We start from the raw sequence: 282,787 nt of genomic DNA on the forward strand, positions 1-282,787 counted from the left end.
TTTCTTTCTTTCTTTCTTTCTTTCTTTCTTTCTTTCTTTCTTTCTTTCTTTCTTTCTTTCTTTCTTTCTTTCTTTCTTTCTTTCTTTCTTTCTTTCTTTCTCTCTCTCTCTCTCTCTCTCTCTCTCTCTCTCTCTCTCTCTCTCTCTCTCTCTCTCTCTCTCTCTCTCTCTCTCTCTGTAACGATCCCGGCAGTCTGAGTCGGGTCCTGTCTGTGGACTAGTTTTTCTGCTCGTGATCTCCAGTTTCCCGAGGGTTCTGGAACGCTCCGGGGAGCTCTCTTGATTTCCGCACCTGCATCCCATCAGCAATCTGCACACCTGGTCCTGATCATCACCCTTCTTAGGCTCTGGCCTAACATCCATTCCCTGCCGGATCGTTAGCCATGAACAGTAGGTTTACCAGAGTATCAGTCTTAGAGCTTCTAGCGTTAGTTTTGTTGTTTTGCACCTTGTTGGTTTGTTGTTTACTTACCTCCGTTTTGTTCCATCTGCAGTCACTCGTCCGGAACCTTCATCCAACCTCTGCCTGGTGGTCGGCGGCTGCCGAGCCATGATTGGATCAACCACTGCACCCCTAACAACTAATCAACGCCGCCCGCTCTGTTCCCTGGATTATTCAGCATCACTCTTGAATTTGTAAATAAACACTCACCTTCGTTTCAACTTACCTTGTCCTGGTCTGCTTCTGGGTTCTGGCTTTGTAACTCGTGACAGAACGATCCGGCCAGTAATGAACCCAGCGGACCTGGACTCTGTTCGCCATGCCATTACCCATCAGGAGAAGATGTTGGGCCATCATAGCACGGAGCTACAGGAGATCGCGTTGGCAGTTCGGAACCTTTCTACCGGTCTGACGGAGGTCCAGAACCAGCGCAAGTTTCCGGTGGAGGATCCACTACCGGTTTCACCCATCTCGCCTGCCGCGTCTGGAGCGGTGTCCTTCCGTGAGCCCAAGGTTCCGACGCCGGATAAATATGAGGGGGAGCTGGGAAGATGCCGTTCTTTCCTTATGCAGTGTGGGTTAGTGTTCGATCTACAGCCCTACTCTTATGCCACAGACAAGGCTAGGATAGCCTTTGTGATTGAGTTGCTGCGTGGTCGAGCGCTGGAGTGGGCTTCAGCCGTTTGGGAACGACAAGACCCCTGCATGGCTTCATACCAGGGGTTCACGGCCGAGATGAGGAAGCTTTTCGACCATTCCGTCCGAGGGAGGGACGCAGCTAGGCGCCTGTTTTCGCTTCACCAAGGAACTCGCAGCGTGGCCGACTTCGTGATCGAGTTCAAGACGTTGGCTGTGGAGAGTGGGTGGAATGAGGAGTCTCTGCAAGCGGCCTTTTACCAGGGTCTGTCGGAGCAGCTCAAGGATGAGTTGATCTCCTATCCGGAGCCTAGTGACCTGGACAGCTTGGTAGTCTTGTCTATTCGGGTGGATAATCGAGTCCGAGAGCGAAGGAGGGAGAAGCAATGGGGTCCGTCCAATCGATCAGCTTCTCAGGTTCCAGTCGGGTCGGGGATTGGACCAGAATACGTCGATCATCGTCCACCACACAGGATTAGTGGAGAGGTCCTGTCTCCCGATTCGGAACCAATGCAAGTAGGGCGGCACGGGTTAACCAAGGAGGAACGCCAACTCAGACGTAGGACTAACTGTTGCCTCTACTGTGGTGGTTCGGGACATTACCTCGCCACCTGTTCCCGGCGGTCGTCAAACTGCGCGGCTCGCTAAAGTTGGGAGGACTTTTAGCGAGCCAGTTTCGACCTCTCAATACCTCTGTCAGACCCCGTTTCCCGGCTACCCTTGTGAACAGGAATCAGAGCTTAGCGATTAACGCTTTTATCGATTCAGGTGCCGATGGAAGCTTTCTTGATGCCGAGTTGGTGGAACAGCTGGGGCTTTCCAAGGAGCAATTGCCGGAAGCCATTGAAGCGACCACTCTGAACGGCAGTAGTCTGGCACGTATCACGATGAGGACTGAACCGGTTAAGATGCTGTTGTCGGGGAATCATTCGGAGATGATTTCATTCTTCATTCTGCCGTCTTCCCATGTTCCTCTGGTCCTTGGATACCCCTGGCTGAAGGAACACAATCCCACGTTCGATTGGGTGACGGGCAAGGTAACGAGTTGGAGCCTTGATTGTCATGCTAACTGTCTCAAGACTGCCTGTCCCCATTCGGTTCCCAGTCAGGTGATTGAGGCTAAACCCCCAGATTTGTCCCTGGTTCCCGAGACATATCACGATTTGGGGGAAGTGTTCAGTAAGCAGAAGGCTCTGTCACTCCCTCCCCACCAACCATATGATTGTGCCATCAACCTGTTCCCTGGAGCGGTCTACCCCAAGGGAAGGTTATACAGTATCTCCCGCCCTGAACGTGAGGCTTTGGAGACCTACATCAAGGAGTCCCTAGCTGCTGGTCTCGTTCGTCCCTCGTCATCACCCCTGGGGGGCAGGATTCTTCTTTGTGGGTAAGAAGGATGGCTCTCTTCGACCGTGTATTGATTATCGGGGGTTGAATGACATCACGGTCAAGAACAAGTATCCCCTGCCCTTGATGAGTTCTGCCTTCGACTCCTTACAGGGTGCTACGGTGTTCACCAAGCTAGACCTACGCAATGCGTATCACATGGTCCGGATCAGAGAGGGAGACGAGTGGTTGACGGGTTTCAATACACCGATGGGTCACTTCGAGTATCAGGTGATGCCGTTTGGACTGACCAATGCTCCAGCGGTATTCCAGAGTATGGTGAACGACGTCCTGAGAGATATGATCGGTCTCTTTGTGTTTGTTTATCTGGATGACATTCTGATCTTCTCGAAGGAACCTTCCGACCACGTCCAGCATGTCCGGCAGGTTCTGCAGCGATTGTTGGAGAATCGCCTGTTCGTGAAGGCCGAGAAGTGCGAGTTTCACGCCCACACGACATCCTTTCTCGGGTACATCATCTCCAGGGGAGAGATTAGGATGGACCAGGAGAAGGTTAGAGCGGTTCTGGAATGGGCCCAGCCCGGTACGAGATTGCAGCTCCAGAGATTTTTGGGGTTTGCGAATTTCTACCGCAGATTCATCCGGGATTACAGCCGTGTGGCCGCTCCGTTAACTGCCTTGACTTCCAGTATCAGGAGCTTCAAGTGGAATCCGGAGGCGGATCGAGCGTTTCTGGATTTGAAGAGGCGATTCACCAACGCACCGATTCTCTCTCAACCGGACACGGCCCGTCAGTTCGTCGTTGAAGTGGACGCGTCTGATGTGGGAGTTGGCGCCATCCTGTCGCAGCGATGCTCCACGGACAGTAAACTCCATCCCTGCGCCTACTACTCTCGTCGCCTTTCGCCTGCGGAGAGGAATTACGATGTGGGTAACCGGGAGCTTCTCGCGGTGAAACTTGCCTTGGAGGAGTGGCGCCACTGGTTGGAGGGGGCGGAGCAACCGTTTATTGTCTGGACTGACCACAAGAATCTTGCTTACGTGCAATCGGCTAGACGTCTCAACTCCCGTCAGGCCAGGTGGTCGTTGTTTTTCGGACGATTCAATTTTTTCCCTGACGTTCCGACCTGGATCTAAGAACGGCAAGGCGGACGCCTTGTCTCGGATGTTCTCCAAGACGGAGGAGAGTGGGTCCAAGACCGAGACAATTCTCCCCGGAACTGCGTCGTGGGAGCTGTTAGGTGGAAGATTGAGGAGGAGGTGATGGCGGCCCCTTCGGACGCAGCCCGGTCCCGGTAACGGTCCACCCGGTCGGTTGTTTGTGCCTGAGTCGGTTCGTCCTGCGGTCCTCAAATGGTCCCACGCCAGCAAGATGGCTTGTCACCCTGGCGTGGCTCGGACGATGGCGTTTCTTCGCAGACGCTTTTTGGTGGCCTGCCATGGCCGAGGATACTCGGGGTTATGTTGCTGCCTGTCCAGTGTGTGCGCAGAATAAGAGTACCAATCGGCCCAGCTCTGGACTACTTCACCCCCTTCCTATTCCCCGGCGACCGTGGTCGCATCTGGCCCTGGACTTTGTCACTGGGTTGCCCGCTTCTGAGGGGAACACGGTCGTTCTGACTATCGTGGACAGATTCAGCAAGTTCGCCCACTTTGTGCCAATTGCCAAGCTTCCCTCTGCCTCGGAGACGTCCGAGATCCTGGTTAGGGAGGTTTTCAGGGTCCACGGTTTGCCCAGTGATATCGTTTCCGACCGTGGCCCTCAGTTTACCTCTGCTGTCTGGAAGTCCTTCTGTTTGGCCATTGGAGCTACAGTCAGTCTCACATCTGGTTTTCACCCCCAATCTAATGGTCAGGCGGAGAGAGCCAACCAGAAGATGGAATCCACGCTACGCTGCCTGGCCTCTTCCAACCCCACCTCCTGGGTCTCTCAGTTGCCTTGGGTTGAGTATGCCCACAATACTCTCCCCTACATCTGCCACTGGGATGTCTCCCTTCCAGTGCCTGTATGGCTACCAACCTCCCTTGTTCCCTTCTCAGGAGAAGGAGCTCTCAGTGCCTTCTGTTCAGGCCCATATTCGTCGTTGCCACCGGACCTGGCATCGGGCCAGAAAGGCACTCCTTAGAGTTTCGGACCGGTATCAGCTCCAGGCGAATCGTCGCCGGATCCCCGCTCCCACCTATACCATCGGAGATAGGGTCTGGTTGGCCACACGGGATCTTCCTTTACGGACTGAGTCTAGGAAGTTGTTACCGAAGTTCATTGGTCCGTTTGTGGTGGAGAAGGTGATCAATCCGGTGGCAGTTCGACTCAAACTCCCGAGGACGCTCAGAGTCCATCCCACCTTTCATGTCTCCTGCCTCAAGCCTGTTTTCCTCAGTCCTCTGTTGCCTCCTCCGCCTCCTCCTCCTCCTCCTCGGATGATCGGAGGTGGTCCTGCCTACACGGTGCGACGCATCATGGATTCCAGACGGCGGGGCCGGGGTTTCCAGTATCTCGTGGACTGGGAGGGGTATGGTCCTGAAGAGAGGAGTTGGATTCCGCGGCGACAGATCCTAGATGCTGACCTCATCCGTGACTTCTACCGCCTCCATCCTGGCGCTCCGGGAGTCCGCCCGGTGGCGTTCCGTCGGAGGGGGGTACTGTAACGATCCCGGCAGTCTGAGTCGGGTCCTGTCTGTGGACTAGTTTTTCTGCTCGTGATCTCCAGTTTCCCGAGGGTTCTGGAACGCTCCGGGGAGCTCTCTTGATTTCCGCACCTGCATCCCATCAGCAATCTGCACACCTGGTCCTGATCATCACCCTTCTTAGGCTCTGGCCTAACATCCATTCCCTGCCGGATCGTTAGCCATGAACAGTAGGTTTACCAGAGTATCAGTCTTAGAGCTTCTAGCGTTAGTTTTGTTGTTTTGCACCTTGTTGGTTTGTTGTTTACTTACCTCCGTTTTGTTCCATCTGCAGTCACTCGTCCGGAACCTTCATCCAACCTCTGCCTGGTGGTCGGCGGCTGCCGAGCCATGATTGGATCAACCACTGCACCCCTAACAACTAATCAACGCCGCCCGCTCTGTTCCCTGGATTATTCAGCATCACTCTTGAATTTGTAAATAAACACTCACCTTCGTTTCAACTTACCTTGTCCTGGTCTGCTTCTGGGTTCTGGCTTTGTAACTCGTGACACTCTCTCTCTCTCTCTCTCTCTCTCTCTCTCTCTCTCTCTCTCTCTCTCTCTCTCTCTCTCTCTCTCTCTCTCTTTTTCTCACCCTCTCTTCCTCTCTCTCTTTCCCATTGCCTTTGGGTTTCTGCTGTCTCTTCCCCCTCTTCTTGCCATGTGCCCCCCAAACACAAACACACACAGTGCCTCCTTCCTGCAGAATTTTTAAAAAATTGTTTCATTAACCTCCTGCTACTCTTTGCCGACCCAATCTGGGATTCTCAAAACAGTCCAGCAAGCAAAAGCAGCATGATCACTCTTGATCTGTGTGTGTGACAGCTTCCAATCACAACCAACAGCAGGACTCACACGGCCGATTCAGTCGGGGGAGCTAAGCAAATACACGCAGCATTCTTTCATCTGGAGACCTATATGACGAGGCCAATGTGAATTCACATTCATTTTCCACACAACGCCCCATTAGATGGTTAACAACTTCAATTACTTCAGCAGAGCTGCATATTTAAATGCCGACGCTCCGCGGGAACTTTTTTGCAATTTAGCCAATTATTCATCTCCACTAACCAACTGGTTCTAATGTGTAATGTGTCCCAGCATCTTCTCGACAAATTACACAGGGCTGCAGAGTATGCATAAAGCATTAGGGAAGTCATTGTGGAAAATGGGTATAATTTAGATGCCATTTTCCATGAGTCAATGTTACCCATGTCTGTCTCTGTGTTTGTGGAGTCAATCATAACAAGCCATGGGCCTGAAACCTAAAAGGACATGCCATACTCAGTACTTAATTTGTAAATCGGAAGGTGCCAGAACAAAAAGTGAGTGCGAGAGGGGGGTGACCTGAGGAGCTCTGAGGTACCAGAAAATCACCTTTTACAATAAAGCATTACATGCATATCATCGCATTTGCGTAGTGGTCTAGACTAGAGCAGTAGAGAAGAGGCGCATGCAGATTTTTTGGGGGGGGCTATGGTCCGGGAAAAATGTGGCCTTTTATAAACGCATTTCATGCAATTCTATGTCATTTTACATGACTGGAGACTAGCAGAATATTTTTTAATACCACACAAATGATTGAAATGTCAGGCTACTTTGACACTGACAAACTGAGAATGTGAGATCATTAAAAACGACCTCGTCTTGTATCCATCAATAGCCTAGGCCTAAGTGTGTAGAGGAGACACACATATTGTACAATATGGGGGGAAAATTATAGTCCTAAAATAGCTTTCCAGTTTGACTGACTCACCCAACGATGCGCAGCTCACTCACCGGCGATGGCCAGAAGCCTATCGCTCTTGTTTTATACTGAACAAAAATATAAACGCAACATTCGACAATTTCAACGATTTTACTGAGTTCTATTTCATATAAGGAAATCCGTCAATTGAAATAAATAAATTAGGCCCTAATCTATGGATTTCGCATGACTGGGCAGGGGTGCAGCCATGGGTGGGCCTGGGAGGGCATAGGCCCACCCACTTGGGAGCCAGGCCCACCCACTGGGGAGCCAGGCCCAGCCAATCAGAATGAGTTTTCCCCCACAAAAGTGCTTTATTACAGACAGAAATACTCCTCAGTTTCGTCAGCTGTCCGGGTGGCTGGTCTCAGACGATCCTGCAGGTGAAGAAGCCGGATGTGGAGGTCCTGGGCTGGTGTGTTACACGTGGTCTGCGGTTGTGAAGCCGGTTGGACGTACTGCCAAAAACTCTAAATATTGGTAGAGAAATTAACATTGGTAGAGAAAGGAACATTCAATTCTCTAGCAACAGCTCTGGTGGACATTCCTGCAGTCAGCATGCCAATTGCATGCTCCCTCAAAACTTGAGACATCTGTGGCATTGTGTTGTGTGACAAAACTGCACATTTTAGAGTGGCCTTTTATTGTCCCCAGCATGAGGTGCACCTGTGTAATGATCATGCTGTTTAATCAGCTTCTTGATATTGTCAGGGCCGTGTAGAAATGGTGTGGTGTGGAATCAAGTGCAGAAGCAGATAGATAGTCCAATAATCTTTACTGGAAAATGCGAGGCAATAATCCAAAACCAGCCAGAGGCAAAACGCACACAAGCGTAAAATACAAGCGCGCATAAACAGGCGCGCAAAACTCTTCTCAACCGAGAAGTAAACAATATAGTAGTGGCGTACCAAACACAGGTACGAAACGACACCTAACACGAAACAATTACACACAACACTACACTAACAACAAGGAAACTAAATAGGGTGCTTAATTAGACATAACACAAGACAGGTGTGGCTAACAGACAAAACTAATCAAACAGAAAACATAGAGCGGTGGCAGCTAGTACTCCGGAGACGACGACCGGCGAAACCTGCCCGAACAAGGAGGAGGAGCTGCCTCGGCCGAAACCGTGACAGTACCCCCCCCCTTGACGCGCGGCTCCAGCCGTGCGCCGACTACGGCCTCGGGGACGCCCAGGAGGGCGCGGCGCCGGGCGCGTAGGATGACCACGATGGAACTCGGTCATCAGGGACGGATCCAGAATATCCCTCCTCGGCACCCAGCACCGCTCCTCCGGACCGTACCCCTCCCACTCCACGAGATATTGGAGACCCCCCATCCGGCGTCTGGAATCCAGGATGGTCCGAACAGTGTACGCCGGAGCCCCCTCGATCTCCAACGGGGGGCGGAGGAGTCTCCTCAATCTCGAAGTCCTGGAGTGGACCAGCTACCACCGGCCTGAGGAGAGACACATGGAATGAGGGGTTAATATTCTTGTAATCAATAGGTAGTTCTAACCTGTAACACACCTCATTCAATCTCCTCAGGACTTTAAAAGGCCCCACAAACCGCCGACCCAGCTTCCGGCAGGGCAGGCGGAGGGGTAGGTTTCTGGTTGAGAGCCAGACTCGATCTCCAGGTGCGTACACTGGCCCCTCGCTGCGGCGTAGGTCGGCGCTCGTCTTTTGTCGACGTATGGCACGCTGCAGATGGACGTGAGCAGCGTTCCACGTCTCCTCCGAGCGCCTTACCCACTCATCCACAGCGGGGGCCTCGATCTGGCTCTCATGCCACGGTGCCAGAACCGGCTGATACCCTAAGACACACTGAAAAGGGGTTAGTCTAGTGGAGGAGTGGCGGAGAGAGTTCTGTGCCATCTCGGCCCAGGGCACATATCTCGCCCACTCCTCCGGCCGGTCCTGACAATATGACCTCAGAAACCTACCCACATCCTGGTTGACTCTTTCTACCTGCCCATTGCTCTCCGGGTGGTAACCCGAGGTAAGGCTCACCGAGACCCCCAAACGTTCCATAAATGCTCTCCAGACTCTGGAGGTAAACTGGGGGCCTCGATCAGACACTATATCCTCGGGTACCCCGTAATGCCGGAAGACGTGAGTAAATAGAGCCTCAGCGGTCTGTAGGGCAGTAGGAAGACCCGGCATGGGAAGGAGACGACAGGCCTTAGAGAACCGATCCACAACGACCAGGATGGTGGTATTCCCCTGAGAGGAGGGAAGATCGGTAACAAAATCCACCGATAGATGAGACCAGGGTCGCTGTGGAACGGGCAGGGGCTGTAATTTACCCCTGGGCAAATGTCTGGGTGCCTTACACTGGGCACATATTGAGCAGGAGGAGACATAAACCCTCACATCCCTGGCTAATGTTGGCCACCAGTACTTCATACTAAGGCAGTGCACCGTCCGGCCAATACCCGGATGTCCAGAGGAGGGAGACGTGTGAGCCCAATAAATCAACCGATCCCGGACCTCGAGCGGGACGTACGTCCGACCCACCGGACACTGTGGAGGACTAGGGTCGGTACGTAACGCCCGCTCGATCTCCGCATCGACCTCCCACACCACCGGTGCCACCAGACACGACTCCGGTAGTATGGGAATGGACTCCACGCACCTCTCCTCCGCGTCGTACCGGCGGGACAGAGCATCTGCCTTCCCGTTCTGGGACCCAGGGATGTAAGTGATCTTAAACACAAACCGGGCGAGAAACATAGTCCATCGAGCCTGGCGAGGATTTAGTCTCCTAGCCGCCCGAATATATTCCAGGTTACGGTGATCGGTCAGAATAAGGAAAGGGTGCTGAGCCCCCTCAAGCCAATGCCTCCACACCTTTAGGGCCTGGACTACGGCTAACAGCTCCCTGTCCCCTACGTCATAATTCCGCTCCGCCGGACTGAGCTTCTTAGAATAAAAAGCACAGGGGCGGAGCTTAGGTGGTGTACCCGAGCGTTGAGATAGAACGGCCCCAATACCGGCCTCGGACGCGTCTACCTCAACTTGAAATGGTAAAGTGGGATCCGGGTGCGCCAACACCGGAGCCGAGGTAAACAGGTCCTTCAGTCTCCCAAAAGCCCTGTCCGCCTCAGCCGACCACTGCAAGCGCACCGGACCCCCCTTCAGAAGAGACGTGATGGGAGCTGCCACCTGACCAAAACCCCGGATAAACCTCCGGTAGTAATTCGCAAACCCCCAAAAACCGCTGCACCTCTTTAACTGTCGTTGGGGTTTGCCAATTACGCACGGCGGACACTCGGTCCACCTCCATTCTCACCCCTGACGCAGACAACTGGTAACCCAAAAAGGAAACTGACTCCTGAAAGAACAGACATTTCTCAGCCTTGACATATAGGTCATGCTCCAACAGTCTCCTCAATACCCTGCGCACCAGGGCTACATGCTCGGCCCGAGTAGGGCTGTACACAAGAATATCATCAATGTACACCACCACTCCCTGCGCCTGCATGTCCCGGAAAATTTCATCTACAAATGATTGGAAGACTGATGGAGCATTCATTAACCCATATGGCATGACCAGATACTCGTAATGGCCGGAAGTAGTACTAAATGCTGTCTTCCACTCATCGCCCTCCCTAATGCGCACCAAATTATATGCGCTCCTGAGGTCCAATTTTGTGAAGAACCGTGCCCCGTGCAATGACTCCGTCATAGTCCCAATCAGCGGGAGTGGATAACTATATTTAACAGTCACCTGATTGAGACCGCGGTAGTCAATACACGGACGCAGACCTCCATCCTTCTTCTTCACAAAAAAGAAGCTCAAGGACGCGGGAGAAGTAGAGGTCCATATGTATCCCTGTCTCAGAGACTCGGCAATGTACGTCTCCATTGCTTTTTTCTCCTCCTGTGACAAAGGATACACATGGCTCCGCGGAAGCGCTGCTCCTGTCTGGAGGTCTATCGCACAATCCCCCTGTCTATGAGGTGGCAACCTTGCCGCTCGGGTCTTACTAAACACGAGTGCCAAATCCTCATACTCAGGAGGAATGTGCAGTGCTGGCATCTGGTTCGGACTCTCCACCCAGGTCGCCCCTACGGAAACACCCAGACAAAACCCCTCACACTGAGCAGACCACCCTTGAAGAGCCTTCTCTCGCCACAAAATAGTAGGATCATGGGTGGTCAACCAGGGAAGCCCCAGTACCACCGGATACGCAGGAGAGTCAATCAGATAGAGTTGAATCGTCTCCTCATGACCCCCCTGCGTCATCATCCTAAGTGGCGCTGTGAGCTCCCCAATCCACCCAGATCCTAACGGACGACTATCTAAAGCATGTACGGGGAAAGGCTTATCGACTGGAAGGAGGGGAATCCCTAACTTAACACAAAATTTGCGATCTATAAAATTCCCAGCTGCGCCTGAATCGACTAGCGCCTTATGCTGGGAACGAGGTGCAACCTGTGGAAAACAAACAGGCAATGTAAAGTGGACGACAGAAAGCTCTGGGTAAGTAGGGCGCCTACTCACCTGGGTGGACTCCCCACTGTATGGCCTGCCATCTCCCTCCTCAGGGAACCCTCCCCAGCACCTAGCCGCGGTGTGCCCTCCGCGGCCACACCTGGTACAGGAGACTGCTCCCCTCGGGTTCCTTCCTCTTTTCGTTCTAGCGCCAGCCCCTCCGAGCTCCATCGGACTCGGCTCGGAGGTGCTGGAGGGTGGAATGGTAGGCCCCCATCTGGGACGCCCGCGGGTCGTGAGTAGGTTGTCCAGACGAATAGCCATGTCCACAAGCTGGTCAAAAGTTAAAGTAGCGTCCCTACACGCTAACTCCCTGCGGACGTCCTCCCTAAGGCTACACCTAAAATGGTCTACGAGGGCCCTCTCATTCCACCCCGCGTCAGCCGCTAGAGTCCGGAACTCCAGTGCGAATTCTTGAGCGCTCCTCATCCCCTGTCGGAGGTGGAATAGACGTTCCCCCGCCGCTCTTCCCTCTGGTGGATGGTCAAAGACCGCACGAAAGCGGCGGGAAAACTCCGCATAGGTGACTGTGGCGAGTCTATTCCCCTCCATTCGGCGTTGGCCCACTCCAACGCCTTGCCGGTGAGACAGGAGATGAGGGCGGAAACGCTCTCGTATCCCGAGGGCGCCGGGTGTATGGTGGCCAGGTAGAGCTCCACTTGCAAAAGGAAACCCTGACACCCGGCAGCGGAGCCGTCGTACGCCCTCGGGAGCGAGAGCCGAATCCCACTGGGTTCCGGTAGATGAGTTGGCAGGTTCTCTGGTGGTGATGGAGCGACCGGTGGGGCTGTGGGGACACCGCTGATCTCCCAGCGCCGAAGAGTGTCCATGACGCCCTCCAACGCGTGCCCGATCCGATTGATGCGATGTTCCTGTCCCTGGAGACGCTCCTCCACGCTGTCGACTTGTGCTCCTGCTGATTCCATCGAAGTGGTGTGTAATTCTGTCAGGGCCGTGTAGAAATGGTGTGGTGTGGAATCAAGTGCAGAAGCAGATAGATAGTCCAATAATCTTTACTGGAAAATGCGAGGCAATAATCCAAAACCAGCCAGAGGCAAAACGCACACAAGCGTAAAATACAAGCGCGCATAAACAGGCGCGCAAAACTCTTCTCAACCGAGAAGTAAACAATATAGTAGTGGCGTACCAAACACAGGTACGAAACGACACCTAACACGAAACAATTACACACAACACTACACTAACAACAAGGAAACTAAATAGGGTGCTTAATTAGACATAACACAAGACAGGTGTGGCTAACAGACAAAACTAATCAAACAGAAAACATAGAGCGGTGGCAGCTAGTACTCCGGAGACGACGACCAGCGAAACCTGCCCGAACAAGGAGGAGGAGCTGCCTCGGCCGAAACCGTGACAGATATGCCACACTTTTCAGGTGGATGGATTATCTTGGCAATGTAGAAATGCTCACTAACAGGGAAGTAAACAAATTTGTGCACCAAAGATTTTAGTGCGTTTGGAAAATTTCTGGGATCTTTTATTTCAGCTCATGAAACATGGGACCAACACTTTACATGTTGCTTTATATTTTTGTTCAGTATATAAGGAAATAAATAATGAATGTCACGATCGTCGGTGAGAGAGGAGGACCAAGGCGCAGCGTTGAATGCGAACATATTTATTTATATAATGATCACACGAACAAAACGAAAACGTGACGTCCCTGGTTACATACACGAACCAACACGGAACAAGAAACCACAATGAATGAATGCCTAACGGCTACCTAAGTATGACTCCCAATCAGAGACAACGAGCTACAGCCGTCTCCGATTGGGAGCCACCCTGGCCAACATAGATATACAACAACTAGAACCAACACACATGAAAACTCACACCCTGGCTCAACATACTAGAGTCCCCAGAGCCAGGGCATGACAATGAAGTACAACTCTGGAAAGATGGTAGTTGCAGGCTCATGTGTATCAGAGCAGAGAGAGGGAAAGAGATGATAAAAAGTGAATCTCATTCTGGTTCTGTGAGAGATTGTATACAGGCACACTTCTCTCTAGCACCACAGCAACTGCCACGAGTTGGTCTCTAGGCTACAATGTTGCGTAAATCATAAACCTGGGCTGGCCCAACCCGAATCAATTATTAGAATATCTGAAAATCTACATTTTCACATTAGGATACGTTTTTTTAGGGGGCAGGAGAATTACAGAGGAGGCAACTCGAATTAACTCTCATTGCTTTAATTCAAATGTTCACATTGCAAACAGTGAAAATGATGTTTCATGCCACGAGAGGTACCGGATCCTGGCAAATAGGTCCTGGAATGAAACAATCCAAAACTGAGAGGTGCCGGATCCTGTTCTGGCAGGATCTGGCTCAAATGAAGCACTGGCCATACTTCTCCCTTGTTATAATGCACACTGTGTACAACATTATAGAAAATAGTTCTGTGATAACTACTGAAAGGTGGGGTTCTATACAAGTGTGCCGATGGGTAAAGTCTGTGTATTACAGTGCAATAGCACAACAACAAGGGAGTGCATCATGTGATCACGTCACACTGAAAGCCAAGGTAAGGTTCCATACAAGGCTCTGATGAAGGCGATTCATGCCGAAACTTAACCCTATTGTTTGTTTGTCCCGTCAATAAATCTATCAGATTTACCCAGCAGCAGAGTGCTCCTTTTTCTTTATTCTCCTGGATAGTCACCAGTTAAAGTATCCTGGTGTAAGGAATGTTTTTGGATGGTTCCATACAAGTTTGCCAATGAGTGCAGTTGGAGATGCCCTCCAGTCAACTTACCCTAACCCTAGGAGAGGCGATGTGCTGGTGTCTACCCCAGGCTCGTACCATATCTGGTACGAGCCTGGGGTAGACTCTCTCCTTCACCAATGGCTCCTCTCTCATCTCAGTCTAGCATTATGAAGGCCTGACCCCTGTCACAGGCTGATAAATGAGACACAAGTGGAAGCCTGCACTGTCTGATTCTGCTGTATTTACTCTGGGGTGCTCCATTGTTACAGGGTCATCTCATTTCATTTTAAACCAGGGAAAAAAGGATGATGATGAAATGAAAATAGCACTTTCATTCGTTCGAGAGCAAAAGTGTCAAGGTTCGCTCTCTTGCGCTCCTCCATCCCTGTGCTCACTCCACAGTTCCCATTCTGAGAGTAAATGAGAACATGGTCCACCCCCCAACAATGCTCCTATTGATATTTGGTAGAGGCTGGAATCTCCCTGGTTTAGATAGAATCTTCAAACTAGTGTTATTATTAAGCTCTCATTCCAAACCTAGCATCCTGATTCCCCACGCTAGTGTTCCTATTTAGGCTGGAATCTATTCTGGTTAATCTCAACATAATGTTCACTCCAAACTTCAAGTTTGTATAGCACCCTTAAAATATCATTATAATTCAGGAATAAAATAAAACAGACGGTCTCATTTGTCTTCCATAAAATGAATTGTAACATTGTGTAGTTAAATATTAATAACTTACTCACCTCTGAGTTCAAGCATTTCAAGAACCAACACCAGATCAGCCAAGCATACTTCAACAATGAAATATGAAATAGATCATGAATACCCCTGAAATATATATGTCAATATGACTCAGGGCTTCGCCTCTGTTAATTAATTGTGTTTCTATACCGGTAGACTTATAATTCATAGCAGAGATTGATATGACTGATAAACACTGCTCTGATTGTGTTTTAAAATACTCACAATATGTCTTCATGACATTTGAATGTGTCTTTCACGAATGTGTCAACAAACATGCTTTAAGGTTATGCTGTGTAGGATGTAGCTACAGCTCACTCATAATCATTCCAATTTGCTTTGCTCAAATGTATCACTTAGCAGAATGATTATATAATGTTGTTAGTTTGCCTTGAACTTTGGGTTCGTTAGGACTGTTGCTATGGACATGACATTGTCACTTTTGTTGTGTTGGCAGTGCACCAAGTGTTGTTCCACTAAAGCCTGCACTCTAGTGCTACTCAGAAACAAACACTTCAAGATGACTGATACAGTCTCATTTAGTTTTGTTTATTAGGATATCACAGTAGAGATGATGAAAATGAAAAGACAGAATATCACAGAATCAGAATTTTTTGACTACATTGTCAAGATCTCATTTGTTACTTTTGTATCACAGCAACAGCATATAGCCCTAACTATAGATACATTCATGCATCAAGATAATGACCAATACAGTTAAAATTGTGCTATTTCACAAGTGTGCAATCGATAGCCATAGCTGCATAGAAATATGAGGTAATTAAGCAGCTATTAAAGCAGCTATAACATAGTTCAGTTAGTTCAGCTTCAGCCCCAATTACTAAAATCACATCCAGGTATAACATGCTTGCTATAGACTAACCATTTCGTCATAAAGTATATCTAAGTGCAATATTCGCTATTATGTTTATTGAGCTCTGGTATGGTATGCCAGTACTCAGTTAGTTACTGACGTGAAACGTTTCATTCCTGGCTCTACCCAAACATGGCAACCGCTCACTGGGCACACACACAATTTCAATGTCTAATTTTGATTTACATTTGGTTGAGTTGTCAACTAACGTGAGTTCAAGGTGAAATAAACACAAAATGTCACAATGTCATTGGATTTAGGTTCAAATTTGGGTGAAAAAAATACAGAATTCCCTTACGTTGATGACTTTTTGCAAATCTAACCAGTTTTCATGTTGATTCAACGTGATCACATTTTTGTTGTTGAAATGACGTGGAAACAACATTGATTCAACCAGTTTGTGCCCAGAGGCGGGCGACTGGGGGCGCAGTAAACTCAAAGGGCACCTCTGAGCAGTGCCCTGCTATGCCAGGCAAAGCTTGGGCATCATGCTGGCAACTGGCAACATTCACAGATAGATCAGGCATTAGTAGTCTGCTTTAAAGCTCATCATCAGTCTCTGCTAATCAGGCCTCTGAGAGAGAGGATCTCTTAATGTGCTACATTCATTACACTCAGACAGACATAGTAAATTATCTCTGTCTTTCTGTCTCTGTCTGTACTGCACACTAATTAATATGAATTTCTCCGGCTGGCACTGCTCGAAGTCGAGTGCCTCTCGCAAAGGGCCTTTTCCTCTGGAAATGAAGCCACATTGAGAACAGAACACACTGTGACGTCTGAGATCCCATCATGCATGTGGCCTCTCTCCATGCCTCCAATAGACACATAGTAAACTATGGAGTTATTTCATGAAAGGCTTTCCAATCTTGATGTGCCTGAGAAATGATGATCAGCTGCAGTTACTAGCTAAGCCTCTCTAAGACAGTGAAACGCTCTCAACATGACTGGCACCTCTTTTAACACCAGACAGGAGAAATCCCAAAGATAAAGATTCCGCCCCTAATTGAACAAAGCAGTTACTTTCCCTTTTGTGGTGAATCCTGCAAATTAGCATGTGTTGTCAGTGATGTTTATCCATGTTGTTTAGTTAAAGCAATGGATGGAGCTATGTTGTTCCAGCAGTGATCTTAACCCTCCTCTCAGTCTCTCTCTCTCTAGACGGTTCTGGTGGAGGTGGTGTTCATGGGGATGTCCTTGCTGCTCTTCCTTGGGCGCTGTGTTGACTTAACCACATCACCATTAACACTCTCTTCATTCTTGCGGAAGCAGTAGACCCCATAGAGGCGGAACTTAAAGTCAGGGAAGCCCAAGTGGCGGACCCCCGGTTGGGGCCCTCCGCAGCGGGTACGTGGGTTGACGATGGGGTAGCGGATGCTGGCGTCCTCCAGCCAGCCAGCCTCACAGCGGTCCAGCAGCTGGATCTTCCAGGCAGCATAGAGCTGGCCCACCTTGGCCACCACGGAGCCGTCACGCACGCAAGCCTTCACTGCTTCAACATAATTCACCTTCTTAAAGCGTTTCAGGAAATACACCTTACCTGGAGGAGGGGAGAGGGGGGAGAGAAGAGAAGTGTGTGTGTGTGTATGTGAGAGAGAGAGAGAGAGAGAGAGAGAGAGAGAGAGAGAGAGAGAGAGAGAGAGAGAGAGAGAGAGAGAGAGAGAGAGAGAGAGAGAGAGAGAGAGAGAGAGAGAGAGAGAGAGAGAGAGAGAGAGAGAGAGAGAGAGAGAGAGAGAGAGAGAGATGACAGGGGTGAGACAGAGGGTGAGAGAGAGAAATTGTCAGGGGTGTGCGGGAAAGAAAGAGAGAAGGAGATAGAGAGAGAACCACATGAGATAACAGCAGCAGACACCCTTAGGGGATAGATTCTGAGTTCTCATAGACCAGAACAGTCTGATCCCTTGCCTGCAGAATGTGTTCCGAATCTCAAATCAACCAAACATCCGTCTGGGCAGCCGTTCAAAATCGAACAGCATGCAGCGGCGGTGGACAGCGCTCTCGCTCAAAATTACTGTAAAATACTTCAATTTCTAATTTCATCTTGTTCTGGGAAGACTTCTCGCCAGAAGCATTTACAGTTATGGGATCATGATTGTAGAAAGTGTTAGCACTGAAATGAAGCCTCATGAAGTTTTTACAGAGAGGAATGAACAAGCTAACCTAGAAAACATAGGGTCGTTTTCTACCACAGAACGGTTGCCAGCACCCTTGCACTTGGCTATCGATTTTCCGTTTGTTTATATGGCTGCTGCCTGTTAGGGAGTAATATTGTCTTATATTTCCCCAAGGGCTACTGGGTAAATATCTTCCAGCTGGTCAGTGCAACAGTATCACCCACCATCGCTCCTGAAGATAGCCCACATTTCAGGCCTGACTGTCTGTTTGAATGTAATTAACTCACTGGGGAGGCAATGAAGAGACTGTTAGGTCTCCACTATGAAGTACCAGGTTAAAGTTCGACTACGGCTAGTGTGTTGTCTCTCTTCTCTAGTTCAGATAGTTCAGATTCTTGGCAAAAATGACTATTTTGCTTTAATGTTCAAGAAAGAATATCATTACTTTTGTTCCTTCTCAGGAGAAGAAAAATAAAATCTATTTGTTATTTCTTCAGCGATTGAGTCACAATCTCAGCGGCTGTACCCATAAATCATGTTTCTCCAAATGCTATGTTTTACATCCCCCGGTAACAGATGGATCATTCTGTCATGACGAGTTCTAGTACAGTAGAGCAGCAGCATTGCCCCCAAACTTTTGCCTTCTGGCTACCTAATAGATATTTTTATATATTTATTTTATTTTACCTTTATTTAACTAGGCAAGTCAGTTAAGAACAAATTCTTATTTACAATGACGGCCTACACCGGCCAAACCCGGACAATGTTGGGCCAATTGTGCGCCGCCCTATGGGACTCCCAATCACGGCCAGTTGTGATACAGCCTGGAATCAAACCAGGAGGTCTGTAGTGACACCTCAAGCACTGAGATGCAGTGCCTTAGACCACTGCGCCACTCGGGAGCCCATCTGAATCCTAGAACCAAGATATGCCTCTCACCCTGCCACAGCTGTGTGGAACTATGGACGTAAATCAAATGGAGTGGAGATAAAAACGGAGCCAGAAGACACTGTGGCCCTTTTAAGAGAGCAGGATCAACACAGGGACTGATCCAAATCCAATGGCCTCGGGCCTAGGGGATCACGGTGCAGAGATCAGAGACATGCCCCTCTTCCCCCTGTGGGCTCTCTGGCTGCATCGCAATACACCTCGCCTAGTCTCCTTACCTTCATCTGCACAGACCTGAAAATACTGTATAGTCAGAGCAGAGGCAATATGGTGGAAAGATATCTTGGGAACCTACCCGTCACCTATCAATGTTCTCATCTCTCATCTGTTCAAGGAAAGAAAGCAAGGAAAGGAGCCCCCACACTCACCATTGAGGTTGGAGGTGAAACAGAAGGCGTCATAGCGCTCATCCTCTTTGTGTCTGTAGCCATAGTTGCGTACCCCTGAGGGGGTGTCCTTGCGGCCACACTGGTCCCGGGGGTGGGAGATGGGGTACTGGACGGAGCCGTCCTCCAGCCAGCCAGCGTTGCACCAGTCCAGTCCCTCCATCCAGGCCTTGTGGAGCTGGGCATGGGAGGCCAGGATGGCATCCTGCTCCTTACACACGTCTTCAGCTTGGTGGTAGTTGAGCTTGTAGCGCCCCACCCGGGGGTAGTAGGGGAATACTACACCTGAGGGAAAGAGAGAGAGGGAGAGATACTGATCTATGAGGACAAGTTCTACTAAGCTAGCATATGGAATTTTTTTAAGATGGTCAAACCATGGATCATTATCTATTTTTCTTTTGAATTTCAGGACCCCTTTAGGCATAAAAAATATATATTATAACAATATTTGATAGAATATTGAATTTGGCCTTTACTACTATAGCCCACAGAAACGCATTAAATAACACATTCATAAATGGCAAAAATGACAGTCCAAAAAAAGGAATAAGGTTTTGTGTCACGGTTTCGGCCGAGGCTGCTCCTCCTCCTGGTTCGGGCAGGCTTCGGCGGTCGTCGTCCCCGGAGTACTAGCTGCCACCGATCTATGTTTCATGTTCGTTTGGTTTTGTCTTGATGTTGTACACCTGTGTCTTGTTAGTCCTCGTTAGTGTCCTATTTAGTTCTCGTTGTGTGTGTTTGTCTTTGTGTGTGATTGCTCTTCTGTTTCGTGTTGGAGCTACGTACTTCCCTCCAGTGTTTTGGAGAGGTTTTTCGCACATGTTAGTGCGCCGTTTGTTTGACGCCTGTGTGCGCCGTTATTTCGCCTTCGGGCTTATTGTGCTTATTTTCGACGTGAATATTGCAATAAAGTCTTTTGGACTGAGCTTCTGCGTCCTGCGCTTGATTCATGCACCACACCCACCTTCAGCACCCCTTTACAGAATCACACACCAAAATGGAATCAGCAGGATCTGCAGTTACGCCTGAGTCGCTCGAGGAGCATGTTCGCGGCCAAGATGACCAGATACGACAACTGGGGACCGCTCTACAGGACGTCATCAACACCCTGCACCGATGGGAGGCCAGCGGGGTACCCACACCTCCACCTACCCTGCCAACCCCATCGGCCGGTCCACCAGTCCCAGGTCCGGAACCCAGGGGGATTCGGCTCTCGCTCCCGAGGGCGTATGACGGAACAGCTGCCGGGTGTCAGGGGTTCCTCCTGCAGGTGGAGCTCTACCTGGCCACTGTACACCCGGTGCCCTCGGGACACGAGAGCGTTTCCGCCCTCATCTCCTGTCTCACGGGCAAGGCGTTGGAGTGGGCTAACGCCGAGTGGAGGAAGATGGACGCCAACACCATCTCCTACGCCGAGTTCTCCCGCCGCTTCAAGGCCGTGTTCGACCATCCACCTGAGGGCAAAGCGGCGGGGGAGCGTCTAGTCCACCTGAGACAGGGGAGGAGGAGCGCACAGGCGTTTGCTCTAGAGTTCCGGACTCTAGCGGCGGACGCAGGGTGGAATGAACGGGCCCTCATCGACCATTTTCGATGTAGCCTACGGGAGGACGTTCAACGTGAGTTGGCCTGCAGGGATACCCATCTCACCTTCGACCAGTTGGTCGATATGTCCATCCGTCTGGACACCCTGCTGGCCACCCGTGGGACGTCCCGAGGGGGGTCCGTCCATTCCGCCCTCCGGCACCTCTGAGCCGAGCCCTATGGAGCTCGGGGGTGCCGGCGCTAGAGAAAGGAGGGAGGAGGAGCCCGAGGGGGCCTGTCTCCTGCACCAAGTGCGGTCGTGGAGGGCACACTGCAGCCAGGTGCTGGGGAGGGTTCTCCGGGGGAGAAGACAACAGGCCACGCACTGGGGGGCCTCCCAGGTGAGTAGACGTCCCACTTACCCAGAGCTTTCTGTTGCGCACTTTTGTATACCTGTGTGTTTTCCACAGGTTGCACCTCATTCCCAGCATAAGGCGCTAGTAGATTCAGGCGCAGCTGGGAATTTTGTTGATCGGAAGTTTTGTTTAGATTTAGGGATCCCTCTCCTACCTGTTGACAAACCTTTTCCCGTTCATGCCTTAGATAGCCGCCCGTTGGGGTCGGGGTTGATTAGGGAGATCACAGCACCACTTAGGATGTGTGCGCAGGGGGGTCATGAAGAGACTATACAGCTGTATCTGATCGACTCTCCTGCGTACCCAGTGGTGCTGGGAATTCCCTGGTTAAGCATCAATAACCCTGCTATTTCGTGGCAACAGAGGGCTCTCGATGGGTGGTCTGCTCAGTGCGAGGGGCGATGTCTGGGTGTTTCCGTGGGGGCGACTTCGGTGGAAAGTCCAAACCAAGTGCCCGCACTGCACATTCCGCCTGAATATGGGGATTTAGCTCTCGTGTTTAGTAAAACTAGGGCGACGCAGTTGCCTCCTCATAGACAGGGGGATTGTGCGATTGATCTCCAGGCAGGAGCAGCGCTCCCACGGTGCCACGTGTATCCTTTGTCTCAAGAGGAGAGAAAAGCTATGGAGACTTACATAGCCGAATCTTTGAGACAGGGATACATTCGGCCCTCCACTTCTCCCGCCTCCTCGAGTTTCTTTTTTGTGAAGAAGAAAGATGGAGGGTTGCGCCCGTGCATGGAGGGTTGCGCCCGTGCAGTGGTCTCAATCAGATTACTGTGAAATACAGTTATCCACTCCCTCTGATTGCGACCATGACAGAGTCATTGCATGGAGCGCGGTTTTTCACAAAATTGGATCTCAGGAGCGCGTATAACTTGGTGCGCATTAGGGAGGGCGACGAATGGAAGACAGCGTTTAGTACCACGTCAGGTCATTTCGAATATCTCGTCATGCCATATGGGTTGATGAATGCTTCATCAGTCTTCCAATCCTTCGTAGATGACATTTTCCGGGATATGCAGGGACAAGGGGTGGTCGTGTACATTGATGACATTCTGGTGTACTCGTCTACCCGAGCCGAGCATATAACCCTGGTGCGTCGTGTATTGAGGAGGCTGTTGGAGCACGACCTATATGTCAAGGCAGAGAAATGTCTGTTTTTCCAGGAGTCGGTCTCCTTTTTGGGTTATCGGTTGTCCGCGTCAGGGGTGAGAATGGAGGTGGATCGTGTGTCCGCTGTGCGTAATTGGCAAACTCCAACCACTGTAAAAGAGGTGCAGCAGTTCTTGGGCTTTGCGAATTACTACCGGAGGTTTATCCGGGGTTTTGGACAGGTGGCAGCTCCCATCACGTCCCTTCTGAAAGGGGGTCCGGTGCGCCTGCAGTGGTCAGCTGATGCGGACAGGGCCTTTAGGAGACTGAAGGACCTGTTTACGTCGGCTCTGGTGCTGGCGCATCCGGATCCCGCATTACCTTTTCAGGTTGAGGTAGACGCATCTGAGGCTGGTATAGGGGCCGTTCTCTCTCAACGGTCCGGCACGCCACCTAAACTCCGCCCCTGTGCTTTTTACTCAAAAAAACTCAGCCCGGCGGAGCGTAACTATGACGTTGGGGACAGGGAGCTGTTAGCTGTAGTTCAAGCCCTTAAGGTGTGGAGGCATTGGCTTGAGGGGGCTCAACACCCTTTCCTCATTTTGACTGACCATCGGAACCTGGAGTACATCCGGGCAGCGAGGAGACTGAACCCTCGCCAGGCTCGATGGAGTATGTTTCTCACCAGGTTCGTATTTAAAATCACGTACATCCCTGGGTCCCAGAATGGTAAGGCAGATGCGCTGTCCCGGCGGTATGACACGGAGGAGAGGTCCGTTGAGCCCACTCCCATACTACCGGAGTCTTGCCTTGTGGCACCGGTGGTGTGGGAGGTCGATGCCGAAATCGAGCGAGCGTTCGCGCACCGACCCCAGCCCTCCACAGTGTCCTGAGGGTCGGAAGTACGTTCCGCTCGAGATTCGGGATCGACTCATTTACTGGGCTCACACGTCACCCTCCTCTGGACATCCGGGTATTGGCCGGACAGTGCATTGCCTTAGCACTAAATACTGGTGGCCCACTTTGGCTAGGGATGTGAGGGTTTATGTCTCCTCCTGCTCGGTGTGCGCCCAGTGTAAGGCGCCCCGACATCTGCCCAGGGGTAAGTTACAACCCCTGCCCGTTCCACAACGACCATGGTCCCACCTCTCGGTGGATTTTGTGACAGACCTTCCCCTCTCTCAGGGGAATACCACCATCCTGGTCGTTGTGGACAGGTTCTCTAAGGCCTGTCGTCTTCTCCCTATGTCGGGTCTTCCTACTGCCCTACAGACCGCTGAGGCCCTATTTACCCACGTCTTCCGGCATTACGGGGTACCCGAGGATATAGTGTCTGATCGAGGCCCCCAGTTTACCTCCCGTGTTTGGAGAGCGTTCATGGAGCGTTTGGGGGTCTCGGTTAGCCTTACCTCAGGGTACCACCCGGAGAGTAACGGGCAGGTAGAACGTGTCAACCAGGATGTGGGTAGGTTTCTGAGGTCGTATTGCCAGGGCCGGCCGGAGGAGTGGGCACGGTACATTCCCTGGGCCGAGATGGCCCAGAACTCTCTCCGCCACTCCTCTACCAACCTAACCCCCTTCCAATGTGTGTTAGGTTACCAGCCGGTTCTGGCACCTTGGCAGCAGAGCCAGATCGAGGCCCCTGCGGTGGATGATTGGATGAGGCGCTCGGAAGAGACGTGGAACGCTGCCCACGTCCACCCCTTCGTCACAAGGCGAGCGCCGATCTCCACCGCAGTGAGGGGCCGGTGTACGCACCCGGAGATCGAGTCTGGCTCTCTACCAGAAACCTACCCCTCCGCCTGCCCTGCCGGAAGCTGGGTCGGCGGTTTGTGGGGCCCTTTAAAGTCCTGAGAAGATTGAACGAGGTGTGTTATAGGTTACATCTACCTGTTGAGTATAAGAATATTAACCCCTCGTTCCATGTGTCTCTTCTCAGGCCAGTGGTAGCTGGTCCACTCCAGGACAATGAGATAGGGGAGACTCCTCCGCCCCCACTGGACATCGAGGGGGCTCCGGCGTACACCGTTCGGTCCATCTTGGACTCAAGACGCCGGATGGGGGGTCTCCAGTATCTCGTGGAGTGGGAGGGGTACGGCCCGGAGGAGCGGTGCTGGGTGCCGCGGAGGGACATCCTAGACCCATCTCTCCTGTCGGAGTTCCACCGGGACCATCCCGCGCGCCCTGCTCCGCGTCCTCCTGGTCGTCCCCGAGGCCGGGGTCGGCGCACGGCTGGAGCCGCGCGTCAAGGGGGGGGGTACTGTCACGGTTTCGGCCGAGGCTGCTCCTCCTCCTGGTTCGGGCAGGCTTCGGCGGTCGTCGTCCCCGGAGTACTAGCTGCCACCGATCTATGTTTCATGTTCGTTTGGTTTTGTCTTGATGTTGTACACCTGTGTCTTGTTAGTCCTCGTTAGTGTCCTATTTAGTTCTCGTTGTGTGTGTTTGTCTTTGTGTGTGATTGCTCTTCTGTTTCGTGTTGGAGCTACGTACCTCCCTCCAGTGTTTTGGAGAGGTTTTTCGCACATGTTAGTGCGCCGTTTGTTTGACGCCTGTGTGCGCCGTTATTTCGCCTTCGGGCTTATTGTGCTTATTTTCGACGTGAATATTGCACTAAAGTCTTTTGGACTGAGCTTCTGCGTCCTGCGCTTGATTCATGCACCACACCCACCTTCAGCACCCCTTGACATTTTGAAGTGTCTGTTCTATATCTAGGAGATATAAGAAAGCTCAGGAAATATCTTTGTCTTTTGGACTCGTATTTAACCCCTTATTTTTGTTGGCACAAAACTACCTCCATACTTTCATTCGTTTGTATGGGTTACCTTTATACGAGTCCCGTGACCTTCAGTGGAATCAGAGTGGTCATATTCATTTGTAGGCCAAACCGTTCGGACGCTACAGACTTTTTTGTGAGAAGACCCAATTTCGGGATGTCTCATGGTCTGACAAACACCGCTGTAGCTCGGCCACCTTCCACCGCAGATGTGGAAGGCCAACATAGGTGGATGCGGTGGATTGAGATGCAGCCCATGCAAGAAAGATATCTCTAGCTTAAACTGACGGATTTTAATAGGGATTTTTTTATTATGTTACTTAGATTGACACACGGGTGCATCAATAGACTCTTAAGGATTAACATTACATGGGAAATATAATGTTTAGAACGAGCATTATGATACATTTACATGACACTTCAAAAACCTATGGCAGCCATGTTAGTGGCCCATTAATATTACATGGGTTTTGAATAGATGGTATACAGCTACGGACAGATGTGACTTTTCGTTAGGAGAACTTACGCAGCAGGTTAGGATAATTAACGTAGCAGGTTAGGAGAAATTGATTAAAGTTAGGAAAAGGGTTAGGGTTAGATTTAGCTAAAATGATCTCCTAACCTGCTACGAAAAGTAACTTATGTCCGTAGCTGTATACCATCTAGCCACAACCCATTACATGGGGAATATTTAAGTTTTATTAGTTGAATGTACAGGATACTGTCACGACTTCCTCCGAAGCTGCCTCCCCTCCTTGTTCGGGCAGGCTTCAGCGTTCGTCGTCACCGGCCTTCTAGCCACTGCCGCTCCATATCTCATCATTCCATTTGTCTTGTCTTGTCAATTACACACACCTGGTTCATATTCCCCTCATATGTATAAGTGTTCCCTCTGCCCCCTTGTCCTTGTGGGTGATTGTTTCATGTGAGATGAGTGTAGCTCGGTGGAGCGACCTGTACTTTGTATTGCCGGGGTATATTTTCCCTGTGTGCCTGTATTTGTTCCAGTGCGCCTGTTTTGCGCACTGGACTGTTGATGCTATCCAGCGTAACTGTTTATTACGGAATAAACTCCGTATTCTGTGATTTACCCTCCTGCGTCTGACTCCTTCAAATCACACTCTCACAGATACACATGATATACTCCGTCCAACGAAATGCTTACTTGCAGGTTCCTTCTCGACAATACAACAACAATAAGAACTAATAAAAGATAAGAATACGAACATGAAGTAAATGGCTCAGTAGAACATAATTAATATTTTAGCATAAGTATAATACAGGAAGGCACCATTTATAGTCCAATATTTACACGTGTTTTGGGGAAGGGGGGATTGGGGGCAAGTGTTTAAATTGTGCAGTATTTAGCAATCATAATAAGAGTCTGGTAGCAGCAGTTGTGTGAGAGAGAGAGCAAGAGAGAGAGGGGGTGGGGGAGTGAAAGGGGTGAGACAGCGGGTGAGAAAGAGAAATTGTCAGGGGTGTGAGGGAAGAAAGAGAGAAGGAGATAACAGCAGCAGACACCCTTAGGGGAGAACAGTATGTGTGTGCTAAGGTGGCTTGTAGATAGAAACTGTCTCTGAGCCTGTTGGGAAGGAGGTGACCAGCTCGTGGCTGGGGTGTTCGGAAACCTGGTAAATAATGCTATGTAACTGTATGTCTAGAATTAGAACAATAATTACTATTCTAAAAGTTGGCCCAACTCTCTAAATACATGGCTCTGAACCCATCTAACCCTTAACCCTTCAACCTTAACGTCTGACCTTCAAGATCGAGGTTGACGAATCCAGTATCGTCCTCCATGTCGTTGGTGACCTCACACTCGTAGCGTCCGTAGTCCTCCAGGGTGACGTTGTGGATGATGACCGAGGCGTCCCCTGGTCCGTTCTGCTCCAGGGACACACGCCCCCGGTACGACCCGAACACCCTCTGCTGGAGGCCCAGTGCCACAAACACATCCTCAAACACCAGCGCATCCGTCACCTTGGTCCACTTGATGCGGATGCGGTTGGGGTCGGAGCTCTCGGGTTCGTGGTGGTAGCGGCAGGGCAGGGTAATGGAGCCTCCCCGGTGGGTGATCACTTTACCGGGGGCGGTCTGAACAATCACTGCCCCGGTGTCATCCTCTGGACGCAGAGAGGGGGAGTAGAGGAACAGGAATGGTCAGGACAGGCAAGGTTGTGGGGGACTTACAGTATGTTTATCAATGATCTGATGCACCAGTACTTTACTTTTAAAAGGAGGATTTTCTCATGGTGTGATGATCTACAGTATATAGGGACATTATTACTGTTAAAGTTATGGGAACCACCCAAACTTTAGTTATAAGGTCAGGATGGTGAAAGTGTATATAATTAGATAGTTTGTTGTTTCGCCAGTGAGGGCCAATGGGCTGAGGAGACATGTGTCACCTAAGAGATCTGTGTTTCATCATCAGCACCAGGTCCCAGCATGCTTTGTTCTGTGTCACTGGCACTGCCTATTACATCATAGTTCTTTTGAGGCCAGCTGAATCCCCAAGGCCTTGGCTCTGTTTCATTCCAGAAAGTGTTCCACTCCCCACACCTACACCCGTGTTCACTCCACTTCGCAAATCTAATAGGACTGGAAATCAATATGACGCGTAGGCGGAGCTATAACTTACATCTACCCAGTTGTCTCAGATTTGTGAGGGGTAGTGAATGAGAGCAGTGGGTAGGAGACAACTTTATTTGAAATGGAATGTACATGTAGCTCTGGTTTGCGTCATTGGCAGCCAGGCCGTCTCCTAGGCTTTGTGAGAGTGCTGCTCTTCTCTGAGAGTTACTGAGCAACACAGCTGAGAGTCTGCTTATTGTGAACAGATCACAAAGCCTACAATTAGCCATGACAGCTGGTTATAGTGACCGTGAGCTGGGAACTCTGCGCTCAGAAATGTTTGTAACCGACCGCTGAGCTTTGAGACCTGTTTACAGAATACATCATAACATAAATCTAGGTTGGGATTTCAGGCGTGAGGAGAGATGTATCCAGGTGGAGGCATATTGTATATAACATAATCATAATAACATTATAATTAAGAAGGACAGGTGATGATAACAAGGTGATATTGTAGCTGGTTGCCAGTACAACATCAGCAAGTTCCCAATCAGGCTGAACACAGCTTCCTCACAGCTTTGAAAGAGACTGTTCTAAGAGTCCAAATCAACAGCATCTGCTTGAATATGAAGCGGATGGAATTTAGCAACATTTTACTGATAATATGACTCCTACCTCATTTTATATGAAACAGGAATTCAATTTTCTACAGTTGACTGCCAATAATCCTGGAGGAGAGATACAGTTTGGCAACTCACTTATATTGAAACCCAGACAGCTGCTCTTTTATACTTCCCTTGGAATGTAAAAAAGCAATCTCATTACAGTGATGCAATATGTGTGGGATGGGGAAAGAGACAGAGGGAGAGATCGTACCGAGTACATGAACAACTTTCCTCCTTCCCTTATCAGCATCAGTAGGGAGGGAGGTCGCATAGAGGCCAAAGATTAGGACCAAGCAGGTCACTGTCCCCAGGGACAGGGTCTGTGAGCAGATCTGCAAGGGAGGCAGGGAGGGACACATCAGTGAAGTTCCAGTTAGCCATTCCAAAGCTCCAATATGGCTAGCCTATAAACAAATCAAATGAAAGTTTGGTGGTCATGTACACAGTTTAGCAGTGTTATAGCCGGTGCAGCAAAATTCTTATGTTACTAACGCCTAACAATGCAGTAAAATGTCAATCAAGTACACAAAAAAAAGAAAGAAATCAAGAAATCAAGAAATGTCAGAACGAATCTAATTAGCAACCCAAATAGCACTGTAACAGTAATCCAAATGCAATCTATACGTGTATACACTGGAAGAATTTACATAAGATATACTAAGAATGATATGTACAGCAGTATATTAGAGTGAGCTATGTCAATAATTCAGTATATAAATAAATAAGCGGTGTATATAAAAAGTGTAAGTAAAATGCAATGTACAATAGTAGAAATATTAGAATGAGCTATGTCGAGAATACAGTATTTAAATACACAGTACAAAACCCCATGACCAGTCCTGAATATATAAAGCTATGGTAGACAGCATCTAAAGGCTTAAGAGTAGTGGCTGCTGCATTCCGATAAATGGTGTCACCATAGGCAAGAACTGCCAGGGAAGTTGACTATACAATCTTCTTCCTGCTGTTTAGGGAGAGGCATGATCTATTTCTACACTGAACAAACATATAAATGCAACAAGCAACAATTTCAAAGATTCTACTGAGTAACAGTTCATAAGGAAATCAGTCAATTGAAATAAATGCATTAGGCCCTAATCTATGGATTTCACATAACTGGGAATACAGATATGCATCTTTTGGTCACAGATACCTTTAAAAAAGTAGGGGTGTGGATCAGAAAACCAGTCAGTATCTGGTGTGGTCACCATTTGCCTCATGCATCATGACACATCTCCTTCGCATAGAGTTGATCAGATTGTTGATTGTGGCATGTGGAATGTTGTCCCAGTCCTCTTCAATAGCTGTGCGAAATTGCTCAATATTGGCGGGAACTGGAACACGCTGTCAATCCAGAGCATCCCAAACATGCTCAATGGGTGGTGACATGTCTGGTGAGTATGCAGGCCACGGAAAAACTTGGACATTTTCAGCTTCCAGGAATTGTGTACAGATATTTGCAACATGGGGCAGTGCATTATCATGCTGAAACATGAGGTGATGGTGGGTGGATGAACGGCACGACAATGGGCCTCAGGATCTCGTCACGGTATCTCTGTGCATTCAAATTGCCATCGATAAAATGCAATTGTGTTCGTTGTCCGTAGCTTATGCCTGCCCATACCATAACCCCACCGCCATCATGGGGCACTCTTCATAACATTGACATCAGCAAACTGCTCACCCACACGACGCCTTGCACGTGGTCTGTGGTTGTGAGACCGGTTGGACGTACTGCCGCATTCTCTAAAACGACGTTGGAGGCGGCTTATGGTAGAGAAATTAACATTAAATTATCTGGCAAAAGCTCAGGTGGACATTCCTGCAGTCAGCATGCCAATTGCACGCTCCCACAAAACTTGAGACATCTGTAGCATTGTGTTGTGTGACAAAACTGCACATTTTAGAGTGGCCTTTTATTGTCCCCAACACAAGGTGCACCTGTGTAATGATCATACTGTTTAATCAGCTTCTTGATATGCCACACTTGTCAGGTGGATGGATTATCTTGGCAAAGGAGAATGTGCACATAATTTGACAGAAATAAGCTTTTTGTGCATATGGAAAATGTCAGGGATCTTTTATTTCACTCATGAAACATGGGACCAACACTTTACATGCATTTATATTTTTGTTCAGTGTAAATATACAGTATGTGTATGTGAATGGTGTGTATAGACAGCATGTGAATAGAAAAGGTGTGTACAGCAGTAGTTATATAGGATGAGCCATGACTAGAATACAGTATACTGTATATATAAAGTGGGTAAAACAGTATGTAAACATGATTAAAGTGATTAGTGTTCAATGACGCTATGTATATAGGGCAGCAGTCTCTAAGGTGCAGGGTAGCGTACCGGATGGTAACCGGCTAGTGACAGTGTCTAAGGTGCAGGGCAGGGTACTGGATGGAGGCCGGCTAGTGATGACTGTTTAACATTCTGATGGCCTGGATATAGAAGCTGTTTATCATTCTCTTGTCCCAGCTTTGATGCACCTGTACTGTCTTTGCTTTCTAGATGGTAGCGGGGTGGACAGGCCGTAGCTCGGGTGGCTGTCCTTGATCTTATTGGCCTTCCTGTGACACCGGGTGCTGTAGGTGTCCTGGAGGGCAGGCAGTGTGCCCCCGATGATAAGTTGGGCTGACCGCACCACCCTCTGGAGAGCCCTGCGGTTGCGGGTGTTGAAGTTGCCGTACCAGGCGATCATACAGCCCGACAGAATGCTCTCTGCATCTGTAGAAGTTTGTGAGGTCTTAGGGTCCAAGTGTAACGATCCCGGCTGTCTGAGTCGGGGTCTGGTCGTAATCTCCAGTTTCCCGAGGGTTCGGGAACGCTCCGGGGAGCGCTCTGGTTTCCGCACCTGCTTCCTATTAGCAATCTGCACACCTGGGCCTAATCAGCACCTTTCTTAGGCTCTGGCCCAACATCCAGTTCCTGCCGGATCGTTAGCCATGAACAGTAGGTGTACTGTGTATCAGTTCAAGAGTATCTTGCGTGAGTTTTGTTATTTTGTACTTTGTTGAGTTTTGTGTTCTTACCTCCGTTTTTGTTCCACCTGCAGTCACACGTCCGGAACCTTCACTCCACCTCTGCCTGATGGTCGGCGGCTGCCGAGCCATCACTGGACCCAGACTGCACCCCCAACTACTCAACCACGCCGCCCGCTCTGTCCCTGGATTATACTGCACCTTTTGTCGTATCTAATAAACCCTCACCTTCGTTCAACTCTCCTTGTCCTGGTCTGCTTTTGGGTTCTGGCTGAGGGAACTGTGACAGAACGATCCGGCCAATTATGAACCCAGCGGACCTGGACTCTGTTCGCCATGCCATTACCCAGCAGGAGAAGATGTTGGGCCATCATAGCATGGTACTACAGGAGATCGCGTTGTCAGTTGGAACCTTTCTACCGGCCTGACGGAGGTCCAGAACCAACGCCAGTGTCCGGTGGAGGACTCACTACCGGTTTCACCCATCTCGCCTGCCGCTTCTGAAGTTGTGTCCCTCCGTGAGCCCAAGGTCCCGACGCCGGATAAATATGAGGGGAGCTGGGAAGATGCCGTTCCTTCCTTATGCAGTGTGGATTAGTGTTCGATCTACAGCCCTACTCTTATGCCACTGACAAGGCTAGGATAGCCTTTTTGATTGAGTTGCTGCGTGGTCGAGCGCTGGAGTGGGCTTCAGCCGTTTGGGAACGACAGGATCCCTGCATGGCTTCATACCAGGGGGTTCACGGCCGAGATGAGAAGCTCTTCGACCATTCCGTCCGAGGGAGGGACGCAGCTAGGCGTCTGTTTTCTCTTCACCAAGGAACTCGCAGCGTGGCCGACTTCGTGATCGAGTTCAAGACGTTGGCTGTGGAGAGTGGGTGGAACGAGGAGTCTTTGCAAGCGGCCTTTTACCAGGGCCTGTCGGAGCAGCTCAAGGATGAGTTGATCTCCTATCCGGAGCCTAGTGACCTGGACAGCTTGGTAGCCTTGTCTATTCGGGTGGATAATCGAGTCCGAGAGCCGAAGGAGGGAGAAGCAATGGGGTCCGTCCAATCGATCAGCTTCTCAGTTCCCAGTCGGATCGGGTGGTGGACCAGAACACGTCGATCATTCTCCACCACTAAGGATTAGTAGAGAGGACCTCTCCCGATTCTGAACCCATGCAAGTGGGGCGGCACGGGTTAACCAAGGAGGAGCGTCAACATAGACGTAAGACCAACTGCTGCCTCTACGGTGGTCGCTCGGGACATTACATCTCCACTTGTTCCCGGCGGTCGTCAAACTGCCCGGCTCGCTAAAGTTGGGAGGACTTTTAGCGAGCCAGTTTCAACCTCTCAGTACCTCTGTCAGACCCCGCTTCCCGGCTACCCTTGTGAACAGGAATCAGAGCTTAGCGCTTAACGCTTTTATCGATTCAGGTGCCGATGGAAGCTTTCTTGATGCCGAGTTGGTGGAACAGCTGGGGCTTTCCAAGGAGCAATTGCGGAAGCCATTAAGCGACCACTCTGAACGGCAGTAGTCTGGCACGTATCACGATGAGGACTGAACCGGTTAAGATGCGGTTGTCGGGGGGAATCATTCGGAGATGATTTCATTTTTCATTCTGCCGTCTTCCCATGTTCCTCTGGTCCTTGGATACCCCTGGCTGAAGGAACACAATCCCACGTTCGATTGGGCGACGGGCAAGGTAACGAGTTGGAGCCTTGATTGTCATGCTAACTGTCTCAAGACTGCCTGCCCCCCATTCGGTTCCCAGTCAGGTGATTGAGGCTAAACCCCCAGATTTGTCCCTGGTTCCCGAGACATATCACGATTTGGGGAAGTTTTCAGTAAGCAGAAGGCTCTGTCACTTCCTCCCCCACCGACCATATGATTGTGCCATCAACCTGGTTCCTGGAGCTGTCTACCCCAAGGGAAGGTTATACAGTATCTCCCGACCTGAACGTGAGGCGTTGGAGACCTACATCAAGGAGTCCCTAGCTGCTGGTCTCGTTCGTCCCTCGTCATCACCCCCTGGGGGCAGGATTCTTCTTTGTGGGAAAGAAGGATGGCTCTCTTCGACCGTGTATTGATTATCGGGGGTTGAATGACATCACGGTCAAGAACAAGTATCCCCTGCCCTTGATGAGTTCTGCCTTCGACTCCTTACAGGGTGCTACGGTGTTCACCAAGCTAGACCTCGCAATGCGTATCACCTGGTCCGGATCAGAGAGGGGGACGAGTGGTTGACGGGTTTCAATACACCGATGGGTCACTTGGTATCAGGTGATGCCGTTTGGACTGACCAATGCTCCAGCGGTATTCCAGAGTATGGTGAACGACGTCCTGAGAGATATGATCGGTCTCTTCGTGTTTGTTTACCTGGATGACATTCTGATCTTCTCGAAGGAACCTTCCGACCACGTCCAGCATGTCCGGCAGGTTCTGCAGCGAGTGTTGGAGAATCGTCTGTTCGTGAAGGCCGAGAAGTGCGAGTTTCACGCCCACACTACATCCTTTCTCGGTACATCATCTCCAGGGGTGAGATTAGGATGGATCAGGAGAAGGTTAGAGCGGTTCTGGAATGGGTCCAGCCCGTACGAGATTGCAACTCCAGAGATTTTTTGGGGGTTTGCGAATTTCTACCGCAGATTCATCCGGGGATTACAGCCGTGTGGCGCTCCATTAACTGCCTTGACTTCCAGTATCAGGACCTTCAAGTGGAATCCGGAGGCGGATCGTGCGTTTCTGGATTTGAAGAGGCGATTCACCAACGCACGATTCTCTCTCAACCGGACACGCCCGTCAGTTATGCCGTTGAAGTGGACGCGTCGGATGTGGGAGTTGGCGCCATCCTGTCGCAGCGATGCTCCACGGACAGTAAACTCCATCCCTGCGCCTACTACTCTCGTCGCCTTTCGCCTGCAGAGAGGAATTACGATGTGGGTAACCGGGAGCTTCTCGCGGTGAAACTTGCCTTGGAGGAGTGGCGCCACTGGTTGGAGGGGGCGGAGCAACCGTTTATTGTCTGGACTGACCACAAGAATCTTGCTTACGTGCAATCGGCTAAAGCGTCTCAACTCCCGTCAGGCCAGGTGGGCGTTGTTTTTGGACGATTCAAGTTTGCCCTGACGTTCCGACCTGGATCTAAGAACGGCAAGGCGGACGCCTTGTCCCGGATGTTCTCCAAGACGGAGGAGAGTGGGTCCAAGACCGAGACTATTCTCCCCCGGAACTGCGTCGTAGGAGCAGTGATGTGGAAGATTGAGGAGGAGGTGCTGGCGGCCCTTGGACTCAGCCCGGTCCCGGTAACGGTCCACCGGTCGGTTGTTTGTGCCTGAGTCGGTTCGTCCTGCTGTCCTCAAATGGTCCCACGCCAGCAAGATGGCTTGTCACCCGGGCGTGCTCGGACTATGGCGTTTCTTCGCAGACGGTTTTGGTGGCCTGCCATGGCCGAGGATACTCGGGGTTTTGTTGCTGCCTGTCCAGTGTGTGCGCAGAATAAGAGTACCAATCGGCCCAGCTCTGGACTACTTCATCCCCTTCCTATTCCCCGGCGTCCATGGTCGCATCTGGCCCTGGACTTGTCAGGGGTTGCCCGCTTCTGAGGGGAACACGGTCGTTCTGACTATCGTGGACAGATTCAGCAAGTTCGCCCACTTTGTGCCTATTGCCAAGCTTCCCTCTGCCTCGGAGGCGTCCGAGATCCTGGTTAGGGAGGTTTTCAGGGTCCACGGGTTGCCCAGTGATATCGTTTCCGACCGTGGCCCTCAGTTTACCTCTGCTGTCTGGAAGTCCTTCTGTTTGGCCATTGGAGCTACAGTCAGTCTCACATCTGGTTTTCACCCCCAATCCAATGGTCAGGCGGAGAGGCCAACCAGAAGATGGAATCCACGCTACGCTGTCTGGTCTCTTCCAACCCCACCTCCTGGGCCTCTCAGTTGCCTTGGGTTGAGTATGCCCACAATACTCTCCCTACATCTGCCACTGGGATGTCTCCCTTCCAGTGCCTGTATGGCTACCAACCTCCCCTGTTCCCTTCTCAGGAGAAGGAGCTCTCAGTGCCTTCTGTTCAGGCCCATATTCGGCGTTGCCACCGGACCTGGCATCGGGCCAGAAAGGCACTCCTTAGAGGTTCGGACCGGTATCAGCTCCAGGCGAATCGTCGCCGGATCCCCGCTCCCACCTATACCATCGGAGATAGGGTTTGGTTGGCCACACGGGATCTTCCGTTACGGACTGAGTCTAGGAAGTTGTTACCGAAGTTTATTGGCCCGTTTGTGGTGGAGAAGGTGATCAATCCAGTGGCAGTGCGACTCAAACTACCGAGGACGCTCAGAGTCCATCCCACCTTTCATGTCTCCTGCCTCAAGCCTGTCTTCCTCAGTCCTCTGTTGCCTCCTCCGCCTCCTCCTCCTCCTCCTCGGATGATCGGAGGTGGTCCTGCCTACACGGTGCGTCGCATGGATTCCAGACGGGCGGGGCCGGGGTTTCCAGTATCTCGTGGACTGGGAGGGGTATGGTCCTGAGGAGAGGAGTTGGATTCCGCGGCGACAGGTCCTAGATGCGGATCTCATCAGGGACTTTTACCGCCTCCATCCTGGCGCTCCGGGAGTCCCGCCCGGTGGCGTTCGTCGGAGGGGGTACTGTAACGATCCCGGCTGTCTGAGTCGGGGGTCTGGTCGTAATCTCCAGTTTCCCGAGGTTCGGGAACGCTCCGGGAGCGCTCTGGTTTCGCACCTGCTTCCTATTAGCAATCTGCACACCTGGGCCTAATCAGCACCTTTCTTAGGCTCTGGCCCAACATCCAGTTCCTGCCGGATCGTTAGCCATGAACAGTAGGTGTACTGTGTATCAGTTCAAGAGTATCTTGCGTGAGTTTTGTTATTTTGTACTTTGTTGAGTTTTGTGTTCTTACCTCCGTTTTTGTTCCACCTGCAGTCACACGTCCGGAACCTTCACTCCACCTCTGCCTGATGGTCTTAGAGGAATTTCTTCAACATCCTGAGGTTGATGAGGTGCTGTTGAGCATTCTTCACAACGCTGTAGGTGTGAAGGGAGTCAAGGGACCATTTCAGGTCCTCGGTAATGTGCACGCAGAGGAACTTGAAGCTTTTGACCCTCTCCACTACGGCCCCCATCGATGTGGATGGGGGCGTGCTCTCTGCTGTCTCCTGTAGTCCACCCAGAGCATATGAGCGGAGTGGAGCGGGAGCGAGCGTGGAGCGTGAGCGGACGGATTTTGAACAGAGCGCAGAGCGGCATTTTTAAAAGGACGGAGCGTCGCCCTATGTCCCGCTCCAATTTCGCTCGCTCACACCACGAGTCTGAAGCATGCTCAAGCCTGACCCAGAATCCATCAGTTTAATTTAATTTGTGTCGTCCATGAATTTGTATTTTATAGAGCGAGAGGAGCAGCAGCAGCAACAAGAGAAAAGGGTTGAGGAATTCAAACGTTTATTCACTGCACGCAAAGGCCCAACCATAACAAGGGAGAGAAAAAGAGAGCTGGATGTAGCATTTTTTGAAATGATTTTCATGGACTATGAACCGCTGAGTAAACGAGAACGCGAAGGGATGCAACACTTCGCCAGCGCAGCTCAACCGGGCTACACCCCCCCCAAGAAACTATGATAAATCAGTACTTTACTTTGTCAAATTTACATCTGAGATGCCCCATTCACATGCTTCAGCTGGCGATCAAAAACGCCGTTAACAAGCACGACAACATTAATAGGCTGTTAGTGAAAGTTGGGCACCTGGTGAAAAGTGTACGCAAGAGCACAGAGGAAACCGACCAATTAGGTGTCCGCCCCACAAATGCCTGCGCCATTCGATGGAGCAGCCAGCTGCGGATGATTCAGTCGTTCATCCGGTTGTTCCAAAAAGACCCGTTATGGTAAAACAAACTCAAGTCTAATGTTGCTAACATCACCCTGAATCAAGTACGGCAGCTGACGCACCTTGTCAGTGTGCTGACACCACTAGCAGACCTCACAGACAAAATGCAGAAGAAGCTGGGGAACCTGGGGATGATCCTCCCTGCTGTCACAGAAATCAAATCCCTGCTCACCGATTACACTCACGCTGCACTTCCAATGGGCATTGCTGCTTTTGCAGAAACATTGGCAAACAACGTGTCAATTCGCTATGGAATATACTATACTGATTAACATCTCATTTTAGCGTCAGTGTTAGATCCCCGTTTCAAGACAGAATGGATCATCCGAGATGAGTCTGTATGCAACAAATTCGGGGAGATAAAGTAAGGCTGTGGTTTAAGCTAAAAGTGAAATACATGCAGATTTTGTTCCTTTTTTGGAGTGAGCGGGGGCGATTTGAGTGGAGCGCGATGCAAACTGCGTTGAGCGCTGAGCGATAATGAGCGGGCTGGCCTGATGTGGCTTTGAGCGGGGGGAGCGGAGGGGTGAACAGCTCCGTGAGCGAGGAGCTGAGATTCTCACCGCTCCACTCCGCTCATATGCTCTGAGTCCACCATCAGCTTCTTTGTTTTGTTGACGTTGAGGGAGAGGTTATTTTCCTGGCACCACTACGCCATCCATCGCATCTTGTTTAGGGTATGTGTGGCTCAGTTGGTAGAGCATGGCGCTTGCAACGCCAGGGTTGTGGGTTTGATTCCCATGGGGGACCAGTACAAAAATGTATGCAATCACTCTGGATAAGAGTGTCTGCTAAATTGGTATGACTATGACATCAGCTGCTACATCATGCAGTGGTAAGAGAGTGCAGTTCACCATGTGATGGGAATGGGGCCTCTAAAGTTAGCTCACTTTGCACTAGGCTATGTTAGAACCCCATAAGAAAGGATGAGTAGCTGTAGCTGCTCAATAAAGTTCTTCAGAAATGGTATCACACAGGGACCTTATTCTAAAATGGATTATATATATTTTTCAGCAATCTACACACAATACCCCATAATGATAAAGCGAAAACTGGTTTTTAGAAATGTTTGCTAATTTATTAAAATAAAAAAACAGAAATACCTTATTTACGTAAGTATTCAGACCCTTTGCTATGAGACTCGAAATTGAGCTCAAGTGCATCCTGTTTCCATTGATCATCCTTGAGTAGTTTCTACAACTTGATTGGAGTCCACCTGTGGTATATTACATTGATTGTACATGATTTGGAAATATAAGGTCTATATATAAGGTCTATATAAGGTCCCACAGTTGACAGTGCATGTTAGAGCAAAAACCAAGCCATGAGGTCGAAGGAATTGTCTGTAGAGCACCGAGACAGGATTGTGTCGAGGCACAGATCGGGGGAAGGGTATCAAAAAATTTCTGCAGCATTGAAGGTCCCCAAAAACACAGTGGCCTCCATCATTCTTAAATGGAAGAAGTTTGGAACCACCAAGACTCTTCCTAGAGCTGGCCGCCTGGCCAAACTGAGCAATCGGGGGGAGGAGGGCCTTGGTCAGGGAGGTGACCAAGAACCCTATGGTCACTCTGACAGAGCTCTAGAGTTCCTCTGTGGAGATGAGAGAACCTTCCAGAAGGAGAACCATCTCTGCAGCACTCCACCAATCAGGCCTTTATGGTAGAGTGGCCAGACGGAAGCCACTCCTCAGTAAAAGGCACATGAAACCCGCTTGGAGTTTGCCAAAAGGCACCTAAAGACTCTCAGACCATGAGAAGATTCGCTGGTCTGACGAAACCAAGATTGAACTCTTTGGCCTGAATGCCAAGCGTCACGTCTGGAGGAAACCTGGCACCATCCCTATGGTGAAGAATGGTGGTGGCAGCATCATGCTGTGGGGATGTTTTTCAGCGGCAGGGACTGGGAGACTAGTCAGGACCGAGGGGAAGATGAACGGAGCAAAGTATAGAGAGATCCTTGATGAAAACCTGCTCAGAGCGCTCAGGACCTCAGACTGGGGCGAAGGTTCACTTTCCAACAGGACAACGACCCTAAGCACACAGCCAAGACAACGCAGGAGTGGCTTTGGAACAAGTCTCTGAATGACCTTAAGTGGCCCAGCCAGAGCCCGGACTTGAACACGATCGAACATCTCTGGAGAGACCTGAAAATAGCTGTGCAGCGACGCTCCCCATCCAACCTGACAGAGCTTGAGAGGATCTGCAGAGAAGAATGGGAGAAACTCCCCAAATACAGGTGTGCCAAAATTGTAGCGTCATACCCAAGAAGACTCAAGGCTGTAATCGTTGCCAAAGGTGTTTCAACAAAGTACTGAGTAAAGGGTCTGAATACTTATGTAAATGTTATATTTCCGTTTTGTTTTTTTATAAATTAGCAAAAAATTCAAAACCTTGTTTTTGCTTCACCATTAAGGGGTATTGTGTATAGATTGGTGAGGGGGGAAACGATTTAATCAATTTTAGAATAAGGCTGTAACGTAATAAAATGTGGAAAAAGTCAAGGGGTCTGAATACTTTCCGAATGCACTGTAGGTTAAAGTGCAACTTCAGTGTACACCTATATGGAGACAACACAATGGGCACAGATGTCAGTTCAACATTTAGATTTGATTTACATTTGCTTGAGTTGTTAACTAACGTGAGTGAATTCAATGTGAAATCAACCAATATGTAAATCTGTCATTGGATTTAGGTTAAAAGTTGGGTGAAAAAAAATACGAAATTCCCTTAAGTTGATGACTTTTTGGTTTCCATGTTGATTCAACATAGATTTTTTGGGGTTGAAATTACGTGGAAACAACGTTGATTCAACCAGGTTTTGCCCAGTGGGAATGTCAAAGAGAGCTCCCCCATATGTTTAGGCCATGGTCCTGTAGCTCAGTTGGTAGAGCATGGCGCTTGCAACGCCAGGGTTGTTGGTTCGTTTCCCACGGGGGGCCAGTATGAAAAATCTATGCACTTACTAAACTGTAAGTCGCTCTGGATAAGAGCGTCTGATAAATGACTAAAATGTTTAGATGTAAAAAAAAAAAAATTAAAAAAAAAAAGGGTTGTTATTGCAGCAAAGTTCATTTACAGACAACTCTGCAATATTATACATTTTAATCGCCTATAGCCTATAACAGGAACATGGAAACATGCTGCTGACCACATTGTAACAAATAACCTGACCACATTGTAAACAAAAAACCCTACGCCATACTCCTCGATCCTCTCCTCCTCATCTGCGCTGTACTGCACTAGGCTACTGTAGCACATCTTCAAGGTTATTGTACATAAATATCCCATGCAGTAAGAAAAAAGACCGCATGATGCGCAGACACAGAGCCAACCCATCCCGCCACATTAGAGGACTTACCATTATCTCTTCAAGAATACTGTGTCTGTCTGAAGTTAGATAGACCGTATGTCGTTTGCTCCAGCTGGGCTGTCATTGATATGGTGCAGTACTTGACTCATAGCTCTATCCTGCAGTTAGCCTGCCGTGTCCTGCCCTATTGCTGTTTGATTTTGGGAATGCAGGGGAACTGCTGACTCTGGGCAGGACTGGGCCAGTTGGGTTGTCCCACAGTTCACAGATGTTCAGTATAATGTGAATCACTATAAGAGCGCACCAGAATGTATAAGTCAGCGAAAGTAACAGGTAACAATTGAACTGCTACATTGTTGCATTTGCTGTTACAGTGCATGATGATAAGTTGTGCCAGTAGGAAGGCTACATTAAAATAGCTGTTGTTATCCAAAGAAAATGGCGGGTAGGCTAAATGTAGCCGGAATTCAACCGTACACTAAACACAAGACACAAGTATTTTTTATTTCAGTGTGGATTTGTGTGCATGTATTTATTATAGGCTATAATTTACAGCAGTACTAGTAGGCTACCAAACACTGAACACTGCTGGGGACTAAAATACTGAAATACACTTATGATCATGACGGGACTGCGCGAAGCACATGGGGAATTAGCTCAAACGGTAGAGCGCGCGCTTAGCATGCAAGAGGTAGCGGGCTCGATGGCCGCATTCTCCAATTTTATTGGCTCATACGTTTCAAGAGAGTATTTTAGAAAGGGAGTCATCAATTATACTGTTACGATTGTGCTCCTTTTAACTATAAAAGCATTGATGAGAATGAGTACAACATTTCTGGAGTCAGGATCATGCCAAATTACATTATAGGAATTGCTTTTGATTGTCATGTAACATTTTATTTCTGTCAGGTGTCAGTAGGAGACCATATAGAGTCCAGTTTAAATAATCTGACCATCATGTCCTCTGTCCTCTTCACACCCACTAATATTGATACAGACCCTGCAAAGTGTGAATTGCTATGTTGCAGTGTTCAGCCTCTCTTTCTCTACCTTTGAGCTAAAGGCAGACCGCAACTCTCCTGGGGTTTCAGGCTGCACAGCTGAGCAGACATCTGCACGTATTCCCAGTGGCTCCTCTGAATAGATGGAGCTGTTGTGATAGGGGCCGGATTTGATTTAGGTCTGTCACACAGAGTGCATGTGCAAGCAGGCCATTTGTTTTCATTGCCATACATCAGCATGTAAAAGCTGCTGAGGGAGAATTAATTAGATGATCCTGTGTGTGGTTGGTGTGTGTGTGTGTGTGTGTGTGTGTGTGTGTGTGTGTGTGTGTGTGTGTGTGTGTGTGTGTGTGTGTGTGTGTGTCACTCAAATGAGAGGCCACTCAGTTATTAAAGAGATGGAGGTGAAGATTGTCTTTCTGTTTTTATAACACATTATCACTGTGTTGAATATTGATGTTTCACAACCTCTCTGCAGCAAGGGAACATCCATTGTAAGACACAAATCTAATGTAACAGGGAGGATATCCATTATGATTTATTATGCTCCTGAAAAGGGAGTTTGTGTTTTGAGAGAACATGGCTTTTTCTATATGGTTTCATGTTATCATCCACCATGAATATATGCTGTATGTAAATATAATTACATTAATGTTTAAGAATGTTGACAGTGATAGATGTCCTTTGAATCTACTGCCAAACATCAAAATATGTTATACATTTGATAGAGACAATATGAATTAACTGCAAGACTTTTCGCCCTTGGTTTCAAGTTGAATGTGATATGAACTGTCATTCCTTCTCCGTTGTGTTGAGTGTTTGTGTGTCCAAAAAAATAAATGGCAATCCACCTGGGCTTCATTTGAGATCTTTTTATATCAGAAGAGCAATGGGAAGGAAAGGACAACGTTTACTGGGCCACCCGCACAGAGAATAGATAGAACATAATGACATCACTTAGGGAGAGAAGAGAGGGAGGGGCAAACCTGGTCCCAGAGGTTTATAGCATTAGCCATGATTACAAGTAACTAGATAGTCAGATAGTCATGATAAAAATGATAAAACACATACACATACAGATCTGGGATCAGCCTAGTGAGGAGAGCTAGAGTCATGAAGGCACTGCCACAGAGGATAAATAAAATGACAAACAAACAGCCGTCTGGTATACCTAGCCTGAGAGAGTGACTTTCTTTCCAAAGGGCAGGCAGGCAGACACGGCAGCCCTGTAATGATCTGTGTTCCACTAGGGTTGAGTGATGAGGACTCATGTTGAATGAGATGTACGTCCACAACAACACATCCTGACTGGTGTGCCAATCAGCCCCTGCTTATGAAAAGTAGCAGCTGATAAATGAACACCACTCAGACGCTTGTTCTCACTGAGGGGGGAAATGAAAGCCCTCCCCTTCTTTCTCTCTCCCTGTTGTTTGAATTTGATCTTGCCCGATTGAAATGAAATGCTTCTAAGGATGAATTGACTGGAGTGAGTTATTTTGGAGGGATTTCTCAGTACCTGGCTGCCGCATTTGTTTCTAATTAAAAGGGGAGAAAATGATTTGGTTGTCAACACCTCCGTGTTTGTATAAACTAAAGCAGGGCTCACCAACCCTGTTCATGGAGAACTACCCTCCTGTAGGTTTTTGCTCCAACCCCAGTTGTAACTAACCTGATTCAGCTGATCAACCAGCTAATTAGTAGAATCGGGTGCGCTTGATTAGGGTTGGAGTGAAAAGCTACAGGATGGTAGCGCTCCAGGAACAGGGTTGGAGAGCCCTGAACTAAAGGCTGCGGGGAAAGTGGAGTGTGTTTGTGTCTCACTCTGACTCTGCAGTATAGTTCAATGGAGGGTCCCGGTCTAAGAGAACATGATGTCCTGTATGATACACTTACCTACTTACTTACTCCTCTAAATCCCCTATGGGACTTGTTACAGAAACGAGTTAATAGATTAGAAGTCAATTCTGTAAACTTATTGGCATATCTTTATTGGTAACTTTATTGGTATGTAAACTTTAATTGTGTTTCTTCTCGACCAGGGTATCAGCATCAGGAACCCAGGGCATCCCCTCCATCCCAGGCAGTTTAGTGACGGTCAAGAAGAAGTTGGTGTTGCTGGTGCAGCGCATGGCGATGAGCGAGGGGATCACAGCGTACAGTAGGTTGGCTGCCAGGACAGCCAGGAAGGCCTCGTCTGGGATCCGGAATGGGGCCACTGTACGTGGGTGGAGGGATGCCCCAATGTGGGCCCACTGACACTGTGGAGGGGAGAGGAAGGAGGGGGGAAAGTTTGGGGTTATTCCAAACAGGAGGACACTATGTACAGTATATTCACAGCTGACCGGTAATTTGATTTTCACGTTTTGAGGGTTATCCGTAGTTGTTTTTTCCCCCCACAAAGGCCTTGATTGAATAGCTTTAAACCTAATATGTTGCTTCACTTTGAGCCTCTGCAACAGTCATTAGTATCTACAGCCAACGATGTGCAGTACAACACAGCTCGACCTCAGAGAGAAGACTCTGGTGCGCTGCTCTGAGCAGAAGATGCAGCTATCCCAGCTCCATTTCACAGGAATCTTTTTATTAGTCCTGTGTAGCTCAGTTGGTAGAGCATGGCGCTTGCAACGCCAGGGTTGTGGGTTCGATTCCCACGGGGGACCAGTATGAAAATGTATGCACTCACTAACTGTAAGTCGCTCTGGATAAGAGCGTCTGCTAAATGACTAAAATGTATTAGAAGAGCTGAATCTCCGAGGCAGGCCTTGCCCCATGTTGGGAGGGATAGAAGGGCCTGCAGACGAGTCTATGCAGAACTGGCCTTTGATCTTTGCCTCCATTAGTCCAGTATGGAAAGGAAATTGATTACAGGAAGCAGGCCTCTGCAGGATGGGGCTGATTGGATATTATTATGAACACTGACGCCATGAAGAGGTCTTATTAAGGTTGGCTATAATAAAATATTTCAATGAGAACTTGCAATAGAGGTAGTAGCCCTGGGAGCTATACTTTCACTAACTCCAAGTGCAATGTGTACAGTTTGAACTTTCAGGGCCCCAGTCACTGTAAAGTGATTCAACCTCTTCATCTGTTCAAGTCATCACTAGTATGACTAGTAATAGCAGTATGTAGAAGCTCTGTACGTAGAGCACATTACATTCTGGGAACTGTAGTCTATGTTATTAACAAAAAACAACACATATGTCCCCCATATCTTACCTGGGCGATGCCTCCAGCAACGAACACGGTCCAGTCAGGCATCCAGGTGCAGCCAGGCACTATGAGTCCGTAGACAAAGGCACCCAGCATTGGCAGCATGTAGAACAGGAAGTGCAACATCTACAAAATGTAAATGTACAACAGGTATAACATCAAAGGATTCCATCACAGTAGTGACTCCAGCCGGCCCGCCCCACCACGCAACTCTGACACTCTAATGGTCAATTAATACAGTACATCTTCATCCTCTCTAGGGCGCTAACACGTTACAGCAGTCCAAGCACTCACACAGAATACAGATAACGCTGCTGCGTGCTGGCTGCATAGACAACACACTCTCACGCATGCACGTACACAAACACACACATTTGAAGTGCTTTCACACCGCACACTCAGGTCCAAATTATAGTGTCCAGATACAGAGGTCATTACATCGACCCTCACAAGCACTTGCAGAATATTTGGAGCATGAAAGTCAGGTAGCTGCTGACTTTGTAATGTAATGGCATCAAATTATGCCTTTGAACAGTGGCTTTTGTTCTAGAGCTGTGGTCCTGATGAATCCTAATGAATTGAGCCCAGAGGCTGAGAACCAATCACACGTTGCCCTTCAGTCCTTGGAGGAGTGTCTTTGTGTTCGGCGCCCCGGTCATCTGTCTGCCGTGGTTTATCACCATCAATGATTAAAAAGGTTGGTCAGCATAAGAGCAGCGCAACGACATTCAACCCCCCTCCACACACACACACACACATACACATACACACTCAACACACACATATATACACCCGTATTGACACACACAGGGATTTACACACACATGCTAGCTAGAGCACACCAACATGCAAGCACACGCACACACAAACACACACACACACACCCCTCCCACCGGTGTGTTGCTGATGGGGGGGCTCAGGGGAAGGAGGATTATCTTATCAAGTTCTCAGCATGCAGTTCCCTGCCTGATCGATGCTTCGCCATTGTGCCTGGACTGGAGCCACAACAAGGTCTTTGGATAACCTATTGACTCGGCTAAGAACCCTAACAAAACCAAACAAACATCACCCAACAGACGGAGAAAGCCCAGGCGTTGAGACTGGACCAGTCACAACCACATTCTCTTGCCTAACAAATGCGAGAGAATGAACCAGCCTGGCCTCTCACCCCTCTCATTGTGGCGTAATGATGAAAAATGGCTCTGTAATCTCTTTTGTGAGCTCCAAGTGATTTCTGAATGGAGTGGCTATTATTTGGTTATTTAAAACAAAGTGGGTTGGAGACTATTAAGGAATGCCACTGGCACTGCAGAGAGGCATGCTCTGTGTCTTAAAGTACCCACCATAACCTTGGGGTAGCCCACCGGGTCCTTCAGATAGGGCTCGTACTGGCGGAGGTAGATGGTACAGGCCTCTAGAGGGGAGTCAAGAGCTACCTGAATGCACACACAGGAGGAAGGTTCCAACATGATCATCTTGTAGGCAAGAGCACTGAATAAACTACTTGTCTGTATGATCAGTTATTGTAATATAAACCATGTCTGGTCCATGGGGGACGTGAACGAGAACAAGTAGGTACTGGATGAAAATCACATTAAAAAACAATGCAAGTTAAATAAGTATGTGCATATTTCCACAAATCAGACCATCTTGAATGTTCTATTTGCCAGGGAAGTGTGTCAGATGAGACCACCCATATCACATGATTGAATCAGCGCAGCAGATGTTGCACATAATCTATGTATCATAAACAAATCCTTTACTGCTGTACAAAGACAGCTAGCACATGAGGGAATCAATTCTAAATGCATTGACTCTTTAGGCTGTGCTAAAATTGGTGGGCTGGACCAGTCCTAATATAATAACACTTTATTTCGGATGTTTTATTTTATTTCCAATATTTTGAGTGTTTATTTCTAAGTGTGTATTCAGGCCCTGCTGGCTCACCAAGCCCCTGAAGAGAGTGAAGGCCATGGCCCCCAGTAGCAGCAGCACCAGGAGAAGGTCAGAAGGGCGCCAGATGAGATTAAAACTCTGATCATAGTGGGCCTAGGAGACACCAACACCAGGGGAGAAGAAGCTTCTTTAGACAGTTCAGATGCACTCAAACATAGCAATAAATACACACTTCTGCAAGGATATTGTAGAAATATAACATAACTAAGGCCCTAGTTCTGAGCCCTAGTTTTCCTGGTCAGGTCACATGGTCAGGGAAAACCCTGGCCCTACGCATTCCACCAGGTCAATCAGCTGTTCCCTGTTCCATCTTACCTTGTACCCACCGAGGGTTGGCCCATTCTTGGGCTTGTTGAACAGCTTGATCGCACCCCATATTGGAAGCATTAGGAAGGGCATGTTGAGCCAGAAGGCGGGACGGATATCTGATCCAAATTTACCTGCCAGGGAGGGAAACATAGAGAGCATTTCATCCCCTAGAACTATGAGGAGGAACTGGGTACATCTGAAGTAGAGTAGAGCAGTCTAATTTTAACCTTGTTAAAGTCGACACATTTCCATGAGGTTTACATGATAAATAGATGAGATCTCTGCCAAAAAAAGGAGACCATAACTTTGAGCCTCTTTTCTTTTTATACACACCTTGTAATTAACTTCAATAATGTTCTAAATAAATCCTCAGTAGGGCATCATTGAACAAATATACAACTAAAATACAAAATGATGTAATACTGATACTACCCTAAGCTGTTTGAAACTCAGAGAACAGATGCTTAGAGCCTAGTTTTGCTTTGTTCTGTAAATTCTAAAGGCAAGCACATGTGTTGTGTTGGCAGCCTACACTATGACACTGATTCTACAAGGCTGTTCAGATGTACTGTTGATTAACTCTGCCATTGTGGGATACAGGAGGGGGGAAGGAGAGACTCACCTACAACAATTCCTGTCACAAAGACACTCATGTTGGCAAACAACGATCCAGCCCAGAAGAGACCCAGGGTGCGGTAAGACTTGCTAAGAGACGGAAATAAAATGGTCAAAAGATGTTGCTCCCATCACTGTAAACTAGTGACAGCATGTCTTACAAAGCTTCAAATCAATGGCCCAGCAGTGAGACGATGAGATGATGTGTGGACGTAAATGTGGTCACACTAGGATCTTGCATGTGTCAGATTCTGAGGTATGAAGTCTCGGCTCTCCTGGTGAAGGGGACTATAAGGTACAATACAATACAATACAATACTTGCTTCATTGGTCCGGTTATTGGTCCAGGTATGAATGAAGTGTATCAGAATCCTAGTATATGTGTGGTGTGTAGATCACCAGTACAAGACCAAGGTGACACAGCGAATATCACCCACCTGTTCCATAAGCGCTGTATCATTATGAGGTACATGATGAAATGCACTATTCCGTCCCAGTAGCACATCATGATGGCATAGGCTGTACCCAGATAGGGCTCTCCCTGCAACACACAAATACAACCATTAACTTAAAATGGTTGAAACAACAGATAGATTCTAACGTTTAAAAAAATATATTATTAGCATGATGTTAGGTCATGAGATGGAGAATCTAGAGACTAACCGTTTTCTGGTAGAATTCCATAAACCCAGAAATAAAGCCATCATGTTCCATAGCACTCACAAGGTCAATGACACAAGTGAAGGAAAACTCAGCAAATACTGTAAAGACAATGCAAACATTCAGTACTGTGGCAGACTGATATTGTGAAAGTGGACAATAATAAGCAGTTAGCAATACAGTACTATAGAATGCACGTCACAGGGGTTAATTCATGTAAGCGCCTCAATTACACAACAAAAAATTACTTGGATTAATGTGTGGCTATTGTTCTGTTCAACTTTCTTTGGTGCGATTAGCATACACTGATTGCATTTGTGAGCATATTTCAGCTCTGTAAGAAAGGCCCTCATTCAATTAGTTGCGGAATTCAGCTCAATAGAAATCTGTTGCAGCTAGATGTTAAGCAGCTCTGCTGTAGGAACAATCATCATTCTTCTCATTGTAGTTATGATAAAGAGAAAGCTCCTTCCTCCAATCTTTATTACCCAATCTGCTTAGTCTGCCTCTTTGAAACTTTTAATAAAACTGTCAGAACCCTATTACTGCCTATAAAGATGCATTGAACAAGACTGGATTTTTGAGAAACTCAACCTCTTTTTCTCCCATGAACTATTACCTAACCACCACAACTCATTTTCTTTCACACTCACTCTCTCTCACCATCTCTCTATGTTTAAAATATTTCCCTCCAACCAACCAGCTATTGATTTCCTGGGCTATGGAGGGAGATACTGCATAGCTGTAGGCTGGGTGAAGGGAGATTTATATTGGGAGCTGTGTGTTGAGTTTTCCTCGGGTTAAGAGCAGAGCGGCGTTGAGAGGGCACCCCTCTCCTCTCTCCAAGTCAAAACCTGGCTGGAACCCCATGTGCGTCTGAGAGCCACATAATGAGTGGCAGGGGATCAAGAGGACTGGAGATAGGCAAGGAGCGAATCCCAGTTCAAGTGGCTGGTAATGTGCTTCCAATAGACATGTTGGTTCTCCACATCAATATCCACACTCTTTAGGGACCGCCCACGGTCAGCCAGTAGCCATTACTACCATTTTTGGTTGATTTCACATTGAATTCACGTTAGATGACAACTCAACCAAATGTAAACCAAAATTAGACGTTGAAATGACGTCTGTGCCCCGTGGGTGCCTGCTTATTTTCAAGCCTGGTGGTGGCTGCATCATGGTATGGGTTTTTTATTTAACCTTTATTTTATCAGGAAGTCATACTGAGACCAGGGTCTCTTTTACAAATGAGCCCTGAATTACATATATTACAGAAAATACACACATCAAAATATAAATACAAAATGCAAGCAAAAAGAAAAACACGGTCATAAACAACAAACACATTAATCAGTAATAAAGTCCTCAAGGTATGCTTGACATCAGGAAAGACTGAGGAGTTTTTCAGGACAAAAAGAAACCGGATGGAGCTAAGCACAGGCAAATTCCTAAAGGGAAACCTGCTTCAGTCTGCTTTACACCAGACACTGGGAGAGGAATTCACCTTTCAGCAGGTCAATAACCTACAACACAAGGCCAAATCTGTACTAAAGTTGCTTACCAAGAAGACAGTGAATGTTCCTGAGTGGCCAAGTTACAGTTTTGACTTAAATCTGCTAGACAATCTATGGCAAGACTTGAAAATTGCTGTTTAGCTACGATTACCAACACCTTGACAGAGCTTGAACAATTTAGAAAAGAATAATGGATAAATATTGCACTTAGAGACTTACCCAAGAAGACTCACAGCTGTAATTGCTGCCAGAAAAGTTTCTAACATGTCTTGACTCAGGGGGGTGAATACCTATCTTATCAAGGTATATTAGTGTTTTATTTTTCATTAATCTTGACATTAAAAAAATGATTTTTTTCTTCCACGTGGACAAAAAATGACAATTAAATCAATTTTAATCCCACTTTGTAACACAATAAAATTAGAAGAAATCCAAGGTGGGGAATACTTATGATACCCACTGTGTATAGAGTTCTGTGAACTCATGTTTTCTTGAAATGGGATAGGGCGTCCAATCCAAGTATTAGCTGTAATACAAGGCTTGGCTGTCCCGTATATCGTCAAACGTCCTTGCAATGGCACCTGTGTGTAACGGCTCAGACAGCCATCCTGCATCCCTCACTATCTCCCTGACGTTGCTGCTGCTGTCTCCTGATAAACGCACCGATAGAGACACACACACTCCGTCTCTCTCCAGGTACCTGTGGCCTTCTAATCCTCTGGAGGGTCTGGTTTATCTGAGCCGTCTAACAGGTAAGATAGGAGGATTATCATTCTCTATCACAGCAGGAAGCCATTCTCAGCTCTGGGCTGTTCCCCCTCCCCAGAATCACCTGATGAGGCGCAATGGCATGGCATAGCCACGGGGCATCCGGGAGATAGGCTTACACACAGGTGGTTAGGAAAGAGCCTATGGCAGGATATACAGTTGAAGTCGGAAGTTTACATACACTTAGGTTGGAGTAATTAAAACTCGTTTTTCAACCACTCCACATATTTCTTGTTAACAAACTATAGTTTTGGCAAGTCGGTTAGGACATCTACTTTGTGCATGACACAAGTAATTTTTCTGATTATTTCACTTATAATTCACTGTATCACAATTCCAGTGGGTCAGAAGTTTACATACACTAAGTTGACGGTGCCTTTAAACAGCTTGGAAAATTCCAGATAATAATGTCATGGCTTTAGAAGCTTCTGATAGGCTAATTTACATAATTTGAGTCAATTGGAGGTGTACTTGTGGATGTATTTCAAGGCCTACCTTCAAACTCAGTGCCTCTTTGCTTGACATCATGGGAAAATCAAAACAAATCAGCCAAGACCTCAGAAAGAAAATTGTAGACCTCCACAAGTCTGGTTCATCCTTGGGAGCAATTTCCAAACGCCTGAAGGTACCACGTTCATCTGTACAAACAATAGTACGCAAGTATAAACACCATGGGACCACGCAGCCATCATACCACTCAGGAAGGGGACGAGTTCTGTCTCCTAGAGATTAACGTACTTTGGTGCGAAAAGTGCAAATCAATCCCAGAACAACAGCAAAGGACCTTGTGAAGATGCTGGAGGAATCAGGTACAAAAGTATCTATATCCACAGTAAAACGAGTCCTATATCGACATAACCTGAAAGGCCACTCAGCAAGGAAGAAGCCACTGCTCATAAACCGCCATAAAAAAGCCAGACTACAGTTTGCAACTGCACATGGGAACAAAGATCGTACTTTTTGGAGAAATGTCCTCTGGTCTGATGAAACAAAAATATAACTGTTTGGCCATAATGACCATCGTTATGTTTGGAGGAAAAAGGGGGTGCTTGCAAGCCGAAGAATACCATCCCAACCGTGAAGCACAGGGGTGGCAGCATCATGCTGTGGTGGTGCTTTGCTGCAGGAGGGACTGGTGCACTTCACAAAATAGATGACATCATGAGGAAGGAAAATTATGTGGATATATTGAAGCAACATCTCAAGACATCAGTCAGGAAGTTAAAGCTTGGTCGCAAATGGGTCTTCCAAATGGACAATGACCCCAAGCATACTTCCAAAGTTGTGGCAAAATGGCTTAAGGACAACAAAGTCAAGGTATTGGAGTGGTCATCACAAAGCCCTGACCTCAATCCTATACAAAATTTGTGGGCAGAACTGAAAGAGCGTGTGCGAGCAAGGAGGACTACAAACCTGACTCAGTTACACCAGCTCTGTCAGGAGGAATGGGCCAAAATTCACCCAACTTATTGTGGGAAGCTTGTGGAAGGCTACCCGAAACGTTTGACCCAAGTTAAACAATTTAAAGGCAATGCTACCAAATACTAATTGAGTGTATGTAAACTTCTGACCCACTGGGAATGTGATGAAAGAAATAAAAGCCTAAATAAATAATTATCTCTACTATTATTCTGACATTTCACATTCTTAAAATAAAGTGGTAATCCTAACTTTACTAGTATTAAATGTCAGGAATTGTGAAAAACTGAGTTTAAATGTATTTGGCTAAGGTGTATGTAAACTTCCGACTTCAACTGTAGGTGACTGATATGACATCCCTTATAATGCCAGCCTGGAAGCCGATGTGTCAATCTATATGTTGTTTTTTGCCTTCTTATTTGGTAATGACGTGTCAACATTACTGCCCTGCATCCCATATGGAACAGTCATCCACGATCAGTAAGTTCAGTAAGTAGTAAGGTGTCTACTGTATGTATGTAGGGCATGTGAGTTCCCATGCCCTTAGGCTCATGTTCCAAGTGTTTCCAGCTCTCCTACAACTGTGGTGTTGTAAGAAGAAGACTAACATGCCCTCTGTCATCACCCATGCCATGTAAATGCCGGTCTGGGTTTCAGCTTTACTCTGATCCTGATCAGTATAAGCAGCTTTGTGGATAAATGAATGAAACAATGAAAACAATTCACATGACAGATAAGAACGTTCTGGAAATCTGTTAACTGGGGTTGGCCTTACATACATAGTGGTCATTCATGCTCTTTCTTAACCATGTTACCCAGAGGGGATCTGTTTAAATGTATTGGTGCTTTGTTAAGCGAATAAAAATAAGCAATGTTAAACTAGTTTTCATCCAAACAAAACAGCAAATGTCCCTTTGATCTGTCATCATCGTCATCATGAAAGAATGATCAATACCATACCATAGAAAAGGATGTCTTTGGGCGGGTTACGTCGGGTGATAAGGAAGTAGAAGAACCACACCACCACCAACACTGCAATACCAATCTGCAGTATCACAACAGGCCTGCAGGTAAGAATGACAACACACTGTTAGCTAGGGGACAAATCATTATATTTTTCAAATTCATAGTGCAACGTCTTAACTTCCCTGCACTATACTTTTTAAAGAGCAATCTCCCTCCGATTTTCTGCCTCATTCTCTTTTCTAATTAGTTTCCATCTAAGTTTGTGAGTCTCCTCTGCTGTACTAAATTAGTGAGCAGTGATGAATGGGGAGACAGAGGGAGCGATAATTATGCCAACACCCAGAGCACCAGGAGAAATGATGCCGAGATGGGAGACCACATTATAGAAAGCGGATACACACAGACAGACAGACATATGGGGTTCACCGAGGGAAGGTGGGCTAGGCAGACGGGGCTGCTGCTGCTGTAGCGAGGGCCTGGAGACTCTGGGGGAATTGCTGCACGCTCTGTTTGGGTTCTAATCACGCTAAAGCCTTGGAGATAGGCAGCTAGCATTCTGCTGTTCTCCTATGAGAATTTGAGAATACGTGCTAATGTTAACGGCTACATGGGGCCGTATTGGACTGATAGTGCCAAAGGTCGCAGCATTCAGTGAGGACAAATGGCTGGCTTGCTGGTTTGATCTCCAGCCTTTAGTAGCCCACGTGACCAGGTCTATTTCATACTATTTCAACTGTTGTGTTGACCCAAGCTGTGAGGTCAACTGCTAAAGCCTGCTTTGATGCTCCAGCCTCTGGTCTTGTTTCAACAGAGCTACTTTGACTTGCTGATCCCTACCACCATGGGAATGGCAGATCACTAGTACAGGAAGCATGTTTCATGTAGATCTCCAATGGTTTCCCAGCAACAGCAGAGGTCATCACCACAATGACTCAATCAATCATGGCCTTAGCTGTAGGAGGCAACAGGATGGGGCATGTAAGATCACCACTCACCACCATGATTGGCAGTCAGAGTTCACAGGTACTGTGTTCAGAAAATATTAATGTGCTTTGGGGCATCTCTATGTAAACAAAATGACTTCCATCTCAAACGTACAATGTGTTCACGGGAGCCAAACAAATGCTGTGAAGCCAAAGGGAAGCTTCCTGGCTGCATCTCAATGCACCAGCACTGGAAAATGTATGCACACAATACTGTTTGTTTGCAAAGTTGAAGAACACATGTCAGCAGCAATTTATCAAACTCCTCTCGCAGCATGTAGGCCTATTGATTGAACGAGTTCCAGAGATTTCAGAGATTTCCGCTACGGAGGAGTATGGCAGTCGTCTTGAAATTAGAAATGTCTGCTGAGGAATGGAAGAATTGCTCGGGAGGAGTGGTGCAGACAGTCACCACTATCCTTCTGTAAGTTTAATGTACTTAGGCCTGCTGTGGCAGCCTGCTTATCTAAACACTGAAGAGAGCATAGCTTAACCCAATTGTCTGACAACACAGGTAGGCTGGGGATTGACAAAATATAGAAAATAGGAAAGATTTATGTTTTATCATCCAGAGAGGTGAGAGAAAGTCACTGTTTCAGGTGTCAAAGACATGTTCTTATATGTTCTCTCTGATTTCACAAGCCTCTTTTGACTTCCCCTTTAACTAATTATTTTTCACCCATCGTCATATAATCTGAATGTCATCATTACATGGGTTTTACACAGGCCATGGTATTACTTGTTTCCACATGATTAAAGATTTGTCAAGGATTTATGGGTCAGAAATCTGTATGTAAAACTCAACAACGTCAGTGGGGCCTATTCATATGAGCTGCTAGTGCCCTCAAGCGGTAGCAAAGAGTATTGAGCATACTTGCACCGTTCAACTGGATCTTTGAATATGTAGCCTAAATTCGAATGCTTGACTTCTCAATCAGTCTAGTACCTACTGGCCTAGTCGGCAAAATATTCTGTCAAAGTTCCACATACACTACAACTTGCGAATATGATTTTATTTAATATAAAAATGTAATTGAATTTCCAAAACACATTTGGCAAGACTGACCTTTGATTCATATCTCATGAGCTATTTTAATCTTGTTCATAAATGAACAAAAACAACGTTTTAAAGCTATTGATTAATTGAAGTCTACTAGCCTGAAAAAACAACAACATTTGTATAACTTTATGAATACATTTAAATGACCCAATTCTATAGGTAGACAATAGGACATTAAATAATTGACTTACTCTTGGAACTCTGGAATGGTGTTCATGCAGTGAAGGACCGCAAGGGCAGTCAAAGAAAACAAGAAAACCAATCTCTCCATCTCTTCAACTGCAGAGAAACAGCCAAAGGGTCCCTGGAGAATCACTAGCACGGACCACTGTAAAGAAAAACAAAAGTGGAATACCACTGCCATTTGAGCCAATGATCTGCTATGATCTAATAACTACTCTTGAGAAAGATCACATGAATAATTGAACCATTTGCCAAAAACATATCCACGCAATACTTTTAAAGTTTTCACAAAATAGACAGAATCTCAATACAAATGTTTAAAGAATACGGCCTCCACTAAATAGCAATCAATTCTTACCGTCTGGCCACTCTTTTGGCCCGTGAATTGTTGAAATTATGGTTGGCCTCGGGCAGACACAGCATATTTACAGGGAAATAATAACTAGGAGCTTTTGGGGTAAGTTATGCAATTCGAGTTCTCAGAGATTTATATAAATCGCATTAGATGGGGTAATTCACGTGCCTCTTAACTCACATTCGTGTGTGTTAAGCAATGTGTGGCTAAGTCACATTCGTGTGTGTTAAGCAAATGTGTGGGTTTATGGTTTATACATTGAATTAGGTCTACTACATTAGGCCTACTCTCTATTTAGTTTGATCTAATTTGAGATGAACACATTAAAACCCTTTCCTGCAGTCAAATGACCAAATCGCCCTCTAGTGGCCTCATGTTGTGGAATATTATTAATATTTTTCATATTTTCATAATTAATCCACACAAAAAAATGTTTTACTCCGAAAAGCCGGTTTCTATGTCAAACTGTTTTGTTATATTTCAGTCTTCTGTGATGTATATAAAGTGTAATATTGGGATGCAAACTCAAAATGTAATACATTTCAACTCTATATCTGACATGGTACAGGTGTCTTCTTTTTTTTAAGACCATAACCATGTGTGAGGTGTATACTTTTGTTTCAAAGTACATTTGTTTAAGACTACCAAGAAACACTCTGTGTGGCCCTGATTTAGCCCACTGCAGTAATTAATAAACCACATCCAAATTATATATGTGTTTTTTGTACAAAATAATTTGCATGTCTTAAAGGAACGATTAACTGTGCCACTGCCAATTATCAATTGTTTTCCTAACAGACCTAATAGGGCATTACATGTGCTTGCGCTTTTCTTCCAGCAGAGTGCACCAAATTCAAAATTACAGTAGGCATACACCAAGCTGGAATTTTCAGTGTAGTTAATGGGATGTGCTGCAATAATGCAAGATAGGTCATGTGTGGCACGACTAATTACAAACTAATCCAATATGGTAGGAAATGTGTTATCTTGGTTATATTTGGTTTGTATCATTGCACTTCATAGATGGTTTGAATAGTTTAATGAATGGGAAAATATTTGTTCACACTGCACTGAGAGAAAGGTTATTGGTGTAATAAGGAAATCACAGCAGCAAGGGAACTTTGGCAGCTGTGAACAAGAAGAGGCAAATAAACACATACAATAACATGATAAATCTACACCGAGATGGATAGAGGACTCATCTTTGTATCTGTGCCATCATAGCATCTGTGACAGCATAGCATCTGCGACAGCATGGGCAGTGCCATTGAGGCAATCTCCATTTTGAAGTAGTTCATTTTCTTCTTCACAATTGTCTGATCCCTCTTGATGACCCGGTTGGACATGACTGTGAAGTTGGAAGTCCCAACCAGTTGACCACATTAAAATGGTGGAAGCCCTCAATGGCGCTGCCCATGCTGATATGGCCTTTTGGCCAATAGAGGACTCTATCATTCTCTATGGTAGAGCTGTAGAAAGAACATAACAGTCAAATTTGGATTGTGATCTTCAGGAAATGTCATTGAACCTGGAAAAAGGTCTCTATAACTACATTTACATTTACATTTATGTCATTTAGCAGAGCGACTTACAAATTGGTGCATTCACCTTATGATAGCCAGTGGGACAACCACTTTACAATTAATTTTTATTAATTTTTCTAATTATTTATTTGTAGAGTATATTTTTAATGTTCATTTGTTTTATATATATATTGGTTTTTTTTTATTGGTTTTTTATTTTGTAAAATGTGTATTGTTATTATTATTTATTTTTATTATTATTATTATTTATTTATTTTTATTATTTTTTTGTGGGGGTGGGGTAGGGGGGGACTACTCAATAACTATTCACTCTTGAGATGGAGACATGCATTGTTGATCTCTAAAAACACTATTCCAACACTATTCCCAGAAGTGAGACAAAATGTCCCTGTTCCATCCTGTTGTTATCAGTTTTGGATGACATTTTGTTTTGTTTGTAAAATACTTACTGGCATCTCCTTTATGTCCCACTCCAGGGCCACATTATTAGAATTGCTGAATTGCTGAGGCAAATACAAAGTAAGAGGTGATACACCTCTGTGCAGATAAAGCAATGCACCACCTTGTCTGTCCCTTTTTGTCTGAACGAACCTCACCATGTGCTTCATTCCGCCCCCTTTGTTGGAAAAGGGGACTGTTGTACCAGGAAGGCAGTGGCTGTGTTTACTGGAAATAATTTAACCTCTTCCAGTTGCATCATTCAATAACTCAGCAGGAAAGGATTGATGCCAAAATGACACACAGCTCCTCTGTTCACCGAAATACGCTTATTAGCTGACATTAATGGGAATACAGTGGCTTGCGAAATTATTCACCCCCCTTGGCATTTTTCCTATTTTGTTGCCTTACAACCTGGAATTAAAATTGATTTTTGTGGGGGTTGTGTCATTTGATTTACACAACATGCCTACCACTTTGAAGATGCAAAATATTTTTTATTGTGAAACAAACAAGAAATAAGAAAAAAAAACAGAAAACTTGAGCGTGCATAACTATTCACCCCCCCAAAGTCAATACTTTGTAGAGCCACCTTTTGCAGCAATTACAGCTGCAAGTCTCTTGGGGTATGTCTCTATAAGCTTGGCACATCTAGCCACTGGGATTTTTGCCCATTCTTCAAGGCAGAACTGCTCCAGCTCCTTCAAGTTGGATGGGTTCCGCTGGTGTACAGCAATCTTTTAGTCATACCACAGATTCTCAATTGGATTGAGGTCTGGGCTTTGACTAGGCCATTCCAAGACATTTAAATGTTTCCACTTAAACCACTCAAGTGATGCTTTAGCAGTATGCTTAGGGTCATTGTCCTGCTGGAAGGTGAACCTCTGTCCCAGTCTCAAATCTCTGGAAGACTGAAACAGGTTTCCCAAAAAATGTCCCTGTATTTAGCACCATCCACCATTCCTTCAATTCTGACCAGTTTCCCAGTCCCTGCTGATGAAAAACATCCCCACAGCATGATGCTGCTGCCACCACCATGCTTCACTGTGGGGATGGTGTTCTCGGGGTGATGAGAGGTGTTGGGTTTGCGCCAGACATAGCGTCTTCCTTGATGCCCCAAAAGCTCAATTTTAGTCTCCTCTGACCAAAGAACCTTCTTCCATATGTTTGGGAAGTCTCCCACATGCCTTTTGGCGAACACCAAACGTGTTTGCTTATTTGTTTCTTTAAGCAATGGCTTTTTTCTGGCCACTCTTCCGTAAAGCCCAGCTCTGTGGAGTGTACGGCTTAAAGTGGTCCTATGGACAGATACTCCAATCTCCGCTGTGGAGCTTTGCAGCTCCTTCAGGGTTATCTTTGGTCTCCTTGTTGCCTCTGATTAATTCCCTCCTTGCCTGGTCCGTGAGTTTTGGTGGGTGGCCCTCTCTTGGCGGGTTTGTTGTGGTGCCATATTCTTTCCATTTTTTAATAATGGATTTAATGGTGCTCCGTGGGATGTTCAAAGTTTCTGATATTTCTTTATAACCCAACCCTGATCTCTACTTCTCCACAACTTTGTCCCTGACCTGTTTGGAGAGCTCCTTGGTCTTCATGGTGCCGCTTAATTGGTGGTGCCCCTTGCTTAGTGGTGTTGCAGACTCTGGGGCCTTTCAGAACAGGTGTATATATACTGAGATCATGTGACACACAGGTGGACTTTATTTAACTAATTATGTGACTTCTGAAGGTAATTGGTTGCACCAGATCTTATTTAGGGGCTTCATAGCAAAGGGAGTGAATACATATGCACGCACCACTTTTCCGTTCTTTATTTTTTAGAATGTTTTGAAACAAGTAATTTTTTTCATTTCACTTCACCAATTTGGACTATTTTCTGTATGTCCATTACATGAAATCCAAATAAAAATCAATTTAAATGACAGGTTATAATGCAACAAAATAGGAAAAATGCCAAGGGGGATGAATACTTTTGCAAGGCACTGTATACAGTTATTATTACTGTGGGATAATTATGGTTTCCATTTCTGTATTGATGATGCATTAAAGGTCCAACGCAACCATTTTTATCTCAATATCAAATCATTTCTGGGTAACAATTAAGTACCTTACTTTGATTGTTTTCAATGAAAATTATTAAAAATAAACAAAAATAGCTACTTAGTAAAGAACAATTTCAAAAGAAATAATTTTGCTAGGACTCTCTGTAAGTGGTCTGAGTGGGGCATTCTGCAGCGATACGGCATTACATTTACGTTACATTTACATTTACGTCATTTAGCAGACGCTCTTATCCAGAGCGACTTACAAATTGGTGCATTCACCTGATAGCCAGTGGGATAACCACTTTAGAATATTATTTTTTTTTGTTATTTTTTTTTTGGGGGGTGGTTAGGGGGGGTTAGAAGGATTACTTTATCCTATCCCAGGTGTTCCTTAAAGAGGTGGGGTTTCAAATGTCTCCGGAAGGTGGTGAGTGACTCCGCTGTCCTGGCGTCGTGAGGGAGCTTGTTCCACCATTGGGGTGCCAGAGCAGCGAACAGTTTTGACTGGGCTGAGCGGGAACAGTGCTTCAGCAAAGGTAGGGGAGCCAGCAGGCCAGAGGTGGATGAACGCAATGCCCTCGTTTGGGTGTAGGGACTGATCAGAGCCTGAAGGTACGGAGGTGCCGTTCCCCTCACAGCTCCGTAGGCAAGCACCATGGTCTTGTAGCAGATGCGAGCTTCAACTGGAAGCCAGTGTAGTGTGCGGAGGAGCGGGGTGACGTGAGAGAACTTGGGAAGGTTGAACACCAGACGGGCTGCGGCATTCTGGATGAGTTGTAGGGGTTTAATGGCACAGGCAGGGAGCCCAGCCAACAGCGAGTTGCAGTAATCCAGACGGGAGATGACAAGTGCCTGGATTAGGACCTGTGCCGCTTCCTGTGTAAGGCAGGGTCATACTCTCCGAATGTTGTAGAGCATGAACCTACAGGATCGGGTCACCGCCTTGATGTTAGCGGAGAACGACAGGGTGTTGTCCAGGGTCACGCCAAGGCTCTTCGCACTCTGGGAGGAGGACACAACGGAGTTACTGATATGTCTGCCAGACATGCAGAGATGCGATTTGCCACCTGGTTATCAGAAGGGGGAAAGGAGAAGATTAGTTGTGTGTCGTCTGCGTAGCAATGATAGGAGAGGCCATGTGAGGATATGACAGAGCCAAGTGACTTGGTGTATAGCGAGAATAGGAGAGGGCCTAGAACTGAGCCCTGGGGGACACCAGTGGTGAGAGCACGTGGTGCGGAGACGGCATCCCATCTGGTTTGCGCTTAGTGGGACTATTATTTGTTTTTCAACAGGACAATGACCCAAAACACACCTCCAGGCTGTGTAAGGGCTATTTGACCAAAAAGAGTGATGGAGTGCTGCATCAGATGACCTGACCTCCACAATCCCCCGACCTCAACCCAATTGAGATGGTTTGGGATGAGTTGGACCGCAGAGTGAATGAAAAGCAGCCAACAAGTGCTCAGCATATATGGGAACTCCTTCAAGACTGTTGGAAAAGCATTCCTCATGAAGCTGGTTGAGAGAATGCCAAGAGTGTGCAAAGCTGTCATCAAGGCAAAGGGTGGTTACTTTGAAGAATCTAAAATCTAAGTAACTTTTTTGGTTACTACATGATTCCATATGTGTTATTTCATAGTTTTGATGTCTTCTCTATTATTCTACAAGGTAGAACATAGTAAAAATAAAGAAAACCCCTTGAATGTGTAGGTGTGTCCAAACTTTTGACTGGTACTGTATCCTAAAATTCTAAATCAAATAGCTAAATGATCCATGGTATGGCCACTTCCATATGTTAGCTTAGTAGACGTCGTGGTAGGTGTATCTGCGACAGCTGAAGATCGGACACTGTAATGGTTTTCCAACAGTGCTAGAGGCGTCACTACAGACCCTGGTTTGATCCCGGGCTGTATCACAACCGGCCGTGAGCGGGAGTCCCATAGGGCGGCGCACAATTGGCCCAGCGTCTTCCGGGTTAGAGGAGGGTTTGGTCACGACTTGACAAAAGTGATGATGCTCGAATGCGTCCATAGTGTTTGATGATGTCATCGGATATAACTTTTTAACTTCATATTTTTTCTACTAAACTTAGAAATGCGCACTTTGTGCTGGAGATAATGAAAATTAGGTTGAAAAATGGTGGAGTTGCCCTTTAACTAATTTACCACCTGGTGATGCACTAGGCGTTTAACATTCAATTCTGTTAAATGTACAGTATAGTATCTATGTATCTATGAGGCTACATTGTACAAGATTATTTGGTACAGAGGGGACTTTTTTTATGTGGCTCTCTGATATTGCTTTAAGGAAGTTGAATCATGTGTCTTGGTATAACACTTTTGTCTGTCTAAAACTATTGTCTGTCTATGATGTGTGTAGTCTATTTGAACCCAAAGGAGGGGATGTGAGAGCCATATCTGGCAACCCCAAAGCCTTGTTCCCAGCCTAGTCATACAAGTGGCATGTGGCCACTGGCCCTGCACACAAGAACAAAGCTGATCTAGCTATCCTGTGGTCAGTTCAAGTCCAGCCATCATGAAAACTCCTGTGATCAATGCTTTCACTTTTGTATAGCAAAAGTGAAAGCATTAATCACATGAGTTTTTATGATGGCTGGACTTGAACTGATAGCAAAAGTGACATTTGAATGAAGATTCTTTATGAATTGCTCAATTTAACCAGCAGCCGGCGTTGTAAACACTATTGTTAATGATCTTTGATTTTAAGCCCTATTCAAAACAGCTGAGAATGTTCCCAAGGTAGGCAATGGACTGTAGTGTTTGAATTGGCTAAATTGTGTTAACAATGTTTCTCGTTGTGTTTTCTGTACTTATTTATATTTTTGTTTTTAATTGTCAAAGTTACTTCGGCAGGTAAAGTATGCTGTTTGTTATCCACAAACCTCAGGCCACTATCACAGAGTAGCCTACAGTGTGACGACAGCAGCGGAAATATCTGCTTTCGATTCAAAATGGCAGCGTCTATCAGGAAGTGAAGAAAACAACTGAAAATAATAAGTTGGATCAAATTCCTTGTTTCGGTTCATTTAACTCAGGAATTCGATTGAAAACATAAGTGCGAACGGAGCTGGGGTTTAGAATAAGTAATACATTCGTGGTAAGTTTAATTTAAGCGTTTCATACAGCTAAAACACGGCGCGAGCGACACATCGGCAGCTAACGTTAGCTAGCTAGTTAGCTACTGTTAGCTATCAATTCCGGGCTCGAGCCTTCTTGTCAAGCAGCTTGATTTTAGCTAGCTTGGTAGTCAGGCTAGCTTAAGTCGTCGCACTTTGATAGCACCAATTTGTTTAGCTAGGTAACATTGGTGAATGTGTAAGTTCTATTTATTTCATAGTTAATGCTGCTGAAATGTTGTCAAATGTCCATGTTTTTGTTTGTTGAGGTTCGCAAAGTTCTCAATTTGTTTTACTATCGTTATCTCTAGCCAGCTACTATTGCTAACGCTTTGTGGTACTAACTAGCTTAGCTAGCACCTTGGCTTGGCTATAGGTAGCTAGCTAGCTATATCTGTCTTTGCACTGCTTAGTTAGCTAACCTAGAGAGTGGAGTAGGTGGAAGAGCAAGTGGCGATGCATATGTCACTAGTTTGCCTGGATTGTAGCTCACGGACAGCTGTGAGGAGGCATTGACCCCTTCAGGTTTAGTCTTATCTGAGTAACGTTATGTGTAAAACTATTGGAACTTTATAGGCCTAACTGTAGAAATGTTAGCTATTGTGCCTGCCTGCCTGCCATTGATACCACTATTTATTTCTTTTTAAAAATGGAGCTATATACAGGGAATACCAGATCAGTGTGCAGAGGTATTTGAGGTAGATACTGTATCTACCTGAAGGAAGGGTAAAGTAACTAGGCATCAGGATATATTGTAATAAGAGTAAAATAAAGAACAGAGTATCAACAGCAAATGATGAGTGTTAAAGTGTGTGTATGTGTGTTTGTTGCTCGTATGCCTGTTTGTGTTGTCGGTATGTGTGTGGAAGTGTCAGTGTTGTGTGTGTGTGCATATATGGTCTAGTGTAGGGGTCTCCAACAGGTAGATCGCGAGCTACCAATAGCTCGTAGCTCGTCAAGCAATTCTGAAAGTACATACATTTTTTTCACGTGTTCCATCGCATACTGTCATAAACATAAAGCTCCCGACTACTATCCAATCAATTTTTATTTGCCACATAGCTGAATACTGAATACTTGCGGGGGCACCGTTCATTGAGGTAATATGTACATGTGGGTAGAGTTAAAGTGACTATGCATAGATAATAAACAGAGTAGCAGCAGCGTAAAAGAGGGGGTGGGGTGGGGTGTGGGGGGGGGGGGACAATGCAAATAGTCCGGGTAGCCATTATTAGCTGTTCAGGAGTCTTATGGCTTGGGGGTAGAAGCTGTTAAGAAGCCTTTTGGACCTAGACTTTGCAAATCAAAGCCACATTGACATTATCCCACTCCTGTTTAGCCACTATTGGCTTAAAAAGCCAAACCTAACACAATATCTGCCAATTAATTTCCAGCAATATTGCCTATGTCTGTCTATTTGGTGCGCACATTTGTTTATCACTCCGAGTGTAGCCAATTAGCGATTCTAATGATAACCGTTTTGTTGGTAGACAGACTTTACCCCAAAACTCCGCTCCAGTCATTACCACGAGCCCGTTCTCCCCAATTAAGGTGCCACCTTGCATAATGATCTGCATGTCATTGTGTCAGTAAGGGGAAAACACTGCATGAAACCTTCATTACTCTTCAGTTAACACACACTCTCTCCCTTCCTTCTTCACACACACTCTGTCTCACGCTCCCAACTTTAAAAATGTTATGCACCAAACAGAATTTAAGGAACACCAGCAAGAAATATCTATTTTTTTTATATAGTTTAGGCTTACATTAGGCCTATATGAATCCTACCTTTTGAAGCACATCTCATGAGTAGATCCTTTTCCTTTCTTCCTTTACTAGTCAAATCTGCCTAAACCTACTGTGAAGTTACCAGGTTGTTACCTAGCTAAGTAACATGACTGAACAATGTTGTTTGTTATCAAACCAATAATTAGCGACCCAGGATTAGTTTAAACCGGCCCGCAACATGGTTTGTGAAATTATATAAAATGTGCGCGAATCTCTGGCAATATGGGTCATATTTTTTTAGCTGTTTAGGCTAGAGACAAGCCGTTTTCTTTGTTGTAAAGCTGCAAGCATGCCTGTCACGAAGCGTTCAATTTTCCCTCTCTGACACTGAGGCCGCATTACAGTGAACTTCCAAAGTCTACTCAGATTGGTCTGTGCTCTAGGTTATAACAGGTGATGAAATTATACAATGTATCGACATTGCTCGCTTTGTGCGCTGCTCCAATGTAACAAATGTACAAATCTAACAACAGAAGACTAATCAGGGTCTGGGTCTGCATCCCGCTCGCCATCACGGCTAAATTATATTTAAAAAATAAAATAAATCAACTGACTGTGAAGAGTGGACGGAGAGAAGTGAGTGAGGTGTGGGCTGGTAAGGGATGCGGCTGTCTGATTACAGCTGCCACAAGTGGTATTCTATGCGCATGAAAGTGAAGTGGATATTATTGGACATGTGCATACAAGAGACTAGTGACTGTTGCTAAAATTCAACTGAATTTATTAACAAAACTGACTTTCTAAACATTTTATAACATGCGCCAGCCGATTCTTTAGAACGGTAGTGCTGAAAAAGTTGCTAGTATCATATGAAACGATACTAAGGTATTCTAAAATGTTTTGGTACCGTGGTATTAACGTGGTACTGGTATGCCGTTCAACACTAATTGAGAGTAAAAACAACAACTTCTAAAACCAGGAAAAATAAAACAGAGAACAGAATTCCGGAAAATACAAATAAATATTTTATGGGGCCCCCTTAGAGTTGTTTTATTAACCATTATTTTACCGGGTATATTGACAGAAAACGCATCTCTTATACCCAAGACGCAGGGTAAAGAAGAATGTATCTATTTGAAAGTTATCTAAAAAATGTGTAGCTTGCGACATATTTCATAAAAGTAGCTCTCATGCTACAAAAAGGTTGGAGACCCCTGGTCTAGTGAGTGTGCGTAGGGTCAGTGCAAGATAGTCAGTGCAGATACTTCGCATACCGTTAATTGACTATTAACCATCTGGCTATTTAGCAGTCTTATGGCTTGGGGGTAGAAGCTGTCTCTGAGCCTGTTGGCCCGAGAGCCGATGCTCCTGTACCGTTTTCCGAACGGTAGCAGAGTGAACAGTTTATGGCTTGGGTGGCTGGCGTCTTTGGCCATTTTTCAAGCCTTTTAGTCAAATAAAGATTGTTATACAAGCTGTTTAGTCTGTGTTTTATAAATGTGCAATAAGCATAAAACAATTATATAAGGAATTGGCAACTCATTCTGAGAAATAAGGTAGGCCACTTGATTTCAACATCTGAACAAAGTGGACAGGCTAACAGTTGGAGATGGACAGAAGGTTGGGTTCATAACAATTCAACTGTTTTGCCTTGTTAGCTGAATTCAGAGCTTGTGAAATTATACCTACATCCAAGTTGGCTAAACTTGAAATATAAATATTAGCTGACTACTCACTAGCACGTGTGCTTGAGAGATTGTTTATGAGACCGGTGTTAATTTTCTATAATGCCCGCTACATTATTAGTGAATGTGCATTATGCATGGTTCTGGTTACATTTGTAAAAAAAAACATTTGCATTTTTATAGACAGACCTGAAAGCCAGATCAGTGATTATTGCAACAACAAAAAAAATAGATATGACTTTTAGGCCATATCGCCCAGCCCTAGTGTGGACCATATTAAGTCCTTATTGATTGTGGACGCCAAGGAACTCATAATCTCTCGACCCGCTCCACAACAGCTCCGTCGATGTGGATGGAGGCGTGCTCTACCCTCTTTCTCCTGTAGTCCACGATCAGCTCCTTGATCTTACTGACGTTGAGGGAGAGATTGTTGTTCTGGCACCATACTGCCAAGTCTCTGACCTCCTCCCTGTAGGCTGACACATCGCCGTCGGTAATCAGGCCTACCACCATCGTGTCGTCAGCAAATTCAATGATGGTGTTGGAGTCGTGTGTGGCCACCCAGTTGCGGGTGAACAGGGAGTACAGGAGAGGACTAAGCACACACCCCTGAGGGCCCCCCGTGTTGAGGGTCAGTGTGGCGGAGATGTTGTTGCCTACCCTCACTACCTGGGGCCAGCCCGTCAGAAAGTCCAGGATCCAGTTCCAGAGGGAGGGGTTCAGTCCCAGGGTCCCTAGCTTGGTGATGTGCTTGGAGGGGGCTATGGTTTTGAACGCTGAGCTGTAGTCTATGAACAACATTCTCACAGTTATTTCCCCTCTTGTCCAGGTGGGAGAGGGCAGTGTGAAGTGCAATTGAGATTGCGTCATCTTTGGATCTGGGGCGGTATGTGAATTTGAGTGGGTTTGGGATGATGGTGTTTGTCATGACCAGCATTTCAAAGCACTTCATAATTACAAATGAGAGTGCTGCAGGGCGATAGTCATTTAGGCAGGGTACCTTGGAGCTCTTGGGAACAGGGACAATGGTGGCCAGCTTGAAACATGTTGGGATTACAGACTGGGACAAGGAGAGATTGGAAATGTCTGTGAAGACACTTGCCAGCTGGTCTGCGCATGCTTCGAGAACGCACCCTAGTATTCCCTCTGGCCCGGAGGCCTTGTGATTGTTAACCTGTTTAAACGTTTTCCTCACATCGGTCACGGAGAGCGAGATCACACAGTCATCCAGTCAAAAACAGGGTCTTTCACGCAAGGCACAGTGTTATATTACTTGAAGCGAGCATAAAAGGAATTTAGCTCATTTGGTAGTTCTGGCTGGCAGTTGAGATTGAACCTCATCTTACCCTTTCTCTGTATTCCTTGAAGGTACAAGTAAGTGTAATTGTCCATGAATAACTCAAATGACCATTCTCTTACAAATCTGTAGCCACTTAACACAATTTCTTCCCCAGGAGAGTACAATTGCCAGAGTCACTTCGCTGTCTGCAGGATAGTCAGGGAAAATGCTAACCTTGACACAGGTTGCCATGGCTATTTTTCCAATTAAGTAATTTCCCCTTGTGAGTGATGCTATTTACTGATTGCGAAGTGAATAATATGCTGTGTTGCTAAGCTTCCTGACTATCCATTGACGTGGTCACTGGCCTTGGTGTTGTGAATGTCTAACCCCCTCTCTCTCGTTCCCCATGGCCACTGGATCTTAATGGCAGCAGACAGGCTGTTTAACTATTGGAGTGTCATGCAGGAATAGGCCTACTGAGTGAAAACCACAAGCTTCCGCACTCTCCTCTTTTCTCGGGTGGCAGTGCACCCCAGAGCTCGATCAATAGACACCGGTTCTCTTCATGACGACGTGTTGACATCATGTCATTGTAAAACAAATCTACTCCACTGTTCTTATTTTGGCATGTCCTGTGAAACAGCGGTGTTGACGAAATTGATCTTACATGAAGAATAAATGCAAAATGTTGAGTTCTTTGTATTGAAGATACAAACTGTTAGAACCAAAATCATAATGCTCATTGATGTCTTGTTGCTAGGCTGAATGAGTTGAGCCACAGCCTTGCTCCCGGTCACTGTGCCCCAGAGTGGGGGTGCTTCTCTTCTCCTTTCCCCTCCCCCTTGTGTCAGTAAGTGCACTCCAGCTCCACCAGTTCTGCCGGGCTCGGAAGGGCACAAGGTTCAGTTGTTGTCGAGCGCAGGCAGGAGTAGCAGAAGGGATGGAGAGCAGGGTCGAGCACTGCTGTGATTTAATGCACCCAAACAGCCCAACATATACTTTTTGTGCTACCACCACTCTCTCCCCTCCAGCCGGAGCTAGTGATACATTACATTTATGACCTCTGGGCTGATTTGAGCAAGAGTGAAAAATGTAGAGTGGAGGAGGGAGGAGCAGAGAAAGGGTGGTAGTAGTAGTGAGGGGAGTCAGGGTTGGGTAATGGGTTTGACTATTCCAGCCGTTCCTGGAATCTGTCCCTCATTAGGTAATGGTCATGTATTAAACATGAACTTGATCCAGCAAAGCCATGGTTTTTGTCAGTCAAGACACTGAGCCTTTTCTGGTTGGCTATGTCCTATGTGTGTCTCGGCTACATAAGAGCCATTCTGAAGATGATTGAAATGCAGGAGAGCGTGCTCAATGCTGTGCCTTTCAGTAGGTTGTGGAAAGCTGAGGAGTATGTCAACATCCTTCTCTGAAAAGCAAACATTGTAATTTCAACATGGGACTGATCCAGGAAGGAAATATGAGGGAAGTATTAACAACCACATTGATGGATGAAGATTAATAACATATGTGTCATTGTCCAAGCTAGCCTAGATTGTGTGCAGTGAAATTTAAGATGTCTAATTTAACACACACCCAACAACAAAGAAGGTATTTATGAAGTACCTGGAAATGTATCCATAGCATGAGGAGTATTTGCATTCAGAAATGTCAAAAAATCCCTACAGAAATAGATAATTGCAAATTAGCTGCCATTTCTCATATTCTCTCATTATGTGTGTGTAAAAACTGCAGAGCGGGGCTGTTTTCATTAGTTAATTTATGGAGAAAGATTAGTGTAGTGCTGCTGGTGCAGGGAATTGTAAATCTTGTGTGGATGGTTTAAGTCAACTCGCTCAGATCTGAATATGTGCTTTAGCGTACTCGTCTGCGTGACGACAGTCACTGGGGGAGTTGTCTTAATCACATACAGATCTGGGACCAGGCTAGTGTTATGCTACTGTATGTGACATAAGTGCTCTCTTCTCTCTGACTTGGTGAAAGAGGAGCTTATCGCTCTATGATTCCTCTCCCTGGTGCTGGATCCCTTGGGGCCAATTGGAATGAACATTCTCAGGAGATTATCTCGTGTTTGATTTGGGAGTATTATCTCCAACTCACTTTTAACCCCACCTCGGGTTGAGCTCTCCTATGTAGGAGAAAATGTAATACACTACATGACCAAAAGTATGTGTACACCTGCTCGTCGAACATCTCATGGGCATTAATATGGAGTTGGTCCCCCCTTTGCTGCTATAACAGCCTCTACTCTTCTGGGAAGGCTTTCCACTAGATGTTGGAACATTGCTGCAGGAACTTCCTTCCATTTAGACACAAGCATTAGTGAGGTCAGGCACTGATGTTGGCAGGTTAGGCCTGGCTCGCAGTCAGCGTTCCAATTAATCACAAAGGTGTTCGATGGGGTTGGGGTCAGCGCTCTGTGCAGGCCAGTCAAGTTCTTCCACACCGATCTCGACAAACAATTTTTGTATGGACCTTTCTTTGTGCATGGGGGCATTGTCATGCTGAAACAGGAAAGGGCCTTCCACAAAGTTGGAAGCACAGAATCGTCTAGAATGTAATTGTATGCTGTAGCGTTAAGATTTCCCTTCACTGGAACTAAGGGGCCTAGCCCGAACCATGAAAAACAGCCCCAAACTGTTATTCCTCCTCCACCAAACTTTACAGTTGGCACTGCATTCGGGCAGGTAGTGTTCTCATGGCATCCGCCAAACCCAGATTCGTCCGTCGGACTACCAGATGGTGAAGCGTGATTCATCACTCCAGAGAACGTGTTTCCACTGCTCCAGAGTCCAATGACAGCGAATTTTACACCTCTCCAGTCGACGCTTGGCATTGTGCATGGTGATCTTAGGCTTGTGTGCGGCTGCTCAGCCATGGAAACCCATTTCATGAAGCTCCCGATGAACAGTTGCTTCCAGAGGCAGTTTGGAACTCGGTAGTAAGTATTGTAACTGAGGACAGGCGATTTTTACGCTCTACGCGCTTCAGCACTCGGCTGTCCCGTTCTGTGAGCTTGTGTGGCCTATCACTTCGCGGCTGAGCCATTGTTGTTCCTAGACGTCTCCACTTCACATTAACAGCACTTACAGTTGGCCGGGGCAGCTCTAGCAGGGCAGAAATTTGACAAACTGACTTGTTGAAAGTCACTGAGCTCTTCAGTAAGGCCATTCTACTGGCAGTGTTTGTCTATGGAGATTGCATGGCTGCGTGCTGGATTTTATACACCTGTCAGCAACGCGTGTGGCTGAAATAGCCGAATCCACTAATTTGAAGGGGTGTCCACATACTTTTGTATTTAGCCTTGTGGTGACAGCTTCAACAATCCCTTATTTTTAGAGGATGAAGTCTTGGAATATAATATTACACCAAAAAATCTTGAAATACTGTCGTGTCTGTAGATGCGTATCTGTGTATGTCTGAGAAGGGAATGGATCACTGTGGGCACGTCAGGCTCTGTCTGAGGCTCCCAAGAGAGCGGAACAGAAACCAGATGAGTCCCCTTAACAGCTGTCCACTGTAGGAAGCAGCTATCTTGAAAGCAAAAATACCCAGTCAGACTGGCACCAGACGCGCTAAAGCTTAACATTGTGATAGTTGTGTGTTTGGAGTTGGGTGGAGGATGTGAGGGATAGAGAGACTTGTAGGTGTTGCTGCTTGCAAAATCCACACATGCTAGCTAGTCTAAACCAAAGAAAATAATGTAAGTACAGTTACAGAATGCAGGGAGTGGTCTGCGGGCTTGGAGATAGGCCTTGTAGCCAAGATGAATAACATCTTGTGCAGCTTTTAGTCCACCCCCAGCTTTCCCATCTCTTTCAGTAGTTTGTCATTCCAGCCACACTTCCTCAGCCTCTGTCTACAGCCAAGCCATGTCCCCAGAGCACTCCAAATGTCATAGGTGGTGACCGATTCCTCTAAACTCTTGCCTCACCTTGTCAAGCTTCAATGCATCGCAGTAGCTTTATTAGATCTTATCCTTTCACATAAATATTTGTATTGGTCTTTATTCCACAGATAAAGCGCCAATATTAGAATGAACAAATACGTAATTTGCAGTCATTTATTTATGTTTTCAATGGTTACCTGAAGAGGGCGCTCTACGAGCTGCTCATTGAACATTATTCAGTCCTAAGTCAAGACATGAGCGAGAGTAGGCATCAGGGCCTAAAATTAACACCTGCCAAATGTGGTTAGATTTTGGCATTTGGGGTTAAGATGTTTATTTCACCAGCCACGTTGGCGGGTGGTCAGGGCTCCACAGTGCGAGCATTTCTGAATAAAAATAGTCAAGTATGAACACATTCATAGTAAAATAAATGCTGCAGTAGCTGTTATGTTTCATAGCTGGTAAATTAATCGCACAAAGTTAAAGAACTACAAATCCTATATAGCCTATTCCACCTCGCGCTGCAACATTCTGGCTGGGGGCTGTGCGCACGTGAAGAGCTGAGTGAAAGATTCATTTTTAGAAGTGCTGTGCACAGGCATAAAAGTTGGACTAATTTACTTTAACGAAAGTCTACTGAAGTGAGACTGTCCTTGTGTTTCTTGGCTCTTTACATTGTTTTGTTCACAAGCTAGGTTGTATTTCTATGTTTGAGTTTCATCTGCTAGGGAAGAGAAGACATCGCTTCTACAAGTCAGACTCAATCTCACAGGCACAAACATGACTCAAGTCGCGCTACCACGGTAACCTCCCGCCCTTAAAGGGACAGGTGAATATTTTTATCTCATCTACATTTCATTTACATTTTAGTCATTTAGCAGACGCTCTTATCCAGAGCGACTTACATTATTATTATTATTATTTTTTTTTTTTTATCATACTGGCCCCCCGTGGGAATCTGTGATATTTGGGATTAAAGACTCTGGTCACAAAAAATGTAATTATTCAATATACCGCGTAAGTTACTTCTTACTAGTAATACATGTACAGTGGGGGAAAAAAGTATTTAGTCAGCCACCAATTGTGCAAGTTCTCCCACTTAAAAAGATGAGAGAGGCCTGTAATTTTCATCATAGGTACACGTCAACTATGACAGACAAATTGAGGAAAAAAAATCCAGAAAATCACATTGTAGGATTTTTAATGAATTTATTTGCAAATTATGGTGGAAAATAAATATTTGGTCACCTACAAACAAGCAAGATTTCTGGCTCTCACAGACCTGTAACTTCTTCTTTAAGAGGCTCCTCTGTCCTCCACTCGTTACCTGTATTAATGGCACCTGTTTGAACTTGTTATCACTATAAAAGACACCTGTCCACAACCTCAAACAGTCACACTCCAAACTCCACTATGGCCAAGACCAAAGAGCTGTCAAAGGACACCAGAAACAAAATTGTAGACCTGCACCAGGCTGGGAAGACTGAATCTGAAATAGGTAAGCAGCTTGGTTTGAAAAAATCAACTGTGGGAGCAATTATTAGGAAATGGAAGACATACAAGACCACTGATAATCTCCCTCGATCTGGGGCTCGGAGTCAAAATGACCACAAGAACGGTGAGCAAAAATCCCAGAACAACACAGGGGGACCTAGTGAATGACCTGCAGAGAGCTGGGACCAAAGTAACAAAGCCTACCATCAGTAACACACTACGCCGCCAGGGACTCAAATCCTGCAGTGCCAGACGTGTCCCCCTGCTTAAGACAGTATGTCCAGGCCCGTCTGAAGTTTGCTAGAGTGCATTTGGATGATCCAGAAGAGGATTGGGAGAATGTCATATGGTCAGATGAAACCAAAATATAACTTTTTGGTAAAAACTCAACTCGTCGTGTTTGGAGGACAAAGAATGCTGAGTTGCATCCAAAGAACACCATACCTACTGTGAAGCATGGGGGTGGAAACATCATGCTTTGGGGCTGTTTTTCTGCAAAGGGACCAGGACGACTGATCCGTGTAAAGGAAAGAATGAATGGGGCTATGTATCGTGAGATTTTGAGTGAAAACCTCCTTCCGTCAGCAAGGGCATTGAAGATGAAACGTGGGTGGGTCTTTCAGCATGACAATGATCCCAAACACACCGCCCGGGCAACGAAGGAGTGGCTTCGTAAGAAGCATTTCAAGGTCCTGGAGTGGCCTAGCCAGTCTCCAGATCTCAACCCCATAGAAAATCTTTGGAGGGAGTTGAAAGTCTGTGTTGCCCAGCGACAAACCCCAAAACATCACTGCTCTAGAGGAGATCTGCATTGAGGAATGGGCCAAAATACCAGCAACAGTGTGTGAAAACCTTGTGAAGACTTACAGAAAACGTTTGACCTGTGTCATTGCCAACAAAGGGTATATAACAAAGTATTGAGAAACTTTTGTTATTGACCAAATACTTATTTTCCACCATAATTTGCAAATAAATTCATTAAAAAATCCTACAATGTGCTTTTCTGGAGAGAAAAAAATCTCATTTTGTCTGTCATAGTTGACGTGTACCTATGATGAAAATTACAGGCCTCTCTCATCTTTTTAAGTGGGAGAACTTGCACAATTGGTGGCTGACTAAATACTTTTTTTCCCCACTGTATTGTTTTAGAAACATTGCAAAGCATGTTCATTTTTTTTTGTGTGTTGGTGTAAATTTAGCGGGAAAAAAGTATTTTGTCTGGTACAAAAACGGAGTGGCTGGTAGATTTTTTAATCTATCTGCCACAGTGGCGGTGGACCAAAAAGTACATTTTTATAACCTGGTAGGCATTGTGGTTTGACGGTGAGTAGCTTGCCACAGCCAGCGACAGCATATTTGAATAAGTAGGCCTAAATAATCAAAAGTACCCTTAGCCAAGCAAGCAGTCCAGTTCTCATCACATTCTCACTTAGTTAACGTTAGTTGGCTAGCTAGCCAGCAATGTAGGTAGGCTCTATAGACTGGTTAGCTGACAATGTCATGAAAACGATGCGTGCGCTTGAAATGGGACAATGTCGTGTGTTGTTATGCTTCTGGATGGCCAGATAGCTAGCAACAATGAAAATAAACTGCCATGTGAGTTGTAAGTGGCTTGTTCTTGATGCCATGTCTTGTTTTTACTGATGTCACGTCTATACTAATATGGCAAAAATGTGCTAGCTAGCTAAATAACAACTAACGATGTATTTGAGAGACAAGTGCTCATTGTGCAACTTTATTAGTTATTCAATAAACATTGGAGACTAAATATAGTTTACATTGTTATCAAAAACCTAAACTAATCCTGTCTGTTTTCCCCATAGTTGCGCACACGTCGGTTTTGTTGCTAAACAACCAACCCGTCTATCTGTCCAGCAATGTAGTTAGCCTAGCTAGCTGCTACTTACTGTATAAGTGAACACTCATCCTTGATACAAAAATAACACCATTACTGTCTGGGCCTATTATGTTAGTGGGCTTAGTTCGTTTTATGAAATCTGCAAAAACCAAGACAGTTGGCGCAGATCTGTCATTCAAGCCATGTGCTTGCATTCATGATGAGATAAGATTGTTAGCTAGCGGTTGCCATGGTGATGGCAACTTGGTCAGACGTAATGTGAGCACTCCCCACGGATTTTGACTCCTACTCTCAAATTTCTCGATTTATGTCATAACTGTGAACAAACTGACTGACTAGTTATGCGACTTTTGTGTGTCAGGAAGATCTTTTTGCTTTTTTGTATCAAAAAGTTTACATGAACTTTCTAGACCTTTTGCCAGCTAGTTAGCTAGCTGGCTAACCTGAGGTAAAATGATAGTGCCTGTGCCTGTACGGACTGACTGAATACAACGGTGAGGACGTAAAACAAAAGGTAATTGACATTTGTCACAATCTAGTGCCCGCAAGGAGGGAAAGAGAGCTTACTTCGTGGGCCCTAGAGCATACATAGATGGGAAGGAAATACGACGCAAATGAAGAGAGAACATCTTTACCTAACCTTCGTTAGGTTTTTGACTTTACTTGCTCACCTGTTGTTTTTTTATCTTAGATTGTTGACATTGACTCAGACTATTTTTACATGATTGACACTGACATGTTGAGCATCATCCATTGACTGACATTTGACAGGTAATTGGTTCATGGTAAAAATAAATAATGAAAAAAATAAGTTAAACGTTTCAGTACAGGTTCATATTGAATTAGAATTATATATGACATGTAATAATATGTTCCATTCCACAAATAAGAGAGGGAGTCAAATTTCCAATTCAGTTTAATAGTTAGTTAACTACTTTTATCGTTACGAGTTACTCCTTATATCCGTTAACACAACAGGTTTAGTCTTTTTAGTTATTGAAACTGCTGTAAAACAGTTCTTAGTTGGTAATGTTTGTGGTTATAACTCAAGAAATGCAAATGAAAAACTATTGGAAGATATGGAAGAGAATGCAAATTCACTCATAGATAATTTTCCAATTCAAAGCTGATATTTGGGGGAGACTTTAATATGGTTTTACACAATACCATAGACAGATATCCTCCTAGAGCACATGATTCATGTAATAGATTATCTGTATTCTGTAATTTGTATGAATGTTATTGATATATGGAGGTATAGAAAACCTATGGTAGAAGATTTCTCTTGGAGCAACAAACATTTCACTCTACAGTCCAGAATAGACTGATGGCTGATATCCAATGATTTAGAACCTAAAGTTGATCAAATTGAGATCTCACCTGCTATTTTAACAGATCATAAAGTCATCAAACTAAAACTGAATCTTTGTGATAGCTCACAGAAACGTTCAAATGTGGGTTATTGGAAATGTAAAAACACTCTTGCGATTTGAAGACTTCACAGCAAATGTAAATTATTTTATTGAAGAACACTGGACATTAGCCATTGATAATGATGAATATGGGAAATACTGAGAACTATTAAAGTTTAAGATTTGCAATGAGGCATGGCAAGGAACATGCATAAAAAAATTGATTAAGGATTGAAAGCATTGTCAGTGAAAGTACTTCCCTATCTGAACATCAAAAAGAAGGTACAGAGTTCTATGATATTCAGTTACATAATCTGCAAAAATGAATTAGATGAAATGTACAAACAGAAGGCTAGAGGGGCTTTTGTTAGATCAAGAAGACAATGAATGGAGGAAGGCGAGAAGAATAGGGAGAGACATTCAGAAATTAATGTTTTAAGGAAACTAACAATTGATGGCATTTTAAGTGAAGCTAGTAAAATAGTCTCTGCCTTTGTGGCTATTTTTTCCAGTAATCTTTAAAAACGGACTCCTCAACAGGGAAACTCAGAAATATTGCAGTCAATTATTAAACCAGTAACTGTAAATGAGGAGTTCAAAACTAAATGTTCAAAAAGTATAACTATAGATTAAATCAAAATGGGGATTAAAATAAAATAATAAAATAAAAATCCCCGGGCAATGATGGGTTAACGGCAGAGTTTTACAAAGCCTTTATTGATAACATTGCAACATTTTGTCTAGTAGTTTATGATGAATCTATTCAAAAGCAAAACTTGCCCCCTTCCGTAAAGCAGGGTCTGCTAACCATCATACGTAAGCCTCACAAGGACCCTTTGCTTATTGATAATTGGCGACCGAATAATTATTATATGGTACTCGCCACTATTTAAGCAAAGCGTTTAAAATTTGGCTTGCATTATTACTGAATCACAGTGTGGTTTCATGAAAGGGTGGCACATTTCGAACAACATACGATTAGTGCTGGATATGGTTCAATATAATTAAATATTTGATGGTGGTCCTAGGATTTTATTTTTAGATTTCCGGAAGGCCTTTGATACTGTAAGCCATACGTTTATTTTTGATACCCTCCACTTTTTAAAATTTGGAGATTTCTTTATTAAATCAATAAGAACCCCATACATTGGAAATAATAGTTCTGTAAAACTTGCCAATGGTACATCACCTAGATTTGAAGTCCACAGAGGAGTTAGACAAGGTTGCCCAATTAGTCCATTCCTCTACCTTTTGACAACTCAAGTTTTACATCTACTCCTATCCCAGAATTCCTTTACAGGTATTAAGATAGATGAAAGGAAGTGTTTTGCTGACTAAGGCTTGTCTAGGGCCACAGTATTTTCCACATTTTGTTACATTACAGCCTTATTCTAAAATGGCTTCAATTAATGTTTTTCCTCATCTACACACAATACACCATATTGACAAAGCGAAAACAGTTTTTTAGAAATATATGACATTTACATAAGTATTCAGACCTTTTACTCAGTACTTTGTTGAAGCACCTTTGGCAGCGATTACAGCCTCATCTTCTCGGGTATGACGCTACAAGCTTGGCACACCTGTATTTGAGGAGTTAATCCCATTATTCTCTGCAGATCCTCTCAAGCTCTGTCAGATTGGATGGGAAGCGTCGCTGCACAGCTATTTTCAGGTCTCTCCAGAGATGTTAGATCGGCTTCAATTCCGGGCTCTGGCTGGGCCACTCAAGGACATTCAGAGACTTGTCCCGAAGCCACTCCTGTGTTATCTTGGCTGTGTGCTTAAGGTCATTGTCCTGTTGGATGGTGAACTTTCGCCCCAGTCTGAGGTCCTGAGCGCGCTGGAGCAGGTTTTCATCAAGGATCTCTCTATACTTTGCTCCGTTCATCTTCCCCTCGGTCCTGACTAGTCTCCCAGTCCCTGCCGCTGAAAAACATCCCCACAGCATGATGCTGCCACCACCATGCTTCACCATAGGGATGGCGCCAGGTTTCCTCCAGACGTGACACTTGGGATTCAGGCCAAAGAGTTCAATCTTGGTTTCATCAGACCAAAGAAACTTGTTTCTCATGGTCTGAGAGACTTTAGGTGCCTTTTGGCAAACTCCAAGCGGCCTGTCCTGTGCCTTTTACTGAGGAGTGGCTTCCGTCTGGCCACTCTACCATAAAGGCCTGATTGGTGGATTTCTGCAGAGATGGTTGTCCTTCTAGAAGGTTCTCCCATCTCCACAGAGGAACTCCAGAGCTCTGTCAGAGTGACCATCGGGTTCTTGGTCACCTCCCTGACCAAGGCCCTTCTCCCCCGATTGCTCAGTTTGGCCAGGCGGCCAGCTCTAGGAAGAGTCTTGGTGGTTCCAAACTTCTTCCATTTAAGAATGATGGAGACCACTGTGTTCTTGGGGACCTTCAATGCTGCAGAAATGTTTTGGTACCCTTCCCCAGATCTGTGCCTCGACACAATCCTATCTTGGCGCTCTACGGACAATTCCTTCGACCTCATCGCTTGGTTTTTGCTCTGACATGCACTGTCAACTGTGGGACCTTATATAGACAGGTGTGTGCCTTTCCAAATCATGTCCAATCAATTGATTTCACCACAGGTGGACCCTAATCAAGTTGTAGAAATATGTCAAGGATGATCAATGGAAACATGATGCACCTGAGCTCAATTTTGAGTGTCATAGCAAAGGGTCTGAATACTTATGTAAATAAGGTATTTCAATGTTTTTTCTTTTATACATTTGCAAACATTTCTAAACTTGTTTTCGCTTTGTCATTATGGGGTATTGTGAGTAGATTGATTAGGAAAAACATTAATTTGATCCATTTTATATTAAGGCTGTAACGTAACAAAATGTGGAAAAAGTCAAGGGGTCTGAATACTTTCCGAGTGCACTGTATGTGTTGTCTTGACAGTGTCAAATCTATTTGCTCCCATTTAGATAAGACGCTGTTTAACTTTATATGGAAAAATAAACCTCACAAAGTGACAATATGTTCTTACAAACAGTGTTTGAGGGCAGTCTTAATGTGTTGGACTTCACTACTTTTAACCACACCTTAAAGATTTCTTGGATCCTTTAAGGACCCAAACAGCTTTTGGTTTACAATACCAAAATCTTATTTTCAATACATTTGGTGGTTTCCTTTTGTAGTGTCCTTATGCAGTTGAAAAACTTCCTGTTAAACTGGCTGATTTCCACAAACAAATGCTTAATTGTTGGTCCTTTCTATACACACATAATGTTTCCCCTCATAAGTATGTTACAGTTTATGGAATAATCTTGTCATAAAATATCAAAACAATTCACTGTTTTTAAAACATTGGTTTAGGAAGGACATTTTACTTGTGGGCCAGCTGCTCAACTCAGATGGACATCTGTTTACATACAATGAGTTTGTAACAATGTAAGAGCTCCCTTTCTCACCAAAGGAAAATGAAATAGTGTGTAAAGCAATACCAGATGATGTTCTAACCCTTTTGAAACAAACTGGTCAATACAGATCCATCACTTGTAAATGTAAACATAGTTGTTAAGTGTCTCAATTACTGATAAATTCAACAATTCATTCATTAGAAGTTTTTCATGACAGTGATGTTCCAATAGCAAAATGTTGGTGGAACTGGCAATATGTTGTAAATTGACCAACGCTTTTGACTTTATCATACAAATATGTGCTCAGAAACAAAGTGAGGGAAACACTCTTTAAAATAACTCATAGATATTATCCATCCAACAAAAGTATTTGTAAATATATTAGATATGTTGATGAGAAATGTACATTTTGTCAATCTGGGACAGAATCACTTGGGCATTTGTTTTTCCAATGTGAGTATATTCTGGGTGGATCTTCGGCTGGACTTAGTAGGGATATCAAAATCATTGTCACATGCGCCGAATACAACAGGTGTTAAAGTATTTATTAAATAAACTGAATTAAACAAAAAATATAAATGAAAAAAATAAGAAAATGGATAACAATAACAAATAATGAAAGAGCAACAATACAATAACAGTAACTAGGCTATATACAGGGGATACCGGTACAGAGTCAATGTGCGGGGGCACAGGTTAGTCGAGGTAATTGAGGTAATATGTACATGTACACTACCGGTCAAAGTTTTAGAACATCTACTCATTCAAGGGTTTTTCTTTATTTTTACTATTTTCTACATTGTAGAATAATAGTGAAGAAATCAAAACTATGAAATAACACATATGGAATCATGTAGTAACCAAACAAGTGTTAAACAAATCAAAATATATTTGATGTTTGAGATTCTTCAAATAGCCACCCTTTGCTTTGATGACAGCTTTGCACGCTTTTGGCATTTGGTACAGCTTGCTGTGCGGTAGCAGAGAGAACAGTCTATGACTAGGGTGGCTGGAGTCTTTGGCAATTTTTAAGGCCTTCCTCTGACACCACCTGGTACAGATGTCCTGGATGGCAGGAAACTTGGCCCCAGTGATATACTGGGCCGTACGCACTACCCTCTAGTGCTTTGCGGTCGGAGGCTGAGCAGTTGCCATACCAGGTGGTGATGCAACCAGTCAGGATGCTCTCGATAGTGCAGCTGTAGAACCTTTTGAGGATCTGAGGACCCATGCTAAATCTTTTCAGTCTCCTGAGAGGGAATAGTTGTTGTCGTGCCCCCTTCACGACTGTCTTGGGGTGTTTGGACCATGACAGTTCGTTGGTGATGTGGACACCAAGAAACTTGACGCTCTCAACCTGCTGCACTACAGCCCTGTCGATTAGAATGGGGGCGTGATCGGCCCTCCTTTTTCTGTAGTTCACGATCAACTCCTTTGTCTTGATCACGTTGAGGGGGAGTTTGTTATCCTGGCACCACATTTCCAGGTCTCTGACCTCCTCCCTATAGGCTGTCTCATCATTGTCGGTGATCAGGCCTACCACGGTTGCGTCGTCTGCAAAGTTAATGATGGTGTTGGAGTCGTGCTTGGCCATGCAGTCATGGGTAAACAGGCAGTACAGGAGGGGACTGAGCAAGCACCCCTGAGGGGCCCCCGTGTTGAGGATCAGCGTGGCAGATGTTGTAACCTACCCTTACCACCTAGGGGCGGCCCGTCAGGAAGTCCAGGATCCAGTTACAGAGGAAGGTGTTTAGTCCCAGTGTCCTTAGCTTAGTGATGAGCTTTGAGGGCACAATGGTGTTGAAATTCTGAGCTGTAGTCAATGAATAGCATTCTTACATAGGTGTTCCTTTTGTCCCGGTGGGAAAGGGCAGTGTGGAGTGCAATAGAGATTGTGTCATCTGTGGATCTGTTGGGGTGGTATGCAAATTGGAGTGGGTCTAGGGTTTCTGGGATAATGGTGTTGATGTGAGCCATGACCAGCCTTTCAAAGCACTTCGTGGCTACAGACGTGAGTTTTATTGGTTGGTCGTCATTTAGGCAGGTTACCTTGGTGTTCTTGGGCACAGGGACTATGGTGGTCTGCTTGAAACGTTGGTATTACAGAGTCGGTCAGGGACAGGTTGAAAATGTAATTGAAGACACTTGCCAGTTGGTCAGCGCATGCTCGGAATACACATCCTGGTAATCCGTCTGGCCCTGCGGCCTTGTGAATGTTGACCTGTTTAAAGGTCTTACTCATATCGGCTACGGAAAGCGTGATCACACTGTCGTCCGGAACAGCTGGTGCTCTCATGCATGCTTCAGTGTTGCTTGCCTCGAAGCTCATAGAAGTCATTTAGCTCGTCTGGTAGGCTCGTGTCATTGGGCAGTTTGCGGCTGTGCTTCCCTTTGTAGTCCGTAATAGTTTGCAAGCCATGCCACATCCGACGAGCGTCGGAGCCGGTGTAGTACGATTCAATCTTAGTCCTGTATTGACGCTTTACCTATTTCATGGTTCGTCAGAGGGCATAGCGGGATTTCTTATAAGCGTCCGGGTTAGAGTCCCGCTCCTTGAAAGTGGTAGCTCTACCCTTTAGCTAAAAAAACCCCCAAAAGAACAAGCTTGTGATGTTCTTTTTGTGTTTTTATAGTCCATGATTCTCCGCTAACGAAAAGTATGTGGTAAATGTTATTATCATTCTTGCTAAATATCACATCCATCAAATGAAAATATTTTTTGAGATAGACTTAAATAATTACTTTGCCACATTGAATAGTCTGAAAGAATAAGAAGGTATTGAAATCAATTGATACTCTTAAGCTTTTCAAATTTCGTTGAATGTAGAAACCCTCTGTTTTTGTATTTATCTGTTTGTGATGTTTTATGTTAAAAAAATGTAAGATGCATGTATAGATTTTTGTAACACATTTGAATTTGTGTCCTTCAAAATGTATGACATTTCCACACAAAAAAAATACTAAAAAAAGTTTTAGCTAGAATTAGAATATGTGACTAAAAGCAGTACGGCAAGCATTTTCCTGCATTAACGTTTTCAGTCATCAGCGCATTCCATTTGCAGTTGAAATATATTGCCAATACATTTTGTATTGAATAACAGTGTAATTTATGGTTTCAGTAAAAAAAACATTGTCGTAATGAACAGCTAGCGTGTGCTTGTTATAACAAGCTCTCATTGGTTGCCATAATGTGTTTGCTTACATGACCTTTGACTGTTGTAAAGCGCTGTAGTGAATCTACTCAATACAAATGCTGACGTTGACACCTAGTGGTGACATTACGAACTGCATGTTACTGCATTTCACTGTGTTGTGAACAGTGCCGTTTCAGATTTACTTTGAGAAAAAGTTTAATTCATTCAGTCCTTCTTGTTTATTACTGTGCTTGTGGTGCTTCAGCACAAACACTTTAGCATTTTTATCCACTGCAATAGATTGACAAATCTTTAAGTTGTACCTAAGGTAGCCTAAACTGAACAAGTGTTTTGTATTTACTTTCCTATTTCTAGAGGATTTAGTTGCATTTTGGTGGTTATCATGTAAACCACAAATAAAATGTTCTTAAGTAATGTTAATTTTAATATTTACTTAAGAAATCATCATTTAGTGTATCTGTTAATCCTTTGGAGCACAATTTGTGTTAAAAAAAAGGTATTTTTCAGCCCACCTCTACAAAAAAAAATATTGGCAGATATATCGGTATCAGTCGTGCTCTAAACTTTATTGCTGCTAATTTCCTTGACCAAAGTTTTATTAAGTTCAGGTGGTTAGGTTCAATTGATTTGGAGTGTAATTTTCAAGTCAAATAAAACTTGTATTGCTTTCTTGTTGTTAAGGCCTCTTTCACTAGAAGCAGAGCTTGTTGAAGGGAAAGGATACCTAATGTGGACACAGTTTAAAAGCTTGCAACAGCTGTTCTAATTTAGGCTAATCTCTCCCCTTGCTGTTGGTTTGACAGTGAATGCTATTCTGGCATCCTGCTAGTGTGACCAGACAGTTGGCTACACTGTATCCTGCCCTGACCAATATTCCAGTCCCCTATGGCCTGGATCAGAATCACCCTCTCCCTGTTCAAATCAAAGTTTATTGGTCGCGTATACAGATTTGCAGATGTTATCGCAGGTACAGTGAAATTATTCTGTTTCTAGCTTCAACAGTGTAGTAATACCTAACAATAAATAAAAAATACCAACATAATCCAGAAAAATAAATGTTATATAGGATGAGCCATGACTAGAATACAGTATATACATATAAAGTGGGTGAAACGGTATGTAAACATTATTAAAGTGACCGCTGTTCAATGACTCTGTACATAGGGCAGCAGTCTCAAAGGTGCAAGGTAGAGTACCGGGTGGTAGCTGGCTAGAACAGTGAGTAAGGTTCAGGGCAGGGTACTGGGCGGAGGCCGGCTTGGGGTGACTGTTTAACAGTCTGATGACCTGGAGGTAGAAGCTGTTTCTCAGTCTCTCGGTCCAAGCTTTGATGCACCTGTACTGGTCGTGGGTCGGGTGGCTGAGGTCCTTGATGATCTTCTGGCCTTCCTGTGACACTGGGTGCTGTAAATGTGCTGGAAGGAAGGCAGTGTGCCCCCCGGTGATACGTTGGAAATAGAAAAAAATTCCTAAACCAGGAAAAATTAAATGCCGAAAACAGAATTCGGGAGAATACAAAATACATTTTATGGGTCCTGTTATGCCAAATACTGTTGTTTAACCATTATTTGACCAGGTATTATTGACAGAAAATGCGTATCTTGTACACCAAGGTCCCGGGGACACGTTGCAGGGTAAAGGAGAAGAGAAGAATGTGCCTATTTTAAAAGCTATAAAAAGTTACGTAGCTCTCATGCTAGAAACAGTTGGAGACCCCTGGTCTATGGTGGAGGTGATATGGTCCTTAACTAGCCTCTCAAAGCACTTCATGATGACAGAAGTGAGTGCTATGGGGCGATAGTCATTTAGTTCAGTTACCTTCGCTTTCTTGGGTACAGGAACAATGGTGGACATCTTGAAGCAAGTGGGGACAGCAGACAAGTGGGGATGCTTAAATGACTTACTCACGTCGGCCACGCAGAACGAGAGCACGCAGTCCTTGTGAGCGTTGGGGGCCCGCGTTGGTGGCTCAGTGTTTATTTCCTCGAAGAAGTTGTTTAGCTCATCTGGGAGCGAGGCATCGGTGTCCGCGACATGACTGGCTTTCCCTTTATCATTCGTGATTGTCTGCCACATATGTCTTGTATCTGAGCCGTTGAATTGTGACTACCTTTTCCCTGTACTGTCGTTTTGCCTCTGATTACCTTACGGAGGTCGTAGCTGGTCTGTTTGTACACGTCCATGTTCCAAGTCACGTTGCCATGGTTAAATGCAGTGGTTCACACTTTCAGTTTTCCGTGATTGCGATATCCACTGTTTTTGGTTTGGATAAGTTGTAGTTGTCACAGTGTGAACAGCATCCTATATGCACTTCCTGATGAACCCAGTCACTGAATCAGTGTATACGTCGATACTATTCTCAGAGGCGACCCGGAACATTTCCCAGTCCGTGTGATCAAAACAGTGATTTGGATTGGTCTGACCAATGTCAAACAGTCCTTACCACAGGCGCTTCCTGTTTAAGTTTCTGCCTATAGGTGGGAAGGAGCGGAATGGAGGTGTAATCTGATTTGCGGAAGGGAGGTCGGGGGAGGGCCTTATAGCCCTCCCAGAAGGGAGAGTAACAATGAGTAGCAATGTTTAACACCACCCTATTTAGATTCAGAGCACACTGTCTCCTAAAAGTTTTTTTGAGAGGACTGTTATATGATGATCATGAAAGAAAAGCACCAGATAATCCAAGGGAGGCGGTGGGGGTGTGCTGGGAGGAGTTGTAGCGTGGATGAGGCTGGGTTCTCTGGGCTAGCTGAGACACACAATGCTCTCCTTCCCTAATGATTAGGTGTTCCAGCCCTGGGGGATAGGCTCTGTTTCCCACACAAGAGTCCACAAGCCTGTTCCCTGGTTACCCTCTCCAGTTTTAACTAGGGCTGTTACGGTGACTGTATTACCACCACACCGGCAGTCACGAGTCATGACCACAATCAAATTCCACGTGAGTGCTGAGTCACGGTAACGAGACTTCTCCAAAACTGTGCTCTGATGCCGCTGGTGTCATTAGTAGCCTACCAAACTTTCTAACGGCCAGCCGCTAATGGCCTGGTGCTCAGCGCTCTATTGTCCCTCTAATCCAGGGCTCTCCAACCCTGTTCCTGGAGAGCTACTGTCCTGTAGGTCTTCACTCCAACCCTTATCTAGCGCACCTGACTCTAATAATAATTAGCTGGTTGATAAGCTGAATCCGGTTAGTTACAACTGGGGTTGGAGCGAAAACCTACTGGAGGGTAGCTCTCCAGGAACATCAATGCAAATGCAACTCAAATAACTCTAAGCATAACCTATAGGCCTAGGACCCCTGGAACAGGGTTGGAGAGCCCTTAGCCTACAGTGTCGACTGAAACGTGTGTTCTTAAAGCTCAGACACCGGTAGGATTGTCAAACGTTTGCCTGCCGACAGTACTTTGAATGCCGACACTCTGTTCAGAGGTGCTATCTCTTTTGTGTTCACACAGCAAAGACCTTGGAAGTCGTTAGCTACTCAGCCTTGTTAAAATACTCAAAATCAGAAGGTGGCAGTAGCGTTGTTTGGAAATGCGTATCCGTGAGTGTTGCTTATGGTCTGGATTTCTATCTACGCTAATGTTGCTATTTTGTGGAAAGCCCTTGTTGATACTAGCAATATGGCCACAGCTAGATAACTACCTAGCAAGATGACGAAGAAACCATTTAATTCACTCTCCATAGTCCCATACTACCAGTGCCAGCCCATTGCCCAATGTTTAGCTTACTAGCTAACGTTAGCACATAGCTAGCTAAGGACATGGCACTAACTCGGCAGCTAACACAGGCAGCTGTTTCATGGAAACTAGCTAATACATTGTGAATGTCAATAGTAGCTACAGTGGTTAGCTAGCTTGGAGGAAGTATTTAGTGTTGTGTGCATTGTGTCTGTGGACTTAGCTAGCTACCATCCCATAGCCTACATTGCAAATAAAGTGTGACGGGCTCTCTTTAAAAAAAAATTATAATAATTTGCCTCCCCCACCTGGGGGTTCATGCTCTTTGTTTGGCTCAAAGTCAAGTTGTTAGCCACTGAAGAGTTCACATACTCTGGCACGGATATCACTTGAATGTAAACTTGTTCAACCTCGTGAGTCAATTTCCATCTTAAAACAATTCCTTATGTTAGCTTAGTAGAACCCGCCCCCCAGGCTTAGACTCTAGAGGGTTAAGAAAGAATGTACACATCCTATCTTGTCAGGCTAGGCTACTTCTAATGGTGCTTCTAATAATGTTATGTTCAGCAGGTATGATGGAACATCCGACTGTGTAGCATGATTCATATTTGAATGGCTGTAGAAACTCTAACAATAAAGTCTCATAAAACACAATTTGTTTCTATTTCCCTCCGCTTTGATAGCGCTGCAGATTTGGTTACACAGTCAGTTGATCATTTTTCTTTGTCGTTTTCTCCCGTCACAGAGCCACCCACAGATCCTCTCTGTGCGTCCGTGCCGCTCCATGGAAATGGTGTGTGTTGAAAAGGGCCTGATAAATAATTCACACTGTTTTGAATGACTGCTGTGTTTCCCAGGGAAGTAACTTGTTCCTTTTATGAATTTTTCATCACTTGGCTAATGAATCCAGCATAGCAAGCCTGGCTGTCATAACCACCAACATATTGGTTTAATATAATGTAGGGTTGCTCTGTAATTAGATTAAAATCGGAGGACATTTTAATAGGCAGTAATTGGCAGTGAGTGACTTTGATGTCGGTTGGAAGAAATGTCATAAATAGTGAGGTCTGAGATGGTAACTCTGCGTAACAGGAACCTATATAAAAGGTTTCGTCTGTTTAGTTATGTGAAATCTCTTACAAGCCTGTGTGTGTTTGTGTCACCCTGCCTGCCATGATGCCCTGATCTTGAGAGCGTTGTTAATGAAGATGAAGCAGGCCTTTCATTAAAGGATTTAGTCAGTGTGCCTTAAGCAGGATTAATGCCAGGCCTGTGGAGCGAGGGAAGACGAGACAAGTGCTTTAAAGATTGAGGGATCACATGTGAGGGGTGGAGGCCTGCCAACAGGCTGATAGGGATGACAGGCCTACATTGAGGCATGATCCCATGTTTAGTGCTATCGGGATCCTTGGGATGTCCCTATCCTAAACCCTAACCTTAACCCCGACCCTAACCTTAATCCTTAACCCTAACCTTTACATTTCAACTTTAATGGGGTGATGTTGGGAGGTCCCAATTATCAAATTTTTCCCCCCCAATGTTCCCTTACCCATACCACAGATGGAACAGGGAGCCAAGTGTTTCACCGGATGTATAAATCTGAAGCATCCGGTTGGAATATGGTGAGGAGAGGAAGCCCAGTGGCCGGCAGTGGGAGAGTATGTAGCGAGATGGAACTAGGCTGATATTCTGCTAATATTTTCATTGATGAAACATTTGATCTCAATGCAGTTTTCTGTTCCCAAAACAAGAATGTGTTACGAACAGAGTGGACTATGTTTTCTAGACTTTACGCTTTGCCAAAGTTTCTAATAATTATGTTAAGGAGTGCAAGGGCGAATTGAGTTATTGCAGACATGCACTTCACAGAGTAGGCGTTCCCTAACCGAAATATGCAAATACATGCTAGAATGCGCCAATAGGATCTCGCTAGCTCGTGCTTTGCTCTGCCCACCTCTTTGCTTGTTCTGCCCACTATGCTTAATTTTCTCCCATTCGAAACGATAGGCTGTGGTGTATCTTTGGTTAGTTATAAAAATCTTTGCCCATACCACTGTTGCCCTTGGGCACAGGCCAGATCAATAATCATTTGAACCTCTACACATCCTAACCTTAACTCATTGTAGTGATGGGGGTTTGAAATAATTTCACTTCGAATAGTATTATGAATTTTTGTCGGATATCCGGATATTAGAAATACATGGTTTTTTAAAACTTAAAATTGCAATATGTAACTTTTTGGGCGATCTGACCAAATTCACATAGAATTGTTATTTATAGATAGATTGTGTCTTTTTACTTCGTTTTGTACACCAGCTTCAAACAGCTGAAAATACAATGGTTTTTCTATACCGTTTAAAAATTGGAATATTTTTATGCAATATGTTAGGAGATAAAGAACATTGCGGTGTTTGTTTACAAGCACACAACAATGAGAGACCGGCGCCTTGTGAGTCACTCACTGTTGTGCAGCATGCGACAGGTGATCTAATTGCAGTATGGAATTCACAACAAAATGTTTTCCAGCTAGATATATCTTATAACTATTAAGTTAACTGTCTAAAATGTGCTAAATGCTCTGCAGTTGAGCATTTGGTTTGCTAATTTAGTAGCTTGTTGGCTATCTAGCTAAGTGGTTAGCTTCTTCCAAAATCAAGGATTCGCTTGGTAACAGCAGAGAATCCTCTCCTGGATCAAGAGCCTTGCTGTATAAGATTTGTTTTGTGCGTGCCGCAAACTGTGAGTAACAATTTTTAGTTACTTGTATAATTGTATAGTTTAGGTCAGACGCTGTACAAAATGTTTACAATGCGCTCGTTAGCATTTAGTTATCATTCTCCATGGGATTTTACATGTACTTGTTAGCATTGCTAACCTTCGGATTACTGAGTGTAAGTGGGGTTTGAAAACGGCACCCCTTGTGTTCAGTGCCAGGTTATACCGAATATCCCGGTGTGGCATGAAGGTATGACAATTTGGATACCGCCCAAGCCTAGTTTAGATGGTACAATGATTCTCTACACTGTACATACATTGCTTGTTGTGTCACAAACTGAAATTAGGTGAACTATTAGAATTTTAGCAACCAGGAGATGGTGGAGCGATTTCTGCACATTACACCTTTTAATATGTTTATTATATTTAGTACTTTTACCCCTTTTTCTCCCCAATTTCGTGATATCCAATTGGTAGTTACAGTCTTGTCCCATCGCTACAACTCCCCTACAGACTCGGAAGAGGCAACGGACTAGAGAGCCATGCATCCTCCAAAAACACAACCCTGCCAAGCCGCACTGCTTCTTGACACACTGCTCGCTTAACCCGGAAGCCAGCCGCACCAATGTGTCGGGGGAAACACTGTCCAGCTGGCACTTGTCCTCTCCGGTCTGGACTACTGCAACTCGCTGTTGGCTGGGCACCACACTTGTGCCGTCAAACCCCTTCAACTTATCTAGAACGCTGCAGCCCACCTGGTGTTCAACATTCCCAAATTCTTCAATGTCACACCGCTCCTCCGCACACGCCACTGGTTTCTAGTCGAAGCTCGCATCCACTACAAGACCATGGTACTTGCCTATGGAGCAGCAAGAGTAACTGCCCCTCCCTACCTTAAGGCTATGCGCAAACCCTACACTCCAAACCGAGCATGCCGTTCTGCCACATATAGTCTCTTGGCCCTCCCACCCATACGGGAGGGCAGCTCCCGCTCAGCCCAGTCCAAGCTCTTCTCTGTCCTGGCACCCCAATGGTAGAACCAGCTTCCCCCTGAAGCTAGGACAGCAGTCCCTGCCCATCTACCGAAAACATCTGAAACCCTACCTTTTTTAAAGAGTCTTAAATAATCCCACAGCACCCTCCTGTCACCCCCTCCTCAACCGACCTTCTTTGCCGCTTTGATTGGCCAACATAAACAACAAGCTACACACGTGAAGGCTACCAGTCTTTTTATGGGGCGCACGTCATAAAAACTACATTGAAAAGTTTGTTTTATTAAATTAATCATTTGAAATGTCATGGTATATCCTTGTATGTAACAATGTACCATATATATTTTTGAAAAAGCCTTTACAGTGTTAAAATAGGCCTATACTTTCTTTTTGTCTGAAAAATGTATACTCACACGAGTATTCAAATACTAACGTCCGTTCGAATATTTGAATAAATGTGCACATCCCTAACCCATTGAGATGGAAAATGCTAAACTGAATGACCTTAGATTGACATTTAATTAGGCAATTTTACCATGATCGATTTTAGGAAAAGGCCCAGATGGTATCCCTCCATACCCATCCTAGACCTGCCCAGCTCTCTCCCCTCCCTGCTGAATGTGGGCTCAGCTCTGCCCTGGCCCCTGACCTAGGCCTGGGGCTAGCACCCCCACAGAGGGAGAGGCTGTTGTTCCCCTCCTGTCTAGAAGGATGGTGGTCCTCGTGAGCGCTTAGTCGTGATTTAGCAGATTAAGGGAGTCACACTTCCCTGGATGACTTCCATGTGCTTTAGCTGGCAGGCCTCGCTGCCCTGAGTGACTTGTCAGAATGAGAGACACCCTGGCCTTAACCCTTGCCTGCCTGCCTGGCTGGCACTCACAGCAACATGAGGAAACTGGGATGTTTACAGGTTGTTCATATTCACTATTTGAAATATGATGTAAATAGGCCTAACTTCTACTTCCTCTTGATAGCTTTGGCCCTCTTAAAGGTCTTGTGAGGTTCTTTCATCAAGGCTCGATTTTTAAGATAATGGGACATGAATAATCCGCAACTCACTCCTCTGTTTATAACATGTCAGGCCACCCAGGAGGGAGGCTGAGAGAGGGGGGCGCTTGCCCAACCTCTCTCACCAGCCTTTGAAGCAATTAACGGATTACTCACTCCTGTGACCGTGTCCTGAAATAAACCCCCTCTTTCTCTACCAAAAACTGACTCGACACTAGGCTTTAAACCACTTAATACAAAAGGTCACGATTTTAGCATTACTGTGTAACTGTTAATAGGGCTGGCACAATTACCGTATAACCGTGTAGCCAACGGTTATGAATGAAGACAGTCATAATTTGTGTGTGGAAGAAACAGCAGACTGGACAGCCGGTCATTCGTATGGTTGAGTCCGATTCTGCTGTAACATGAGCCTTGTTTACACCTTGCCATCAAAGGTGGGCTTGGTGATGTAATCAATATGATCCTATTGCAATCTGATCAAGGTTTGTCGTGTCAACACATGGTGTTAAAATGTGTCTGCATTGTGACGAGATTTCCTGGTACTCTTTCAAAATGATATGAATGCATTTCTTTTAAAAGTCCAATGCACCAATTTTTATCTCAATATCAAATCATTTCTGGGTAACATTAAGTACCTTACTGTGATTGTTTTCAATTAAAATGGCCAAAAATAAATTTCACAAGCAGGAATTTTGCTCTCTGTGAGTGGTTTGAGTGGGGAGGGGAAACCTACATTTAGCTGTTATTGGCAGAGAGGTTTGGAACTCTCTTTCTTATTGGCATATAAACTAATTCACCGCATGGTGATGTCACTATGGAAGGCCTAAACTCCCTTCCACCAAAACAGGCTGAAATGTCAGGTGCTCTTTTCAAACATTCAATCAGAATGAGTTTTTCCCCACAAAAGGGATTTATGACAGACAGAAATGCTCCTCAGTTTCATCAGCTGTCTGGGTGGCTGGTCTCAGACGATCCTGCAGGTGAAGAAGCTGGATGTGGAGGATCCTGGGCTGGCGTGCTTACACGTGGTCTGCGGATGTGAGGCCGGTTGGACGTACTGCCAAATTCTCTAAAACAAAGTTGAAGGCTTATGGTAGAGAAATGAACATTCAATTCTCTGGCAACATTCTTGCAGTCAGCATACCAGTTGCACGCTCCCTCAAAACATGAGACATCTGTGGCATTGTGTTGTGTGACACAACTGCACATTTTAGAGTGGCCTTTTATTATCCCCAGCACAAGGTGCACCTGTGTAAGATCATGCTGTTTAATCAGCTTCTTGATATGCCACACCTATCAGGTGGATGGATTATCTTGCGAAAGGAGAAATGCTCACTAACAGGGATGTTATCAAATTTGTGCACCAAATTTGAGAGAAATAAGCTTTTTGTGCGTCTGGAAAATTTTGGGGATCTTTTATTTCAGCTCATGAAACATGGGACCAACACTTTACATGTTGCGTTTATATTTTTGTTCAGTGTAGAACGCTTGTGGATTTCTATTAAGAAGCAAAGTGGAAATCGTTGTCACCAACATCTTTTTACATCTGACCATACAGACGAAGTGAACGGCACAACAAGTGCTTGTGACTCCGTGGTCAAGCAACAACGACTGCTTGACCACGGAGTGACAGGGGGCAGGCCTTGGTGTGAGAAGTGCATGGGGAGGAAAGGGAGAGAGACAACTGAAGTAACGGAGGAAACTATAAAAATTGACATTACGCGCCAGTGGCATACCACATTTAACAAACCAAACAATTGAAATACCGTTATAGAAGGTAAAGTAAAAACCTAAACCGGTCCGTGCATGAATAACGGTAGGCTATAAAAGAAAATACGGTATTCTGCCCAGCCCTATGGAGGAATAGTAAAGCGTTTCCTTGTGTTTTTTCTTGCAGAGAGAATGAGACCCGCCATTGTTAGCCTCCCGCCTCTCTCCCTCAGCGGCAGGGAGTTTTTCCTGTTTTCCAGTAATGATAATAGGGCTTGCAGGAAGAGGACGTCTGGGTGCCCAATAATGATCACTATCGATTGTCCTCGGAGACAATGGGCTGCTGAAGATGGACACCTTTCGGTTGCTAGGAGACATGAACTGCCACCATTGGCACGGTGATATGGTTGGATCCACTGGGGGAAAGGCGGGAGGAGCAAAAAGGGCCCAGGGATGTTGGGATTGGATCCCAGCACTCCAGAGATGGGGAGAGCGAGAGAATAGGGGATAGAACGAAGGAGAGAGTGATTGGCTAAGGTTAATAAGGAATAATGAAGGACTTTTGTTGTTTCTCACACTGATGAAGTTAGCGCCTGCCTGTGATTGTGCTCATTCACAATCTCCTTCACACCACTCTCATACAAACACATGCATGTTCCTCTCAGGTTTGTTTACCATGTTTGACTGTACGCCTACACCTAATATGATTTCCAAAGGGTTTTGATTGGAAATAAGACGGTGAGTAGGCCTCGCAATCACTGGGCATCCCAGGTTGCCTATTACAGAGATGCATCTCTCAGCCTCACAGGGCTGTGGTGTCCTCGGGATGCTGTGTGTTGTTCTGCAGGGCAGCAGCAATGATTTATATATACACTAGATGACTGACTGGGAGTGTTGTTTTGAAGCCACTGCACCTCCAACTTGGCACTCCCCCACCATTGTAAAAAATATTTTGGAAGGTATAGAAATGCATTTGTTAATGTCTACATTTGTTTTTGCCACGTTTATTCTATTACAGACACTTTAATGCATACTTTTACATTATATTATGTGAGCTAAACATACAAATATATATGTACAGTGAGGGAAAAAAGCATTTGATCCCCTGCTGATTTTGTACGTTTGCCCACTGACAAAGACATGATCAGTCTATAATTTTAATGGTAGGTTTATTTGAACAGTGAGAGACAGAATAACAACAACAAAATCCAGAAAAATGCATGTCAAAAATGTTATAAATTGATTTGCATTTTAATGAGGGAAATAAGTATTTGACCCCTCTGCAAAACATGACTTAGTACTTGGTGGCAACACCCTTGTTGGCAATCACAGAGGTCAGATGTTTCTTGTAGTTGGCCACCAGGTTTGCACACATCTCAGGAGGGATTTTGTCCCACTCCTCTTTGCAGATCTTCTCCAAGTCATTAAGGTTTCGAGGCTGACGTTTGGCAACTCGAACCTTCAGCTCCCTCCACAGATTTTCTATGGGATTAAGGTCTGGAGACTGGGTAGGCCACTCCAGGACCTTAATGTGCTTCTTCTTGAGCCACTCCTTTGTTGCCTTGGCCGTGTGTTTTGGGTCATTGTCATGCTGGAATACCCATCCACGACCCATTTTCAATGCCCTGGCTGAGGGAAGGAGGTTCTCACCCAAGATTTGACGGTACATGGCCCCGTCCATCGTCCCTTTGATGCGGTGAAGTTGTCCTGTCCCCTTAGCAGAAAAACACCCCCAAAGCATAATGTTTCCACCTCCATGTTTGACGGTGGGGATGGTGTTCTTGGGGTCATAGGCAGCATTCCTCCTCCTCCAAACACGGCGAGTTGAGTTGATGCCAAAGAGCTCCATTTTGGTCTCATCTGACCACAACACTTTCACCCAGTTCTCCTCTGAATCATTCAGATGTTCATTGGCAAACTTCAGACGGGCATGTATATGTGCTTTCTTGAGCAGGAGGAACTTGCGGGCACTGCAGGATTTCAGTCCTTCACGGCGTAGTGTGTTACCAATTGTTTTCTAGGTGACTATGGTCACAGCTGCCTTGAGACCATTGACAAGATCCTCCCGTGTAGTTCTGGGCTGATTCCTCACCGTTCTCATGATCATTGCAACTCCACGAGGTGAGATCTTGCATGGAGCCCCAGGCCGAGGCAGATTGACAGTTATTTTGTGTTTCTTCCATTTGAGAATAATCGCACCAACTGTTGTCACCTTCTCACCAAGCTGCTTGGCGATGGTCTTGTAGCCCATTCCAGCCTTGTGTAGGTCTACAATCTTGTCCCTGACATCCTTGGAGAGCTCTTTGGTCTTGGCCATGGTGGAGAGTTTGGAATCTGATTGATTGATTGCTTCTGTGGACAGGTGTCTTTTATACAGGTAACAAACTGAGATTAGGAGCACTCCCTTTAAGAGTGTGCTCCTAATCTCAGCTCGTTACCTGTATAAAAGACACCTGGGAGCCAGAAATCTTTCTGATTGAGAGGGGGTCAAATAATTATTTCCCTCATCAAAATGCAAATCAATTCATAACATTTTTGACATGCCTTTTTCTGGATTTTTTTGTTGTTATTCTGTCTCTCACTGTTCAAATAAACCTACCATTAAAATTATAGACTGATCATTTCTTTGTCAGTGGGAAAACGTACAAAATCAGCAGGGGATCAAATACTTTTTTCCCTCACTGTATATAAACATTTTCATGAAAGTAAATTTTTTTGAAAGTTCTAATGTTACTGTCCCCACTACAACGCCACAATACTTAAATACATGTAAATAGTTCCTTGAAACATTTAATTGAAATACTGTAGAATTCCATTAATTCCTATGGAAAACTGCACTGTAGGGGCAGGAGATTTTCTGGACCATAGATAGCCTATAACTTGGTCTGCAGTGCAGTTTTTCCTGGTCAGGTCCTGTGGTTAGGAAAACGACTTAAGTGTCAGAGCAGCCACACACACCACTATGAGATTCGCGGCGACGTGGGGAGCAAGAAAATACCCTCCATCTGGCTAGAAACTCGTTGCAGGTTTTGATAATCAGTGTTTTTCTTACTTTTAATCCTACAGTCGTGGTCAAAAGTTTTTAGAATGACACAAATATTAATTTTCACAAAGTCTGCTGCCTTAGTTTTTATGATGGCAATTTGCATATACTCCAGAATGTTATGAAGAGTGATCAGATGAATTGCAATTAATTGCAAAGTCCCTCTTTGTCATGAAAATGAACTTAATCCCCAAAAAACATTTCCACTGCATTTCAGCCCTGCCACAAAAGGACCAGCTGACATCATGTCAGTGATTCTCTCGTTAACACAGGTGAGAGTGTTGACGAGGACAAGGCTGGAGATCACTCTGTCATGTTGATTGAGTTAGAATATCAGACTGGAAGCTTTAAAATTAGGGTGGTGCTTGAAATCATTGTTCTTCCTCTGTTAACCATGGTTACCTGCAAGGAAACACGTGCCGTCATCATTGCTTTGCACAAAAAGGGCTTCACAGGCAAGGATATTGCTGCTAGTAAGATTGCACCTAAATCAACCATTTATCGGATCATCAAGAACTTCAAGGAGAGAGGTTCAATTGTTGTGAAGAAGGCTTCAGGGCGCCCAAGAAAGTCCAGCAAGCGCCAGGACCGTCTCCTAAAGTTGATTCAGCTGCGGGATCGGGGCACCACCAGTGCAGAGCTTGCTCAGGAATGGCAGCAGGCAGGTGTGAGTGCATCTGCACGCACAGTGAGGCGAATACTTTTGGAGGATGGCCTGGTGTCAAGAAGGGCAGCAAGGAAGCCACTTCTCTCCAGGAAAAACATCAGGGTTAGACTGATATTCTGCAAAAGGTACAGGGATTGGACTGCTGAGGACTGGGGTAAAGTCATTTTCTCTGATGAATCCCCTTTCCGATTGTTTGGGGCATCCGGAAAAAATATTGTCCGGAGAAGACAAGGTGAGCGCTACCATCAGTCCTGTGTCATGCCAACAGTAAAGCATCCTGAGACCATTCATGTGTGGGGTTGCTTCTCAGCCAAGGAAGTGGGCTCACTCACAATTTTGCCTAAGAACACAGCCATGAACAAAGAATGGTACCAACACATCCTCCGAGAGCAACTTCTCCCAACCATCCAAGAACAGTTTGGTGACGAACAATGCCTTTTCCAGCATGATGGAGCACCTTGCCATAAGGCAAAAGTGATAACTAAGTGGCTCGGGGAACAAAACATCGACATTTTGGGTCCATGGCCAGGAAACTCCCCAGAACTTAATCCCATTGAGAACTTGTGGTCAATCCTCAAGAGGCGGGTGGACAAACAAAAACCCACAAACTCCAAGCATTGATTATGCAAGAATGGGCTGCCATCAGTCAGGATGTAGGCCAGAAGTTGTGGCCCAGAAGTTAATTGACAGCATGCCAGGGCGGATTGCAGAGGTCTTGAAAAAGAAGGGTCAACACTGCAAATATTGACTCTGCATAAACTTAATGTAATTGTCAATAAAGGCCTTTGACACTTATGGAATGCTTGTAATTATACTTCAGTATACAATAGTAACATCTGACAAAAATATCTAAAAACACTGAAGCAGCAAACTTTGTGAAGACCAATACTTGTGTCATTCTCAAAACTTTTGACCACGACTGTACTCTGTTATGTCACAGATAAGTATTTTTTAGCACCTTATCTTTTTAAACCACAGATCATAGAAACACACTGTTTTCACAAATGTAGACACTGGTATTTTGCTGGAGATAATGAATATGAGGTTGAAAAGTTGCAGAATTTCCCTTCTAAGTTGTGCTACCCTGTGATTTGCAACATGATTGATTTCAATGCTTAATAATCAGAAGGCTGCTATTTGATTCATCTGGCATTTCATTTTCTTTTTACTGGAACTAAGCAAATAAGTGATTGTCTGTCATTGCTTTGTGATATTGGCTCAGTTGGAAGAACTGAAGATATGAATATTTACGGAGTGCCTTTGGATAAGGAATTTCTGTATCCCAATTTGCCCAGGCTAACAATCCGGATATATCTGCGTATGTGCAGGATTTTGTTTTACGTAGCCAAGTGCCCACTCCGCTGCCTATGTAGCTGCTGTGCTGAGTGTTCTGCTGCCGCTCCCCCCTACTTGATCGCCTTTGTATGGTCACTTGTGTAGCCTACAAAGTTCATGTTGTACACAACTGTTCGAACTATTGCAGTGAAGTGTGGAACTCTTTCTTATTGGTATATTAACTTGCAAATGAACTCGGCCATTGTCAGACTTTGTACCGGTCCGGATACACGCTCGGCTGCCTATAACTTTCGGCTGCCCAGAGGTGGAACGAAGCAAGACACAGACACGCAGTCTAATTAGAGATTCATTGTTTTTTTTCCATCATCATTGATTAGCCTACATCACCACACACAACCCAGATTGTTTTTCCTCAATTGTAGGAACTGCGTCCTGCTTGTGCAACTGCAATATCCGATACAACAGACAGACAGAGAAGGTTGTAGCCTTCATAATATTTGTGTTTTGGAATGTTCGTTCACATCGCCTAAGCTATATGGAGTTGTTTAAAGGTCATACCAAAGATCGTTTAGCTATTTGATTTTGAATTTTAAGACCCCTTGAAGTATAAAAACAAATACATAAAATATTTGAAATTATTTTTGGTCTTACTGAATAACAGATTCACTACATGGAACAGTCTCCATATATACTTCCATTAATTTTTTAACTGGTACCGGGGGACCTTCAGACGAGTCTTGTGAGGCCTGTGGGCGTCGTAGAGCAAAACATGTACATGTTCGGGAGCGTCTCACCTTTGCACAGAGGGGTCATATTAGTGTGTAGCCCAAACGGTTTGGACGCTACAGACAGAAGTTGGCAGATTGGCTGTACCGACTTTAGACGAGTCACCTGACACTTGTGGAGGTCGTAGATCAAAATGGAGAACACCAGTGTGTTCGTGAGAGTCATCTTTCCATAGAGGGGCGCTACAGCTGATTATGTGAGAAGACCGATTTTCGGGATGTCTCATGGTCTGACAAACACCACTCTAGCTCTGTCACCTTTCACCGCAGATACGTAAGAGGGACATAAGTAAATTGCAGTTTTTCCAGAATAGAGCAACACGTATTGCACTTAGATGTACACGGAGCCTGAATGTCAGTAACATGCATGTCAATCTCTCCTGGCTCGAAGTTTAGGAGAGATTTTCTGCATCGCAATTGGTCTTTGTGCGAGGTGTTGATGTGTTGAAGGTTTCCGAACTGTCTGTTCAAGCAGTTGGCACACAGTTCGAACACTCATCGGTACAACATAAGACATGCAATCAGAGGTCTCTTCACAGTCCCCAGGTCCTGAACAGAGGCTGGGAAACACACAGTATTAAATAGAGCCATGACTACATGGAATGCTCTGCCACCCCAGGTAACTCAAGCTAACAATAAAAACAGATTCTAAAAACAGATAAAAGAACACTTTATGGCACAACTGGGTCTGTGAAGAGACAGCCATTTGATATGTATTTTTGTATTGTAATTTGCACTGTATTATGTAGGTGGTTGGCCTTGCACGAGCCTTGGCTTATGGGAGCTGGAACAGCTCATATTGCAGGAGCCGTCACCTGTTTCTGAAGCGTGAGGCAGGATATTATGTAGTGTTATGTATTTTATTTGTTGTTTTGTTTCCTGCTTTGACCCCAGGATGAGTAGCTGCTGCCTTGGCAGCAGCTAATTGGGTATCCCAATAAAATACTAAATACTACTATCTAAACTTGTACTAATCATGGTCGAATTACCGTCCGGTGGGCCCCCATGGATTTTGGTAGTCACTCTGTCAGATATCATATTAAAAATTACCAACATTTCTCTCCGCCCCATGGCAGAGTTGCAAGACATTAACTCTAAAACTTCCAATTTCGCTTAGGGCCCCCAAAAGGCTAGAGCCAGTCTCTTACTGCATGTGTGGGTATGGATGTGGGTACGCAGACCCTCGAGCCACTGCGGCCCCTGTGATGATTTCAAATTTTTTGTGGCCTCCACCCCGTCAAAGTTGCCAAAACCTGGTTTATGCTATTGCTTCAAAACTGCAATAGAGGTTTTAGGCAATTATACAGTATTTGACTACACTATGGTGAGAAAAACACACTGACATGCTACTGTGTAAAAACTGTAATTAGAATATGAATAATTTGAAATGAACCCCCTGTGTGTCTCTCTCTCTCCCCAGGTGATGGAGTGTGCTGGGCATTAGTAGGAGCTCTGTAGGACACAGCCAGCATACGTACGTGAAGGTCAGGGGTCATGTGTCATCCTGCAGCCTGATGCCCACCCTCCCGTCACCCTCACTGGCCATGGACGGGGAGAACTACCTGCACCCAGAAGGGCCGCAGCTGGACAGCAGCATGTTCGAAGTGGCCTCTTCCAATATGGAGGTACGTCGTATGCACACACACACTACACATGTTTACACATCCACCCATTTGGTAAACACAAAAGTTCCAGGAAAATGTGCAACATAATATGCTAATAATAGAAGGCTACATAATATGCTAATATTATTCCAGCAAATGTGGCTCCATAATAGAGGCTATATTATAGTATGCAAATAACAATGTTATTGTCATCAACAAGTTCCTGTTAGCATGCTCTTCATTGTAATCAGGGAGCTAATATATGACTCCCGAGTGGCGCAAGGCACTGCATCGCAGTACTAGCTGTGCCACTAGAGATCCTGGTTCGAGTCCAGGCAAAGGTATGCATTCACTAACTGTAAGTCGCTCTGGATAAGAGCGTCTGCTAAATGACTAAAATGTAAATATACAATGCATTCGGAAAGTATTCAGACCCCTTCCCTTTTTCCAAATGTTGTTACGTTACAGCTTTATTGTAAAATTGATTTAAAAAAATATTCCTCATCAATCTACACACAATACCCCATAATGACAAAGTGATAACACATTTACATGCGAAATTGAGCTCAGGTGCATCCTGTTTCCATTGATCATCCTTGAGATGTTTCTACAACTTGATTGGAGTCCACCTGTTGTAAATTCAATTGATTGGACATGATTTGGCACACACCTGTCTATATAAGGTCCCACAGTTGACAGTGCATGTCAGAGCAAAAACCAAGCGATGAGGTCGAAGGAATTGTCCGTAGAGCTCCGAGACAGGATTGTGTCAAAGCACAGATCTGGGGAAGGGTACCAAAAACATCTGCAGCATTGAAGGTCCCCATGAACACTGCGGCCTCCATCATTCTTAAATGGAAGAGGTTTGTAACCACCAAGACTCTTCCTAGAGCTGGCCGCCCGGCCAAACTGAGCAATCGGGGGAGAAGGGCCTTGGTCAGGGAGGTGACCCAGAACCCGATGGTCACTCTGACAGAGCTCCAGAGTTCCTCTGTGGAAATGGAAGAACCTTCCAGAAGGACAACCATCTCGGCAGCAATCCACCAATCAGGCCTTTATATAGCTGTGCAGCGACACTCCCCATCCAACCTGACAGAGCTTGAGAAGAGTGGAGACACTCCCCAAATACAGGTGTGCCAAGCTTGTAGCGTCATACCCAAGAAGACTCGAGGCTGTAATCGTTGCCAAAGGTGCTTCAACAAAGTACTGAGTAAAGGGTCTGAATTGATATACAGTACCAGTCAAACGTTTGGACTCGTTTGAACTCATTCAAGGGTTTTTCTTTATTTTTACTATTTTCTACAGTGTAGAATAATAGTGAAGACATCAAAACTATGAAAAAACACATATGGAATCATGTAGTAACCAAAAAAGTGTTAAACAAATCAAAATATATTTTCTATTTGAGATTCTTCAAAGTAGCCACCCTTTGCCTTGATGACAGCTTTGCACACTCTTGGCATTCTCTCAACCAGCTTCTTGAGGAATGCTTTTCCAACAGTCTTGAAGGAGTTCCCACATGCTGAGCACTTGTTGGCTGCTTTTCCTTCACTCTGCGGTCCAACTCATCCCAAACCATCTCAATTGGGTTGAGGGCGGGTGATTGTGGAGGCCAGGTCATCTGATACAGCACTCCATCACTCTCCTTGGTCAAATAGCCCTTACACAGCCTGGAGGTGTTTTTTGGGTCATTGTCCTGTCGAAAAACAAATGATAGTTCCACTAAGTGCAAACCAGATGGCATGGCGTATTGCTGCAGAATGCTGTGGTAGCCATGTTGGTTAAGTGTGCCTTGAATTGTAAATAAATCCCTGACGGTGTCACCAGCAAAGCACCCCCACACCATCACACCTCCTCCTACATGCTTCACGGTGGGAACCACACATGCGGAGATCATCCGTTCACCTACTCTGCGTCTCACAAAGACACGGTGGGTGGAACCAAACATCTCAAATTCGGACTCATCAGACCAAAGGACAGATCCCCACCAGTCTAATGTCCATTGCTCATGTTTCTTGGCCCAAGTAAGTCTCTTCTTCTTATTGGTGTCCTTTAGTAGTTGTTTCTTTGCTGAAATTCGACCATGAAGGCCTGGTTCACACAGTCTCCTCTAAACAGTTGATGTTGAGATGTGTCTGATACTTGAACTCAGTGAAGCATTTATTTGGGCTGCAATCATAGGTGCAGTTAACTCTAATGAACTTATCCTCTGCAGCAGAGGTAACTCTGGGTCTTCCTTTCCTGTGGCGTTCCTCATGAGAGCCAGTTTCATCGTAGCACTTGATGGTTTTTGCGACTGCACTTGAAGAAACTTTCAAAGTTCTTGACATTTTCCGTATTGACTGACGTTCATGTCTTAAAGTAATGATGGACTGTCGTTTTGTCTTTGCTTATTTGAGCTGTTCTTGCCATTAATATGGACTTGGTCTTTTACCAAATAGGGCTATCTTCTGTATACCACCCCTACCTTGTCACTACACAACTGATTGGCTCAAACGCATTAAGAAGGAAAGAAATTCACAAATTAACTTTTTGAAACGCATTACGTGACTACCTCATGAAGCTGGTTGAGAGAATGCCAAGCGTGTGCAAAGCTGTCATCAAGGCAACTTTGAAGAATCTCAAATCTCAAATATATTTTGATTTGTTTAACACTTTTTTGGTTACTACATGATTCCATATGTTATTTCATAGTTTTGATGTCTTCACTATTATTCTACAATGTAGAAAACCCTTGAATGAGTAGGTGTGTCCAAACTTTTAACTGGCACTGTATTTTTTAAATAAATGTCTAAAAACTAGTTTTTGCTTTGTCATTATGGGGTATTGTGTGTAGATTGATGAGGGGAAAAAACAATAATCAATTTTAGAATAAGGCTGTAACGTAACAAAATGTGGAAAAAGTCAAGTGGTCTGATTACTTTCCGAATGCACTGTAAATACTATACATGTCAATCTCTCTTGGCTATGAGTTGAGGAGAGACTTGACTGCATCACTTATTTTTATAAGAAACATTTGTGTTGAATTCCAAATTGTTTGCATAGTCAACATACACACAGCTCTGACACACACACTTACCCCACCAGACATGCCACCAGGGGACTTTTCACAGTCTCCAAATCCAGAAGAAATTCAAGAAAGGGTACAGTATTATATAGAGACATAATTACATGGAACCCTTCCATCTCATATTGCTCAAATGAACAGCAAACCTGGCTTTAAAAAAAAGATAGAGCAGCACCTCACGGCACAACGCCTCTCCCCTATTTGACCTAGATATTGATATGTAGGCTATTTGTGCCGTTTTTACATTTATGTAGTTCTGTCCTTGAGCTGTTCTTGTCAATTCATGTTCAGTATTATGTAATGTTTCATGTTTTCTGTGGAACCCAGGAAGAGTAGCTGCTGCTTTCGCAACAGCTAATGGGGATCCTAATAAAATACAAAATACTGTCATGGTGGTTTAGGACACTTTAACTTAACCAGAAACTGGAACACAAAAAATGGCTGTCATGCGTTAGACTGTTTGACATTTGGGTTGGGAAAGTGACGTCTTTGTGGTGACAGTTATCTCGACTGATGCAGGGCCTGATACTGGTTCAGGTATTAACTAGTGCAAGGCATCATCTGTGTCTCCCTTTAGGAGACGCTGGCACTATCTAGTTTCTCAGACTCAGAGGAACAAAGACATGGTAAATGGTTTGCCCAATAGCACTCTGGTTGTTTTCTTGATGGCACTCTGTGAAATGCACTGGTGAAAATAAAAGCACTTGTGCACTATATTCACAAATGTAATTTTTGGGAAAAGGGTACACCTTAAACTAATCTTTTAGGTTGTCACAAAGGTTTATCTTCATGAATGCAGATAACTTTTATATGATTCCTGACCAAGTAATTTGACAATATAAATGCAAAGCGTTTATGACCCTATGATATCCAGTCTCATATAGTGTTGTGTTTGAGTCTTCTTAGGCATGGTTAACTAATGAACCTTTTATCTTCTCTGTTTCAGAGTTCTATGTATCCCTCTGCTTCCTGGGGATCATTCTCACAGCAGTCTGAAGGATACAGCGCACACTGCCCTATGCAATCTGGAAACCAGTAAGTAACCAATCACCTCTCGTACCTTTCCTTACCCTCCCCTTCCCTCTGCTGTTTTACATGTGATGTGTGTAACCCTTTCTGTCACACACTGACATGTGAGATCACATGACAGTGTGTCAATGCATGTAATCTCTAGGAAAGGTTAATAATACCTCTACTTGGCCATCACTGTGTCAGTGAAGTTGTCCTCCATATTTGCACTTTGTTTTTGTAGTAGATCTGGTTGAGAATAGTAAGAGATATCATTTCCCCTGTTACACAGGGCTTATTAAACCCAAATTAACAAGGCAGCCGTCAAATACATTATTCAAAAGTGCCCCTAACAATAAAGTCCCAGTCAAAGTACCAATGCGTATCGAGTGTAATATTTAGCAGATTGTCATGTTTTGCATTTGCCAGTCTTAAAATCCGGGGGTGGCCTTCAGTTCCTTTATTAAATCTCCTTAATTTCCTGTGGAGGGCTGCCTGGCTGGCGTCGCCCTCGCTGCGGAAGATGAAGGTTATCTCTGCATCTGGCAGCGGGCCCTTCCCTGGCCTCCCAGTCAACTGAGATGTGCGGCTCACACTGCTCCCAAACACACACCTCTCAGACAAACACACACCTCTCAGACAAACACACACCTCTCAAACAAATATTGTGGTTAAACTCAAATATACTAATTGATAAAAAAACATTCTTATTTTTTATTTTATTTTTTAAAGGTATAATTTACATTTTTACATTTGAGTCATTTAGCAGACAGTCTTATCCAGAGCGACTTACAGTTAGTGAATGCATACTTTTTTTTTTCATACTGGCCCCCCGTGGGAATCGAACCCACAACCCTGGCGTTGCAAGCGCCATGCTCTACCAACTGAGCTATACATAAATTATATCATAGGTAGGACTGGTGGAGTTATATCGCACATGCAGCTAACAAAAACATATGGAAATGTCTGCTCTACCCAAAATTACAACATTTACATTTGAGTCATTTAGCAGACGGTCTTATCCAGAGCGACTTAGTTAGTGAATGCATACATTTTCATTAACAAAATAATTGCAGCATTACCGCAAAAATGGAAGAGGAAAGTGGAAGGGGGAAAAAGTAAGGAACTTGTCTGTCAGCCCTGCATTAAAGAACATAATTGGTTAAACAAATTTGTGATAAATAAAAAAGTATACCAGTTCTATATCGTGGAGCTCCGCCCCATAGGGGAGCTCTGCTCCTATTGGTTTACCCCGCTGCCTAGGCAGCGAACAGCCTGAGACAAAATTATGCACACACCTGCAGCCAATAGGAGTATAGGTGTCCCTATAAGAGGGGACGCTTCCCCTCAATCAGCCTCCCATTATCTTCAGCGACTGGACTGGACTGAAGAAGCCGATAAGAAGACTCAGGACGAAGAAAACGCCGTAGATTTTCCAGATCATCGACGTCGTCCTAAAATGAGCACACCAGGAGATTTTCCACCCCCAAAAGCTATTTTCAGAGCTCAGTGTCGCTGTTCCTCTATGGTGGCTGCTGACCCCCACAACTTATGTTTCTTGTGTCTAGGGTCACAGCACGCCAGGGACGGCCTCATAGATCCCCCACTATGCGCCAGGTGCGCCCTCCTTTCATTGAAAGAGAGGAAGCAGCGTTGGGCATTTTTTAGGGAGGATATTCCTCTTGAGGATGTGCTATCAGTGTTAGCCTCAGCTTCTGAGGCATCATCTGAGGGCGCTGACTCAGGAGATGACAGGGATATTGGGGAAGAGATGGATATTCCAGCGGAACAATCCATCCCTCTGACCCATGATTTTAAGACCCCATTTCCATTGGAAAGGGCGAGGTCTTTTTCATCCCTGGGCGATGATGATGCGGGCTCTGAGAATTCAGCAGCCACATCATACGCCACAGCCTCTCTGCGCTCTGACTTTCCAGGGCTCATCGAGAGGGCTGCCGAGCGCCTGCAGATTAAGCTGCCCCCCATTCCCTCCAACCCGGAAGTGGATATGATGGAGGGCGGTTCTTATTCCAGGCCCAGGAGGGCGGCGGAGCCTCTGGCACCGACCATGCCCTCGCCTGGTAAGTATGTGGAGGGCTCATTGGAGGCACCTTTAGCGGCGCGTTCGCCGGCTAAGGCGTACCTCCCATTCACCAGGGTAGAAGGCAGACAGCAGGGCTTTTCAAGGGGAATCCCTAGGCTCGAGAGCGCCCTGGCTGCGTATCTCGTGCCGGGTTCGAGTCCCTGGCCCTCGTCCAAGAAAGCCGTTCTACCCACACAGAAGGACCGACTCACAGCACAGCTGGTTGAGAAGTCCTTCGTGCTGGGAGCCCAGGCCATAGCAGCTGCGAATAATATTGCCTCCTAGCAGCCTCTCTGTCCCGCCTAACAACGGGTAAGTCTGAGCTCACTGGGGAGGAAGTGGAAGAGGCGTCCAGAATTTCTGGCGCTATTCTCCACTTAACGCAGGCATCAGCTGTGTGTGCGGGGAGGTCCATGGCCACTTCGGTGGTGGTGGAATGACACCTTTGGCTGACTATGATAGCCATGAAAGAGACAGACAGACAGCCGCGTTACTGAACGCCCCCATCTCATACGACGGCCTGTTTGTGGTCGCCATCAAATGTGCGACGGAGCATTTTATGAGGCTTGACGAGGAGAGGAAGCAGCTGGCCAGACACCTGCCACTGGCAGGAAGACTCGGCCCTGCACCGAAACGACCGTCAAGCTCCACCGCCTCAAGTAGACAGGGGTCTACAGCGAGGCGTCGTGCCCGGCGCCATGCAGCGACTTCCAGCAGCAGAGAAGCGGGCCCCGCCCCTCCTGCGGAGCCAGAGGTCCCGACCGTGCCGTTGACGAGAGAGGTCGTCAGAGCATCTTCTTGGAAGCACCCGAAGGGTGGCCAGAAGAGAAGGCGCCTATGAGGGGGCGAGAATGGGAGACGGCACAGCGGCTGGTACGACTGTGCCCACTATTCCCCCCCACCCTTCTGTTGAGGGTATGGAGGGAACTGTTGTTGTTGATGTGCTGAATAAAGAGTTGGCTCCAATTGACTTTGTCACAAGAGAGCCCCTTTTCCATGATACATCCGAGAACGTTCAAGCTCCTTCTCTCTCTCTCTCTCGCTCTCACCACTCTGAGTGTAGCTCAGCCCACCAAGGGTGCGTAGTTGAACACACACATGAGGCGGGTGTTAAAAAGGTAACAAGGCGCCGCCTTGCTTTACCTCATAAAGACCTCACATTACAGACTTCTAGGAGTGCTGTGAAGGTCTCACATAGCAGACTGCAGTCACAGCCAGGTAATGGAATGATGACGCAATCGCTATTCGGGGACGGCGCTCTGTCTCAGGCTAACGCCTCAGTCAGTGCAGTTCAGACCCGTGCTGCGTTCACGTAGGGCCGGGATATCGATGTTACGGGTTTAACCAACATATCGGTGCCCCCGTTTCTCTCAGAACACGCTAATGTTTCCTCTCCCTTTCTTGGGAGGCCCGCCTTGGGCTGTTCCACCACTTCAGTGTTGAGGAACAGCGGCGGTGAGGGCCGTTGAGGAATACAGGTCCTTCCTACTGAATGTACCACAGCTTCGCGCTCTTCCGCTTTCTCTGCATTGCTGGGAGTGGCGGCGAAGCTGTAACCTCTCCCTCTGGTTAGACCAGACGTTGCAGAAGGGTTATGCCATCCAATTTCATCGGGGGTGGTGGAGACGGTGATGAAAACGCCCGAAAAAGTCGCCGCTCTCGTTGCGGAGATTACGGAACTTTTGGCGAAGGAGGCGGTCACAGTAGTTCCCTGGGAGCAAAGGAACAAAGGGCTATATTCGCCCTATTTCCTGGTGCCGAAAAAGACATGGGGAATGAGGCCGATATTGGATTTACGCATTCTCAACGAGAGCGTAGCCAAACGGCCCTTCCGAATGCTAACGACAAAATGTCTACTGGAATGTGTCCAGAAGGGAGACTTTTGTACGAGCATAGACCTAAAGGACGCGTACTGTCATGTGCCGGTGCAGCCACGTCACATGAAGTTTCTGCAGTTCGCCTTTCAAGGGGTGGCGTACGAGTTCACGAGGATGCCATTCGGGTACGCCCTGGCACCTCGCACGTTTTCCAAATGTGTGGAGGCGGCATTGGATCCGTTGCGTCATCAGGGAATAAGGCTACTAGCCTACCTAGACGACCTACTGGTTCTCGCCCCGTCAGCAGAGCTGGCGTTCACTCACACGACACAGACAGTGATTCATCTCACGCGTCTGGGGTTCGCTGTGAATTGGAAAAAGAGCGCATCCTGGCCCAGTCATCAGATTGTCTATCTGGGGATACGGATAGACACTGTAACGATGAATTTCGGACCCTCGAAGGGTTGCTATGTTGCTAGCCCTACGAAGGTTTCGTCCGAATCACATGGTAACGGCGCTTTCGGTCATGTCACTCTTGGGTCTCATGTCGTCGGCCCATTTCGTGGTTCCGCTGGGACTCCTGCGCATGCGCAGGATACAGCGATGGTTCGCCCAACTACGACTAGACCCAGTGTGTCAACGTCGTCGGTTGGTGGTGGTTCCCCTCTCGCTCAGTGCAGATCTGAACTATTGGAGAGACCCGCATGTTCTCACGCACGGCGTCCCAATAGGCAAAGTGTCCTCCTACATTCCAGTGTTTACAGATGCCTCTCTGACTGGATGGGGAGGGACATGTCAGACCCAAGCGATAGGAGGTGTGTGGCCTCTTTCGAGTCGTCACATCAACCTCGTAGAGTTGGAAACGATTCTACTGGTTCTGATCCACTTCGCGTCTACCCTTCGGGGTCGCGATGTGCTGGTCTGGTCAGACAACCGAACCACAGTAGCCCACATCAATCGCCAGGGAGGAGTCAGGTCTCATGCACTCCACAGGGCGGCGGAGGAATTGTGGCTGTGGGCTCACGAGCACCTTCGCTCATTAAGAGCAGCACACATTCCAGGCTACTTGAACATAGGGGCAGACTTCATGTCTCGAGGGGGTCCCCGAGACGACGAGTGGCGTCTGCACCCGAACATCGTTCTCCAAATTTGGGAACGGTCCGGGAGAGCCGAGGTGGATCTATTCGCGTCACGCGTGAACATGCATTGCCCTCTTTGGTTCTCTCTTCGAGCTCAGGACGAACCGCCTCTGGGGAGGGGCGCATTTGCGCACCAACCGTGGCCGAGAGTTCTCCTGTATGCTTTCCCACCGCTGTCCTGCATTCTCCCACTGTTAGCCAGGGTGAGATCAGGCAGGCTGTCAATCATATTGGTGGCTCCCGATCGCCCAGGGGCTCCATGGTTCGCAGAGATTATTCAGATGTTGATTGCGCCACCTTGGCCTGAAGGCTTGGCTCCTGAGAGAGACAGGCTAGAGCGCCGTGGGTTATCTGATTCTTTAATCAGAACCATACAGGGTTCACGTGCCAGTTCCACTTCCAGGGTTTATGCCAGCAAATGGAACGTGTTTTCACAGTGGTGTGCCACAGAAAATGTGGACCCCGTGTGCTGTCAGGTTGAGCGTGTTCTCTCGTTCCTACAGTTCTTATTTGATAAGCAACGATAGCCCACCACCATTAAGGTGTTTACAGTGCCGATTTCAGCTTGTCATGAGGGGTTTGGCAGAGACACTGTCTTCAGCCACCCTCTGGTGAAACGTTTCCTTTTGGGAACGCGGCGGCTTAGGCCAACGTCTAGAGCCACGGTTCTTCAATGGGATTTGGCTCTGGTACTTGAAGCGCTCTGCGAGCTGCCGTTCGAACCATTGAACCAAATTCCCCTCAAGATGCTGTCTTTGAAGACGGCACTGTTGCTCGCTTTGACTACTGCTAAGCGTGTCAGTAATATGTGTGCTCATTCGACGAGACCCGACTGCCTTGCCATTAATGGTGATTTGAGCAGAGCGGTGTTACGTCCTAACCCGGCATTTATGCCAAAGGTTATTAAGAGCTCATATAGATCACAGACCGTGGAGCTGTGGGCTTTTTCTCCCCCTCCCCATGGGGAGAGGAGAGAGGAAAGACTCCATCGCCTGTGCCCAGTGCGCGCTTTGGCGTGTTACGTTGAGCGCACAGCAGCGATTAGGTCATCAGCTGTTTGTGTGTCACGTTGCGGCTGCACTAGGTAGACCACTTTCGAAACAGCGTCTGTCTCATTGGCTTTGCGAAGGCATTGAGACAGCTTATGAGGCAGCGGGGCGACAATTGCCTCAGGGTATAAGAGCCCACTCCACTCGTGGAGTAGCGGCTTCTACTGCCCTTTTCAGAGGAACAGTGGTAGAGGATATTTGTGCAGCGGCGTCGTGGTCGTCACCGTCTCCATTTATCAGTTTCTATCTCTTGGATATGTCTTCTAACTCTTTGGCTCGGTCTGTACTCAGCGTAGCTGATGAGAGACCTTGAGCTAGGAGAAAGGAATGCAGGACTAAAGAGGTAGGTCTCTTTCAGGTCCGCTCCTGTTAGAGGGAGACATATATGACTGACATGTTCAGTACAGTAGAGGGAATGTTATTAATCTGCCCACCAGTGTTAATGGGTTGGGGCGGGATGATGAGGGAAATAGTTTTGTAACTTTGTTACTTTACTATTAGACCGGTCATAAAATATTGACGGAATTGTGACGTCATCTATCTGCTGGTTCAGATTAGTATGACTCATATTCTGGTTATCTGCCCACTAGACATTGGCAATGCCATTGGACTAGGTGGGGCGGATTGTACCGAGGACACAGTATATTGTGACAGTGTGTTACAGTACTGTGGGACTTGGTCACAGCCATTGCTAGGCCCAACCTTTTCATTTAAGTTGGAAGTGTTGGGCTCGGCAGGGAGTACATTTTGGAGCGTTGCGCTCCACCTTAAACCAATAGGAGCAGAGCTCCCCTATGGGGCGGAGCTCCACGATATAGAACGATAGTTACCAGAGTTGTAACTCCAGTTCTATGAGTGGAGCGGAGCCCCATAGGACTTAAGGCCCCGCCGACCCTCCAGTCTCACTGAAGATAATTTCTCGGGAGGCTGATTGAGGGGAAGCGTCCCCTCTTATAGGGACACCTGTACTCCTATTGGCTGCAGGTGTGTGCATAATTTTGTCTCAGGCTGTTCGCTGCCTAGGCAGCGGGGTAAACCAATAGGAGCAGAGCTCCCCTATGGGGCTCCGCTCCACTCATAGAACTGGAGTTAAAACTCCGGTAACTATCGTTTCATTTAAGGACCAAAGGATTGACAGCCGTCCCATATAGATTGCAAAATAGTTGGGTCTAGACCCTGGTGAGGACGACGAGCACACAGATGAGATTCCCTGAGACTGTTTCTGACATTGTGCAGACATATTTTGGTTTTACAAACCCACAGTTTCATCAGCTGTCCGGGTGGCTGGTCTCAGACGATCCCGCAGGTGAAGAAGCCGGATGTGGAGTTCTTGGGCTGCCATAGTCACTCGTGGTCTGCGGTTGTGAGGCCGGTTGGACACACTGCCAAATTCTCTAAAACGACGTTGGAGGTGGCTTATGGTAGAGAAATGAACATTCCATTCTCTGGCAACAGCTCTGGTGGACATTCCTGCAGTCAGCATGCAAATTGCACGCTCCCTCAACTTGAGACATCTGTGGCATTGTGTTGTGTGATACAACTGCACATTTTAGAGTGGCCTTGTATTGTCCCCAGCACAAGGTGAACCTGTCTAATGATCATGCTGTTTAAGCAGCTTCTTGATATGCCAGACCTGTCAGGTAGATTATCTTGGCAAAGGAGTAATGTTCACTAACAGAATTTTAGAGAAATATGCTTTTGGTGCGTATGGAACATTTCTGGGAATTTTTATTTCAGGTCATGGAACATGGGACCAACACTTTACATGTTGCGTTTATATTTTTGTTCAGTGTATAAAGAAGCCTTCGTTAAATATTAGCTTCTTAGCTACCTAATACATATGTTTTTTCAACGTCAAATTATTGTCAATCCAAAAGCCTAGATATTTAGAGGTGGGAACCTGCTCGATGAAAGAACCATCCAATGCATACATGTGTAAGCCATCTGAATTATTTCTACAAGAATTAGAAAACAGCATACATTTAGCTTTTCCCACATTAGGTACCAATTTTAAATCAACAAGGACTTTCTGCAAGGCGACAAAATCAGATTGCAGCTCCAACAGCCTGGTCAGCCGTAGGGGCAATAGCGTACATAAGTGTCACCTGCATACAGATGAATGTTTCAGGTTTTTGCAGATAGACCAATATCATTTCCTATAAATAGTAAAGACGACAAGTCCCAAAATGGACCCCTACGGGACACCTTTAGTAATACAGAGGTAACTTCACTTGACACCATCAGAAAGCACACATTGTATCCTGTCTGACAGATAGTTCCCAAACTACTTGCAAGACAACCTTTGAATGAGTAGGGGATAGTCGACAGTCTGGAAGTGCATAATTCTCTGCTATCTGTTTAGAGGTGAATAAAGAACTCCCTCTAGTGGAACTTGAGGTATTTTCAGAAACCAAAATGGTTATTAAAAGCACCAGAAATGTCATTTTTGTCAGTTATGGAACCAGAGGCTGTCAAACCTGCTGGGGCAATGAAGGGGCGGCGTTTCTTTCAAAATATTTGACCACTTTCCGAAATTTAGCTGGATATCTACCACTCTCAGATAGACAATTGAAGAAGTATATTGACTTTGCTTTTCTAACCATGGTAAGACATCTATTTCTCAAATGTCTGAAGGACTGCCAGTCAGAGGTAGAATCAGTTAATCTAGTCTTAGCCCAAGCTAAGTTTCCTTCACAAAATCGTTCAGACCATTCATGCATGAACCATGGGTTAGATCTGTCATTTACCCATAATCTCTTTTATGGGGCATGCTTATCTGCAACAGAGTTAAACAGAGAGGTAAAACATTTAAAGGCCTCATCTGAATCAGCACTAGAGGACAAACCCTCCCAATCATACAACCCCATGTCATACAGCAAAGGTTGCTCATTGAAAGTTCTAAATTGTATCTAGGTAATAATGTGTGGACACAATTTAGGTAGCTTAGTATCTCTAATGCAGGCAATGAGACAATGGTCACTGAGCTCGTTAGCAAAGATTCCATATGCTGTATACTTATGAGGGGCGTTTGTCCGAATAATATCCAAAAGAGTATATTTTTCAGGGTGTTTTAACTTGGTTTAGTTATCAGTTGAGTTAAATTTAGATCAAATATATTTGTACTATCTGATACTGGCATCAACCAATCCAAGTTAAGATCACCCAATATGAATAATTCAGGTTTATCATATTTAGACAGCAAGTCAGACAATTTGTTAAGAGCAATTGGGAGGGCTGAGGGTTGGCGATTAACTCCCACTAACGTGCATTGGGGACAGAGGTGGTAATACACACAGCAACATTCAAGTTGTTCTTTATGAATATCGCGACACCCCCAGCTCTGTCAGACCTATAAACATTATATCCATTCAGAGACACATCAGTATGGCACATACTTTTTTAACCAAGTCACAGTAATTATCTAAATGTCCGTGTTAGTTTGAGAAGCCAGAATTACAGTAAGATCAATTTTTAAAAAATCGAAATTCTGACATTTACATGAATCAGTCCAAGGTCACAGCTGCGGGATTTCAGATCAGACGGAGTCTCTAACACAAACATGCTATGATCAGTAGGTAACCCTCTATATGATATAGCCATGGGGTTGGCTTGAAATGGTATCCATACAAAATTGCTTAGAACTGTGCCATTTGGTCTATGCCTCGAACGAGGATGTTCATTAATACAAGACTCAATGAGGGTTACCTGTTTCGGGCAAGGACTGATATCACTGTTTTTAAGTACCTTTTCAATGTTCGCACTCAGCATCCAAGCTCTTCTCCTGTTCGGGTGCAGGCCGTCCCTTTTAGAAATTGTCAATAAAATCCAGTCTGGCTGCCAGCTGAAGGCGGGCCAGATGAGTGGACATGAGTAAAGGGACTGATGTTGTCACCCTGTTGTTTAATGTTGGCTATCACTTGCCTGGCATCGGGGTCTCCAGGACCAGAGCGGACTCCTGGGGGCGGATAGTCAACTTCCAGCGGTGCAAAGTTGTTTGCCAGGCAGAGTGGATCCTCCAAGGCAGGAAAGGACCGCCCAGGTCACGGCTCCTTCGGGCCCTTTCACCTAACCACCTTGGCCCAGTCTCTATGGTGAAGTGGAGTTGAACAAGCCACCTGCTCCAAGAAGTGGGAGAGGTCGACTTTGCCCAACTCTCCATCACCCTGGGCGAGAGAGATGTTCAGCTCCTAAATATATTTAGCCTGGGCTATAGCTACATTGGTGAACTCATCAACGAGGCTGACCAGCTCGTCAGATAGCCGGCGAATGTCCTTCTGCAGCCGTCCGATATCATACATCAGCCAGTCAGACCAAAGGCACTTTTTACAGACATACCCCTGTTCCGACTTCCACTCTGTCCTTCTGGTTAGTGAACATTTCAGTGGTAGCATTGGACAGTCAATGGTTGCCATTGATATCCAACAGTGATTGGGAGTCCCATAGGGCAGCACACAATTGGCCCAGCGTCATCCGAGTTTGTCCAGGGTAGGCAGTCACTGTAAATACGATTTTTTTTTCATAAATGTCTTGCCTGGTAAAATAAAAAATAAAATAAAAAATATCCATTGGATAGCTGTCGGTAGGCATAATGCTAAAAACAAAGCAGGCTAGCCACAGCTAGCAGTGCTATCTTAAAGTTTAAAAAGTCCAGTAAGGCGGTGTGTTCCGTGAAGAGCTAAAAAAAAAAAGACGAGTGCATCGGTCCGGACCTGTACAGGCCGTCGATCAATAAACTCAATAAAATAAAATATATAATAGCCTATAAAGGAGAATAAAATAGCTCACATGAGCTTAACCGCTCGCTCCACTACTCACTCCAAACACAACTTGCTACACGTCGTCCCAGATTGCTCTGCGGTCCACGATGTGGATGGGGGCGTGCTCAGCTCACCATTTCCTGTAGTCCACGATCAGCTCCTTTGTCTTGCTGACATTGAGGAGAGGTGGTTGTCCGGGCACCACAATGCCAGGTCACTGACCTCCCTATAGGCTGTCTCATCGTCGTCGGTGATCAGGTCTACCACTGTCACAATCGTGGATGAACAGGGAGTACAGGAGGGGACTAAGCAAGTCCAGGATCCAGTTCCATATAGATTGTTCAGTCCCAGGGTCCTGAACTTAGTGATGAGCTTGGATGGCACTATGGTGTTGAACGCTGAGCTGTAGTCGATGAATAGCATTCTCACATAGGTGTTCCTCTTGGCCAGGTGGGAGAGTGCAGTGTGGAGTGCAATAGAGATTGCGTCATCTGTCAAATCAAATGTATTTATAAAGGCCTTTTTACATCAGCAGATGTCACGAAGTGCTTATACAGAAATCCAGCCTAAAACCCCATACAGCAAGTAATGATGTAGAAAATACTGTCATATGTAGAAGCACGGTTGCTAGGGAAAACTCCCTAGAAAGGCAGGAACCTAGGAAGAAACCTAGAAAGTAACCAGGCTCTGAGGGGTGGCCAGTCCTCTTCTGGCTGTGCCGGGTGGAGATTATAAGAGTACATGGCCATTAAGGCCAGATTGTGGCTCTGTTGGGGTGGTATGTGAATTGGAGTGGGTCCAGGGTGTCTGGGATGATGGTGTTGATGTGAGCCATGACCAGCCTTTCGCTATGGGGCGAAAGTCATTTAGACAGGTTACCTTGGCGTTCTTGGGCGCAGGGACAATGGTTGTCTGCTTGAAACATGTAGGTTTTACAGACTGGGTCAGGGAGAGGTTGAAAATGTCAGTAAAGTTACTTTCCAGCTTGTCAGCTCATGCTCGGAGTACGCGTCCTGGTAATCCGTCTGGCCTCGCAGTCTTGTGAATGTTAACCTTTTTAAAGGTCTTACTCACATCGGCTACGGAGAGCGAGATCACACAGTCATATGGAACATCTGGCGCTCTCATGCATGGTTCAGTGTTGCTTGCCTTGAAGCGAGTATAGAAGGCATTTAGCTCGTCTGGTAGGCTCGCGTCACTGGGCAATTCGTGGCTGGGTTTCCTTTTGTAATCCGTGAGAGTTTGCAAGCCCTGCCACATCCAAAGGTAGGCAAAAACACCTCCACTACGCTGAAAAACCTGTTTTCACTTTGTTATTATGGGATATTGTGTGTAGTCCATTTTGAATTCAGCACAACAAAATGTGAAATTAGTCAAGGGGTACAAACACTTTCTGAAGGCACTACAGTGAGGGGAAAAAAGTATTTGATCCCCTGCTGATTTTGTACGTTTGCCCACTGACAAAGACATGATCAGTCTATAATTTTAATGGTAGGTTTATTTGAACAGTGAGAGACAGAATAACAACAAAAAAAATCCAGAAAAACGCATGTCAAAAATGTTATAAATTGATTAGCATTTTAATGAGGGAAATAAGTATTTGACCCCTCTGCAAAACATGACTTAGTACTTGGTGGCAAAACCCTTGTTGGCAATCACAGAGGTCAGACGTTTCTTGTAGTTGGCCACCAGGTTTGCACACATCTCAGGTGGGATTTTGTCCCACTCCTCTTTGCAGATCTTCTCCAAGTAATTATGGTTTAGAAGCTGACGTTTGGCAACTCGAACCTTCAGCTCCCTCCACAGATTTTCTATTGGATTAAGGTCTGGAGACTGGCTAGGCCACTCCAGGACCTTAATGTGCTTCTTCTTGAGCCACCCCTTTGTTGCCTTGGCCGTGTGTTTTGAGTAATTGTTATGCTGGAATACCCATCCACGACCCATTTTCAATGCCCTGGCTGAGGGAAGGAGGTTCTCACCCAAGATTTGACGGTACATGGCCCCGTCCATCGTCCCTTTGATGCGGTGAAGTTGTCCTGTCCCCTTAGCAGAAAAACACCCCCAAAGCATAATATTTCCACCTCCATGTTTGACGGTGGGGATGGTGTTCTTGGGGTCATAGGCCGCATTCCTCCTCCTCCAAACACGGCGAGTTGAGTTGATGCCAAAGACCTCGATTTTGGTCTCATCTGACCACAACACTTTCACCCACTTCTCCTCTGAATCATTCAGATGTTCATTGGCAAACTTCAGACGGGCCTGTATATGTTATTTCTTGAGCAGGGGGACCTTGCGGGCGCTGCAGGATTTCAGTCCTTCACAGCGTAGTGTGTTACCAATTGTTTTCTTGGTGACTATGGTCCCAGCTGCCTTGAGATCATTGACAAGATCCTCCCGTGTAGTTCTGGGCTGATTCCTCGACGTTCTCATGATCATTGCAACTCCACGAGGTGAGATCTTGCATGGAAACCCAGGCCGAGGGAGATTGACAGTTATATTGTGTTTTTTCCATGTGTGATTAATTGTCACCTTCTCACCAAGCTGCTTGGCAATGGTCTTGTAGCCCATTCCAGCCTTGTGTAGGTCTACAATCTTGTCCCTGACATCCTTGGAGAGCTCTTTGGTCTTGGCCATGTTGGAGAGTTTGGAATCTGATTGATTGATCGCTTCTGTGGACAGGTGTCTTTTATACAGGTAACAAACTGAGATTAGGAGCACTCCCTTTAAGAGTGTGCTCCTAATCTCAGCTCGTTACCTGTATAAAAGACACCTGGGAGCCAGAAATCTTTCTGATTGAGAGGGGGTCAAATACTTATTTCCCCTCATTAAAATGCAAATCCATTTTTGACATGCGTTTTTCTGGATTTTGTTGTTGTTATTCTGTCTCTCACTGTTCAAATAAACCTACCATTAAAATTATAGACTGATCATTTCTTTGTCAGTGGGCAAACGTACAAAATCAGCAGGGGATCAAATACTTTTTTCCCTCACTGTATGTATATACTGTATTCTAGTCAATGCTCATCCTATATACAGTTGAAGTCGGAAGTTTACATACACTTAGGTTGGAGTCATTAAAACTCGTTTTTCAACCACTCCACAAATGTCTTGTTAACAAACTATAGTTTTGGCAAGTCGGTTAGGACATCTACTTTGTGCATCCAACAATTGTTTACAGACAGATTATTTCACTTATAATTAACTGTATCACAATTCCATTGGGTCAGAAGTTTACATACACTAAGGTGACTGTGCAGCTTGGACAGCTTGGAACAGCTTGGAAAATTTAAACAGCTTGGAAAATTCCAGAAAATGATGTCATGGCTTTAGAAGCTTCTGATAGGCTAATTGAAATAATTTGAGTCAATTGGAGGTGTACCTGTGGATGTATTTCAAGGCCTACCTTCAAACTCAGTGCCTCTTTGCTTGACATCATGGGAAAATCAAAAGAAATCAGCCAAGACCTCAGAAAATAAAAATGTTGACATCCACAAGTCTGGTTCATCCTTGGGAGCAATTTCCAAACGCCTGAAGGTACCACATCTGTACAAACAATAGTACGCAAGTAGAAACACCATGGGACCACGCAGCCGTCATACCGCTCAGGAAGGAGACGCGTTCTGTCTCATAGAGATGAACGTACTTTGTGATGCGAAAAGTGCAAATCAATCCCAGAACAACATTAAAGGTCCTTGTGAAGATGCTGGAGGAAATGGGTACAAAAGTATCTATATCCACAGTAAAACGAGTCCTATGTCGACTTAACCTGAAAGGCCGCTCAGCAAGGAAGAAGCCACTGCTCCAAAACCGCCATAAAATGCCAGACTACGGTTTGCATCTGCACATGGGGACATAGATCGTACTTTTTGGATAAATGTCCTCTGGTCTGATGAAACAAAAAGAGAACTGTTTGGCCATAATGACCACCGTTATGTTTGGAGGAAAAAGGGGGTGCTTGCAAGCCAAAGAACACCATCCCAACCGTGAAGTACGGGGGTGGCAGCATCATGCTGTGGGGGTGCTTTGCTGTAGGAGGGACTGGTGCACTTCACAAAATAGATGGCATCATGAGGAAGGAAAATTATGTGGATATATTGAAGCAACATCTCAAGACATCAGTCAGGAAGTTAAAGCTTGGTCGCAAATGGGTCTTCCAAATGGACAATGACCCCAAACATACTTCCAAAGTTGTGGCAAAATGGCTTAAGGTCAACAAAGTCAAGGTATTGGAGTGGCCATCACAAAGCCCTGACCTCAATCCTATAGAAAAGTTGTGGGTAGAACTGAAAAAGTGTGTGCGAGCAAGGAGACCTACAAACCTGACTCAGTTACACCAGCTCTGTCAGGAGGAATGGGCCAAAATTCACCCAAGTTATTGTGGGAAGCTTGTGGAAGGCTACCCAAAATGTTTGACCCAAGTTAAACAATTTAAAGGCAATGCTACCAAATACTAATTGAGTGTACGTAAACTTCTGACCCACTGGGAATGTGATGAAAGAAATAAAAGCTGAAATAAATCATTCTCTCTACTATTATTCTGACATTTCACATTCTTAAAATAAAGTGGTGATCCTAACTGACCTAAGACAGATAATTGTTACTAGGATTAAATGTCAGGAATTGTGAAAAACTGAGTTTAAATGTATTTGACTAAGGTGTATGTAAACTTCCGACTTACATTTACATTTACATTTTAGTCATTTAGCAGACGCTCTTATCCAGAGCGACTTACAGTTAGTGAATACATATTTTTTTTATACTGGCCCCCCGTGGGAATCGAACCCACAACCCTGGCGTTGCAAACGCCATGCTCTATCAATTGAGCTACATCCCTGCCGGCCATTCCCTCCCCTACCCTGGACGACGCTGGGCCAATTGTGCGCCGCCCATGAGTCTCCCGGTCGCGGCCGGCGGCGACAGAGCCTGGATTCGAACCAGGATCTCTAGTGGCACAGTTAGCACTGCTATGCAGTGCCTTAGACTGCAGTGTTAGACTTCAACTGTAACTACCTCGGTACACACCTTTTCTATTCATATACTGTCTATACACACCATCATATACACTGAGTGTACAAAACATTAAGAACACCTTCCTAATATTGCGTTGCACCGCCCCTCCCCCCTTTTGCCCTCAGAACAGCCTAAATTCCTCAGAGCATGGACTCTACGAGGTGTCAAAAGCGTTCCACAGGGATGCTGGCCCAAGTTGACTCCAATGTACATATACACTGAGGGTACCTTTTTTTGAAGAACACCTGCTCTTTCCATGACACAGATTGACCAGGTGAATCCAGGTGAACGCTATGATCCCTTATTGATGTCACTTGTTAAATCCACTTCAGTGAGTGTAGATGAAGGGGAGTAGACGGGTTAAAGAAGGATTTGTAAGGCTTGAGACTATTGAGACATGGTTTGTGTATGTGTGCCATTCAGAGGGGGAATGGGCTAGACAAAATATTTGAGTGCTTTTGAATGGGATATGGTAGTAGGTGCCAGGCCCCCCCCCCCCTGTTTGTGTCAAGAACTGCAACGTTGCTGGGTTTTTCACACTCAACAGTTTCCTGTCTGTATCAAGAATGGTCCACCACCCAAAGGACATCCAGCCAACTTGACACAACGGTGGGAAGCATTGGAGTCAACATGGGCCAGTATCCCCGTGGAATGCTTTCGACACCTTGTAGAGTCCATGCCCCGAGGAATTGAGTGTGTTCTGAGGGCAAAAGGCAGGGGTGCAACTCAATATTAGGAAGGTGTTGTTAATGTTTTGTACACTCAGTGTAGATTTATATTCAGGACTCTAACATTGCTCATTCTGATATTTCTTAATTCCTTTATTTTTTGGATTTGTGTGTATTGTTTTGTATTCGGTTTGGGCGGTAGACCAGGATATTTGGAAATGGCCACGGGATGGTTTTTCAATACCACCAGTACAGTTGCAACTATTTCTTTGAAGTGTTTCTATACATTTTAATATTTGTAGCTACTTTTTAAGTAAATACCTGCAGTCAACTTGTGCAATATGATAGAAGATAAAGCAGATTGCGTTCTTCATTTCACCTGTCACATTTTACATTATGAAGTTTACCATAGTTCCCCAGAACAGTTGAGCCAGTCACGTGTTTGTTTGTAAATAACACAACTGGAGAAAGCTGGAGCAGGTGAGTCCAGCTGTGTATTGACAGGGGTTGCGTTTTATATTGAAAGTCAAGTGGGTTTTTTGGCTTCCATAGCGTGATCAGGGACATGCAACTATAGTTTTCCATCAGAGAAAATGCATCAGTGCAATACATTCGGCAGAAAATGGCTTCATTTTCATCAGATGACAACAGAATTGCAACGCTATTTGGCTGGCAGCCACACAAGTAGGCTAAATGAGATTACAATGAAAAACCAAGGTCTTTTTTGCAAAAACTATGCATGGCCATCATATTTCTAATATTTATCATAGAAAGAATGTAGCCAGCTACATTTCCTAATGTTTTTCTTAAAGGTAATCTTGCATTTTATCTGAGAAAAGTAGGCTGGCTACACCAAGAAAAGTACAAGAGAAAAGTAGCTCCACATCAGTCAGAGCGCTGTCTGCTGATAGAATGCCCAACCTGTGAATTCTCATCCGAGTGGAGAAGTGCAACTGAAGCACAAAATTAGTCTGATGCCGAGAAGAAATTACAATAAGAAGCATTTTGGATCCACGTTTTACGAAACGCATCAAGATATTTCTTATGCGTTTTTATAAATAAAAAAATCCTGCGTGAAAAACGAAGAATTATGCGTTAACGCGACCCCTAAATTGAACTTGCTAGTTATCTAAGTAACTGGTTGAATTAATAAGGTGACGGGGCATCATATTGTGTTGGCTTTATGACGTGTTTGAGAAGTCAAAGCCCTTTGGATAACTTATCTGTACAGCTGCCACTGCTATCTATTGATTTCCTTGTTTTTCCCCATCTTCTCTGAGCAGAGCAGGCAGGCCCGTTGCCCTAGTTAGCATATTTAGCTAGCAACCTCCATGGAAATTCGCTATTACTTGTGCTAATTTTGTTAGCACTCTGGTAATAGACGCCCATATTTTTTGTGTGCATTTTTTGGCGCCCCCTTGCGTACTAAGTCAGTAATACCATAAATCCCGGGATGAGAGAATGACGATATGAACATTTGATTGCCTCTCAACCCTATTTTGTATTGTTAGCTGTTACTGCACTGTTGGAGCTAGAAACATAAGCATTTCGCTTGCACCTGCAATAGCATCTGCAAAATGTGTATGTGTCCAATAAGATTTGATTTGATTTTGACTAGGCTTGGGTGGTATACCGTATACCGGGTTGTTTGGAAAAAGCCACGGGATGGTTTTTCAATACCCTCAATACCGTAAAAACTATTTATTAAATGTTTTTTTTATTTTATACATTTGAATATGTGTAGCTCCTTTTTAAATACCTGTAGTCAATTTGTGCAATACGTTAGGAGATAAAGAACATTGTGTTCTTAATTTCACCTGTCACATTATTATGAAGCTTACGGCAGTCCCCAGTCACGTGGTGTCTGTTTACAAGCACACAATGACTAGAGACCGGAACCTTGTGAGTCACTCACTGTTGTGCAGCATGCGCCAGGTGATCTAATTATTGTATGGAATTCACAACAAAATGTTTTCCGGCTAGATATATCTTATAACTATTAAGTTAACTGTCTAAAATGTGCTAAATGCTCTGCAGTTGTGCATTTGGTTTGCTAATTTAGTAGCTTGTTGGCTATCTAGCTAAGTGGTTAGCTTCTTCCAAAATCAAGCATTCGCTTGGTAACAGCAGAGAATCCTCTCCTGGATCACACACACACACACATGTTTGTTTTTCTATCCTTGTGGGGACCAAACAATTGATTCCCATAAAAAATCTTCCCTAAACCTAACCTTCTACATAATCCTAACCCTGACCCCTAAACCTAACCCCTAACCCTAAACCTAACCCCTAACCCTAAACCTAACCCCTAAGCCTAAAATAGTATTTCCCTGTGGTTACCAACGAAATGTCCCCACTTGTCCTAATGTTCCTTGTTTTACTATCCTTGTGAGGACTACTGGTCCCCACAAGGGTTGTAGAACAAAAAACACACACACACACTGACTCCGTAGTCTTGGACAGAGAAAATTATTTGTGAGTATTTATGGACGTTATTGAGATGTTGCAAGTTCTTGGCAATACGAATTTGCCTTGTAGCTAATTTCCCTGCTGTTTGATGATCGAACACACGCTCCATCCGGGTCTTTTTATTCCATAGTTGTCCGGACTAGCCTGTTATTCGAGACGAGCAATACAGGTTTGATCTCTCTCTGAATGTTATTGCATTACACTTTTGTTTATCATGTCCTTCTGTCCTGACCAAATGTATAAGCTTGGAGGTCACCTTAACTGGCTTTATCTCCCCAGACTGCAATAACAGTTATGCATCAGGTGAGAGGTGATTAGTGACAGTTTACTTTCTGTTTGGCCTGCCTGCCCTACATACACTAGATTGTGTATGACCAGCTTGAACCAGTCCAATAGATGTTATAAAATAGCCTTTTAGTCACAGGTAGTTACAGAAATATTAGAGATTGTTGATGCTGCATAACTGGGTTGTGGTTTTGTAACACTACATAACAAGCTAAATATTCCTGGGAAATGCTTGCAGTCAGTGAGGCACTGTGGCACGGGGCCGACTGGCTTTGTGTTATTGGAATGCTGCTAGTACTGACGCATTCTGCCAAGGCAGCAATATCACTGTCATGTCAGGAGAGGCTACAGGGTTAGGCTCGGGATTTCCAGTTTTATTTGAAGCTTTAGGATGCTGCACTGTGACCCTTGCTAGGTGGCTGACGGTGACCCTTCAAAATAAACAGATAAACATGTTCTATTACAGGTGTTGTTTTTCCAGACTGATCAGGAAACCCTTATTTCTGATGCTAGGAAATCTGGAATACATTTTCGGGATTTACCACACTGACTATTGTGTGCCGATCAAATCCCTGAATCTCCATGTTAAAACACCCTCACACCAAGCTTTGCTCTTGCTGTACAAAACCGCCTGGCTTTAGACCAACAGCAGCTCTCCCCGTGGCTTATCTCTCCATTCCTATGTGAGCCCGTTCTTTAAATAACAACCTCAATTATCCTCCAGCTGATCTGTGGCCTGTGTTGGAGGACAGTTTCATCCCTCAATCCCCCATGTAGAGATCAGCTCACACAGGATTTGAGCCTGGGAGCTGTACGGTTGTTACTTTTACTTTCTTTCTATACTGCCCTCCTCATTTGGGCACCGTCATGCCCTGCCTGCTGTGACTCAGTGAGAAAGTGAAAATATCAGACAGGCAGCAGAGGTTCCTGAGAAAGCCATCAAAGGGGGTGTTTTTCCACTGAACTAGGTCGTGATTCCAGGAAGAGAGAGTGAAAGAGCAGAGCGCCTCTCCGTTCCCTGAAGCGCAGAGGGGAGTCACATGAAGCCCTGAGCTCAGAGAGCCGTGACTCGACACAGCTGTGTGCCACTCCAGTGTCTTTGTGTTGGTGTGTGTGTTACAAGTCGACTCGGTACAGCGCCAGTGTGTTTGTGTTGATGTCTGTGGATTTCTGTGCGAGTCTGACTCTGGACGAAGGCAGTATGGTCAGTGTACAGTCAGCGTGGCCTCCGTGGATCATGGAACCCGATGACGGGTAGGTTCTTTCTCTCTCTCTCTCTCTCTCTCTCTCTCTCTCTCTCTCTCTCTCTCTCTCTCTCTCTCTCTCTCTCTCTCTCTCTCTCTCTCTCTCTCTCTCTCTCTCTCTCTCTCTCTCTCTGACTTTTTACCTTTATGGTTGGTTGTTATTAGGGCCGTGACGATACCAGTATCGCGATACTCGTTAGTATCGTGGCAAGGAAACCAAAGGATTTAACTTCTTTAGGAAGACAGCCCTAATGTTGGACACAAACATGTTGTCATCCAGAGTCACGTTGTTATTTTCCAAGCTATAGCACACAATATTTTACATACTGCAGATTTTTAAAGGACCAAAGAGTTTGGCCTGCTTTGTGTTTTCATTTTTGCCATGGAAAAAATATTGCAATACTGGTATCGTTACAGTCCTTGTTGTGTAATGTGGCGGCGTCAAGCGTGACTCACTCTGTGTTCTAGTGGTTCAGCTGTGATGCAGGCAAAGGTTTTAGTGTTCACTTGAAGTAATACAATGTATTTAGGTCTTATGGTGTCTGTTGTAAACTGCTGATAGAAGATTAAGATCACAAGATCAGTTATTAATGCGTATTAAGACAATGACTCAACTGGTTGAATAGCTTGTATTATGACTCCACAGTTTGTAGGGGTTCATGTGTTCGTCTTTATGGGCATGCTGACTTTATTTCTTCCTTTATCCTCCCACCATCATTGCTCTTAGTTATGTCTTAGTTGGGCTAGTTTGAGACTGTTGTTTTTCCAACTACGCCATGCTGAGATCTCGCTATGTCCTGGTTTCCTTTGTTTAAATAGAAACCAAACACCTTCTGATTTAATTTTGGCCCGTACAGAGAAAAGCACATGTTCCCACCCAGTAATGACTAGGGAGTTCCCTCTGCTCTCCCTTTCCCAGTACATCTCAATAAGCTGCCTTACCTCTGACCCTTTTCAGGCAATACCACTTGAATGCCACCATGCCGGATATGCACATCGACATGTTCAGCCATTCTGGGTTTCATGACGATTTCCCCTCCCTCAGCCTCCCCAGAAACGGAGACTTCCCTCAGGTAAGACCTCTCTATTTCACACTCTCTCTGTCTATCCTTCTATCTTTCTTGAACATTATTTTTCTCTCTCTCTCTGCCTCTCTGTCACTCTCTCAAAGGGAGGCGCTGCGACTCCCACTTATTCCTTTCATCCTACCTTAAATGTTGCACGGTCGGATATTCCTGTCTGCAGATACGGTGATTAAATGTTGCGTCTGTCACTGTCTAGACAGAGTAAAGAAGCTACCTGCTCCTTTTCCTGTGAAGGCTTGTTATTAATAAGCCACTGTAATTTAGCAGGGCTTTGGTTGTTGGCCATCAGGTTTTATTCTGTCACTCTGAGTAATATGGCTGTTCTCATTGCACTTTTGAGGAACACTTGAAAGTGTTGTGTTTTTCTGGGAGTTTTTGCATGGGGGAATTTAATCTCGTTTTCTTCCTCATATTTGCTTGTGGAGTTTATGCAGCATCAATCACCCGGAGACATTCGCGACTGGCTTATTCTGAATTGGAAATGTGTAAATGACAAAGTAAGAGACATCCCCCCCCGTTTATATTTAGCATCCTAACTGGGCTATATTTAACCTAATTAGCATTTTCCATTTATACAAATTTTGTGTCAGCCCAGGCAATTCCACATTTCTTCATATGGAAAAGTAATCCCTCCCCTCCGCTGACTGAGAGAAGCCCTAACAACAGAGACGGGTGACTTCACTTCTCATCTTGGCTTATTTGTATGGGGTTGAGTGTTAGGGCATCTCCTCATAGGGCTCCAGTAGCTGTGTGTATAGGAGAGCAGTGATGTTTTGCTAAAGAGCCAGTCACTATGCCTCTCACATCCAGCCTGTCCTGTATCAGAGTAATGAGTAATGACTGTTTAACAGCGGCTGGGCTGGGGACATGCCCATGTACTTAATAAAGAGCCTCTGACCCAAGCGTGGCGCCTGCCAAGTGCACACAAAGGCCTGGGATTGAACACCCTGCACCTCCCTGGTACTGCCCAGCTGTGTGGTGTGGACGGGTGCTGCACACACTATACCGAACTCCTTACTCATAGACCCTTCAGAAAGTATTCATACCCTTTGACTTATTCCACATTTTGTTGTGTTATAGCCTGAATTCAAAATTAATTTAGTAGATTTCTTTCTCACCCATCTACACACAATACCCGTAATGACAAAGTGAAAACATGTTTGTTTTTTTATGTTAGCAAATTTATTGAAAATGAAGTACAGAAATATCTAATTTACGTACAGTACCAGTCAAAGTTTGGACACACCTACTCATTCAAAGGTTTTTCTTTATTTAATTATAATAATAGTGAAGATATCAAAACTATGAAATAACACATGGAATCATGTAGTAACCAAAAGAGTGTTAAACAAATCAAAATATGTTTTATATTTGAGATTCTTCAAATAGCCACCCTTTGCATTGCTGACAGCTTTGCACGCTCTTGGCATTCTATCAACCAGCTTCACCTGGAATGCTTTTCCAACAGTCTTGGAGTTCCCACATATGCTGAGCACTTGTTGGCTGCTTTTCCTTCACTCTGCGGTCCAACTCATCCCAAACCATCTCAATTGGGTTGAGGTCGGGTGATTGTGGAGGCCAGGTCATCTGATGCAGCACTCCATCACTCTCCTTCTTGGTAAAATAGCCCTTACACAGCCTGGAGGTGTGTTGGGTCATTGTCCTGTTGAAAAACAAATGATAGTCCCACTAAGCCCAAACCAGATGGGATGGCGTATCACTGCAGAACGCTGTGGTAGCCATGCTGGTTAAGTGTGCCTTGAATTCTAAATAAATCACGGACAGTGTCACCAGCAAAGCACCCCCACACCATAACACCACCTCCTCCATGCTTTACGGTGGGAACTACACATGCGGAGATCATCCGTTCACCCACACCGTGTCTCACAAAGACACAGCAGTTTGAACCAAAAATATCACATTTGTACTTCAGACCAAAGGACAAATTTACACCGGTCTAATTGCTCGTGTTTCTTGGCACAAACAGCTCTCTTCTTCTTATTGGTGTCCTTTAGTAGTGGTTTCTTTGCAGCAATTTGACCATGAAGGCCTGATTCACACAGTCCCCTCTGAACAGTTGATGTTGAGATGTGTCTGTGACTTGACCTCTGTGAAGCCTTTATTTGGGCTGCAATTTCCAATGAACGTATCCTCTGCAGCAGAGGTAACTCTGGGTCTTCCATTCCTGTGGCGGTCCTCATGAGAGCCAGTTTCATCATACGCTTGATGGTTTTTGCGACTGCACTTGAAGAAACTTTCAAAATTCTTGAAATGTTCCGTATTGACTGACATTCATGTCTTAAAGTAATGATGGACTGTCGTTTTTCTTTACTTATTTGAGCTATTCTTGCCATAATATGGACTTATCCCTATTTGGTAAAAGACCATCTTCTGTATACCCCCCCTACCTTGTCACAACACAACTGATTGGCTCAAACGCATTAAGAAGGAAAGAAATTCCACAAATTAACTTTTAAGAAGGCACACCTGTTAATTGAAATGCATTCCAGGTGACTACCTCATGAAGCTGGTTGAGAGGATGCCAAGCGTGTGCAAAGCTGTCATCAAGGCAAAGGGTGGCTATTTGAAGAATCTCAAATATAAAATATATTTTGATTTGTTTAACATTTCTTTGGTTACTACAGGATTCCATATGTGTCATTTCATAGTTCTGATGTCTTCACTATTATTCTACAATGTAACAAATAAAAAACCCTTGAATGAGTAGGTATGTTCACTGGTAGTGTAAGCATTCACACTCAATACTTTGTAGAAGCACCTTTTGCAGTGAATAAAGCTGCGGGTCTTTCTGGGTAAGTTAAGAGTTTTCCACACCTGGATTGTGGAACGTTTGCCTATTATTATTTTCCAAATTCTTCAAGCTCTGTCAAATTGGTTGTTGATCATTGCTAGACAACCATTTTCAGGTCTTGCAATAGATTTTCAAGTAAATTCAAATGTTAATTGCTTTGCCACATTTTGTTGCAGTATTACTTTAGTGCCTTGTTGCAAACAGGATGCATGTTTTGGAATAGTTTTTATTCTGTACAGGCTTCCTTTTCACTTTCAATTAGGTTTAGTATCGTGGAGTAAATACAATGTTGTTGATCCATCCTCAGTTTTCTCCTATCACCACCATCTGAAACTGTTTAAACGTCTCCGTTGGCCTCATGGTGAAATCCCTGAGCGGTTTCCTTCCTCTCCGGCAACTGAGTTAGGAAGGATGCCTGTATCGTTGTAGTGACTGGGTGTATTGATACAGCATCCAAAGTGTAATTGATAACTTCACCATGCTCAAATTCAATGTCTCCTCCCTGGTCTTTGTGGTTGAATCTGTGTTTGAAATTCAATGCTCGTCTGAGGGACCTTACATATAACTGTATGAGTGGGGTACAGAGATGAGGTAGTCATTAAAAAATCATGTTAAACACTATTATTGCACAAAGAGTGAGTCCATGCAACTTATTATATGACTTGTTAAGCACATTTTTACTCCTGAACTTAGTTAGGCTTGACATAACATAGGGGTTGAATAATTATTGAATCAAGACATTTCAGCTTTTCATTTGTAATGAATAAAATGAAAATAAAAAACATAATTCTACTTGGACATTATCGGGTATTGTGTGTGTGTGGGGCAGTTACAAAAAAATCTCAATTTAATCTATTTTAAATTCAGGCTGTAACACAACAAAATGTGGAAAAAGTCAAAGGGTGTGAATACTTTCTGAAGGCACTTTACATACATACATCCATACACTATATATTCAAAAGTATGTGGATACCCCTTCAAATTAGTGGATTCGGCTATTTCAGCCACACCCATTGCTGACAGGTATAAAATCGAGCACACAGCCATGCAATCTCCATAGACAAACATTGGCAGTAGAATGGCCTTACTGAAGAGCTCAGTGACTTTCAACGTGGCCGTCATAGGATGCCACCATTCCAACAAGTCAGCTCGTCAAATTTTGGCCCTGTTAGAGCTGCCCCGGTCAACTGTAAGTGCTTTTATTGTGAAGTTTAAACGTCTAGGATCAACAACGGCTCAGCCGCTAAGTGGTAGGCCACACAAGCTTACAGAACGGGACCGCTGAAGTGTGTAGCGTATAAAAATCGCCTGTCCTCTGTTACAACACTCACTTCCATCTTCCATACTGCCACTGGAAGCAACTTCAGTACAATAATTGTTCGTTGGAAGCTTCATGAAATAGGTTTCCATGGCCGAACAGCCACACAGAAGCAGCCGCAATGCCAAGCGTCAGCTGGAGTGGTGTAAAGCTCGCCGCCATTGGACTCTGGAGCAGTGGAAACGCGTTCTCTGGAGGGATGAATCACGCTTCACCATCTGGCAGTCCGACGGACGAATCTGGGTTTGGCGGATGCCAGGAGAACGCTACCTGCCCGAATGTATAGTGCCAACTGTGAAGTTTGGTGGAAGAGGAATAATGGTCTGGGGCTGTTTTTCATGGTTCAGGCTAGGCCCCTTAGTTCCAGTGAAGGGAAATCTTAACGCTACAGCGTTACCCTCATTAATGCTCTTGTGGCTGAATTAGGGCTGGGCGAATATATATTGAGTTAATTTGAATAATTCAAATTTATGTTTTTGTGCTATATTCCAAATGCCTGTATCGCAGAATCTAGGTTTGTATTGTATTTTTCTTTTTTATGAGCGTTTATGTCCGCTTGTTCTCATGTTGTCTTTTTGGTCTCGTCTCGTTCGCTGCTTCTGTGCTGTGCACCTTCCCATTTACATCTGTATATAATGACGAGATGCTCATGTCTCCTCCTTAACAATGGGAGTTGTTGTCCCAAAGGCGGGAAGGCAGGCGACAAGCTTAGGTTCAAAATAAGCGCAATGAAATGCATAAATATTAGCTGGCTACTCACTAGCACGTGGGCTTGTGCTTGAGAGATTGTTTATGAGACTGGTGTTAATTTTCTATAATGCCTGCTACATTATTAGTGAATGTGCAGTATGCATGGTTCTGGTTAAATGTATTACAAAAACGGCATTTTTATAAACAGACCTGAAAGCCAGATCAGTGATTATTGCAAAAAAAAAGCAGGTACAACTATTTTGATAAAATAATTAAATTAGTGGTTGTGGAAGGCGCATTTTCAGTCTAGGTATAATTTCACAAGCTCTGAATTTATTAGATTATTGCTGACTGTTTTTAAATGCAATGTATTTGGCTTTTAATTGTACAACAAAGCTTATTTAGAGAAAACATTTAAAAAATCAAGATATATCGTGATTCGGCCATAAGTTTGAAATTTTTTAGATATGAGTTTTAGGCCATATCGTCCAGCTCTAGGCTGAATGGAAGCTTAATTTTATTTATTTTATTTTTATTTAACCTTTATTTAACCAGGTAAGCCAGTTGAGAACAAGTTCTCATTTACAACTGCAACCTGGCCAAGATAAAGCAAAGCAGTGCGATAAAAACAACAACACAGAGTTACATATGGGGTAAAACAAAACATTAAGTCAAAAAAATACAACAGAAAATATATATACAGTGTGTGCAAATGTAGCAAGTTATGGAGGTAAGGCAATAAATAGGACATAGTGCAAAATAATTACAATTAGTATTATTGCACTGGTATCATATGACATAAATGGCATATTATTGGCATATTATTATTTACAACCTTACCTCCAAAATGTCTGTTTTGCTTTGGAGACACGTGAATGAGGCTCAATGAGCCTATGTGTCCCGTGATTTCAATCTAATAACCGCATGATATTCAAGATGGGGATTTTAGGAAAACAAAGATAGCAGCCTGCCTTTGTCATATAAGAACAATGTTACGTCATGTGTATTCAGTGTGGTATTTCTTGTGTGATTAATGTGGCATTTCCTTAGTAGTTTTCCATGTTGCTTTGTTCTTGTTGAAGTGCTTACCAGGAGACAAGCAGTGTCACAGGGTCCGACATTAACGATGTCCCGCTGGCCCAGGGCCAGTAAAACCATGTTGGGCCAGTAACTTTACCAGGCCGGTAACTGTTCAGCGCATTTTTGTATTCCAGTTCAACTTTTACCTGCTACCATTGAAAACCATTGAAGACTACACATGGAAAAGTCATGCTATTTCTATTTGAGCAATATGATTGGCAGTTCATTCAAGCCCCACCATTCTCCCGCGAGTCACAACTTCTTGAGCACTCCAGCAGTAGGAGATGATACCTTCACACAGCACATTTAAGCTGTCGAGAGCAAAAAGAAGCGCCCATCAATCTACTCGCTGACGTAAAAACGTAAAAATGAAACCTTCAATAGCGAACATACCAGCAATATGCTTGCTACTGTTTAAAGTCTACAAAAAGACACCTAGCAGTCGTCCTGGCTAGCCTACTGTAGCCAGGTCTATCTCTTTTGGAACGTAGTTGTCTTAAAGAGCCAGTGTCCTATTTTGAGATGTAAAAAATATATTCTCAAAATGACATACTTTAGAAACAAAAATGAATGCAATTAATACAATGCAATTCTAAATAATAGCGTAATGACTTACATTGCTAAATTATATTACAGCTTTTTAATACATAACCAAATGTAGCATATTAATAGTTGAATATAGAGAAAGCATGCCAACCTATAGGCCCTGCATGACCCCAATGCATTAAAAAAATACACCATGTTGGGGCCAGTAGAAATTCTGTTCGGCCAGTAGCCGACTGGCCCGACTGTGTCATCGTTGAAATGTAGACTGGCCTTCCTAGCCTCGTCATAGTCATCTCAAATCAAATTGTATTTGTCGCATACACGTGTTTAGCAGATGTTATTGCGGCTGTAGCGAAAAGCTTGTGCTTCTAGCTCTGACAGTGCAGTAATATCTAACAAGTAATATCTAACAATTTCACAACATATACCCTATACACACAAATCTAGTAAGGAATGGAATTTAAGAATGTATTCATAAATGGACAATCAATGACAGAGCGGCATCTGAATGACTGTCTCCAGTCTCCAACTCAACTCACAATAAATATATTTACTGTGTGTGTATAGTGTATTTCAGGTTGTTAGTGAGAGTTTGTGTGTTCAACCTACATGAATGGCACACTGTGTTATGTTTGAGCTCAATGTTTAACGGTTTCAAACAAATCAAAATCTTCACCACTGAACAGATTCAGTAGCTTCCTTGCATGTAAAGCAGTGGAGCTTTCTGACTGCTGGTTGTTAAGTCTGACCACACTGCAGCCGTGTGTGTGTGTGTGTGTGTGTGTGTGTGTGTGTGAGTGTGAGAAAAGGGGCTTCAGCGCAAGGCAGGCAGAGAAAATGTAAGTCACGGGGTCATGAGTAATCCTGAACCACTCAACCATGAGCACCATCTCTCTCTCTCTGCCCCTTCCCCCACTCTCCCTCCATGCCCACTCACTCCTTTCAATATTACAGCATGGTCACACTAGGCCTATGTATAGTGTGTGGAGGATGTATGTTGTAATTGTCCTCTTGTGCTCCTGATAAACTGCCTGAGTGGCACAATTCTATTATGCTTCAACGGGCTGGTAGAGTACTGAATGCTAGCACAGAAGTTACACAGGTCCAACTGTTACTCAATAAATTATATTTTATGAATGTCCCCTCAGAAGTTAAATCAAATCAGGGGTTCGGCCTTTGATAGCCACGGCATCCAATAGTGCTAGTTTGTCGTTTCTATCAGGATATCCTTATATTGTTTAGAAATGCACTGCAGTGCTGTGCAAAGAATGTTAATCTGGGGAATGAAGATAAACCATATTTTATTAGTCTTTCTGATAAATATTACTCCACTTCCATGTAATCTATGAATGATGATCATTGAGTGCATCACTGATTTATTCATTAGGTCTATCTATCCATATGAAGGCTATACTGAGTACTCTAGACTGACCCTGGTTACCATGGAAAATGGAGACATTTCCATTGTGCTCTCGAATATAGTTATAGTTGGTCTCCTAACATCAGCTGCCCGAGTGCTTCCTGATTAAAAGGGCTGGTGAGGAGGCCCCTTCTGGTACTCAGGCAGAAACTGATTGGCTCTGTGAGGGGAGGTTGTAGGAGTGTGTATGCTTGTGGTGTGTGTATGTGTGTGATGTGCCTTGGGCCTCTGTAGTACTCCGGATGAGCGGTGCAGTCAGGCTTGGTAGAAGGATCTTGTTGTGGGGATGTAGGTAGGCAGTAAATTTACCTTTGCACATTTCAGACCGGTCAAACGGTGCTGCACTTAGTGGGTGAGGATGTGTAGGGAGCGGTGGAGAGTTTGTGGCTCTATGTGTACAGTGCCTTGCAAAAGTATTCATCCCCCTTGGCGTTTTTCCTATTTTGTTGCATTACAACCTGTAATGTAAATTGAATTTTGTTTGGATTTCATGTAATGGACATACACAAAATAGTCCAAAGTGGTGAAGTGAAATGAAAAAAAGTATTTATTTCAAAAATGTCTACAAAATAAATAATGGAAAAATGGTGCGTGCATATGTGTTCGCCCCCTTTGTTATGAAGCCCCTAAATAAGATCTGGTGCAACCAATTACCTTCAGAAGTCACATAATTAGTTAAATAAAGTCCACCTGTGTGCAATCTAAGTGTCACATGATCTCAGTATACACCTGTTCTGAAAGGCCCCAGAGTCTGCAACACCACTAAGCAAGGGGCATAACCAAGCAAGCAGCTCCATGAAGACCAAGGAGCTCTCCTAACAGGTCATGGACAAAGTTGTGGAGAAGTACAGATCAGGGTTGGTTTATAAAAAAATATCAGAAACTTTGGAACATCCCACGGAGCACCATTTAAATCCGTTATTAAAAAATGGAAATAATATGGCACCAAAACAAACCTGCCAAGAGAGGGCCGCCCACCAAAACTCACGGATCAGGCAAGGAGGGCATTAATCAGAGGGGCAACAAAGAGACCAAAGATAACCCTGAAGAAGCTGCAAAGCTCCACAGTGGAGATTGGAGTATCAGTCCATAGGACCACTTTAAGCTGTACACTCCACAGAGCTGGGCTTTACAGAAGAGTGGCCAGAAAAAAGCCATTGCTTAAAGAAAAAAATAAGCAAACTTGTTTGGTGTTCGCCAAAAGGCATGTGGGAGACTCCCCAAACATATGGAAGAAGGTACTCTGGTCAGATGAGACTAAAATTGAGCTTTTTGGGCATCAAGGAAAACGCTATGTCTGGCGCAAACCCAACACCTCTCATCACCCGAGAACACCATCCCCACAGTGAAGCGTGGTGGCAGCAGCATCATGCTGTGGGGATGTTTTTCATCGGCAGGGACTGGGAAACTGGTCAGAATGTAAGGAATGATGGATGGCGCTAAATACAGGGAAATTCTTGAGGGAAACCTGTTTCAGTCTTCCAGAGATTTGAGACTGGGACGGAGGTTCACCTTCCAGCAGGACAATGACCCTAAGCATACTGCTAAAGCAACACTTGAGTGGTTTAAGGGGAAACATTTAAATGTCTTGGAATGGCCTAGTCAAAGCCCAGACCTCAATCCAATCCCGAGTGGCCGGGGGGTGAATAGTTATGCACGCTCAAGTTTTCTGTTTCTTTGTCTTATTTCTTGTTTGTTTCACAACAACAAATATTTTGCATCTTCAAAGTGGTAGGCATGTTGTGTAAATCAAATGATACAACCCCCCCAAAATCCATTTTAATTCCAGGTTGTAAGGCAACAAAATAGGAAAAATGCCAATGGGGGTGTATACTTTCGCAAGCCACTGTATTCATGCTCGCCTACATGCGTGTTTACCTGAAATCTGAATGCATGTAAACCTATGGCTAGCATTCTAGAGAGAGTAGTTTATGTGGCATGATGCTAGCATGTTGTCACCCAGTTTAGAGAACGAGTCACAGACGGCTTGCAGGGCAACACACATACACATGTACACACACACACACACACACACACACACACACAAACAAACACTGATGACCTCCCTGTGGCCTGGGTCACGAGCTCTCCACACAGACCATCTGATTCACTGTGTAACATGATTCAGGGAAAATAAGAAAAATACTGCCCTGCTTAGTGCTTACTGGAAGAAGAATAGTAGGTAAGCACGTTTACGAACCATAGTCCTCTCCACTAAGCCACAGTCTAGAGTGACGAGTGAACAGAGCTCTACATCCACGGCGCACACATATTCAACACTGGAACACACACACACACACACGTTGCACATACTCTTTGCTACTTCCTGCGTGTCCCACACCTCTCTATAGGTGCATATAATGTCAGGTTATCTTCTGTAATGTCACATATCGGTGTGTTTGAACTGGCCCGTTCTGCCTCCCCACCTCCTCATATCTTCCAAGGAGAGACAATATGAGATGCTTTAATAAAGGCATGTTCAACTCCGTAGTAAATTCCTCTTAAGCCCTGGACTGCAAAGGAAAGGCTCAATAAGAGATTTTGGATAAGGTCCATTGAGTTAACACTGTCAGGTTCTGTACCAAGAGAAAGGTGCCATGTGTTCTGTTTCATTGTAACTGAATCAAGCTCAATGGCCTGTTTTATTGTCCCTGCTTGTTTTGTTGCAGTAGAAAGCCCTACAGAGATGGTACTGTTCAATTGATAGTTAAGTTATGAGATGCAGGTTTTATACCAGGCTTGTTTTGCAAAGTCAGTTTCATTTCTCTTTTATCACGTGTCACAAATTGCCTGTTGGATGGCCTACTTTTATACCAGGAAGTAAACAAAGGGGATTGTAACAAAGGATTGCTACAGGCAGTCCTCCCAGTTGAGGCAAACAACTAACCTTGCAATTTTTGGGAAATGTTGCTTTTAATGTTTCACACTCTTATTGGTTTAGTTCTGTCTCATCAACAGAGATTGAAAAATGTAGTTTTCAACAGCAGCAGCAGTCCCCTCCACCAGTGTGTTTCTATTGTCTGGGCTGTGACACAGAGGGGAGAGATGATACTGAATGCTTGAAAGAGGCAGCTCATCAGTGACACATCCTTGCCGATTTCCCAATAGCCTCCGAGTGACCATTACAGGCCAGAGGAGTCCCACAATCTCACTCATGACACCGCCCAGAGGCTCCACTCAGTCGGTCTTGGTCTCCCCCCCCCCAGACCAGCCCAGTGGAGGTGGGCAACAAGGTGCCACGTTAGACCCATCTCTGTTCCTGTTAGCAGGGGGCAGTGGCCCTGCACCATCCCTCTGCCAGGAAGGATGATGTGATTGTGAAAAGATGTGATTGTTTCACATGAATCATGAATCTTACTCAAAAAAGGAAATCCATAGCTATCTTTTTAGTACTAGCCTAAAATATTTTTTTTTGCAATTATCAGTAGCATTTTCCCCAGATGTTTTGACGATCATAGCCTTGTTTCCCGTAAGCAGAGATGTCAATTATGATGGAGTGTGTCTGTGCAGGACTCTGGATGGGCAGATCGAGAAGACATCAGCTGTTGAAGGGCCTTCCATCATATCAGTCTAATTCATGGTAATCTATTTTTATGTATAGTATACTTTTTTAAGATAGCATAGATAGACCTAGCGTTTGTCTGTATCACAGATATGCCTATACTGTAAGTTATGACTTCAGATACACTCTCACTCATTGTCAGTGTCTTTGTGGATGGTCTCTATGGACAGAACAGTTAAATGAGATATCAAAACCTTCCCAGAATGTATTAACCATGTAGCTACATGTTTCTGTCAGTGTGAATCAGGTGCTTTGACAGCTTAGAATGACAAGTCCATCTACTGTAGCTCAATACTGATAAGTGACTACCCATTCCATTAGCTCTTTAATTAGTTTGACATCTCAGCACAGCAAAACTTTATCATTAAAAGTCTAGATCATTTTCACTTCAAGCAGCAGAAGCAGCAACACAGCCTTGAAACAGAGCCTAATCTGTCAGGCAGACAAAAGTCAGTGTCTGAAAATAAGCCCGCCAGCCAGCCTCTAAATATAATAATAATTAAATACTGATCCGAATGCAGCGGCGTGAGCGCCACTAGAGAGGACCCATTGCGCAGGACTGTTTAAACTACAAATGCGGTTGAGTTACACCATGTACAGTAAAATGGGCTTGACTGCCAGTAACTCTAGTCACTTACCAACAGAAGCATCATTTCCTGAAAGCTCCTCCCCTCCTCCTCCCTCTGCTCCCCTCCCCCCTCCCCTCTGCTCTCTCCCCATCACCTTAGAGCATTGTGGAACTAGACCACAATCAATATGTCTAAACCTCTATGTAAATACCTGTCAGTCCAGCCGTAGTTGGAAGTGTGTGTGTGTGTTTTAGGGCAGTGTTTTCTTCCCAGAGCCTACCTGTAGTGTGTGTTGTCCATATGTGTGTGTCGGTGTGTTCTGAGAGGAGCTGGTAGGGCCGTCTGCTATTGGGAAACATTACAGATGTGAGGTGTTTCCACTGCTCCAGCACATGGAAGGATCTGTTGTAAGGGAAAGGTGAATTTGGAGAGTGTGGTGTTTCACCCCAGAGCTTTTGGACTCATGTCTTCTATCCTGCCGTTTTGGACTAAACTCTATTCACAGTTGGGACGACCACTTCCCAAGGTATTGCTGTTCTTTATGTTGAAGTGTGTAAAGCATGGAGCTTGGTGTCTGGAGTAAGCACAAATGTATATGTGTTTGCTAGCAGACTGTTTTCATTTGATTGTTTCTTTTTTAAACAAATGTGTTTGTTTGAAACACGGATTGTCGTTTATAGGTAATGGAGAATATGTAGGTTATGTGTTATCTGGTGCACTATGATTTCCCAATGCTGTTTTTAGAGTGGTTGTAATTTCTTTGTTTGAACGGGTTATTAAAAAGGATTCTTCCTACTCCTTATACCTCCTTGATAGAATAGAAATCTTCTGTACACCCATGCCTCATCTCTTTTCTGCCTAGAATTTTATCTGAAAACCTCATCGCAATTATTGCAACAAAAAAAGTACATGTATTGAAAGCAGTAACTCCCTTCAATGTACTCGGAACATTTCATGACTAGGACCAAGAATATATATTCAACATAGCTTCTGCGGTTTAATAATTGTATGTTCGTTAATGGGAAAATGTGACAGTTTTTTCAATTTCCTGAAACGTTTCTGTTTTGGAGATGTGAGGTTTTCATCAGACAGTGACGATTTTCTGAAGGTGTTCAGGGCTCTACAGTGCGAACATTTTACTTGGATATACCGCGCCTAGAAAAAGTATTGATTCTATCTTTAATATCTCAAGTATTTTTCATTGTTCTCCTACATTTCTTTGTGCGCCTAAATTGTTCAACTTAGGCACACACGTGCATATAAAAAAAGGTCAGCGTAGGGCCAAGGTGCTGTCATTTCAGAAATGTATAGGCACTGCTCTTAACAATAAGCACCAATTACATGTCAATTGCAGAAATATGTTCTGGTGCTCATTCGCTTCTTCACATGTTACTCTTAGACATTGGACCGCTTTATATTCAATAGGTCGTTTTCAATAACACATCACAATACGTTCGATTTGGCTGCGGGGGGGACAAGGAGACCCCTAGCTCTGCTAAAACCATTGACAACTATGTGCCGTTTTCAAGGGATTGTTAAGTAAATGTTATAACTATTTGGTTTTAATATCATTACCTATTGAGCATAGTCAGAACTACACATTTCAGTTTACTCTATGCAAAACAATTGCGCACATTTATCTCTATCATCAGAGCTATACAGCAAGTAACTGCATGCTTTTCATGATCAGTAAACATCAATGATCATGTAATTTGAGATATGTGAAGGTACCTATCCATTTGGCATGTAGCTAGCTAAACAAACAACATAATTTAGCTTGCTTCATCAGAGATTAGGCTGGAAAGTGCTTGACATCAGCAAGTCCTCGTCCTGGTGAAGTTGTCATTTGGACTTCTGTCATCATCACTATAGAGGGCAAGCAAATCATGATGTACTGTTTTATTTTATTTTGTTTTTGTTTGTTTATTTTGTGATGTGCCTTAATGTGTCTGGACCCCAGGAAGAGTAGCTGCTGCCTTGGCAGCCATAATAAATATAAATCAAACAATATTTGGATACGGTCCTCTAGTTTATCCCCTGAAGGTTTGCTTGTTAACTAGCCATATTGACATGATTTGTTATTAGCTACCAAGCCAATTTGACGTGCTCCATCAATCAATGTAGCCTATATAATGTCTGTCAGCAGCAATCATAATTAAACACTCTTAAAAACAATGTTGAAAAGGGGATCATGTTCGCTAACTTTGCTATGTAGGCCTACATTGGTTGGTGAAAATAGTGCATTAGGTCTACTTACCATTGTATGTTTAGCCAACTGTACAACGTTTCTACCGGTAGCTTGCAAAGTAAACATTATCAGCTAACAGTACCACGGCAAATGCGCTCTTCTGCTGCTTGAAAGGCAGAGCCCACAAAAGATGGGAAATTAACCTAAAACACTCATCCTTGTCAGGTGTAGTTCACTTTTGTTTTATGTCACTCAAATATCCAATTAGTGGTGGCCAATATTGAGAGATCGTGAGTGTACCCTGCGTATCGGAAATTACATGATCAATTGATGTTTACTGATCTAGAAAAGCATGCAGTTACTTGCTGTATAACTCTGATGATGGAGCTAAATATGTGCAATTGTTTTGCATGGAATAATCGGAAATGTGTAGGTCTGACTATGCTCTTCAAGAGGTGATAATATTTAGGGTTGTCCCCGACAAAAATAAGTCTTGGTCGGCCGAGAGTCGTCTGTTCTTTCGACCAATGGATTGATCTAAAAAAAAATGTAAGTGTATTTTTCCATATGTAGACACACCCTATGTTTGAATAAAATCAACTATATGTAGGCTGCTTTGCCTGATGCTTTAAGCACTGAAATTAAAAATTAAAACACACAAATTACTAAAGAGCGAGCCAGAGATCAATATAGCCTAACCAGAAGGGAAGAAAAGCTGTTCCCGACCTGCCGCCTCCTGCTGCTGCTGGCCTTCGCAGATTCTGCCATTACGCTCCTGAAGTTGCCGGTAATAGGCTACACCAGCGGTCGGCAACCTTTTCCATTTGGAGTGCCAAGTTATCATACCTTTCCTACTGATCTGCGTGCCAGTTATGATTTTCATATGCACATTTCCGTAGAACAGTTTCATTTCATTTAATAGTCTTCATATCTCAAAATCAATGTCATGTGGTTAATCAAAATTCTGCCTAAATTAAAATGATACAAGTAACTTCTAGGGCCATTGCCAATATGTAAAAATAGCCTACATAAAGCCAACAAATAAAAACATTGCAGCCCGCAGGTAGAAAATATCCTGATAAAAAATAAATATCACATTGGTTATGCATGGCCTGTCTGCAAGGAACTTGAAACATTGTATCAACTATTAACTTGGGTCCAGCCTGAAGCTTGTGCTAGCAAACTTGCAACATTGTATAAAATATGACGGGCACTCAGTTTCCCATGCCAGTGAGCTCCAGGCAGACAGACACAGTTGTATGCTATTTGCGCAAGGGATAAGAAGTGATCAGGTAGGCCTTTTTTATGACATTTCCACTGGATCAGAGCATTATATTTTTTTTCCCTTTTCATGCTGAGTGGTTATCGAAGGGGAGCAAGCTGGAAGTTTTTTTCAAATAGGCTACGTTGAGGAACTATTATCATTCTCAATAGATGTAAAAACAGACAGCTTACTTGCTTTTTGAAAAAATTACTTTGAGAAGCTCCACAGTGATGGTGAGTTAAGACAATCAGAAATAGTATCAGATCCCCAAATGGGCACATTTATAAGCCTACATTTGCGTGCAGGCCAGATAGCCTAGGCCTAGTTCTATGCGTAATCATGTGCGTGTCCTTACTCAAGATTGACAGGAGCGCTCCAAACAAAAGACAATGAATAAATTGACAGCTCGTAAATGGAATGAAATAAACCTAAACTTTTTCCTCACCGGTGTAGCCTAGATTGTGCGCTCTGCAAACAACGTGTCCACTCCTACAATGACAATGGTAAGACTGTAATAATAATATATTGAATGCATTAACAGAAATTACCGTAACCAAACAAACATTGTAGATTAGAAATTATGGTAATTAACGGTAAATGATCCTGGTGTGCCATCCCCGCGGCCTCCACAATGGATTAGTCCACTCAGACAGGCGTGAATCAGACAGGTGTCTCCTGTGCAATAAAACATTTTTTTTATATATTTGTCAATGCTCGACTAAAACAATCTTGGTCGACCAACGGCCTATCGACCAAACAAATAACCAGTCGACTAAATGGGGTCAGCCCTAATAATATTACAAGCAAATAGTTAACATTTATTTAACAATTCCTTGAAAAACGCACGCAGTTGTCAATGGTTTTAGCAGAGCTGTGTTTCTCCTTGACCCCCAACAGGCTAATCGAACGTGCTACACCTTATTGTGATGTTTTATTGAAAACTACATATATGCTATTATAAAATAAATATATGTAAAATATGATTATTGTATGGATATTATATAAGCATATTGGTGGTTTTGGAGTGTGGGAGCTGGAGATGCTGTTCTGTTTCACGTTGAGCTTCCTAGGCTGCTCGTCCCTGTTGGTGTCTGCCAGTCACAATAAATGTGACAAAAGGCTGTCCGTTCAGCAGCCTTTCCAGTAAGTCCTAGAACCTGATAGTTGTGCATGACCACCATAGAGCACAAGTGTTTCTGCACTCTCCTCCTCTCTCTAGTCCAAGTATAGAGGACAGGAAACAGTCATAGATTCTCTAAAAGGTTTTTGGTCAGAATGAATCTGTAATTTATATGATTCATGGTCATTCATCTGATCACATGATATGGCTCCAAGGGTGTGCCAAGTTGATATTATTGACAATTTCAGTGTTTTGACCGTAATGCCCATTCTTACGGTTAGATTTATCTGAATACGAGCATCATGCAGTGGTCTGCGTCATGCTCTCTTCTTTCATTGACGTCCACACAGTGAGTGTAGAGTAGACTTTGATATCCCCAGTAATAATTCCCCGGACCTCTCCGGTCCAGAGGGGCTGTGTGTGTGGATTGCCAGTTCCATGGCAGATGCCAGAGAGTCAGCACTATTTTAGGCCCAGAGTTGACGGTAAGGCATGTGTCTTACTGGAAGTGGCAGAGGAGAGAGGGGGTGAGAGAATGGAGGAGGGAGACTCATTGGCACTGGGATCACTATGAGTGGTGTCCTCCTGTCCTGAGTGAGTCACGGAGTTAGAACTTGACAACCCCGGCCAACTGACTGACCACAGGTGGAACTTACTGACAAAGACTGGAAGGTTAACTGAGTTCATGGGTTTCTGGTTTTGGAATGTGTGGGTTGGGATTTCAGAGTTTTTATTTATTTATTTGTTTCAGCCAATTCCATTCCAAATCGAAAGAGAAAAGAGAACTGGTATTAAGAATGATAAATATGTCACTGTAATTGTGTTAATACTGAAAATGTTTTTGTATTTAATATCTTTTAGCCTATTTAGTGTGGCCATATTTGCAATCTTAGCCTGCGCAATAATTGCCAGGTAATTATTGGGAACTGAGTTATTATCTGACGGGAAGTGAGTTATTATCTGACGTCAGAACCCTGCTGAATCCAATTCCCTTGTGGATGCAGACTCACACCTGCCCCCCCACCCCAAAACACACACACTGCCACACCTCCTCTGAACATAATTTTTTTGTGTGTCTGTGTCTCCATGTAGCTGTGTGTGTTGCTTTTTTTTTTGTTCTTATTCCGCGGTCACATGTGGTCCTGGTTTACCATAAACTTCATAATCCCACCCTCTTTGTTTTTCAGAGACAATGCGTGCATCTCAATACTCTGTGTTGCTTCCTCCTCTCGCTTCCTTTCTGTCATCTGAAGAAAGAAAGAAAGAAAGAAAGAAAGAAAGAAAGAAAGAAAGAAAGAAAGAAAGAAAGAAAGAAAGAAAGAAAGAAAGAAAGAAAGAAAGAAAGAAAGAAAGAAAGAAAGATGGGTGAAAGTGATATGAGTATCTACCAGTAGCCTATGCCAGGTATCTGCTTTCACCAGTCCAGTTTTCTCATCAGTGCAGAATCAGATTAACTGAAAGAGACAAGGAAAGGAAGTTACATTAAACAAGAGATGCCCTCAGTGTGTGCCAGCTCCTCTCCACCAAGCCCTTTTCTACTTCCTCTTGGCACAGCCCCATAGATGCAGACATAGAGATCACCGGGGCCGCTGACTGCTGCCCTCCTATTGGGCTAACCCTCTTCCCTATTGCATGACTGGCTTTGTTATCATTTCCCGAACCATGATGTTTTTTCCGATTTCTTATTAAATCTGACTGTTGACTGAGAGCTCATACTTGTTGCAGGGATGAAGAGAGGGGTTCCATGTAAGGGAACTGAGCGTTACAGAACATTCAGATAGAAATGTGTTGTGTAAACCAGACATGATTCTCTGGTGTGTAGAACAGATTAGCTCTATACATTACATTTCTGTTATCTTAACGTTCTACCCCACTGAATGCATTTTATGGTGGTGGTGTTGTTGACATAAGGGGATTGTTGGTAGTGTGACCTACTGCACCTCCACTTTCAATGGAAGACACAGCCTGAGAGATTCTCCCCTTCTCTCTCTGCCAACCCAAAACAGACAAAGCCATCTCAGCAGGCCTCCTAGCTAACTGTATTATTCTTTATCATTAACCTATATGCCTGACATCCTTTTATTATCGAAGAGTTTGGAAAGATTGGAACGTTCCAGAGGCCAGCTTCCATTCTTTCCTGTGGCTGGGCAGGATGTGAAGGCCTCTGTGGGTGTCCCTGTCCTTGGGCTGGGCTGGGATGGGCTGTGTGTTATAGGGCAGAGCAGAACACTGTACTGTATGTGAGGGATGTGGATAACGTAGACTGCCTGGGATAACATAATCCAGACAGCTCCGTGGCCTCCCAGGCCATCCGTCAGGCTCTGGTGACTGCAGCAGGGACAGGGTTCCATACAGGGACCACAAGCATGACCCACACAGGACACTGGAGACCGGTGGGGCTTCCTCCTCCCACCGTCCCTCCTGGCCCTGTCCCAGACACAGATCGAAGGTCAGTTTTGCGTCCCCTCCCTGGAATAAGGTTAGGTATTTTGGTATTTTATTAGGATCCCCAATAGCTGTTGCGAAAGCACCAGCTACTCTTCCTGAGGTCCACACAAAACATGAAACATGACATGATACAGAACATTAATAGACAAGAACAGCTCAAGGACAGAACTACATACATTTTAAAACGGCACAGACAGCCTACATATCAATACACACAAAATATCTAGGTTTGGATTGGAGGAAGGTAAGTTGTTTTCACACAAGCAACTGCTATTGGGAGCATTTCAACCAGCTATGTTGGCATCAGGCGCTTTGATGTTATCCTTGAGTCAGCAGGCTGGAGTATTGGAACATTACAGAACCACTTGGCTCCTAACGCCAAGGGATTTAAAGGGCCATGAATCGATAAGGCCGTACAAATCAAATCAAAATGTATTTGCCACATGCGGCGAATACAACAGGTGTAGACATTACAGGGAAATGCTTACTTACAAGCCCTTAACCAACTATGCAGTTTTTTTATAATAAATAAAATAACAGTAGGGAGGCTATATACAGGGGGGTACCGGTACAGAGTCAATGTGCGGGGGCACCGGCTAGTCGAGGTAATTGAGGTAATATGTACATGTGGGTAGAGTTAAAGTGACTATGCATAAATAAGAAGCTGTTGAGAAGCCTTTTGGACCTAGACTTGGCGCTCTGGTACCGCTTGCCGTGCGGTAGCAGAGAGAACAGTCTATGACTAGGGTGGCTGGAGTCTTTGACAATTTTAGGGCCTTCCTCTGACACTGCCTGGTATAGAGGTCCTGGATAGGCAGGAAGCTTGGCCCCAGTGATGTACTGGGCCGTACGCACTACCCTCTGTAGTGCCTTGCGGTCGGAGGCAGAGCAGTTGCCATACCAGACGGTGATGCAACCAGTCAGGATGCTCTCGATGGTGCAGCTGTAGAACTTTCGGAGGATCTGTGGACCCATGCCAAATCTTTTCAGTCTCCTGAGGGGGAATAGGCTTTGTCGTGCTCTCTTAACGACTGTCTTGGTGTGTTTGGACCATGATAGTTTGTTGGTGATGTGGACACCAAGGAACTTGAAGCTCTCAACCTGTTCCACTACAGCCCCGTCGATGAGAATGGGGGCGTGCTCAGTCCTCTTTTTTTTCCTGTAGTCCACAATCATCTCCTTTGTCTTGATCACGTTGAGGGAGAGGTTGTTATCCTGGCACCACACGGCCAGGTCTCTGACCTCCTCCCTATAGGCTGTCTCATCGTTGTCGGTGATCAGGCCTAACACTGTTGTGTCGTTAGCAAACCTAATGATGGTGTTGGAGTCGTGCCTGGCCATGCAGTCATGGGTGAACAGGGAGTACAGGAGGGGACTGAGCACGTACCACTGAGGGGCCCCCGTGTTGAGGATCAGCGTGGCAGATGTGTTGTTACCTACCCTAACCACCTGGGGGCGGCCTGTCAGGAAGTCCAGGATCCAGTTGCAGAGGGAGGTGTTTAGTCCCAGGGTCGTTAGCATAGTGATGAGCTTTGAGGGCACTATGGTGTTGAACGCTTAACTGTAGTCAATGAATAGCATTCTCACGTAGGTGTTCCTCTTGTCCAGGTGGGAAAGGGCAGTGTGGAGTGCAATAGAGATTGCGTCATCTGTGGATCTGTTGGGGCGGTATGCAAATTGGCGTGGGTCTAGGGTTTCTGGGATAATGGTGGTGTTGTGAGCCATGACCAGCCTTTCAAAACATTTCATGGCTACAGACGTGAGTGCTATGGGTCGGTAGTCATTTAGGCAGGTTATCTTAGTGTCCTTGGGTACATGGACTATGGTGGTCTGCTTGAAACATGTTGGTATTACAGATTTGGGTATGTCATTTTAGGCTAAAATTGGAAAAATAGTGTCTGATCCTTAAGAGGTTATTAAGAAGCGCGGTTTGTCGGGTAATGTTTCGGAGGACGCATGACTCGACCTTGGCTTTTTAATAAACCACACAGCAGTAGAGAAAAATAAATGAAGAAGGAATGAAATACTCACATTTTTAGTCTGTGTCTGCTACAAATGCTAGCTACAGCACATTTTGGGTAGAAAAACATCCAAACATAACACCACAATGAGAGTTAAGGTTGTTTGTTGTCTTGAGATGTACTGGATGACTGTGTGACTCTCCACTTCCTAGGCTGGCCTGGCAGAGTAGAGGGGGATTCCCTGGCTGCCTCATCAGCTTCTCTGGAGGAGGAGGAAGAGTGGTGGTTAGGGTTTCAGAAAGTCTCTGCTTATTCCCTCTGGCTGTATGATAGGAGGAGGAGGAGGAGGAGGTAGAAGTTATCCTGATACCCAGAACTAGGATTGGCTTACCCCTGCCACCAAATAAAAGCCTTACCTTTACTATTGGTGGATAAAATGTCAAACTGACCTCAGCTAGTGCTGAGCGATTAGTGGTTTTTGAGGTCGGTTCGTTTTCTGTTTGATTATTATTATTGTGTATATATTTTTTCACCTTCCTTTTTCTCCCCAATTTCGATCTTGTCTCATCACTGCAACTCCCCAACGGGCTCGGGAGGTGAAGGTCGAGTCATGCGTCCTCCGAAACATGACCCGCCAAACCGCGCTTCTTAATAACCTCTTAAGGATCAGACACTTTTTTTCAATTTTTGCCTAAAATGACATACCCAAATCTAACTGCCTGTAGCTCAGGACCTGAAGCAAGGATATGCATATTCTTGATACCATTTGAAAGGAAACACTTTGAAGTTTGTGGAAATGTGAAATTAATGTAGGAGAATATAACACATTAGATCTGGTAAAAGATAATACAAACAAAAAAACATGCGTTCTCTATTTTTGTTTTGTTATCTTTGAAATGCAAGAGAAAGGCCACAATATAATATTAGTTTACGCGCAATTTAGGTTTTGGCCACTAGATGGCAGCAGTGTGTGTGCAAAGTTTCAGATTGATCCAGTGAAGCATTGCAATACTATTTTGTATCAAGTCTGCCCAAATGTGCCAAATTGGTCAACTGATACATTTTCAAGTACATAACTATAGAGAACAATGATATGGTAATACAAAATGTAAGTTTACACACTCCCAGGAATGTCATACATGATGGATCATTAGCTTATACACTAACTTTCACACATCTAGATGGCCGGGCGGGGTGGGTGTGGAGCCAGAGACAGCAAGGGTTCAAACTGTAGAACCCAGTTCCTACATTTGAATATAAAAATGTATTTTATCAAACAAAACTATGCTACATTTTATCTCTGGGACCCTCAGATTACTGATTACTGAATGTAAGTACATTATTTACCTTCACAGGTGAATGTATCAAGCCAGTTGCCGTGATACGTTTTTTGTTGTTGTACACTCTCCTCAAACATAGCTACTGTAAATTGGACAGTGCATTTAGATTAACAAGAATTTAAGCTTTCTGCTCATATAAGACATGTCTATGTCCTGGAAAGTTTGCTTTAACTTACAACAGTCATGCTAATCACATTAGCGCACGTTAGCTCAACCGTCCCGTATACGGGACACCGATCCTGTAGAGGTTAACACCCGCCCGCTTAACCCGAAAGCCAGCCACATCAATGTGTCGGAGGAAACACCGTTCACCCGACGACCGAGGTCAGCCTGCAGGCGCCCGGCCCCCCACAAGGAGTCGCTAGAGCGCGATGAGCCAAGTTTTGTATATTACTTATTTTTCATTCCTTAAAGTAATCATCGTATTTCTGCTCAGGCAGTAGCAGTCAGCCAGCCACTCCATACTGTACTGTCTTTAGTCATCCTATTTAGCTAGCCTGCCTAAGTATGCTGCAGATCTGTCTGACAAAATCATTTTACTAGTTCTTCAAAGTAGCTAAGGTATTCTTTCACGAACTGTCTCTGTCCCTCTCGTAGTTGTCTCTTAGTTCTGTACAATCCTCTCTCATGCAGTCTATACGGTCTGTTTGTATCTAACCTAACATGAATAAAAGTGTATCTGTCCAGAGATTTGTATATAATGACGAGATGCTCATGTCTATGCCCTAACAATGGGAGTCGTTGTCCCAAAGGTGGGAAGGCAGGCAACAATTGTAGGTCCAAAATAAGCCCATAGAAATGAATTGTTATTTTGGACAGATTTGCCTCTTCCTCTCTGATCCGTCTCTAGGCTGGTGCAATGGATTATGGTCATTGTAGTTAATTATCACGTTTCTGCGCTGAACAAGGTTGAATATTTGTTTCAGGAAAACTACAACTCCCTTCAGCCCAGCATACCACATAGTTCTTGACTTGATTTCTCTGATTTCTGTCGTGAATTATTTGATTTCTCTCTACAGAAACGGCACGTTGGGCTCACAAAAAAAGAAAAAGAAAAAGGGAATTCAAGTAATTGAACCGACGTCGGTCAATTAGTTGTTTAAAAACCCCCACAAAAAATGTTGGTTAATCGCTCAGCACTATTATGGGCAATGTAATTTTTAGAGCCAGAGAGAAACACTCATACTCAGTGTTAGACTTCCTGAAAATATAAATTTGCTGTATAGAGCTGAACAATGACCAGCCTCATGTCTTGTCACAGGCCTGCTGTGTAAAGCTACTATCATGGTTATTTCAATTTGGTTTGGACAGGCTGTTTCTCTCCTCCTTGGATGTCCCAATTGGTGTTTTAGTGATGTTACACACAGTCACACAGCCCAATTAATGAACATTAATTAACATGAACACATTTAGCATCTCCTGGCTTCCACGTAGTCTACAAGCCACCGATGCAGACCTTTGGAACATCTACATTTTAAAAAGTCTAATAAATCCATGTAAATAGCCTACACCATCACAATAAATCCATAATTTATTTTAGACATATCTAAAGAAACATGATATGAAGAAAATGTAGTCTTTTCAGAAGAACAGAATAGCATACTCTGAGTTGTCCTTATGTTTGGCCCTGATCTGGCTATGACATATGGCTGTGGGCTACACTAGTTCATTTAGCAGACAATATTTGCTTAGAATTCCATGGCATTATTTTATAGTATGAAGAAGACAATTGAACATAGCTAAATAGAAAGGATATTTTCTCCAAACAATTTGAGGGAGTGCGCACATGCGGCTACTCTGTGTTGACCTGTTAACCAAGAAACAGGTTCTCCTATATGCTTAATTTAGAGTTATTTATGTAACTTTAGTTGTGATAGAAATGTTGGGCTATATGTTTTGATTTTTCATACATTCTAAGGCTGTATGATACAACTCTAATGATGATTTGAAAAAAGTTGCATGAAAGGCATGAGCTCTGCTTTGTTTTTTGCGTAGGCTGTATAATCTCTTATTTACAATTTGACAAGCACTTGATACTGCCTCAAATTTCCCAGCTGCATCCCCTTTGTGTGGCCGTCATGCCCACTAAAATGTTTTACAAATAAAATCCCTTCTCCCGGCTGCATGCCGAAGCACCTCTCACTCACATGGCTCTCCGTCACGTAATCCGTTCTTTCTCACAGGCTACAAGTGAAGACCGCTACATTGGGGACGCAACTGCGTGCGTCCTTATCCAATTACGAGGCGCATATTGAAGAGATTGGAAGAACTGTCCACATTTGCTTTTTGTCAGCCAACAAGATGAGTAGGCCTAACGTACAGCAAAAGCATTAGCCTATGTCAATCTACTATCCCCCATAGTACAAAAGTTGACCTATTCTGTGCGAGAGATTAATATTCCAAACATAGTGTGGGACAGTTGTGAGATTGGGATGGCATCAAAAAATCTGTTTTAAGCAATAAGCCTGATGCAACAGATGACAGGCTATTTCTTCAAATTTTAAGTGCAGCAGTGCGCACACGGCAGTAGGTGTGAATGTTCCATTTGCAGGAAAACACCATTCTCAAAAGTGACCACAAATGCGATTATGCATGTAATGCTTTTATTATAAAGGTGCATTTCTATGGTGAAAATTATCTTCCCCAAACTTGAAACTCACGCACTGCGTGTGTATGCCAGTTAGGCTCTACACCCGTTGTAAAGTGGATTCATGTGCTTCATTTTAAGAAGTTATTTGGCCACTTTAATTGTGATACAAACCTTATCAAAACATAAAGGCCTATGGGCTAGGCTACATGAGGTGTGTGACTAGTAGAGAGAAAAAAAGCAAGCACTGTTTCTTGCCTTAAGCTGGGGATCATTCACAAGTGATATATCATTCACAAGTGATAGGCTAATATTGTCACCCATCACACTATTCTTGATTTAATCTTGTCTTTACATATACTAAATAATATATGTGTGAAATTTGTTTTGATTTAGAATGGGCCATTATCATGCACTTGTCTCTAAACAGGGGCAGCGGAAAAAAAATACATGTCATCTATGCACTTAAATAGCGAATGGAGGACACTTTTCCCGTGGTTTATTTTCATGCCAGCCAGGTAGGCTATACTCATTTTAGATTTTAGTCATTTAGCAGACGCTCTTATCCAGAGCGACTTACAGTTAGTGAGTGCATACATTTTCATACTGGCCCCCCGTGGGAAACGAACTCACAACCCTGGCGTTGCAAGCGCCATGCTCTACCAACTGATCTACAGGGGACCTACTCCTGTTGTAAAGAGAAGCAATGTGCTTAATATTAGGAAAGTTGAGAAATAAATATAGTAGGCCTAGCCTATAGAAAGCTGATGGGATCCTCCTCTTTTTAATAGAGGCCATCACTCTGTTTTCTCACACAATTGCATAGCCTATAGAAATGTTGCGCAACATGAGCTCATGGGCTGTCATGAAGTGTTTGATTAGATTTTCGATTAGATTTGCATTGATGTCAGAGTGGGACAATAGAGTGCTGAGTACCAGGCAGTTTAGCAAGTTTGGTAGGCTATTAATGACCATCAGCAGCATCAGAGCTTGGAGAAGCCTAATTACCCTGACTAAACGGTCACATGGAATTTGACTCCCGTCATGACTCGTGACCGCCGGTGTGGCGGTAGTATGGTCACCGTAACAGCCCTAAGAGTGAGTCCCTTGCCTTGCTCTCTGATAGGGATGCTCATTGCATGGATTTTTCACCCTCAATGTTTTCATTACTCAATGCAGCCAGACAAACACAATTTACTGTCACTGCTGTGGATATACTTGTGTTTGCGAGCGTGTGTCCGTGCGTCAGGGTTTCCGTTAGGAAAATGTGTCACCGGACATTTGACCGGCAGCATTTGAATTTAATAGACATTTGAGAAATTTACCGGACCCATATGCATTGGGTGTGTAACCTGATTATGGCGTCCACCCACGGTGCTCAGAATGACAGAAATCAAATTTAGATTATGGCTATTCGTCTTAACAGAACATGCAACTCGAGGATGCAACGGCGTGCGTCCTTACTGAATTCCAATGCGCACTTTGAAGATGTTAGAATAACTACCGCATTTACCTTTCCTCAGCCAACCAGATGAGTAACGAACAGCAAAATCACTAGCCTATGTCAATCTAATATCCCCCATAGTACAAAAGTTGACCTATTCTATTGGTCAGCTTGTGCCTTTGGCTACCGGACAATGACATAACTTTTATTTGAAAACCAATAGAACATGAGAGAAATAGGCTATAAAATAATTGCCTCCACGTTTCTATGGTCGGATTTTACTTTGAAGCTAGGTGTAAGACATGCCTCATAATATGAAGTAAAACGTTCAGGTTCAGGTTTCAAATAATTATGTAAATGTTTTCAAAATGCATACTGCTTCCAGCAAAGTGGTGTGTGTGATGCGCTGAAGCCTGCCTGCCATTTGCCTATATGCACTTGAATGGTGAATTACCAGTTAAGAAGAAAAAAAATAGTAGGCCTAGCTCTGGACAGCAACACTTTTTTAACAAGCGATTGCATTTAGAATTGTTAAGCAATGATTGGGCTTATAAAAGCACGTTTCACTCGACAGCAACGAATGAGCTGTTTGAGAGAAGATGTAGCAGCAGCTCTCGCGCTGTCTGACAGATTTTCCGCTCTTAGGCTCTGTATCTATATGCTCTGCGCATGTGATAAACATAACGACTAACGAAAATACACACGCTGCAATTGAATTCCACTAAATAATGCAAGTTAAGCTATAGACCGATAAGCATGACCGGTCAAATGTATTTCCATCGACTGGTATTTCCAGCAATGAATAGGCTAAAAAGCATTACTTTGCAATATGACTTTTTTTTGGGGGGGAGACAATTGGCCAGCAGCAGTTTTATTAATGTGTTTGTGTGAAAGTAGTCAGAGGTTTCAGATCGTATCATTTCACTGAAGGATTGTGAAAAGAAGGCCTATATATGGGCATGAATCTGGTTTTCCTCTGCGTGTGGGTTTGGATGATGGGAAGGAGAAAACGCTGGGTTCAGCACTAAAACAGGAGAAACTGAAGTGGAAGAGGAACGTGTGAATGACTGGCTTTGTGTGAGGACAGGACAGACAAACTGGGAAAATTCTGACCAACACACGCAGCTCTGCAGTTTCGTAAATTAACACACACTTGCACAACTTGTCCTTGGTTATCACTCTGAAAACGTTTTATCTCACAAAGGCCATACACTGTCTGCTACAGTTCTCTCTCACACACACCACACACTTCTTGCCCATTCACAGATTTCTCCACATTTCCCCTCTGAAAACATTCTCTCTCTGTCTACCTCTCTTCTTTATCTTCCACTCTCTCCCACTCTGCCGTCTCCATGTTTTGTCCTGTGAGGCAGAGAGGGAAGCAGGATTAGGAGCCAGCCAGGCAGGCAGGTTGTGCCTGTGGAAGGACAGATTGCCATCAGTGCAGTTGGTATTCAGGCCTTATCTCTGCCTAACAGAACATAATCTTAGCTGCAACACCGGCCGCACCGCTAAAGGAACAAATAGTGCTTTACCAGTCACGCATGCCTCACATTTATTACGAAAAATACATTCCGGTCTGCTCTGGTTCTCCTTTCTCCTCTCTCACTGAGTGGAGCTGGAAGTACAATTGGTTGGTGATTAGAGAAGAACCACCTCAGCCATGATGTTTGTTCATTTTTGTTTGTTATTAAAGTTATTTATCTTTTCATTTTTTCCACAAACAAACAAAAACATTTATTTTTATTTTTTAAATGTAACATTGTACAGCATAAGAACATTGAGCATGACATCGACATATCCTCCAACATAGCACATATACACAATCAAATAGTATCTCACAAGTTACAATACAGAACTAAATGGGTTTACAAGCATAAGTCATCACCTCCCAGTCTTACAAACAACATGACAAATAAAATGTGTCCAGATTCTAGAATTGCCGTTTCTACCAGTGATCCTAGCAAGCATTTGTTCATAAGATGCTACCTCCAACATTGATGCTATCCACTGTTTCAGAGTAGGAGTGGCATGACCCTTCCAAATTCTAAGGATTATTCTAGCTGCTGTAATGATACCAACAGTGATCAGTGCAAATTCCTCATTTGTTATATTAGGTTACTGTTCTATTGCCCAGGAGACATATTCTCTGTGAAACTGGAATTGTTAACCCCAACCATTCCTACAGATATTTCAAAATATCCTTCCAGAAAGGTAGCTCTAATGTGCATTCCCATATTGCTTGTAAAAATGTCCCAGTGTCTTTCTGGCATTTCCAACACAGATAATTGTTGTTCAGCCCCATCTTATGAAGCCTTGTTGGGGTCCAATAAAACCTATGTAATATCTTATATTGAGTAAGTTTCCTCCTGGCTTCCCTTATGTTCCTCCCTGAGTTGTATGTTTCTCCCTGAGTTGGACAAGAGCTTCAACCAGGTGTCATCCTCAATTTCACACAAGGTCAGTTTGCCATATTGTTCTGAGGTTTTTACAGTATTACAGTCCACTCTGCAGATAACTAAATATTGAGTAAAGAATGGCTGCTTTATGTTTGGGTAATTCCAAATACTCCGCTATTGGGTTCTTTCCTGGATTTTGTTGATAACTGGTTAACAAACATTCCCTCAATTGTAAATATTTGCAGAAATTTCTCGTCTCCCACATCATATTTTTGTACCAAATCTGAGTATGACATTAAAACATCTTCATTGTACAGATCACCTATAGTATGAATTCCTTACATTAGCCATTGTTTCCAGTACAGACTTCTTTCCTGTCCATAGCCTAGGATTGTGCCACAATGATGAGTATCCTTGTTTTAGATGTGAAATTCCACATATCTTGTGTACTGTTCTCCACACCTCTTTTGAGTGTAACACAATTGGGTTGGAAGTTTCAAAAGACCTCTCCCCTGTAAGACTATGTGACAGGATATCAACAGGGGTGAAAGGTGAACTTAGTTCCCATTCTATTAGTATCCAGTCCAAGCCAGCATCCCCTTTACCCCAGTGCTTCGCCAACATCTGGTAAAGCCAAGCCTCCTACATCCCTTGGTGAGCACATCTTCATATTAATCCTGGGTTTTTTCCTGTCCCACAGAAAGTATTTTGTTATTTTGTCATATTGTTTAAAATACCGGTCTGGAATATTCATAAGTAACATTGCAGAGATATCATTAAATTGTGGGACCACAACCATTTTAATCACGTTGATCTTTCCGCATAAAGAAAGTTTTATATTTTCCCATTTTTCTAAATTGGTCTTAATCTTGACTAGTAGTGGCTAAAAATGTAGTCCCATCACTTCCTCCAAAATGAACTCAACTTAATACCCAAATATTTCATCCCAGTAGGAACCCATTTGAAATTAAATGGGGTAACGGTTCCAGAGTAACATATGGCATTAATTGGCATTGCGTCCAACTTATTCCAATGAATTTTGTAGCCTGACAAACTAGAATATGATCAAATACAAGTAAGTAATTGTGGTACAGACTGAAGAGGATCAGAGACCAGCAGTAGAATATCATCTGCATACATAAGCAGCTTGTGTTCTTTTCCTCCTACATGGACACCCTTAATTACTGGATCTGCTCTTATCACTGTCGCAAGAGGCTCTAAAACTATGGTAAATAAGAGAGGAGAAAGCGAAGAACCCTGCCTTGTGCCTCAAGAAAGACAAAAAAAAGGATACATAATTCCATTCGTAAGTACTGTTGCTTTCGGATTGGAATAAAGGACCCTTATCCATGTACAAAAGTCAGGTCCAAAACCAAATTTTCCTAGGGTTCTTAAGAGAAAAGCCCACTCTGCCCTATCAAATGCCTTCTCAGCATCTAAAGAGAGAGCAGCGGTAGGAACTATATTTGAGCGATTTAACCACATGAGGTGTAAGGGCCTCCTCATATTAACAATTGAGGTCCTGTTTTTAATAAATCCTACTTGGTCATTATTTATGATATTAGGTAGCGCCTTCGCTAAGCGCATCGCAAGGGTCTTAGTAAGAATATTACAATCCACATTAAGTTGGCTGATAGTTCTAAAATTCCCAGGTTCTGTCGTATCTCTATCATTTTTTGAGATCAACGATATCAGGTCCTTTACCTGGCTATCTGATAATCTAGGTAATTCTATACCAGACAAAGTAACCATATCTATGGGGCTCGCTGAGCAGCAGGATGTTTATAAATCTTCATTAAAACGCTGAAACACACTGTTAATCTCTTTGGATGAGGTCACCATTTTATCGCCCTTCTTAATTGCTGGGATTACGTTAGAAGTGTTCTGCATTTTTTGTTGTCTTGCTAGTACCCTGCCTGTCTTCTCACTTCCCTCATAAAAACGGATTCTAAGCCTAAACAGTGCATATTCTGCCTTTTTGTTATACATTTCATACAAATGAAATTTCAGTTTGCAGGCAGTTTGAAATGTGCTATCTGTGAAATGTCTTGCCAAATCCCTTTCCAAGACACATGCAGTGCATTCGGAAAGTATTCAGACCCCTTCCCCTTTTCCACATTTTGTTACGTTACAGCCTTATTCTAAAATGGATTAAAGTACTTTTTCCCCTCATCAATCTAAACACAATACCCCATAATGACAAAGAGAAAACTGGTTTTTAGAAATGTTTGTAAATGTATTCAAAATAATAAAAAACAGATACCTAATTTACATAAGTATTCAGACTCTTTTGTGTCGTATCAACTTTTTCCTTTAGCTCGGTAGTTGTTGTTTTTATCGTGGAGACATCGGATGCAACACCCAACAAAGTCGTATTCATCTTTTCCATTTGCTCAAATAGATCCTACAGATTTACCGATTTCTCCGGGCTTACGTGTTTATTCGGGATGACTTGCTGTTTGTTTGCTAGTCGATGTGGCCTTCTGTGAATACAGCGTTAGGCTTGAATACGTTTTTAGCGTGTGTCGACATTCCAATAACGCCACTTTAGCGAGCGGTTTCAAAATGTAAATGATCTTTATATTAAACTGTACTACAAGTCAATATATTAAGACAAAAATTAAAGTGTATGCCGTTGAATTTCAATATTTACATGAGGGTATTAGGAGCTCTCTAAAGTGCTGCCATCTTTTTTGGCGGTCCCAAGTGACTCCCCTGTTTGTTTTTATTAATCAAAGCTATTCTCCTGGCTTGACAGGGAAAGGTTGGTATCTCATCTTCCCTGGGATGAGATGAAATGGTTCATCCTGTCTGAACAAGATGACTGGAGCTGTTGAGAGAATGACATTAGTTCTGCTCTCTCTGACTGTTTATGAAAACATTACAATATTAATTGGTCAATCAATAAACAGAATGTCATAGTAGGGTCGTTCCACCTCAAAGCACAAGAGGATTTCGACACCCACCATCTCAGATTATGACATTTTTCTGTAGTTAGAAACCGATAAGATAAGCATTTCTGCAAAATTATTTTGTTGAAGTATAATGTGATTTGATCTTGATGAAGCTAATTGATTGCACCCAAATTGGCAATTTCAATTGATAGGATTCATATAATATTCAATAAATATAGTACCCAACTTCCAATTTGCAAAAAAAACCTCAATTATTAAGATGTGAGGAATCCAAATAAATGGTAAAACGCCGCCCACCATAATGGCCAGTATACACTATCAGTTCTCTATGTTTGACAAACTGTATGAAGCTGCGACTTGGAGTATTGTTGATTCATACTATGTAATGTATTCTCAGTGAATTTGGTGATGTTTTTCCCACCTTGGTCAGAGAAATTAGCCATTTGAAGCCACTTGCATGTTCCCCATAAATTAAGTGCAAGTACCAGGTTTTGCCCACTAGATGCCGCTGTTCCTGCTACTGCCCTTTTATCAATTTTGCCTACTCCTTGAATGTTCCAACAAGAGGCAGCTCTCTGAGAGGGCTATCCCTATGGTGCAATTCTCATATGAAGCCCAAAAAATGTGAGAGACGGTCAAAAATGTAAAGTTCCTCAGCGTACACATCTCTGAGGAGCTGAAATGGTCAAACCACACAGACATCATGGTGAAGAAGGGACGACAGAGACTTTTCAACCTCAGGAGGCTGAAGAAATGTGTCCTGTACCCGAGGGCCCTCACAGTGTTCTACAGGAGCACCATCGAGAGCATACTGTCGGGTTGCATCACAGCCTGGTACGGTAACTCCACCACCGCTGACAGCAAGGCGCTACAGAGAGTGGTACACTCAGCCGAACGCACCATTGGGTGCACACTGCCTGCCCTCCAGGACACCTACAACACCAGGTGTTGCAGGAAGACCAAGAAGGTCATTAGGGACCCCAGCCACCCGAGCCATGGACTGTACTCCCCGCTTCCATCACTCAGACACGGGCAGTATAGACGCATCATAGCAAATACTGAAAGACTGACCAATAGCTTCTACCACCAGACCGACCAATAGCTTCTACCACCAGACCATCAGGCTGCTGAATAGCCATCACTAGTCAGCTACATGCTAACCCTATCCCCTTCCTGCACCTCCGGACTTCCCACCCCTGCAACCCTGTGCATGTGGCTAATAATCTCTCTAAGTCTAGGAGCATAATGTAGGATGGGTTGTGTTATTGTTATGTTACGTATTGTCTTGTTGCCTAGTTTTTATTGTAAGAGAGTATGAGGCCCGCCTATGTGGGAGTTCCTTGTGTGAGGAAGGCATTTATCACTAAGCTTGTGTTCCCACTGTAGGAACTGCTGAGCAGTTGCGGAAGGGGGGTGTAGTATGTGTGTCTCTTCGGAGCGGCCTCAAGTTACATTTTGTTCCTCCTTGTTTACTAATCACTCATCTGCCGGAACAGCCATATTTCTTGGAATGATGGTGGGGTGAGGAGAGAGCGGGATTGGTGGAGGAATGGAGGTGGGAGAGTTTCCAGGGATCGTCTCTGCTTCTCTCCCCCTTTCTCTTCTGTCACACACCAAATTGCAGCCGTTCCACTTAGCTCTCCACAGGGCACAAAACTTCAAGAGGCTAATTTCAGAGCTTAAGTCTGATCTTGCCCTAGCAGAGATAACACACACACACAAGCTCACACACATGCGCAAGCTCACACACACACACGACACAACCAGGAGAGTAATCACAGAGCTTCCAGTAAACACTGATTAGCTGAGTGTTGTGCCCTTGAAAAAGCTCTCTATAGGAGCTCTTTACCACTTCCGAGCCCCACACACACACAACCACATCACCACATCCTGCTCCTCTGACCCCGTTTGTGTAAACACATACAGACCCACTGGCAGAGGCGAGGGGCAGTTGTTTTCCATTAATTATTAGGCTATGTTATGCTCTGCTGTATGTTTTGGTATTTTATTAGGATCCCCATTAGCTGTTGCGAAAGCAGCAGCTACTCTTCCTGGGGTCCACATGAAACATTGCGTACAGAACATTAATAGACAAGAACAGCTCAAGGACAGAACTACATACAGTGCATTCAGAAAGTATTCAGAACCCTTCCATTTTCCCACATTTTGTTACGTTACAGCCTTATTCTAAAATTTATTAAATTAATTTTTTCACTTATAAATCTACACACACTACCCTATAATGACAAAGCGAAAACAGGTTTTTTAGACATTTTTGCAAATGTATTAAAAATAATGACCCGATACCTTATTTACATAAGTATTCAGACCCTTTGCTATGAGACTCGAAATTGAGCTCAGGTGCATCCTGTTTCCATTGATCATCCTTGAGATGTTTCTACAACTTGATTGGAGTCCACCTGTGGTAAATTCAATTGATTGGACATGATTTGGAAAGGCACACACCTGTCTATGCATGTCAGAGCAAAAACCAAGCCATGAGGTCGAAGGAATTGTCCGTAGAGCTCCGAGACAGGATTGTGTCAAAGCACAGATCTGGGGAAGGGTACCAAAAACATCTGCAGCATTGAAGGTCCCCAAGAACACTGCAGCACTCCGCCAATCAGGCCTTTATGGTAGAGTGTCCAGATGGAAGCCACTCCTCAGTAAAAGGCACATGACAGCCCGCTTGGAGTTTGCCAAAAGGCACCTAAAGACTCTCAGACCATGAGAAACAAGATTCTCTGGTCTGATGAAACCAAAATTGAACTCTTTGGCCTGAATGCCAAGCGTCACGTCTGGAGGAAACCTGGCACCATCCCTACGGTGAAGCATGGTGGTGGCAGCATCATGCTGTGGGGATGTTTTTCAGCGGCAGGGACTGGGAGACTAGTCAGGACCGAGGGAAAGATGAACAGAGCGAAGTACAGAGAGATCCTTGATGAAAACCTGCTCCAGAGCGCTCTGGACCTCAGACTGGGGCGAAGGTTCACCTTCCAACAGGACAACGACCCTAAGCACACAGCCAAGACAACGCAGGAGTGGCTTCAGGACAAGTCTCTGAATGTCCTTGAGTGGCCTGGCCAGAGCCTGGACTTGAACCCGGTCGAACATCTCTGGAGAGACCTGAAAATAGCTGTGCAGTGACGCTCCCCATCCAACCTGACAGATATTCCAAGCTTGTAGCATCATACACAAGAAGACTTGAAGCTGTTATCGCTACCAAAGGTGCTGTGGGGACCTAAAATGTATTTCCATTCAAAGCCTTTTTTCCCTAACCCCGAAACCTAACGCAATCACAAATATTTGATTATTTTACCATCCTTTTGGGGATTTCCGGTAGCCACAAGGATAGTAATGTGCGCGCACGCACACACACTCCCAGACATAGAATCTCCTCCATGGGGCTCATCTCTCTCTGATTTAGGTCAAAACATACACAAAGTAGTTTGTTTGTACACTGTTTTCTTTGGCATTAGATCTCTTTTTCTAATCATAACATTGCTTTAAAGGGTACTACTGTATAAACCAAGAAAGAATTCCACAGTACAAAGATAAAGAAGTGTCCTTCCTTATAATACCCCCACTGAATTTGCTGCAAAATGGAAAGGGTCTATCACTAACTTCAAATCAAATTGTATTTGTCACATACGCCGAATACAACAGGTGTAGACCTTACAGTGAAATGCTTACTTACAAGCCCTTAACCAACAATGCCGTTTTAAGAAAAATAAGTGTTAAGTAATAAATAATTAAAGAGCAGCAGTAAAATAACAGTAGCGAGGCTATATACAGGGGGTACCGGGACAGAGTCAATGTGCGGGGGCACAGGTTAGTCTAGGTCATTGAGGTAATATGTACTTGTAGGTAGAGTTAGTGACTATGCATAGATAATAAACCAAGAGAAGCAGCAGCGTAAAAGAGGGGGTGGGGGACAATGCAAATAGTCCGGGTAGCAATTTGATTAGCTGTTCAGGAGTCTTATGGCTTGGGGGTAGAAGCTGTTAAGAAGCCTTTTGGACCTAGACTTGGCACTCCGGTACCGCTTGCTGTGCGATAGCAGAGAGAACAGTCTATGACTAGGGTGGCTGGAGTCTTTGACCATTTTTAGGGCCTTTCTCTGACACCGCCTGGTATAGAGGTCCTGGATGGCAGGAAGCTTGGCCCCAGTGATGTACTGGGTCGTACGCACTACCCTCTGTAGTGCCTTGCAATCAGAGGTCGAGCAGTTGCCATACCAGGCAGTGATGAAACCAGTCAGGATGCTCTTGATGGTGCAGCTGTATAACTTTTTGAGGATCTGGGGACACATGCCAAATCTTTTCAGTCTCCTGAGGGGGAATAGGTTTTGTCGTGCCCTCTTCACGACTGTCTTGGTGTGTTTGGACCATGATAGTTTGTTGGTGATGTGGACACCAAGGAACTTGAAGCTCTCAACCTGCTGCACTACAGCCCCATCGATGAGAATGGGGGCGTGCTCAGTCCTCTTTTTTTTCCTGTAGTCCACAATCATCTCCTTTGTCTTGATCACGTTGAGGGAGAGGTTGTTAACCTGGCATCACACGGCCAGGATAACTTGATCCAGAAAGGAGAGATCTTACTAACATGTTTGTCTGTCTCCCTCTCTGTGTCTCCAGGACCTGTCCTGCATCGATGACCTCTCCAACAACTCTCTGTTCTCCTCTCCGGCCGACTCTCTGTCAGAGTACGCCGATGCCCAGGCCTTCATCCATGCAGACAACCTGGCCCATGTGCCCACGTTATGGGACATAAACACACCAGCACAGAGCCAGCTGGTGGTGAGGGGACCCGACTACACACACAGACTCTCTATTACTTTTTATGTTTAGATATAAACAATTTAAAAAATAGTTATTTAGCAGACGCTCTTATCCAGAGCGTCTTACAGGAGCAATTAGGTTTAAGTGCCTTGCTCAAGGGCACATCAACAGATTTTTCACCTAGTCGCCTCGGAGATTCGAACCAGCAACCTTTTGGTTACCAGCCCAATGCTCTTAACCACTAAGCTACCTGCTACCTGTGTCACTCATACACACTTACTCACACAAACACGTCAGAAAACACTCTCACACATAAGCTGTTTTATTTTTCTCACACAAAACAACGAGACATGCATCACCACATACAAGCGTCACCACACACTACTACCTAGATAAAAATAGCTCTGCCAACTAACACCACTATGTTCATACCCACACATACATGCTCACTCTAAAAACAAGACCAAATGTCTGTGTGCTTAACACTCAACAGCAATTCTCAAATACACGTCATGTACTGTAAGTAAGTAGGAAATGTTGCCTCTAACCACTGATCCAGGGTCAAATATGTTTACAACCCATCTCCGGAAAGAGAGCATGTTAGGAAATATGTTCTAGTTGTATGACTCAGAAATGGGAACATTTTGTTAGTTTGTCTTTGTGTTTTCCCTATTGATTCTGTTATTATTTTCTCCATTATCTATCATTATATATTCTACACACTTTCTGTGCCCTTTGTTGCCACTGGCTTTCACTGACAAGCTGACAAATCACAGTCTCTTTTGTTGTTTTTCCCAGACGTTCTGACATTCATGACTCACAGGACTCTGGTGTGACTTGCATCTTTTCATTTGGTTTGAGTTTTGTGTTTGTTTTTTGTTTGTTCTCCCTGCAGCTAAATGCCAACAGGTTTCAGGGTTTGAGCAGTTTGGAGGATATCTCTGCCATTATCAGCACCCCACCTTTGGGAGGATACCAGGTAGCCTCAACCCTCCAAATCTAATCAGGCCTAAATTAGTCAGGTGATTGACTGAGGGCCCCAATTTGACAGGCACAAGAATGTGGAGATGGAGCCAAAACTGACTGCATCATTTTAAATATGCGACACTAACTTCAAAATAAGTTTGGCATAAAACTTTAAACCCACGTGAATTATTGCTGCCTTTTTGCGGACATTCCAATTGAAATATTGTGTAAATATATTGAGTAAAACAGTCGGTTTTGGTAACTTCTCTGTCACTCTTAGTGAGCCCCTCGTAGAAACACTGAAGTCTAATGGTCTAATGCTCTAATCTATCCAATCAGGCTCTTATTTACCTTATTAATGAGCATCAGGACAAGTAATTGCAGGTCAGCTAATTATCTCTCTGTCAACCCTTTGACCTGTAACCATCCACTATGATTTAGACCTTTTAATTTCACCTCATATCTATCTTGTTTCTGTCTTGTCCAGTTGGTTGAGGTTATTTTACTTATCTCCTTACTCATCTGCGCTGATCTGAAAAGAGGGGCATTTGCTTTCACTTGTCCAGTTTTATCATATCAGTTTAGATGGACAAGAGAAAAAATATGGACAGGATATGAACTACATTACCCATATCCCCTTTGCTTCTGCAGGCTCAGAGAACCCAGACCCCGGCAGAAGAGGAGGCAGAGGAGGAGGAGGAGGAGACAGAGGAGCTGGGACATGTAGACACCTACGCCGACTACAAACCATCCAAATGTACGCTGCCCTACACTCTACTCTCAAGACACAACATGTAGTCCCGGTTGACCTATTTATCTGGTTGCCGTTTTAGTGTCTTTCTTTATGTGGAAGGAATTTGAATTTTGCAATAGTAATATTTTTCAGTGACGTTAGTACACATAGCTACTCTAAAATAATAATACAATCTGATACTGATAGTCTGTGAGGGATTTAGTAAGATTTTGCCTGTCTTTTCAATCTTTAAATCAGGGTTCTTCAATCCTGGTCCTGGAGGGCCGAAACACTTCTGTTTTTTATTTCTACCTGGTAGTTAATTGCACTCACCTGGTTTTCCCAGGTCTGAATTAGCCCCTGATTAGAAGGAGAGGATGAAAAACAGAGGTGTTTCGGCCCTCCAGGACCAGGATTGAAGAACCCTGCTTTAAATTATCTCTCACTCTCTTTTGTCCTTCCTCAGCCACCATAGGGATCTCCCACCCAGACATAGTGGTGGAGACCAACACGCTGTCCAGCGTCCCTCCTCCTGACATCACCTACACTCTGTCCATTGCTGACTCCACCATCAAACGTGGCCTGCTCTCCGCCCTGCAGCTAGAGGCCATCATCTACGCCTGCCAGGTAACACACCTCTTTATCACTTCTGACCCCTGACCTCACACATCTGGTCTGGCAGGAACAAGTTCAAGTATGTTCACTGTATTTACTGTGTTATCTTCTTCAGCTGTGCTTTTGATATCTCTCTGTGTAAGTTGTTCAAAATAATGCAGTGGTTTATTCGATGCCGGTCTTTATAAGAGTGTCTACTAAATGACTAGAATGTGAAGCGTTAGTTAGCGATAATGTGTGTACAGCAACAAGTTCAAGTTTTATCTTGGAAAATACAGTATGTGGGCCATAAATAAAGGGTATATTATACAATGTTTTTTAAAACTCTTTCTACTGTATTGTTATCTACTTTAGCTGTGGAGTTATCTCTACAGTGGCTTGCGAAAGTATTCACCCCCCTTGGCATTTTTCCTATTTTGTTGCCTTACAACCTGGAATTAAAATGGATATTGGGGGGTTTGTATCATTTGATTTACACAACATGCCTACCACTTTGAAGATGCAAAATATGTTTTATTGTGAAACAAACAAGAAATAAGACAAAAAAAACTGAAAACTTGAGCATGCATAACTATTCACCCCCCCTCTTTTGCAGCAATTACAGCTGCAAGTCTCTTGGGGTATGTCTCTATAAGCTTGGCACATCTAGCCACTGGGCTTTTGCCCATTCTTCAAGGCAAAACTGCTCCAGCTCCTTCAAGTTGGATGGGTTCTGCTGGTGTACAGCAATCTTAAAGTCATACCACAGATTCTCAATTGGATTGAGGTATGGGCTTTGACTAGGCCTTTCCAAGACATTTAAATGTTTCCCCTTAAACCACTCAAGTGATGCTTTAGCAGTATGCTTAGGGTCATTGTCCTGCTGGAAGGTGAACCTCTGTCCCAGTCTCAAATCTCTGGAAGACTGAAACAGATTTCCCTCAAGAATTTCCCTGTATTTAGCGCCATCCATCATTCCTTACATTCTGACCAGTTTCCCAGTCCCTGCCAATGAAAAACATCCCCACGGCATGATGCTGCCACCACCATGCTTCACTGTGGGGATGGTGTTCTCGGGGTGATGAGAGGTGTTGGGTTTGCTCCAGACATAGCATTTTCCTTGATGCCCAAAAAGCTCAATTTTAGTCTCATCTGACCAGAGTACCTTCTTCCATATGTTTGTGGAGTCTCCCACATGTCTTTTGGCGAACACCAAACGTGTTTGCTTATTTCTTTCTTTAAGCAATGGCTTTTTTCTGGCACTCTTCCGTAAAGCCCAGCTCTGTGGAGTGTACGGCTTAAAGTGGTCCTGTGGACAGATACTCCAGTCTGCTTTGCAGCTCCTTCAGGGTTATCTTTGGTCTCTTTGTTGCCTCTCTGATTAATGCCCTCCTTGCCTGGTCCGTGAGTTTTGGTGGGCGGCCCTCTCTTGGCAGGTTTGTTGTGGTGCCATATTCTTTCCATTTTTTAATAACGGATTTAATGGTGCTCCGTGGGATGTTAAAAGTTTCTAATATTTTTGTTTAACCGAACCCTGATCTGTACTTCTCCACAACTTTGTCCCTGACCTGTTTGGAGAGCTCCTTGGTCTTCATGGTGCCACTTGCTTGGTGGTGCCCCTTGCTTAGTGGTGTTGCAGACTCTGGGGCCTTTCAGAACAGGTATATATATACTGAGATCATGTGACAGATCATGTGACACTTAGATTGCACACAGGTGGACATTATTTAACTAATTATGTGACTTCTGAAGGTAATTGGTTGCACCATATCTTATTTAGGGGCTTCATAGCAAAGGGAGTGAATACATATGCACGCATCACTTATCCGTTATTTTTTTTTTTGAATTTTTTGAAATAAGTTTTTTTTTTCATTTCACTTCACCAATTTGGACTATTTTCTGTATGTCCATTACATGAAATCCAAATAAAAATCCATTTAAATTACAGGTTGTAATGCAACAAAATAGGAAAAACGCCAAGGGGGATGAATACTTTTGCAAGGCACTGTATGTTCAGTATTTGTTCAATATATTATACTGCTGTTTAATTGAATGCACGTATTGTAAGTCACTCTGTCTACAAAATTACTTAAATATGACATGAATATGTTAGTCATAGTGTGTGTCTGTGTACACATGTGAACACTGTGCTCCATGTGTGTTCCCAGCAACATGAGGTGATCCTTCAGAACAACCAGAGAGCAGGCTTCCTGATAGGAGATGGGGCCGGAGTGGGGAAGGGCCGTACGGTGGCTGGCATCATCCTGGAGAATTACCTAAAAGGAAGGAAGAAAGCACTATGGTAAGACACTAGATTCCTCCTACTATTACTCCACTCAATACATTACCCAGTCTAACTCTGTTTCTCCCTACCTAATAGTTATATCTTACCGTTACGTAGGTGGGCGTCTCCCTGCCTAATAGATTTAAGATTGAGTGGTTTCGATTGTAAAACGTTAGTTGTAGTGGATATTGCGTCAGATTGGCCTTTGTGACCTGCATTAGAAAGCATCAATGATAGTCAGTGCCATTGATTACTACCAACTCTGAAATCAACCTATTCAGTTGTGCGTCATGTTTGTTTTGTAAAGATGCACTCATTTCTCCTCTTCCACCCCTCAGGTTCAGTGTGTCCAATGACCTGAAATATGACGCCGAGAGAGATCTCAAAGACATAGAAGCTCCCACTATTCCTGTGCATGCCTTAAACAAGGTGAGGTGATGAGAAAGGAATATGGCAAACAACCATTACAATTACTGTATGTTTTTGTCATCTGAGGTTCAGTAAGAACAAATGCTGTCTGGTTTAACCTCTGCTCATGTCGCTTTCTGTAGATAAAGTATGGAGACACAGCTACCTCAGAAGGAGTCCTGTTTGCGACATACTCTGCTCTGATCGGGGAGAGTCAAGCAGGAGGGCAGCACCGCACCAGACTCAAGCAGATCCTGGACTGGTGCAAGCCCGGCTTTGACGGAGTCGTATCCTTATACACTACATTACCACCTTGGTCGCTACTAACCTGATAATATCTAATTGTAGATCGTCCGGGTCCGTAGCTCTGTCATGGTTTCTGTCTACACGTAGGATTGTTGAGCTTTGTGTAGAGACCAATCAATGCACTGGCCATGCTAGAAGTACTGCATGCTCTAACCGCTATTACTGAAACTAGCCCTAAAACAAGAACAAATACTTCCTGATGAAATTGCCAGTCTAGCATGGCCATCTAGTCCAGTGACTACCAATTATCTGAGAACATAAGTTTTGCTCAATCAGCATGTTTACACTGGGCAGGTTCACACTGTAGCAGCGTTTTGCCCTTGACCATGTTCCTAGATTGTGTTTGACGAATGCCACAAGGCCAAGAATGCCACGTCCACCAAGATGGGCAAGGCCGTGCTGGACCTGCAGCACAAGCTGCCCCTGGCCAGGGTGGTTTACGCCAGTGCCACAGGTGGGCCTTTCTCACACTTTTCCTGTACCTGGATGACTGTTTGTCTTCTCTTTCCCTATCGCTCTTTCTCACAATGCCTGTACTTTAGGACTGTTTGTCTACCTGTTCCGTCTCAGTTTTCCCTCTCCATCTCATTCAGCCTGTATTTGTCTTCCCTCTCTTCCAGTCTTTCTTTCAATTTCTCTGGGTCTCTTAGTTACTCTTTCTCTCTCTCGATCTCTCTGTATCAATGTCTCACCGCTGCTTCGCTCTCTCTCTCTCTCTCTGCTCTCTCTCTCTCTCTCTCTCTCTCTCTCTCTGCTTTCTCTCTCTCTCTGCTTTCTCTCTCTCTCTCTCTCTCTCTCTGCTTTCTCTCTCTCTCTCCTCTCTCTCCTCTCTCTCCTCTCTCTCTCTCTCTCCTCTCTCTCCTCTCGCTCCTCTCTCTCTCTCTCTCTCTCTCTCTATCAATATCTCACCCCTGCTTCTCTGTCTCCCTCCAGGTGCCTCTGAGCCAAAGAACATGATTTATATGAGCCGCCTGGGGATCTGGGGCGACGGCACGCCCTTCAAGACCTTTGATGATTTCCTGCACGCCATCGAGAAGAGGTCTGGCCTCATTCCACACATTCACTGTATCTTACCTGTATCTAATTATTAAAATGTATATGATTTATCTATGTTGTGAGAATGACATCTCGTAATGGTGTGGCTACCAGACCAGTCCTGGTATTTAGAATACAACTGACAGGCTGTCTGTGGTTTGGATTTTTGGTTGACAGGGGTGTGGGCGCCATGGAGATTGTTGCCATGGACATGAAGGTGAGCGGGATGTACATCGCCCGGCAGCTGAGCTTCTCAGGGGTGTCCTTCCGCATCGAGGAGATCGGCCTGGACGACGACTTCAAACTGGTCTACAACAAATCTGCCAAACTGGTGAGAGACTGAGAAGACATATGTGCGTACATGCGCACGTTAGGGCCGGGAATTGCCAGGGACCTCGCGATACGATATTATCACGATACTTAGCTGCCAATACGATATGTAATGCGATTCTCACGATTCTATATGTATTGCGATTCGATACTTTGATCACTATATATATATGTGTGTGGATATACAGTAGCAGTCAAAAGTTTGGACACACCTACTAATTCCAGGGTTTTTCTTTATTTTTACTGTTTTCTACATTGTAGAATAATAGTGAAGACATCAAAACTATGAAATAACACATATGGAATCATGTACTAACCAAAAAAAGTGTTTATTTAATATTTTAGATTCTTCAAAGTAGCCACCTTTTGCCTTGATGACAGCTTTGCACACTCTTGGCATTCTCTCAACCAGCTTCATGAGGAATGCTTTTCCAACAGTCTTGAAGGAGTTCCCACATGCTGAGCACTTGTTGGCTGCTTTTCCTTCACTCTGCGGTCCAACTCATCCCAAACCATCTCAATTGGGTTGAGGTCGGGTGATTGTGGAGGCCAGGTCATCTGATGCAGCACTCCATCACTCTGGTTAAGTGTGACTTGAATTCTAAATAAATCACAGACAGTGTCACCAGCAAAGCACCATCACACCACCTCCTCCATGCTTCACTGTGGGAACCACACATGCAGAGATTATCCGTTCACCTACTCTGCGTCTCACAAAGACACGGTGGTGCAGCAGAGTTAACTCTGGGTCTTCCTTTCCTGTGGCGGTCCTCATGAGAGCCAGTTTCATCATAGCACTTGATGGTTTTTGCGACTGCACTTGAAGAAACTTTCAAAGTTCTTGAAATGTTCCGGATTGACTGACCTTCATGTCTTAAAGTAATGATGGACTGTCATTTCTCTTTGCTTATTTGAGCTGTTCTTGCCATAATATGGACTTGGTCTTTTACCAAATAGGGCTATCTTCTGTATACCCCCCCTACCTTGTCACAACACAACTGATTGGCTCAAACGTATTAAGAAGGAAAGAAATTCCACAAATTTAACTTTTAACAAGGCACACCTGTTAATTCAAATGCATTCCAGATGACTACCTCATGAAGCTGGTTGAGGGAATACCAAGAGTGTGCAAAGCTGTCATCAAGGCAAAAGGTGGCTACTTTGAAGAATCTCAAACATAACATTTGTTTAACACTTTTTTGGTTACTACATGATTCCATATGTGTTATTTCATAGTTTGTCTTCACTATTATTCTACAATGTAGAAAATAGTAAAAATAAAGAAAAGCCCTGGAATGAGTAGATGTGTCCAAACTTTTGACTGGTATTGTATATCTCTATATATATCTATATATCTGCTACAGAGAGACGAGAGAGCATGAGAAAACGATCGGTCATGGAAATAAAAGTGCTGAAAACAAATTGGCTCCCTATTTAAAAAGATGGAGAATAAGCTATGAAGGAAAGGTACTGGTGTTTTGGTGCAGGTATCACCAATTAGCGCAAAAATAATATTGCAATATTGTCAAAACGATACGATATATTGTCAAAAATAATATCCCGGTATATAACTATTGATTTCCCCCCATCACCAGTGTGCATGCAAGTAGATGTGTGGTTTGTTTTTATGTGGAGAAATGTGAGCTGTGACTGCATTTGTATGTGTGTAGGCTTTTTGACTGCTAGTACATTTACCTGTGTGTAGTAGTGGTGTGTGTAGAGTGTGTAACTGCCCTGTTACAGTATGTCTAAAGATGTGAGTGCTAGTGAAGTGACTTATATGTGTGTGTCCTCCTCAGTGGGCGGAGGCTCTGGCCGTGTTCATGTGTGCGGCGGATGAGCTGCGTCTTGTCAGCAGGAAGTCCCTGTGGGGTCAGTTCTGGTCGTCTCACCAGCGCTTCTTCAAATACCTCTGCATCGCCGCCAAGGTTCGCTGCCTGGTGGAGCTGGCCAAGAAGGAGCTGAAGGCTGGCAAGGTGAGACTGACCAGCACTTAATTCATCCTTTATTTAACCATGATAGTCATTTAGATGGGAATCTCTGGCCAAGAGGCATTATCACAATTATCCATGCATTTGAATGGGAAAGAAAATAGAGCCATGTTTTTCCTTGTTGATATGTTTAAGTGTGACGCTCTGCTCATGTGTCTTGTTTCTCCCCTCCCCAGTGCATTGTGATTGGTCTGCAGTCTACAGGAGAGGCCCGAACCAGAGAGGTCCTGGATGAGAACGATGGACACCTGGATAGATTTGTATCCGCAGCAGAGTAAGTCTTGTGTCCTTGGCTCTCTGAAGCCTTGGATAAGTACAGTATTGGAGCAAATTGATCTTTGGCTCAGCCCTGATTCAACCCTCACACACAACACCACAGCTTTCATCTAGTGTAAACGGGACTTTCCTGTCTGATGTGCCTGTGGTTTTCACATGATTCATCAAATCACATTTTATTTGTCACACATACGTGTTTAGCAGATGTAATAGCGGGTGTAGCGAAATGCTTGTGCTTCTAGCTCCGACAGTGCAGTAATATCTAACAAGTAATATCTAACAATTTCACAACATATACCTAATACACACAAAACTAATTTGTTTGTTGCCGGGTACAAAACCGGTTCCTAGTTAGAAGGCATTCCATTTGTCACTCTCCAGCTTCAGTCAAAAGTTTAGTCTGAACCGTTCACTTTTTTCCCTTAGAACACACTACCTGAGGGTGTAGGATGAATCTTCCCTTAGACACTGTTCCAAATTCAATTATGCTCTTTTCCCAGCTAATGGTTAAGGGCTAGGATTTGGGAAGGGTAAGCTGATCCTAGATCTGTACCTGCAGTCATGTTCTACCGGGAGCATACCTGGGTGTCTGTCTGTCTGGACCGTCTGTCTGTCTGGGCCGTCTGACACTGGAAGACATGAAATGTATATGATAAGGTCAATCAGAGCTGACATCCTGTCAGCCTTCCACAGTGTTAGATTAAGATGATAACCATCTGTCTGTCTGGTTTTTTCTCCTCAGGGGGGTGTTCAAAGCTCTGGTACAGAAACACTTTCCCTCCGAAAAGCCGAGGAGAGAGAAAGCGCCTGGAAACAAGAGAAAACGTATGTCAACTAAAATACTAAAAGCTCTGCGCTCCCCTGGTGAGGTGCTTTGTCTAAATTACCATTTTGGGTTGTGTCTGGTCAAGAATTTGCTTAAATAATGGGTGTACACGTATTCGTAACCAAACCGTTCGGTACGGGGACCTCGGTTCTGTCTGCAATGTGAAGCCAAATGAATACATAAAAAAAAAACACTAGGCCTATAGGACGTGCCTACGCTGCGTTGTAGGCCTCTGCCTCTTGAGGCTATTCCGTTAAAACAACTAGAGCCTATGTGCACATTGTAATCAAAGTTAAAATCTTAATTGGCACATTTCAAACTGTCCTTTTGTGAGGCGCAGCCGGGAACTAGTTCTGTACGATGGTGAGTGGTTTGGGAACATTTTGCCTTCCCAGTAGATTACAACTGCGATGGACAGTTGTGGATAAAACGTTAACAGTATGACGCCACGCTGAAAGAGAATAGCCTATGCAGCTGCCAACACCTCAAATATGTTGACACATTTACATCGACATCGTCCCTGTATACCATCTCAGTATATACGTTAACATGATAACCAAACCGGCTCTGCGCATGCATGTTCATTTAGTCTATCCCCACCAGACGTGTTCATGACATACAGGTTAAAATACCAAAACCAACTGTGAACCAACTATATTAATTTGGGGAGAGGTCGAAACACATATAAAACATAGTTAGCTTACTGTTGCTAGCTAATTTGTCCTGCGAGATAAACATTGGGTTGTTATTTTACCTGAAATGCATACAGTATGGTCCTTTTTTTTATGGATCTTTGTCGAATTTTGACCCATTTTGTGTCACACAAAATCGTGTGTTCTCTACTCTGAAAATGTATCCATAGATAAAAGGGGAAACCTTGTTAGTTTTTAGTTAGTGGATTTTATATGGCGATTGGCAACCAACTTTAAGGTGCATTACCGCCACCAACTAGACTAGAGTGTGGACCTCGTTCATCTTTCAATCACCCATGTGGGTATTTGCTCGGAAAAACCAATGAGTAGATGGGAGAGGCGGGACTTGCAGCGCGTCAAGCGTCTAATATAGAACCAAGTTCTATTTTAGCGCCTGGCTACGCAGACGCCCGTTGACCTGCGCAAGCAGTTTGGATGAAATGATTGAATGTATGCGCACGCAAGGCGGGTGGTCTGGTCAGCATGTCAGAAACAACAACACAACCCTCTACATTCAAGCCGCCCTTGACAGCTAATTCTGACTGGGCCAAAGAAATCACAAGAGCGATAGGTAGGCTATGTTTATAGTTTTTACACCGCGGATATGCGCCCATTCTCGGTGGTTGAGAATAGGGGGTTTTAGCACCTTGTGAAAGTGCTACAGCCATGTTATGAACTTCCCTCTTGCACCCATTTCAACAAACATGTAGTACCTGCTCTATATAAGCAAACCAAAGGCCAAGTTTTCAATTAATTGGCCACTCAGGGGTGTTGCGCTTACTTAAGTGACAGCCCATCACATTACCCCGGAGCGGGAGATGTACAGTGCTACAGACACGCCCCCTTTATGAGAGTCCGCATCTGATGGAGGCAGTGTCATGGTGCGTTTGAAACCAAGTGGGAATTTACAACATGAACGGCCCCTCAAACTGGTAATTACTAGTGGGAAACTCGTCTATTATCCTGAGCAACCACTTCTACCACATGGTGACCTCTGACGTCACCTACTAAGGAAATGGCCTCTATAACAGCATTTTCGACAGTTAAATGCAACAACAAAACATTATTTATAAAAAGCAATCTATTAATGTGGTTTTTTAACTCTATACTTTGTTTAGAAGCATGATGGCTATACTTTATAGTTTATGTTTGACACAGCTTGTTGGCCATTAGCCAATCGCCGGTTTTCAACGAGTTCAAATCGCATGAATGCATCCAACTGGTATTTACAACTTCACAACGGTTAAATTCCCACCTCACCACATGGTCCCACCTCACAGCATCAGAGTGGAAACTTGAGAGGCCCAACATAACAATCCGGTCACAACAGACAATGCCAGCAACATTGTGAATGCTGAACATTATGGGTGGCATTTAATTTTCCTGTTGTACCGAAACCGAACCGTGACCCCAAAACCACAATACGTACCGAACCGTGGGTTTGGTGAACCGTTACACCCCTATTATATAATGATAATAATAGCAACTCTATTTTTATACGTTGCCTCATCACGTCCGGTCAAAATCATGTCATGTACTATTCAGGTGAAGCCACTGAGCCACAGTCTGAATTCACTCATGTGTGCGTTCTGTCCACTAGGTAAGCCCAGGGGCCGGCAGCCCAAGTTCCCAAAGCACACCATGGTGGATCCGGGGGGTGTAATCAACATCAGTGACGACAGCAGCACGGACACGGACGGCATGGACACCGACTCCAACTCCTCGCCCGACTCCCTGCTGGACAACAACAACGACGACGACGTCATCTTCGTCAACAGTAAAAGCACTTAGCAGACATTTGGGGGGCATCTTACTGTGGTCTCTCTTTGGCGGTTTTATGACTGTGTCTGACTCTGGTTACAGTCGTTAACATGTCTCTGTCTGTCTGGGGTTGGTTTGATTCTCTACAGCCAGGATAGAAGAGATGAAGCAGGGCCTCCTGAACAAGATCGCTGACCTGGGGAAGGAACTACCTCTGAACACTCTGGACGAACTCATCGACAAGTTTGGAGGTCCAGAGATGGTCTCGGAGGTACGTACCCCTATGTTGCAGGGAAGTGTCCATTCAACCTGATAGAAAAAGAGTACTCTGAAAGAGAGACATTTCAATTAAGTACATGGAAGGCTACATCAGAAAAAGGGTGAGATGAATACTAGATACAAACTGGGCTGTAGTTCTCCATTGACGCCCTCTAACCTCTCTTGTAGATGACGGGTCGTAAGGGCCGTGTGGTGCGACGTCCTGACGGGAGCGTGCGTTACGAGTCGCGTGCGGAGCAGAGCCATACCATCGACCACATCAACCTCAAGGAGAAGGACCGTTTCATGTGCGGAGAGAAGGTGAGACACTGGACTGGACCGCTATTTGAACACCAGGCAACCTCTCTAGAACCATTCAACATGTATCACACTTGGCTGTGAGTCGAAGGGTCTCACTCACAAAATGTGTTTGTTCTTGCTTAGAAAATCATGATCCTGTGATATGTAATGACAGCATACAAAAGCATTATTCTATGGTCTGTCTTGGTGTTACAGTTGTTTGTTCTATCCGTTAACATCCTTCCCCCTCTCCACCCCTCTCCTCCTCATCTCCCCAGCTGGTGGCCATCATCTCGGAGGCGGCCAGCTCGGGCATCTCCCTGCAGGCAGACAAGCGGGTGAAGAACCAGTGTCGGAGGGTCCACATGACACTGGAGCTGCCCTGGAGCGCAGACAGAGCCATCCAGCAGTTTGGTGAGTCTGGAGAGGACCAGGGGTTAAAGGTCAGGGGTCAGTTAGGTTTAGAGGTCGTGTTCATGGTTAGGGTCAGGGTTAGACTCTCCTCAATGCAGGTTACACACACTGTCACTCAGACATCTCTCTTCACACAATCCACCTTGCTAGAAGTGTTGCACTCTAGCCTGATTAAATGTAATTTCATTAGTATCTGCTGCCTCTTCAAATTACCTTGCCTAAAGACAGATTTGATCACTTGATGTATATCAAATTAAAATATGTTTTGTCTTTTTGGACCTAAGGAGGCGAGACATTCTAATCATTGGAATGAGTCGCTTTTATTAATGCTGTGTTGCTGTGAAACTTAATTTGGAGGTGGTGCAGTTTTGTCTGGCTTCAGGGAGAGAGGTGTTAGACTAAATCAGAATAACATAATTAGCCGTAATATCCGGTGCTGTCTGCTAGATATACAGTAATTTTGCACCCAACTGTGGAAAGGCAGGCCTGTGCAGACACACACACATTGCGGTCCGTGAATGAATTGTTAGCAGTAATTCGCTAACTGACTTCCCGCCAGCCGTGCTCCCTTGGGGAGCTGAACTCGATGCGTGGGTTGGCATGTGCGGGCCTGATTGACAGACACTGTTTACACTAACAACAATACACACACACACAAACAAAGGTGACCTAGGTGTTCCAGGAAAGATATGTTCCATAGAAAATATGTGGTGGGTGGCAGTTGGTAAGACACTTCCCCATTCAGAGACATATTTACCAGGAAATCCAGATTTACCAGGAAATCCAGATTTACTGACATCATCCTTTGTTTATACATCATTGAAATCAACCTACCCCACAAACCAATATCCTCTTTTTCCAGAGTTTCACTGTTGTACAGTACACTATTGGTTCCATCTCAGAGTCTCGTCTGTTCTGACTGGTCTTCCTCCTCTGTGTGTGATTCACCAGGTCGTACCCATCGCTCCAACCAGGTGACGGCTCCAGAGTACATCTTCCTCATCTCTGAGCTGGCCGGGGAGAGACGCTTTGCCTCCATCGTGGCCAAGAGACTGGAGAGCCTGGTAGGTGCAGCTCTAGCCTCATCTACTACACATCCCATAAGTCCATGTGTTTTATTGGAGTGAAGATTGGTATGCTGAGCTAATAACTTAGGACAGGGGCCACCCTTTTACAAGTATATCTCCCCGTAGTCACAGTGCTAGGACTCCCGATTTTCTCCCCCCACTATCCCAGCCCTCACCCTGTCTTGGCCCTGCGCTGTCCTATTAACCAGACACTCTCAAAGTCACCGGAGATCACATAAACACCTTTCACACAACATTTCAAACCCAGGAAATGCCTCCGGTCCTCCTTTGGTCTGAATAATACAGTTATTTTCAGACTTTGGAACACACCCAGGTCTGGGTAGTTATATGAGATTGCTATGAGACAGTTTTCCATATTGTAATGTCTTTACTTCAGTCATTTATTTGCCTTTTCTCTCTGATGGGAGGGGAGGGGGGAGTTCCAGAAAGTGTGTGGTGCCTCTGCCAGCCTCAGAATGGGTAATGTCATGCCAGGACCCAGGCTCTCTTCTTCCCCTCCCGCCTAGCTGCTGAATACTTGGCTGCCTCCAGATGAGCAGTGATCTCATATCTGGCAGAAACATCCATTTGTTTTCATCTCAGAACATTCCTTTGTGGGCACCAGCTAAAAGAGCAGCTGGCTTCAAGTGGACCTTCAGTCACAATCTGTGCACAACATTTGACATGTTTTGGCAGTGGTGTCAATTCACTGCCTCTATGCTTTAGGGGTCTGCTGCAGTTGAGAAAGTTGTGTGTTTGTAGCTGGTGTTCTTTCAGTATGTGATATAAGGCTTTAGTGCTAACAATGTGTTCCTTTGTTTCTATGTCCAGGGTGCATTGACCCACGGTGACAGGAGAGCCACAGAGTCCAGAGACCTGAGCAAATACAACTTTGAAAACAAGGTATGCACTGGCTTGAATTACTCCAACAGAGAGAACACTTCTGCTTGTACAGAAGCCCAATTGGCATTACCTGTGATTCGTTGTGTTGGAGATTCTGGGGGGAGGAACAGTGACCTGACCTCTTAAATGACCTGTATCCCTATTCTCTGTAGTATGGTACCAAGGCTCTGGATAAGATCACCAAAGCCATCCTGGGTCACATCGAGAGCAAGGTGTCCCCTCCCAAAGGCTACCCCGGGGGCGATGCGCTGTTCTTCAGAGGTACGTTGAGTGCGTGTAGGAATGTGTCTTAACATTATGCAAATCCTGTCCAAAGCTACATTGAAATAATGACTTTATTCCCTGTTTCAGACATGAAGCATGGCATGATGGACGTGGGCATCTTCTGCAAGGAGCCTCGCTTTGGTCTCAGTACTGAGAAAGACTGCAGCATCACCAAGTTCCTCAACAGGATCCTGGGCCTGGAGGTCCACAAGCAGAACTCTCTGTTCCAGTACTTCACTGACAACTTTGACTACCTGATCGAGAAGGACAAGAAGGAGGGCAAATACGACATGGGCATCTTAGGTATGGAGTTCCAACACTCACACTAGCCAGCATTTCTGCATTACAGTATGGAGTCTCTTAGCATGAGGTGGTAGAGCTTACACACAAGTCAATAAAAGGGTGCACTTTCCCATAGGTTGTATGGTAAAGGAAAACTCTACACATTTAGCACCATATGCTGCACAGTATTGCATATGAATAGCATTCCGCATACCATTCAAACAAATCCACCATGCTGCATTTGGTCCTTCCTAGAATGTCTTTCCATGAACAGCAGCATGAGGCTGATAGTTTGTAACGGTAGTGAGGCTCTGTTTAGAGATAATAGATATGTCTCCTGACTGGAACACTGTGTCCCGTCCTGTCTTTCAGATCTGGCCCCAGGTAACGATGAAATCTATGAGGAAAAGCAGGAGACCTTCATGACAGTGGGTAATCCCCAGGACGGACAGGTTGTGCTCTACAAGGTAGGCATCACTCCCATGGTACACTGGTACATTATTCATGTACAATATGATTATCTATCTATATTTTGCAGTGGCGCCTCATACCAAATGTACATAGATTTGCATGCTGATCTTTGTTTTGTAACTAAATCAGTGCTGCTGTTTGGGCCTCTACTCTGGCCTGAAAAGTAGACATAAAATCTCAAGAGACTAAACCTAGTAATAAAAACAAAACACTTCCCACCATTGACGCGACACAACAAGAGAGCAGTGTTTCCCACATACACAACCAAAGAGGCAAAAATATGATTACTAGTGTCTCTGGCTCCCTACCTTGCCTTCGCTGCAGGCTAAGCTAGAGTTGACGTTTCAAACCAACACAACCAGGACCGAGAGCTGTGCGTGTGCGTGCAATGGGGGGTGCACAGATTTTCGGGTGTGTTAGTTAATTGAATCATGCCCACAGTGGGTACTCGCTGCGTATTGCTCTCCCATAAGGCAGATACTCTAACCTTTACTTTTGCCCTCTGCCTGTCAACCCCTATAGATCAGCGTGGATAGAGGGATGCCCTGGGAGGAGGCCTACGAGAAGGCCCAGAACCTCAACAGTCCTGACGAGGGCTTCTACCTCTCCCACAAGGTGAGTCTAGCTGGCTACCATAGAGCAGAGAGCGATGCTCTGCATGTCCCAGCACGCACACTGACGCACTACCAGGAAGCCTGTAATGCTGTGAGTACCTGTACCTCCTTAGGGCTCAAGCAGTGCTAGAACAGTTTCCCAGAGGTGAATGACAGTTCAGATGGGTCCAGTTGCCTCTGTTCAATTCTCTGTTCTCTGGAGTGGAGTTCTTTCATCCCACATCAAGGGAGTAGAATGAAAGTGTGGGTGTTGTGAACCTAAAGAAGGAGCATTTTATTCAGTATTAATTGTAGTGGCAAGAGTGAACAATATACACTCTCTTCCTTCCTGATGTTGGGTTTTCTTAATTATACTGTAGTTACATTCACTTGGTTCATACTACAATTCAACAATGAAATGACTATTCAGTCTTCAATTACCCTCAAGGCAAACACTTCAACACTGCCCCAGTGTCCCAGTTAAACGCAGTATAAATCTTCCGCTTCTTTCTTGATTTGATTTATTGGTGGTTTAAAACAATTGTACAGATGAGAGTTCAATAGTGCCCAGAGGAAAACGCAAAGTATTTTACAGAACTTTAAAGTCATTTCCATCTCCTATGTGTTCCTCAGTTGCGGGGGAACCACCCATGTGTGCTGCTGGCGGAGCAGGGCCGAGGGAGGAACTTCATCGTCTACAAGCCCAACATCGGCAAGCAGGCCCACCCCGAGAGCCTGGACAACCTGCAGCTACGCTACCGCAAGGTTAGGGCTCAGTCTGACACACCCACACGGGGACACACCCACACAGGGACACACCCAAGTCCGTTGTTTGGCTGAAGGAACAGCTATAGGGTCCACTGACATGCACGCAATACAACGTTTCCACCCAGAACATGGCAAAGAGATTTGTCTTCGTTTTGCAGGAAATGTCTCTGTTGTGGTTTTCTGTGGTGTATGCTGCCCTCTAGTGGAATAAACAGAGTAGTGAAACAGGAAATACAGCCCTGTTTCTATCCTGTAATGTAAGGTCCAATATACATACAAACAGGTGTTAAACTCAGACTCTTTAACATAAGAATGTTGTATGTTGTGTTCCCCTCTTAGGTGACCCCAGACCAAGCCAAGGACAGCTGGGAGAGCCAGTTCAACTTCTCCTTTGGGAAATGTAGCCATGCTAACTGGAACGGGAAGTGTAAGAAGATCGAGGAGGGTCAGGAGTGTCTGCAGGGCATGCGTCTGCGCCAGTACCACATGCTGTGCGGGGCGCTGCTGCGCGTCTGGAAGCGCGTGGCTGACGTGGTCTCTGACATCACCAGCTCCAGCATCCTGCAGATCGTACGCCTCAAAACCAAAAATAGTAACAAACAAGTTGGTGAGTACTCAACAACTCCATACAATTCACACACACACACACCCCATCACTGAATGTCTTGGCAAATACGTTTTTCAGTGGCTATGCTGCAACCGACTGAGCCAAATGATCGACTTGTATAAACGAATGTAAACCTAATACCCTCTCTTTCTCTCCTAGGTATCAAGATCCCAGAGAACTGCGTGGCCCGTGTGCGGGTGGAGCTTCTCAAAATGGACGAGGAGGTAAAGAGGAGGCGCAAGGAGAGGGAGCAGCATGCCCAGGAGCAGAGGCTAGCCCAGGAGCGGCAGCTCAAACAGCAGCTTCAGGACAAACACCTGCTGGCCAAGCTCCACAGCCAGCCCCAGAGCCTGTCTCAGTCTTTACCGGTCAAGCCTCTACTACAGCCCAAACCTCCACAGCTCAAACCCCAGCCCAGCCTGGTCAACCTGCTCCCCAGCATGTCCAGCCTCTTCTCCCACTTCCCCCACCACTTCCCCTCCCTGCCCCCAATGCAGACCGCCCCCACCTCCACCACCAAGCCCTCCCGGGTCGGGGAGGAGGTGCTGGACCTGACGGTGAGCTCCTCTCCCTCCCCAGACAGCACAGAGGGAGGCCTGGGCCTGGTCAGCCTAACGGGGGGCTCCATGGGGAGCTTCGGAGAGGCCTTTGGCCTGGAGTCTCTGATATCGCGGAGCGCACTCACCGCCCAGAACACTGCACACATTCTGCAGCAACCTCTACAGCCACCGCTCATTAAACAGCGGCAGCTACAGTCGCCACAGCAGATACAACCACAGCTACAGCAGTGGTCAGATCGGCCTTTAATCAACAGCGCCCACCAGGACTACTATATCCTTAACCTGATGGACCATCCAGACTCTCTGCCTTACTCTCTCTCCAGCCAGACAGCTACTAACCCCTCCTCCTCTTCTACCTCCTCCTCTTCCTCCAACACAGTGGCTCACGTCATGTCCGGCCACCTCTCGTCCCCCTCCACCCCCTCCTCTCTCTTCTCTTCGGCCCTGGCCCCCTCAGAACAGCAGCCCCTCCCTCTAGCCAACAGCCACTGCAGCACGGACACACTCATCAACGCGCGCGAGGTCCTGGACAACATGATGCGGACCAGTGCGGACCGCCAGACGGTTATCCAGTACCAGCCGAACGAATGGGACTCTGCGTAACAACCTTTTCAGTGTGGCTGTCTGTCTGTGTGTCCTCTAGCTGCCGAGGACACAGACCCCTCCTCCCCTCTCTCCTCAGGGCCTAGTCACATCACTGCCTGTCTTGTGCTCTTCTCCTCCCCATCCGTCTCCAGGCTCTGGATCCACAGGCCAGGGGCACGTTCACTAGACCAAATGGTGTGGTCTCGTTCAGAAATGGTGAACGAAGGACCCGGGTGGAATTGGCCGGGTCCCTTCATTGAGAGAGAGAGAGAGAGAGAGAGCGGGGGGCTCAAAACCACCGTTTCTACTCCAAGGCTTGACTCCATGAAGAAACACAATTCCACCTTGGTTTGATTTCGTTTTTAAGAATATCAAAAGCGCATGTGCTTTTTAAACGATCCAACCACGGTTGGAATTGTGTTGGTTTGTTGAGGAAATCACAATGTAGAAACATATTTTTCTATAACCACAGCTTCCCCTACTGGTTATGTTGGGTATCATTGGTAATAATTGGCTGGCTTCCAACTGCCTTTCATGCACATCTGTTGCGCGTTTGTTTTTCTGTGTTGCCTCATCGCCATTGCATCGACTGGAATTGGGCTATCTTGCAAAGCTTGGTTTGTTCAAACCAAGGGCTCCACTCAAAAACATCAAACTGGAAAAATCAACACAGGGCAGATTGGTTCGTAGGGGTGAAATGTTTTAGTTTTAGCCCCGTCCTCTCCCTCGTGTCCCCCTTTCCCTGCGGTTTCTATCATCACTCGCTCCTGTGTCTCGTTTGAAAAAAGAAGGGAGGGGGAAAAGAAAACAGTCTGCCATTGTAACAGTGCCTTTGGAAACCTACTCAAATGCAGTCTTCAAAACCCATATAGGCCTAATGTATAGATTTATAATCGAAGCATTGGCATCTTAATTTATTATATTTGTATTTAACTTACTCCCCCCCCCTTACCCCACTGTTGGGTCTATGCTGGTGGCAGGTGCCAGGGCTAGCCCCCACGCCACAACCCAGTATGTGTATGTCTGTCTGTGGACCCTACACTATAACGGTCTCTTCAGCCCAACGGCAGACTGTTCTATGTGGAACCCTGCTTTCCCAGGCCTTGTGATAGACAAAGAACAGGGGTTAGATGGGATAGACACTGCTCGTTTAATGCAATTGGGTGGATGGTTTTAAAATGGTGTCAAATATCCTACTTTAAGTCTACACATTCATCCAACGATGTGACCCCTGGTTTGCTTTTGATTTGAAGTTCTCAGGAAAGTCTCGAGTGCATTTGTTATTTTGTTTTGTTCAACTTTCTGACCAATATTGATATGAATATTTGTTTTAGCCCATATTATATGTATATCGTATATATTACATTTCAAAATATGTGCGATCTGGCTGTCTTTGTGAAATGAATGCACTGTAATTGGTTCATGAAAAGCCTGGGTAAGTTCAACCAATCAAAAGCAATAAACAACACATTTTGAATAGCAGATGTTTTAGAAGTCTAAGTACTGTTTATGCTCCACAGCCGAAGGTTATAGATTCACCTGTGCATGGTAAGAATTGTATTCCTCTTTATTTCTGTTCTACTCGTAGTCTGTAGTTCAAGACAGCTGAAATACTTATGAACTTTGTATAAACATTGTGATGGGATAAAAGCAATGTGCTCTTGATGTTTTTGTCATCCTTGTTATTATGATCATTATAATTGTTATTTATATTTAAGGGACATTTAGTTTTTAGATTGTTATCCTGATGATACTTTAGGTCAGGGACGTTTCTAGTTTAAGATTACTATAAAAACAAAACAATTAGTTTATAACCTGCCACCAAATAATATTGCACTGTGCTGTACTGCTGTACAGGGTTGTTGGTTTGTTTCTTTTCAGTTATTTTATCTGATTCTGCTTGTGACTTAAGTAGAATCGTTCCAACTTTTACAGCTTCTGCCAGGACTTTAGAATGCAAAGAGATACCAAAGTATTCCACCCCCCTGTAGTTACTGGCTATATCTGACCTATTATATAAATCTCAGGAAGAAATCTTAAAGATTTGGTGGGGAGTTATGAGAAATGTTATTGTTTTCCCTAACAACAGTGGTGAAACTAACCAATACACATTTTAGTGCTATTTTATTTCTTAATTCTGTGCTGCGACTCTTGCTGTATCTTTTTTATGTTTGAGACTTAATGTGATTTGGGTTTGTTTGTCGGTAAGTGTTGTGAATTGTTGGTGATTTTAAGTGTTTATGCCATCTTAGGGCAAAGATCAAACTGTTTCTTTTAAGGAACATTATTTTTTGTCTGGATGTTTTTTTCCCCTTTTTTCTTTTTTAAAAATAAATGTTATTGCTGACAAAGATTTTGAGCAGATTTGCACTTGGATATACTTGTATGTGCAATTACTGTGCAGATCTTTCTCCTTTACCCACTTTCTGACAGATTCAAACATACCCCAGACATCCAATAGCTCAGGCCCGTGTTCTCGTAAGAGCTTGTAGTTACCCATCTCATAGCCGTCTCTCTTCTGCTTGATTGTCCCAAATATATTTCCTCATCAGGCACATTCCAATAAATCCAAACATTTTCACAATCTAACAGTTTGTGTCCCATGCTTCACCTATGGCCAATGGACTGTGTGGTATAACGCTCACATGAAGAAATAATATGCATTATAAATCTGGGAAAACGGACAAACACGGTTTGAAAAAATTAACTGCAATTTGTCTTTTAGCTAGGTCTTTTTCATTTTTCTAAATTTGCACTAAGAATGGCATAATCAAGTTACTGTTGTCTGTTAACATTGAGAGTTGCAAGCTTGTTGTGTTCCTGACCTTTTGATGGATTGCATTTTTGTATACTGTAACCATTCTCCTTGTTTCTTCACCTTAAAAAAAAAAAAGTAAAAAAAGTTGTTTTTTTAAGTATCACATTCAAATAATTTATTGCTAACAGAAACGAAACAAAAAACATGCTACTGATTGTATGTATTTTTAAACAAAGGCTATTTTTTCTGTAAAAACTGTGTTCAGCACTTTTATTCTGGGTTGTGCTTTTGTTTTTCTATATATTTATAATTTAGATCGAAATGTATATATTGTAAAAAAAAATGTGCCTTTCGACTAATTCTTTAAAAAGGTTTTCTACTCATAACAAAAGGAAGGAATATATCATAATGCAATCTTAACTTTGTAAACCTACAACAAATAAAAACTTGAAGATTGCGAAAATGGTGTTTACCTTTTTTTTATTGTGAATAAACACCTTTTGGAGCGGCTGGGGCCTAAACGTGCATAATAGAACACATACACTTCTTAGACAGATGGTGGTGATCATTACTTCTATGTTGCCATGACTACGGCTCAGTTTTACACAGGCAGCCCAATTCTGATATTTTGCCCAATTATTGTCCAGATCTGATTCGTCAAAAGTCCAATAAATGGAAAAAGTTCAGAATCGGCTGCCTGTGTAAATGCAGCCTAAGGCCTTTATTTCAGTTGGTAAAAGTTTTATGTGACAGACTTAAGACTTTACTATGCATTGGAGTCCTTGCAAGTCCTCACATCAAATGAGTGATGTGACTGATTTTAGAACTACTTAGGTTAACTCCCAATGCTTCCCCATATAGAGGCAGTACCAATTATGTGTATATAAACCCTGGATTGTTGATGCTGTGTATTGGCCAATTAGAGGCTTTGAAGCCACCTATTCTATAGAGCAGGGTTTCCCAAAGTCTGTTTTGGCCCCCCTGGATGCACGTTTTGGTTTTTGCCCTAGCACTACACAGCCAATTTAAAATAACCAAAGCTTGATGATGAGTTGGTTATTTGAATCAGCTGTGTAGTACTCAAATAAATAAATAAATAATTGGTCATTTAGCAGACGCTCTTATCCAGAGCGACTTACAGGAGCAATTAGGGTTAAGTGCCTTGCTCAAGGGCACATCGACAGATTTTTCACCTAGTCGGCTCGGGGATTAGAACCAGCGACCTTTCGGTTACTGGCACAACGCTCTTAACCACTAAGCTACCTGCCGCCCTTACTCAAGAAAAAAACAAAACGTGCACCCAGGGAGAGCCCCAGGACGGACTTTGGGAAACCCTGCTATAGAGTACCATAGTATGAGTCATAATACCCATAAAACCTAGAGGTCAAACAGGGAAATGGTTCCAATCGTTTTTTCACCATTCATTTTTCCCGTAGGGGATTTTAGAAACACTTAAAATAAGGGCTGTGTTATGTGTAGGCTTACCCTGACGAGACGTTTTGATAAGTGTAAATCTCTCTAGGACAACGTGACTGTTATCAATATATTCACCTGTATTTACCCCCCAAAATTAAACGCTAACTAGCTGCTAATGTGGCTATCATAAAGAACTACAAATTCCATGATGATCTGGACGAGACTGCTGAATCGAAGGAAAGGTAACTGTTAGCTAAATGTAGTAATTAATAAATAAGCTACATTTCTTTAAATTGACACTACCTGTTTAGCAAAGGTATCTGCTAGAGATGACGTGCAGGATCTTGCAGGGATTTGTAGTTTTACATGATGTCTACTTTGATGCTAATTAGCATTTTTGAATCTGAGAGTAAATAGAGATGAATTTATTGATAAGTCACCTTGTCCGAGAAAGATTTACATGGTCATCAAAATGTCACGCCAGGGTAAGCCTACATGAAACACAGCCCTTATTTTAAGTGTTTCTAAAATCCCCTATGGGGAAAATGTAGGGTGGAAAAACGATTGGAACCATTTCCCTGTTTGACCACTAGGTTTTCTGGGTATTATGATACTTGCACTGTGGGGCTCTATATGGCAGCTGGTGGTTTCAAAGCCTCTAATTGGCCAATACATAGCATCCGCTATGAATGACTGCTCCTTCTGAGGTGTACCAATTTGGTACTCCTCAGAAGGTGCAGTCCTCCATAGGAATGAATGGAATTCTACAGTATTTCAATAAAATGTTTCAAGGACAAAATTAAATTGTTCTGAAATGTGTATGTTCTGTTCACATAATATAATTTAAAAGTATGCATTAAGGTGTCTGTAATCGAACATAATTGTCAAAAACTAATGTTGGCATTAATAAATGCATTTATATAGCTTCCAAAATGATCAGTCCTAAATGGCTGCGTGGTGGCTTCAATACAGCGCCCCCTGTCAGTCATCCAGGATTCATACACATCATTGGGAAGTACAGTTGTACCTTTTCTTCTAGCCTGTCTGTCTGTATGTAAACTGTTTATTGTTTTTACAAATACATTTTATATTTTGTAGAATTAAATGATTCCCCCCTACTTACTGGTTATATAAACAGTTGGATGTCATGCCTTGATAATCCGTACTCATAGGATGCATATTCCATAGTCTTATGTTCCAAAGATGACAAACATGACCAAGTTTGTAGGAGGTCTACATCAACACACATAGGCAGCATTTACACAGGCAGCCCAATTCTGGAGCTGATCTGATTGGTAAAAATACCAATTTAGTGGATAAAAATCAGAATTAGGCTGCCTGTGTAAACTCAACAATAGCCACTATAACTGACCCCAAACTAAGCTACTTCTTTATGGTCCCACTTAAATCTAACGAATTTGAGGCTATCAAAAGCCCTGTTCACACTCCAGGCCTTAATACTCAAATCAGTTTTGTTTTTCAAATCTGTTTTGAAATACTGACTGTCCAAACAGCAAGTTAGAAGTGACCAAATCGGATTTGTGTGTGTTCAGAGGTCGTTGCTATCTGGGATCCTTGGGACATCCCTACCCCCCCCCCATTGAAGTTGACGTTTAAAATGGTTAAGGCAGGGTTTCCCAACCTCGGTCCTCGGGACCCCAAGGGGTTCACGTTTTGGTTTTTGCACTAGCACTACACAACTGATTCAACTAATCATCAAGCTTTGACTATTTGAACCAGATGTGTAGTGTCAGTACAAAAACTAAAACGTGCACCGAGTTTGGGAAACGCTGGGTTAAGGTAAGGATAGCACTAACCGTTCAATCACAGAGTTTCTAAACCCAGAGGCGCAGCATCCCGAGACTTCCGGGAATACTTGCCAAACAGGCCAGGCCATGGTTTGGGGTTTGAGAAGTCAATGAGAGAAGTGAAAAATTATTCCTTAGTTGTTAATTTTCTCGAAATCTAAAGGCACAACCTAGATTCGAGCCAATGTCTTAAGTAGTTGAACATGTTATTACTCCAATCTCGTAAAAGTGACAAAGTGACACGTTTACATTTTTTTCAAAAACAACTTTATATTGAAGGAGTACCTTCGAGTTGACGGCCTGCACATGCGCAGTTCGGCGCGAGACGAACGTTAGCCCTAATTACGTGTTTCTGCGCATGCGCTTAGCTAGCCAACGTCACTATGACATCGCCTACAAGCGTAATCGGGGATTTCTATTGGAAAAAGCAGTTTCTGCCTATCTTCATACTGAACTGTCTTTGGGTCAATGTACCTCATGGCAAGGCACTACAAGTCCTTACACCATGGTAACCCTGCCTCCCTACAAGCTATGGGTATTGATCATATTCCGGCCTCTATTAGAAAAGGGGACCGTCTGAAACAGTTAAACCAAAGGGAAAGTTTTTGGATTTACAAACTACAGGCCACTAAATACCCTGGTTTAAATGAAGATATGGATTTCTCACCCTTCCTGTAGGGTTGTGATAGGTCCATTTGCTGCCATCTAGTGGACATTGTGCTCAATTGCCCTCAGCTATGTTTAGACTGTTGTTGTTCATGTTTTGCAGGTTTCTAGTGTACTATGGAATATATTGCTTTCTTATTTTTGACACTTTTCCTAGTCATATTTAAGGTTAGAACTACCTTTCTAAGTGTTCTGATACTTCTAACTTGGAGCTGTATTTGTATGATAACATAGTTACAGTATTTCACTTTTTAATGTGTATAGTATTGCTTACTAGGTGTGTACAATTTATTTATTTATTTTATTTCACCTTTATTTAACCAGGTAAACCAGTTGAGAACAGGTTCTCATTTACAACTGCGACCTGGCCAAGATAAAGCAAAGCAGTGCAATAAAAACAACACAGAGTTACATATGGGGTAAAAAAACATAAAGTCAAAAATAAAAATAGGGTATTTACAGGCTATTTACAGACATACGATAAAAACACAACTGCACTACTACGCCATCTTGGTGTACTTTGTAACCACTCCCTCTTCAAATTAGGGCTAATTGGAAAAGCTGTTCAAAAGAGGACATTGTATTATTTCTTTGTACTCCCTGACGAAGGCCATGCAGCCGAAACGCGTCAGATTTAAAAAAAAATCTTGTTTCTATTGAACATGCCATACTAATAAAGGTATTTTAATTAATTATATGAAGAGTGCCTTGGTCCTCCTTTCTTTTTGACCTCCATGTTTGTTTTGTTTTTTTATACCTCAGTGGTTCATTCAGACAGCAGTCATTTGCTGACAAGGCTAAGAAAGTTTTCATAGTAACGACGGGGGTGTGCACGGGGGTGTAGACTGATTGGTGGTAGATGTTGATGATCACAAGTTTACTGGAGAACGGAGACCAAGTAGAGACTTTCGGACAAGGTGGATAATTGTATAATATGAGGCAGTTTATTCAGAGGTAAAGATATCTGTAAATAGCGTGCACGGACCCGTTCGTCAACCTCGTAGGGAGATATCTGAGAGAGCGAGCCCCTAAACATTGTGTGCTGACATTTTATACAATAAAATAAAGTAGGTTGATTCTAGTAGTTCTGATCTTCTGATTGGTCCTGATGAGTTGGTCGAGGTCACTTCCATTGCATTGGCTCTGAGTCGGGTTCTCTGTCTTCAGATGTTCAGCCTAAGAGAAGGGGGTTTTTGTGTGTGTGTACTTAACAATGATGATGTGTGTGTGTGCGTGTGTGTATGTGTGTGTGTGTGTGTGTGTATGTGTGTGTGTGTGTATGTGTGTGTATGTGTGTGTGTGTGTATGTGTGTATGTTTAACAATGATGATGTGTGTGTGTGTGTGTGTGTGTGTATGTGTGTGTGTGTGTGGGGGTGTGTGTGTGTATGTCCTCAGAGCAATAACTTGTGAGTTGGGAGAACTGAGAGACCTATGGCGTGGGTGTTGTCCATAGCCACCTGCTGATAAGGCCGACAAGATAGAAGTCTTTGTGCATTGTATTAAATCCAAAGGCCCAACACAAGATGGGTCATGCACAAGATTTTAGTCAGACCAAGCTATAACATTATATATATTTACTACGACAAATATAGGTTTGCCATGTCCTTCATTTTATTGCCAAGTTGGGCTACTTTGAAAACGATGTCGCGGGTGAAAATGTATTGGTCGAGGGTTGCAGGTTTTTGGGCTACTTATAAATTGCACCGCGGCTGCCATGACAATTTCTTTAAAATATATAATTTACTGTGACCTGCTGCTGCTGACTATCAGGCAGTGAGGCAGCCTGTTTCTGAGTGAGTGAGTGAATTAGGCAGATGCCCGCTAACTATCAAAATCCAGAAAAGAGCCGTTAAATTCTACAATGTGGCTTGAAATATCTGATTCCATGTGCTTTTTGTCTGTTCCGACTGCAGGAAAAAGAACATATTCTAAACGGCTATGTAAAATAATTGGATTGAGTCACTTCAAACTGCCAATGTGAACCAGGCTAAAGGGTATCCAAAGATGTGGGTACAGGGCAGGGTTTTCACTAGATAGCACAGCCACAAAGTCAAATATCTTAAAAATTCATGAAACCAAAATATGATTTTTGGTCTTAATTTAAGGTTAGGGTTAGGCATAAGGTTAGCAGTGTGGTTAGGGATAGGTTTGAAATCAGATTTTAAGAAGAGGAATTGTAGAAAAAGGAAGGGTTAGGACTTTTTGGTTGGTAGGTAATGAAAACCGCAGGGCAGGATGAAAGAAAAAGGGGACACACTCTTTCACGGCACTTTGACACAAACTGATTTTCCCTAACCCTTTTCCTAACCGTCACCTCAGTCTCCTAACCTGCTACGTTAATTCTCCTAACCTGCTACTAAAAAGTAACTTCAGTATCAACAGGCAACATCACCTCCGCCACGCTGACTCTCAACACGGGGCCCCACAGGGGTGTGTGCTTAGTCCCCTTCTGTACTCCCTGTTCACCCACGACTGTGTGGCCACGCACGACTGCAACACCATCATCAAGTTTGCTGATGACACGACGGTGGTAGGCCAGATCACCGGCGACGATGAGACAGCCTATAGGGAGGAGGTCAGTGACCTGGCAGTGTGGGGCTGGAACCACAACCTTTCCCTCAACGTCAGTAAGACCAAGGAACTGTTATGTCGCACATGCAGCTAACAAAAACATGTGTATATGTCTGCTCTACCCAAAATTACAACCAACTAATTGCAGTATTACCGCAAAAATGGAAGAGGAAAGTGGAAGGGGGAAAAAGTAAGGAACTTGTCTGTCGGCCCTGCATTAAAGACCATTATAATATAATAATAATATAATATGCCATTTAGCAGACGCTTTTATCCAAAGCGACTTACAGTCATGCGTGCATACATTTTTGTGTATGGGTGGTCCCGGGGATCGAACCCACTACCTTGGCGTTACAAGCGCCGTGCTCTACCAGCTGAGCTACAGAGGACCACTATTATTATTGGTTAAAGAAAATTGTGATAAATAAAAAAGTATAGCAGTTTCATTTAAGGACCAAAAAATGGACAGCCGTACCATATAGATTGCAAAATAGTTGGGAAGAGATTTTTGACTTACCGATTCCACGGCACAGGGTTCATGAACTGATACGCAAAACGACGCTGAATTGAAAACTTCGAATTTTTCAATTTAAATTATTATACAAAATTATTGCAACCAATATATTGTTATTTATATGGGGAACACAACCTTCCCAGCTCTGCAGATTCTGCTGCAAAGAGACAGAATCATTAGATCATTTGTTTTGGTACTGTCCATATGTAGGTTGTTTTTGGTCACAGGTCCAGGAATGGCTGAAGAATTGCAATATTTACATGGAGCTAACACTGCAGATAGCACTACTGGGTGATCTGAAAAGTCATAGTCAATCGATCAGTAATATAATAATACTTTTACCAAAAATGTTTATTTTCAATTTACAATCTGTAGAAACGGAGAATAGAAAGGTTCAGAACTTTTGTGAAACATCACAGCACAGTTGAAAAATATATGGCAAATAGAAATCCAATATGGATGGTGTTAAGAGATAGATGGGAGGGGTTGAATGGAGCTGAAGGTTGGGACTAATAACAACTAATAACAAAAAGATGACTAATGTAAAACATACTGTGTCCGTAAAACGTATATAGGTTATAGGTTAAGAACTTTTGTGAAAGAGCACAGTTTGAAAGATATGGCAAATAGAAATCAAACCGGATGGACATCAGAAATACAGTTGAAGTCGGAAGTTTACATACACTTAGGTTGGAGTCATTAAAACCTGTTTTTTAACCAATCCACACATTCTTTGTTAACAAACTATTATTTTGGCATGTCGGTTAGGACATCTACTTTGTGCATGACACAAGTCATTTTTCCAACAATTGTTTACAGACAGATTATTTCACTTATAATTCACTGTATCACAATTCCAGTGGGTCAGAAGTTTACATACACTAAGTTGACTGTGCCTTTAAACAGCTTGGACAATTCCAGAAAATGATGTCATGGCTTTAGAAGCTTCTGATAGGCTAATTGACATAATTTGAGTCAATTGGAGGTGCACCTGTGGATGTCTTTCAAGGCCTACAGTGAGGGAAAAAAGTACACTGCTCAAAAAAATAAAGGGAACACTTAAACAACACAATGTAACTCCAAGTCAATCACACTTCTGTGAAATCAAACTGTCCACTTAGGAAGCAACACTGATTGACAATAAATGTCACATGCTGTTGTGCAAATGGAATAGACAACAGGTGGAAATTATAGGCAATTAGCAAGACACCGCCAATAAAGGAGTGGTTCTGCAGGTGGTGACCACAGACCACTTCTCAGTTCCTATGCTTCCTGGCTGATGTTTTGGTCACTTTTGAATGCTGGCGGTGCTTTCACTCTAGTGGTAGCATGAGACGGAGTCTACAACCCACACAAGGGGCTCAGGTAGTGCAGCTCATCCAGGATGGCACATCAATGCGAGCTGTGGCAAGAAGGTTTGCTGGGTCTGTCTGCGTAGTGTCCAGAGCATGGAGGCACTACCAGGAGACAGGCCAGTACATCAGGAGACGTGGAGGAGGCCGTAGGAGGGCAACAACCCAGCAGCAGGACCGCTACCTCCGCCTTTGTGCATCCTGCCAGAGCCCTGCAAAATGACCTCCAGCAGGCCACAAATGTGCATGTGTCTGCTCAAACGGTCAGAAACAGACTCCATGAGGGTGGTATGAGGGCCCGACGTCCACAGGTGGGGGTTGTGCTTACAGCCCAACACCGTGCAGGACGTTTGGCATTTGCCAGAGAACACCAAGATTGGCAAATTCGCCACTGGCGCCCTGTGCTCTTCACAGATGAAAGCAGGTTCACACTGAGCACATGTGACAGACGTGACAGAGTCTGGAGACGTCGTGGAGAACGTTCTGCTGCCTGCAACATCCTCCAGCATGACCGGTTTGGCGGTGGGTCAGTCATGGTGTGGGGTGGCATTTCTTTGGGGGGGCCGCACAGCCCTCCATGTGCTCGCCAGAGGTAGCCTGACTGCCATTAGGTACCGAGATGAGATCCTCAGACCCCTTGTGAGACCATATGCTGGTGCGGTTGGCCCTGGGTTCCTCCTAATGCAAGACAATGCTAGACCTCATGTGGCTGGAGTGTGTCAGCAGTTCCTGCAAGAGGAAGGCATTGATGCTATGGACTGGCCCGCCCGTTCCCCAGACCTGAATCCAATTGAGCACATCTGGGACATCATGTCTCGCTCCATCCACCAACGCCACGTTGCACCACAGACTGTCCAGGAGTTGGCGGATGCTTTAGTCCAGGTCTGGGAGGAGATCCCTCAGGAGACCATCCGCCACCTCATCAGGAGCATGCCCAGGCGTTGTAGGGAGGTTATACAGGCACGTGGAGGCCACACACACTACTGAGCCTCATTTTGACTTGTTTTAAGGACATTACATGAGTGTGACTCCAAATCCAGACCTCCATGGGTTGATAAATTAGATTTCCATTGATAATTTTTGTGTGATTTTGTTGTCAGCACATTCAACTATGTAAAGAAAAAAGTATTTAATAAGATTATTTCATTCATTCAGATCTAGGATGTGTTATTTTAGTGTTCCCTTTATTTTTTTGAGCAGTGTATTTGATCCCCTGCTGATTTTGTACGTTTGCCCACTGACAAAGAAATCATCAGTCTATAATTTCAATGGTAGGTTTATTTGAACAGTGAGAGACAGAATAACAACAACAAAATCCAGAAAAACGCATGTCAAAAATGTTATAAATTAATTTGCATTTTAGTGAGGGAAATAAGTATTTGACCCCCTCTCAATCAGAAAGATTTCTGGCTCCCAGGTGTCTTTTATACAGGTAACGAGCTGAGATTAGGAGCACACTCTTAAAGGGAGTGCTCCTAATCTCAGCTTGTTACCTGTATAAAAGACACCTGTCCACAGAAGCAATCAATCAATCAGATTCCAGACTCTCCACCATGGCCAAGACCAAAGAGCTCTCCAAGGATGTCAGGGACAAGATTGTAGACCTACACAAGGCTGGAATTGGCTACAAGACCATCACCAAGCAGCTTGGTGAGAAGGTGACAACAGTCAACTGTGTAGAAAATAGTAAAAATAAAGAAAAACCCTGGAATGAGTAGACGTGTCCAAACTTTTGACTGGTACTGTATATATATATGCAAAAAAATATATGGGGGATTGGAAGTGATGCAGACAATTACATTGATGGAAGCTACAATCTATCTGCAATATTAAAGCTGATCTATCCTCTAAAAATAAAAAAACAACAACAACAAAAAGACCAAGGAGCTGATCGTGGACTACAGGAAATGGGGGGGGGGGTGCGAGCACGTCCCCATCCACATGGACGGGGCTGCAGTGGAGCGGGTTGAGCACTTCAAGTTCCTCTGTGTCCAAATCACTAAGAACTTAAAATGGTCCACACACACGCGCACAGTCGTAAATAAGTCGTGACAGCGCCTCTTTCCCCTCAGGAGGTTGAAAAGGTTTGGCATGGGCCCTCAAATCCTCAAAAAGTTATACAGTTGTACCATTGAGAGCATCTTGACTGGCTGCATCACTGCTTTTGACAACAGCACCGCCCTTGATCGCATGGCGCTACAGAGGGTGGTGTGGACAGCCCAATACATCACTGGGGCCGAGCTCCCTGCCACCCAGGACCTCTATATCAGGTGGTGTGAAAGGAAGGCCTGGAAAATCGTTAAAGACTCCAACCACCCAATACATAGACTGTTCTCTCTGCTTCCGCACGGCAAGCGGTACCGATGCATCAAGTCTGACACCAACAGGATAATGAACAGCTTCAAGGACGTCAGAGGACAAAAATCAGTTAACCACTTAACTGAGGAACTCAATTTAACCTTGCGCAATACCCTAGATGCAGTTGCACCCCTAAAAACGAAAAACATTTGTCATAAGAAACTAGCTCCCTGGTATACAGAAAATACCCGAGCTTTGAAGCAAGCTTCCAGGAAATTGGAACGGAAATGGCGCCACACCAAACTGGAAGTCTTCCGACTAGCTTGGAAAGACAGTACCGTGCAGTACCGAAGAGCCCTCACTGCTGCTCGATCATCCTACTTTTCCAACTTAATCGAGGAAAATAAGAACAATCCAAAATTTCTTTTTGATACTGTTGCAAAGCTAACTAAAAAGCAGCATTCCCCAAGAGAGGATGGCCTTCACTTCAGCAGTAATAAATTCATGAACTTCTTTGAGGAAAAGATCATGACCATTAGAAAGCAAATTACGGACTCCTCTTTGAATCTGCGTATTCCTCCAGGGCTTAGCTGTCCTGGATCTGCACAGCTCTGCGAGGGCCTGGGATCGGGAGAGACACTTAAGTGTTTTAGTACTATATCTCTTGACACAATGATGAAAATAATCATGGCCTCTAAACCTTCAAGCTGCATACTGGATCCTATTCCTACTAAACTGCTGAAGGAGCTGCTTCCTGTGCTTGGCCCTCCTATGTTGAACATAATAAACAGCTCTCTATCCACCGGATGTGTACCAAACTCACTAAAAGTGGCAGTGATAAAGCCTCTCTTGAAAAAGCCAAACCTTGACCCGGAAAATATAAAAAACTATCGGCCTATATCGAATCTTCCATTCCTCTCAAAAATTTTAGAAAAAGCTGTTGCGCAGCAACTCACTGCCTTTCTGAAGACAAACAATGTATACAAAATGCTTCAGTCTGGTTTTAGACCCCATCATAGCACTGAGACTGCACTTGTGAAGGTGGTAAATGACCTTTTAATGGCGTCAGACCGAGGCTCTGCATCTGTCCTCGTGCTACTAAACCTTAGTGCTGCCTTTGACACCATCGATCACCACATTCTTTTGGAGAGACTGGAAACCCAAATTGGTCTACACGGACAAGTTCTGGCCTGGTTTAGATCTTACCTGTCGGAAAGATATCAGTTTGTCTCTGTGAATGGTCTGTCCTCTGACAAATCAACTGTACATTTCGGTGTTCCTCAAGGTTCCGTTTTAGGACCACTATTGTTTTCACTATATATTTTACCTCTTGGGGATGTTATTCGAAAACATAATGTTAACTTTCACTGCTATGCGGATGACACACAGCTGTACATTTCAATGAAACATGGTGAAGCCTCAAAATTGCCCTCGCTAGAAGCCTGTGTTTCAGACATAAGGAAGTGGATGGCTGAAAACTTTCTACTTTTAAACTCGAACAAAACAGAGATGCTTGTTCTAGGTCCCAAGAAACAAAGAGATCTTCTGTTAAATCTGACAATTCATCTTGATGGTTGTAAAGTCGTCTCAAATAAAACTGTGAAGGACCTCGGCGTTACTCTTGACCCTGATCTCTCTTTTGACGAACATATCAAGACTGTTTCAAGGACAGCTTTTTTCCATCTACGTAACATTGCAAAAATCAGAAATGTTCTGTCCAAAAATGATGCAGAAAAATTAATCCATGCATTTGTTACTTCTAGGTTAGACTACTGCAATGCTCTACTTTCCGGCTACCCGGATAAAGCACTAAATAAACTTCAGTTAGTGCTAAATACGGCTGCTAGAATCCTGACTAGGGTGGGGTTATATCCTTCCTGTTTGGCCCTGTCCGGGGGTTTCTTCGGATGGGGCCACAGTGTCTCCGGACCGCTCCTGTCTCAGCCTCCAGTATTTATGCTGCAGTAGTTTATGTGTCGGGGGGCTGGGGTTAGTTGGTTATACCTGGAGTACTTCTCCTGTCTTATCCAGTGTCCTGTGTGAATTTAAGTATGCTCTCTCTAATTCTCTCGTTCTCTCTTTCTCTCTGAGAACCTGAGCCCTAGGACCATACGTCAGGACTACCGGGCATGCTGACACCTTGCTGTCCCCAGTCCGCCTGGCCTTGCTGCTATTCCAGTTTCAACTGTTCTGCCTGCGGTTACGAAACCCCTACCTGTCCCAGACCTGCTGTTTTCAACTCTTAATGATCGGCTATGAAAAGCCAACTGAGAGACCTGAGCCCTAGGACCATACGTCGGGACTACCGGCCGTGGTGACTCCTTGCTGTCCCCAGTCCGCCTGGCCTTGCTGCTATTCCAGTTTCAACTGTTCTGCCTGCGGTTATGGAACCCCTACCTGTCCCAGACCTGCTGTTTTCAACTCTTAATGATCGGCTATGAAAAGCCAACTGAGATTTATTCCTGATTATTATTTGACCATGCTTGTCACTTATGAACATTTTTGAACATCTTGGCATGGTTCTGTTATAATCTCCACCCGGCACAGCCAGAAGAGGACTGGCCACCCCTCATAGCCTGGTTCCTCTCTAGGTTTCTTCCTAGGTTTTGGCCTTTCTAGGGAGTTTTTCCTAGCCACCGTGCTTCTACACCTGCATTACTAGCTGTTTGGGGTTTTAGGCTGGGTTTCTGTACAGCACTTCGAGATATTAGCTGATGTACGAAGGGCTATATAAAATAAAATTGATTGATTGATTGATTGATATCCCATACCATACGACTGCTAAATAGCTAACAAAATGGCTACACAGACTATCTGAGTTGACCTTTGTATTTTATTATTATTTTTGCACTGTCTCTATGCACACTCACAGGGCCCTACACACACTCCATCATTTGCTCACACACACATAATATACACACATTTATACTGACTACACAAATCCACTCATCATATAAGCTGCTGTTACTCTGTTTATCATATATCCTGATGCCTAGTCACCTTACCCTACACATATCTACCTCTATCAATCCAGTATCCCTGCACATTGTAAATATGGTACTGGAACTGACCCGGTATATAGTATGCTTACCTACTTTATCATGTTCTTCTTATTTCTTATTTTTATATTTACATTTTTAGTAATTTAGCAGACGCTCTTATCCAGTGCGACTTACAGTTAGTGAGTGCATACATTATTTTTTTATTTTTCATACTGGCCCCCGTGGGAATCAAACCCACAACCCTGGCGTTGCAAACGCCATGCTCTACCAACTGAGCTACATCCCTGAGCTACATTATATCTCGTGTGTTTTTATTCTACCTTGTTATTTCTAGTATTACATTGTAGTTAATTACTGCATTGTTGGGGTTAGAGCTTGCAAGATAGGCATTTCACTGTCCTTTTGTACATATGACATTCAAAACTTAAAGTGCCGTGAAAAGTGTTTCCCGAAAAAAAGGATGGGCAGTGCCCTACTTCCTGAAAGTTACGCAACGTGCGTGATGACGTCGTGAAACACACCTGCACCCTGTACCGCCAAATGGGAAAACCCCTTCTCTATGCTCTTCAGGTAGCTTTTTCAACGATTTAATTTATTTAACGCTAAATCTCTTGACCGCGGCAAGTGTCTAAACCACGAACTATTATTTTGAGGTGGACGACTTTACTGGAGTTGCTGGAACATTTTACAGGTAGGCTACGAAAACACATTTCGAACACTGACTGTTTTTCTCTCTCAACAACCAGTAACATTTTCATTTGAATTCTGTCAACATGTCATACGACCACTGGTGTAAAGTACTTAAGTAAAAATACTTAAAGTACTACCTACTTAATTCGTGTTTTGAGGTATCTGTACTTTGCTATTTATATTTTTGACAACTTTTACTTTTACTCCAATACATTCCTAAAGGAAATAATGTACTTTTTACTCCATACATTTTCCCTGACACCCTAAGGTACTACATACATTTCGAATGCTTAGCAGGACAGGAAAATAGTCAAATTGACGCACTTATTACGAGAACATCCCTGGTCATCCCGACTGCCTCTGATCTGGCAGACTCACTAAACACAAATACTTTGTTTGTAAATGATATCTGAGTCTTAGAGTGTGCCCCTGGCTATCCATAAATTAAAATAAGAAAATTGTGCCATCTGGTTTAGAATGTGAAATGTTTTTACTTGTATTACTTAAGTATAAATAAAACCAAATACTTTTAGACTTTTACTCAAGTGGTATTTTACTAGGTGACTTTCACTTTTACTTGAGTCATTTTCTATTAAGGTATCTTTACTTTTACTCAAGTATGACAATTGGGTACTTTTTCTGCCACTGCATATGACACTCATAGCAGCATGATGACACTGAAATGTATCCTAATATAACATTGTACTGTTGGGAGTTTTTGGTAGGGAAATGTCAGGACAATAGTATTCAATGTTTCGTTAAGCTATTGTTAGAAGGTCCCACTGAGTAAGTTGTATTAACAACTGTAGGGCAATTAGGGATGACAATGACATTGTATCTAACTGCTCTACAATTATTTGATTATTTGCTGGTTCTGGCTGTCAACGTAATCAATACAACAACTCTCATAACACTTGCTTAAGATAATAGCTTGCTAGAAGGCCTCATTCCACTAGTGCATGGTGTAGATCTGGTCAGTTGGTGACTGGTGGGCCAGCCTCTGTAATGATAACGGTATAGGGGGTCCTGTCTTTACTTTGGGGTGACTGGGTTGAGGGGTAGGTGGTGCGTTTTTGAAAGAGGGAGATCAGGCTGTCAGATGAATGCCCTACTCCCGTCGCCTGCCTCCTCATCCTGCCCTACTGGTTCTGCCACACCTGCCGGTTTCTGCCTACTGAGGAGTTTCACCGCAGTTTCGACACTGCATTCCCAAATGGCTGCGTCTTCTCTTATCTGTTGATTAGTTCAAAGCTGGTTTAATAAATGTAGTCTCTAATCTACTAGTTTCACCTAAATCCAAGGTTGCATTTTGGCCAATTGACTTCCTCAGAAATTGTCTCATTCAAACTATCCAGTCATGGTGTAACTGAAGCTAATGTCACAGGATGCACATACATTAACAGCAATGAGCATATTATTGAGTTAACAATAAATGTTAGATTAAATGACCAACGTATGTAAACAATGTAAGTGGTCAGTAATCCTCAGCTCTTTAATACAATTCATCTAAGGTTGAAGGCCCATGGTAATTAATCACATTCACTAAGATTATAGGCCTATTGTAGTTTTAAAGCGTGTTGTACAATGTACACTATATATACAGAAGTATGTGGACACCCCTTCAAATTAGTGGATTCGGCTATTTCAGCCACACCTGTTGCTGACAGGTGTATAAAATCGAGCACACCGCCAAGCAATCTCCATAGACAAAAAATGGCAGTAGAATGGCCTTACTGAAGAGCTCAGTGACTTTCAACGTGGCACCGTCATAGGATGCCACCTTTCCAACAAGTCAGTTCATCAAATTTCTGCCCTGCTAGAGCTTCCCCGGTCAGCTGTAAGTGCTGTTATTGTGAAGCGATAACATCTAGGAGCAAGAACGGCTCAGCCGCGAAGTGGTAGGCCACACAAGCTCACAGAACGGGACCGCGGAGTGCTGAAGCGTGTAGCATTTAAAAATCGTCTGTCCTCGGTTGCAACACTCACTACTGAATTCCAAACTGCCTCTGGATGCAACGTCAGCACAAGAACTGTTCGTCGGGAACTTCATGAAATGGGTTTCCATGGTCGAGCAGCCGCACACAGGCTTAAGATCACCATGCACAATGCCAAGCGTCGGCTGGAGTGGTGTAAAGCACGCCACCATTGGACTCTGGAGCAGTGGAAGCTCGTTCTCTGGAACGATGAATGTCGCTTCACCATCTGGCAGTCCGACAGACAAATCTGGGTTTGGTGGATGCCAGGAGAACGCTACCTGCCCCAATCCATAGTGCCAACTGTAAAGTTTGGTGAATGAGAAATAATGGTCTGTGGCTGTTTTTCATGGTTCGGGCTAGGCCCCTTAGTTCCAGTGAAGGGAAATCTTAACGCTACAGCATACAATGCCATTCTAGACAATTCTGTGCTTCCAACTTTGTGGCAACAGTTTGGGGAAGGTCCTTTCCTGTTTCAGCATGACAATGCCCCCGTGCACAAAGCGAGATGGTTTGTCGAGATCTGTGTGGAAGAACTTGACAGACTCAACCCCATCGAACACCTTTGGGATTAATTGGAATGCCGACTGGGAGCCAGGCCTAATCGCCCAACATCCGTGTCCGACCTCACTAATGCTCTTGTGGCTGAATGGAAGCAAGTCCCCACAGCAATGTTCCAACATCTAGTGGAAAGCCTTCCCAGAAGAGTGGAGGCTGTTATAGCAGCAAAGGGGGAACCAACTCCATATTAATGCCCATGATTTTGGAATGAGATGTTTGACGAGCAGGTGTCCACATACTATTGGTCATGTAGTGTATATATTCTGCAAACAATGTTAATTGTCAGTGGTAGCCTACGTAATCGATCTTCAGAGCAGTTCAACTGAGATTGTAAGCCCGCTGTAATTACACTGTGGGTTCTGACTCTGCAAACCACCATTTTACATTGCATAGCATCCTCTTTTACTTCTGTTCTTCATTTATGATAGGGATTTTGTTCGTTTTGTGTTGAACTCTTGACCAAACCGCTCATCTAAGGTGGTTTTAGGAGCAATGTGCACTGAAATTACAATGAGTCTTCATAAATGGGGCCCAATCAGTGTTTTCTTTCACATTCCAAAATATATGAAGATTCTTGGCATGCTTGGGCAGTGTACTGTGAAGAATTCCGGCTATACATTGTGGTGGAACTAGGCCTAATGTAGTAAAACATTAGGCCTAGCTCAGCAACACTCACTTGCACTGAAAGCAAGTTTCCGAGTAGTAGAGCAACCGTAGTTTGTTAGGTTGATGTAAACTTGAGAAGTACAATATTTGCTCTGCTAGGAACATGACATGTATTTGCCCCTGCGTGCTAACCTAGTGCAGCTGGGGCCTACTGACTGAAGTCTCTGAGTGTGAGTGATTGTTTACTTGCTGTAGAAGCACGCCTATTCTTAAGAGGTGTTTGCTTTTTTTACAGGCCTCTTCAGGAATACTACTCAAGTGTTTTTTTTTAACTCTACCTCTATTTTCCTCGGGTCTATTAATGATTCAGTAAGGGTCTGTGTTGTGACTGTCCAAAGGCCAGTAGTTCCAGTAAGCAGAGTAAAAACAGTGAGGCTATGCAGCTCTTCTGTTCCTACTTACTTATTACTACCCAAGTCTCACAATACAGAGAATGCCTCCTTGGTCCTGCAATTTACCTCTGAAGGCCTTCAAATGACAAATCTCTATTTAACCCCTTACTCCCCCTCCCAAGCAAATAGGGGAGATAGGCAGAAATACATTTTTAAAAAGCCAGCCAGAAAACTCCTGTGCTTAACATGCATACATATTTAATATGTAGAGACTCAACGCTCATACTTCCTCATAACAAAGCACAGTGACCATGGTCTATATAGAGAGACCTTTGCCAGGGCCTTTGGTGAAGTAAATACCCTTTCAATTATTAATAGCCCAGTGTACTCATACCCTCTGGTAACCATAGTGCCAGGCTTGACTAATCCAGCCCCATAACCTTCCATGGGAAAGTAGTACCTGACTGAGCTCAGGCCAGAATGGGAATATCCTTCCTCAGTGCATAGGCCTATATCAGCAACATTGGATATATGATTATGAAATAGCTTTTGCAAACAGGAAGAGGCTAGGTGTCATTTGGAGAGTGCCTCTGTCTCTACCATGTCATCTGGACAGTATGGGGACTGGGGGGTATCAGACGGTGGCTTGCTTAGATAAGGTGTACAGCTCACAGGGACAGACAACCATGTGCTTAGTACAGGTCCAGTGTGTCAGCTGGATGGCCAGTGGTGACTCAGTCATATTCTGTCAGCCGGTTGTTGTTGAAACCAAACAGGACGTTGCTGTTTTGTCATGAATCTGAAACAGGCGCTGAAACTGGTCAGTTATTCGGTGACACCACCGGTAAGTGGTCTCTCTCGCCAGGGGTTTCCTTGTATCTTGTATCTGCTACTCAAAGCTTGTTTGAGTAGCTAAAATCCTCTGTGAAATTGCTAAATCTCTTTTTGACTGGTTATAGTGTGGTGTACCATCAGTGTCACCACCATGTAATCTAACCATTAGGGTGGGGAAGTGCTTAAAGGCTTACAGTTGAAGTCGGAAGTTTGCATACACCTTAGCCAAATACATTTAAACTCAGTTTTTCACAATTCCTGACATTTAATCCTAGTAAAAATTCCCTGTCTTAGGTCAGTTAGGATCACCACTTTATTTTAAGAATGTGAAATGTCAGAATAATAGTAGAGAGAATGATTTATTTCAGCTTTTATTTCTTTCATCACATTCCAAGTGGGTCAGAAGTTTACATGCACTCAATTAGTATTTTGTAGCATTTCCTTTAAATTGTTTAACTTGGGTCAAACGTTTCGGGTAGCCTTCCACAAGCTTCCCACAATAAGTTGGGTGAATTTTGGCCCATTCCTCCTGATAGAGCTGGGGTAATTGAGTCAGGTTTGTAGGCCTCCTTGCTCGCACACACTTTTTCAGTTCTGCCCACACATTTTCTATAGGATTGAGGTCAGGGCTTTGTGATGGCCACTCCAATACCTTGACTTTGTTCCTTAAGCCATTTTGCCACAACTTTGGAAGTATGATTGGGGTCATTGTCCATTTGGAAGACCCATTTGCGACCAAGCTTTAACTTCCTGACTGATGTCTTGAGATTTTGCTTCAATATATCCACATAATTTTGTGAAGTGCACCAGTCCCTCCTGCAGCAAAGCACCCCCACAGCATGATGCTGCCACCCCCTCTTCGGCTTGCAAGCAACCCCCTTTTTCCTCTAAACAAAACAATGGTCATTATGGCCAAACAATTATATTTCTGTTTCATCAGAACAGAGGACATTTCTCCAAAAAGTACGATCTTTGTCCCCATGTGCAGTTGCAAACCGTAGTCTTGCTTTTTTATGGTGGTTTTGGAGCAGTGGCCTCTTCCTTGCTGAGCGGCCTTTTCAGGTTATGTCGATATAGGACTCGTTTTACTGTGGATATAGATACTTTTGTACCTGTTTCCTCCAGCATCTTCACAAGGTCCTTTGCTGTTGTTCTGGGATTGATTTGCGCTTTTCACACCAAAGTACGTTCATCTCTAAGAGACAGAACGCGTCTCCTTCCTGAGCGGTATAATGGCTGCATGGTCCCATGGTGTTTATAGTTGCTTACTATTGTTTGTACAGATGAACTTGGTACCTTCAGGCGTTTGGAAATTGCTCCCAAGGATGAACCAGACTTGTGGAGGTCTACAATGTTTTTTCTGAGGTCTTGGCTGATTTCTTTTGATTTTCCCATGATGTCAAGCAAAGAGGCACTGAGTTTGAAGGTAGGCCTTGAAATACATCCACAGGTACACCTCCAATTGACTCGAATGAAGTCAATTACATTTACATTTTTTTACATTTTAGTCATTTAGCAGACGCTCTTATCCAGAGCGACTTACAGTTAGTGAATACATATTTTTTTATACTGGCCCCCCGTGGGAATCGAACCCACAACCCTGGCGTTGCAAACGCCATGCTCTATCAACTGAGCTACATCCCTGCCGGCCATTCCCTCCCCTACCCTGGACGACGCTGGGCCAATTGTGCGCCGCCCATGAGTCTCCCGGTCGCGGCCGGCGGCGACAGAGCCTGGATTCGAACCAGGATCTCTAGTGGCACAGTTAGCACTGCGATGCAGTGCCTTAGACCACTGCGCCACTCAGGAGCCTATTAGAAGCTTCTAAAGCCATTACATCATTTTCTGGAATTTCCCAAGCTGTTTAAAGGCACAGTCAACTTAGTGTATGTAAACTTCTGACCCACTGGAATTGTGATACAGTGAATTATAAGTGAAATAATCTGTCTGTAAACAATTGTTGGAACAATTACTTGTGTCATGCACAAAGTAGTTGTCCTAACCGACTTGCCAAAACTATAGTTTGTTAACAAGAAATTAGTGGAGTGGTTGAAAAACAAGTTTTAATGACTCCAACCTAAGTGTATGTAAACTTCAGACTTCAACTGTATGTACCGATATGATCAAGCAATGTGAGTTTCCTGGTTGTAACTCCCCTTTAGTAATATGATGTGTCTCTAAATGAGTCTGTTATTATGTCTTGTTTAAGTTTCACAACTGTTTATCTGATGACTGGACTACAGTGACTCACATACTGTAATATTTGTCTTCATATTTTCCATCTAAACCTCTTAAGGTGTTTCATCTTTTCCACCTGGGACTATATGGGTTTCACACTGGCAAAATTGGTTCCGCCTTAAATCCCTGGCAACAAAGGGGAATAGAAAGTGCTGGGAGAGGCAGAGGGGAGGAGCCTCTTATTGATCCAGGTGGGGTTTGTTTCTGCAAGGTGTTTTTCACCCACAAAGCTATAGTGGTCAGGACCCATTAACTATTGATAATCCAAATGTATTTGATTTGAAGCACAGGGTCTTTAATTTCTTGGCCCCCAACATGGATTATGACATGGAATAAAAACGAAGGTGTTTTTGAGTGGAGTAGAGGAGAGGAACCCACAGGTGTGTGTTGCTAGGCTCAACTCCCAGTGGGGAATGGAAGTGAGGTTCAGAGAAGAAGTGGTGAGTAAAAAAGACAAACAGCTTTTATTGTATTTTATGAAAGGCAGGAAAGTACCTGAGGATTGTGTTGCTTCCTTTTTAAGAAAGTGTGGCTTTTGATCTTGTCATGTAGGCTTTATTGTGTTACCTTTTTACTTTCACTCTCCAAGCTAATCATTTCTCTATCTACTTCCTATGTCTGATAGAGTTAACCTTGTTATGGCTGGCTAGCCTCCCTTAATATCATCAGCCTAGTAGGTAATAACGTAATGTAGCAGGCGTAAAATAAACGCCTCTTTCTGGTCCTGACGAGAGAAAAAAAACTGTCGGGAGGTTCTCTTCTGCACTGTTCAACCAGTCCAGTAAATGTGAAGGAGGAGTTAAGATGGAGTGTCACCTTGTGATGTACAAAAGCAGAAGTTGCATCACAGGCTCTCTTTCCATTTCCCCTGAAAACCGGAGGCATCTGGTTGTTATTGGCCTCGCTGAGGGTCAGTAGGTAAGGGTTATTTCTAACATAGAGCATCTCCCCTGGAATAGCCAGGTAGGGGATGAATACACTTGGTGGTCAGGGAAAGGCTTGGTTGATTCTTCAAGGCCAGCACACTGGTTATAGGGTGGCATTAACTGGGTCTGCCCTTTCCAATTCTGTTACACAAAGTGTTCTCCTGTGCTGGTGACCTTTTGGCTGTTAAAGTATACATATACTGTAGTAATTGTCAAGTGGGATTATGCAGGAAGTTGGGCAATTATGTGTAGAGTTCTTGATAATGACTGCATCATGTAACCTATTAATATTATTTTGGGCTCAAGTGAGTTTCAGCAACCAAAGCCAAGATTGTTGATTGTCAGAATCCAAAGCAAAATACACTAATGAATGCTTGTTCACTACCCTTCTTTGTTAATGATGTAGTCATAGAGACAGACATGTTTTCAGGAATAGTGTCCCTGACTAGACAGTACAATGATAGCGTCAATGATATTTGCATACTGGCAGTCCCCTCGACCTCTCAACGCAGATGAAAGGTATCCCCCGGAGGATGCATGTCAACTATATCCTCTTTATTAATTTATCTCTATTACAATAATATACTTAACCCATGATCAAAATGATCAAAACTATATTGCTATAGTGTCATTTTTAGAGATAAACCAACATGTAATTTCATTGACGTTGTGTCTTGACCAGGAGCTTCTAAGATGGAGTCGTTGCTTATCATGAGGTGATCGAACAGTTGAAGAGCTGTGAAACTGCTGATATCTAGTCCTTCAGTCTAACGTTAATTAGACTGTTGTAAGAAATAACACTAGGTTAAATGTTAACCCTTACCCCAATTCTTTATCATAAACATTCCACCTATAGCAGATATTCCACCTGCTACTCAACCATTGGTAAAATGCTAGTGATTTATTGAGGATGCTTGTCCGCCTCAGTGGCTACCTGACCCTGTCAGTCTCATGTTGTTGACCCTTCACTGACCTGTGTGTTTGTCCTGACCCTGTAGGACAGTTAACACAAGGGCAATTCCATGTTAACGGAATTACGCAGAGACTCAGATTTTTCACTTTAAAATGTATACCTAACAAAAACTATTGATTTCAAAGTTTAACAAACTATAAAACTCTATGCACAAGGACTACTTTTAACAATTTCCACAGAACATTTTACAAAAGCACATTTACAGGAAGAACTGTGCAAATACACATTTTAGTAAACTGAGTGAGATTTTACCATAATTCTGTTACCAAACTTGGCATCTGCACAATATTTCCAGTAAATGTTTTTGTAATTGATTTACTGTATAAATTGTTCAAAGTAGTCATTGTGCACAGAGTTGTGTGGTTTCTTAGACTTTGAAATCAATGGTTTTTGTTTGGCATACATTTTAAAGTGAAAAATCAGTCTCAGCATAATTCCGTTATCATCTCAATGCAACAATGTCTGTTTGTGTAATTAAACCTATGTAGAGTATTAGGAAAATTCACTATATATATATATATTATTGAGTCAGACAGATGGTCAAGCATACACAGAATTTCTGAACTGGTTGTAAATGTCGTCTTCTGTTGACATTTAATTTTTGATGCTGTAAATGTGTATTCTGCAGTAGTGTACACTAAATTTACAACCTACTTTGTCCCAATACATTCATTTGAATAAACTATCTGGTGTGTGTGTGTGTGTGTGTGTGTGTGTGGCATGGTTTCACACATCTCTACAATGCTTCTCTTGTCCTTTAGGGTAGTCCATTTTGCTGGACCAGTTTAGGCAATTAGTACTGTAGTAGGAGTAGGATACTAACGGATATATGACCTGCAATGTTGTTTAGTTTTTAAATGAGATGGTATGTGGAATGTGTTCAGTATGTTAGTGTGGCACTGTCGTCGGTTCGTGACTGTTTGTATCTGGAGGCGTGTTCAATTGGATGAGGCACGCAATACATTGTGTAGCACAGACATAATTCTCTATTCCACATGACTAGAGAACCATGGAGAACAAGTAATCTAGTCAGTGCTATACATTGCGTTTCTACCTGCAGTGTTCTGTAACGTTGCACCCCATTGAACAATACCCTGGTGTCGTATGTCACAGCAAGGGGCGGCCTGCTGCGTCTCTCCTCTGGTAGCCCCTCCCCCGTCTCTCCCTCTGTGGCCCCTCGCCCATACCTGTCAGAGGAATGGAATGAGACAGGTGAGAGCATGCTGCAGTTGACTCATTTCGACTCCTCTCCTCAGTCTCACAAACAACACTGTGGGGCTTGCCAACTCTCAATGTAAGGACATGAAACAACTGCTGCTTCTGTTGTGGTTAAGTTGCTCTGGTTTATTCATGTTATGGTTTGTTGATGGTAAATGGAGAAGGTCTGTGCTTTGCGATTGGTTTTACATGTTGTAATAGGTTCGTTGTTGTTTTTCAGAAACCAGAGATGGAGGAATTAACGATATGGGAGCAGCATACTATAACACTAAGCAAAGTAAGTGTCTCTCTTGTTGTTTTGTCTGTCAGCATTTGATGATATACTTTGATGTGAACCTAAAACACAACAGAATGTAGTTACAGACAGTACTTGACATACTCAAGGTGTACAGATAGAAATACTGAACCGTTTCAATTGGAATGGACTTCAAAACTATCCATTTCAGTGGCTAACTGCGGAAATGTAGAGTAACAAAGGCAAGCCCTACTCCCTGTAACTCTTGGTACAGGTCAGGTGACACACTTCAGTGCTGATGGAATGTGCTCTCTCTCCCTATCTCACACTCTTTCCTACGTCGCTTGTTCTTTATCACCCTCTCCTTTTCTCTTGCTTTTTCCATCTCTCCCTCACCTGCTCTTTCTCTTTCACTTTTCTCTCTCTCTCTCTCTCTCCCTCTTTCTCGCCTATCACCCTCTCTCTCTTGCTATGGCAGGATTCCAAGATTGGGTTTGGCTTTGCGATATCAGGGGGAAGAGACAAGCCGAACCCAGACTCGGGGGGCACAGCCGTGATAGTTTCAGATGTGGTGCGGAACGGACCCGCTATGGGACGGCTGTTGTAAGTCGCCAACACCCTACACCCTTCAGGCATACAGCACATGCCTCTAAGGGTTTTACTTGAGGGTATATACAGTAAACTCACACACACACACACACACACACAACCAAACACATACAAACTTAACATTGCATGTCTTTGATTCTTAGGAGTGCTTGATTACCTTGTTTTACCTCTCCAACAGCGTCAGAGATCAGATCGTCATGGTCAATGGAGTGTCCATGGAGAATGTCTACTCTACCTTCACCATTCAGAACCTCAAGTCATCTGGCAAAACAGCCAACGTAGTGAGTAGCCTTATGTACTGTACTGTTAAAAAATAAATAAAGGTAATACATTTTTTTAACCGTCTCTCTCTCTCTCTCAGACAGTGAAGCGTCCTCGTAAGATCCAGCTCCCAGCCAGCACCAGACCGTCGCGTGCCGCCTCTCACTCCAACCTGCTGGACCAAGACCCCCCACGAAGGACCCGACGCTACTCTGATGGCTCTGACCAGGCCCGCAACGCTGACCGCTACAGCGCCCGTAGCACTACCCCCGATCGCAACGGGACCGCTCACGCCCTGCCACTCATGTCGGGGTACAAACGGCTGCCACACCAGGACTTCCCAGACAAGCCAATCAAAACCACCCTGCTGAAGAAGAAACTCACAGATGGTAAGGATGAACAACATCTGGGTCGTGTTCATTAGGCCACGCTGTAGCAAAAGGTTTCAAAACGTAATCACAGATTGGACATGATTGTATAGACAAGTGAATTCAAGGCCTCCGTTACAACAATTTCATGTTAACTTTCTCTTCCCATTCCAGAGTATGGACTGAAGTTGGGAAGCCAGATCTTCATCAAACACATGACTGAGACGGGTCTGGCTGCCAAGGAGGGCACTCTGCAGGAGGGAGACCTCATTCTCAAGGTCAATATGATATTTAATCACAAAACATTGCATCTTTGCTTTGTACATAGATATGATTCTATACTGGGACCATAAACCAAAATACTCTTGATGACAAATGTTCTTGGTGTTTTAATGACGTCTGTTTTCGTCAATGTCATTGTATTAAGCCAAAGGAAGATTTCTGCATTCTGTGAACTTTGAAGTTTTTCTACTTCATTTCCAGATCAATGGGATGACAACAGAGAACCTGTCCCTGCTGGAGACCAAGCACCTGGTGGAGAAGTCCCGGGGCAAGCTGACCATGATGGTCCTGAGAGACGACCGCAAGTTCCTGGTCAGCATCCCCGAGGTGGATGACAGCGCCCCCAACAGCGAGGAGGACCGCCGCAGCAACAGCAGCTCTGAAATGGAAGGTGAGATAGGGAGGGAGCGAGGGAGAGGGGGAAAGACAGTAGTGACAGTAGTGTATGAGTGAGAGAATGTAGCATCAGCACAGCACCTCAGGACTGGAGGGAGGAGGGTGGAAAGAAGGGAAAACAAGAGGGGGAAGGAGAAAAGTGGTTGATGAGAGTTGTGAATGTAGTGTCAGAAGCAGCTCCTGAAAAGCAAAGTAAAAGTTGATCCAGCTGGTCCAGTATGTGATTCCTCAGTGTTTTAATTGCTTTCCTCTGATCTCCTCAGATATTTCAGACCTGGATACAGACATCCCCACTCCTAGAAACAGAGTGTCACGCTCTGCCACTAGAGAACGACGCTCACGCAGGTAACCTCACCTGAAACATGTTCATTTCACCTATTCTGATCTACTTCTTCTACCTTCTTATTTAGATGTCTGTACTTGATCCAACATTTTCTTAAGTGACAAGTCTCCTTTTTACCTATGTATGACGAGACTTTCTCTGTCCTGTTGCAGAAGAGCTGAGCCGCCTCCTCTAGTAGCGAAGTCTCGTGACCAGTCCCCGGTGCGGTCGACACAGTCCCGGCCTGCTGCTAAAGCCTACCCCTCTCGCCGAGGTCAGTCCAGAGAACAAGGGTCTCTCAACTCCTTCATAAACATTGGCCCATCCCACTCGTGTGTAATCTGTACCCTGTCGTGCTTGGCTTGAACTGTGTGTTGTTTCTCTCCAGCCCCCTCGGAGTCAGAGTCTGACCGCAGTGCCTCACCCCCTCTTGTCAGGAAGGACAGCCCAGACATAGCTGACAAATACAGGTGGATTCAACCTCAAACCAGACACTGTTGTTTTGATATTTTGTTATCTGTGTTTGTGTGTTTCATTGAGGTGTGTTTCTCTCTTGCTGTAGAACTCTTTCAGGGATGTCCATCCTCCCCAACCCCAAAGCCTCACCTGCCGCCCTCGACTGGGCCGCCCCACGTCCTTCCCGTCCCTCCTCCTCCGCCTTGCGAACGCGTAAAGGTAAACACACAACATAGGCTATAGGGAAATCTCATCAAATGACACATTCTCGATGAGTGGATCATGATAATGAAGATAATAACATGTTCTGTCTCTCTCCTTCCCTGTTTCTCTCTCTGTGCAGTGGTGTCAGAGTCCGACTCGGACCGCAGTGCCTCCCCACCCCCCAGAAGAGGAGAGAGGTCCCGAGTCACAGAGGACCACTCCAGATACAGAGTGCTCCCTGACCTGCCCCACCCTAGGACACTGAGCGCCTCCCCCATCACCATTCGTCAGGATCCCCCCCGACGGGCCTCCTCTCCTGTCAAAGCCCCACCTTCAGGTCAGTACCCACTACACCCCTTACCTCAACTTCCACAACAGGAACATCTTGACAGAACATTGTAAGTGCATTCAAAGGAGGTAGAAAGGGCCACATAATTGGAGCATTACCCCTGCTCTCTCCCCAGACTCTGAGACTGAGTCGGATGGCAGCTCCGGGCCCCCCCAAAGACAGGGCACCCCCCACAGCCAGGACTCCCGGAGAAGATACAGGTACTGATTAGGCCCACCCCACCCTTACCATCCAACCCCCCAAGCTCCAGCAGGAGCACCCGGACTGGGGCACTGAGCAACCGATGCATGCCACCCACCTCCATCTTCCGCTAGCCATTCTGTATTGTGCTATTATTGACGTTTTTATGATTCTTGAATTTTTGGTCTGTTAGTCGAAATTGACTATTGCGTTGTACCCCCATAATTCATGATGTACTTGTGCTAACTGTGAGTTTTTTGTTGCCAATAAAATAAAAGCGACTTCCACTGAGCACATCCCTCTACTGTATATGTGGCTGAATCTGGCCCTTACAAAGCAATCAGCAGCATGATAAAAAAACATAGAATGCCTGATAATGAATGAGCATTATATTGGTCTAAATCGAAAATGATCTCAAATGCATTTGGAACTATGCATGGATGAGTTAGGGTTAGCATCCATGGCATTGATAATAAGTCAAATGCCATTTTGAAATTTTAAGCCACAATGATCCTTGTAATTGTTAACCACCCACTGTGATCAGCCAGTAGGTTCTTGCTATGTGAGACAGCTCCCCCAGAAGTCCTGAGGTGAATATATTAGTCTTCTCATCATTATCTATTTTTAGCCACGGGTCCCCCTCTCCACACGTACAGTTGAAGTCGGAAGTTTGCATACACCTTAGCCAAATACATTTAAACTCAGTTTTTCACAATTCCTGACATTTAATCCTAGTAAAAATCCCCTGTTTTAGGTCAGTTAGGATCACCAATTTATTTTAAGAATGTGAAATGTCAGAATAATAGTAGAGAGAATGATTTATTTCAGCTTTTATTTATTTATTTATTTATTTATTTCAATACATTCCCAGTGGGTCAGAAGTTTACATACACTCAATTAGTATTTGGTAGCATTGCCTTTAAATTGTTTAACTTGGGTCAAACGCTTTGGGTAGCCTTCCACAAGCTTCCCACAATAAGTTGGGTGAATTTTGGCCCATTCCTCCTGACAGAGCTGGTGTAACTGAGTCAGGTTTGTAGGCCTCCTTGCTCGCACACGCATTTTCAGTTCTGCCCACACATTTTCTATAGGATTGAGGTCAGGGCTTTGTGATGGCCACTCCAATACCTTGACTTTGTTGTCCTTAAGCCATTTTGCCACAACTTTGGAAGTATGCTTGGGGTCATTGTCCGTTTGGAAGCCCCATTTGCGACCAAGCTTTAACTTCCTGACTGATGTCTTGAGATGTTGCTTCAATATATCCACATAATTTTCCTTCCTCGTAATGCCATCTATTTTGTGAAGTGCACCAGTCCCTCCTGCAGCAAAGCACCCCCACAGCATGATGCTGCCACAACTTCACGGTTGGGATGATGTTGTTCGGCTTGCAAGCAACCCCCTTTTTCCTCCAAACATGACGATGGTCATTATGGCCAAACAGTTATATTTTTGTTTCATCAGACCAGAGGACATTTCTCCAAAAAGTACGATATTTGTCCCCATGTGCAGTTGCAAACCGTAGTCTGGCTTTTGTTATGGTAGTTTTGGAGCAGTGGCTTCCTCCTTGCTGAGCGGCCTTTCAGGTTTTGTCGATATAGGACTCGTTTTACTGTGGCTATAGATACTTTTGTACCTGTTTCCTCCAGCATCTTCACAAGGTCCTTTGCTGTTGTTCTGGGATTGATTTGCACTTTTCGCACCAAAGTACGTTCATTTCTATGAGACAGAACGCGTCTCCTTCCTGAGCGGTATGATGGTTGCGTGGTCCCATGGTGTTTATACTTGCGTACTATTGTTTGTACAGATGAACGCGGTACCTTCAGGCGTTTGGAAATTGCTCCCAAGGATGAACCAGACTTGTGGAGGTCTACCATTTTTTTTCTGAGGTCTTGGCTGATTTCTTTTGATTTTCCCATGATGTCAAGAAAATAGGCACTGAGTTTGAAGGTAGGTCTTGAAATACATCCACAGGCACCCCTCCAATTGACTCAAGTGATGTCAATTAGCCTATCTGAAGCTTCTAAAGCCATGACATCATCTTCTGTAATTTTCCAAGCTGTTTAAAGGCACCGTCAACTTCTGACCCACTGGAATTGTGATTAAGTGAAATAATCTGTCTGTAAACAATTGTTGGAACAATTACTTGTGTCATGCACAAAGTAGATGTCCTAACCGACTTGCCAAAACTATAGTTTGTTAACAAGAAATTTGTGGAGTGGTTGAAAAACAAGTTTTAATGACTCCAACCTAAATGTTTGTAAACTTCCGACTTCAACTGTAACTGAGTTATATTGTCTTCCTCCTCCCTCACTCCCAACTTCCCTCTTCTATTCCAGAGCCACTCCCTTGGTAGCTGTGGTGCCCCAAGTGGAGCCCCCCAAGTGGAAGGCCCCCAGTGTCACAATGAGCAACCCTGCTAAAGGTGCACTGTGTGCATATTGACAATTACTTATGTGTAACTTATGCCTATATTATTGCTCATGTTTGGTATGTTTGTGATTTGTTTGTGTTTACCTATTTGTGTGTGTGTCTGGCCATGTCCCCAGGGCGCTCAGGATCAGAGTCGGAGGCAAGTTATGCATCCGTACCTCGACGGGACTCTGCAGACAGTGGCGGCTCCAGTTCCCGGAGATCCAAGAACAGTTACAGGTAAGGCTGACAGACAAACACACCACCCCTTTAACAGGACAATGTGATGAGACTGACCAATATAATACTGCGATTCGTAAACTTAGTTGAGTGCAAAATGGCAAGCTACAGACATTGATACAAATACATGTTGATTAAGAACTGTTTCAATAACTGACTGCTTCAGAGCACAAGATGCTCTGAGGATGAAGCCAGGATGCTAGACTGGTTAGTCTATTTGGACAAGGAACTGGTTGAACACTGACACATTAACATACAGTTGAAGTTTACACACAACTTAGCCAAATACATTTAAACTCAGTTTTTCACAATTCCTAGTAAAAATTCCCTGTCTTAGGTCAGTTAGGATCACCACTTTATTTTAAGAATGTGAAATGTCAGAATAATTGTAGAGTGATTTTATTTAAGCTTTTATTTATTTCAATACATTCCCAGTGGGTCAGAAGTTTACATACACTCAATTAGTATTTGGTAGCATTTACTTTAAATTGTTTAACTTGGGTCAAACGTTTTGGGTAGCCTTCAACAAGCTTCCCACAATAAGTTGGGTGAATTTTGGCCCATTCCTCTTGACAGAGCTGGTGTAACTGAGTCAGGTTTTACTTTTTCCCCCCACCTTTATTTAACCAGGTAAGCCAGTTGAGAACAAGTTCTCATTTACAACGACCTGGCCAAGATAAAGCAAAGCAGTGCGATTAAAAACAACAAACACAGAGTTACATATGGAATAAACAAAACGTACAGTCAATAACACAATAGAAAATCTATATACAGTGTGTGCAAATGTAGTAAGTTATGGAGGTAAGGCAATAAATAGGCCATAGTGCAAAATAATTACAATTTAGTATTAACACTGGAGTGATAGATGTGCAGAAGATGATGTGCAAATAGAGATATTGGGGTGCAAATGAGCAAAATAAATAACAATGTAAATAACAATATGGGGATGAGGTAGTTGGGTGGGCTAATTACAGATGGGCTGTATACAGGTGTAGTGATCGGTAAGCTGCTCTGACAACTGATGCTTAAAGATAGTGAGGGAGATAAGTGTCTGCAGCTTCAGATATTTTTGCAGTTCGTTCCAGTCATTTGCAGCAGAGAACTGGAAGGAATGGCGGCCAAAGGAGGTGTTGGCTTTGGGGATGACCAGTGAGATATACCTGCTGGAACGCATACTACGGGTGGGTGTTGCTATGGTGACCAATGAGCTAAGATAAGGCGGGGATTTGCCTAGAAGAGATTTATAGATGACCTGGAGCTAGTGGGTTTGGCAACGAATATGTAGTGATGGCCAGCCAACGAGAGCGTACAGGTCACAATGGTGGGTAGTATATGGGGCTTTGGTGACAAAACGGATGGCACTGTGATAGACTACATCCAATTTGCTGAGTAGAGAGTTGGAAGCTATTTTGTAAATGACATCGCCAAAGTCAAGGATCGGTAGGATAGTTAGTTTTACGAGGGCATGTTTAGCAGCATGAGTGAAGGAGGCTTTGTTGCGAAATAGGAAGCCGATTCTAGATTTAACTTTGGATTGGAGATGCTTAATGTGAGTCTGGAAGGAGAGTTTACGGTCTAACCAGACACCTAGGTATTTGTAGTTGTCCACATATTCTAAGTCAGACCCGCCTAAAGTAGTGATTCTAGTCGGGCGGGCGGGTGCAAGCAGCGTTCGATTGAAGAGCATGCATTTAGTTTTACTAGCGTTTAAGAGCAGTTGGAGGCCACGGAAGGTGTGTTGTATGGCATTGAAGCTCATTTGGAGGTTTGTTAACACAGTGTCCAATGAAGGGCCAGATGTATACAAATGGTGTCGTCTGCATAGAGGTGGATCTGGGAGTCACCAGCAGCAAGAGCGACATCATTGATATACACAGAGAATAGAGTCGTCCCGAGAATTGAACCCTGTGGTACCCCCATAGAGACTGCCAGAGGTCCAGACAACAGGCCCTCCGATTTGACACATTGAACTCTATCTGAGAAGTAGTTGGTGAACCAGGCGAGGCAGTCATTTGAGAAACCAAGGCTATTTAGTCTGCCAATGAGAATGTGGTGATTGTCAGAGTCAAAAGCCTTGGCCAGGTCAATAAAGACGGCTGCACATTACTGTCTTTTATCGATTGCGGTTATTATATCGTTTAGGACCTTGAGCGTGGCTGAGGTGCACCCATGACCAGCTCGGAAACCAGATTGCATAGCGGAGAAGGTACGGTGGGATTCGAAATGGTCGGTGATCTGTTTGTTAACTTGGCTTTCAAATACTTTCGAAGGGCAGGATGGATATAGGTCTGTAACAGTTTGGATCTAGAGTGTCACCCCCTTTGAAGAGGGGGATGACCGCGGCAGCTTTCCAATCTCTGGGGATCTCAGACGATACGAAAGAGAGGTTGAACAGCCTAGTAATAGGGGTTACGACAAATTCGGCGGCTAATTTTAGAAAGAAAGGGTCCAGATTGTCTAGCTCAGCTGATTTGTAGGGGTCCAGATTTTGCAGCTCTTTCAGGACATCAGCTATCTGAATTTGGGTGAAGGGGGCATGGGCAAGTTGCAGTGGAGGGTGCAGAGCTGGTGGTCATGGTAGGGGTAGCCAGGTGGAAAGCATGGCCAGCCGTAGCAAAGTGCTTATTGAAATTCTCGATTATCGTAGATTTATCGGTGGTGACAGTGTTTCCTAGCCTCAGTGCAGTGGGTAGCTGGGAGGAGGTGGTCTTATTCTCCATGGACTTTACAGTGTCCCAAAACTTTTGGAGTTAGTGCTACAGGATGCAAATTTCTGTTTGAAAAAGCTAGCCTTTTCTTTCCTAACTGATTGTGTATATTGGTTCCTGACTTCCCTGAAAAGTTGCATATCGCGGGGGCTGTTCGATGCTAATGCAGTACGCCACAGGATGTTTTTGTGCTGGTCAAGGGCAGTCAAGTCTGGGGTGAAGCAGGCGCTATATCTGTTCTTAGTTCTGCATTTTTGGAATGGGGAAAGCACTTTTAAAGAACATCCAGGCATCCTCTACTGACGGAATGAGGTCAATATCCATCCAGGATACCCGGGCCAGGTCAATTAGAAAGGCCTGCTCGCTGAAGGGAGCGTTTGACAGTGATGAGGGGTGGTCGTTTTACCGCGGACCCATTACGGACGCAGGCAATGAGGCAGTGATCGCTGAGATCCTGGTTGAAGACAGCGGAGGTGTATTTAGAGGGTAATTAGTCAGGATGATATCTATGAGGGTGCCCATGTTTACGGATTTAGGGTTGTACCTGGTAGGTTCCTTGATAATTTGTGTGAGATTGAGGGCATCTAGTTTAGATTGTAGGATGGCCGGGGTGTTAAGCATATCCCAGTTTAGGTCAACAAGCAGTACGAACTCTGAGGATAGATGGGGGCAAGCAATTCACATATGGTATCCAGGGCACAACTGGGGGCTGAGGGGGGGTCTGTAGCAAGCGGAAACAGTGAGAGACGTATTTCTGGAAAGGTGGATTTTTAGAAGTACAGTGGGGGAAAAATGTATTTAGTCAGCCACCAATTGTGCAAGTTCTCCCACTTAAAAAGATGAGAGAGGCCTGTAATTTTCATCATAGGTACACGTCAACTATGACAGACAAATTGAGGAAAAAAAATCCAGAAAATCACATTGTAGGATTTTTTATGAATTTATTTGCAAATTATGGTGGAAAATAAGTATTTGGTCACCTACAAACAAGCAAGATTTCTGGCTCTCACAGACCTGTAACTTTTTCTTAAGAGGCTCTTTTGTCCTCCACTCATTACCTGTATTAATGGCACCTGTTTGAACTTGTTATCAGTATAAAAGACACCTGTCCACAACCTCAAACAGTCACACTCCAAACTCCACTATGGCCAAGACCAAAGAGCTGTCAAAGGACACCAGAAACAAAATTGTAGACCTGCACCAGGCTGGGAAGACTGAATATGCAATAGGTAAGCAGCTTGGTTTGAAGAAATCAACTGTGGGAGCAATTATTAGGAAATGGAAGACATACAAGACCACTGATAATCTCCCCTCGATCTGGGGCTCCACGCAAGATCTCACCCCGTGGGGTCAAAATGATCACAAGAACGGTGAGCAAAAATCCCAGAACCACACGGGGGGACCTAGTGAAGGACCTGCAGAGAGCTGGGACCAAAGTAACAAAGCCTACCATCAGTAACACACTACGCCGCGAGGGACTCAAATCCTGCAATGCCAGACGTGTCCCCCTGCTTAAGCCAGTACATGTCCAGGCCCGTCTGAAGTTTGCTAGAGTGCATTTGGATGATCCAGAAGAGGATTGGGAGAATGTCATATGGTCAGATGGTAAAAACTCAACTCGTCGTGTTTGGAGGACAAAGAATGCTGAGTTGCATCCAAAGAACACCATACCTACTGTGAAGCATGGGGGGTGGAAACATCATGCTTTGGGGCTGTTTTTCTGCAAAGGGACCAGGACGACTGATCTGTGTAAAGGAAAGAATGAATGGGGCCATGTATCGTGAGATTTTGAGTGAAAACCTCCTTCCATCAGCAAGGGCATTGAAGATGAAACGTGGCTGGGTCTTTCAGCATGACAATGATCCCAAACACACCGCCCGGGCAACGAAGGAGTGGCTTCGTAAGAAGCATTTCAAGGTCCTGGAGTGGCCTAGCCAGTCTCCAGATCTCAACCCCATAGAAAATCTTTGGAGGGGAGTTGAAAGTCTGTGTTGCCCAGCGACAGCCCCAAAACATCACTGCTCTAGAGGAGATCTGCATGGAGGAATGGGCCAAAATACCAGCAACAGTGTGTGAAAACCTTGTGAAGACTTACAGAAAACATTTGACCTGTGGCATTGCCAACAAAGGGTATATAACAAAGTATTGAGAAACTTTTGTTATTGACCAAATACTTATTTTCCACCATAATTTGCAAATAAATTCATTAAAAATCCTACAATGTGATTTTCTGGATTATTTTTTCTCATTTTGTCTGTCATAGTTGACGTGTACCTATGATGACAATTACAGGCCTCTCTCATCTTTTTAAGTGGGAGAACTTGCACAATTGGTGGCTGACTAAATACTTTTTTTCCCCACTGTAGATGCTCAAACTGTTTGGGCACAGACCTGGATAGTATGATAGAGCTCTGCAGGCTCTATCTCCGCACCCTTTGGCAGTTCTATCTAAACAGAAAATGTTGTAATTCGGGATGGACATTTCTGAATTTTTGGTGGCCTTCCTAAGCCAGGATTCAGACACTGCTAGAACATCAGTGTTGGCAGAGTGTGCTAACGCAGTGAATAACTCAAACTTGGGGAGGAGGCTTCTGATGTTGACATGCAAGAATCCAAGGCTTTTACGGTTACAGAAGTCAACAAATGATAGCGCCTGGGGAGTAGGAGTGATACTGGGGGCTACAGGGCCTGGGTTAACCTCTACATCACCATAGGAACAGAGAAGGAATAGAATAAGGATACGGCTAAAGGCTTTAAGAACTGGTCTTCTAGTGCGTTGGGTACATAGAATAAAAGGGGCAGATTTCCGGGCGTTGTAGAATAGATTCAGGGCATTATGTACAGACAAGGATATGGAAGGATATGAGTACAGTGGAGGTACACCTAAGCATTGGGTAACGATGAAAGACGAAGCATCACTGGAGGTACCGATTGAGTCGGTCTCCGCGTGTATGGGGGATGGGACAAAGGAGCTCTCTAAGGCTGGTTGAGCGGGACTGGAGGTTCTACAGTGAAATAGTACAATAAGAACTAGCCCAAACAGCAATAGGCTAGGCATATTGACATGGGAGAGAGGCATAACGCAATCACAGGTGTTATTCGAGAGGGCTAAGACAACAACTGGTAATGGCGTCGAAAGTTTGGGCTGAGGCTAAACAGATAAACAGGATGGGGTACCGTGTAAAGGAACAGTCCAGCAGGCAGCAGCTGTGTAGCTGAGTGATCATAAGGTCCAGTGAACAGCAATAGCTAAGTCCAGGAGCAGTTTGTAGGCTGCTACAGCACAGGCGAGCAGGAGGCACGGCTGTTGATTGCGGGCTGGTGTGCTAGCGGGCCGGTGCTAGCAGATGGACCTTCGTGGTCGTCACAACGGGAAGCCTGTTGAAACCACATCAGACGATTACGTCGGTAGACCAGTCGTGATGGATCGGCGGGGCTCCGTGTCGACACTAGGAAGTCCCGTCCGGTTGACAGAGAGGTAGATAGCCGTGAGATGGGCCTGGCTCGAGGCTAGCTCAAGGCTAACTGGTGCATCGGGACAGTGGTGAATTAGCCAACAACAGCCATTCGGTTGCAGCTAGCTAGTTGCGATGATCCGGTGTTAAGGTTCAGTGATTCCGGCAGAAAATCCAAAATGCTCTGGATCGATAGCACGCTGTGCAGACCGATAATTGTCCAGGCTGGTAGGTAATGCAGGCCACGGACAGTGGTGAAGACCGCTAGCGGTGGCTAATAGCAAGTAGCTAGTTAGCTGGCTAGTTTCAGCTGTAGGTTCTTGATAAAAATAAAGAAATAATAGAATCTGTTCCACATTGGGTGAGGCAGGTTGCAGGAAAGTATATTTGGTTAAAGGAAGGGAAGTGAGATAGAGAAATATATACGGGGAAAAAACAAACAGGCTATTTACACGAGGACACAACATAATACACAACCACATTACTACGCCATCTTGGATTCATTGTAGGCCTCCTTGCTCGCACACGATTTTTCAGTTCTGCCCACACATTTTCTATAGGATTGAGGTCAGGGCTTTGTGATGGCCACTCCAATACCTTGACTTTGTTGTCCTTAAGCCATTTTGCCACAACTTTGGAAGTATGCTTGGACCCATTTGCGACCAAACTTTAACTTCCTGACTGATATCTTGAGATGTTGCTTCAATATATCCACATAATTTTACTTCTTCATGATGCCATCTATTTTGTGAAGTGCACCAGTCCCTCCTGCAGCAAAGCACCCCCACAGCATGATACTGCCACCCCCGTGCTTCACGGTTGGGATGGTGTTCTTCGGCTTGCAAGCCTCCCCTTTCTCCTCCAAACATAACGATGGTCATTATGGCCAAACAGTTCTATTTCTGTTTCATCAGACCAGAGGACATTTCTCCAAAAAGTACGATATTTGTCCCCATGTGCAGTTGCAAACCGTAGTCTTGCTTTTTTATGGTGGTTTTGGAGCAGTGGCTTCTTCCTTGCTGAGCGGCCTTTCAGGTTATGTCGATATAGGACTCGTTTTACTGTGGATATAGATACTTTTGTACCTGTTTCCTCCAGCATCTTCACAAGGTCCTTTGCTGTTGTTCTGGGATTGATTTGCACTTTTCGCACCAAAGTATGTTCATCTCTAGGAGACAGAACGTGTCTCCTTCCTGAGCGGTATAACGGCTGCATGGTCCCATGGTGTTTATAGTTGCATACTGTTGTTTGTACAGATGAACTTGGTACCTTCAGGCGTTTGGAAATTGCTCCCAAGGATGAACCAGACTTGTGGAGGTCTACAATGTTTTTTTTCTGAGGTCTTGGCTGATTTCTTTTGATTTTCCCATGATGTCAAGTAAAGAGGCACTGAGTTTGAAGGTAGGCCTTGAAATACATCCACAGGTACACCTCCAATTGACTCAAATGATGTCAATTAGCCTATCAGAAGCTTCTAAAGCCATGACATCATTTTCTGGAATTTTCCAAGCTGTTTAAAGGCACAGTCAACTTAGTGTATGTAAACTTCTGACCCACTGGAATTTACATTTACATTTACATCATTTAGCAGACGCTCTTATCCAGAGCGACTTACAAATTGATAGGAGAGACCATGTGAGGATATGGCAGAGCCAAGTGACTTGGTGTATAGAGAGAATAGGAGAGGGCCTAGAACTGAGCCCTGGGGGACACAGTGAATTATAAGTGAAATAATCTGTCTGTAAACAATTGTTGGAAAAATTACTTGTCATGCACAAAGTAGATGTCCTAACCGACTTGCCAAAACTATAGTTTGTTAACAATACATTTGTGGAGTGGTTGAAAAACAAGTTTTAATGACTCCAACCAACCTAAGTGTATGTAAACTTCCGACTTCAACTGTACATAGTTCTACATGCTAAGATCACACGCTGTTTGAAGTCGATCAATGTCACAGTCTTGATAACACCTTTCATTCCAATTAGCTATTATTTAACTATAGGATTTCTATAGTAGTTGACAAGTTAAGGGCATTGTATTGAGAGTTATTTTTTTCTCTCTCTCTCACTCTCTCAGAGCTCTGCCTGAGATGCGGTCTTCTCCAGCTCCAGTAGTGAGACAGGACCCCCCTCGACGAGGCATGACCCCCACCAGACCAGTCTCTGGTCAGTGTCCCTCCTATGAAAGATGAGCACAGTCTAGTAAGATGGAACTTGGGGTTGGAAGTCTGTATCCTCATCCTCTGTGTTTTTGTTTTCTTCAGATTCCTCTGAGTCGGATCGTGCACCCTCACCTCCTAGGAGGTCTGGGAGTACCGATGTGGAGAGCAACCACAGGTAAAACACTAGTTTACAGTATCTTCTAGAAAGCACTATAGACAACCAGGTAAAGAACGGACAGTTTAATAAACCACCATAAGCAAAAGGAATGCACACCTCCAAGAAAGGTTCTCTGTGACAAAGGTCATGTCACTATTCAAGTCAATCTGATCACAAGTGTGTGTACACTTCCACCTCTAACTCACTTATTGTGGAAATGTCAGTGAATGGTATCTCTTCTCTTGTAGTATTCCACGCAAAGCCAATGGCTTTGGGATATCAGTGAAGAGCAACCCTCCAGTCTACTGTAAGTACCAACTCTCTTATATCAGCTCTCCAATGTCCTCATTATAACGTATTAGTAACTCTGTGAATGGAAGGTCTTAACTGTTATTTCCATTTCAGCCAAGAAAGAGGAACCCATCTACTCCTTACCCCCAGACTCCATCCCCACGCCTAACTTGGGGTAAGTTGATTTATTTATACCCATTTAGCCTTAGAAAAAATGTAAAATAGAACAAATGTACAACCCATTCACAATGCAGACCACCATAAGTTATTTATTTGTTAGGTATCCTATAGTCTATTGAATATGACTGGACAATGCTCCTTTTGATCTTTACTATCTTCTCTCAGATACAGCTCCGATCTGAACACTGTGTCGTTTGTGAAGGAGGGCAGCGTAGGCCTGAGGCTGGTGGGGGGTAATGACGTGGGCATCTTTGTTGGGGGGGTTCAGCCCAACAGTCCTGCCCATGAGCAAGGCATGAAGGAGGGGGACCAGATAATGAAGGTGAGATTCACTGATCACTGTAGCAGTCACATGGTGTGCAGGCTTTTGTTCCAGCCCAGCACTAACACAGCTGATTCAACTAAGATATTGATCGAGTTGATTCTGTTTTTTTTTATGCTGTGCTTAAGCAAAAGCCTGTGCACACTGTAGCTCTCTGGGACAAGTGTTAATGACCACTTAAGTGCTGATTTACAGTATCTACAGTACATGTATATGCAACACTCACCCACTTATGGGCTATGGTCTTGTTGTAGGTGAATGGGGTGGACTTTGGTCATTTCAACCGTGAGGAAGCTGCTATGTTCCTGATCAACATAAAGAGAGGGGAGCCGGTCGACATCCGTACTCAGAACAAGATGGACAGTGAGTAAAACATCCTTAGAGACTGAAGCAGGTGCAGGGGGGGAAGAATTGTGGTTGATTTCAGAGGACTTGCCCGTATGACATAGTTTCTATGTAATTACTTTGGTAATAACTCTACCCGGTAATAACTCTACCCAGTAACAAATAAGGTAAATACAAATGATTAAATGATTCCTAAATGACTGAGTTATTCTTCCTCTCTTGTCAGTATACAAGAAGATACTGAAGTCCAACTTGGGGGACTCGTTCTACATCCGGACCCACTTTGACAATGAGGCAGAGGGCAACATCAGCCTAGCCTTCACCAGGGGAGAGGTGTTCAGGGTGGTGGACACCATGCACAAGGGCAAGCTGGGGAAGTGGCTGGCTATACGCATGGGCAACGACCTGCACGAGCTGGACAAGGGCACCATCCCCAACCAGGCCGGGTGAGTTGAGACTAGAGTGATTGATTGAATTGCTGATTAAATGATTGGTTGGATTTGGATGTAAAAAGACAAACGTAAAAAGGTACATTAGGTTACAAAGGATGACATCTGATTGCAACGTATTTTCAATTTGTACACTTATGCTGCGTTTACACAGGCAGCCCAATTCTGATCTTTTGGCCAATTATTGGCAAACGAGCTGATCTGATTGGTCAAAAGAGAAAAAAAAGACCAGAATCGGGCTGCCAATGTAAACGCAGCCTCATACTGTCGTTAGGGTAGCATTCATTCTACAATAATTATATTACAGCATTATTTACCTGCCATTATCTACCTCTCTCTCTCCCAGGGCTGAGACACTGGCCTGTCTGGAGCAGGCTCAAAGGGCCAGTGGAGGAGGAGGGGATCGCCAGGTCTCAGGGCCCAGGGCAGAGTTCTGGAAACTACGGGGGCTCAGAGGGGCCAAGAAGAACGTCCGCCGGACCCGCGACGACCTACTCCAGCTCACTATCCAGGGCAAATTCCCAGCGTACGAGAGAGTTCTGCTCAGGGAAGGTAGGGAGAGTTTTATATTACATAATAGTTCACATAATAGTCAAACACTTTAAACGTTTGTGTACTAAACATTTTGTATTGTCAATCAATGCATGTACTTGGACCCTTGTGTATCTCCAGCTAATTTCAAACGGCCAATCGTCATCTTGGGTCCTCTGAATGATGTGGCCATGGAGAAGCTGGCCAGAGAGATGCCTGATGAATATGAGATGGCAGAGATGGTTCCTCGTAGTAGTGGAGCAGACACCGCTTCCACGGTCATCAAGCTGGACACAGTCCGAAGGATTGCAGAGAAGGTGATGAAACAAACTGGGATGATGTGACCTGTTTTGGTGTGAGACATAGATGTACAACTGTATGCTTGTTTGAATCCAGGACCAGAATGACAGACATGCATAAAGATGGCGGCTCCCATGTACTTACCACAAATGCCTCATTTAACTTGATCCCAATTCTAGCTCCAAGACGGCGGCAATTTGGGAGAAAAAGAAAGTAGATTGTGCTGATTTATTGGAACATTGAACCATGTCGTGCGCCGTAGATATTTCTAAAACAATGACGTCATATCTGAATTCCTCCATCTTTATGCACCTTCGCCATTGAAGAACACTGCCTTATTGTATGTTTCTTCATGCTCTGTTTCCAGAACAAGCACCCTCTGCTGGACATTACTCCTACTGCAGTGGAGCGTCTGAACTACATCCAGTACCACCCCATGGTGCTGTTCCTGGACCCACACAGCAGGAAGGATGTCAAGGCCATGAGGCAGAAGATGTGCCCCAACTCCAACAAGAGCTCCAGACGTCTCTACGCGCAGGCCCTCAAGATGAGGAAGCACTGCGGCCATCTGTTCGCAGGTAAACGCACACACACAACTGTGTTATCGAAACACATACATGTTGTTTTTGCTCTTTAAGTGTTTATCTGTTCAAAAATGTCAAGTGGTTCTATAGTTTTATTCATAACTGACTATGTCCCATCGTTCCCATACTTCCCAGCTCGTATTGCCCTCCAGCCCAGCTCGAATGTGTGGTATGAGGCTCTGAAAGACAAGATCAGACACCAGCAGGCCAAACCTGTCTGGGTCTCAGAAGTCACGGTAAGACAGACAGATCCCAGCTCATAGTCAAACTGGGAATTTGCTCTCAATGAATTACCTGGCAGAATAAAGACTAAATAAGTAAATACATGTCTGTGTGTTTAGTTGGAGGGAGGCGGAGAGGAGGAGCTGGATGCGTTGGACCGGACCCACTCTGACTACCTGAGTGCTGCCAGTGATCTGGAGGACACGGATGGAGAGGCGTTTACAGACGGAGAGATCTACACCGACAATGAGGACCTGGAGGAACCATTTGACTCCAGCAACCAGCCCCATATGTCCAGGCCCACCGCTCTAGCCCGCTCCTCAGAGCCTGCCTCTGAGTACCACAGCCCCGACCCGTCCCCCGAGCCTATGGGAGAGGTCCCACCCCTGATGCATGTGCCTGAGCCCAGGTCGACCCGTCGTCCATCTGACAGCTCTTCTCACATTGTCGTCGCTGATGACGCCCCATCCTATCATAGCTTCTCAGATTCGGACTTCAGCGCCATTGACCCGGCTGTTCCGACCACCCACTCTGACGCACACCCTGACTTCATAGCCCCTGACCCCAGAATCTCTGTCCCTGAGCCCCCGTCAGCCGAGCTGCTGCCAGATAGCCCCCCAGCTGTCACACTGTCAGTCATAGAGAAGAAACTCCAACAGGTACTGATGGGACTGTCACAGTCCATCATATCACTAAACTCTTACAGATCCTCCATAAGCTCTTATTTTACTTCCAAAGGCTCAAATACTCTGTTAACTTGTGTCTCCAGTGATTTTGACCCATGACTTCTTTCCCTCTTTCAGACCCATATGGCAGAACCTCAGGAGAGGAAAGCTTCCCCATCATTCATTGTGTAAGTGAAGTAGGCCTATATCTGATAATATTAATGTGTGACGCTATTTGTTTAGTTGCATAATCATCAAAATCCCTGTCTATAAACCAACCTTAGCAACTGGAAAGTGAGAAACTACTCCAGTCCTAGTCCAAATTGTTCTATCCAAGTTGAGTAAGACTGAAGTGACAGTACATTATGCTTCTTTCTCTTCTATCTCCTCATAGGTTGGCTCACCACCAGGCTGTCCAGACGAGACGCACTCAGATCCAAGGCAGTGACAGCTCTGATGACAACGACGAGACTGAGGACTTCGAGTGGGGTCCAGCTACAGAACTTTAGATTAGAATACACAGTTCCAGGACTACAAAACAAGAATGCTGGAGCACACCATTCCAGAACTACAACTCTAAGGCACAAAGTTCCAGAACTGCAGAACTACAATTCTAGCCCACACAGTTCCAGAGCACAGACATTGCCTCTTAAATGGGAGATGTGAAATGCTAGCAATATCAGCCTTCTAGGATAACATTTTTTTCTGTTGGAATAACATTTTATTTGGAGAGGTAGGTTGGAGGGCCACTGTCAGGGCTGCCTTTAGACATGGGAATTCAGGCAATGGCAAACCAGGTCTCACACCTTTCTAAATTCCTAATTCCAAGAGAGGAAGTAGTTTCATTTTGCTGGAAATTCTAATAAAAACCTCAGGGTTTGGTATTTATACAACTTGCAGTAAAGAAAAATTGTATTTGTATTGCATACCTTTTTTAATAAATTAACCAACACCGGCCATTTTGATGTCATTTAAACTAAAAGCTGGAATCCTTAATTGAAACAATAACAAAGCAGTCACACCGCCTGCGTTTTGGTAAAAAGCTGAGGGATGTGCCTGGAGAAATGTAACCAATTCTCAAATTCAAAGCGAGAGCTATGTATGCAAGGACTGACCATCCATGATATCAGAATTATAGTTTTAACCCTGTTTTGAGGCTACACAGTGTTTGTTTACAAAAATTGGATTATAACAAGTTTATATTTTTTGCGTTCTGATGGGGTATGACAGTTGAACTAAGCTCATTAGCCATTAATAAATGATTCTTCAAGAATCAATGCATATAGCTATATCATTAATTTATAAGTCCAAAAATGTATGTAGCAACTAAGGATTTTAGCTTTAATGGGAACTGCTCAAAAAACAATTATGGACATTGACAGAACACAAAATATATCAAAGCTACATTTTCTAAATGATGAATAATTTGTCAAGATAACACATTTTGTTCATTAAATATTTCAGATATGGCAAAAAAGATCTGCTCTTGTCATTGTTTTTCATCATGTCTAGAACATAATAGAAAATCCTCACCTCGTCCACCACCCATCACTCTTTGTAATTTAACACCCCTGTGTTACAAAACATATTGGTTAAATGATCCAACATGTTTCTGGATAATGGAATAATGAAACACAGTTTAGCTGTGATATATGATAATGGCAGCCTGAGCTCATTCTATTCTTAAACCCAAAAAAATGAAGTCCTCTTGTTTCCTTTTTTATTAACGCAAACCATTTATAATGAGGGGGAACCGTCTATAATCTTAAGCGAGAGGCGCTGAGGGTCATTGGGCACGTTCGATGCCTGCCAGATCTTACAGTGCCTGGATAGGTATTTTATTTATCAGCTAACCACATAATTTGTTATAGCAATCTGGTACACAACGGCACAGTCGATGACGTGGCACTCAACCATTGGCTGATGCATGCAACATCTGAGCAGGCGAACTCGACCAGGTCGCCTTAATGCCTCGTGCACACCAACTGCGGTAAACTGTATGCATTGGAGCGAAAGTCCATTCATTTCAATGGGAGGTAATGTGCACCGCCGCAACTCATCTGCCGGACTAGGTTGCGGTGCGTGCAGTGTGTCTCATTCGTTGGATTTTTCCAACTTGTGCGTTACTTTGCCATGCGGTATCAGAAACGGAAGAAGATAAACCACCGAAGAAGTGCTAATGTGTAGTGTGATTGTTTTTGTTGTGATGCGGTGCAGTGCATGGATTGCGCCGATTATGTAAATGATGCAGCCTGTGTGGACAAGGTGTCAAGGTTGCAGTCAGAGTGCAGTACACTGCAGTTATTCTGCAATTACTGCATCCAAAATACCACAGTCGACTGCAGTAAATGCACTTTTATTGCAGTTCCATAACGGCAATCTTTTTCTGTACGTTTTTTTTTTATTTGCATGCTGTCAAGGCGTGCTGAAGGTGGGTGTGGTGTAGGAATCATGCGCAGGACGCAGAGGCTCAGTCCAAAGGCTTTAGTGCAATATATATTATATATATACAACAGAAGCACAATAAGCCCGAAGGCAAAATGCACGACGCACACAGGCGACAAAACGAATGACGCACAAACATGTGCAAACAACCCTCTCCAAAACACTGGAGGGAAAAATGTAGCTCCAAACATGAAACAGAAGCGCAATCACACACAACGACAAGCACACACAACGAGAACTAAATAGGACTAACAAGACACAGGTGTACAACATCCAGACAAAACCAAACGAACATGAAACATAGATCGGTGGCAGCTAGTACTCCGGGGACGACGACCGCCGAAGCCTGCCCGAACCAGGAGGAGGAGCAGTCTCGGCCGAAACCGTGACAGTACCCCCCCCTGGAGCCGCGCGCCGACCCCGGCCTCGGGGACGACCAGGAGGACGCGGAGCAGGGCGCGCGGGATGGTCCCGGTGGAACTCCGACAGGAGAGATGGGTCTAGGATGTCCCTCCGCGGCACCCAGCACCGCTCCTCCGGGCCGTACCCCTCCCACTCCACGAGATACTGGAGACCCCCATCCGGCGTCTAGAGTCCAAGATGGACCGAACGGTGTACGCCGGAGCCCCTCGATGTCCAGTGGGGGCGGAGGAGTCTCCCCTATCTCATTGTCCTGGAGTGGACCAGCTACCACCGGCCTGAGAAGAGACACATGGAACGAGGGGTTAATATTCTTATACTCAACAGGTAGATGTAATCTATAACACACCTCGTTCAATCTTCTCAGGACTTTAAAGGGCCCCACAAACCGCCGACCCAGCTTCCGGCAGGGCAGGCGGAGGGGTAGGTTTCTGGTAGAGAGCCAGACTCGATCTCCGGGGTGCGTACACCGGCCCCTCACTGCGGTGGAGATCGGCGCTCGCCTTGTGACGAAGGACGGCCCGCTGCAGGTGGACGTGGGCAGCGTTCCACGTCTCTTCCGAGCGCCTCATCCAATCATCCACCGCAGGGGGCCTCGATCTGGCTCTGCTGCCAAGGTGCCAGAACCGGCTGGTAACCTAACACACATTGGAAGGGGGTTAGGTTAGTAGAGGAGTGGCGGAGAGAGTTCTGGGCCATCTCGGCCCAGGGAATGTACCGTGCCCACTCCTCCGGCCGGTCCTGGCAATACGACCTCAGAAACCTACCCACATCCTGGTTGACACGTTCTACCTGCCCGTTACTCTCCGGGTGGTACCCTGAGGTAAGGCTAACCGAGACCCCCAAACGCTCCATGAACGCTCTCCAAACACGAGAGGTAAACTGGGGACCTCGATCAGACACTATATCCTCGGGTACCCCGTAATGCCGGAAGACATGGGTAAATAGGGCCTCAGCGGTCTGTAGGGCAGTAGGAAGACCCGACATAGGGAGAAGACGACAGGCCTTAGAGAACCGGTCCACAACGACCAGGATGGTGGTATTCCCCTGAGAGAGGGGAAGGTCTGTCACAAAATCCACCGAGAGGTGGGACCATGGTCGTTGTGGAACGGGCAGGGGTTGTAACTTACCCCTGGGCAGATGTCGGGGCGCATTACCCTGGGCACACACCGAGCAGGAGGAGACATAAACCCTCACATCCCTAGCCAAAGTGGGCCACCAGTATTTAGTGCTAAGGCAATGCACCGTCCGGCCGATACCCGGATGTCCAGAGGAGGGTGACGTGTGAGCCCAGTAAATGAGTCGATCCCGAATCTCGCGCGGAACGTACTTCCGACCCTCAGGACACTGTGGAGGGCAGGGGTCGGTACGCAACGCTCGCTCGATTTCGGCATCGACCTCCCACACCACCGGTGCCACAAGGCAAGACTCCGGTAGTATGGGAGTGGGCTCAACGGACCTCTCCTCCGTGTCATACCGCCGGGACAGCGCATCTGCCTTACCATTCTGGGACCCAGGGATGTACGTGATTTTAAATACGAACCTGGTGAGAAACATACTCCATCGAGCCTGGCGAGGGTTCAGTCTCCTTGCTGCCCGGATGTACTCCAGGTTCCGATGGTCAGTCAAAATGAGGAAAGGGTGTTGAGCCCCCTCAAGCCAATGCCTCCACACCTTAAGGGCTTGAACTACAGCTAACAGCTCCCTGTCCCCAACGTCATAGTTACGCTCCGCCGGGCTGAGCTTCTTAGAGTAAAAGGCACAGGGGCGGAGTTTAGGTGGCGTGCCGGACCGTTGAGAGAGAACGGCCCCTATACCAGCCTCAGACGCGTCTACCTCGACCTGAAAGGGTAATGCGGGATCCGGATGCGCTAGCACCGGAGCCGACGTAAATAGGTCCTTCAGTCTCCTAAAGGCCCTGTCCGCATCGGCTGACCACTGCAGGCGCACCGGACCCCCCTTCAGAAGGGACGTGATGGGAGCTGCCACCTGTCCAAAACCCCGGATAAACCTCCGGTAGTAATTCGCAAAGCCCAAAAACTGCTGCACCTCTTTTACAGTAGTTGGGGTTTGCCAATTACGCACAGCGGACACACGATCCACCTCCATTCTCACCCCCTGACGCGGACAACCGATAACCCAAAAAGGAGACTGACTCCTGGAAAAACAGACATTTCTCTGCCTTGACATATAGGTCGTGCTCCAACAGCCTCCTCAATACACGACGCACCAGGGTTATATGCTCGGCTCGGGTAGACGAGTACACCAGAATGTCATCAATGTACACGACCACCCCTTGTCCCTGCATATCCCGGAAAATGTTATCTACGAAGGATTGGAAGACTGATGGAGCATTCATCAACCCATATGGCATGACGAGATATTCGAAATGACCTGACGTGGTACTAAACGCTGTCTTCCATTCGTCACCCTCCCTAATGCGCACCAAGTTATACGCGCTCCTGAGATCCAGTTTTGTGAAAAACCGCGCTCCATGCAATGACTCTGTCATGGTCGCAATCAGAGGGAGTGGATAACTGTATTTCACAGTAATCTGATTGAGACCACGGTAATCAATGCACGGGCGCAACCCTCCATCCTTCTTTTTCACAAAAAAGAAGCTCGAGGAGGCGGGAGAAGTGGAGGGCCGAATGTATCCCTGTCTCAAAGATTCGGCTATATAAGTCTCCATAGCTTTTCTCTCCTCTTGAGACAAAGGATACACATGGCTCCGTGGGAGCACTGCTCCTGCCTGGAGATCAATCGCACAATCCCCCTGTCTATGAGGAGGCAACTGCATCGCCCTAGTTTTGCTAAACACGAGTGCTAAATCCCCATATTCAGGCGGAATGTGCAGTGCGGGCACTTGGTTTGGACTTTCCACCGAAGTCGCCCCCACGGAAACACCCAGACATCGCCCCTCGCACTGAGCAGACCACCCATCGAGAGCCCTCTGTTGCCACGAAATAGCAGGGTTATGGGTGCTTAACCAGGGAATCCCCAGCACCACTGGGTACGCAGGAGAGTCGATCAGATACAACTGTATAGTCTCCTCATGACCCCCCTGCGCACACATCCGAAGTGGCGCTGTGATCTCCCTGATCAACCCCGACCCCCAACGGGGCGGCTGTCTAAGGCATGAACGGGAAAAGGTTTGTCAACAGGTAGGAGAGGGATCCCTAACTCAAAACAAAACTTACGATCAACAAAATTCCCAGCTGCGCCTGAATCTACTAGCGCCTTATGCTGGGAATGAGGTGCAACCTGTGGAAAACAAACAGGTATACAAAAGTGTGCAACAGAAAGCTCTGGGTAAGTGGGACGTCTACTCACCTGGGAGGCCCCCCCAGTGCGTGGCCTGTTGTCGTTACTCCCGGAGAACCCTCCCCAGCACCTGGCCGTAGTGTGCCCTCCACGACCGCACTTGGTGCAGGAGACAGGCCCCTCGGGCTCTTCCTACTCCGTTCTCTAGCGCCGGCACCCCCGAGCTCCATAGGGCTCGGCTCGGAGGTGCCGGAGGGCGGAATGGATGGACTCCCCTCGGGACGTCCACGGGTGGCCAGCAGGGTGTCCAGACGGATGGACATATCGACCAACTGGTCGAAGGTAAGATGGGTATCCCTGCAGGCCAACTCACGTCGAACGTCCTCTCGTAGGCTACATCGAAAATGGTCGATGAGAGCCCGTTCATTCCACCCTGCATCCGCCGCTAGAGTCCGGTACTCTAGAGCGAACACCTGAGCGCTCCTCCTCCCCTGTCTCAAATGGACTAGACGCTCCCCCGCCGCTTTGCCCTCAGGTGGATGGTCGAACACGGCCTTGAAGCGGCGGGAGAACTCGGCGTAGGTGATGGTGTTGGCGTCCATCTTCCTCCACTCTGCGTTAGCCCACTCCAACGCCTTGCCCGTGAGACAGGAGATGAGGGCGGAAACGCTCTCGTATCCCGAGGGCACCGGGTGTACAGTGGCCAGGTAGAGCTCCACCTGCAGGAGGAACCCCTGACACCCGGCAGCTGTTCCGTCATACGCCCTCGGGAGCGAGAGCCGAATCCCCCTGGGTTCCGAACCTGGGACTGGTGGACCGACCGATGGGATGGACAGGGTAGGTGGAGGTGTGGGTACCCTGCTGGCCTCCCATCGGTGCATGATGTTGATTACCTCCTGTAGAGCGGTCTCCAGTTGTCGGATCTGGTCCTCTTGCCCACGGAGATGCTCCTCGAGCGACACAGGCGTCACTGCCGATCCTGCTGATTCCATTATATGGTGTGTGATTCTGTCAAGGCGTGCTGAAGGTGGGTGTGGTGTAGGAATCATGCGCAGGACGCAGAGGCTCAGTCCAAAGGCTTTAGTGCAATATATATTATATATATACAACAGAAGCACAATAAGCCCGAAGGCAAAATGCACGACGCACACAGGCGACAAAACGAATGACGCACAAACATGTGCAAACAACCCTCTCCAAAACACTGGAGGGAAAAATTTTGCTCCAAACACGAAACAGAAGCGCAATCACACACAACGACAAGCACACACAACGAGAACTAAATAGGACACTAACGAGGACTAACAAGACACAGGTGTACAACATCCAGACAAAACCAAACGAACATGAAACATAGATCGGTGGCAGCTAGTACTCCGGGGACGACGACCGCCGAAGCCTGCCCGAACCAGGAGGAGGAGCAGTCTCGGCCGAAACCGTGACACATGCACCTTTGATAAATGAGGACCCTGGAGAGAGAGGCCACTGGCTATGAGAGGATCCCATACACACCACCACCACCATGCTTGACCTGTGGAATGCAGAGTTTGGTTTTCGCCAGGCATTACTGGAACCATGTCGTCCAAAAAGTTATACTTTTGAATCATCTGTCCATAGAACGTTCTTCCAAGAGTCTTGATGATCATCCAGGTGCTTTTTGGCAAACTTGAGTCAACCTTTTGGACGAGATGGGTCCCATTATGCCTGGCGAAAACAAAACACTGCATTCCACAGTAAGAACATCATACCAAAGGTCAAGCATGGTGGTGGTGGCGTGATGGTTTGGGGATGCTTTGCTGCCTCAGGACCTGGACGACTTGCCTTAATAGAAGGAACCATGAATTCTGCTCTGTATCAGAGAATTCTACAGGAGAATGTCAGACCATCCGTCTGTGAGCTGAAGCTGAAGCGCAGCTGGGTCATGCAGCAAGACAATGATCCAAAACACACAATCAAGTCTACATGAAAATTGCTAAAAAGCAACAAATTGGAAGTTTTGGAATGGCCTAGTCAAAGTCCAGACCTAATCCCAATTGAGATGTTGTGGCAGGACTTGAAACGAGCAGTTCATGCTTGAAAACCCACACGTCACTGAGTTAAAGCAGTTCTGCATGGAAGAGTGGGCCAAAATTCCTCCACAGCGACGTGAGAGACTGATCAACAACTACAGGAAGCATTTGGTTGGAGTCATTGCAGCTAAAGGTGGCACAACCAGTTATTGAGTGTAAGGGGGCAATTACTTTTTCACACAGGGGAATTGGGTGTTGCATAACTTTGTTTATGAAATAAATGAAATAAATATGTAATTGTTGTATTATTTGTTCACTTACGTTCCCTTTATCTAATATTAGGTTTTGGTTGAAGATCTGATAACATTCAGTATCACAAATATGCAAAAGTAGAGAAAATTAGAAAGGAGGCAAATACTTTTTCATAGCACTGTAACAATTTCACAACATATACCCAATACACACAAATCTAAGTAAGGAATGAATTAAGAATATATACATATATGGACGAGCGATGTCAGAGCAGCATGGACTAAGATACAGTAGAATATTAAAGAATACAGTATATACATATGAGATGAGTAAACATTATTAAAGTGACTAAGATACCGTAGAATAGTACAGAATACATGTGCTAGTGATGGCTGTTTAAGTCTGATGGCCTTGAGATAGAAGCTGTTTTTCAGTCTCTCGGTCCCAGCTTTGATGCACCTGTACTGACTTCGTCTTCTGGATGATAGCGGAGTGAACAGGCAGTGGCTCGGGTGGTTAATGTCCTTGATGATCTATTTGGCCTTCCTGTGACATCGGGTGCTGTAGGTGTCCTGGAGGGCGGGTTGGGCAGACCACACCACCCTCTGGAGAGCCTTGCGGATGCGGGCGGTGCAGTTGCCGTACCAGGCAGTGATACAGCCCGACAGGATGCTCTCAATTGTGCATCTGTAAAAGTTTGTGAGGGTTTTAGGTGCCAAGCCAAATTTCTTTAGCCTCCTGAGGTTGAAGAGGCTCTGTTGTGCCTTCTTCACCACTGTCTGTGTGGGTGGACCATTTCAGTTTGTCAGTGATGTGTACGCCAAGGAACTTGAAGCTCAGCTGGTAGAGCACGGCGCTTGTAACGCCAAGGTAGTGGGTTCGATCCCCGGGACCACCCATACACAAAAAAAATAAATGTATGCACGCATGACTGTAAGTCGCTTTGGATAAAAGCGTCTGCTAAATGGCATATTATTATTATTATTATTATTATTGAAGGTTTCCACCTTCTCCACTGCGGTCCCGTCGATGTGGATAGGGGGGTGCACCCTCTGCTGTTTCCTGAAGTCCACGATCTTCTCCTTTGTTTTGTTGACGTTGAGTGAGAGGTTATTTTCCTGGTTAGAGTGCAGTTTAACTGCAGTATGCTGCAAATACTGCTTCCAAAATACCTGTTTTTTTACTGCAGTAATTTTGCAGTGTAACTGCAGTTACAGTGCAGTATTACTGCAGTTCAACTGCAGTACACTGCAGTTATTCTGCAGTTACTGCGTCCATAATACCACAGTCGACTGCAGTTCATGCACTTTTACTGCAGTTTCAAAACTGCTATCTTTTTTTGTAAGGGTTTGTTCAGTGGAGAACGAACATGCCTGTTCATTCTGCCATGGCGGTCTGCTCCACTCTTATCGTGAGGGGTGTTTCTTTACAAACGCGCATCCAATCGCCTTGGTCCCGGACCCTTACTAAACCAATCACAAGCTTCAATCTGCCGCGGTTAACAGTGCGGTGGCAGCAAAATTATGGATCTCCCGGGTGAAGCTGCCGCGGTTACAATGCTCGTGATGTACAATTGCAGGCGCATATGCTCCGATATAAAAAAAAGATTATGTGGCACAGTTGAAAAGTTAACGTACTGAATATACACTGGAATAATTAGAAAATATAAGCAGTACTTTTTTCAATGCGTGAGAAATAAAAGGTGTGGCGCGTGAGTGTGTGATGAGGGACAAATGCGTACAAGTGACAGCCCGTCAACTCTGAGAAAAAACACTTTATATCGGAGTTGTCTGGAGATGGCTATGCATATTCATGCTGAGGCTAGTAGCATAGCATCTCTCTACATTAATACAAGGTGTTGACGTCAAGAACCCTCATTGAATATATATATTAAAAATCGAATATTCAAAAAAAGATTACAATAATGAGATGTATCCACCAATCCAAATAAATGATAGGCGAGAGCTAGACAGCCCGCTGTGCCGCTTTGAGGACAACGACTCCCATTGTTAGGGCGGTTGTAGGGCGGAGAAACACGTTTCTTGTCAGTATATCCATCATCTTTGGAGTTGGCAGCACTGGGTGTGGCGTGTGAGCATGTGAAGAGGGTCAGATGCCTGTGTCTCACACCCAATGCTTGAGAGTTGGCAGCAGTGTGGATGATTGTGCCAGAAGAGAGGAAGAAGGCGAAACGTTTCGAATTTGTTTAACAATTTTTTTTTATTGCTAATTTGCAAAGTGAGGCTTATTTGCTAAAATATGTTTTGTAATGTTTAGGTTGTTACGAATGTACTGATATACACGATATATACAAACGTATATGGACACCCCTTCCTTCAAATTAGCGGATTTGGCTATTTCAGCCATACCCGTTGCTGACAGATGTATAAAATCGAGCAAACAGCCATGCAATCTCCATAGACAAACATTAGCAGTAGAATGGCCTTACTGAAGAGCTCAGTGACTTTCAACGTGGCATCCTGCCACCTTTCCAACAAGTCAGTTCATCAAATTTCTGCCCTGCTAGAGCTGCCCCGGTCAACTGTAAGTGCTGTTATTGTGAAGTGGAAACGTCTAGGAGACACAACGGCTCAGCCGCGAAGTGGTAGTCCACACAAGCTCACAGAACAGGGCAGCGTAGCACGTAAAAATTGTCGGTCCTCGGTTGCAACACTCAACACCGAGTTCCAAACGGCCTCTGGAAGCAACATCAGCACAATAACTGTTTGTCGGGAGTGGCATGAAATGGGTTTCCATGGCCGCACACAAGCCTAAAATCACCATGCACTATGCCAAGCATTGGCTGGAGTGGTGTAAAGCTTGCCAACATTGGACTCTGGAGAAGTGGAAATGCGTTCTCTGGAGTGATGAATCACGCTTCACCATCTGGCAGTCCGACGGACAAATCTGGGTTTGGCGGATGCCAGGGGAACGCTACCTGCCCAAATGCATAGTGCCAACTGTAAAGTTTGGTGGAGGAGGAATATTGGTCTGGGACTGTTTTTCATGGTTCGGGCTAGGCCCTTTAGTTCCAGTGAAGGGAAATCTTAACGCTACATCATACAATGATATTCTAGACGATTCTGTGCTTCCAACTTTGTGGCAACAGTGAGGATGGCCCTTTCCTATTTCAGCATGACAATGCCCCGTGCACAAAGCGAGGTCCATACAGAAATGGTTTGTCGAGATAGGTGTGGAAGAACTTGAATGGCCTGCACAGAGCCCTGACCTCAACCCCATCGAACACCTTTGGGTTGAATTGGAACACTCAACGAGCCAGGCCTAATCACCCAAAATCTGTACCCGACCTCACTAATGCTCTTGTGTCTGAATGGAAGCAAGTCCCCGCAGCAATGTTCCAACATCTGGTGGAAAGCCTTCCCAAAAGAGTGGATGCTGTTATAGCAGCAAAGGGAGGACCAACTCCATATTAATGCCCATGATTTTGGAATGAGATGACAAGCAGGTGTCCACATACCTTTGGTCATGTAGTGTAAGTGGACGCACGTGGCATCTCGGCAACTTTGTTTACACATGTATCTGCCCTCTCATTGGCTAGAATGTTCCCACCTGATCTTGCCTCCCTCCCGCCTGCCTTTCCGCCTTTGCGACAAAGGGAGAATCTCAATTGGTTACTCCTCACGTCCTCTCTCTGTCCTTGCCTCCTTCCCAAAACCCATTGGATGAGAAAGTCAGAGGTCCCTCATGTTGGGAGAAAAAGATTTCTCCCCTCGCTGCAGATGGCTGTATCGGTCCGTTAATACAGGAGTAGTAAAGGCCCAGTGCACTACTTTTGTGAGAGAAAAAATGTTTCCTACGTTGCAGAGGGCTATATCGGTCCGCTAATATAAGCAAGGCCGGCTCACTTATTATGTAGGATTAAAGGCGGCGGGCTATGGCGGCAGATTAAAGAGTGTGGCATTTCCCGAGTGGTGCAGCGGTCTAAGGCACTGCATCGGAGTGCTGAGGCGCCACTACAGCCTCGGGTTCGATCCCAGGCTGTGTCCCAGCCGGCCGTGACCGGGAGCCCCATGGGGCGGCACACAATTGGCAAAGCGTAGTACGGGTTAGAGGAGGGTTTGGCCGGGGGGATTTCCTTGGCTCATTGTGCTGTAGCGACTCCTTGTGGCGGACCAGTTCTGAATGGCCATGACCAGCCCTGAATACAGGAGTAGTAAAGGCCCAGTGCACTACTTTTGTGAAAAAAATAAAAAATAATATTATATACACTGAACAAAAATATAAATGCAACATGCAACAATTTCAAAGATTTTACTGAGTTACAGTTCATATAAGGAAATCAGAGCTGTAGATCAGAAAACCAGTCAGTATCTGGTGTGACCACCATTTGCCTCATGCAGGCTCTTGATTGTGACCTGTGGAATGTTGTCCCTCTCCTCTTCAATGGTTATGCGAAGTTGCTGGATATTGGTGGGAACTGGAACATGTAGTCATACATATCGATCCAGAGCATCTCAAATATGCTCAATGGTTGGGACATTTTCAGCTTCCAGGAATTGTGTACATATCCTTGCGACATGGGGCTGTGCAATATCATGCTAAAACATGAGGTGATGGTGGCGGATGAATGGCACAACAATGGCCCTCAGGAGCTAGTAACGGTATCTCTGTGCATTCAAATTGCCATCGATAATATGCAATTGTGTTCGTTGTCCGTAGCTTATGCCTGCCCATACCATAACCCCACCGCCATCATGGGGCACTCTATTCACAACGTTGACATCTGCAAACTGCTTGCCCACACGACGTCATACCATCTGCCTGGTACAGTTGAAACCGGGATTCATCTGTGAAGAGCACACTTCTCCAGCGTGCCAGTGGCCATCGAAGGTGAGCATTTGCCCACTGAAGTCGAACTGTAGTCAGGTCAAGACCCTGATGAGGACGACGAGAACACATATGAGCTTCCCTGAGACGGTTTCTGACAGGTTGTGTAGAAATCCTTGGGTTGTGCAAACCCACAGTTTCATCAGCTGTCCACTGGTCTCAGACGATCCTGCAGGTGAAGAAGACTGATGTGGAGGTCCTGGGATGGCGGGGTTACACGTGGTCTGAGGTTGTGAGGCCGGTTGGACGTACTGCCAAATTCTCTAAAATGACGTTGGAGGCGGCTTATGGTAGAGAAATTAACATTCTCTGGCAACAGCTCTGGTGGACATTCCTGCAGTCAGCATGCCAATTGCACACTCCCTCAAAACTTGACACATCTGTGTTGTGTTGTGTGACAAAACTGCACATTCTAGAGTGTCCTTTTATTGTCCCCAGCACAATGTGCACCTGTGTAATGATCATGCTGTTTATTCAGCTTCTTGATATGCCACACCTGTCAGGTGGATGGATTATCTTGGCAAGGAGAAATGCTCACTAACAGGAAAGTAAACAAATTTGTGCACAATATTTGAGAGAAATAAACTTTTGTGCATATGGAACATTTCTGGGATCTTTTATTTATGCTCATAAAATGTGTAAGTCACTCTGGATAAGAGCATCTGCTAAATGATGTAAATGTAAATAAAACATGCATCATAAATAACTACTCATTATTATTTGTAGATCAGTCAGCCAGTCACAATTTACCCATGATACATTACGGTTTTGATCCTCTGGAACACGGCCATATAGGGTGAGTTCCAGACCGACTAGAGGTGCATTCAGCTCGCTTGATATGTACTGAACGACACGTTTCCACCAAACTTTATTGAACGGACTTTGAGGTACGTTTGCTCCCGTTTGGTGGGTGCTGCAAGGTGTAGCGTATTTAAAGGGCAGTGGCCATGCTGACAGCGTTCCCCAACCTCACCGGTTTTCAACTGGTCGTTCAGTACAGCACCCTTTCAGTTCAATTGAACGTTCCAGAACTTAAATCGTACTGTAAGCGGACTAGGACTCCTGCCAGACCCCTCCGACAGTAGGGGGCAGGGAAGCATTCTCCATTATCAATCGGTGTTAGAGCTATTTAAGTCTTCTTCTACGCATCAACTATGTTGTACACTCCTGGTTTACTATAGAAGTGCTCTGTGAAAATGTTTTATAGACATTGGATTACAAACCTCTAGCGCCCCAATCAAATGGAGAGCATAACATCACATGCGCTTTTCTTCCCTTGAGAAAAAAAACCTGAGCGGATGTCGCGGCCGCACTGACTGTTTGTGGTGAGCTGTCAGTGAGCTTGAACGCTCAATGTGTGGGAGCGAGGCAGCAGCAAGCGTGGCTGAAGGTTGGAACCGATGGAAGAGCAGCGCCTGTAAACTGGCAGAGCACCAAAAAAGTGGAGAGTCGGGGGGTGGGTGGGGGGGTTGTATGTGAAACTCAAAGAAGTCGGGATGGACGGCAAAGGTACATTGAAGATGTTCTCCCGAAAGAAAAGGGAATTGATCAAAACCCCTTCCATCTCGAAGAAGAGTCGAGCAGGAAGCCCCGGGCCACAGAGCTCATCATCAGTAAGTAGCTCATCATCTCTGATTTCCTCCTGTCACTCAAACATATTTCCTACACTGTCTGTCTGCTGCAGAGAAGCTAGGGGACTTGGGGGACAGCATGACAGAGGTCAAACTTTAAATACACTTCACTTATCATAGGTTATGGACCAGCAATGACATGTTTAGTGGGGTGTTTTAAAGGCTAAAGGTGAGCATTTTAGGTCATTTAATTAATTTAAAGTAGCCTAGTGGGAGAGAGATGTTATACTATTGGGATATTTGGTTGAATATTTGAGGACATTGTTGATGAATACTTAAAAATACTTAAAGTTGTTATAGTCTATTCAAAATAAACCTGTTAGTCACTGATAACTGTGTCTGCAGAATGACTCATTTTTTTGTTTCTCACTCATTGGAAAATGTTTTTGTGGGTTAGTAAGCCAGTATTGGTTGGTCACTTGCAAGATGAGTCACATTTCTGCTAAAGATGATGTTAAAACAATAGTGATAGAAACCATGCTGAAACGGGGTAGCAAGAATAGTTACAACCCATACTCCACGGGTCAGAGAGTTAAGAAAGAGGAGGCTAACGCCAAGAACAAATTGGACAAACGACCCAATAGACCCAACGTCTGGCTCAAACAGGTATGTCAAACACAACCGATTTATTCAGTTAGCCACCTAGGTTTTATACATTTCTCATGAGAAGGAATGAGTGTTATTAGTCTCACTGAATTGAGACTATTATCTGTCCTTCAAATAGTTATTTTCCGTATGTAAACATGTATCTCCTTCATACAGTATGCTAGACTTTCAAGTTTAAAATGCAGTACCATAAAAGGTGTTTTTGAAATAACATAAAGCAAGGTCTGCACTAGTTGTCCTAGTTGCGCCTCCTACTGGCAAGGTGTGAAGCTGTGTGAAGCTATTTTCTGTTTCATAACCACACCATGCACCTGCCATTGATACGGTTTAGACTTTAAGATGTGTACGATTCAGGCCTATACACTACACCACTGCATCCATGACAGTTAGACTCTGATTTAGCCATTATTTCATCAACTCTGTCATTTATGTTAGGTGTGTTGTAGTCCATGGACAAGTTGGGACACTTGATGGGTTGATTTCATTACTTTTCCGTCATGTCTCATCAAACCGTACAAATTGATGTTGCATAATGTGGCCTGAGTTTCTGTTTTCGGAGAGCTGTTTCAGGGTGTGGCAAGAAGTAGAGTCAGGAAGTGTTGCACAACACAGAATCTTGTTAAAGTCTCAGTTCGTCTGTTTACCAACAACAGCCTGCCAACCACTGGCCAAAAATATCACACATTATTGTCCTGATGTTTTTATGCGATGGTAAAAATCATCACGTTGTCCTTCTCCCTCTCCTCTCCCCCCTCCTCTCTCTTACCCAGCTGTCTATTCTCCAGGAGCAGCCTCGTCGTGATGCTATCGACACCACCCCTTCCTCAACCTCATCCTCCTCTTCCTCCTCCACCCTCTTCCCCATTCCCGGTGCCCTATCGGACTCCTCCGTGTCCTGCCCTGGCACCCCCAGTGTCCAGCACAGCAAGCTGGTGGGGGTGGGCTGCCCGTCCCCAGGGGCCACCATGAAGAGGCCCACCGGCCTCAGCCGTCATGCCAGTGCCGCGGGGTTCCCTATCCACTCCTGGGTGTTCACCAAGGGCCAGGGGAAGGGGGCTGTCACCCCCACCCCTACCACCCCACAGGACAGCTCAGAGAGCATGGCCATTGAGGTGGAGGACATCCCCTCTCTGTTAAGGGATGTGGCCCGCTTTGCTGAGGCCGTAGAGAAGTTGAAGGACGTTGTATTGGGGGAAGGTGAGTGGAATAGGTTCACATAGGTTTGTGCACTTCTCCTTTGTCTCTCCAATGCTCAAAGCACTTTAGATTGTAAAAGGGGGCAGGGTGGTGCATTTTCAAAATACAGTTAACTAACAGCTATTCTCAGTCTCTGGAGTCATGATGTTCATTTGGCTCCTCTAAGACTGTTAGACAGGCATACAAGCTTATAGATGGGACAACTTATCTTCAGAGAACTGGAGTCAGATATTTCAGTGTGCACATGATTGAGTGGTCCTCTGTAGGTCCATTGGTAGAATGTGAAGCTTGCAATGCCAGGATAGTGGGTTCGATTCCCGGGACCACCCATACGTAAAATGTATGCACGCATGACTGTAAGTTGCTTTGGATAAAAGAGTCTGTTAAATGTATTATTATTATTATTATTATATGCCTTTGTTATTGGGAGTGATTTTGGCTGCATTGTGACCATCTGCTATTGTTTTCCCAGTCTTATTGTTCTCTGTGTGGATGTCTGAATTCTCCACTACTCCTACATGATGCGCCACATGTTAGCATGCGCTCAGAACAATGCTGTTTTGGCTCCCCTCCTCACCCCTCCTGCTCACCACGTGTTGTGTGTGGGAGGTGGAGGGGAAGGGCGGGCGGGCTGGCTGGCTGGCTTTGCACAAGCGACACAGTTCTCTCGCGCGCGCGCTCTCTCTCGCGACCACACTCCAGCAGGAAACCAGACTCTTGTTTACTGCAGTTTCTGTCTGTATTCAAGCAAAATGGCTGGTCCAATGGTTTTTCAGCAAAAATGACTTCAGGGAATTAGGCCTCAAAACAGTCATAGTTACCTCAGAGAAAGGTTTTTTCCATTTTCATGAGGCAGGCTGATAATGTGTAATTTATTTTATTGATGCAATAAAATACAAGAACTGCAACATAAGTAATGTAAAAATTTTCAAGAATTAGGCCAACAAAAACTGTCTCGCTTTGGAACATGGGTTGTTTGCTCTCAAAGCGATAGAATAGTTAGGGTGTCTATACCTTAACTTATTGTTAACCCCCCACACCCTGTGACTGTCGTATGAATCTAAACAGGAAGCTATGATGAATGGCCTTTGACAGAGAGACCTCGTTCAGACTTCCTCCTCACATAGTCCACTGCATTAGTCTGACCTGTGACACCGTCAATAGTACAAGACTGCTTCCAGCCCATCCTTGTGATGGTCTGAGATTAACCTCTCCCCATTTGAACCTATCACATGGTCAATATCTGAAATTATGGGCTCCCTTAGGTTCATAACTTCTCTGAGTTAAATTCTGACAAACCACAACCATCTACTACTGAAATATATTTGATACGAGATTATCCAGGAACTAAATTTACATACAAGTCTACACACACAGTCACATAATGCCACATCGTGATGTACAGCTTCAGTTTCTATAGTAAGCGTCTTGGAGCCTTTACCATCCTCCTTCTGACATGCCCTCTAACTATTTCACCCGCTCTGCCCTCCGGCCTCCTGGTCCCATTCCATTGGCCAGCCACTTTGATAGACATTGCGACAGAGGGATGGAGGGTCAAAGGGGTCAAGAGGAGGACGGATGTCTCTACCGGCCAAAGGATCTGTCTGTGAGAGTGAGACACGGAAGTGGGCTGCAGACGTCACTGCTGACATCAAAGCAGACCCGACTATCCCTACAACCCGTCTGTCTGCTGTCCGTGTTACTATTCATGATGCCCAGACATTGGTCATGAATCACTCCCTCTCAACCTCTAATAACCTCTAATACTGTGTCCAACCCTAATAGAGGCACAGTCTACAAAGAAAATCTCCATGTTATATGGATTCCATGTTGTGACAGACCTCAGACACAGCCTTCTATCTCCCTAACACCAACCCTATCACTTCCGGTTGTAACTAGTACTCGATAGATGTACAAACAGGTAGGTTAGGCTCTATCCTCTTTGTGTGTGGCTGTAGACAAGTGGAGTGCTGTGTATTATGAATGGCACAGGATCCATGTCTCTCCTGTCTGTGTCTCTGACTGTCCCCTGTCTCTTTCTCTCTCTCTGTCTGTAGAAAAGCAGGAGAACCGTCGCCCTCTGGCCCATGAGTGCCTGGGGGAGGTCCTGAGGGTCCTACGACAGGTCATCAGCACCTACCCCCTCCTCAACACAGTGGAGACCCTCACTGCTGCAGGCAAACTCATATCTAAGGTCAAAGGTGAGACTACTGGCTGGACCAATCAGTGGTCTACTACCTATGGTCAAAAAGTCCATGCTTTTAGCAAAAATAAGTAAATCAGTTAAAATGGCTGAGATGGGCTAGAATGAACACATTCATTATTTTGATTGCAGGATTTCATTATGAGACGTGTAATGACACAGACAAGAAGGACTTTGAGAAGGCCATTGAAACCATTGCAGTTGCTTTTAGTAGCAAGTAAGTATCTGGTACACCCGTTTCTCAGTATGTATTGTCATGAGCTAGTAACAGTATTGAACGGATCCTGAAATAAACCAATGCTATTACTTTTTACCACTTGAGATGCAACAACACTATTCTCTGGTACAGAGTAATGGGACATGACCACATGTGGTGTGTCCTCAGTGGTCAGGTGGGGGGTGTAGGTGTGATGACTGGAGAAGTACAATGTACGTGTGTGCACATGTGAGATGGAGAAGTGGAGCTTAGAGCGAAACACAGTGACACATTTGCATGGGGCTCAGTAGAAAACAGGAAGTGTAGTGGTGGTTTTCTTATCTTCCGTAACCTAGGACACAAAACGCAGCCATTTGGCATCTGTTGTCTCAACAGATTATCTACAGACAGAGAATAGGTGCTTCTATCCTCTGAGATAATGTGTATGTGTGATAATGGTCGTTTTGATACAAACATATCACTCTCCCCCCAAAAAATGTAAAATACATTTTACAGCTAAAACATGTCCTCTGATATGTGTACAGTATATTGTACATGGGTCTATTTAAAGTTGTAAATAGGAATATAAACCATTCAAGAGTGCTTGTTCACTTCCTGGTTCTGCACAGTACATACAACTGCAACAGGGCAAAGAAGACACAGGAAGTTAAATGGCCGGTGCGATTGCACAGAGCCTGGCATCAACCACTTCCTGAAGTTTTGTCTCTCCTTTCCTTGTTTCCTTTCCTTTTCTTTCCATGACTACCGGTGGGGGAAAGAACCCGAAATGTACCCTTCACATTGCTTTAACCTATCAAATCCTATTTGATCTACAATTTTCCCTTTTTATTTTAGTCCTTCCTCTCTCTCCATCTCTGATGGAGGTACTGTCTCTGTGTAATGGCCTCTGTCTCTGTCCTCCTCAGTGTGTCAGAGCTGCTGATGGGGGAGGTGGACAGCAGTACCCTACTGTCCCTGCTGCCAACAGAGAAGAGCAGGGTGAGTGGGGGTTAATTTGCCTTGGTGTGCATGTGGCAGGAGGTATGACAGTCTCGGCTCTCAGAGCGGATGTTTGCGTGGCAGCAAGACCAGCTTCCTGGCAGTGACACAGTGTGTCTTTATCTCTGCCTGTTCCTCTCCCTCGCTCTCCTGTTATGGCGACACACACAGACCGCCTCTGAGACTCCAGATAACACAGCTCCTTCTATCTCATTCATCAATGCAGCTCCAATACTGACACACTGAATTCAACAGGCCTGCACACACACACTGGGGTTATTATTGCCCACAGTCTATGTGCCAAATCCTATTTTCATCGAAAGTTTCACGTTTTTATTAGTCACATGTACAGGATACTTACTTGCAGGTTCCTTCTCGACAATGCAACAACAAATAAGAAAAGATAAGAATACGAACATGAAGTAAATGGCTCAGTAGAATACAATTAATATTTTAGCATAAGTATAATAAAGTTAGGCACAATTTATAGTCCAATATTTACAGATGTTTTGGGGATTGGGGGCAAGTGTTTAAAATGTGCAGTATTTAATATCCATCATTAAATTGTACATCTCCATCCCTGAGATACCCCTTAGCATTGCTCTGTTCCATCATTATTTGTATTGGCTCTGGTAAACACTGTGTACCGAATAATATACTATATATCAGGGTTGGGGTTAATTCCACAAATTCAGTTCTAATTCCATTCACTCTCCCTGTAAATTCAAATTCAATGTCAGTCTTTGAATTCAGAGAATTCAATTCCTCTCAACTCCAATGTTAGGTCATTTCCAAGAATTCAATTTCCAATTCAATTCCTTAAGGCTTTCAGGCTGATCATGTCACTGTTCAGACAGCCTAGCTATACTGGAAATATAGAAATACAAGTAGAAATTATTTAAAACAAATCCTGCAGTGAATTTTTTTTATACTAGGTGCATTCATTCCATTAACTGGGAAATGTACAAATATTGAATTCCAATTCAATTCCAAAGATCAAATGTTTTTACAATTTCTATTAAAATATAAACAGTCTAATTTCAATTCCAAATTCATAACTTGAAGATTGTTGAAATTTGAATTTAATTCAACCTAAGTTCTTCACTTCATGATTTAATTCAATAATTTAATTTGAATTTCTAATTAAATTGGAATTGATCCCAACCTCGCTATATAGTACAGAATAAGGTACTGTTTTCAGTATTCTTGAGTGGTCTGAAACTCTTTCTCTCTGTGTGTCCAGTCTATGGAGAACCTGTATGGGGTGTCGGGTCAGGGACTAGAGGGAGCTCAGATGAGGAGTGACCTGCAGGACTTTGGACGGGCCGAGGAGGTGGACATCATGCTGCAGCGTAGTGAAGGGGGAGTGGACTCTGCTCTGGCCTACGCTAAGACCATCTCTAAATACATGAAGGACCTGATGAGCTACGTGGAGAAGAGGACCTCACTGGGTGGGTAGACCGACACCGCAGACAGTTCCCTACACATAATAGTGGAGATTTAGGTTGATTATTATACCCTGAATGTAACATATTATTGATTTGATGATTCACCCATGTATCTTTCCCCATCCAGAGGTGGAGTTTGCCAAGGGCTTACAAAGACTGTACCATTCCAGCAAGCACAGCATCACACATGTAAGCCCTGGTGATATTGTCTTTTATAGTAGAAGGAATTAAGGAAAGGAATACCTAATTCACTCTCGTCAAAATGATTTTCATCCAATTCAAGAGGCTCCTGTAATGATGATGCTCTTTTCCCTCTCACCACTCCCTATCTCTCAGCCCCACATGCCCTTCTACTCAATCTACTCTCTGGCTCTGGAGCAGGACTTGGAGCAGAGCAGTGGCGTGCAGCAGGCCACCTCCACACTGCACAACCAGACCTTCCTACAGCCTCTGATGCAGCGTAAACACGAGCATGAGAAGAAACGCAAGGAGGTCAAGGAACAGTGGTACCGAGCCAAGAGGAAACTGGTCCGTTCCTTGCTAGTGCTATTTATGCAATATGTTATCTCTCTATTTATATTATTTGTCTCACATTGCCATTGTTTACAGGGATACATTTCTTACCTTTAGAGACTACCATTTGAGAATAAATCAACAAAAAGTATCTTGAAAAATACCCTTATCTTTGTTTTCTCTCTCAAGATTTTGCCCAATTTGTTTTGCTGAAGACTGATTCTGTGTACCTATGTGTTTGTGATCCAGCTGGAATGTGAGTCTAACCTGCGCAAGGCCAAGCATGCCTACATGGCGCGCTGTGAGGAGCACGACAAGGCCAAAGCAGCCGCTAGTAGAGCAGCAGAGGAAGATGGAGGAGGCTCGACCACCAAGTCTCTGGGCAAGAAGTTACGAGTGGAAGAAGACGCTCGCAACAAGGTCCCCATCACTGCATATGTTATTTTTCTGCCATTCTCTCTCCTCTCCACTCTTCTACTCATCTCGCCTCCCCCCCCATCTCTCCTCTCCATATCTTGCCTAGTCTCTACTCTCCCTCCCCTCTCCAGGGAAATCTGCTAAAAAGCAGTCTTGTGTCCCGTCTCTGACTACAAGTCATTGTCAAAGCCTATGGCCATTTTTCATTGAGTATGTACAGTGCCTTCGGAAAGTATTCAGACTTTTTGACTTTTTACACATTTTGTTATGTTACAGCCTTATTCTAAAATGGATTACATTTTTTTTAAATCCTCAAAAAAATCCTCAGCAATCTACACACAATACCCCATAATAACAAAGCGAAAACAGGTTTTTAGAAATGTTTGCAAATGTATTAAAAATGTAAAACAGAGGTCCTCTCGAGTGGCGCAGCGGTCTAAGGCACTGCATCGCAGTGCTTGAGGTGTCACTACCAACCCGGGTTCGATCCCAGGCTGTGTCATAACCGGATGTGACCGGGAGTCCCATAGAGTGGAACACAATTGGCCCAGCATCGTCTGGGTTAGGGGAGGGTTTGGCCTGGGGGTCTTTACTTGGCTCATCGCGCTCTAGCGGCTTCTTGTGGCGGATCGGGCGCCTGCAGGCTGACTGCGGTCATTAGTTGAGCGGTGTTTCCTCCAACACATTGGTGCAGCTGGATTCCGGGTTAATCAGGCGGGTGTTAAGAACACAGTTGACAGTGCATGTCAGAGCAAACGCCAAGCCATGAGGTCGAAGTGCTCCGAGACAGGATTGTGTCGAGGCACAGATCTGGGGAAGGGTACCAAACAATTTCTGCAGCATTGAAGGTCCCCAAGAACACAGTGGCCTCCATCATTCTTAAATGGAAGAAGTTTGGAACCACCAAGACTCTTCCTAGAGCTGGCAGCCTGGCCAAACTGAGCAATCGGGGGAGAAGGGCCTTGGTCAGGGAGGTGACCAAGAACCCGATGTTCACTCTGACAGAGCTCCTCTGTGGAGATGGGAGAACCTTCCAGAAGGACATCCATCTCTGCAGCACTCCACCAATCAGGCATTTGTGGTAGAGTGGCCAGACAGAAGCCACTCCTCAGTAAAAGGCACATGACAGCCCGCTTGGAGTTAGTGCCAAAAAGCACCTAAAGACTCTCAGACCACGAGAAACAAGATTCTCTGGTCTGATGAAACCAAGATTTGAACTATTTGGCCTGAATGCTGAGCACCATCCCTACGGTGAAGCATGGTGGTGGCAGCATCATGCTGTGGGGATGTTTTTCAGCGGCAGGGACTGGGAGACTAGTCAGGATCGAGGCAAAGATGAACGGAGCAAAGTACAGAGAGATCCTTGATGAAAATCTGCTCCAGAGTGCTCAGGACCTCAGACTGGGGCGAAGGTTCACCTTCCAACAGGACAATGACCCTAAGCACACAGCCAAGACAACACAGGAGTGGCTTCGGGACAAATCTCTGAATGTCCTTGAGTGGCCCAGCCAGAGCCTGGACTTGAACCCGATCAAACATCTCTGGAGAGACCTGAAAATAGTTGTGCAGCAACACTCCAACCTGACAGAGCTTGAGAAGATCTGCAGAGAAGCATGGAAGAAACTCTCCAAATGCAGGTGTGCCAAGCTTGTAGCGTCATACCCATGAAGACTCAAGGCTGTAATCGCTGCCAAAGGTGCTTCAACAAAGTACTAAGTAAAGGGTGTGAATACTTATGTAAATGTCATATTTCAGGTTTTATTTTTAATAAATTAGCAAAAATGTCAAAAAATAAAATAAAACATGTATTTGCTTTGACATTATGGGGTATTTTGTGTAGATTGATGAGGGGGGAAAAAACAATTTAATCAATTTTAGAATAAGGCTGTAATGGTGCAAAATGTGGAAAAACTCCAGGGGTCTGAATACTTTCCGAATGCACTGTATGCCATTAACCTAGCTGAGAATTGACCAGCATGTGTGTGTTCAGGCTGAAGAGGCAGAGGCCACCTACAGGACATGTATAGCAGACGCCACCACCCAGCAGCAGGAGCTGGAACACGTCAAGGTCAATGTGCTCCGACTGCTGCAGGAGGTCATCAAACAGAGTGACCAGACACTGCGCTCGGTCAGTACACGCACACACACAATTTGTTCAGAGCACCTTCGCCTGCTGACCAATCTGTTCAGCTTACATTCCACTCCTTGTACTCCTTGTCATGGAATGTAAGCTAAACCTTCGCCTCCACCACATGACCATTTACATGACTTCCGTTCTATTCCTCTCCTTCCCTCCAGGCCACCATCTCGTACTACCAGATAATGCACATGCAGACAGTGGTGTTGCCGGTACACTACCAGACTCTGTGTGAGAGCAGTAAGCTGTATGACCCGGGACAGCAGTACGCTGCCCACGTCAGAGACCTGCAGCTCACTGAGGAGCCTGAGGTCACCTACCAGTTTGAGCCCTACACCGCCACCACAGCCTCCACACAGTGAGTCACTCCTAGCCTCAAAGCATAATAAAAAGCATTTGGTTTATTAGGTGCCAATGGGCACTCCGTCACCTTACACCAAGTAATAAATAGGTGGTGATAGATGTACATTAGTATAATGTTTTGTGACTGATTTTTATATCTGTTAATTCAGGCAGCCAGCTCGACCCCTTACTGACAGCTTCAACACAGACCAGCACAGCAGCTCTGAGGGTCAACCCAGCACCGGAGAGACCACTACAGGAGAGGACCGCAGCGCTGAAAACGCCAGAAAGAGTGTGTTATTTTGTATGATATTGATGCGGTTCTTACTCTCTGTCTTGTGCTGTCTCACCATGCAAGACGTTAAGTCAATGGTGTAGGTTTACAGCGCAAGACAAAACAGTGTAGACCTACATTAGATAATCTTGTGTCCCCTTCCCAGGACAAAGCCACAAATCGTGGGGTTCTGCAGTGAGTGATGCAGACAGTGTAGAAGGGGAATCTCCTACCACCAGTTCAGGTAAGGCATGCTCTCTCTCTCTCCCTCTCTCTCTTTCTCTCTCTGGCCATCTTCTGCAGTACTGTAGCTGTGTGTGTTATAGTTTTGTGTGTTTTAGGTGACATCAGTAAAATGGCGCGCACCTCCTCCACCGGGACCATGTCATCCAATGAGGATCCAGATGAGAAGGACGGGAACGTGGCCTCCTTTGAAGCACCAAGTGAGACCTGAGGTCTACCTCCTCTCTGTTTGCCAATTATTACATAATTGATCGATTAATTGATAAATGCATTAATCTTCCTCTGCAGACATAAATGGTATGGAGCCTGAGATTGCGGTTCCAACCGGACCTTTCCGGAACATTGGGCTCTCCAAAGCCGCCCAGACTCATCGGCTGCGTAAACTCCGCACCCCGTCCAAGTGTCGGGAGTGCGACAGCTACGTGTATTTCCAGGGAGCAGAGTGTGAGGAGGTGAGCGAACACCATCTCCTTCGTCACCTTTTACTCTTTGAAAGCAATAAACTTTGGCTGCTCGATTAGCTGATTACTTCTGTTTTTCTGTGTGAATGATCTCTCTGACTTTCATTGGTTATCATCCTGACCTCTAACCCCTTGACCTATACCCCCTGTCCTCTATACCAGTGTTTCCTGGCATGTCATAAGCGGTGTCTGGAGACGTTGGCCATCCAGTGTGGCCATAAGAAGCTGCAGGGTAGACTCCAGCTGTTCGGCCGAGACTTCTCCCAGGTGTCCAGCGGCAGCTCTGACAGCATCCCCTTCATCATCACTAAGTGCATTTCCGAGATAGAGAGACGAGCCCTGAAGATGAAGGTGAGGGAACGGAGGATGAAGGAAAGAAGTGTGAAGGGTCTGTTGCTTGAAAAGAGCGTAATGGATGGCTGTATGAATGCATTATTTTCTTCTTCTCTATCCTTCTCTCAAACATTTGTCTCCCTCTCTGCAGGGTATTTACAGAGTAAATGGGGTGAAGACTCGTGTAGAGAAACTGTGTCAGGCCTTTGAGAACGGCAAGGAATTAGTGGAGCTCTCACAGTGTTCCCCCCACGACATCAGCAACGTCCTCAAGCTCTACCTCCGACAGGTACACACCTTGTAGCTGTTTCAGCCTCCATATTTGATTGCACTTATCATGGTTGTCTTTGGATAAGATGGCTACAAAGATCAAAATCTCCCGCTCTGTCCTCCACAGCTTCCGGAGCCCATCATGCCGTTCCGCCTGTATAACAGCCTCATGGGGTTAGCCAAGGAGAGTCTGCAAACTGAGGGAGGGGAGGCCGGGACAGGAGGAGGGGAAGCCGGGACGGGGAAGGGGCCAGAGCTGGTGGACCTAGGACCAGATACGGACCCAGCGGTCCTGGCCGTGGTGGATAGACTTAGGGAGCTGGTGAAAGAGCTGCCCAAGGCTAATGTAGCCACGCTGCGCTACATCGTACGCCACCTGCGCAGGTGAGCAGCTCAGAAGAGCATACCACATTGCTTACTCACTTTTTTCCTTACACAGATCATTACAAACGAGGATTCACCACTGTGATCATGTATTACTTGTTTTAACCTCCCTGTCATATCATCGTTCTTCCCCCTTCCCCCCAGCCTTGGTTTCTCAAATGACTGCCTCGCCTGGTTCACCAACTACTTCTCAGATAGAGTTCAATGTGTCAAATCGGAGGGCCTGTTGTCTGGACCTATGGCAGTCTCTATGGGGTTGCCACAGGGTTCAATTCTTGGGCCGACTCTTTTCTCCATGTATATCAATGATGTCGCTCTTGCTGCTGGTGACTCTCATCTCCACCTCTACGCAGACAACACCATTTTGTATACATCTGGCCCTTCATTGGACACTGTGTTAACAAACCTCCAAACGAGCTTCAATGCCATACAACACTCCTTCAGTAGCCTCCAACTGCTCTTAAACACTAGTAAAACTAAATGCATGCTCTTCAATCGAACGCTGCTTGCACCCGCCCGCCCGACTAGAATCACTACTCTTGACGGGTCTGACCTAGAGTATGTGGACAACTACAAATACCTAGGTGTCTGGTTAGACTGTAAACTCTCCTTCCAGACTCACATTAAGAATCTCCAATCTAAAGTTAAATCCAGAATCGGCTTCCTATTTCGCAACAAAGCCTCCTTCACTCATGCTGCCAAACATGCCCTCATAAAACTAACTATCCTACCGATCCTTGACTTTGGCGATGTCATTTACAAAATAGCCTTCAACACTCTACTCAGCAAATTGGATGTAGTCTATCACAGTGCCATCCGTTTTGTCTCCAAAGGCCCATACACTACCCACCACTGTGACCTGTACGCTCTTGTTGGCTGGTCCTCATTACATGTTCGTCATCAAACCCACTGGCTCCAGGCCATCTATAAATCACTGCTAGGCAAATCCCCGCCTTATCTTAGCTCATTGGTCACCATAGCAACACCCACCCATAGTATGCGCTCCAGCAGGTATATCTCACTGGTCATCCCCAAAGCCAACACCTCCTTTGGCTGCCATTCCTTCCAGTTCTCTGCTGCCAATGACTGGAACGAATTGCAAAAATCTCTGAAGCTGGAGACTCTTATCTCCCTCACTAACTTTAAGCATCAGTTGTCAGAGCACCTTACCGATCACTGCACCTGTACACAGCCCATCTGAAATTAGCCCACCCAACTACCTCATCCCTATATTGTTATTTATTTTGCTCATTTGCACCCCAGTACCTCTATTTGCACATAATCTCTTGCACATCTATCATTCCAGTGTTAATACTAATTGTAATTATTTTGCACTATAGCCTATTTATTGCCTTACCTCCATAACTTGCTACATTTGCACACACTGTATATATATTTTCTGTTGTATTTTTTGACTTTATGTTTTGTTTTACCCCATATGTAACTCTGTGTTGTTGTTTTTAATCGCACTGCTTTGCTTTATCTTGGCCAGGTCGCAGTTGTAAATGAGAACTTGTTCTCAACTGGCTTACCTGGTTAAATAAAGGTGAAATAATTTTTTTTTTTTAAATCTCTGTCGTCAGGATTGCAGAGTTGGAGCAGGACAATAAGATGAGTCCCAGTAACCTGGGCATCGTTTTTGGCCCCTCTCTGATACGGCCCCGGCCCACAGGGGCCACAGTGTCCTTGTCCTCTCTAGTAGACTACCCCCACCAGGCCCGCATCATAGAGACTCTCATAGTCTTCTACACAGACATCTTCCAGTCCAAATCCTCTAGCACCAGAAGTCGCCCATCCTTCATCTCCACCCAACAGGTGTGTTTTTGTAAGGCATGTGTCTGTGCACATACTTTTTTTAGATCAGCAAAACCAGACGTTTAATAATATTTGTATCATACAGGAAGAATGTGAACGCTTTCATTTTAACCACACCCAATAGCACAACCAATACCAGAGTTGGAAGGTTTGAACTCAAGTTCCCTGTTTTAACTCATGTTTGTCTCCCACTGCTGGTGCAGAGTGTCAGTGTGGATGTTGATGAGGGCAGCAGTGCCGTGGTAACTGAAGGAGAGGAACAGGAAGCCAATGAGGAACAGAGCAGAACAGACTCTGACAAGATGGAGGAGGGCTGTGGTAAGAGATGTTTAGATGGACTTGAAAAAGAATTACTACACTTTTGCCTTTTGATTTGAGTTACATCTTTATAACTTGTATTTATCCAGGTGACCAGTGCCACTTCATTACAGCCCTTCACTTTTTCTCCATGCAGACAGTTTTCCAGGTTCCCTGGGCTCCAGTGAGCAGATTGTGGACTCTGACTCAGAGCTGGATGAGACTGGGAGGGGGTCCACACACCATCCACACTGCCTGGTCAAACAGGAGAGTGAGGTCAGCACAGAGGATGACCAACTGAGCTGTAGGGATAGTCTGGAACTCTCCAGCCAGTCTCTACCCCAGACCGACCCGGATCCAGACCAAGACCAGGAGGGTCCCGATGCCTCAGACCACGACCCCCCTGAGCCCCCAGACAGCGAGCCCCCGGACCTAGAGGTGTCTGAGGAGGAGCTGAGCGTCTCCCTGGCTGAGCTCAACATGAATCAGTCCAACAACTATGTTCTGGGCCATGTGTGTAGCAAATCTCAGTTTGCTGCCGAGGGACAGGGAGACAGAGTTTGTGTAAACATTACCTGTGCAATGTGTCAACCTCACTGAAAGGCTTTACTGGAATTGCATGATGTATGAAGTGTAAGTTTTATATGTACTTCAAGAGTCTGGTGACGTCTTTATTTTGGTGGGGATGTTACCATGGATCCTGGTTTTAGCTTTTGTATTAGAATGTCAGCATTGAATATACTACATGACACATCCCTCATGGACACTTAGTTATAGCTGTTTTCTGCCATCATTCATTGTAGTTATAACAAGCTGTGACTTAACAATTTGGAAAATAAGTGCCTTATAGATTATTGCTGTGGCAATTTGTATTTCAAACTTTTTTTTAACATTTAGTTTTTTACATTGCTCTTAAAAGCTTGAATAATGCATGTCTAGTAGTGAGAGATCTTTCTCTTGTATGTGTGATTGTTGTGTGGGATGCATTTCTAAGATAATTATTCCAGGTATTTAAAGTGCTGCTGGTTTTATTTCAGCACTAAAATCCCCCCCAAAAATTGGTTTTATAAATTGTATCATTTTGCCTTATGTTGGATGGATTTGTCTTTATTGGTTGAATTCACTTTTTTTTTTGTCAGTGTATTGTAATAAAGAGTATGCTATTATAAATGTTCTGACTTATGCCTTGTATCTCTTAGCCATTTCATTGAAACTATAGCCCCGTTAATACCTGGTGCTAACCCTATAGCCCTGTTAATACCTGGTGCTAACCCTATAGCCCCGTTAATACCTGGTGCTAACCCTATAGCCCCGTTAATACCTGGTGCTAACCCTATAGGCCCGTTAATACCTGGTGCTAACCCTATAGGCCCGTTAATACCTGGTGCTAACCCTATAGGCCGTTAATACCTGGTGCTAACCCTATAGCCCCGTTAATACCTGGTGCTAACCCTATAGCCCCGTTAATACCTGGTGCTAACCCTATAGGCCTGTTAATACCTGGTGCTAACCCTATAGCCCCGTTAATACCTGGTGCTAACCCTATAGGCCCGTTAATACCTGGTGCTAACCCTATAGCCCGTTAATACCTGGTGCTAACCCTATAGGCCCGTTAATACCTGGTGCTAACCCTATAGGCCCGTTAATACCTGGTGCTAACCCTATAGGCCCGTTAATAACTGGTGCTAACCCTATAGGCCCGTTAATACCTGGTGCTAACCCTATAGGCCCGTTAATACCTGGTGCTAACCCTATAGGCCCGTTAATACCTGGTGCTAACCCTATAGCCCCATTAATACCTGGTGCTAGCCCTATAGCCCCGTTAATACCTGGTGCTAACACTATAGGCCCGTTAATAACTGGTGCTAACCCTATAGGCCCGTTAATACCTGGTGCTAACCCTATAGGCCCGTTAATACCTGGTGCTAACCCTATAGGCCTGTTAATACCTGGTGCTAACCCTATAGGCCCATTAATACTTGGTGCTAACCCTATAGGCCCGTTCAACTTTTTCACTCCGGACGCTTTATCTGGACATGGTTCGTCAACATCTTCAACAGCCGAAGCTAAGTAGTAACATTAACATGATGTCTTCTAATTGCAGTCGCTGTACTCAAAATTAATCCATGCAATGCTCTACTTTCCGGCTACCCGGATAAAGCACTAAATAAACTTCAGTTAGTGCTAAATACGGCTGCTAGAATCCTGACTAGAACCAAGAAATTTGATCATATTACTCCAGTGCTAGCTTCCCTACACTGGCTTCCTGTTAAGGCAAGGGCTGATTTCAAGGTTTTACTGTTAACCTATAAAGCGTTACATGGGCTTGCTCCTACCTATCTTTCCGAGTTGGTCCTGCCGTACATACCAATACGTACGCTACGGTCACAAGACGCAGGCCTCCTAATTGTCCCTAGAATTTCTAAGCAAACAGCGGGAGGCAGGGCTTTCTCCTATAGATCTCCATTTTTATGGAACAGTCTGCCTACCCATGTGAGAGACGCAGACTCGGTCTCAACCTTTAAGTCTTTACTGAAGACTTATCTCTTCAGTAGGTCATATGATTGAGTGTAGTCTGGCCCAGGAGTGTGAAGGTGAACAGAAAGGCTCTGGAGCAACGAACAGCCCTTGCTGTCTCTGCCAGGCCGGTTCCCCTCTCTCCACTGGGGTTCTCTGCCTCTAACCCTGTTACAGGGGCTGAGTCACTGGCTTGCTGGTGCTCTTTCATGCCGTCCCTAGGAGGGGTGCGTCACTTGAGTGGGTTGAGTTACTGACGTGATCTTCCTGTCTGGGTTGGCGCCCCCCTTGGTTTGTGCTGTGGTGGAGACCTCTGTGGGCTATACTCGGCCTTGTCTCAGGATTGTAAGTTGGTGGTTGAGGATATCCCTCTAGTGGTGCGGGGGCTGTGCTTTGGCAGAGTGGGTGGGGTTATATCCTTCCTGTTTGGCCCTGTCCGGGGTTTCTTCGGATGGGGCCACAGTGTCTCCGGACCGCTCCTGTCTCAGCCTCCAGTATTTATGCTGCAGTAGTTTATGTGTCGGGGGGCTGGGGTTAGTTGGTTATACCTGGAGTACTTCTCCTGTCTTATCCAGTGTCCTGTGTGAATTTAAGTATGCTCTCTCTAATTCTCTCGTTCTCTCTTTCTCTCTGAGAACCTGAGCCCTAGGACCATACGTCAGGACTACCGGGCATGCTGACACCTTGCTGTCCCCAGTCCGCCTGGCCTTGCTGCTATTCCAGTTTCAACTGTTCTGCCTGCGGTTACGAAACCCCTACCTGTCCCAGACCTGCTGTTTTCAACTCTTAATGATCGGCTATGAAAAGCCAACTGAGAGACCTGAGCCCTAGGACCATACGTCGGGACTACCGGCCGTGGTGACTCCTTGCTGTCCCCAGTCCGCCTGGCCTTGCTGCTATTCCAGTTTCAACTGTTCTGCCTGCGGTTATGGAACCCCTACCTGTCCCAGACCTGCTGTTTTCAACTCTTAATGATCGGCTATGAAAAGCCAACTGAGATTTATTCCTGATTATTATTTGACCATGCTTGTCACTTATGAACATTTTTGAACATCTTGGCATGGTTCTGTTATAATCTCCACCCGGCACAGCCAGAAGAGGACTGGCCACCCCTCATAGCCTGGTTCCTCTCTAGGTTTCTTCCTAGGTTTTGGCCTTTCTAGGGAGTTTTTCCTAGCCACGTGCTTCTACACCTGCATTACTAGCTGTTTGGGGTTTTAGGCTGGGTTTCTGTACAGCACTTCGAGATATTAGCTGTACGAAGGGCTATATAAAATAAAATTTATTGATTGATTGAATACCTGGTGCTAACCCTATAGGCCCATTAATACTTGGTGCTAACCCTTTGTCCTGATCTTATCCACATTCTGATTGTGCACACATTTTTTGACGGGTGTAGACGATTAAGACGATGTGATTTTCCTGACCACCTCCCGAGTTAGTCAGGCATGCATTGTGTCTGGATCAGTCGAGGCTGGTGGGAGGCAAGGAAATTAATGGAACTGAGTCAAACGTGGTTTCCATATTTTTGATACCGTTCCATTGATTCCATTCCAGACATTACAATGAGCCCTTCCTCCTATAGCTCCTCCCACCAGCCTCCACTGGTCTGGATATCAATCAAGTGTAAACAGATCTGAATGGTCAAACCATTTAAATCATTATACCGGCCTCTAAACTCCACTGAGTGGTAGCAGCATTAACTTAAGGCAGTAATTGTCTTAATATAAATAAATACATATTATTTTGAAATTGTCAAATAATTTGCATACAGGGAGGCACCAGCTAATCTGATCACAATGCAGACACAGTGGGCGGAAAAGAGACATTTTAATACAATGTGTAGACGTGACAAACCTTGATCAGATCATGAAACTCACATGTTAGCGCAAGGTGTAAACGAGGCTTATGAGCACTAACCAACTACAGTATTAAGTGTGATTGCGGCATCACTGTTCAATGAGAGAATGGCATTAAAAACGGAAGAAGGAACCAGAAAGTAAATCAAGCCAGTTGACCACTGTCCATTTCATACCCAGACCTTCCTCCACTAAGCAAAGTATGAAGGCCGGTTTAGTTATCAGGAAACTCTCACTGGTTAGGGAAATGTTGTTTTAATACTAGTCCTGTAAGGCCACTGAGGTAAACATTAGTCACAACATTAGAATTTTGTTCAAGCCCTATACATTTTACATTTACATTCTAGTCATTTAGCAGACGCTCTTATCCAGAGCAACTTACAGTTAGTGAGTGCATACATTTTTCATGCTGGCCCCCCGTGGGAATCGAACCCACAACCCTGGCGTTGCAAGCGCCATGTTCTACCAACTGAGCCTAGCTCAGTCTGAGCTGCCCACACTACAGTACACACTACAGTAGATTGATAACTTCAGGAAAAAGGTATGTGGATATTTACTTCTTACACAGGTTAATTTATCACAGGTTAATTTATCAAAGTCTTTGCTAAGAACATTAGATTAACACTTTCAAATTTATGGCACCCATGGCTTATATTTCTACTTTCTAGTTCTACATATGTAAAAACTGGTTATGCACTCCACCAGTTGAGGTTATCTATTAACTGTGTTCCCCTTCATATTACTCTAACAACAATTGTGTGATGTGAAATTTGACACAATCAATGTAAACAACTTCCATTCGTATATTGTTCCAACAATGTCTGTTTAAAGATTTATTGTACAAAATTACAAACAAGTACTAACAAAAAAAGCCCACACTTCATCCAAAGGAATGTGAGGCCAGCTATAGAATAATCAATGAGTAAACAGTTGTATTGGCTCAGTGGTGGTTCACCCACTGCTCTTTACAAACAGTGAAGGAACAAGAGTAGTATCAGAATGAACTTTCTCAAATGTACTAAAATCCCCCTACATCTGAATAAAGAATGTATTGTAGTCATATGAAATTATTAACAATATAGAGATACTGGTTAGGAAACAGCCCTAACAGTGCAATCAAGATATTCACACTCACATTGAAATCCTCACTGGACCAGCCTGTAGGTGATGTATTGTCCAGCAGTCTCACTGGGTCTGATGATCTTTACTACCTGTCACAGCAAAGAGGAGAGAGCCCAGTAAAACACTTAACATCATGACCATATTGAGTAATTTCATAGAAATGTTAAAGACATCCTCCGGAACTTTGGCGACTACTAAGTATTTTTTTAACCTCCCGCTTTGGGCTGGATGTGTCAATGTGTAGTTCATATACATGCAGAATTACTGTCTTACCCCAATTAGCCACGAAATCCCTAGTTTGAAAGAGACTTTCTGGAAGCTGTGCTGTGCCATTTCCCCCCACGTGGGCCAGCCCCCTATCAATTTGAGTTCTAGCTAATGAGCTTCAGCCCCTCGCCATTTGAGTGACAGCTAGCAAGATGCACACACAGCAGAGCGAGAGATCAATGACGTGGTGCACATACAGTGCCTTCAGAAAGTATTCACACCCCTTGACTTTTTCCACATTTTGTTGTGTTACAGCCTGAATTTAACATGGGATTAAATTGATATTTGTTGTCACTGGCCTACACACAATACCCCATAATATCAAAGTGGAATTATGTTTTACATTTTTTAAACAAATTATTTCAAAATGAAAGGCTGAAATGTCTTGACTAAATATTCAAACCCTTTGTTATGGCAAGCCTAAATAAGTTCAGGAGTAAACATTTGCTTAAAGAGTCACATAACAAGATGCATGGACTCACTCTGTGCGCAATAATAGTGTTTAACTTGATTTTTAATGACTACCTCATCTCTGTACCCCACACATACAATTATTTGTAAGGTCCCTCAGTCGACCAGTGAATTTCAAACACAGATTCAACCACAAAGGCCAGGGAGGTTATCCATTACCTTGCAAAGAAGGGCACCTATTGGTAGATGGGTAAAAAAAAAGAGAATATCCCTTTGAGCATGTGAGGATATTAATTAAACTTTGGATGGTGTATCAATACACCGTCATTACAAAGATACAGGCGTCCTTCCTAACTCAGTTGCTGGAGAGAAAGGAAACCGCTCAGGGATTTCACCATGAGGCCAATGGTGACATTAAAACAGTTACAGAGTTTAATGGCTGTGATAGGGGAAAACTGAGGATGGATCAACATTGTAGATACTCCACAATATTAACCAAATTGACAGAGTGAAAAGGAAGCCTGTACAGAATAAAAATATTCCAAAACATGCATCCTGTTTGCAACGAGGCACTAAAGTAATACTGCAAAGAATGTGGCAAGGCTATTAACTTTTTGTCCTGAATACAAAGTGTTATGTTTGGGGCAAATACATCACATTACTGAGTACCACTCTCCATATTTTCAAGCATAGTGGTGCCTGCATCATGTTATGAGTATGCTTGTAATTGTTAAGGACTGGGGATTGTTCCAGGATAAAAAAGAAACAGAATAGAGCTAAGTACAGGAAAAATCCTAGAGGAAAACCTGATTCAATCTGCTTTCCACCAGACACTGGGAGATGAATTCACCTTCCAGCAGGACAATAACTTTAAAAACCAGGCCAAATCTACACTGGAGTTGCTCACCAAGAAGACAGTGAATGATCCTGAGTGGCCGAGTTACAGTTTTTACTTAAATCTACTTGAAAATCTATGGCAAGACCTGAAAATGGTTGTAGCGATGATCAACAACCAGAGCTTGAAGAATTTTTAAAAGAATGGGCAAATGTTGCACAATCCAGGTGTGGAATGCTCTTAGAGACTTACCCAGAAAGACTCACAGCTGTAATGGCTGCCAGAGGTGCTTCTACAACGTATTGACTCAAGGTGTGAATACTTACAGTTGAAGTCAGAAGTTTAAATACACCTTAGCCAAATACATTTACACTCAGTTTTTCACAATTCCTGACATTTAATCCTAGTAAAAATTGTCTGTCTTAGGTCAGTTAGGATCACCACTTTATTTTAAGAATGTGAAATGTCAGAATAATAGTAGAGAGAATGATTTATTTCAGCTTTTATTTCTTTCATCACATTCCCAGTGGGTCAGAAGTTTATATACACTCAATTAGTATTTGTAGCATTGCCTTTAAAATTGTTTAACTTGGGTCAGACATTTCGGGTAGCCTTCCACAAGCTTCCCACAATAAGTTGGGTGAATTTTGGCCCATTCCTCCTGACAGACCTGGTGTAATAGAGTCAGGTTTGTAGGCCTCCTTGCTCGTACACGCTTTTTCAGTTCTGCCCACAAATTATCTATAGGATTGAGGTCAGGGCTTTGTGATGGTCACTCCAATACCTTGACTTTGTTGTCCTTAAGGCATTTTGCCACAACTTTGGAAGTATGCTTGGGGTCATTGTCTATTTGGAAGACCCATTTGCGACCAAGCTTTAACTTCCTGACTGATGTCTTGAGATGTTGCTTCAATATATCCACATAATTTTCCTTCCTCATGATGCCATCTATTTTGTGAAGTGCACCAGTCCCTCCTGCAGCAAAGTACCCCCACAGCATGATGCTGCCACCCCTGTGCTTCACTGTTGGGATGTTGTTCTTCGGCTTGCAAGCAACCCCCTTTTTCCTCCAAACATAACGATGGTAATTATGGCCAAAAGGTTATATTTTTGTTTCATCAGACCAGAGGACAGTTCTCCAAAAAGTACGATCTTTGTCTCCATGTGCAGTTGCAAACTGTAGTCTGGCTTTTTTATGGTGGTTTTGGAGCAGTGGCTTCTTCCTTGCTGAGCGGCCTTTCAGGTTATGTCGTTATAGGACTCGTTTTACTGTGGATATAGATACTTTTGTACCTGTTTCCTCCAGCATCTTCACAAGGTCCTTTGCTGTTGTGCTGGGATTGATTTGCACTTTTCGCACCAAAGTAAGTAAAGTCATCTCTAGGAGACAGAACGCGTCTCCTTCCTGAGTGGTATGTTGGCTGCGTGGTCCCATGGTGTTTATACTTGCGTACTATTGTTTGTGCAGATGAACGTGGTACCTTCAGGTGTTTGGAAATTTCTCCCAAGGATGAACCAGACTTGTGGAGGTCTACAATTTTTTTTCTGAGGTCTTGGCTGATTTCTTTTGATTTTCCCATGATGTCAAACAAAGAGGCACTGAGTTTGAAGGTAGGCCTTGAAATACATCTACAGGTACACCTCCAATTGACTCAAATGATGTCAATTAGCTTATCAGAAGCTTCTAAAGCCATGACATCATTTTCTGGAATTTTCCAAGCTGTTTATAGGCACAGTCAACTTAGTGTATGTAAACTTCTGACCCACTGGAATAGAGATGGAATCTAAAACAAAAATCCAGAAAATCACATTGTATGATTTTTAAGTAATTAATTTGCATTTTATTGCATGACATAAGTATTTGATACATCAGAAAAGCAGAACTTAATATTTGGTACAGAAACCTTTGTTTGCAATTACAGAGATCATAAGTTTCCTGTAGGTCTTGACGAGGTTTGCACACACTGCAGCAGGGATTTTGGCCCACTCCTCCATACAGACCTCCATTCCGTCTCTCACAGTTGAAGTGTACCTATGATAAAAATTACAGACCTCTACATGCTTTGTAAGTAGGAAAACCTGCAAAATCGGCAGTGTATCAAATACTTGTTCTCCCCACTGTACATAGACACCATGGCTTTACTCAAAGCCAGTGGTATGTCATTAGTAAAGATTGAAAAAAGTAAGAGGCCTAGACAGCTGCCCTGTGGAATTCCTGATTCTACCTCGATTATGTTGGAGAGGCTTCCATTAAAGAACACCTTCTGTTCTGTTAGACCGGTAACTCCTTATCCACAATATAGCAGGGGATGTAAAGCCATAACACATACCTTTTTCCAGCAGCAGACTATGATCGATAATGTCAAAAGCCGCACTGAAGTCTAACAAGACAATCTTTTTATCATCAATTGCTCTCAGCCAATCATCAGTCATTTGTGTAAGTGCTGTGCTTGTTGAATGTCCTTCACTATTAGTCTGTCCAATTTTTATACTGTAAAATAGCATTGTAACTGAGTTCCAAAAGTTTATTAAAGGTTGGTAACAGGCTGATGTTCGGCTATTTGAGCCAGAAAAGGGGGCTTTACTATTCTTGGGTAGCGGAATTACTTTTGCTTCTGTAGTATACGATGAATGGTGGTCATCATTGCTGTCAACAAAAGGAGTCTGCTCGTACTGAACATTGATCATAAGGTTTATTCAGACCACAAGCTTCAGCATGAGTAACAGACTTGCAGGGTCTGGAGAGCAGTGTCCTCCAATTCTAATGGCTGCTCTCTCCTATCTTCTTCGTTCACCCCTATTTATAACCAATGCAACAAGATGGGCTCCCTCTTCTGGCCAGTTTACAATACACTTCCTGTCTATTATATGTTACATTATACTAACCATTGTCTTGTGATACTAACATAACCAACATTCCATTTCGTCATGAAAAACATTTAACAAAGGCATAATCTTCAGATACGACATTCCCCCCTTTCGAGACGAAATAAACGTCTCGAAAACAAACAGAATAAGATTATGACTATTAACCATTTATCTCCTTGAGTATCTTTAACATTAAACCAAACACCTTCTCCTCTAGAGTGTAAATACCTTTCTATGAAATACCTGTTTATGAAGTGTGAATACATTACTATGACATATGAAGAAATCTCTATGGAGTGTAAGAGCGAAAAACTGTCCAGCAGCCATCCATCCATATCAATCAAGACAGTAAAATTCTCTCACGGTCCCTCTGCCCCAGGCAACCACCGTCGGTACTCCAGATAACCTCATTAACCATGTAAATGCATTTGAAACTATGATGTAATTAAATACACATGTAAACAAAATCCTATCCATAAATATCCATTGTACGGCTGGTCAACCCATCGAATCGTACAATGAATCTCTCCCCTTCCTAGACCTTCTCTGTCCCTAAACATTCACCGAAATAAACAAAAGCATCTAAGATCCTCATCTGCATTCAATAACATCAAACATCATTCTACTAAAATCAATACCTAAGAATATGACACAATTATGTATTACACATCAAATATGTCTATATTTCATTGCAGACACTGGAATATAGTCCACTACACTTCATCTCCCTGTAGTGTCCTCTTCCAATGGACTTGTTGATGATGGAATCAGCCACACCCTCCTTGTTTCATCTCCTCCAGTCATATTGTCCCTTCATATTGTCTTTGTTTGAGTATTCCAATCTCCACATGTTCTCCCAAATGCTTCTGGAATGACAAGAAAATAAACGACCAAACAGTATCTTTTGCAAAACAACCACTTTCAAATTAAACCTCCATTTCACCTAAGAATTTAAAAAATGATACATAAATGATGCATGAATCACATTAACCTATCCCCCCTTGATTCATAAATCATACTAAAATCATACTAAAAAAATGTTTTCCTTGAAACAATAAAAATAAAATGATCAAATAATCAAAAAGGATATTTATCCATTCAGTAGTCCATCTAGACCCCCTCGTCCATCTTCGTCCAGATCCGGAACAGTCAACACCGGCATCATTCTCCAACCTATTTCAATCTCATAGCTTCCTCAAAAGTCAGTAACATATTACACCTTGCTATCAAAGCTGTCATTAACCCATCACTGCCCCTACTGGCCTAATTGATCTTGCAACCAAATCCTTTCAAATGCATCCCTTATAATGCATCTATAACCCCAGTGATATTATCTGAACTATCTGGACTCAAAGTATAACTAATATTTATCAATATTATCTTCCCAAATGTTACACCATACCATGAATGAAGTCCCCCCTTCTCCCTTAAACTTATTCTTCAATGATAGGCTTGAAGACTATGACCTGTAACCATGTCTCTTTTCACCCCATTTTCAACCCTAGCTTCAGATTTCTGTATTGGTACCACTCCTCTTTTAATGGTAAAAACCTCATATGGAAGCTTAAACGTTGACCTGTAACAACATCCTATCCCCCATAGGGTAAGAATATACTCTATCATCACAAACCTACCAAATATCTCTAAAATTCCCATAGTCACATTGTCAGTCAAAAGCTAATCTTTTAACCATCAAAGTCCTAAGTAACATATTATTTGTCATTACTACCCTTAAGGTCATACTTATCCTAAGTAATCCTATAACATCCCAATCTGATCTTCCCATAAACACACCCCCTTACCTCATATGTTTTATTAGAATAACAACAACTTTTATCCTCACTGGTTCACCTGAATACTTCAGGTTTCCACTGTTACCTGACTTTACTTTCCATCTAACAATTCCCATAGGATAATTCATTTACCCAAGAACACTTAAACCCTACTGTTCTGACAACTACATTATTTTATCTGTCAATGACTGTTGCCGATACCACAGTCATGACAAAGCATAACCCTGACCCACACCTGCCAGAGGCCGCGCGACCGTCTAACACGTCTTGGGCTGGCATCCCCAACAGACATCAACCCTCAAGATTCCTCACTGACTCTTACCGAATGAGTTAATCTATCTCTAATTTTCACAACAGAGGAACGAGCAGCACTGATCAGATGCCCCCCCTCTGTCATCAAAATCAAAAGACCCCATCCTGCAGCTTCCATGATGAATCTCTCTTCTCCATTTCAGATTAACCTATATTGCTCTCTACTACTATCTGCTCTACTTTTTAACCCTATTCGTAGTAACCTAAACCCCTGAGTCTCTCTTGCTGCCTCCTTTAATTTCAGAAAAGTTGTTGTCATCCTTCCTACATTTGCTATTACCATCGTATCATTAATCCCTTCCCAAAGGTACCATTAACGTTGTTGATTTAGTTGATGAATTAAAACCCTTAATTCCCTCTAGTGGGAAACTACCAACATCCTATTCGATTATTCCCTATTGGAGTGACTACTGTAATAAACTTATCCTTAACTCCCTCAATGACTGTGGAGGCTACAACAGACCTCAACTCTTCCATTATAAGCATCACTTTATGAATTACATAGCCCTTTACCCAATAATTCCCAACCAAAACAAATTCTAATGCTTGCACTAGATAAGTACACATATTCTCCCTGACCTTTCTCTGTAACATTACACAACATAAGTGAACAGTCACTCCTAACCCTCTTCTAAACTATACCTCCTTTTACTCCTGGTCCTGATAACAACACTTATTCTCCATAATTATCTCTCCATATGGGAGAAACGTCCCCATCCTAAACCCTAATAAGTGTTTTCCCCCTAAAATTGGTGCTGTATTGGTTCCCTTATAATCAAATGCAATATATTTATGACTTTAATACCTATCAATGTTGAAAGAGTTAAATTGCTTCTTACTGTTGTTATAATAGCCTCACGTGTTGATGTCCTTAGTTACTCCTAATTTTCCCCCAGTTTTCCCCCTAAGACTTTGAACTCTTTCCTTGTACTTCCATCCATCACCACTAGTGTCACTTTTTCCCCAAATCGCAGTCCTATCTCTAAATCCCTGACTTTCAAACTTTTGATTACACAAAATACACCTATAATGACCTTGATCTCCCTGCTGGAAACTGTAAATATAGATACTCAATCACCCTCAAATCATTCAGCAACACATACTTTCTCAATGCATCTGCTCCTAATCGATTTAAACTCCTACCATATCTTCCCACTAAACTTTAAAATGTCCTTCCTCACTGTTCTCTCTCTGTCTTACTACTAACTTTGAAACTTAGCTTACTGTCTCAGAGTTCCTTCACCCCTAGTTCTCCTAACTTATTTTAATCTAATCTTTTCTCTCATAACATTTAAAACCTTTTCCCCTGATTTATTGACAAAATCTCTTACCACCAAATTTTTAGAATATGTGATTGGGAAAGTTCCCCACCTGCTTCTGACTCATTACACACAGACTTGGCAAAACCGACTAAACACCTTTTAGCCTAACCTCAAATCTCTTAGTGTAAGAATATAACCCAAAATAACAGTCACCCCTATTAAGTTTTTTCCCCAGACAGATTGTCTAACAGGCAATCTAATACATTATCATCCTTCCTATGATATTATCTTTTAAGCAAATGATTCCCAAAAACCCTACTTCTTAAAATATTCTACCAGACAGTCAGTCATTTAGTGTGCCTCTGATTGAACCCTTCAATTTAAACCATGCATCTCTTCCCACAATATCCTTGATATATTGTCCTAATATTAGTATGTCTATTGTAATTCCTATTTGACTTCTATAACAGAGCTCAATTGATTCCCCGAAGAGTAAACTGTTTTACTACTTCAAATCCCTATCCTAACCTAATTAGTTTATTTTACAGAGTGATATGTTTAACCTCTTTAGGCTGAACCCAGATAAGTTTTTCCCCTATTCACTATCACTTCTAATGGTCGGTTGTTTTTACTTCAATTGTTGGCTATTTTCTCTTCTTCTCTAATCGATGCTATCAGCTGATACCCCCCTTCTGGATATTCTAGACACTAACAGGTGATCTTGAATTGCCCCTGTATCTTCCTTAAAAAGGTTCTCTGTTCTTCCTCCTAACTTGTTGCATGAACAGGTAAAGTACCCAATCTGTCCATAATTATACCAGTCTTCTGAAAGTTGCTGAAAGTGTAGCTGAAATATTCCTCCTTCTTCTTTGTTCTTCTCCCTCTCCAATTCTGTGTCTGTCCAGAAACTGACAGTGGATATGGATAACCTGGTACCCCCCTTGGCTGGTACAATTGCACTTGACATTGTCCAGTTGAAGCTGTAACAGTGATTGTTGATTTGGTTCACTCTGATTCTTCATAACCAACACTTCTTTTCTTCTTCTCCACCACCAGTTATAAGTTGTATTTGATTGAGTTTTCTTCGTCCGGTTCTTCTCGTTGTGGACCTATCAGTATTCTTCCAAAGGTTCTCTTCTAAGTTCTGTTCTTGAAATATCATCTTCTTACCAGTGGCCTTTCCTTTGGCCTCACTGTATTATTCTTCTCCTTCAATTCTTGAGGTCTTCATCCAGTCGTGTTACTTCTTCCACTTCTCCATTTCTTCTTTGCTCTTGTACCTTCAACTTTCATCAGAGATCAAATCTCTAGTATCCATTTCTTCTTTCCTCTCTTGCCACTTCCCTCTGATCACAGAGTCACCTCCACCCATGACCTCTCATCAATCACTCTCATCTCCTTCACGTTCCAGACATCTCATTTTCTTCCATCTTCATCTTTCTGAACCTCCTTCTCTTCGTTTCCAGACATGTCGGTTCTTCTTACTTCTGGAGTTTTGAATTCATCTTCATCGTTGTTTCTGCTGGTACCCTATCTATTATTAATCTATATTTCTGATGCAATAATCACTCCTGGATGATTATTGTAAGCTGAGAATAAACCTCCCTAAGCTCTACTTTTTAAACCTATCTTATCGCTGACATATTTTATCAATTTCTGTTTGAGAATGAAGGGCAACTTTTGTTTCACTTGCCGGATACCCTAGCAACACTTTAGTTAAAGGATTACCACTATGCACTATATCAACCCGTGTAATGACTTTCATAGTCCTGATATCTTTTTCCCCATTGTAACAACCCTTTATATTCCTTTATTGTGAACTATCTTATTTTAAATTATATAGCCTATGTAGGCTTCCCCCCTGTAATTCTTAATATAACCTAAACAACTCCAAATAAATCCAAATAAGTCAATTAAAAAATCATGAATAATTAAAACCAATTTTTATTCCTATCTCCTATGTCCCCAATTTATCCATTAGTGTTGACTATATTACCACAACCCATCAAATGCAAGTAAATTAGTCAACTTCAAAACAATCCCAAAAACAAAGCCTCTAACCCTTCAATAAATGATACACAGAGCATCCAAAATGCAATTTTTAATGAAATAGTATTTGCCAAGCCTATGCAAAATCGTCATAAACTCACATATCTTGTAACAGTAACCTGTTTGATGATTTGATCCCTCCACCGCGTCACGTGATCACTTCCTGTATCTCCTCGCTCCCCCCTCTCTCCTGTCTCTCATGACAAGGGACAAAGACACAGAAACAGCTTTTAATAGTTAATGCCATCACTGAGTGTTTCCAACCATTCAATATTCGTTCGTTCTACATTCACTCTAAAACTTTAACTCAGGACTAATTATAGATCGCCCAAAAACATTTTGCTTTTAATCCGTCATTTAATTATTTAATTCACTCTATTATAATCCGTTACCATATATTTAATTTATAAATTCAATAGGTCCCAAAACAAGTTTCATCTTAACCCACCACCGTTTAAACTAGAATCATCGTGTTAAAATCTCCTTGTGCCTATTTGTTCCGTCGTCTGTGTTCCTCTGTCTCCCCCCTGCAGTTTAACCAATGTGTTGTTTTACAGAATTCCACGCATGCGCAAATATCATTTTAACCTCATGCTTGAGTTGCAGCATCCCATCGTGATGCCGTCTAGTGCCGTAAAACAAAACGTTCCCTAATCTCGTGCCATAAACTCCAACTCCCCCGTTCTGTAGTGTAATGTCGCAAAATTAAACACATGCCCAAATATCATTCCTCACTACACTTTCACCGTGAAAGGAAGATTCTCTACTCTCTCTCTCCAAACAGAATACCAGTCCAGCTGTAATTCCCCATTTCCCCCTTATAGTCAAACAACATTTAACAGCGCTCACAAAACATATAACCTGACTTACAAACACATAAACAAGTTTAAGAGACTTTCACCCGTCGCAACGGAATCTCTAAGGATACGTTAACATGTAGCACACAACACAATTAGCCTGTAGCATTAGCATTTAGCTTAGCCTAAGGTACACTATAGCATGATTCACACTTTAGCCTTACAACGATTAGCCTTAGCAACGAGGCACCACGTGACCTGAAACAATCAAGCATTAGCCACGAGGCACCACGTGGCCAAAACAATCCAGCCTTAGCCTCTAGCTAACTGCGGCCTAATACACAATCCCACATCCTGCGCTTCCCTTAACATATAACCATAACCATATCCTTGCACATAGTTACCAATGAAATATAACTTAATCATTTTCCCTCTACTAAATCCTCATTGTCTATAGTTACCAATGAAATATAACTCCATCATTGTCCAACGTTACCAATGAAATAACCCCATCATTGTCTATAGTTACCAATGCAATATAACTCCATCATTGTCCAACGTTACCAATGAAATAACCCCATCATTGTCTATAGTTACCAATGCAATATAACTCTCTACCGTTCCGTTTGCTCTAAATTTGTCATTGCCCATAGTTACCAATGAAATATAAATGTATGCTCTAAATCCTCATTGCCATCCGTTACCAATGAAATATAAACTTATCACTCTAAATTATCATTGTCTATAGTTACCAATGAAATAACATTTTAGCAGACTCCAGTCGACCAGCAACAACGCCACCCGAAACACGGTCGTACGGGTACACTCCTCCAATGTACATAAGCAGTAACAAAACCAACAACTTAGCTGTATCTAGTCGGGTCATGACTCCAGACCAAAGTCAGCCTGAGTTAGCCTGGCGACTCCAAATGCAGCAAAGAAGGATTGCATCATCCCTCCTGGCAAGCTCGCCATTATGTAGTATACGATGAATGGTGGTCATCATTGCTGTCAACAAAAGGAGTCTGCTCGTACTGAACATTGATCATAAGGTTTATTCAGACCACAAGCTTCAGCATGAGTAACAGACTTGCAGGGTCTGGAGAGCAGTGTCCTCCAATTCTAATGGCTGCTCTCTCCTATCTTCTTCGTTCACCCCTATTTATAACCAATGCAACAAGATGGGCTCCCTCTTCTGGCCAGTTTACAATACACTTCCTGTCTATTATATGTTACATTATACTAACCATTGTCTTGTGATACTAACATAACCAACATTCCATTTCGTCATGAAAAACATTTAACAAAGGCATAATCTTCAGATACGACACTTCCCTCCAGGACTGTCACGCCCTGGCTCTGGGACTCTGTTATGTTGAGCCAGGGTGTGTTGTTTCTTTGTGTTTTGTGTGCTAGGGTGATAGTCTAGTTTTGTATTTCTATGTTGGCCAGGGTGGCTCCCAATCAGAGACGGCTGTAGCTCGTTATCTCTGATTGGGAGCCATACTTAGGTAGCCGTTAGGCATTCGTTTGGTGTGGTTTCTTGTTCCGTATTGTTCCTGTGTAGGTTTGTGTTTTGCACTAAGGACGTCACGTATCGATTTGTTATTTTGTTCGTGTGATTACTCTAATAAATATAAGTATGTTCACTTTCCACGCTGCGCCTTGGTCCTCTGTATCCGACGATCGTGACAAGGACTGAGGGCACACACTTTCTAGTAGGCTTAGATTGAAGATATGGCAAATAGGAGTGGCAATATCATCTGCTATTATCTTTAGTCATTTTCCATCCAAGTTGTCAGACCCCAGTGGCTTGTCATTGTTGAAAGACAGCAATCATTTTCACCTCTTCGACACTCGTTTTACGGAATTCAAAATTACAATACTTGTCTTTCATAATTTGGTCAGTTAAACTTGGATGTGTAGTGTCGGCGTTTGTTGCTAGCATGTCATGCCTAAGTTTATTAATCTTGCCAATGAAAAAAAATCATTAAATCTGTGGAGGCTGCTGAGGGAAGAAATCACTACAAAACGTATTGAATGACCTCTTACACACTATGTTAGGCCCAGCCTTTGGAACTTTGGTTATCCTAGATATGGCTACTATATTGTGATCACTACATCCAATGGATTTGGATAATGCTTTAAAGCAAATTTCGGCAGCATTAGTATAGATGTGATCAATACATGTTGATGATTTAATTCCTGTGATGTTTGTAACTACCCTGGTAGGTTGAGTGATAACCTGAATCAGGTTGCAGGCACTGGTTACAGTTTAAAGCTTTTTCTTGAGTGGGCAGCTTGATAAAAGCCAGTCAATATTGAAATCACCCAGAAAATATACCTTGGAGTCAACATGGGCCAGCATCCCTGTGGAACGCTTTCGACACCTTGTAAAGTCCATGCCCCGACAAATTGAGACTGTTCTGAGGGCAAAGGGGGGTGCAACTCAATATTAGGAAGGTGTTCCTAATGTTTTGTACACTCAGTCTTGTGAGTGTGCATAGAGTCGGTGCAAGATGGGGTCAATGCAGATAATTAAATGGTTACCCGGACTAACTCTTTAGCAGTCTTATGGCTATTTAGCAGTCTTATGGCTTGGAGGTTGAGCCTGTTGGTCTGACAGCCGGTACCATTTGCCGGATGGTAACAGAGTGAACAGTCTATGGCTTGGGTGGCTGAAGTCTTTGACCATTTTTGGGGGTTGACTCTGACATCCTCTGATCCTGGATGGCAGGGAGCTTGGCCCCAGTAATGTACTGGGCCATTTGCACCACCCTCTGTAGAGCTTTGCGGTCGAGGGCAGTGCATTTGCCATACCAAGCGGTGTTGCAGCCAGTCAAGATGCTCTCGATTGTGCAGCTGTAGAACTTTTGGAGGATCCAAGGGGCCATGCCAAGTCTGTCTGTCTCTGTCAGTCTGTTGGTGTGTGCTAAGGTGCGTAGAGTCAGTGCAGGTGGTCAGTCCAGTTCAAGTGTTCAGCAATATGATGTCTTGTAGATAGAAACTGTCTCCTAGCCTGTTGGTATCAGACCTCATGCTCCAATACAGTCTGTCCGACGGTAAGGAAGTGAACAGCTTGTGGCTGGAGTGTGTGGGGTCCTTGATGCTGCGGGACTTCCCCAGGCACCGAGTAGATGTCCTGGATGGGTAGGAGCACGGTCCCAATGATGTACTGGGCTGTCTTCACCACCTGCTGGAGGGCCTTGTGGTCGTGGACAGAGCTATTTCTGTACCAGGTCGTGATGTAACTGGTCAGGACGCTCTCAATGGTGCAGCGGTAGTATTTGGAGAGGACCCGGGGTGGCATGCCGAATTTCTTCCCACTCAAGTGGCAACGTGAGTTGGAGAGGGGAAGGCAATTTTTCTATATCCAGAAATCTGTAAGGAAGGTCAGTAGGTACCTGGAGAGTGAAAGGAGGGATGGGGTTCTGCCGGAAACTCACACGAAGACGTTTCGCAACCATAGAGATAGAGGAATCATCTTTGTATCTGTGCCGTTATAGTGTCTGTGACAGCATGGGCAATGCCATTGATGCGATCTCCATTTTAAAGTAGTACATTTTCTTCTTCACGATTGGCTTATCCGTCCTGTTGACATGACTCCAACAGGGACCACGCTTCACATTTCCCGAAAGAATAAAATGACAAGACTCGAGAAATTACTTTTTCCCCAAATGCGCAGCATCAGATTGACCCCCCAAAAATAGCACATTATCCAAACAGGTTGTTGCATTTACTTACAATTACATTTTAGTCATTTAGCAGACGCTCTTATCCAGAGCGACTTCCAGTTAGTGAGTGGATACATTTTTCGTACTGGCCCCCCGTGGGAAACAAACCCACAACCCTGGCGTTGCAAGCGCCATGCTCTACCAACTGAGCTACAGGGGACCTCGTCATAAATTCAAAACACACGGATAATTGACACTGCCAGACAGCAAAGGAGACCCGAAAGCAGTTTAGAGTTCTCATCAGAACTGAAAATTCAGGCCTCCCGAGTGGCGCAGCGTTCTAAGGCACTGCATCACAGTGCTTGTGGCATCACTACAGACCCGGGTTCGATCAGAGGCTGTGTCACAACCGGCCATGACCGGGAGTCCCATTCAATCCCGGTCCGACCCAAGACTGTTGAGCTGAAGCCTGAGCCCAGGCCTGGTCATCACAGAAATTAAATGAGCTTGGTTTCTAGAAACCAAGCTCATATATTGATTTAATGTATTGATTTAAGCTGGTGTTGAGAACATCGCTGCGGAGGCGGGTGGAGACGAGGAAACAGCCATTGGGCATAGAAAAAAGCTTAGAGAGGGAAACTCACCTTAGTTATGATAAACTGAATGAGGAAAATATTGGAATAAAGTAGACTAATGCAATCGAAGGCATGTTTCAAATTGTTGCTTATACTGAAACTCCCTTAGTCATATCCAACCCTTATACTATAAAGCAATAGTCGTGTGTAGTCACCTAGATGATCATTTCAGCAACGTTTTGATTGGGACAGCGCCATCGCGCTGCTTTGAGACAAGCGTGGGGGGACTTGTCTAGATAAATCAATACATTTTTGTTTTCACTGAATCTCCGTTTGGATATTTACATTTACATTTACATTTACGTCATTTAGCAGACGCTCTTATCCAGAGCGACTTACAAATAGGTGCATTCACCTTATAGCCAGTGGGATAACCACTTTACAATGTTTTTTTTTTTAATGTTTTTTTTTTGGGGGGGTTGGAGTAAAGGGGGGGTAGAAGGATTACTTTATCCTATCCCAGGTATTTCTTAAAGAGGTGGGGTTTCAAATGTCTCCGGAAGGTGGTGAGTGACTCCGCTGTCCTGGCGTCGTGAGGGAGCTTGTTCCACCATTGGGGTGCCAGAGCAGCGAACAGTTTTGACTGGGCTGAGCGGGAACTATGCTTCCGCAGAGGTAGGGGAGCCAGCAGGCCAGAGGTGGATGAACGCAGTGCCCTCGTTTGGGTGTAGGGACTGATCAGAGCCTGAAGGTACGGAGGTGCCGTTCCCCTCACAGCTCCGTAGGCAAGCACCATGATCTTGTAGCAAATGCGAGCTTCAACTGGAAGCCAGTGGAGTGTGCGGAGGAGCGGGGTGACGTGAGAGAACTTGGGAAGGTTGAACACCAGACGGGCTGCGGCATTCTGGATGAGTTGTAGGGGTTTAATGGCACAGCCAGGGAGCCCAGCCAACAGCGAGTTGCAGTAATCCAGACGGGAGATGACAAGTGCCTGGATTAGGACCTGTGCCGCTTCCTGTGTAAGGCAGGGTCGTACTCTCCGAATGTTGTAGAGCATGAACCTACAGGATCGGGTCACCGCCTTGATGTTAGCGGAGAACGACAGGGTGTTGTCCAGGGTCACGCCAAGGCTCTTCGCACTCTGGGAGGAGGACACAACGGAGTTGTCAATCGTGATGGCGAGATCATGGAACGGGCAGTCCTTCGCCGGGAGGAAGAGCAGCTCCGTCTTGCCGAGGTTCAGCTTGAGGTGGTGATCCGTCATCCATACTGATATGTCTGCCAGACATGCAGAGATGCGATTCGCCACCTGGTTATCAGAAGGGGGAAAGGAGAAGATTAGTTGTGTGTCGTCAGCGTAGCAATGATAGGAGAGGCCATGTGAGGATATGACAGAGCCAAGTGACTTGGTGTATAGCGAGAATAGGAGAGGGCCTAGAACTGAGCCCTGGGGGACACCAGTGGTGAGAGCACGTGGTGCGGAGACAGCTTCTCGCCACGCCACTTGGTAGGAGCGACCGGTCAGGTAGGACGCAATCCAAGAGTGAGCCGCGCCGGAGATGCCCAGCTCGGAGAGGGTGGAGAGGAGGATCTGATGGTTCACAGTATCAAAGGAAGCAGACAGGTCTAGAAGGACAAGAGCAGAGGAGAGAGAGTTAGCTTTAGCAGTGCGGAGAGCCTCTGTGACACAGAGAAGAGCAGTCTCAGTTGAATGACCAGTCTTGAAACCTGACTGGTTTGGATCAAGAAGGTCATTCTGAGAGAGATAGCAAGAAAGTTGGCTAAAGACGGCACGCTCAATAGTTTTGGAGAGAAAAGAAAGAAGGGATACTGGTCTGTAGTTGTTGACATCAGAGGGATCGAGTGTTGGTTTTTTGAGAAGGGGTGCAACTCTCGCTCTCTTGAAGACGGAAGGGATATAGCCAGCGGTCAAGGATGAGTTGATCAGCGAGGTGAGGTAAGGGAGAAGGTCACCGGAGATGGTCTGGAGAAGAGAGGAGGGGATAGGGTCAAGCGGGCAGGTTGTTGGGCGGCCTGCCGTCACAAGTCGCAAGATTTTATCTGGAGAGAGAGGGGAGAAAGAAGTCAAAGCATAGGGTAGGGCAGTGTGAGCAGGACCAGCAGTGTCATTTGACTTAACAAACGAGGATTGGATGTCGTCAACCTTCTTTTCAAAATGGTTGACGAAGTCATCCACAGAGAGGGAGGAGGGAGGGGGGGGATTCAGCAGGGAGGAGAATGTGGCAAAGAGCTTCCTAGGGTTAGAGGCGGATGCTTGGAATTTAGAGTGGTAGAAAGTGGCCTTAGCAGCAGAAACAGATGAAGAAAATGTAGAGAGGAGGGAGTGAAAAGATGCCAGGTCTGCAGGGAGTCTAGTTTTCTTCCATTTCTGCTCAGCTGCCCGGAGCTCTGTTCTGTGAGCTCGCAATGAGTCATCAAGCCACGAAGCTGGAGGGGAGGACCGAGCCGGCCGGGAGGATAGGGGACATAGAGAGTCAAAGGATGCAGAAAGGGAGGAGAGGAGGGTTGAGGAGGCAGAATCAGGAGATTGGAGGGAGAAGGATTGAGCAGAGGGAAGAGATGATAGGATGGAAGAGGAGAGAGTAGCGGGAGAGAGAGAGCGAAGGTTGCGACGGCGCATTACCATCTGCGTAGGGGCAGAGTGAGTAGTGTTGGAGGAGAGGGAGAGAGAAAAGGATACAAAGTAGTGGTCGGAGACTTGGAGGGGAGTTGCAGTGAGATTAGTAGAAGAACAGCATCTAGTAAAGATGAGGTCAAGCGTATTGCCTGCCTTGTGAGTAGGGGGGGATGGTGAGAGGGTGAGGTCAAAAGAGGAGAGGAGTGGAAAGAAGGAGGCAGAGAGAAATGAGTCAAATGTAGACGTAGGGAGGTTGAAATCCCCCAGAACTGTGAGGGGTGAGCCATCCTCAGGAAAGGAACTTATCAAGGCGTCAAGCTCATTGATGAACTCTCCAAGGGAACCTGGAGGGCGATAGATGACAAGGATATTAAGCTTAAATGGGCTAGTGACTGTGACAGCATGGAATTCAAATGAGGAGATAGACAGATGGGTCAGGGGAAAAATTGAGAATGTCCACTTGGGAGAGATGAGGATTCCTGTGCCACCACCCCGCTGACCAGATGCTCTCGGGGTATGCGAGAACACATGGTCAGACGAGGAGAGAGCAGCAGGAATAGCAGTGTTTTCAGTGGTAATCCATGTTTCCGTCAGCGCCAAGAAGTCGAGGGACTGGAGGGTAGCATAGGCTGGGATGAAGTCTGCCTTGTTGGCAGCAGAACGGCAGTTCCAGAGGCTGCCTGAGACCTGGAACTCCACATGGGTCGTGCGTGCAGGGACCACCAGGTTAGAGAGGCAGCAGCCACGCGGTGTGAGGCGTTTGTGTAGCCTGTGCGGAGAGGAGAGAACAGGGATAGGCAGAGGCATAGTTGACAGGCTGCAGCAGATGGCTACAATAATGCAGAGGAGATCGGAATAAAATGAACTAAACATCTGGGAAAGGAGAGAGCCACAACTCCCAAATATAACTCTCCCAACTTCCACCTCAGAAACTATAATTGTTGTAAACTACAGCGGTTCAATGTTTTCTAGGAATAGACTAACCTAGTTTATTCAGCTAGCTAACTAGGTGCAGTATTATTCCGTGAAAACGTCCGGGCACCTCGTCATAACACACGGCACGAACACACAGAGAGAGCCAAACTAACGTTAGCTAGTCACCCATGTCCCGAATTCCTTGAGCGACTCGGGCTATCAATATGTAAAAAACAAAACACAAGTGTAGGTTATGACTTACCCCTAGCAGCTACTGTTAGCTAGCCAAATGCAAAGCTAGCCACTGAATTGACTCAGCCAGTTCGCGTCTGTTCGCTCGGTCGTTCCAGCTATTGTTTACAAGTAGCTATCCAGGTTGCACCAAGCTTGCTAATTTTCAAGCACAGTAGCCACTTGCTACCTAACGTTAACGGTTCAGACAATGAGGTTAGAAAACAGCTGAATGGTAGGCAATTATTGTATGTGATTATTGTAGGCAGCCAGCTGGCGTAATTACAGGCACTCTCAGGCGTGAAACAACTATACCGTTGCTAATAGCTAGTTAGTTAGTTAGCTAGAATAGTTAGCAAACTAGCTAGCCATTGCTTTCAGACAAAGAAGAACCCCTCCTTTCACGGCACGAATACACAGAGAGAGCCAAACTAACGTTAACTAGTCACCCATGTCCCGAATTCCTTGAGCGACTCGGGCTATCAATATGTAAAAAAACTAAACACAAGTGTAGGTTATGACTTACCCCTAGCAGCTACTGTTAGCTAGCCAAGTGCAAAGCTAGCCACTGAATTGACTCAGCCAGTTCGCGTCTGGGGAAATGTCAGCTAAGTGATGATCATCTTTATTCTAGTTTGCTCATATATTAGCAGTAGCGGTGCATGGGTAAAATCAGTGGGGAAGCCAAGCCAGGAAGAAAATGCCATATTACCACCTACAGTGCCTTCGGAAAGTATTCAGACCCCTTGACTTTTTCCACATTTTGTTACGTTACAGCCTTATTCTAAAATGTATTATTTTTTTTTATCCTCAGCAATCTACACACAATACCCCATAATGACAAAGCGAAAACAGATTTTTAGAAATGTTTGCAAATGTATAAAAAATTTAAAATAGAAATACCTTATTTACATAAGTATTCAGACCCTTTGATATGAGACTCGAAATTGAGCTCAGCTGCATCCTGTATCCATTGATCATCCTTGAGATGTTTCTACAACTTGATTGCAGTCCACCTGTGGTAAATTCAATTGATTGGACATAATTTGGAAAGGCACACACCTGTCTATATAAGGTCCCACAGTTGACAGTGCATGTCAGAGCAAAAACCAAGCCATGAGGTCGAAGGAATTGTCTGTAGAGCGCCGAGATATGATTGTGTCGAGGGGATGGGTACAGATCTGGGGAAGGGTACCGAAACATTTCTGCTGCATTGAAGTTCCCCAAGAACACAGTGGCCTCCATCATTCTTAAGTGGAAGAAGTTTGGAACCCTCAAGACTCTTCCTAGAGCTGGCCGCCCGGCCAAACTGAGCAATCGGGGGAGAAGGGCCTTGGTCAGGGAGGTGACCAAGAACCCGATGGTCACTATGACCGAGCTCTAGAGTTCCTCTGTGGATATGGGAGAACCTTCCTGAAGGACAACCATCTCTGCAGCACTCCACCAATCAGGCCTTTATTGTAGAGTGGCCAGACGGAAGCCACTCCTCAGTAAAAGGCACATGACAGCACGCTTGGAGTTTGCCAAAAGGCACCTAAAGACTCTCAGGCCACGAGAAACAAGATTCTCTGGTCTGATGAAATCAAGATTGGTTGACCCCATTCAGCCTCAGAGCCTGCTGGACAGATGGCTTGTCTGGGAACGAGATTCTTGACCTTGTCCAGATGGAACTCCCCAGAACTTACGCACCACCATATCTTGACAATCCAAAGTCAACCAGAGACCTCCACATATTCTGTGATGCGTCAGAGAGAGCATATGGCTCTGTTGCCTAATGCGAACTGCGGATGACCACAAGCAGGTACACATTTCCTTTGTTCTGGCCAGGTCTCGCGTTGCGCCAAAGAAACAGCTGTCGATGCCACGCTTGGAGCTGAGTGCTGCACTCACTGGGGCTCAGCTGACCAGTGTCCACCAAGCAGAACTCACCCTGCCCATCGGACAAGTCATCCTCTGGTCCGATTCCACCACAGTCCTTCATTGATTCAGAACCTTACGGTTGTAGCCAACTGGAGGTATGTGGATACTGCGAACAACCCGGCGGATAACATCACTCGGGGCAAGACCTTGATAGAGCTGGCCCAACCACATCGATGGCACCAAGGCCCTGAGTTCCTCCAACACTCAGAAGATCAGTGGCATTCAATGCCTTCTGCTGACCCGGAGCCTGATGACAGCGAACTGAAGAAATCAGCCTTAAGCGGACATGTCTGTCAGTTCCAGTCCTCAGCTCCAAGATATCAGCAAGTTTGATACATGGAAAGACCTCATGAAGGCAACAACTAGATCCCTATGCGGGGCGGCCCATCCACCCTCCAGTTCACCCAGCGAAGCAGCAGACTACATAGCCGCAGAGAACCTCCTCATGAAGCAAGCTCAGATGGAATTGTTTCCTGAAGAGGTCAAGGCCGTCATGTCAAACCAGTCTATTCCTTCTAACAGTTGTCTGGGTCCCTTGTCTCCTGAGTATGATAAGGATTCAGGACTCCTTAGAGTTGGCGGTAGACTGCGAAGATCAGAGCACCTAGAGATGGATGCATCCTGGCCCAGAGAGGGTTCTGGTGGAACTGTGTCGTAGATACTGGATTCTGCAGGGATGGGAAGCCATCCGGAAGTTTCAGCACACCTGTTTGCAATGCCAAACCTGAAGTTCTAAAGATGGCAGACCTTCCTCCTGCTCGTCTGCTACTGTACAAGCCACCCTTCTACTCTACCAGAGTGGATTGTTTCGGACCATTCAACATAAAAATCGGACGTCACAACGAAAAGAGATGGGGCATCGTCTACAAATGCATGACCAGCCGCTGCACCCACCTGGACCTCCTGGAGAGTCTGGATGCCGATGCCTTCCTGA

The 282,787-nt window shown here is 44.6% G+C and overlaps 5 protein-coding genes across 12 annotated transcripts; 3 read left to right on the forward strand and 2 right to left on the reverse strand.

Annotated features, from left to right (window-relative positions):
* Nucleotides 1–15,359: 15,359 nt before the first annotated feature.
* Nucleotides 15,360–40,617, reverse strand: LOC121533576 (hyaluronan and proteoglycan link protein 4). Its single transcript, XM_041839643.2, has 5 exons — nt 40,425–40,617; nt 28,407–28,527; nt 26,717–27,079; nt 19,131–19,433; nt 15,360–17,240 (listed from the first exon to the last, which is right to left on the reverse strand). The coding sequence occupies exons 1-5, from the start codon at nt 40,425–40,427 to the stop codon at nt 16,858–16,860; spliced, it is 1,173 nt and encodes a 390-aa protein (XP_041695577.1). The 5' UTR covers nt 40,428–40,617; the 3' UTR covers nt 15,360–16,857.
* Nucleotides 40,618–43,080: 2,463 nt separating this feature from the next.
* Nucleotides 43,081–55,487, reverse strand: LOC121532722 (transmembrane 6 superfamily member 1-like). The gene is made up of 11 exons (XM_041838507.1): nt 55,379–55,487; nt 55,029–55,165; nt 52,789–52,892; nt 48,131–48,228; nt 47,905–48,008; nt 47,475–47,557; nt 46,859–46,983; nt 46,535–46,636; nt 45,931–46,023; nt 44,594–44,713; nt 43,081–43,635 (listed from the first exon to the last, which is right to left on the reverse strand). The coding sequence occupies exons 2-11, from the start codon at nt 55,106–55,108 to the stop codon at nt 43,393–43,395; spliced, it is 1,152 nt and encodes a 383-aa protein (XP_041694441.1). The 5' UTR covers nt 55,109–55,165; nt 55,379–55,487; the 3' UTR covers nt 43,081–43,392.
* A 6,888-nt stretch (nt 55,488–62,375) lies between these two features.
* LOC121533577 (protein strawberry notch homolog 2-like) lies at nt 62,376–183,286 on the forward strand. Of its 4 annotated transcripts, XM_041839644.2 has the most exons (30): nt 62,376–62,519; nt 99,743–99,947; nt 103,940–104,028; nt 125,481–125,595; nt 161,908–162,069; nt 162,947–163,030; nt 163,669–163,774; nt 164,217–164,377; nt 166,513–166,646; nt 166,967–167,057; nt 167,180–167,323; nt 167,679–167,796; nt 168,276–168,381; nt 168,555–168,708; nt 170,507–170,683; nt 170,875–170,972; nt 171,717–171,799; nt 174,093–174,269; nt 174,403–174,524; nt 174,701–174,832; nt 175,090–175,225; nt 176,177–176,289; nt 177,124–177,195; nt 177,348–177,456; nt 177,547–177,762; nt 178,114–178,208; nt 178,735–178,827; nt 179,439–179,570; nt 179,913–180,180; nt 180,340–183,286. In XM_041839644.2, the coding sequence occupies exons 2-30, from the start codon at nt 99,837–99,839 to the stop codon at nt 181,341–181,343; spliced, it is 4,602 nt and encodes a 1,533-aa protein (XP_041695578.2). In that variant the 5' UTR covers nt 62,376–62,519; nt 99,743–99,836; the 3' UTR covers nt 181,344–183,286. The 4 variants fall into 4 exon arrangements, with proteins under 4 accessions (XP_041695578.2, XP_045061472.1, XP_045061473.1 ...); XM_045205537.1 differs by lacking the exon at nt 162,947–163,030; XM_045205538.1 differs by lacking the exons at nt 62,376–62,519; nt 99,743–99,947; nt 103,940–104,028 and adding an exon at nt 122,778–124,532.
* Nucleotides 183,287–198,246: 14,960 nt separating this feature from the next.
* Nucleotides 198,247–228,283, forward strand: LOC121533578 (tight junction protein ZO-3). Of its 4 annotated transcripts, none has more exons than XM_041839647.2 (29): nt 198,247–198,403; nt 208,344–208,400; nt 208,837–208,961; nt 209,146–209,248; nt 209,329–209,617; nt 209,771–209,874; nt 210,080–210,269; nt 210,538–210,619; nt 210,770–210,870; nt 210,985–211,066; nt 211,159–211,271; nt 211,396–211,593; nt 211,721–211,805; nt 214,122–214,207; nt 214,332–214,434; nt 222,674–222,762; nt 222,861–222,933; nt 223,164–223,222; nt 223,321–223,381; nt 223,552–223,708; nt 223,963–224,071; nt 224,280–224,499; nt 224,849–225,054; nt 225,175–225,350; nt 225,701–225,911; nt 226,053–226,153; nt 226,259–226,798; nt 226,943–226,992; nt 227,199–228,283. In XM_041839647.2, exons 2-29 carry the CDS (start codon nt 208,353–208,355, stop codon nt 227,311–227,313), a joined length of 3,876 nt encoding a protein of 1,291 aa, XP_041695581.2. In that variant the 5' UTR covers nt 198,247–198,403; nt 208,344–208,352; the 3' UTR covers nt 227,314–228,283. The 4 variants fall into 4 exon arrangements, with proteins under 4 accessions (XP_041695581.2, XP_041695579.2, XP_041695580.2 ...); XM_041839645.2 differs by lacking the exon at nt 198,247–198,403 and adding an exon at nt 202,471–202,778; XM_041839646.2 differs by lacking the exon at nt 198,247–198,403 and adding an exon at nt 204,908–205,446.
* Nucleotides 228,284–241,499: 13,216 nt separating this feature from the next.
* On the forward strand, nt 241,500–256,978 carry LOC121533580 (rho GTPase-activating protein 45). 2 transcript variants are annotated; one of them, XM_041839651.2, is made up of 21 exons: nt 241,500–241,655; nt 243,050–243,476; nt 245,534–245,677; nt 245,812–245,896; nt 246,802–246,874; nt 248,118–248,325; nt 248,450–248,511; nt 248,659–248,850; nt 249,085–249,255; nt 251,243–251,380; nt 251,551–251,747; nt 251,902–252,023; nt 252,172–252,249; nt 252,347–252,448; nt 252,537–252,700; nt 252,872–253,060; nt 253,194–253,331; nt 253,440–253,696; nt 255,280–255,511; nt 255,715–255,829; nt 255,966–256,978. In XM_041839651.2, the coding sequence occupies exons 1-21, from the start codon at nt 241,539–241,541 to the stop codon at nt 256,406–256,408; spliced, it is 3,654 nt and encodes a 1,217-aa protein (XP_041695585.1). In that variant the 5' UTR covers nt 241,500–241,538; the 3' UTR covers nt 256,409–256,978. The 2 variants fall into 2 exon arrangements, with proteins under 2 accessions (XP_041695585.1, XP_041695583.1); XM_041839649.1 differs by lacking the exon at nt 241,500–241,655 and adding an exon at nt 241,716–242,279.
* Nucleotides 256,979–282,787: the final 25,809 nt, after the last annotated feature.

Source organism: Coregonus clupeaformis, chromosome 20, assembly GCF_020615455.1.
Source record: "Coregonus clupeaformis isolate EN_2021a chromosome 20, ASM2061545v1, whole genome shotgun sequence".
Lineage (NCBI taxonomy): Eukaryota > Metazoa > Chordata > Actinopteri > Salmoniformes > Salmonidae > Coregonus > Coregonus clupeaformis.

Bases quoted from the DNA above. Each gene is read 5' to 3' on its own strand.
- LOC121532722 (XM_041838507.1), bottom strand. From the start codon at position 55,108: ATGGAGAGATTGGTTTTCTTGTTTTCTTTGACTGCCCTTGCGGTCCTT. The intron at 52,893-55,028 runs GTAAGTCAATTA...TCTTACCTGCAG, and splicing joins ACCATTCCAGAGTTCCAAGA to GCCTGTTGTGATACTGCAGA. The intron at 46,984-47,474 runs GTGAGTCTCTCC...CCTCCCTGGCAG, and splicing joins TGTGACAGGAATTGTTGTAG to GTAAATTTGGATCAGATATC.
- LOC121533576 (XM_041839643.2), bottom strand. The intron at 27,080-28,406 runs GTACGATCTCTC...CTCTGCGTCCAG, and splicing joins GAAAGTTGTTCATGTACTCG to AGGATGACACCGGGGCAGTG. The intron at 19,434-26,716 runs GTCAGACGTTAA...TCTTTCCCTCAG, and splicing joins CGTCAACCTCGATCTTGAAG to GTGTAGTATTCCCCTACTAC.
- LOC121533577 (XM_041839644.2), top strand. From the start codon at position 99,837: ATGCCCACCCTCCCGTCACCCTCACTGGCCATGGACGGGGAGAACTAC. The intron at 164,378-166,512 runs GTAACACACCTC...GTGTGTTCCCAG, and splicing joins CCATCATCTACGCCTGCCAG to CAACATGAGGTGATCCTTCA. The intron at 177,457-177,546 runs GTACGTTGAGTG...TCCCTGTTTCAG, and splicing joins CGATGCGCTGTTCTTCAGAG to ACATGAAGCATGGCATGATG.
- LOC121533578 (XM_041839645.2), top strand. From the start codon at position 202,728: ATGAATCTGAAACAGGCGCTGAAACTGGTCAGTTATTCGGTGACACCA. The intron at 210,270-210,537 runs GTGAGATAGGGA...TGATCTCCTCAG, and splicing joins CAGCAGCTCTGAAATGGAAG to ATATTTCAGACCTGGATACA. The intron at 223,709-223,962 runs GTGAGATTCACT...GTCTTGTTGTAG, and splicing joins AGGGGGACCAGATAATGAAG to GTGAATGGGGTGGACTTTGG.
- LOC121533580 (XM_041839649.1), top strand. From the start codon at position 242,100: ATGAGTCACATTTCTGCTAAAGATGATGTTAAAACAATAGTGATAGAA. The intron at 251,381-251,550 runs GTCAGTACACGC...CCTTCCCTCCAG, and splicing joins GTGACCAGACACTGCGCTCG to GCCACCATCTCGTACTACCA. The intron at 253,697-255,279 runs GTGAGCAGCTCA...CTCTGTCGTCAG, and splicing joins ATCGTACGCCACCTGCGCAG to GATTGCAGAGTTGGAGCAGG.